Below are 276,350 nucleotides of genomic sequence, written 5' to 3'. Positions count from 1 at the left end.
CGACATTTATTGGGCAATCCCCAGGGAGCACATCAGCAGAATATTACACTCAAGGCTATTTTGTCTCAATGAGTCACGAGAAAGAGGAATCCAGAGATTCTTGCACAGCCCAAACACCTCTGTAAACAGGGACCTTTTCCTGAAAATTACACCCCCAGTTCTGCATCCATCACTTTGCTGGAAATATCACAGTTCAGCAGAGCACTTAATAGCAGATCCCATATTTGTGGGAGGCAGGCAGATTAAAGGCAGCAGGACTGCCTGTCCCTCACTCACATCACAAACACTTGGAAAATTGCATTTAGAACTTGGGATGGTCATTTTTAAAAAGGGTTACAGTAATGGGGTGAACTGGGATTAACAGGAGATACACAGTTACTAAACAAATGGTGGATTACAGTGGCTGAAACCATATATACACTTCCTTGAAAGTTAAACTTAGTGGAATCAGTGGAACTTACTTTCAATAAGCATGTTTAGGATCAGGTATTCAGCAGACATAATATGCTGCTTGAGCTGTATTCTAGCATTGCAGGGGGTTGGACTAGATGACCCTCAGGGTCCCTTCCAACCCTACAATTCATGATTCTATTAATAAAAACTACTGACATCTCCAGTCTGTCAATATTTTGCAGGAATTCACGCATGTATTGGGAAACTGATATTTGTGCAATTAAAGCACTTTGTTACCCTAGTGTAATAAATCCAGTTTTGTTTGTTTGGTTTTTTTAATTTACAGGTGGGAAAGTCACAGGGAAATGTATTGCAAAGAACTCCTGGGTATAGCCTTATAGTAGCCTATGCTAGCACGAACCTGCAATGTTCTTCCAGATCTAACTTTTCCCTTTGAACTTGGACCTGTGCAGTTTTCTTTCCTTTAGAAAAGAGTCTCTCTCTCTCTCTCTCTCTCTCTCTCTCTCTCTCTCTCTCTCTTTTTCTTTCTTAATACACACAAGAATACGTGCACAACCTGTTCCCTTCATGTGCCACCTGCTTCGTTACTTGAGAGCTGACAATTATTTTCTCTCACAGCTGAGCTGTACCAAATGTTTCCTAATACTCAAAAACTTGTAAGGATTGTAGGAGAGAGGGAAGGAGGGAGGCAGGCAGGCGGCTGAAGAAGACCTCAGGGTTTACTCCAGCTGAACCGCCACCCTCTTCACCCACAGAGCCACCTATCACCAATTGCTCTGTGGGAAGGGTCCTGATATTGGTATACACATGTCAATATCAATTACTGCAGTTTTCAAATGTTTCTGACATTATTTGTAAGCTGCCTCAGAAAGATTTGTAACCTGAAGAGTGGCGTATACATGTAAATGAGGCAGGGGCTACTTCAGCCCAGACATGGCCTTCCAGCAGTGGTGGCTGATGCCCAATGGGAGCAGAAGCCAAGGAACCCAACAGTAGGTGAAGCCAATGACAGGATACAGGAGCCCCGAGAGTGTAATGTCTTGGCAACCTAAGTAGACAGGAGGGAGTCAACCAGATTTCCTTTCTGTGCCAAATGGCCATGTGTCCCAGCTTCCCATGAGTCCCTTCCTCCTGTGGCTGCTCCCTCCCTGCCATGTCTCTTTCTCCTCAGCCGCCATGTCCTGTTGTGACATCACAGGAAGTCCAGAGCCAATGGCAACAGCTGGAGAAGCACCTGAACAGCCTCCCAGTATTCATCTTGTAGGGTGTTGGGGAAGGTGTAATGAACAGTGTATTTAGAAAGATATTTCTTTAGAAATAGAAGCTGGCTGGCTTAAGCCCTGTGGTTCTCTTCATTACTTCCACAGGTGGCCTCGAGAAAAGCCTTCCCATCTTCAGGCATCCTGGAAAGCAAACACAGGCATAGTGAGAGGGATGGATACTATCCAACAGACATCTTCACTGGCTTCTGACTAGCAACTTCATCCCTAGCCTCAGCCTGCCTGCTTCCACCGGCTTCCACCCATGAATGTCCACAGGCTCATCCATTTATCTTGTGCCTGCAGGGTGACCTCCACCACCCCCTGAACAAACCCAGACACACACCATTTGCTTTGACCACATTCAAAACCTCCCAGTCACGCACACAGACACATACCAGCTGACTTCCACGAAGAACACCAACAGACACATTCGCTCGTCAGCCACTCTCAGTTCAATATGCAAATATCCACACAGTTCATGTCAACCAGCTTCTGAAGTTAAATTCCAACCCGCTTACATGTGCATGCAACAACCTGCTTCAGTTTTGTGCCACCCACTAGCTTCCAAATGTGAACTCCACCAGCTTCCACCCACCAACATCTGCCAGCTTCCACTAAGTCCATCGCCAGGCTCCAGACAGCTTCCAACCATGGGTATCGGCCCCCTCCATGCTGCAATCCCACTCAGCAAGCAAACTTGCTTTCTATCACTCCATAGCAACTTGCTGCTGGATGATCTCCTCATTCTGTCTGTTAATTCCATGTGAAATCCAGGAGTCCTGAATGCCACAGCTGTTACCTCCTGTGCTCTGTTAGGGAAGGGAGAAAGCCTTTCCCCTTGGACCATGTTTATGTCCACTCAGTTGCCATGTGCTTTTGTGACATCACAGGCAGTCCACAGCCAATGGCAACAGCTGGGGAGGCATCATTGATGCCTCCTCAGACCACACAATTGTGGGTGCAGCTGGGAAGTAATCCGTTCTTTTGCTTGGTTATTTTTAAAATGTTGTTGTTGTTGTTGTTGCTGCTGCTGCTGCTGCTGCTGCTGCTGTTGTTGTTGTTGTTGTTGTTGTTGAAGCCACATTTGCATTCATTGTCCTGCCCACTTTTGCCTCTGACCCCACCCCACTGGCATGTGCCCCCTTCCCCAAGGAGATTTTCCAAAAGAGAACACAGTCCTCTGGCTGAAAGAGACTCCTCAGCCCTGCTTATGTCAATGGAAACAGGCAGGAAATAATGGTCTGCCATAGGTGACTAATCTCCCCAGATTAGGAAACGTCATTCTCAGATTGTCAAAACCTAACAAGGTACATGAAGTGCACTCTTCATGTTAATGAGGGGTATTTTGTCACATGCAGTTCAGTGCCATAAAGTTCCTTGTCTTGCTTCTGCTAATTCTACAGAGGAGGAGGAGGACGCTAAGGGGTGGAAAGGGAATGGGGCATTCCTGTTTGTGCGGACGTGTCATTGTGCACGGATGCTGGCAGAGAACCATAACCATGGCTCATGATTTCAGATGTGTGCTGCTCCAAATATGAGCCGCCCCTGCCCTCCCCCCCTGCCCCCCTGTGCTGTCTTAGCTCTGTTTCTTCAGAATTCTGTAACTCTTGGCTGTGCAACCAGAAGAAAATGATGCCTAAAGCCAAATGAAAGATTCTGATAGCACGGTTATAAAAATAGTGTTAATTGCACAGTGCCTGATTTACACCTCTCCACTTACTGTTTACTGGATCAGAAGCAAGCAAGCAAGCACCCATTAAAACGACCTGAGTGAGGATTTCCCAACCATCCTACAGGCACTTTGGTTTCTAAATCTGCTGACATCCCGTCTCGGACAAGTCCTCACCTATTCCAAGAGCTTTGTTTGCCCCACCCCCAAGGTCGCTCATGAGCACTGCAATCCATGCTAGAGAACAGTTTGCATTACTCTTATTATCATGATTATTAAACCTTTCTTAGACCAAGGGTGGCATTCTCATCTGGGCAATGATCTGGGGGCTGCATGCCAGTGCAAGCATCCCAGCAAACAAGAGGTGAGTTTGATAACATCCCAGCCGGGCAAAAACACTTAAGGCACCTGCAGAGTAGAGCATGTGAGCAGTGCCTTTTTCGTAAACCAATACTCCTATCTCAGATCCTCCAAGTGTCCTTATTTTCCAGCATCGTCCAGGATCGGTTTCTGATTTCATCCCAGAATGTCCTGCTTTTCCTTAGAATGTCCCTATTTTCACTGGAGAAATGTTGGAGAGTGTGGAGTTGTCCAACCCCCAAGCTGTCTGAAGGCAATCCTGTATAGGGATTTAAAAAAAAATGTTTAATGTTTTACTATGTTTTTTCATATGTTGGAAGTTGCCCAGCGTGGCTGGGGCAACCCAGTAAGATGTGTGGTATATAAACAGTAAAATTATCATTATGGAATGGGATGTCCCTATTTTCATTGGAGAAATGTTGGAGGGTATGCTATCTCGATAGACATGCAGCATGCGGGTAGAAGGTACAAAATGACTGTTGTGTTCAGCAAAAAAAGGATGCTGGTACTTCATACCAGGGAGTACTGGTACAAAAAAACCCTTCCTGTGAGGGATGCGGACTGGGGAGAATCCAGAGGGGCTTCGAGGGCCACATTCCCTGTTTTGATTACACTGTTGAAGTCTTAAGCAGTAGAAGAGATGCAGCCTAAACACACGTTTGGATCCTTCCATGCTGCCTCTCCTTAAACCACATAATAGCTCTGATCCATTTGCTTCTGCCCAGCTGCACAGATCTATAGCTAATAAAATGGCAAAACCTCCAAGCTTGCTAACTCCTGTCCGGTCAGTGACCAGGGACTGAATCCCAAGGGGCTGTGCTGATAAGGACCATTAATGTTCTTGTGTGAAGCACCCTGCTTATCTCAATGGGACTTGCACAGGAGGCAGTTACAGGAAAGTGATTAATAAAATGAATTAGAAAACCTGTGTGGGCCCCAGAACTGGAACAGCTTTTGCAGGATGCTGATGGACAGAAACATCAGCAAAGCTCTGCGTAGGAGTGCTTGGTTATAATAGCTGCAGGCGCTGTGGATCAAGCTGAGTCAGAGAGCTCACCCAGAATTACATTTAAAAATGAAAACTACAGAGCAAGACAAACAAGCCATCCACTTCAACTTGAAACAGCAGTAATGATATGCTAAGAAAACTGGCCATGAGGCTATCAACTCACGTCATGCCTAAGAACAAAGCAGTAGCAGCCAGGCATATATAATCAGGAGGAAAACCTATATATAGTTTCATCTAAATAAACTTATTCCTGGGAGATGATGAGAGGAATGGGGGAGAGAAGTTAGAATGGGTAAAAAAAGAGGTTGAAAATGGTTGGTTGGTTTTGAAAAAAGCCCTCTGTGGGTGATCAGTTGAGGCTGCCAGCAAGAGTACCCCGTCCCTCCCGGGGCAGCCCGCTAGTAAAGGACCCCTGACCATTAGGTCCAGTCGTGACCGACTCTGGGGTTGCAGCGCTCATCTCGTTTTATTGGCCGAGGGAGCTGGCGTACAGCTTCCGGGTCATGTGGCCAGCATGACTAAGCCACTTCTGGCGAACCAGAGCAGCACATGGAAACGCCGTTTTCCTTCCCGCTGGAGCCGTACCTATTTATCTACTTGCACTTTGACGTGCTTTCGAACTGCTAGGTTGGCAGAAGCAGGGACCGAGCAACGGGAGCTCATCCCGTCGCGGGGATTTGAACCGCCGACCTTCTGATCAGCAAGTCCTAGGCTCTGTGGTTTAACCCACAGCGCCACCCGCGTCCCTTTGGGGCAGCCCACTAGGCAGGGATAAATAGAGGAGAAGATATAATGGGGTGGTAGAGCAAGAGAGAAAGATAGAAAAGAAGGGGCAAATGGAAGAGGAAATGTGTGCACAGGACACAGGTGGACAGGAATGTCTGCTACCTGACATCATATGACATCAGGTGATTCAAATTTTGAGCCGTGGCTACAAAGGAATATTGTATTCTTGACTTGAATTCAAGCCAGGATGCAAAGGATCTTGGGTAGCAAAGGGAGCCAAATTCCAAAAGCGCCAACTTTGAGCAGCTTAAGTTCAAGCCATGGCTGCATAGGTCAACTCTTTCTTGAACTTCCCAATACCTGACATCATATGATGACAGTCTCAGCTAAGATGAGGTATGGTTTGCCCAAAACAGCCTGCGAAGCCAACCTCCTTCAAGGCCTGTCGTGCCTAATGAGGCCCGTGGGGTGGAGAGATCACTATTATTACCCTACAGGCCCGATGCAAACTGCTGCTGATGGAAAAATTGCTAAGCATGCTACCACTCTGAAAAGGGCTTTGAGTGAGTCAAATCAATTAGACGTTGCCACTGAGGCACAATGAGAGGGAAGAAGCAAGTAGCCTGTATCCCAAGCAAAGAAAGCAATTTCCTCTGCTGATTTGATTTGCTGAACGCAGTCGCTAGGAAATTGCGGTGCTCAGAAGCACGGGTCACCATACCACAGAAAGTCATGAGGGGAAGGCTTCAAAAGGGAACAGAAGGACCCCACGTCTTTATACAAGTAAACAAAGCAAGGGCTATGCAGATCAAACAATTTTTTTGTGTGTGTGTGCTTTGGGGGGCGGATTTATGTGGCCAAGCAGGATAAAAATACCCCAGGGGCAAGGGAAGAGTCCAATTAGCAATATCCAGTGGAAAGTGGCCCAGTCAGAACAGTTGTCCGGTTTCAACCAGCACTGAACGGAAACAGCTAACTACTCTCCTCCTAATGGCACGCAATGGTGTCTGAATCTGTGTGCTTACTCTGGTTTATGTCTGAAAGGATGTTCCCCCCACCGCTCATTATTTTAGTACAGCGAACCTGAATAAAGGAAAGAGTACTTTGAGAGAGAGAGTCTGTGTATTCCTCAGAAACAGGGAAAGCAGCATCACAATCCACCAGGTTGCTGAGCCATCAATCACGGTTCATTTAGCTGGCTGGGTTGCAAGTTTTATATTTTATAGCTATATACTATTTTTTTAATAAATAATGCTACTTCAGCCTTTTGGTTGAAATGATGGTCAGTACTGAAGTGGGGGGGGGACCTGGGGAAATGGAGAGGAAGCTTATATTCACATTCTTCATATTTATTGGGCCTTAGCAGGGTATGTTAAGCTGGTCATAGATGACAAGACTAGGGAATGCCTCTGATCTTAGCATTAAGGCGCCTGGGCTTATAGCTGTATAAGCCACCAATGATATAGCAGGTATAGCAGCACCTGTCTTGGCCCACCCTATCATTTATTGGGTTTCAGAATGCACAAGTGCTGGCTGAAGTTCAGTCCAAGCTATTTATATGGATTAACTAGCCCTGAGTGGAAAGGGTGAGCAGGCTGGGGCTACTAGTACTCAGTGCAAAGGCAGGGAATCCACAGTTCACCCAGCACAGCAGCCCGTGTGGTTCATTTAGGGTGCATGGGCATCTGCAGGGAGGATCAAGTCAGGGGGATTTGCCCACCAGGATAAGCAAATAAAACAAAAAACCCCAACAACAACAACAGATAAAACAACAACAACAACCAGGAAGTTGCTAGCATTTTTAGAATCTGAGATGTGCAGCAAAATATACATCCCCTCCTTTTTCTGTGAAAATCAAGCCTGTTCCCCCCACTTCAGTGATTCATTCCCCTCTCTTTGGAAAAATACCCACAGACAAACATGCCTAGATATCTCTAGAACTGTAAATCCTAGTTGTCTGAAGGTGGTGGTGAAATAGACCAAGAGCAGAAAGGAAAGGTTCTGAGACAGCTATGCCACCAACTAAGGCAGTGATGGCCAAACTTGGCCCTCCAACTACAATTCCCATCATCCCTGACCACTGGTCCTGTTAGCTAGGGATGATGGGAGTTGTAGTCCCAAAACAGCTGGAGGGCCAAGTTTGACCATCACTCACCTAAGGCATGTGAAGGACTGGAGCATTTCAAATATGCTATATATACTCAAATGATTGAGTAGTATGATTCCTGCCCCCTCTTCTTCCTAGACTGCATGGGCCCCTTCCATGGGCCAACCCAATCTTCTCTCTCCTTGGTTTATACCAGGTATGGGGGGAACTTTGATCCTCTAGATGTTGCTGAACTCCCATCATCCATGACCACTGGCCATGCTTGCTGGGGATGGTGGGAGTTGTAGTACAACAACATCCAGAGGCCCAAAGGTTCCTACACCTGGTTGGTAACAGTAGTCTTCCACACACCGTCCCAAGCCAGTATGTACCTTGTATCCATTTCTGGTGGGCTTCCACAGACATCAGGTTATCTTCCAGAACTCTGGGCTTATACAGTGGTACCTCTGGTTGTGAACGGGGCCCATTCGCAACATGAAAAGAGTGCAACCCACAGCGGCACGTCTGCGCACGCGTGGGTTGCAATTCACTGCTTCTGCGCATGCATGTGACGTCATTTTGCACTTCTGCACATGAGCAAGCGGCGAAACCCAGAAGTAACCCTTTCCGGTACTTCTGGGTCGCCGTGGGATGTAACCTGAAAGAACATAACATGAAGCAGATGTAACATGAGGTATGACTGTACTTATGATTGTCATCACTGACAATGGTCGATTGTCAGTGATCACACTGGGATGCAACGCTGAGCAGATCACAGCAGTACCAATACTAACATCTTCCCAGATCTACTTTGAAATCCGCCCCCTCCCACTAAAGCTGTTATATAACAGCCCTGTTCTCCACAATTGCATAGATGACAGCTTGAAGGACCCTATTTTTAGATTCTGCTCAGCTTTCTCAATTAAAACAAAAAGCAAAATCGCTCACGGGGGGGGGGGGAGAGAGATATTTCCATTCTGCCATGAAAACAACTTTGCTATAGTAATTAATTGTGCAGATATCAAATCCCCACAAAAGAGAGAACACTGTGGGAATTGGAGGGGGCAGCATCACTTTGTTCAGCAGATCATGCACAAAGCAACCCCCCTGATGCTTCTTTCAGAAGAGAAACAATGCAGCAAATATGAAAAACAAATTAAATCGCTAGGGGCACAAATGAATGGGATCAGGAGAATGACTCAGGTTTGGGTGTCAAGCGAAACCATAATTTAACAAGGAAAGAACAAGCATTGGATTCATGTGCTTCCTTACTCTGCCCCAGCACTTCCATGAGGGGCCTGGAAGCTTTTATTTGTGGTTGAGACTAACTAGCTTGCTGTGTAGTTCATACTAACCACAGTTTAGGGTGCACACATCATGCAAAACTGTGGTTAATTGAAAACCGGAGCAAAAAGTTTTGAATTCCTCCTCACAGCCATGCCAGAAGAGGAGAGGGGGCTTAACAGTTCACTGCAGTTTATTCTTATTCGGCTAAACCAGATGCCTGAAGATGGCCTTTGAATGTTTCGTGAAAACAAACCCACCCAGATGATTTCAAGTGGTCCTTAAAAATTAGGAAATGCAACCCCAAAGCTCTAGGTGAATCCAGGTGTATTGTAGCATCATCAACCTAGAAACTGTACATTTTTCAAATAAATATAATAGAGCAATACTTTTGCTTTGGTGTTAATAGATATTTTTTAGAGATGTAGTAGTGTACAGAGGCTGGGATATTTTCTAGATGCAAAACAGAGATAAGGGTACACACCACAATGCCTCTTTAATACAATCCCCAACCACTTTTCGTGCTAGCTTCAGCCCTCCAAAACAACTGTCAACTGTTTCTGGCCAGAGTGCAAAATATGCCAGCGTAGCTCTGGCGTTGTCCTCTACAAGGCTAGCAGCCCAATATGAGATGGGTTTCCTGTCAGTTGAAATCCCATTACTTATTAGGCATGTTTTCCTTTGCACATTCCTCTGACCGTGCACAATATTCAGCGGCTTCTAAGCAGCAATTGGCGTAACACCCCTGAATAGATGTGGAAGTGGGGAGAAGACCCTGAGTTGCATGGGCAGCACTGCTACTCTCTCTTTCCCTCAAATTAGAGGAATAGGCCCATCCCATGTGGGAGTCAATCCATGGGTAGCATATAGCCCCCAAAACAGGCTGAACCACAACTTGTGATCCACAGGCCCATCCCACCATGTGCCACATTTAGCCACATGGTTCAGAAAGTGACTGGAACATTGTGTGGGCTCCGTCCATTGTCTGCAAGGCTGTCTGTCACCTATCATCATCATCATCATCATCTTCATCACCGTCACCCTGTCTTCCCAGTTCACCGATTGGCTGCCGCCTGCCCACCTCTGTTGCTTTTGCTACTGTGGTATGTGCCATGGCAAAAGAGTGCCTATAGATATGATATTTTATAGGTATGGTTTTGAGTGTTCTTTTCCACTGTTGTGGGTCTATTTGCTAGGGTTGCCATATTTCAAAAAGTAAAATTCCTGATACCCGCAAAGTTGTTGAGCTTTTAGGAAGACCCTAAAGCTTTTTGTTGTTGTTGCTGAGCTTTTTTTGAGGAGGAAACCCAGGTTGATGAGCTTTGGGGGGGGACCTCCCCCCGAAAGTGTGATTTTGGAGCTGTTTCTGCTGCTTTTTTCCATCGTGTTGTCATACATCCAGGTTTTCCCTTGTGTTTTGTCAGCAAAAATTCCCCCAACACCATTTTTACACCCCAAAACCAGGACATGTCAGGAATTTTCCTGATTTATGACAAGCCTAGTATTTGCTAGCATTGATGACGATGTTGTCTCTTAAGTATCAGCGCTATATTAATTGCGCTTTGTATATAGCTCCTGATGAAGAGGATGTCTCAGAAACATAATGAGATGAATGAATGTTTGATTATCAGAAGCACCGGTGCTGATCTCCTTTTGTTTTTTCTTCCCTGGTTCTTTACCCTCTCGCTGCCTGCCTGCATGGCAAGAGAGTGGTCAGCAAGTTTGCCAGGAGGCCCCCTGGAGCACTTGCCCATCTTTTCTGAGTCCTTCCTCAGAGCAAGGGGTCGCTAGCGAGAGAGTTCCTGTGCTGCCGCCATCTTGCCACAACAGCAGCAAATACCGTTTCAAGTGACTTGAAATGTTAGGGTTACAAAGGTACTTTAAGATTTAAAGTAACCTTTAAGCAATTGTTGCCATTGTTGTGGAAAAGTGGCAATGGCACAGGGGCTCTCTGGAGCCACCTCACCCACAATGCCTCACTCTGAGGAAGGACCCAAAAGATATGAACCCAGAAACCCACTGCCACTGCTAACATAACAGCAAGACAATTCAAAAATGCAAACCAGGGAGGGAAGAGGAGGAGAAGGTTGGGTCCTCCAACCTAAGACAGCACAGTATCTTGCATCAACCCAGTGGTCCAGCATGGCAAATGTCAGGTGTTTCACAACCTTCCTGTTTTTTTGCAGTTTCTGGCAGGGAGCAAAGCAGGGAGACTGCCCTACATGGCCAGTGAGGAGTTGCCAACTGATTTGCAAGCCTCTTCCCTGTGCCTTAATTAGCATTTTGTTGTGCAGACCTTAGCAGGTGATAAGGCTCCTCTCCCAATGCCATAAAAAGCTTCGGAGGCACATACCAAATTCCTTAAGTGAAAAGAACAGGCCAGGTTGCTCCTCTAGCTGCATTCATCTTGGTGGGTTCCAAGTTGTGCAGGCCAGTCGTAATTTTTATTTTTACCAATCCTAAAAATGTAAACTAAAACGACCGATTACAAAATAATACCAGCGTTGCTATGGAGGCGACAGCCTGGTTTCTATCTGCATCTTTAAAAAAAGAAAAGAAATCTGGCTAGGTTAGACTTGTGCTAACCCTGTAACGGATTTTGTGGAGAAACAGTTGACCTTCATGGGTCCAGAGACTCCTCCTTCCATTAAAGCAAAACAATCCTAACATACAGAGCCTGCCTTTTCCTCTGCATCTGCAAGACGAGGTTGTGGGTGCCCATTCGGTCTCACCCTGTCACAGGGGAACTGACACCTTGTTTCCCACCTCCCCTTCTTTTCCTGGCCAGTGATAAGCATCCTTAACCACTCATCGCAGAGGCTCCCAGTGCTTACACCAAATACCTGTCACCACCTCCTAATGGGCAAAGAGCTCTTGACCCATCAAGCACCTCCTCTGGAGCACACTGAATAAAAGGGGGCTGGTTGTTTCTTCTTGAGCAATGGGGAAAGGCCTTCCAAATATGATTGATGTCACTCTGTAAGTCTGTCTCAAATGAGACTAAGTTGGTGCCCTCTTTTGTGGTAACGTATTTCTTCTTTTCTGGTGATATGGTAAGTTGCCTGGGCACAGGTTTACCAGCCCAATGAGAATGAGGCCTAAGAAGAACACAACGCCTGCCAAGAGTGTCCCCTGCTGCCTCATCAACCTACTTTCATTAAAGCAAATAATAGAGGAATGTTTGACTGCTACTTGTGGTGCTGCTATTTTTCTTCTAGAAACTTCCCCTCTCTCTGCTCCATCGCTACCACCACCACCAGAAGGAAGAACTATCCATCACTCGATATGCCTACAGGGCCAGTGGGAAGCCTTCACAAAAGATTGACTTCTAGCGATTTCCTGACCCAGCATGAGATTCTGAGCAACATGTTGTTTAAAGGAGAGGGCTGCCCGCCTGAGCCAACGCTGTAATTATCACTCACTGAACAGCATGTTGTCCAGCTCATCGGGCAAGGGGAGGGGCTCAGCAAAAAGAAACCCACCACACTAAGAACTGCAGCGCTTCAGATGTGGAAGGGAAATGTAAATTATAACTTCCTGGGAGTTCAGATTCATTAATCTCGATTATTTCCTCCATGGGAGATACTCAGGCGAGGCTCTGAGCAGATTCCCACAAATCACTCCTTGAATAAGATAATGAGAGCAAGGCTCAGGATGCGCACAGCTAGCTTTTATTATACTTCACTGATTCTCAGCTTCCCACTTGTTATGTCAGATCAGGGTAGTCATTCTCCTGCACTACCACCACCCACCCACCTCAGAATTTGATCACTGGATTCTTCCTTGTCTCAGCTTCCTAGAAGCCTTGAAATGTTGACAGGCCTTTGCAGTAGCATAGGAGTGGAGGAGACGCTGTATTTAGGCAGTTCTCTTCAAATGTTTGTCCTTCTAGCCAACGGTAATTCTGTTAAATTAGTCCATTTTCTACACTACATATCTCTAAGGGAGAGAGTTTCAGTGAGTTCTGGGAAAATCCATAAGGAAGCCTGTCAGGAGTTTGTGAATATCCTTAAAGATGATCAAGTTTCTTCATAAAATAGGATGCCCTTCAATATTGATTTGCCCTTGTGCTGCACTGCAGCAGAAGAGTTCTGGGTAATCTGTGGCATATTTTAGGGAGCAGCACAATGAGGCCCAAGGATGTCAGTGCCCTGGGTGAACCCTGTGTGGATTGTACAACGCTCCACAGAATCGTTTACAACACAACAGGAGTTCTCAGAAGAAAAGGGAAAGAACCTTAGTACTACATGCAACAGGACCACCAGCTGAAGCTGACAGAAGGGTACTGCATGCCATCAAGGCTACTTGAGCCTCAAGCGACAGTAGTGACTCCAGAATTACTCCTAGGCTATGCACCTGCTTCTTAAGACGAAGTGTAACTCCATCTAGATCCCATCCATCTGGTGTAGGGAATCGCACACTAAAAGTGATCAATCTTGTCTGGTTTAGTCTTCAATCTATTGACTCTCATCAAGTCCATGACTGGATCAGTCTAACCTCATCTGCTGCCACACCTGCAGAGCTGTGTGTCATTAGCATGTTGCAGACAATGCACTTCCAAACTCTGGATGACCCCACTCAGCTGTTTTCATGGAGATGTTTAACAGCATGGGGGATTAAATCGGATCCTGCAAAAACCCCACCCTGAAGGTTCCACAGGGCTGAACAAAACGACCCAAGCACCACCCTCTGGAAATAGTCATTCAAGTACCACTGGGCTCTAGCCCTTGATCAGCTTGGATCTACTTTTTGGCAAGGTCCTCTCCTGGTTTCTTCCTCAAGCTCCATCCAGGTACTAGACCTATATCTTTCAAGAATTGGCAATCCTATTGTGTGCCTACAATGCAGTGCCCTGGCACTGACATAAACATTGGCACAAAATCATATATGTTCTCCTGTAAAATTCAGAGACAGCACCGTTTGGGGGAAAATTTTGTGTATGCTACGAAGAGGCAGTTTAAAGAGAGCAATCAATCTGCAGCATAAACCATTGACCTTGATCTGACATTTAAGAGACAGGAAACCCAACCCCGCCTACAAGAGGATCTCATTGTTAATGGACTATAATACATTTAATGACATTAACCCTCTGGTGACCAACATTACAAAGCTCTCTGGCACACTAGTTTGCATTGAACCTAGGAGAGCCAATCTCTGGGTAAAGGGCCTGTCATTTCCCTGAAAGAATTTACTTATACACTTCCAAGGCACAATTTTTGGTATGGGGGCGTTGTCGGTGGTTCCTCCTGTAGTTTCACAACTCTTGCAGTTACTCTCAAGACCACCTATATCTGTATTTATCATGAGTAATAAAGACTGAGGGACGCGGGTGGCACTGTGGGTAAAACCTCAGCACCTAGGACTTGCCGATCGTCAGGTCGGCGGTTCGAATCCCCGCGGCGGGGTGCGCTCCCATTGCTCGGACCCAGCGCCTGCCAACCTAGTAGTTCGAAAGCACCCCCGGGTGCAAGTAGATAAATAGGGACCGCTTACTAGCGGAAAGGTAAACGGCGTTTCCGTGTGCTGTGCTGGCTTGCCAGATGCAGCTTGTCACGCTGGCCACGTGACCCGGAAGTGTCTGCGGACAGCGCTGGCCCCCGGCCTCTTAAGTGAGATGGGCACACAACCCTAGAGTCAGACACGACTGGCCCGTACGGGCAGGGGTACCTTTACCTTTACCTTCAATAAAGACTGAGTAACCACACTAAGTGTTCTTAAAATACAGACTATGCAATTTAATCTCAAATTAATACTTTTTATAGCACAGAAGCATTTCCACACTGATGCTTGATGGGCCAGACATTGCAAAGCGTGAAAAGGGTAACTGGGCTTTCATAGTATGGTTGCCAACGTTTCAGCCTGTCATTGTGCCTTTTTAACAGCAACTTGACATGCAGGTATGAATGGACGATAATGTCATTATAGTCATACCCTGTGGTAGTTCACTTGCTGATTTAGGATATTAAGCTGTTGCTAATAGCACAAGAGCAGCCCAGGCTTTTCTTCGGGGTGGGGGGAGGGGAGGGTCAGTTGCTATTGACAACCCTTTTAAAAAATAAATGGAGGGAGATGCAGCCAGTCTCGTTTCTGTACTGCATGTTCAGCACTGTTGAGAATTCCATTCCTCCCATGCTGCAGATGTGTGGGATTCTTACATGTCACATGTCTGTTTACATTCCAGCACTGATTACTGGAGCCTTGTGGGAGGAAACTGAGATACGCTGTTTCCGCTCTGTATAGCTTTTGCTTTTGCAGTTCTCTCTCCGAGGAAGAAAGACAGAGAGGGAAGCCATGTTTTTCTTTGTTCTGTTCTGTTTGTATTAATTTGCAATAAATTAGGCTTAGATGTTACTCCTCAAAGCTGAACTTCTGCTTTTGAACCTTGCTAATCGTGTGCTCATGTCCCTGGATATGGGTCACATCAGCGTGACAGAAGATCGGAGTGATGAATCCCGGCCGACGCTGCTTTGTGGGGAGGCACCAGGCCTCAGCATTATCACCCAACAAGCACATGTTCCTGTTTTAGTTTTAGTTTTACAAACACTCTCTCCACCCTGCATTCACCACAAGATACACAAAATATACATGTGGCAAATATGTTTGCTGTGTCAAGCATGAATCAGCACAGTGCATGGCAAAGCATGTGCTTTTAATAAGTGGCCTCACATAATTACAGTGCTTCTGTATTTATGCTATGTAAGGTATAGAAACCATGCATGTCCCATATACAGATAGGAATCCAGACTACATTCATACCATACATTTGAAACACTATGATACCGTTTTAAATAGTCATGGCTTCCACCAACAAATTTTGGGAGCTGTAGTTTGTCAAGGGTGCCAAGAGTTGTTAGGAGACCCCTATTCCCCACACAGAGCTACAATTCCCAGAGTCCCCTTGGAAGAGGGATTGGTTATTAAACCACTCTGGAATATCACCCATGTTGTCTTCTAATATCTAATAATTTCCCAACAGAATTTCATTCACACATGTTGTTACTTTATTTAAAGCCAAAGCCAACGCTCTGGGCATCCATAACTGGCATAAGATGCCTTCAGGTTTCTGTGATCCCTCTGTCATCTGAATGATGTGGTTAGCTCAGGCTAATTTGAACAAAAACATCCCAATAACTCAAGAGGGAAGCTCATATGAAATAGCATTAATACCCTCAGACACACTGGCCTCAAAGCATTTTATGATAATAGATGCATGAGTTGTTGGCTAGTTGGTCCACCTGCCTGCTAAACCAAGACCTCATCTCTTTAGTGTACATCCAAGTCCCGTGGATATGCAGAGAGTCATGCCAGTGGTCCATAAAGCTTTACTATCAACGACCAATAGAATCATAGAGTTAAGGAGAGGAGCTTCTAGGCCACCTGGTCCAATCTGTTGCTGAATGCAGTAAATCCAGGGTTAGAACATCCCCAACAGATGGTTGGCCAGCCTCTGCTTGTGGACCTCCAGTGCACGAGAGCCCACTACCTCTCTAATTGGTTACCTTGTCAAACTACACTTAATGTCACCGTCTTTCTCCTAATGTTCAACTGAATCCTGTCCACCTGTAACTTAATCCCATTATATTTAGTCCTGCCCTTTGAAGCAGCAGAGAGCAAGTCTTTGCCCTCTTCTGTGATGAGTATTCAGATATTTGAAGAGTGCTATCATCTTCTTCAGGCTAACACAGCTGCTTCCTGCAACCTTTTCCCCCTGTTAATAGGACTTTCTTTGCAGTCAATGTGCACTGGATGGTCCTGCATGCCAGCCAGCTGCAGTCACACTGGCTATTTGGGATCTTTGTAGAACAAACGGAGAAAAATAAATTGATGTGTCAAGAACATGAGTGCAGGATGCATGCCATGGGCGCATGATGAAGCAGCCATGGACTCATGCTGCAACACAGTTTACAAGTCCCACAAAGCTGCTGACAGTACACCGAGTGTCGGCACAGAGTGATAAGTGTGACTTGAGTTATGAGCTGGCCATGTGGTGATGCAACCACATTTCCACTCCACCAAACGAAGCACATTAAGCTGTATTCTCGAAGCTACCAGCATGAGTTTGACCAAACTGCAGGAGGCAGTGGAAGACAGGAGTGCCTGGCGTGCTCTGATCCATGGGGTCATGAAGGGTCGGACATGACTAAACAACTAAACAACAACAACAAAGTGTATTCCAAACCAGGTGTGGGTGAGGAGGAAAGGTGTTGGGGCCTAGAATATGTAGGATCTGGTATGGAACAAATGGTGGAAAGAGAACAAGGGTAATTTAAACATGTCGTCCACTGGGAGACCAACGGAGCAAAGCCTACACAACAGATTATTCTTGGCCATGTAAATACACATCAAACAACTGCAGAATGACTTCATCCCCTCCTGCATTGCCAAAGCCCAATCCTTCCAAATGACTCATTAAGAGCTGCTCACAAGTGGAGTCTTAACAGCTCCCTTCAATTACTTCTCCATAAACATTCCCTTTAGCAGAGGCACACAGCAAGATCGAAAAACATGAGGGGGGAGGAGATCACGCAGCAGTAATTATATACTAGCAGCGAGCAGAGAGCACAGAGAATTTCTCTGCAAACCAGTCAACATTCCCAACCTCACAGTGCATCTCTCTAACATTTGCTTGGATGCTTTAGGTTTCAATCAAATGTACTCTTAGGTAGGAGTAAGTCTTCCTTTTGGGTAGACATGCATACAGGACTGCAGTGAGGAGCAAACATTCTCATGGATGGCACAACACTGTATAGTTTTGAATTTATCCACTATCTTTTTTGTCTCTTGTGCATTCACACTGCTAATATAGGTTCTTTCTTCACTTACATATCCAGGAATATAATTGAAGGGCAGAAAATGAATATCAAAATATATTTTTACTAATTTATTCATTTTCTTACATTTTAGTGCACCTTTCTTCCATCATAGAACCCAAGGTAGCATACATGTGATTCCTAGGCTGTCACCTATCCAGCCAATGACCAGATCCAGACCTGCTTAGCTTCATCAAGGTGATAGCCTTGTGTGCCTTCAGACTATATCAATATGTGTTACTTCATCTGATTTGATCTGATTCTGAGAATACCAAAAGATCAGAACTCACTACAGTAAGCCATAGCTCTGATGATCCCACTATCATTTTACCTAACCACTTAGTAGTCATGATTTTTTTTCCAGCTGTCTGATTGTCCCTAGTTATATGTCCCAAGAGAAGAAAAGGACCTTGTTCCTTTTCTGTGTGTATGGGTAATGATGAGTGCAGCAAGAAAAACCTATTCTTGGAAGATACTGCTTGAGCAGCAATGCAACCATCCCTTTGCACAAAACAAAATTCTAACAATAACAATACATGTGTATGTTTATAAATGTGTATGTGTGTAACTGCACAAAAATACAGTATATACACACACATCTCTGATAGCATTTGATGTGATTTCGTGAACCAGAGATACATACTTCAGACAACATGGTCCAAACTCTGATGAATAGCCTAAAAAGAGATTATAAGAAGTGCTATCTGTGTGTTCCAAGAAACAAGTGGCAAAAAACTGCAAGTACAACCCAAATGTATCTTTTGAATGTCCCTTTAACACATCTCTTCCCCTAAATTCCACGGATGACTGACCTGCGCTCTCTTGCCTGCCTCCTTTCCAAACTTCATATACACTTCACTAGTCATGTGGCATGCTGAAGGTCATATCATAGATTCTATTAGATTATGAGTCCGAGGACAGGGACATTGGTCTCAGCTTTTAATATATGTAAAGTACTTAGAAATGTTAGGCACCTTAAAACTGTTTATCATTGTTACTGATGGTGATACCATCTTAATGAGCAAGCAGATTTGGAAGCCTCTTCTTGACTGTCCTGGCTTGCAACAGCTACTACAGGCAGCCAAGACTGGAGGGCTCCTATCCAACCTTTACTTTGGCTCACCCTCCACTCTCCTTCGCAGCAGCACTTAGCCTTTCCTTGCCAGGCAGAACAAGGAAAACACTCCCATCTTGTTTCCTCTAGTAGCCTCAGGTACCTAGCCTCCAGGGCTTCCAGTGCCTTCATTGCTTCTTTTAACTTTCTCAGGAACAGTCATGACTTCCATACTGATCCTAATGTCATGGATTCCCCCCCCCTTGTCATCCAGGTAACAGAAATGGCAATTATATTTGTCTCGTTTTTATTGATATTTAGTGTTCCAGCAAGCATGCGTGTTTGGAGAGAGGCTGTAGTTCAGTGTTGGAGTGTATGCATCGCATGCAAAAGATCACAGGTTCAGTCTCTGTGAGAATTTGTGGCACGATGGGTCAGTGCAACTCGCTATTAACCAGTTTCAAAACTGTGCAGTTTCAAAACTGATTCTGTCAAAGGTGGGCAATGGGATCTGTACTGATCATTCGCATCACACTCAGCACATGATATTTTCCGGTAATCACTTCTTGGGCTATGGACACTGTGATGTGGTTAATGTGTTCAATGTAAGTGGGTTAAATACATGCCCCAAGGACACTGGTTGGATCTGCTGCATTGAATTTAGACCTCCCCCCCTCTTGTAACGGCCAGTAGCACTCTGGGATGTTATCTCTTACGTTTTCTAATTCAGCTTTTTCTCCACTGGCAACATTATCAGCAAGGCACACCTGGCACCAGCTGGCAATCTCAGCAATGGACGACATGAATGATCTCTTACCTGTGAAAGAGTACAAGGACAAAATGGGAGAATATTATTGGGACAAATAATCCGCTGCAACCTTGGATGATGTGGTGTCTCATAAATAAATACCATTCTAGGAACAATATCCCCCTGATGTCAGCTATGGTGAGCTGCAGCCAGAGCCCTAATACATCAATAGTCTTATTGTCTTCAGTGGAAAAACAGCCCTTTTGAGACAATGGATGGATTAAAGGTATATTAATCCTAGAGCTGAGCTGACATTTCTCAGAAGATACTTTCCCTAGAAAACATCTGAGTTCCCCCACTCTTTCTCATCCCCCCACTCCCCAGAAAAAGAAAGCCCTGAGTTAGTTTTTTTTAATGGTAGCTGCAGTTTCCTCCAGTGGAATCACACTTAAGTCCAGGATGTTGGGGTAGATGCAAAGTGGTGGTCGCCATTTGCTGCTGCTGCCACTTGCTGGGTGGATCTGCCAATTTTGGCTTCTCTCCAATTCTCATTTTCCCATTTAAGTTGAATTATCCATCAATTTTTTTAAAAAAAAGTCTTTGGAAAGCTTCACCAGCATTTCTTGCAATTCATTTTAGGTGTGTATTTTTAGAGGTGTGTACAGGCCTCAGGCAAGTAAAGGTAATAGGGATGAAGGTGGTGCTGTGGTCTAAACCACTGAGCCTCTTGGGCTTGCTGATCGTAAGGTCAGCAGTTCGAATCCATGTGACGGGGCGAGCTCCCGTTGCCCTGTCCCAGCTCCTGCCAACCTAGCAGTTTGAAAGCACACCAGTGCAAATAGATAAATAGGTATCACTGCGGCAGGAAGGTAAACGGCATTTCTGTGTGCTCTGGCTTCTGTCACAGTGTTTCGTTGTGCCAGAAGCGGTTTAGTCATGTTGGCCACATGTCCCGGAAAGCTGTCTGTGGACAAACGGTGGCTCCCTCGTCCTTAAAGCTGAGATGAGTGCCATACCCCATAATCAAATTCGACTGGGCTTAACCATCCAGGGGTCCTTTACCTTTTACTTTAATTTAAAGTCTCCAAGATTCACCTTACTCTGTATCCGTGGTTCTTTTTTTAAAATTGCAATCTGTTTGCCTCTGTGCTCTCTCTGCTTCAGCCTGTGCTTTCATAGCAGGGTCTCTGGAGGGACTCACATGACTCATGCAGGCGTAAATAACATAAAACTCTCAAATGCCAAGCAATAGCCATTTACCTTCTTCACCATCTTAGTGCTAAAACCAAATAGTCAACCATGCAAGTGCCACATCCTGGATCAGTCCTGACAACAGCTGTGGAGCTGAGGACCAGCAATCAACTGTTATATGAAGTAAAACGATGGGCAAATGCTAGCAGCTAAGGTCCTCTTTCTCCATGGAGTTTTCTTGGCAGGGATACTGGTCCGTATAGTTAAAGCTATGGTTTTCCCAGTAGTGATGTATGGAAGTGAGAGCTGGACCATAAAGAAAGCTGATCGCTGAAGAATTGATGCTTTTGAATTATGGTGCTGGAGGAGACTCTTGAGAGTCCCATGGACTGCAAGAAGATCAAACGTATCCATTCTTAAGGAAATCAGCCCTGAGTGCTCACTGGAAGGACAGATCGTGAAGTTGAGGCTCCAATACTTTGGCTACCTCATGAGAAGAGAAGACTCCCTGGATAGGACCCTGATGTTGGGAAAGATGGAGGGCACAAGGAGAAGGGGACGACAGAGAACAAGATGGTTGGACAGTGTTCTCGAAGCTACAAACATGAGCCTGACCAAACTGCAGGAGGCGGTGGAAGACAGGAGTGCCTGGCGTGCTCTAGTCCATGGGGTCACGAAGAGTCGGACACGACTAAATGACTAAACAACAACAAAGGTCCTCTTAAGATTCCTGCCCTTGTTTTGGAAGCAGGGGACAGCTTGGTCCTGGATCAGGAATTAATAAGAGATTGCACAAATGAACTCTCAGAACCCCCCACCCACCCTATTTCTGAACAAAGAAATTGGAGATGGCAGCAATTTGACTGAATTGCTCCATGGGCAGGAGAAATATTCAACAGGTTTTTGGTGGAATGGAGATTCACAGTGCCAGTAGCACAGCTTATTTCTCCCCCCGCCTCCCCCCCCCCCCCGCCCTGGCATGCTGCTGGGAGTTGGGATGGGAGAGAGATTTGGCCCAATACTCACTTTAATGCAGACATACCTAATTCTCACCCTCCGAAGGCACACACAAACTGAAACAAAGCTATCCTTCCAACTGGACTGGGATGCAGTTCTCCATTCTATATAAAAAAATGTGCAAAGATATTAGGATGGTGCTACTGGGACAGAAAAACACATTCCAAAATGTGCTCCTTCAGTATCACCAAGAGGAAGGGTCTTGTGGTTTCACAGAGACAGTCTCGCTGCAGCACAAGCTTCCGCAGGCAGCTACTGTATCTATTTCATTACCTGCAAAGACACAGAGAACTCAGAAGCTGCCTTATACTGTCTACACCAGCCGAACACATTTTGGCACCTGAGGCAGACCCCAAAATCGTGCCTTCCCTCCCTGCCAAGGAAGAAGGGGTTAGAGATTATCTACATTAGGGAGGGGGGAGGGAGAAGAAAAATATATATATACATATATATATATATATATATATATATATATATATATATACACACACACACATATATATATATATACATATATATATATATATATATATATATATATATATATATATATACACATATATATATATGGGACGCTGCTGGCGCTGTGGTCTAAGCCACTGAGCCTAGGGCTTGCCGATTGGAAGGTCAGCGGTTCGAATCCCCATGCTGCACAGCCATGGTCGTGTACATAAATAGTTTCTTCTGGTCCTTCAGGATCTCTGATCCAGGAGTAGAAAGATAAACACTGGGATCTGCTGCCCTGGTGCACCTTGCCACCTGAGGCAGTCTCCTCCCCTTGCCTCATGTGTGAGTTGGCCCTGGTCTACATTAACCAGTAGTGCTAGGGGTTTAAGACAGGGGTCTTTCCAAGCCCAACCTGAAGATGCCAGGGGTTGCAACCGGTGCCTTCTGCATGCTTTGTATGTAAAGTCGTACTTTGGAAGTCAAACGGAACCAAGGCACGGCTTCTGATTGGCTGCAGGAAGCTCCTGCGGCCAATCGGAAGCCACGGAAGCCGCAACAGATGTTCAGGTTCCAAAGAACGTTTGCAAACCGGAACAATCACTTCCAGGTTTGCGATGTTTGGGAGCCAAAACGTTTGTCTTGCAAGGCGTTTGACTTCCGAGGTACAACTGAACTCTTAGTTCCTGCACAAGATGGACTGCTCAAATCAGAACACAAACTGTGGGCCTTGAAACTCTGACACTGTCAGTAGAACCTGCTTTAGAGCTCCTTCCTCCTCCAAGCCTCATTTCAGCTGAACTTCAAATCTGTCTTTAGTCTCCCAAACTGCTGCTCCCTCATGTGACAAATGTGTTCATAGTGTGTGCTGTTCCTGTTTTACAAGCCAAAGGAAAGGATGACTTAGGAAATGCCCTGTGCCGGAAAGGTTGCTGCCCTCAATGTTGGAAATGGGTGGGGAGCTTAGACGAGGGTGGGGAGCTACCCAGCACATCAGTTAGCCCTTTGAACTATTTATAGTTTCTCTGGATTTCTTTTCTATAGTTAAGCCCCCAGCTGTTTGCAAAGGAAAGAGTAAATGCGTGGCAGATAAACTGAGCTGAGGCTCTTCACTTGTATGGGCTCTTTCCTGTATGGCACAGGTCTACCTACACGTACACAAAGTTTGCTGCACCAGCAGCAGGATGCGTGGGATGGGACTGAGGTTATCGCACTTGGCTCGGATTGCTATTCTTATTTTTCCCAAGTAATATAACACCCCGGGATTTCGCCTGCTGCCAACATCAAGGCCACTAAGTGACGTCCTTTGCCAGGGGGAAAGAACTTCCTCGTGCAAATATTTATTCCAGGCCTCTGTGCTGCAAGTGTGTGTGTATTTATGAAAATTGTGAGTTTGCCTGATATAAGGTCACTCCGGAGTTCTGTGGCCACATGGCCTTGGTGTCTTGCCCCCTCCTGCCTTGTGACATGCGTGCTTTGACGGAAGACCTCAGGAATGGATCACTCCTGACCCCCCTCATGATCCCATAGTCAGGGCAAAATCACACGGGATCAGTTTGACGAGATGGCACAGGCAGGATGTCAGATGCAGGCAAGATTAGAAAACCAGGAATCAATAAAATCCTGCCTTATTAATAGATGGCAAAGATAAGATCTTCACAATGAGCTGAAGTAGCAAGTTACTGAGCTCTAGAAATGTCATAACTAGCATTTGCCCTCCAGACAGTTGTTGAAAGTAGGGCCAAAAGCCACTTAGGGAATGGGCACCACTAGGACAAATGTTGGTTGGGATTGGTAAAATTATAAAGTGTGGGATTGATGGATGGTAATTGCTTTCAGAGGGAAAGGAGAACATGGATTGAAGGCTTGACTTAATTCATGACAGGAAACCTGCTGGTGTGTGTTTTATTTATTTATTCTAACACATTTACATCTCACCTTCTATCATGAAATCCAAAGTGGTGTGTGCATGCAGTTCCTAGGTGATCACAACACTGGCCAGGGCTGAGGGCAGTTGGGAGTCCAACAACATCTGCAGATCCAAAAGTTCCCAATCCCTGACTCAATTGTATGGACCAGGTCTGGAAATCTAAACCCACTGCAGGTAGCCAAATTCAGAACAGCCACAGGCCACTGCTAACCTCTGCCTTGCCAGTAGGTTTTGCAGCTGGCAGACCCCCCCCATGCCCCCCAGCCCTTGAAACATACTGTCTCATTTTACTCCTTAACACTGCACAGGCTTAAACCTGGCCTTTCTCAACAATGTTATTCCAACTAGCCTTTGCACCAAAAATTACATAAACGTGCACAATTATCTGATCGTTCTGGTTCCGTCTTCTTAGTTTCCTAGCAAGAGACAAAGATCTTTTAGAAAGGCTCATTTCCATAATAAACACAAATGCTGTTTTCCCAAGTCCTAGCACTTGCCTGAGAACATACACGATGTTCTTTTAACGAAGCCCGGCTCCTCTTCATGATTAATAGAGAAGTGGAGAGAAGGTGTCTGATATGTCACATTTTAAGACAGCTGAAATGCTTCAGTGGAATAAGCAGGGGGCTTTGGATGGGCCAGCTGCAGCAGCATTTTTAAGATGCTTTCATCCTTTCCAGCTGTAGCATTTCACCCACTATGATTAGTTCAGGGGTAGACTAGCGAAAGAGGCAGACAAGTAACTGGATCACCTTCCTAAAATGGAATTTTTCCAATTCACAACAGAGAAGAAGGAAGTTCAAATGCCCTGCTTAAGCGAGTCCAGTGAGTCAGCGCTTCTGAATTCAAGCATAATCCCAATTTCCCCCCACCCTCTACATTCATTTTGTTGACACAGGTGGCCTTATATTTCTGCACCATGATTTGGTACTTGGCTGATGCAGGGATCCAGATGGGAACCCTGAAGGTTGTTTTTCTGTTTCCATGGTATTGCCTATTTGCTACAGGTGAAGAGCAATATTTCCCCGTCTCTGCACTGCACACCAAGGCAGTTCATACCAAGACGTATCAAGGCACTTCACAAGGCAGTAAGGCAATGGCTTTATTTATAGAACACAATTTATATATTGTTTGATCGTTTGATCTGCCCCTTTCCCAGCTCTAAAATAGCCTTGTTGAGCTGTGACAATCAGAACTGTTCCAAGTATGATCACACCATGGCTTTCTTTAAAGGCAGCACACTATTGGCAGATTTATTTATTATTCCTCTCCTAATGATCCCTAGCATAAAATTCATCTCTTTACAGGTGCAGCGAACGGGTCCCATATTTTTCCTCCCTGCCCCCAAACAGCCCAAGAAGATTCCAAACTCTAAACTACTCATCTGATCTACAGAAAGGAGCAGAAGACTTCTGCAAAGCCATTCTATGTTTTGTTCAACTATATATCTCCCCTGCTTTACTTTCGATCCATTCAAAGCAGCCTAGTAACAAATCAAATTCTACTGTGGAAAGCCTGCAGTCGACTTTTCATTCTCCAAGGAGAGCTCAAGATAATCAGGGCAGGAGAGAGCTTCTTTTTAGCAGAGTAATCTTTGCCTGCCTTTGGAAACCTACAAACACTTCAAAGGCCCTTGGGAACATTCCAGTCTAATCCCCTTGGATTAGTGGCTTTCAAAAAAATGTTCCGTTCTCTCCTCCCCTCTTTAAGAAAATCAGATTAATAGTGATAATTGTGCATAACAACATTAAGGATGAGCCACTCGATACCTTATCTGGGCAAAGGTCATTGTGTCATGATCAGACAACAAGGGACTGTCACATCTTCAGGGACAGTAGCAAAAGTGTCTGTCTCACTCAGATGACAAAACACAGTCTAGGCTAGGGCCTCTGGCAGCCCTTGGCTGGAAACACAGAGAGGGTGTCATATGGAACAGCACCAGAAATATAGGGCATTCTCCAGTGAAGTAGATCATCATCATCATCATTTTTAATTTGTATACCGTCTTTCTATCTTACAATACTCAAGGCGGTTTACAAGCTGAAGAAACAAAAAATGTACATCTTATAACAATCTAATGCAATACAAAAATTGTGATAATAAAACATAACTTTAAAATAGGCAACCTCCATCAAAAAAGTAACATTTAACAGTCATTAGCATAGTATAAAATAATAATATCAACATATAAAAGTTAAACAGAAATCCACTCAACAATTACAATAAATAATATCTAAACTATAATCAATAAAAAAAGGCAAGCCACAGCACATAAAATAATACAATACACATTGAGAAGTAGGGACTAGAGGGTAGAGCAAGGCAGGTGGAAAGAGGCCTTGCCTGATGGAGTCTCTCACCTCAAATTGTTAAAATCACAGGAAGGGATTATGATTATTCTTGCTCCCCCATAATTTCATAAAAGTCAGTATCTTCCTCTGCCTACTTTTCCAGCTAAGTAGTAAAGTAAAGGGACCCCTGACCATTAGGTCCAGTCGTGGCCGACTCTGGGGTTGCGGCACTCATCTTGCTTTATTGGCTGAGGGAGCCGGCGTACAGCTTCCGGGTCATGTGGCCGGCATGACTAAGCCGCTTCTGGCGAACCAGAGCAGCACACAGAAACGCCATTTACCTTCTCGCCAGAGCGGTACCTATTTATCTACTTGCACTTTGACGTGCTTTCGAACTGCTAGGTGGGCAGGAGCAGGGACCAAGCGATGGGCACTCACCCCGTCGCGGGATTCAAACCGCTGACCTTCTGATCGGCAAGTCCTAGGCTCTGTGGTTTAACCCACAGCGCCACCCGCATCCCTTTTTCTAGCTAAGTAAACTACCCCCAAAATGCAGGTGCCAGAGATTTGCCATATCAGCTCGATCCCTTCATCATCCTGCTAGCAGACAGCTGAACTAGCCTACATAGAGGCTCCTTCGCTGCAGGTGCTGGTCAGCTCCTGCCCACAAGCGGACAGCTGGATGAGTCACCACTCATATCCCCAAGTGGCAGCTGTGAATTTTGCTTGCCATGCCAAGTTTCGTGCCAAAAATGGAGAAGCACAAAGGCTGCAATGACCCAGCCCTGAATATATTTACTAGGAAGCAGATACTGTGGAACTCAAATGGTTCCAAATTAAGTGTGTGTGTGTGTTTGTTTGTTTGTTTGCTATATTTATACCTCACCTTTCCTTCAAGTGGCTCAAGATGGTGTACATGGTTATCCCCCCTCCTCATTTTATCCTCACTACAACCCTGTAAGGTGGGTTAGGCTGAGAGGCAGTGAGTGGCCCAAGGCCACCAAGTGAGCTTTGTAGCTGAGTGGAGATTTTAACCCTAGTCTCTAAGGTTCTGGTCTGAAACTCTAACCACTACACCACACTGGCTCTCAGTTTAGGCTTGGGATGCCAAGGTCTTTGGCTTACATCCAACTAAGTGATATCCAGAGTTGACCCACTGAAATCAATGGACTTAAGTCTATTGATTTCAGTCGGCCTACTCTGAACATGATGTACCGTATTGGACCAAATATAAGCCGCACACAAATATAAGCCGCACCTCTAAAATTGGAGGGGTGGGAGAGAAAAAAAGAAAAAATACCTGAATATAAGCCACTCCATTCCTCGCTGCCACTCCACTCCTGATGTACCTCGGGTTACAGACGCTTCAGGTTACAGACTCCGCTAACCCACAAATAGTACCTCGGGTTAAGAACTTTGCTTCAGGATGAGAACAGAAATCATGCTCCAGCAGCGCGGCAGCAGCGGGAGGCCCCATTAGCTAAAGTGGTGCTTCAGGTTAAGAACAGTTTCAGGTTAAGTATGGACCTCCGGAACAAATTAAGTACTTAACCCGAGGTACCACTGTATACCCTACGTGGAAATGTAATCTGAATTCTGCGTGGGTGGCTGTATCAAAATTGAGACTCTGGAACCATATCCAGGCATATACAAGAAACTATTTAGAGATATGAAGACATGCTGTTCCAAATGCTAACCAGCTTTGCCATACCTACTAGTTTTGTTATAGTGTGTGCTCTCTTGATCATAGTGAATGAACCTATCATTATGGTTTTACTCAAAGAGTGACCTGATGGCCAAATAACAGAATCTTCCTTGACGGCTTGAGCCTTTGGAATGTGACATCTGTCACAGTTGGGAAGAGAGGAGGCTGGTTTTGACAATACTTCTCCCCTGTTCCAGCATATGTATGGGGACAATTGCACACAGACCCCACCCCGATCTGGCATGTGGTCTCCACATGTGGATAGATTGTGTGATCGTCACCTGTGCATGTACATAACATATTTGTTTTCCGAATTAAGATCAATATATATATCGCCTGCCAGTTGCTATGACCTGACTGTGATCAGCTCACAGGAACAAGAAGGCCGGCTGCTTCGCTGGAGGTACCTGTGTTACGGAATGCAATCCCTGATGAGAACCAAGAGGCCCCATCTATATCAGCATTCTGACGGCTTTTGAAAACACATTCCTTGACCTCTGTCCCTGAGTCTCCTGTTCTAATTGCTGCGTTGTTTTCATGAGATGGTTTTACTGTGTATTTTAATTATGGGTGTCTATATTTTAACGTTTGTATAACTAGTTTTTACACTTTGTAAACCACACAGAAGCCTATTTTGACACTGGCATTAAGCGTTATATTAATGAATGAATGAATCACCAGGAAAACAACTGTACAATTTGTACATTCATAGGTAGCAGTCAGACAACCCATGCCCTCGTGTGCAGATGGGAATAGCATAGGGTTGAACACTCAGTTAGGTAATAGGGAAGACCTCTGCACATTCACTCCCCTCCATGCACTGGGCTAGACTGGAAAGGAGGGGTCAGCAAATATTCCACCAGGGGGCTGGTCCACTGTTCCCCTGACCTTGTGGGGGGCCAGACTATATTTTGAAAAAGAGAATGAACAAATTCCTATGCCCCACAAATAACCCAGAGATGCATTTTAAATAAAAGCACACATTCTACTCATGCAAAAAACACCAGGCAGGCCCCACAAATAACCCAGAGATGCATTTTAAATAAAAGGACACATTCTACTCGTGTAAAAACATGCTGATTCCCGGACCATCTGTGGGCCAGATTTAGAAGGAGATTGTACCGGATCCAGCCCCGAGCCTTAGTTTGCCTACCCATGGTATTGTCTGAAGCGACCCAGAGACAGCTAGGAAGAATTTGGAGTGAGGATAATAATTTTGAATCGAGAGAGGGGAAAGAGAAATAGTTCTAATTTGAGAGGTTCTACTGGGGGAGAAACATTTTGGTAATTGCAACAGCAAATTTCTGGGAATCAAACGCAGTACAGTTGTACCTTGATTTTTGAACAGCTTAGTTCTTGAATGTTTTGGCTCCCAAATGCCACAAACCCGGAAGTGAGTGTTCTGGTTTGCGAACTATTTTTAGAAGCCGAATGTCCAACAGGGCTTCCACAACTTCTGATTGGCTGCAGTTGACTTCCAAGGTATGACTGTATTAGTGATTATGTTGTCTGCTTACAGGTCTGCATTTGCTTCCACTGTGTTCTGCTTGCACATTAATAACCAAAACAAATAGTACAAAGACACCTAAGTCTCTGCCGATCTCATTCAAAGGAAATGAAACCTTGTGTAATATCACCACTAGACCTCTTTCCACTTGGGGAATTGGTAGTGGGGTGCATAACAGCATCTAACACAAATGCACCAAATGGCATAAAACAGCCTTTGGCTCTTTTTCTTAAATATACTCTTACAAACCAGTTTGGTTTGGTCAAATAAATCCTGAAAGAAGAAGGCTTGGAGACATGGGAATGCTTGAATGGTAGCTTTTTGAAGTGGTCTTTAATGGATCCTGCATGACAGCAGCTGGGGAGGGAGTCAGGCAGGGGGGCGGGAGATGCAGGATTTATTGGCTTGGGAACAGCAAGCTGCTGCTCTGGGATAGAATTATCTGGATCTAACAATCTTTAGAAGCACACCATTCGTGATAATTTGCCCGGTCTAGCTTGTACGGTTAATGTAATGGCCTTTGTACCAGAGATAAAATTCTGGAACCCGTCGTAATGGCTAGTGAAGAGTTTCAACATCTCTTCTGAGAATGAAAACACGGTGGTGCCAGATTCAACAGAGAAACTCCGGATGCTGAGAAAGTGAGTCTCCAGGACAACAGTTAAAGACGCAGGAGATTTTCCTATCTTCTGGGATGGCGGTCTTCAACTGGCAGGTTGTGACCTGCTACTGAGTCATGCAGTGCCATGTCCAGATTTCAGAGGACCCTGGGAAAGATGCCCTCTGGGGGGACCACCACCCCCCTGTCACTTTCCCTCTCCTCCAACCTGGAGAACATTTCACTTTCTTGATAAGTGAAAAGGGATCTGTTCACCCACACACACCCAACCTATTTGTTTGTTTGTTTGTTTGTTTTTAAAAGAAGTGGGGACTGAGCCCCTTTGTCATTTTGATTAGAACATGTTAAACTGCTTTTTGGAATGTAAAAAAAACCCACCTGTTTTTTAATGTGTGATCATTGCTGTGTCTGCTGCTGCCCTAGGCTCCTTCAGGTGGAAAAGTGGGAATCATCATCATCATCTAAAACTGGGATTAGAGAATTACAAAGTTTGCTAGCACACCCAGCAATCTCTAACTTTTTAAGGAAAATTAGGGGAAATGGTCCTTTCCCCCACTGCCTGCCTAGTTACTTATCAACTTCCCCTGTTGTTGTTGTTGCTTCTCCTCCTCCTTCCCAGACAGGCAGCTGCAGCCCCCACATCATCTTAAAATAAAGTAAAAAGTCCAGCAGGTGCACTGCTGCAAATGGAGCAAAGCTTGCCCTCTTCAGTTCTCAGAATACCTCTCTGGACCCACAAGAGACCCAGAGGCCCTCTAGGGATTATTGCAACAATAACAACATTGTTTGCTTGTCTGTGTTTTAAAGACACAATAGGTTGGAGACTACTGGCTATTGTGGGGCTGGCATTTGGGAGCCTAGGTTCAGTCCCTCTCATCTCCAGGTAGTGCTGGGAACATCCCCTGCATGATGCCATGGCAACCTAGGAAGCAGCCTTCCTTGGAGTCAGATTATTAGTCCATCTAGTTTAGTCTCGTCTACAATGACTGGCAGAAGCTCTCCAGGGTTTCAAACAGGGTCTCTCCCAGCCCTACCTGGAGATGCTGGGGACTGAACCTGGGACCTTCTGCTTGCAAGGTTTTGCCCTTACCTGATCATGTCAGCCACTGCAACTGCCACTGAGCTAGATGGAGCACTGAACTGACTCAGCTTAAGGCAAGTACATCAGTTCCTAGGTGTGAGCCTACTCAAAACTGAATAAAGATCTTACCTCTGATCTAAAGCCTGCAAATTCTTTATGTTAATGAAATGCATGGAATATTCCACAGCTAATCTAGTGGGAGTTAAATTCATTCTGCCTAGTTTCTGCCTGTTATCTTATTTTGTCTAGGCGGACACCCTAAGTGAGGGAACATTGGGAGGCTTGAAAATATAGCTTCCTCTCACTTGATTTGTATACTTTGACAAGGCCAGCGTGACCTCCTGTAGCCTTTGCAGGATGCAATCAGAAAACTTGAGATTGAAATATAAATGTTACTGGCATGCCCAGCTTCTCACCAATATCCAGGTAGTTTTTCCCCTTCATGAGGGCCGAGAAGACCAAGCTGAGACTTACTGGATTCCCTGAATCACCTTCCAGCAACTGAGCAATATGTTTGCTGCATGCTGTCCTCAGGAGTCTCCCGGTTGTGCTAGCTTAGTTATTGCATTCACTTTTCCTCGCATGTCTCCAGTCATTTCAAAGGCTCATAACCATCTCTGGTTTCATGTTATTTTAAGTGATGGATCACTTCCCACTGGCATGTAAGTTTTTGTTGACTCACTTTCAAATTACAAAGGCAAGAACACTTTATACGGAACACACTCGCAATGTTTATAAAACTTTGTATGTTTGGGAAGAAAGTGTGTCAGTGCAAGAGAGTTCAGATTAACTCAGCCTTTGCTAACCTGGTGCCCTCCAGATGTTTTAGACTACAATTCCCATCAGCCCTAGCCAGGGGCAAAGGCTGAGTTAAAATATAGCAGTTTCAACATTTTTAGTGCTTCCTTTGTAAAAGTACTGGCCATAATCCAGGAAGGAGTTATGTATAGATCTATTTCTTGACATTTCGAGGGCATACTGATGGCCAAGGCAGCCTACACTGTTCTCCTGATGTTCTGAGCTCCCCACAGCACTCTGTCAACTCTTTCCCCTTCTGATCTACAAGATGTCTGGCAGGTCTCAAAATTATTTATCATGCCCCTTGTTACATCTTAAGGTTGCTAGGTCCAGGCCCTCAGAGACAACCTAAGAATTTAGGGGGATCTAACCTCCCCTCCCCCCACAACTCTTAACAGTATTACGTATAATTCGTGGGGCTGTTTCTAAATACGGAGAGTCCATCTTGTTCTGTTTAATTGGTCAAGGGCATGAGAAGTTTTGGAGTGGGGTGTGTAAATGGATCTTCTTACTAGGGGCATTATATAAGCCCTCTTAATTCCTTGGATTCCTTCTCCCAGATCACAGAAACTAGGTTTCTAGGTTAAGTGCTTAGATCTTTGGAAATTGGACAGCAATTTGCTGTTTGATCACAGGTGAGTTGACTGTAAATAGCAGTCACACAATAATTGCCGTCTATCAATCAATTTAATATAAGCTCCTACTGTTTTTGTAGATGTAGATATGGATAGGGAATAAGGCCACTCCTTCCAATCCACTCATGGATCTGTGGGAAAGTTCGGGGCCAAGGCTGGCCTAGTTCTTCCAGGAGACCTATTTCTGGCATTTCCTGAGGTGTCAGACAGTTAACTGAAAGATACGGAAACTTGGCTCAGCCTCTTTCGCCTGGATTACTAAGGAACGGGATTGTGTGATTACTTGTGAGTGCCTATTCTTAGTTGGCCTCAGCAGAACCAGAGCCAAAGAAACTTCCCATTTCCTGATCCTATTAACGAGGGTCTATTTTGTAACACCGGCTAACCAAATGGAGTGATGCAAGAGAAACTTTCCCCGTACTCCTGTTTCACTACTGTAATTTCCCACCCCTTCCCCCACAGTTGTGGCTATCAGTAACACTGTTTTATTGCCAGATTTGTTGGCGAGCTTCCCTGCTACTGCTTTGAAGGGGACAGGACTAGAATATGGGCAGTTTTTATTATGATTTGTGTGGTTTTTTTAAAGAGGGGGCATGATTCTCAGAAAGCTTAGAAGTTAATGGGGAGGAGCTAGTGCTGTACAGTGGTACCTCTGGATACGAATTTAATTTCTGGGGGTCTGTTCTGCACAGGTGCGCGTGGCGGTAGCCTGCTTCTGCGCATGCGCAGCCGGCGGTAGTCTGCTTCTGCACAGGCGTGGCCGCCGGAAGCCTTCCCATTATTTCCAGGTTTGCCGCGTGTGTATCCTGAAGAATACGCAATGAGGGCGGTATGTAACCTGAGGTTCCACTGTACTGCATTCAGGTATGGCTAGAGATATGCAAGGAGAGGTTTCTGGGGAGCAACAAGAAGTGAATGATTTTGCAGACAGAGTTCTTACCAGAAGTAATGGGGTGCAGCTGAGATAACGTAAGTCTAGAAAAGAGAAGTTGGAATAGTTAAGATGAAAGATGCCCAGAGAGGGCAGAGAGGAAGGGGCATAATTTTTTGTAATGTAAGAGGAAGAAGTGGCATGATTTGGTGACAGGCTTAATACGGACAGGTCATGGTAGATGGCACTACCCACTACCCTCCTGGAAAACAGGGGTCAGACCAGAAATTAAGGGGTTTCCCCCATTTATGATTGCTAGAGAATTTATTCAAATTATTGCTTCACCTAGGCAGGGGTCAGCTCAATATATTTTCTTGCCTGAGGCAGAACAGCAAATGATGCCCTCTTCCAAGTATGCATCACACCCATGGCTGCCCAAGTTGTTTCAGCACCTGAGGTGGACAATCCCACAAACGTATTTCCCTAGGAGTAAACAGACAATCATCAATGAAATAGCTAACCGCTTGCTACCCATTCATGAAACCCAGAGTGATTCCAGATGGGACTTAATATTGCAAATCATTCTGATATCACAGACAGGAAATTGGCAACATGGATTTCCCCCTCCTTGACAATCTGGATTCAATGGAGGAAAAATGCAGGCTGGCATTTTGATGCCAACAACTCATGCAGATAATGTGAAAAATTTGCATGCCTGAGAAACACCCATACCACAATAACTATGGGGAAGGGGTCTAGCTTCCAGGCAGAAGTTCCTAGGCTCAGTCCTTGGCACCTTCAGTTAAACTTGGGAAAGAGTCTTGCCTGAAACTCTGGAGAACCGCTGTCAGTGTAGACCAATGGTCTGGTTCCATATAGAATCATAGAATTGTAGAGTTTGAAGGGCCCCAAAGGGTTACCTAGTCTAATCTCCTGCAATGCAGGAATCACGGGATTCTTATGTTCTCAACACTCATCTGGAAGCATCCCCCAAACCGGCTGCCTAGGGTAGCCGCCACAATCTGCCACACTAATACCTGCATAGAGGTGAGGCATCCATTCTTTACAAAGGTTTGCAGGCCAACCCCATTGGACAGAGGAAGCTTTGTATTTTGGTCCTTTTCTTCTCAGGATTGTTGGGTAACAAGCAGAATGTGGGACAACCGGGAACTCAAATGGGTAAAAGGTAAAAGAATTTCACGTGATTCATTATGTGAAGGTCTCAAAGGGCACCGACTGCAAGCTTATCTGCTGGGTTTTTTGTTTTGTTTGCCCAGAGCCGTCGACTTAGGTTATATTTAGCAAAATGCTTCTGCAACTGGACAAGACTTCCTGTCCTGACAATTCCCTCTGTGTTTGTGTGTTCTTAGGACATTTACCTCTTGACCTCACCATAGTTGCTTAAGTTTCCAGGCCTTGCACACGGTAGGTACGTGGTCCAGGCACCCGTTACAGTGTTCACTTTAACGCTGAATCAGAACAAACAGCAATCCACATTTTCCACAGATTGCTGTTTGCTCCATTTTAATGGTACAGAGTGGGTTTTCATGGGGAAAGTGTCAGGGCAAAAAAAGAGACGTGGAGCTTTAAAGCATGAACCTGTACCTAGAAACATGACATGAAAGGAAGTCTGGGGGAGCCCTGAGTGATGCAAAATCATCCTTGACAAAGTTCTCTTTTGCATACCTGCCAAGTGTCTCGCTTTAAGTGGGACATCCTAGATTTACAGCAGCCGCCCTGGCAGCATGGTGCGGGGAGCTGTCCCGGATTTTAGTAAGGGTATGCTTTTGTATGCTGAAGCTCTTGAGACAGTGTAGCTTACTAGGCACAATAAATAAGTAATGTTTTCATTATGATACTAGAAGTAAAGATCACTCTCATTTAACTGAGGTCTCCATTAAAAATGGTCTGGGGAGAGCAGTTTCCTTTCATCTTTAACAAGGGAACCTTCCTTCGATCTGCACAGATTCGCTGGTTCCATGCCACATTTTAGTTTTACGTGTGCAAAACAATATCTGGCATGCTGGGAACTATGACAAGTTCCTCTTGGCCAGCTGAGCCTTCCAGCCAGTTGAGATGGCCAAGAGTGGCTTGTATTGCTGACATCAAATGCTCAAAAACATGAGTCAACTGTCCTTAACAAAATCACAGAACAATAGATTTCAGCAATACATGCAATAGATCCAGTACCTCTTTTGATTTCAATTCCCTGCAATGAGTCTGAGCTTTTTGGTTATGCTGAGGTCATGTTTTCCGCATTTCTCTGCCATGACGAGGGCAAACAAAACCTGAGCTTTTTAAAAAAAGAGAGCAGTCATTTGAAGGCCACACAAATGATCCTTCTGTGCTCTGTAGACCACATCCTGCAATGGTGCTCCTAAATGACAGCAAGCAAATAAATAAAAACCGGCAGTGCTATTGCCAGCCACCATTTCCCATTATATGGACAGAGCAAACATTATGTAGCAGATGTTCCAGCTTCCCAGTTTTGCCATAACAGCAGGACTTAAAGGAAAGAGTGTGCCGAGAGAGGAACAAGATGGGAGAGGATTTCGATTAGGTTCACATTTATCACCTAATTTTCACTTTCCAAAACCACATGCAAGTGGAAAAGCAACCATATTCTCAGTCGGTAGAGCATGATTTTCTTAATCTCAGGGTTGTGGGTTCGAAACCCACGCTGGGCAAAAGATTCCCAACAGATTCCTGCAGGAGGTTGGACTAGATGTCCCTCACAGCCCCTTCCAACTCTACAGTTCTGTGATTTGAAATTTGCACTTCTCTGTATTCCGCAGTGCACTTCTCCAGCAAAGTATACAAAATTCACATGGTGGGGTAAAGTGTGCATATACATGCATTTATTGGTGAAAGTAATGAAGAGAGAGATGCATTATGTTAAGAGAAACTGCAAAAATAAGCTAGGGAAAATTGCATACCAAAATGTGTATATTAGGAGAAAGCTAAAATGCTGGTGTGTTTTCAGGAGCACTTTTTGGCCATAGGCTTTACACGGCTCCAGGACTGGGGAGAAACAGAACATTCATTTATGGATGGGTATGTGACAATCCACCACCTTCTGGCCTATTGGAATGCTGGAGCATGCATGGCCTGCGGAGGACAGAAACTGGTGAAATGGCTCCATTGACAAAGCTGCACAATTCTTTGAGGAGAGGAAGGCTGTGAATAAGGGTAGGCAGAACGGAGCGCAGCCTTGTTTTTGGCAAGTGCAGCAGAAATGCTTCCTGAGGCACGAATTCTCTTTCGTGAGGCAGAAGCTCCAGCCCCACAGCGCTCTCTAGTGCCACGCTGCAGCACTGAGTAAACAGCAGCAGGGAGAGGCAGACTGCCTTTGCAGCATCAAACATTATCTCCCATTTTGCCCAGATCGCCTTGCCCTCTGCTTATATCCATGCCATCATAATTAATTTATTACTCAGATGAGCTGACGTTGACCGAGAAGGGAAAGACAAGTAGGTTGCTTTGTTTTTAGCCCTGTCCTTCACTCACGGGAGGAAAAAAACCAGGCTAATGTGAGATGCATTGGAAGATGTCCGGGTACAGAGCTCGCCTCTGGTCTAAATGGTTCACCCAAAGTGAGCTGATGAGAATGAGTGTGACTGAGCCACATTCAGAAGTGGCCGGGACTGGTTTGGGTGCCTTGAAAAACATGACTGGGTGTTCCCTGCACAGCAAAGAGACGTCAGGGACAAGTAGAGGTTTTAAACAATTAAACAAAAGCATTTCCTGTATAAAGAGGCCGGCTAGCAGGCTGTTTAATCTCCCTTCTTTTAGCAATAAGGACATCAAGGTAAATAGGGACTTCTTGCCAAAGCCGGTGGAGTGACTGACAGGACTGCAGAATCAGTGAACATGACTCAGTGAATTTTGCTTTCCAAACACCCCTCTGATCTGAGACGGGCATTTCTTTCTTTTTCTTAACAGCTTCACTAGTAAAAGGCCATTATGACTGTTAAATTGTTGAAGGCTAACCAGTTTGGCAAAGTGATCTGAATCGGCAAAAACAATGAATGGCATGGCTGTTCCCAACTGCCTGCCATCATCGTTAGATCTACCAACCAGTCAGCATTTTCTCAGTTTGATCCCTAAAATGATGTTCTTGCAAATAGCTAGGAGTCTGAAAAGCCAGAATCTATTAGGCTCTGCTCAGCTCAGCTCTGCCCGTTTTCTGTCTGGCCCTGCCTATCAGATCCACCATAATCCATTAAAAATAAAAATAAAACCTGCCACGGTCCCAACCTGCCCTTAAATGACAAGAGGGTTTTTTGGAAATCAATAATTAGAATCCACTCTGATGAGCATTTTTTATTTTTTAAAAATGACCCAGGGATGCATGATTTGTTTCACAGATATGCTTGCAAAAACTCTGAATTAGAATCTCAAAATGGGCAGATTATCAGATGAAGGTTTGACTACTCTGGAGGTTAGCTACTAGTGATGTTGACAAAGTTTGCAATTCCTTCTCTTGGAATTTTGGCATCCATCTTTCTTGGGAGACAATGGAGGAGTGTGTCTTTGGGGGTGAAGTAAAAATATGAATATTAATTTTGACCACTTGCAATGCTCACCATTTATACAATACTATGCACAAGCTATATGCACTATGCACTATCCCCAGCTCTGATTTCAATCTAAGTCAGAGATGAACACCTCCATTCCAATCCACCTCTGCTACGACTGCTACTCCAGCAGCAATAACATTGCCCTCCTCCTTCATACAATGAATGCTGCCCCAGCAATAGCATCTCAAGCACAAAGAACCCTGGGAAATATTGCTTCTCCAGGGCACCTGACTAATGCTGCCATAGAAGCAGATCCAGCTGAAGATATTTTGCTGCCTGAGATGCAGCAGCAAATGGCATCCCTCTCCCAAGTCAAGGCACACAGTGCCCAAGGCCACCAAATTATTTTGGCATCTGGGGCAGGAAATCCCGCATGCTCCTCTCCTCCCTGGAAGTAAAAATACAATAGCAATAAACTAAATAACTAACAATATGTCATCCTTTAATGACACCCAAAATCAGCTGCCCAAGGTGGCTGCTTTCCTTGGTCTAATGGTAGGGCAGGCCCATTCAAGGAAGAGTGATGGATGGAGAGGAGAGAAAGGGAACTCATTTCCTGTTGCTTGTTGCCATCAGGTAATGGAAGATTGTCCAGAGGGGTAGTGAGCTGGTGGCTCAGAGGTGGCAAATATGAATGAATTTAAGAACTGTTGGTGAGGGATAAAACTTTTCTCCTCTTCCAGTCCTGGGCCAAAGCATAGCTATTCCACAGTAAATGTTCAGCGTGGAAGCACACTCAAAAGAATGAATGAATCTCCCCCTATATCACACTTAGGTAAAGGTAAAGGTAAAGGGACCCCTGACCATTAGGTCCAGTCGTGGCCAACTCTGGGGTTGCAGCGCTCATCTCGCTTTACTGGCCAAGGGAGCCGGTGTACAGCTTCTGGGTCATGTGGCCAGCATGACTAAGCCGCTTCTGGCGAACCAGAGCAGCACACGGAGATGCTGTTTACCTTCCTGCTGGAGCGGTACCTATTTACCTACTTGTACTTTGACGTGCTTTCGAACTGCTAGGTTGGCAGGAGCAGGGACTGAGCAACGGGAGCTCACCCCGTCGCGGGGATTCGAACCGCCGACCTTCTGATCAGCAAGTCCTAGGCTCTGTGGTTTAACCGACAGCGCCACCCGCATCCCTATATCAAATATTTTAGCATATTTACCTATAACTTAAGATTCAGGACCCCAAACTGCATTGTGACCTGTTAAGTTGTGGGTGAACATATCAGACGACACAGTGATTCTTCAAACAGCTCTTGTTTCAAACAGAACTGAACTGAAGGGTTCAGTCAGCCTGCTTATATAGAGCTCCAGTACCATGTAACTGTAACAATTTTCTAAAACTATCCAATCACTGAACGTCACTTTCAATCCCAAATTTGCATAACTATCTACAGTATCCCCCTGCTGGCCCAGGGTGAGAATTTCAGTACATAACATGACCAACCTAAGGTGGGTTCCACTAACAACTCAATCTCTGTAAAAAAATATGGGTTTTTTTTTCTTTTTCAGAGGGATTGATAAAGAAAAGGAGGAAGAGAGGGGCAAGTAGGAAGAAGAGGGTGATGGAGAAGAATAAACATGTGGGAACAGCAGGCCAGACATATATAGCTAAAGGAAAATGGAAAAGTGGCTTTCATGTACCAAATCGGTTGGGGTAAAACATGGGTAACAAGACCAAGGATGTTAAAATCTACTGGAACAAGCTATTTTCTACTCACAATTGCTTCAAGTTTTCCCTCATGAATGGCTGGGCACGGGGAAGGAAAAGAGATGGGATATGCCATTTGTGTCTCACAGCTTTGAAGCAAACATATGGCTTTGGATTCCTAGAATTTCCCAATTCCAATTTGTCTCCAGACAGACCCATGCTTGCGTGGACATTGCCTTTGCAGATCTCTCAGCACACAAGGCCTGTCTGTCATAATCAGAGTATCCTGGGATAACCTCTTCATACTGCTTCCTCTTTTCAGTCTTTGGTTTTCAAAAGGACCTACTTGGCTATATTTTCAGGCACCAGGATAGAGCAGAATGTGCCCCAAACTTTCCATACAAGGGCACAATCCAAAGTTAAGGGCCCCAATTCCACAGAGCACACATTTTGCACAAGTAGGGCTGGGTGCTATTTGCATAGGTGAATAAAAGAAACTGGTATCCCAGTCAGCTATATATATCAAAGAAGAGGGGCAGGAGGAATCCAGTACCTATTCATATCCTGCATTTTATCCTAAGTAGTTTTTTTTTTTTTACATACACAGATACAGAGAGAGCTCAGTTTTCACATCAGGCTTTAGAATTGCATCTATGCCTTTATCTATTATTATTAATATAAGTATTAGAGGAAGAAGAAACAACAATTTTATCACCCTCCTCCCTTTAAGTCGTATTTCAGAGTGGCTTACAAAAGTAATAAAACCAGTGCTTTTTTCTGGGGGGGGGGACACAGGGGTACCCAATACCCTTAAACATTTTGTGAATCTTTGTACTTTTGACCAGTTACTGTATTTCCCGATTTGAACTATAAAATGGTGATTTTCCTGAGTCAAAATGAGAGTACACCTAAACATTTTTTTTTAAGAAAAAAAGCACTGAATGAAACTATCTTGCTTTGAATACAGCTCCTACTTAGATTGGGTCAAAGAATCTTTATTTGTCTTGGTGATCCCAATGGAGAAAGTTAGCTGCAGATATAAAGAGAATTTGTGCTTCGTTATTTGAAGACAAGGAGGTATGATCAGTCTCTCAGAAACCCTCCCAAATATTCTGTGCTGCATTCTGCCCTCAAGAATCCCCCAACAATTCTGCGATACTCTCTTCCTCACGATATCCAGCAATTTGGAGGCAAATCATCCACAGTGGACCTAAATTCATGAGAGAGTACCGGTATATTGCACATAGAAATAGAATGATGGATTCTTTGAATCAGTTATAGATTCACACCCTCAGTGCTCAAAGATATATTTGACTGAGAAATCACAGGAAGGAAAGCTATCTAATGCCCCCAAAGACTCAGGGCGAGGAGTGAGGGAGAAGCTGTGAATATGCCCCTCTTGCACTGAGAACCAAAATGCTTCTGTTCTGGAGACCTTCTGCTCTGTGGCACATTTCCTCATTTGTCTGCAAAGGAGAATATTTGGTTCAAATAACAAAAGTGTAGGGGTGGGGGAGAGGCGGCAGCTAGGGTGATCTGCTCATGTTGTGCCATGTGAGGACGGCATTGTGCAAAGCGTCACTGTTAGCAGTGTGTGTTTGTGTGTGATGAGTATGTGTTTCTGAGTTTAAATCTCCCCCCCTCCAAAAAAATATACAAAGGGGGCAAAGGAAGAGGCGTGTGGCCATTGCTGGACTGTGACACAGCAGCTGAGAGCTGCCGGGCTTTGTTAACAATAGCAGTAGATATTAAAAGGTCAGAGAGAGGAAGGGAGGGAATAAGAGAGTGGTTTATTTTAAATACAGTTGATGGAAGTGAAAATAAGCACACACAAGAACCACTTGAGCCAGCATTGGTAGATTATTCCTGGTGGGCTGGAAAGAACAATTTCCAGGGGCAACAAGGGTGAGGTTACTTATTCAAAACCAGTGAATTTCTCTTTTCTTTTCTTCTCTTCCCTCCCTGGTATCATTCTGCTTTCTAAAAATAGTCAGCTGTAGATGTTCTATTTATTTCATATAATTTACACACTGTTTGGTTGTGGTTGTTTTAAAAAAAGCCTTCAAAGCCTTTTCTTTCCATTCTGTTGGTGCAATTAAGGAAGTGGAGACCAGGAGAGGTTGTCACAGAGGCACCTAAATGTCCCCTGGCTAGAAGAACATAGTTTTCCTTCCCAATCCATTTCTCTGAGGGGAGACTGATATCTCATGGGATCAGGAAGAAGACAACAGATCTAAAGCATAACATATTGTATGTCCAGAGAACCATCACCTGCTTGTCTAGGTAAGAGTCACACCTGTTGCTCTGCCCACATTTGTCTCTGGCCACACCCACTAAGAGCAGGTGCTCCCAGGAAGGTTGCCTATTGGGAAATGTGGCCCTTTGTGGGAATGTTCAGGGAGGCAGGAGAGGATATATTGTTTAATTATATCCTTTCCAACTTGTCTTAACAAATAGGATCCTCATAACAGAGGGTCCTGGTTGCACACGGGACCCAAGAGCTCACCTGATAGGGTTAAAATGGGGGGAGGAGCAAGAAGTCCTGGCCATTCCCCTGGAATCACACCAGGCGATTTTAACCAATAGCCAGTGGGTGGTGTGATCCCAGAGGCTTTAAAAACAGCAGTGTGGTGCAAGGAGGGGCACTTGCTTCGCACTGTTGAACATCCGCCCACCCTACTTAGTTTAGTTAGAGTCACTTGGCCTTGCTTTCATTTGGGTCGCCTGTTTTGGAACAGGGGCTGGGTAGTAATTTTTCCATTTGGCAGATTGGCTTTAGCCATTTGGTTTTCGCCTACCCCTTAGCAAATCGTGACAACTTGTAAGGTGGCGGTTAGGCATTGGCTCAGTTGGATTGTGGGAAGGGGAGGTGCGGCCATCACCTGCCCCTCCAGGAATTGGGTATTCCATTAAAGGAATCTGGGGGTCCTGGATCTCGTCCGAAGTCCGCTTGAGGGGCTAGGGCCATGCCAGGACCACAGGAACCCCGGGGTGAGCTTAGGTTGGTCCTCATCGACCTTGCTCCCTCGTTTGGTTTACCCCATTTGAGGATCACCCTGAGAGGTGGAGCCAGTTATAGTGGGGAGTCAATGCCTAAGCCAATACCGCTCACGTGATTGTATTTCAATAAAGTTGTGGCCAAAAAAATTGCCCAAAAACTTAAACTAATATAAGTGTATGTGTGTATTTATTTTGGGGGTGGGTCTTGGGGCCTCGAGATGCAAGTTCTACAATTTAGCAGAGTAAAATTCCCCTTTTTAAACTTGTACAGCGGGTAGCATTTGCCAGGCTTGTATGAACCTCTAATATAAGTTTCCTTGGTAATTCCCCTTTATTCCCTCATAAAAAGATTAGACGCAACACAGTCTTGTATAAAAGTATAAAAGAATTTACTCATACATCCTGTTCACAGAAAGATCCCAGAAGGCAGACTTAGGTTACAAAATATATACACCTGGAATCTATCCCATAAAGAGATAGTCCCTTTGTCCTCTCTTGGCTAGAAGCCAAGAGAGCATCTTAGGCTAAGCAGATGTTGCTTCTTTGACGAATGGAGTCACGAGAGAGAGAGATGGCTACCAGTCCTATGCTTTTGTTACCTGCACAGGTGAGGCCACACCCACCTCTGGTCACATGTAGAGGAAGTCTGTCACAGCCTAGGAGGAAACAGGAAGTTCTGACTGGCTGGTCCAGACATCCCCTTTTTATGTCCACTCTAGGGATGTTGTACTTGACTGCTCTGTGTTTCGCATCCCACAACCTTGGTCTGAGAAAAGTTTCCCATCCCTATTCTAGGGCACAAGAACATAAGAAGAGCCCTGCTGGATCAGGCCAATGGCCCATCAAAGCCCAGCATCCTGTTCTCACTGTGGCCAACCAGATGCCTGTGGAAAACTGTAAGTCGGACCCAAGCACAAGAGTACTCTCCTCTTCAGTCTTTTCCAATAACTGTGTATTCAAAAATATTGCTGCCTCTGACCATTAAAGCAGAGCATGGCCAGCATGGCTAGTGGCCTCTTTTAAGGCCATCCAAGATGGTGGCAATCATTGCCCCTTGTGGAAGCAAGTGCTATAGTTTAACTATATGCAGCATGAAGAATACTTTCATCTGTTCTGAATCTTCCAACATTCACCTTCCTTGGAGACCCCCAAGTTGTAGTGCCATGAGAAAGGGAGAATTTTTTCCCCTCTATCCACTGTCTCTATGCCATGGATAATTTTATAAACAACTATCGTGCCAACTCTTAACCGCCTTTTCTCTAAATTAAGAAGTTCTAAACATGCCTCATAGGCCTTGTAACCTTCTCAAGCTGTGTTGGAAACCCCAACTTTGCATTGTAAATTGTATTACTGGGAAATAGACAGAGGCTTCATCCTGACTCATTGCTACAGTCATTCATTTTCATACAAAAACACACCTGTGCACACCCACACAAGTGCCTCACTCACACAACTAAGCATTTTGATTGCTGCTCTGCTAGTAGAAACGGGAGCGGAAAGGTTTTGCTAGTAGGTGTGTGTCTTTTACTGACAACTAAATGTCAGGCTTACTAATTAGACATATATAGCACCCCTGCAGCCAATAATCACAGCTTTGAATAACACATAGTTCTCTGAGTTTTCTACTGGTCAGCACAGCTTCTTGGAAGTGACAAATACAGTGGACTTCCACTTATGCAAAGTTCACATGGGTGGAGCGGAAGTTGAGAATTTGAACCTGTAAATTGTTAGTGTACCTTCCATACACTGAAGCGCTGCATATTCTATATGGCTTCTGCATGTTACTCAACCTCATGGATTCCTGCACCTTGTCTAATTGCGACATTTGAAAATGAAGGTGCTTTGTGGTGGTATGTGATCTGAAAACCAACTTGACTGGGAATGTAAAGCAACTCAATGCATATCAAATATGTGCAAGGGGGGAGAAATATTAGCTCATTAAATATATGTGTAAATGTAGCCTCAATAATGTCTCTGAAAAATAGCAACCATTGCCTTATACAGAATTTGGGCAAAGCTAAACATCTACCCCCACATGCTGAGGCAATGGGAACAATAATCATTTCAAGCTAGGGAATTTTTTGGACAAATAGTTTGATCTTCCTCAAATTTATTTCAGAGAAATTAGCAAGATTGGTGTCCAAATCCAAACCACGTTGGATCAGGACTTTGATACCCAGGTGGTTTGCACAAGGCAAAGGCTGCAATCTCTAAATAGCACACTTACCAAGAAGATGCCCCATTCAATTGTGGGACTTCTGATTCAACAGGGCCACACTGTCAACTATGCAGCTAGATTTTCTATTTACTAGGCAGGTGAGGTTCTTCGGGTGTGGCCCATCCCGTTTCACCACCTGAGGCAAAACGGGAAGCTGCTCCCCCTCTGCCAAAGCCTCATTTACAGAGGTCATGCGTTGGCTTCTTGCTTCTCCAGTAGCATTGGCTGGAGTGGCAAGGCACCCACAGGGGTGCTGCCCAAGGCTTCAATCTGCCTCATTGGTGGGCCGGTCCTGAGGTTCACATATCCTTAAGGCTTCATATCACAGCAGAACTCCAGAATGACTTCTTCTACCTTTGCAATGTTACAGCATTCAAGAAGCCAATACATTGGTACCTCGGGTTAAGTACTTAATTCGTTCCGGAGGTCCGTTCTTAACCTGAAACTGTTCTTAACCTGAAGCACCACTTTAGCTAATGGGGCCTCCTGCTGCTGCCGCACCACTGGAGCATGATTTCTGTTCTCATCCTGAAGCAAAGTTCTTAACCTGAAGCACTATTTCTGGGTTAGCGGAGTCTGTAACCTGAAGCGTATGTAACTTGAGGTACCACTGTATAGGGGGATAAATCATAGCAGTGCAGGTTGTGGAGGGGAGCAAGGAGAAAGAAGCAAACTTGCCACTCAGCATCAGGCTTCCACCTTCCCTGGAGTAAATGGGCACCGCAGCTTAACTTTCAGCAGATTGCATGGACAGTCAAACAGCCATTTTCTGATTCACAAAGAGCAATGAAAGCACTCCTCTTCTATCAGTATCCAGCAAAGACTTTTCCTTGCTGGCAATCTTGCCTACAATTCTGAGAATGCCTCGTTCACCCGGCAGCCTTAAATGGGCACTGGCATGATTCTGTCAAGTCCATTCTGATGGAAAGAGCCTGGCAGCCAGAGCAGTGCCTTCTGCCCCCTGTGCTCTGCCTTCAGGTTCTGCTGACTTGAAAGGAACAGTTCTTGCAGGCTGTTCTGACAGGCAAAGAGATGGTTAGATGCTGCAGTGCAAAAATAAAACTCTGATTCACAACCCGTCGTGTTTCACACACTGTGGTGGAAAAGTCAGGCCTTGCCCAGAACAGGGCCACGCTGTCCTGTTATTCAAAACTATGCAGGGGTGTGTTCGCAGATGAAGAAAGCCTACTGGTGGGTAATCAAGGCAGCAAATCATCTCTGCCACCTAGGAACATGCTCTTGAATGGTCATCCCTCACACCTACTGCAGACTGGGAGGAGGTGTGAAACTGGTGTATCTTGTGTGAACCAAGAAACTTGAAAGTGGGGCTGAACCAGAGGAAGGAAAGGAGCTCTAAATGTTTTTTTGACCTGTCCCCTGACTGGTGGAAATTGAAAGGCTGCTATTGTTGAGTGTTGTTTTTTCAACTTTTAATTCTCAGGTGGGCGCCATTGCCGTTATAAGAGAACAAGGGGCAGGCGTTCATGGTGAGTTCTGGCACCTCTTTTTCTAGAAAATTAGCACTGGTCCCAACCCTCTTGGAGTTGTGTGTAGCATACACAGGGAATGTGGATGTGCATGTTGGGTTCAGAGGTGTGTAACGATACTAGGGTAATATGCATCAAAATGCATATATTAGTAAAAATAGTATATACAAAAATAGTATATACAAAAATGTATATATTAGGAAAATTGCATATTGTGCATATTAAGAGAACATATACTAAAATGCTGATGAATTTTCATTGGAAAACTAATATGAAATTAAAACTGGAAAAGTGAGAAACCAAAACTGATCTCTCTCTCTCTCTCTGGTGTGTGCAGTGCTTTTTTCTCACAAAATGTTTACGGGTACTCTCACTTTGACTCAAGAAAATCACCATTTTATAGTTCAAATGGAAAGAAATACAGTAAATGGACAAAAGTACAAAGATTCACAAAATGTTTAGGGGTATGTGTACCCCTGCGTCCCCCCAGAAAAAAGCAGTGTGTGTGTGTGTGTGTGTGTGTGTGTGTGTGGTACAGGTCTAGGCCAGTTGACTCAGAAGTGGAGCATCCCACTGAGTTCGATAGCAATGTTGTTGTTGTTGTTGTTTAGTCGTTTAGTCGTGTCCGACTCTTCGTGACCCCATGGACCAGAGCACGCCAGGCACCTCTGTCCTCCACTACCTCCCGCAGTTTGGTCAGACTCATGCTGGTAACCTCGAAAACACTATCCAACCATCTCGTCCTCTGTCGCCCCCTTCTCCTTGTGCCCTCCATCTTTCCCAGCATCAGTGTCTTCTCCAGGGAGTCTTCTCTTCTCATGAGGTGGCCAAAGTACTGGAGCCTCAGCTTCATGATCTGTCCTTCCAGTGAGCTCGATAGCAATGGATCTCTATTATTTATTTATTTATTTAATTTGTATACCACCCTTCATCCATAGATCTCAGGATGGTTCACATCTCTAGTAAGTGTGTGCCTTGGACTGCAGCCTTGCCTGCCTTCCAGTTGCTAGAGAGAGGGACAACTTTATCTTGGTAAATTGTTGATATATGTCTGCAGCACTCCTCTCATAAGTAGGTACTCTCTGTTTACAGATTACTGCTGAGCATTGTAAGAGCAACAATGGACAGTTTATCATCCCAGAGCGAGGGAAAGCTCTGAGTTTTTGTATTGCTAGGACAGCTAACAAAATGATAATATTGTTTGTTTTCAGTATTCCTTTGCCTCTGTTGGCCCTGAGCCGTTCAAGGAAGGGACTGTGACTTCTGGTAATGTTTGTGCTTGGCCTGTGATATGATGTGACAAAGAGGAGCCTGACATCGCTTGAGTGTTCTGTTCCTCTTGTGGGTTCAGTGCGATGTAAGGATTTCCTGTCAAACCCCTAATTCCTTGGAACAACAGCGCCTCTGAGATTACTCTTGTCTGTCTTCCTTTCGTGTGCCAACCATAGCAGATAGGGTTGCTGAACAGTGAGTCATAGCTTCCAGATGAACCAATCTAGCTCTTCAGAGCTTAAATATCAGTTAGAAAGGTACGAAACAGAGAAGAATCTGAGGCTCTTGACCTAGCTACTCCAGCCAGCTGTCAAGTTCATTGATTCATCATTTTCTTTGTCGCTTATCCATAGCCATCCATAATGTTGCTTATCCATAGCCAAAACCATGCTCAAGGCAACTTACAACATGACAAAAATTACATAATTGTAAACATAACAAAAGTAGTCATAAACAATAAATAAAACATCAAAAAGTACACAACTAAAGTGTACAATTTTCACATTAATCATAAGAACAAAAAATCAAATATACCAAAAAATCAATTATCAATAACAGCAACAACCCCTTCCCCAACTAAAACCCTAAACAATACCCTAGCACAAGAGTCTGTCCAGCAGCCTCAGCTTTTGTAGCTGGAGTCAGTCAGGGCAAGGGTTGTTCAGGTAATGCATCAGCTTGGACTTGTCTTTTCGTGCCAGTTTTGCTAGTGATGCTTGCTTGGAAAATGCTGAACATTCAAGTCCTTCTGTCTCTAGGCCACATGACCCACATATTGCATTCCTGTCAAATCAGTTCTGCACTTAGTTTCTGTGACTTTTGGTACCCACTGAACAGAACACAAGCCTGAAGTTGGGCATGTTTTTCATTCATCCTAACTCTCTAGCCACTGCCAACATCCTTCTGAAATGTTGTGAGTTACTTCCTGGGGACACCTCAATGATTCATGCTATTTTCATAATAAAATAGTTGCCTGCTAAAGCACTAGGAAGAGACATAGATCTCTTTTTTTGTTCTCCCTCCTCCCTCCAAAAAACAAAACTTCAAAATTATCTACCTCAGAAACCTTGTATGTACATTGGCAGGTTTGTTATCTCAGGGGAGATCAAGTGATTCCTTTTTTATCTACCTAAAACAGTAATGGCTGCCTTAGCAAGAAAACCACTGCAGCTTTTTTTCTAAAAATTTCTGAGGCTTCATCATCAGAAGTGGATGCCTACAAATTTCATCTGTTTCTGCCAAAAGCTTTGAAAAAAGTTACATACATTTCCTTTTTTGCCAGGGGTGCTAGTGGTAGGTGGGTGAGATTTAAAGGTGTCTTGCACAAAAAACCTTGAAATTGTTTGACTGTAATTTGGGAGGATTTATCCATTCTGGACAGCCTGCATATGCCTGCAAAATTTATCCCCTTCTGTCAAAAGCTGTTTTTTATTCCCCTTAAAAGTGAATGGGAGAAAAATAAGGGTTCTTCTCCCCCCCCCCTCTCCAAAGTATATTCAGATTCAGGCCCCAAGCCAAATCAGGCAGCCTTTGAAACACTTTGCTTTCTGAAGTGCTGGACTGAGATCTAAGCCAGTCTTGAGGCTTGTGTACACCTCTAGCTTTTACATAATGCAACAGATATTGCTCACATTAGAAAGTTGAAGTGACGGTGGTAAGGGAGGCACAGGGGGTTTCTTTTACACTGACTAAAAGAGGTTAAAGATTACAACATCTGCAAGATTACATTAACTCAAACGCCACAATACAACACAGTGCTGGATTAGGGTAGGTAAATGTTAGTACGGGCTAATAATGATTAATAATGCAATTATTACAGAGCCTGAGTGGACAGGTGCACAGGAGGGGGGAAACAAAATAGATTATAAAATATTTCCTCAGTAGAACATTTCCTTCTGCAGAAGTAGTTTGTGCCCACAAAAACAAAGAGAAATTCTCCAGGACTCAGCCTGTTATTCTTTCTGGCTCTTCCCACCAGCTTTTTCTCACCATTTTTAGATTGTTTTTCTAACCCCAGAGACACTTCAATGGATGAGATTCCTTTGGGTACTCTGCAATATAGATGCAAATCACATCTCCTTGACAGATACATGCCTCCGCAGTTGCTACTAAACCAGAGCACAGGGGCGGCAATCACCCTTCACCCAACAATATTGTGTGCGTGAAACATGCCACACTACTACAAGAGGAAAGGTTTTCCCTTTAGTGTGGAAGCTCAGAGCCTTTCAAACATCTGGCCTGGTGGAAACTCCTCTATTTTCACTTGTTCTGAAGGGAGAGAGCAAACAAGGTCAGCCTGGATCAGCACACACACAGGCCCTGGGACTGTACGGCCTTTAGACTGCACCATGTCAGAGCCAGTTTAAAGGGCAGCTGAGGACTTTCAGGGAAAGATGACAGCAGTGGAAGAAGAGGATGAGGAGACGACACAGTGATACCACTAGGGCAGGGGTAGGCAACCTAAGGCCCATGGTCCGGATGCGGCCCAATCGCCTTCTCAATCCGGCCCATGGACGGTCCAGGAATCAGCATGTTTTTACATGAGTGGAATGTGTCCTTTTATTTAAAATGCATCTCTGGGTTATTTGTGGGGCATAGGAATTCGTTCATTCTCCCCCCCCCCTCCAATATAGTCCAGCCCACCACATGGTCTGAGGGACGGTGGACCGGCCCACGGCTGAAAAAGGTTGCTGACCCCTGCACTAGGGGAACAAACAACTATGGTATGTTTAAAGTACAAGCTGGCATATCTGAAAAGATTGTTGATGCAGTTGTGGGAATATTGACCAGGTTGGATTGAGGGACAATGTTCTACTCTCTACCTTATAACCCCATTCTCTTCTGCTGCCAAGTCCACGCTGTGTCCACTCTTCAGATGTGCTGCTTTGTGCCTGGAACAAACCACAAACCAGGGCACTTCAATTCCACACCAGGGGCTCTGATACAGGGATGGCGCAGAGGGCTCAAACCCCTACCCTCCTCCAACATTTTCAGAGCGCAAACTGGGGCACATACACTCCACCAACCCCATCACTCGCCCACAGTTTACCATTCTATCCAAACCATAGTTAGTCTGAACTATGGATTATTGAAGTCCAAAACATCTGGAGGGAACCAGGCTGGAGGAGGCTGTGAAACATCTGAAAAAAATTGGACAAGAATAAACAGCAAAAAAAACTCTCCTTCGTGCTGCTGGTCTTTCACACCTTGTTTTTTATCATGCCCACACCCTCGTCCCTTGATACTTTATCCCAAAGATGCTTACGAGGCTAGTAAATAATTAGCTGTTTGTACCTTACAAAGAGCTGACAGAGCCTGTGACTTTTGCCTTTTAAGGAAAGGAAAATATGCAGGAGAGGATATTTCTCCCACCACCGCTGTATCTTCTTGTCTCCTCCGCCTCCTGTAAATGCCAACCTGCCTGGAAAAAGGACTGAGCAAGTGCAGCTTGGAATGTCCTCCTAATCCCCAGGTCAGGGATTGGCAACCAACTATTGAGAAATCGCCCTCGGATAGTTTTCTCTTGAAGCCACAGCAATGGACTACTAGGATTGTTCGGTCAGCAGCCTTGCTAGATTCTGTGCGTAACTTTAGGGTAAAGGAAACCTCAGACAATTTTTTTTCTTCCAGGGATGCCATGGAAGGAGGATGGGTTTGGATAGTGGGACATTTCCCCTCTTGCATGTCAGAACAGCTGGGGCTGTGCTTTGGGAGGAAAGGTATTTAGGATCAACTCACCTATTCTTCCTTCAGAGTGGCTATTAAAGTGGATAAGATAGATATTGTTATTATTATTTCAGTTATGAATCATTTCCTTTCAAATGTCTCGTAATGCATTGAACACATATGTAAAACAACTGCATGTATCAAAACAATTTAAAAACTGCATATAAAAGAACAATAATTTTATTATTTATACCCCACCCATCTTGTTGGGTTGACCCAGCCACTCTGGGCGGCTTCCAACACATGTAAAAACATAATTACAGCCATATGAATGCATGAAGAGAGAATCATGTGTATGAATAAAGAATCCAGTTTTCCTTTTGCTAGTAAGAAATGACTCTATTGTTAGATCAGAGCCAGCTCCTTACACGGTGCTGTGCTAAGCAGGTGCCCTGGAAACTAGCTGAAGGTCTTCAAACCAATGGACAACCAACTGCTGGGGATTTCTCTAGCAATGGATTTTCTGCCTTGCGCCAAAGATGGGGTTAAGTAGACTCATAGGCTGAGTGAGCCTTGAATGAATGGGACTGGTGAATGAGGGATGTCTTAAGACAGAGGTCTTGTGCCCCCCAAAAGCCAGTGAACTGGCAGAACAGCTGAAGATGTATAGAAACAACTATATGATGATCCCTATTAGCAGTGCTTTTTTCTGGGGGGATGCATACCCCTAAACATTTTGTGAATCTAGGTTTGGCCTCATTGAGGGGCAGTATTTCAATATGCGTAGGAAAATGAGAGTACCCCTAAACATTTTTTTTAAAGAAAAAAGCACTGCCTATTAGGAATGCCTCTAGGTCCTTCAAGCACAGTTGTCTTGTAGCAGGGCCAAAGGATGCATTTATGAAAAGCAAAGCGCTGCAAAATTTTCTGTCCCAAACACATTATCTTGAAGCAAATCCTTATCGATTAAAAGAAAGAAAAAACCACCTTGGAAGAACTGTGCCTAGGATTGTACCCTAAGAGCGTTTTCAGCCAGAGCGTCTCCTCCCTGCACTTTCCTTACCCCTCTCCAGAGACACTGGGCAAAGAAAGCATTTGCTCAGGAAATGTGCTGTACAGCGAGAACATTTTCCCTCCCTAATTCAACGGTTCTAGGAAATGAAGACCACACAATGAACTGCAATGCATATTCTTTTTTTAAATTTGGCTGAATTCCAGACAGGAACACAGCAGGCCGAGAGCCAAAGCTGATGGTAGCAACCATGTTTGTCGTTTGCCTGACTACCCTGTTCATGCCTGAAGCAGGGAGGCAGGGGGTCATATAGGTATAAGAAGAGTCTTTCCCTGGGATGGCTCATTGGCCAAGCAACTTTTCCTCCCAGCTTGGCTCCCATACCAAAGTGAGCTCATTCAGGAGGAAAGTGTTTGTGGCAACGGGCCATGGGGAAATAAAGTGGAGCTGCCCTAATCCATGCACCTTTAACATTATATCCTGCCCCCTTCTACATGAATAGGGAAGATACAACCTAGATCAGACTAAGGATTAAGGAGATAGTTCATGAGACTCTTATTCCCAGGATCGTGGGTTCGAGTCCAAAGTTTGGCAAAAGATTGCAGGGGGCTGGACTAGATGACCCTCGGGATCCCTTCCAACTCCCTTCCAAGATTCCATGACTTCACCAAACCTGGGTTGTGTACACATTACCATGGACTCTGGCACCAGCGCACTCCAACCCCTGATGTTTGAAGCCAAGTACACATAATGTTTTGGCCACCTCATGAGAAGGGAAGACTCCCTGGAAAAGACCCTGATGTTGGGAAAGATGGGGAGGGCACAAGGAGAAGGGGACGACAGAGGATGAGATGGTTGGACAGTGTTCTCGAAGCTACCAGCATGCGGGAGGCAGTGGAGGACAGAGGTGCCTGGCGTGCTCTGGTCCATGGGGTCACGAAGAGTCGGACACAACTAAATGACTAAACAACAAAACACATGATGTTAGCCACAATCAGTGCAGTTTTTCTAGAAAAAGAGGTGCCGGAACTCACCTTGAACACTTCCCTCGTACCCTTAGAATGGCAATGGCCCCCACCTGAGAGGTGCCGGAACTGAGTTCTGGTGAGTTCCTGCTGAAAAGCAAGCCCTGGTCACAATCCATTTTTACCCTGGAGTTTCTTGAGAAATACTCCCATTTGATGTGATTGCACATGCTCAGTTGACAGCAAATACACAGATGACAATTTCCTTGCATAGAATGGGATTGCAGGTGCAGGGAAGCAAATCGGGCCAGGGCCGTCTCTACCCGGGGGTGCAAAGGGTGCGGGGCACCTGGGCGCTGAAGCCGCCTTAGCTCTTAACCATGATCACAGTTGATCGCTGGGTCATTTCCGTTCTACTTCGCGGAAGAGCTGCAAAATCAATGTATCCTGCAGCACCCCAGTGGTGTCCTTCATTTCCACATCATCACAAAAACGGAAGATGGAGCTATCGCTGCCACTTTTTATTTTTTCATGTTAGCGGGTTTCGCTGTTCCCCTCCTTAAAAGCTGGACAACTTAGACTTGTGCCCTTAAAAGAATCTCAACAACTTTGACCTGCCCCCCTCAAAAAATGGGGACGCTGGGCAGATCTTTGCACCCCGGCGGTGCATATGCTAAAGACAGCCGTGAATCGGGTGATATGCATTGGGCAAAGACACCCTGCTTCGTTTCCGGTATGTTCAGCAAGTGCAAATGCAACTTGAAAGTCAGCATATTGGAAAAGCCTTGCTGCATTTTGAGCCACTAACGCAGAGCTTTCCAAACTGCATGTCGCAACACATTAGTGTGTCGGCTGCAGTGTGTCGGTGTGTTGTGTGAACGCTCCCCGTGCTCCTCCCGGGGCTGGAAAGGGGTTAGTTTAACCTCCGGTTTGCTAGTAAAACTGAATGACTGTGTCGCGAAATGATGCCTGTCTAAAAAGTGTGTCACCGACATGAAAAGTTTGGAAAGCTCTGCACTCATGTGTATGTAGCCCTGGTTCCCCTCAAATGTTTTGCACTGCAACTGCCTTCATCCTTCACTGATGGCCACACTGGTTGCAGCTGATGGGAGTTGGAGATCAACCTCATCTGGAAGACACCAGAGTGGGGAAGCCCCAACAAAATAGAGAAGTGATGCGTGACAGCTCATTGCCAGGTGGTTTCCATATGCCAAACTCCAAGGGGGGAAATAAGGATGTTGTAATGAAAATGAGAGACCAGGGTCAACAAAAACAATGAATGGGAATACAGCAGATTGAGAAGTTTCACCTCAGGGAACTTATATTAGATCACAATCACCACAATAGGTTCTGTGGTCTCCATTTACACTGCCTTCCCATTATTTGTGTCCATAAAAGGGTCTCCAGGCAGTACGACCATTTGAGAATAAAGAGCCCACAGTTTAGGATCATCTGCAGCTGGTGAGAAGGAAACCCAGTTTCTGTATATTATCCTCAGCTGAACTGTTATACAACCAGAGGGACACGTGAAGATGGCCGAGTGAGAAATGTAAACAACGTTTCTGCCAAAAACACAAGTTGAAAACTAGTAGGAGGGGAGGGAAGGCGGGAAGTTGAGAGAGAAGCCAGGGAGGGTTTGAGATCACAGGCACCCGGGGCAAAAACAACACAGAGGGCTAAAGCAATAGCATGGAAGTCAATGGCACGAACTGGAAGTGTGAGGAGGGTGAGTGCTAGTGCATCCCCAACAAAGTAGGTGCAAATTCAGAAGTAATTATTACAATTTAAATAGAAATACTATACATCCCAGCAGGCAAAGGCTGCAACCACCAGGTGATTTGAGCACCTGCCCATTCTAGGTGTGTTCCCTGTACGTCCAAGGTCCCTGGGAACGCAGGTGGCACCGTGGTCTAAATCCCTGAGCCTCTTGAGCTTGCCAATTGGAAGGTTGGCAGTTTGAATCCCTGCGATAGGGTGAGCTCCCATTGCTTTGTCGCAGCTCCTACCAGCCTATCAGTTTGAAAGCATACCAGTGCAAGTAGATAAATAGGTAGTGCTGCGGTGGGAAGGTAAATGGCATTTCTGTGCACTCTGGTTTCTGTCACGGTGTTCTGTTGCACCAGAAGCGGTTTAGTTATGCTGGCCACATGACCTGGAAAGCTTCTGTGGACAAACGCTGGCTCCCTTGGCCTGAAAAGCAAGATGAGCACCGCACCCCATAGTCACATTTGACTGGACTTAACTGTCCAGGGGTCCTTTGCCTTGCCTTACCCAAGGTCCTTGCCCTTCCTTCTTAGGGTTATTTATGTTTAAACTGGGCTTGAATCAGGTAGGCCACCCAAAGTTTAAGATCCAGGGGAAATGAAAGAAAGCTGGTGTTTGGGGTGATGGCAGTGCAGCTCACTGAGGAAGTTACCAGAAAGCCAGGCCAGAAGAAGATGGCTCCACTTTCTTTTTGTGAATGTTCACTTCCCCAGTGCTTTTAGAAGCCTATTAGGGGGCTTGGCTTATGTGTTTCATTAGCAGCCTTTCTTCCTACAATTTGAGCACTGGGACACTTAAGGGGCAATGCTTATCATTACAGTCATTGGGTGGCATTCAACTAAGTTTTATTCTGAGTAGACCTAGTGAAATTAATGAACATGACTAAGGTCCGGTGATTTCAATAGGTTTACTCTGAGTAAAACTTAGTTGCATGCTACCCCATCTGGGCCTAATAATCCCCACAGGCTAACGTTTCACCCTGGCTTTAAAAGGAATATCTAGCTTTATATATATTTCTTACACAAAACTTTCTCAGGGCTCAGTTCAAGATTTAAACATGTTTCAGCGTCGCTCTCATTCCTTGGTCTGTTCATGGCCCTTGCATGAAGTCTCTCGATGGCATCTTTGAGCAGCAAGAGGTCTTTTAAAAAAAGCTTCGGAGGAAGAGCAGGTGAGAAAGGGAACTTTGTGAAGTAGCATACTCAGAAAGCTGATAAGACGTTTTAGTGGGGCTAGCAGATGAAAACCTCCTAGGCAGCTTGAAACCAAGATATAGAACTGGCCTCATTATGTCCTTCTAAATGGTTATCCAAATTTCTCAGAGCAAGCCTTTTAGTGTGGCTGCCTCTCTTCTGGGGAAGAGTATTCCTGTCACAATAGGACAGGAGCCCACTATCTGCGTCTTCCAGGAACAACTGAAGATAGTTTTTGTTCTGACTGGCTTTCCCAGATGGATAAATGGTTGGGTTGGGTTGTTTTTGTTTTGCCATGAGTGTCCTCTTGTTGGGGTTTTAGTTTTGTTTTAAGTACAGTGGTACCTCGGGTTAAGTACTTAATCCATTCCGGAGGTCCGTACTTAACCTGAAGCTGTTCTTAACCTGAAGCACCACTTTAGCTAATGGGGCCTCCTCCTGCTGCTGCGCCGCCGGAGCACGATTTCTGTCTTCATCCTGAAGCACTATTTCTGGGTTAGCGGAGTCTGTAACCTGAAGCATATGTAACCTGAAGCTTATGTAACCCAAGGTACCACTGTATATTTGCCGTTTTTTCTGTCTTTAACAGTTTTTAATTAAACTGCCTTGAGACAGTTGTTTAGAAGGCAATTAATAAATTGATGATGATGAGAAGAAGAAGAAGGAGAAGAAGAAGAAGAAGAAGAGCCAGTGTAAAAATCCAAATTAATGCTTGAGATTAAATCACTTCTTCTGAAACCACAGGTTTCAAACCAGGTATGATTTTCTTACCGTATTTGACATCACTCTATTTGCCAGTGACTATATCCTGAGGCGCGCCATGCCCTCTTACACCAATAAATCTTTACTAATTCTCAGTGCCTGTGTGTAGGAGGAGTGTGTACGTGCTGGATATAAACTCCAGGGAAATATTTATGGGAGGGATTTTAATTCTTCTTGGCTACAGGATTTTGTTTGTTTCCTTGGGTGATGTGTTGGCAAGGGTAAGAGAAGCCTCATGAGAGAGTCTGTGGTTCTTCGGAAGGGAAATGAGTCTCTGCTCAGGATAACGGACAAGTTTTAACAAGCAGTGGCACCTCACACCTAAAGCCAAAACTCATGGCGTGATGCTGGAAATTTGTGATCCGATCTCCTGATTTGTTTTTTAAAAAACTAAAGCAACCACAAGCATCTCTGATTCTTATCAAAGCAGTAGCACTGGGAAAGTAGGTGTTTAACCCTTTCCTCTGTGCTATTTGCCCAAAGCAGTCACATTAGGTTGGAAAGGCATGATACAGATAAATAAGAAACTAATACCAGGACTTTTTTACCTGTAGGAACCAGGGGAAAGAATTTATATGGGATACTACTGGCTCACCCCTTTCCACATATTTATCAACCATCTCAACAAATTCAACAATGTTAGAGAGAACTTACCTTTGGAGAAGCCATGCTTATTCTTCTTCACAAGACTTGTTCTTCTGTATCAGGAATGGGGAACTTGTGACCTTCCTGATATTGCTGGGACTGCAACTCCCATCAGCTCCAGCTACTGCTAAAATGTTACTGTTGAAAGGTGGTGGACTCTCCTTCATTGGAGGTTTCAAGCAGAGGTTGGGTGGCCATCTGCCAGGGATGATTTAGTGGAGATTTCTGCATTAGATGACGCTTGAATCCTTTCCGACTCTACAATTCTATGATTCTATTATCTCTGTCTTACAACTTGAAAGGATTTATAATCATATAAGATGGCTCCTGCTAGATCAGACAAGGGAGCATCTAATCCATTTTGTTCTCATCCATCTGTGGAGAGCTCAGAAGCAGGACATGAGCACAGCAGCACTCTCTCCAACTGAAACCCAGAGATGTGCTATCTCTGATCCTGGAGATAATAGTGCACAATCAACATGGCTACCAGCCATTGACAACACATTATTATTATTATTATTATTATTATTATTATTATTATTATTAGAATTTATATACAACCCTATACCTGGAGGTCTCAGGGCAGTTCACAGAAAAGATCAACATAAAAACCACTATATATATATATATATATATATATATATATATATATATATATATATAAAGGTAAAGGACCCCTGACAATTAAGTCCAGTCGCAGATGACTCTGGGGTTGCAGCACTCATCTTGCTTTACAAGCCGAGGGAGCCGGTGTTTGTCCACAGACAGTTTTTCCAGGTCATGTGGCCAGCATGACTAAACCGCTTCTGGCGAAATGGAACACCAAAACCAGAGCAGTGAACGGAAATGCCGTTTACCTTCCTGCCAGAGCGGTACCTATTTATCTACATGCACTTTTTGAGCATGCTTTCGAACTGCTAGGTTGGCAGGAGCTGGGACTGAGCAACAGGAGCTCACCCCATTGCGGGGATTCGAACTGCCGACCTTGTTATCGGCAAGCCCAAGAGGCTCAGTGGTTTAGACCACAGTGCCACCGCGGCACTAGACAATATATATAATCAAAATAAAAACAACAACCCAATAACACCCCACCGTCAAAAGAGCCACATTTTAAAAGGGCATAGGATGTCTATTAGATCAAGCAAAGGCCTGGTTAAAAAGGAATGTTTTTGCCTGATGCCTAAAGATGTATAATGAAGGCGCCAGGTGAACTTCCCTGAGGAGAGCATTCCACAGATGGGGAGCCACTGAATTTTTTATTTTAAAAATCATAAATAAACCTTTTTTGATGGACTCCAATTTGGTGGCCATCACTAGATCTTGTAGGTCTTCCCCTTATGCAGACAAATGTTTCACCACACCTTGATTAAAATTTGGTAGAGTCACCTGGTAACATTTGTTCCCAAATCATAGCCCAGGGCCCATTTGCTTGTTGTGCCAGCTCCAGGGAAAGGAATTTTGCTTGTCTGAGAACCAAGCACTGTTCTAAAGTACCTGCTATTTTCTTCTGCTGGGATTTCCCCACGGTCCCTTGGTTTGTTTCGGGCCGGGGGGGGGGTCCAAGACCTTGAATGACTTGATCCGGAGGTGTAAATTCTTACAGGGTCCTTTTGTAGACCAGGTTAATGATTTAGCCTGTTCTGAGCTAACTTGCCATTAAACTTCCAAGTCCAGACATTTTATGGAATAAGCTTTAGCCTTGACAGCTATCAGCTCCAAAGGGTCTGAAACCCCAACCACAGACACAGCTTGCTCTGCACATAGTAAAGTCTCACTCACTGCAGTGCAATGGACATTCTCCTAATCTAGATTGTGCTGTGTAAGAAAACTGCCAGAGGACAGCACTGAACATGATTCCTTTATCAAATAATCACTGCAACCACACATGTCTCCTCAGATAAAAAGGGTAACAAACAACAGCTTGATGAATCTAGACAAGAGGTCGCCTGTGCCACTAGAATGGAAGGGTCCTTCTTCACCTTCCGGGGTATTTGCTAAAGTGGAGCACTGAATCTCCATCCAGATTGTCTGAATTGCTCCTGTTCTGTGCCCTAACTTTTTGGGGTAGATCAGGGTCGACTAACTAACAGATATTGTAGATGATTTGCAGTAGAGCGGAAACAAAAAGCCCCACCACCTCCAAATGATGCTGCTAAAATGCTTGCTGGGGGTGGGGGTTAAACAGGAGTGGATTTTTCTGTGACAGGATTGTGAGCTCAGTTCTGGTAATAAAAACAAAATCCTCAACTGAGCATGAACTCAGAGGCACCCCATTCCTTAATCCTAAGCATATGTCTGTTCCTCTGAGTTGCTATTTTACATCTGCCTTTGGCTGGTCAGTCTCAGGGTTCCAGTAAAAATGAAAGGTTGAATCCAAACTATTTGAAGCACACCCACCCACTCAAAAAAGAATTCCGGGAAGCGTAGTTTTCCTCCTCACAGTGCTACCATTCCCAGCACTCCTTAACAAATGACACTTCCCAGGATTATTGGGGGAGGTGCTTTAAAATGCACAGTGTATATACAGCCTAAGTAAGTTGAGCTTAAGTCCCATTGTCTCGCTGGTTTCAATGGGACCCAAATTCAATTAACTTAGCCTGGCTCCCACGTCTCCTGAAGTCTGCCTGCCCTTGCTTATAGTCACTTGAATGGTCCAGAACCATTTTACTACTGAACTTCTCAAACGAATTCAAAGAACCACCTGATTGGGTGGCAAGGAAGGGGCAGAATGAGACATTAATATATTTAAAATTAGGTAATCAGAATAGGCTTGCTCCACGTCTGGTTAGCCACACCTAGAAATACCTAGGTTTGTACCAAGCAGAATAGTCATCATCAACCCATCTAATGGAAGAGATTTACTTAAGCCACATCTTAGCCAGTCCTCAACTCACCAAGGGGGGAACAAGTAGGGAGAAGTGATCTCTTTCCTTCCCCTTTTGTGATGGCTTCTTCAGCTCCTGTTTGTAGACGGGGGCGGGCATAATTTGACAGGTGGCTTAAAGAATTCTTCTAACTCTGGGGCCCGCAGTTGAACACTGATCTTCCCAATGCAGTCTTCCAGTCACACTAGCACAAAAGCATTGGTCTTCTCTTTCACAGCAGGCATCTATCAGCAGCCGCTCCAGCCAGCTGCAGCTAATGGAATAAGGAGGTTGTAGCACCCACGCCATCAGCTTAACTGTGGGTCCACCTGTCTCCCACCCTGACCCCCACCATCCCTGAACAGTTGCATTCAAGCTGGTCATCCTAATAACTTTGCAACTTTAAGAGCCAAGAGACTGCGATGCGGCAGAGCAATGCTTTAATCCATTGCAAGGGACAGGGCAGCCATTCCTGACATTTATTACAACTAGTATAACAAGCTCAGTAAAAAGGGCGGTTTTAACTTGGCTGCCACAGATAATACTCAAATGGGAGACACGTTTTTATGAGCGATCCTTGTAATTCTTGCTCCAAAGACAGTATTTCCTTTGCCGTTGTTGTCACTTATTTTGTTAGCAACCTCGTTTTCTAAATTAAAGTATAATTCATCATTTACCTATATGCTCTACACTGGACAGTGCCTGCCCACAGGCTTACAATCTAAAAGACATGACACAAAAGGTAAAAAGGATAGGGAGGGAAGATGACAAGCGAGCTCAAGCACCTAGCCAATATCATTTTACCATCACTTAAGGCAATCTTGTGTCCTTTACAGATATTCACTGTACAGAAATCCTGGAGTAAACACCAGTGGCCACAATGGGATACACAATGTGCCAGGAGTTGAAGATCAGGACCCCGTGTTTAAAACCCAACGAGCAGACATTGTAGGAAGAAGGAAAAACAAATATATTGGCTTAAGGAAAAGTACAAAAACTCCAGCTGTCTTAGAGACTAGAAGAATCCTTTTAAGGGAGGCAATGCTGCCACCTGCTGCCACTGTTGGGAACTTGCACCATCCTCTGTACCAGAGCTTTTAAATGACAAAATCCAGAAATTTGTCAAATCTCCTTCCCTTACCCTTTTTCTCTTAGCCCAAAGAACAATGCTGGGACAAAATGGGTTTGCTTTTTGCAGTTACACCCCCTTTTCTTCATTTGCTCTCCAGTAAAAGGTCTCGTGTTGAAATTCCTCTGTGCCTTCACAGTTCCTTCAAGCCGCTCCAAATATGGCTGTTCTTTCTTCCAAATAAATGATGCTGCTTGCAGGGCTTTGCTAGCAGCAATCAAACTGCGCAAGCCTGGTTCTAGCAGAAAGCAAGAAAGCTGGATTAGCCTTCTGCCGGGAGATGGCTATGCTGTCAGATAACATTTTTTTAAAGGAAATGTTGTAGATGAAGTGGTGTGCTCAGGAGCAGCTGAAGGGTTTGTTTACGAGCGAATCACTTCCCAGTGAAAACATGCAAAGCGATGAACATTTCAGCATTACATCATGCCTTCAGGTGCAGCCACAAGATGCACAAAAGCCACTCTTCTGCATTGTTCACCCAAATGACGGGAGGCTGCATGGGAGTGACACAGCCGCTGTGTGAGAGCCAGCCCTTTAAGGACTTCCCAACAGTCTTCCAGCATCCCTTCAAGAAAACTGGCTCCTCTGTCTCTGGGGTTTGCAGCCCCTTTACTGTCACAAGAAGAATCAGCAAATTATTCTCTGTGCAGACATGCATGCATACCCTCCAAGTGTCCCTATATTCCAGGGACCGTCCCACAATTATGAAAGCCACCCCAGCTTCTGATTTGATCCCAGAATGCCCCCGTTTCCCCTGCCAGTGCTGCCTCTGCTGAGCTCAGGGAGGAGGAGGAGCCAGCACTTGTCCCAAGTGGCGATAACAATGGTGGTGGTCATGGCTGTGAGGGAGCATCCTGTTGCCTCTTGGTGGCTGCCGGCCTCCTCCCTCCGTAGCAGCTGCTGGAGAGCAGGCCAGGAGAAGGAGAGGCTGTTAACCCCATGGGACACACCAGCTCTGAGGGGTAGGCGGAGGGCAGGAAGAAAGAGGAAGCAGAGCAGAGCTCAAGGAGTCTTGGGTTTTGTTTATTAAAAAAGAGAGCTTTCTGCATCTTCGTCTAATCTTCTCCCTTTCTATAATTTATTTATTGGTGTGCATGTTTCTTTTTGTAAATCTGCTAAGGAATAAAATAAAATAAAATTGGGATTAAGGGATTTTCTCAGGATGGGGGAGGGAGCGTATGCTGTGTCCCATTGGTGCAGGGGTGCCTTTCTTCTGAAGGGAAATTGTCTGTGGGGGCAGGGAACAAGAAACAGGGAAGTCAGGGAAGGCCGGGGGGGTGAGAAAAGTCCCTGTTTTCATCTGAGGGTATGAACATGCGCACACACAGATACATGCTAGCCAAGAGAGACCAAGCACACTTTCTAAAATAACAGGGATCCTCCCATCTTCCCATCCCCATTCTTGAGCAAAATAATTTGGATGCTTTGTAAGTGTATTCTGCCACTCCATCATGAGACTGGTAGCCAGGCTCTTTAAATAATTAGATCTCCTCTAGTGCATATCCTTCCCCCAATATATTTTCCTCTTTCCAAGTCCCCGTTTAGTTGCTTGGATTTTTTTACTTCTTTGCTGGTCTTGAAAACATGCCTGAATATGTCCTTATACAACAAATCACACACCCCCTTCCTTCTTTTTGCTATCAGCCCTTTGAGTGTGGCATAGAACTGATTTTCTACTACTGTACTGTCATGTTCTTAAAAGTAAGTCCTCGTAAATGGCTTGCTCTTGAAACACACACACACACACACCTGCCTCTGCTGCCACCTTCACAACTCATGCTTAAGCTCATAGCCTTATGGTTTCCTGCCCTTTGTGGTCTCTAGATGGTGCTATCCCCTTTGAAAATCCCATAAAGCTAATGTTATTTTGCAATGAAGATTTTGTTGCGTGCAAAATGCAAATACATCATTACTAAGAAAGGGATTTCTCAGCTGAAACTTGGATTCCTGTTGGGAGTTCTCCGCAGGAAACCAATGCCATGCATTTATCCAGAGCCATTGTTCGCCAGGTGGAAATACTAGTGACAGTGCAGACCCACAGGGGAACCAGATGTCCCCAGAGCATCAATGCACCATTGAACAAAGCAGGCATTCCTTATTTCAGAACACCACAGCTGGCAACGCTACACAGAGCAGCTATATCAGAGCCCAAGAATCCTTTCAAAACAACAAGACAGGTTGCTTAAAAGAACACTGGGGCAGCCTTCGGAATGGTTTGTCCCACCTGATGTCTTGCTAAATTCTCTCTGCAGTGGGTTGATAAGGGAGTGGTTGAGAAACAAGGGATGGGGCTAGAGATCCTGTCAAGCAGAAGTACCATCCATATTGTCGCCTGAGCACTCTGTTCCTTAATGGTGTCTGAGAACCACAGGGCAGTATTGTTAGGATACTGACATGCCCTTGCAAGAAAAGGACTGCAGCTCAGTAGCGGAGCACATTCAAAAGGGCCTCGGGTTCCACCCTTAGCATCTCCAGGTAGATCTGGGAAACACTTCTCACTGCAAGGCTGGAAAATATCTGCCAGTCAGTATGGACCAGACTTCTTTCAACTGTGGATCCAACCAGGTACTCCCATCATCCCTGACCATTGGGTTAAGCTGGCTTGGGATGGCTGGGGTTGTGGTCTGACATCATTTAGGAACTGAAGATGGAAGGTGTTGGTGCAAAGTCTAGACAACACTGAGCCAGGTGGAGCAATGTTCTAGGGCAGCTTTGTGTGTTCCTGTGGCATTTCCCTCACAAAGAGCAACATGGAGAATTGTCACCTATTCAGTCACAAGAACTACAAATTTCTCTCTTTCCTCCGCCATATTGCTCAGAAATTACATGGAAGGTGAATGAAGGTGAGACCTTCTGTGTCTCAATGCAGCTTGTTGTTAATTTCCCCTTCCACCTCAGGAGCATTATAATATATCATATTCATAAGCATTTAAGGCGAACATGGGGAAAAGCAATGGATAAACAACAAAAGCCCTTTGCAGCAGGGGAGTAGGAACATCACTTCAGGCCTTCCCACGCAAAGAAAAACAATGTGGCTTCCTTCTATCCAAATTTACCACAGGAGAGCAGGAGGCTGCTCCTGGATGAAGGAAACAGCTTCTCTGTGAGCAAGTGCCATTTTTCAAACTCAAATTTGCCTCACTGAAATGAATGAGACTAGAAGAGCCTTTTTTCCCTATAAACAGCAATTGAGCTCCTTTTCTGCATGGTTGTCTTTTGCAGCACTTTTGAGCTTCCACTGAGCTCTGAGCCCAGGCCTCTTAGAAATGGACTGCCGCCGTGTTTTCACATCGCAGCCGTACACAGACAGGCCAATGTCCAGGCTCTCTTCCCATACACCAGAGTCTAAAGTTCAGTCCTCCACATCAGTTTCAGGATATACCGTATTTTTCGCTCTATAACACGCACCCAACCATAACACGCACGTAGTTTTTAGAGGAGGAAAATCCGTAGGCATGCCACCCGTAGGCATTCCCTCCATAACACGCACAGACATTTCTCCTTACTTTTTAGGAGGAAAAAAGTGAGTGTTATGGTGCAAAAAATACGGTATATTTTTTAAGTCCTCACAAAAATCCACCAGCTTTGTAGTGCAATTTTCTCCTAACAGACATGTTTGCATGCAATTGTGCCTCACATACACAATTTTGCAAAGCAACTATCCCCAAAATAATGCATCTGTGTATGTTATTTTGACTAAAATATGTATTTTTAATGGATACTTTACCCAAGTATATGCATTCTTGTAGAAATTTCTCGGCCGGAGTATGACACTGCAAAATTCAGAGTCTCGAAGGATGGTTGCGTTTCAATTCATGTACCATTTCAGTCCACCTTTCAATGCAGATGGAATTGAATTTCTCTCCCATCTCTAGAGGATCTTTTTTTCTGTCAAGAGGCATTATGCCTCATGTGTAATCTGCTGGAGACTGCAAACCAGCAGTGGGCAAGGCCAGAGCCAAAGGCACCACACCTTTCCCCTTCACTGTTACTTTCTGCCACTCCTTTGTTTTCTTGGCCACTGCCAACCCAAGCCAGAGAGGAGAGCATCATTCCCACCCACTGTCAGGAGCAAGCCAGCAGTAAATCACACCAGGCAAGTTGGAGTTAACTCTTTATTAGCAAGAACATGATCTGCACAGACTTGGCAGTGTTTCAGGCCTAATGAGCACAGCAGCTCATCCCCAGGAGGTCTTGCCCCATAGATGAGTTGCTGGGGCTGAAAGTCCCCACCTCTCCTCAGCCGTACAAGTCCCATCCTCTCCAGGGTTTTCCCCAAGCAATCAGAGACTGCGGCTGTGTGAAGCCAACCTCTCCTCCACCCTTTTCATGTCTCTTCTAGTTCTGGGACACCAGTGGGAAGGGAAGCTTGTCACAGCAGGAGGGGGAGACACCTGTGCCTCTTCACCAGGAGGACTTATCTCTGCCTCTGGCCTCCTTCCTCCCTTGCTTCAGCTTCTGCCTCTGATTCTGGACTTCTCCCTGCCACAGACACCCCCTGCTCACTCAGCCATATTGCCTCTTCAGCTTCTGACACTGTCTTCTCCCTCTGACCACTCATCATTGTCCCACCACCAATCCTTGGGCTCCAAGCCTTCTTCCTTTGAGGGTTCCCCAGCTAGTTCCTCCCATCACCAAACAGCCTTGGCCCAGCATACCTGAAGGAGCGTCTCCACCCCCATTGTTCAACCTGGACCCTGAGGTCCAGCTCTGAGGGCCTTCTGGCAGTTCCCTCATTGAGAGAAGTCAGGTTACGGGGAACCAGGCAGAGGGCCATCTCGGTAGTGACGCCTCCTCCATGGAACACCCTCCCATCAGATGTCAAGGAAATAAACAACTATCTGATTTTTAGAAGACATCTGAAGGCAGCCTTGTTTAGGGAAGTTTTTAATGTTTGATGTTTTCTTGTGTTTTTAATGTTCTGTTGGAAGCCGCCCAGAGTGTTTGGGAAGGCCTGGCCCAATAGGCAGGGTATAAGTAATAATTTATTTATTTATTTATTTATTTATTTATTTATTTATTTATTATTAAAATGTTGTGATGTCAAGCTTTGTTCAGCATACACAACTTTTTTGAAGCTGTGTGAGAGAGAGGGGTATGTGTGTCCATTATTCAGATCTTTCTTGGTCTCTTTTAATTGGAGGGAAGGAGAAAGAACATTGTATGCCCCACAAGAGAATGGATATTAGCAGCTGCTAAGCTGCTTATGGGGAGAAGGGGGGCAGGTTACGGGGGAAATGGAACTGTTTCCAAAATTACAGAACTGCACAGGTGTCGGGGTGATACCTACACCCCTGCAACAAAATGCAGGTAGACATTCTCTGCAGGCAGCGCAAAAGTATCCAAACGACATGAATGCAACAGCTCTTTAAAGCAGGGGCAGATTGTGGCAACTTCCTGCAAGAGATGAGCCTTACCTGCACTGTCAGACACAAGCAGGGTTTGTAGGAGCATGGGCAATTCTCCAGATGGCAGCTGTTTCAGCAGGAACTTGAAGCTTTGGCACGGCCACATCTGATGCGTAGGCAGTGACAGCACAGACAGAGCCTTGGGCGACTGCTCAGCGTAGACATTAAAAAGGTAGCAGCCAAAAAACAACTAGACTAGAATATCACACCTGGCTGGCTGTTAGCCTGCTCTGTTCCCATTAAAGGTAAAGGTAAAGGGACCCCTGACCGTTAGTCCAGTCGCAAACGACTCTGGGGTTGTGCCGCTCATCTTGCTTTATTGGCTGAGGGAGCCGGCGTACAGTTTCCAGGTCATGTGGCCAGCATGACTAAGCCACTTCTGGCGAACCAGAGCAGAGCACGGAAATGCCGTTTACCTTCCCGCCAGAGCGGTACCTATTTATCTACTTGCACTTTGATGTGCTTTTGAACTGCTAGGTTGGCAGCAGCAGGGACTGAGCAACGGGAGCTCACCCCATCGCGGGGATTCAAACCGCCGACCTTCTGATCGGCAAGTCCGAGGCTCTGTGGTTTAACCCACAGTGCCACCCGTGTTCCTCTGTTCCCATTATGGGAATCTAAAATTCAACTAAGAGCATGCAAATGGGGTCATGCATTCTAACCCAACAACCACACTTTAAAGGACTTGAGCTTAGCAGAACTCTACCTGAGCCCCTGGATATAAGAGTCACAGTTCACTAATGTCCATAATATTGGTTTAGATAGTTTGCTGCTAACTCCCAAGCCAGGAAGTTACTTGCAGCGTTCTGCTGGAGGTCCAGAGAGAACGTGCAGGAGCATGAATTGCACATCACTGAATGGCACAACGCCCAAATAAAAAAGAACCTTTATGATGACATTGATTTAAAAATAAAGAACCCGTTCTTTATTCATGCAGGGTGGTTCTCCCAGCTCTTGTATCTTAAAAGAAGAGCAGAAAACTCTGCTTCTGTTGTGGGACAGACATGATGAATTTATCATAAAGGCAAAGGCAGAAGAAGGCTGCTCTCCAAGGGTTTTTCCTAACTCGGGCTTTCAAAACAATGCACTGCTAAAACCTTTCTGTCCCTCTACAGACTGAAATGTCATATGAGGATAGTTAGCTCTAGAGAAGTGCAGCCACTTTGGAAAACAGGAGAAAGCAAATCTCTCTCTCTCTCTCTCTCTCTCTCTCTCTCTCTCTCTCTCACACACACACACACACACACACACACACACACACACACACACTGCAAGTTGCAAGAGGGCTGTAATAAAGCCCAGTCTTGGAACAGCAAGAAAGGTGAAACAGAGGTGAAGGTGATGTCATGCTTAAATAAATTGTATGAGGCAGGCCTTTAAACAGTTACATGCTCCAGCCTGAAAAAATCTAAGCCCCTTCATTGTCACTGGTGAACTGGACAGCTTCTCATTAAGCACTTAGCAGTGCATATATGAATAACAACAGTTAAGGATTAAATCTATTGTAGTCACTTTAATTACAAGAGAGGACTCTTATGGAGCAAAAAGCCGCTAACAGACACAGACAGAATTTCCATCCCTGCTCTAATAGGCTGAACATGTTATGCTATTTGATGCAAAATTTAGCTCAGCATCCCCATAAGGATCACTAATATAAGCGCCACAGCCACGGGGATTTAAACCAGACAATGGTGGGGAGAGAGATGTTGCCAGTTCCTCTGTTTACTGATCTCACTAAAGCAATATGCCCATTTCTCTCTCATACAAGACTCACAGCAAGTTCTGCAACATGGATACACCCAGAGTAAGAATTATTCTCGGTCACTTTCACCCCCGGCGTGCATTAAACCCAAATATCCTGTTTTGCCGCAGTACTGAAGTGCTACCATTTCACAAGAGAGATTGTTCAGTGAAGGTTATGCGTTATTCCTGAGCGTCAATAACTTTTTTGTGAGTATTTGGACCTTGCTTTTTAACTAAACGTAGTCCCGTGGCGCTTGCATTGAACATCCATCTGGATTTGCTTGCAGGGAAGCTAGACGACGTTTCTTATTTAATGAGCATTTGCTACTATTTGCTTGTGGGTTCGACGACGTTGCTTCAAAGGAAATGCTATCCCATGTGCTCCAATGCATTTCCCTGTTGTTATGTACTGAGCTGAATAGGATCCAAAAGGCAGCAGTCTGATTGGTCCTAGAACAATAGGATTCAGAATGCAGCAGTCTGATTGGCCCACAGGAGCCAATCCAGCTCCAGGTGGAAGTGAATCCGCAACCTGATTGGCCTACAGGTGAATCCCGGAATTAGCCAATCATGTGGGGCCCATTGTGTAAATAATGTATATAAAGGAGACATTCTGGGGGAACTTCCATTCCTCCTCACCACTATGAGCTGAATAAAGAGCATGAAATCCACTCTCGACTCTGAGTATATTTCACCTGTCACTTTCCTTATCGAAAAAGTCTGATCTTTGGAGGGAAATCAGTTTGTTGCACGTGAACTCCACATCACCTTTAATTTGCTTGAATATAATTGAATCCCATCCCCAAATAAGAGGCAGTCTGGAAGTGCCTCCACATTTCTTTATCTGAATGGCCCAAGAAGGGAATAGAATTAAACAGGTTTGGATGTAGATGATCCATTTGCCTACAAACAGGGTGCCATTTACTCAGAACTATTTCCAGATGCTGGCATCAATGGGCTTACATCCCTGTAGGGGGTGCAGTGCCAGTCTCTGGAGACGCCTTCCCCCGTTTCTCCCCGTCTTTGCACTTGCTGTCCATTCACACATGCACTCACATTCTCTTTTAAATCCAAGCATAAAAACAAGCATTATAGCATATAAAGACTATCTCTAGCGTGAGGATATTTAGTTTGGAGGGGGTGGATTGCAAACTAAATAAGGTCCCAGTATTATGAAAACATTTAAAAGAGAACTAGAGTTTTCTTTCAGTTTACATTTTAATTAAGTCCTTTTGCCGACATGACACTGACTTCTGAAAGCCATACCAAAATAAAATAAAATTCTAACTCCTCTGGTTTTTGTAGGCATTAAGATGCCAGTCTCTTTGAGTGGTAGTTGACCAAGTCCTACTCAGAGCAGACTGACTGAAATCCATGTACTTAAATTAGTCGTGTCCATTCATTCCAGCAAGTCTAAGTATGTCTTAGTTGGATACCACCCTTTGTTTTTATTTCCATCAGTTGCAGCAATGTTGATCAAGCAGTTACTGGATAAAAGCACACATTTTTCCGATTCCCTCGAATAAAAAGGTGGAAAGTTTCCTTTCCCCACCTGTGCAAGAGATAGACCAGCAATGGCTCAAACACAGGGATGCTATGTATCACATTTCAAAAGGTACTACGGCAGTCGTAAATGCAAGTTTAGAATACACAAATACTTACAAATTAGAAGAAACCATACCTTTAGCACTTACAACTGGGGAAGAAAGGGAGTAGCCATACAACTACATTATGGTCCCATGAACTCAGCAGCCCCACAGAAAAGCAGAAGGAATGCTGAGAACCAAAATGTGCCTACAAAATTATTCTGAAGTTGCAATATGTAATCAGCATACTTTGGAATGGATCCACTGACTTATTAGGGATACTCTGGAGTAAGCGTACAATAGGCTACAGGCAGGGATGGGGAAACTGTGGCCTTCCAGATGATGCAGAACTCCAATTCCCATCATCCCTGGCTGTTGGCCATGCCAATTGGGGCTGATGGGAACTGGAGTCCAACAACTGTTGGGGTGCCACAGTTTCCCAACCACGACGCTACTGCCTAAGTACCCATACCACTCACTGTAAATTATAGCTACTGTAGACTCGACAATGATGTTTGCTGTGTGTTTCTTGGTATGGGAGATTTTCAGAAACCTCATTAATGTGTGTGGGGTTTTTGTTTTTGTTTGGTTTGGTTTTTTTTAAAAAGGAGCATCACAAATAAGAAGATGAAACAAACCTGGTTCAGAAACTTCACTCAGCTAAAGAGCTGAAACTGCAAATGAGTACAAATACCTAGAAGAAGGAAGGCTGATCATATTTTCTAAGCTCTGGTCCAATAAACTTGAAAATGCATCTGATAAAGAATTCACTTTAGAGTACCCTAATTAGATTTTATTTTTACATGTAGACATTCCCCCCCTCCCCTCCCAGCCAAGACATTACCATTCACAGAATTCACAGAATTCATTAAGAAACTCAATTATTTACATCAAAATAACTCAGCAGAACAATTAAGAAAAGAGCTGAGAAAACAGCTCATCCCAACTTTAACCTGAATTGGATCACTTGTGCATCTATCTACATACAGCATTATTGCTTGGAGAAAGTCCCATCTAGATGGAAAAAAATGGCTCCAGAAATGGCTCCGCTTGGTTTATTAACTGCACAGAAAGATCACTTTTCACAGGGAATATGCTAACCGCTTGAATCAGGAACAGTCCTGTTGATTTCAGTAGACCTAAGCTCTGTGTGTGTGTTTGTTTAGTACATAGTCAGTGAATTTCCCCCTTGAGTCTGAATCCCGAAACCAGTTACCCCAAAATTGTTTGAATACTACAACCATAAAAAAACCTTTCCTGATTCAAATCAGATTATACCAATTATTTCAGCATTACTGACTATTAAGGCAGTACATACATAAGAAACGGAGCTCTTGAGGGATACAAAAACTCATCCATAATAAATCAGTGTAAACATTGCAGAGTTGCAGATTCTCCCAAACTTCCGTGCCCTTAAAATTTTATGCATTGCCTTCCTTCTCTGCTGAAATCATAAATTGATGAGCGACATAAACAGCACTTTAGCAACCACCTGGATCCTAAGACTCATTTGTAACAATTGTTTATCATGCAAGGCCATATATACTAAGAGGCAGGAACATCCCTTCGCTCTCAGTCTATGAAGTTTTGCTCCTTACTGATTTTTCCTATATGTTTCAAGATGAATGTCATTGGCATCTACATTCCAATTAGCCAGATATTATGCTAGATCACATAACACAGCTGCTGCATAAACCTAGGAGTGGCCAGTACATTCTGTGATAATAGAATTTTCTGAATTGAGGTCATAGTCTAGTTAATATATAAATAATTATATTACATGTATGCTAAAGGTAAAGGCCAATGGATATGCAGGGTACATACTTTCCGGATAATTCAGGAACTTCGCAAAGAAATTCACTAAAGTCAGAAAGAATCTGAAAGATCTGTCCTTCTTCCAGCTTCTTCTCATGTTACTAGATTTACAATTCAATGAAAAATTACCAAAGACAGTCTAAGAAATGGGTACCTTTCTGGCAAGGTAAGATAGGTCAGAGGCTCTCCCGACTCTGTCTAGCTAGCATGCATGTTATCTAGCCCAACTTGGAATAGAAAGGAGTGGGAAACATTATCAAAAAATAGACGGAAAGTGCCTGAACGAAAAAATTAGAGTCATAAATCTGATGGCTCTTTTACTACACCCAAAATATCTGGATAATGTAAACTTTATTGGACTTTATCGGACTCAGTATCCCATGAGCCACCTCACTGACGGTCCTACAAATTAAATATATCAATTAATCTGGTTTCTTCAGGGATTTTGGCACAGTCACCAAGTTCTGTATGAGACCCCTGAGAATTGATCAAATCAGCAGTATTTCATCATAACTGAAACATCTAGCTTAAGGGTTCAACTTGACAGTGGGCGGTTCAAGCCAGCTTCTTATTGTGATCCATATTCTGCACCGTAGCTAAAAACTCCAGGAGGAGCTTTGCCGTCTTCCTGGGCCGTTCCACGACTACCGAGTGTCCACAGTTTTCCAGAATGTGTACCTGACAGCCAGGAATCGATTTTGCTAGGATGTCCGCTCCTGAAACATCTAGGACCTAGACGAGGAGAAAAAGGATTCAACGAAAGAGGAACTGGTGTCACTCATGTGGACGACATGCTTGTCAAAGACCGTGGAAACATGCCAAAGGGGAAGCAGAGACTTTTGCTCAGTTCCTTGGCCTGGATCAGAAAAACTGTCAGAAGAAGCATTCAATAAAGGCTAGCATTGTGATATAATGTGCCCCTTTAGGATGGCGCGTTTTGTTTTGTTTTAATTAAGACTGACGTTTAAACAAAGTTGGCTCTAATGGAACGCCCAATACAAATAGCAAGGGCATGTGGGGTATTTTTTTGGGGGGGTGTATGTGATCTTTATTTGGATTGCAGAGGAGGTGTCAAAGCTGCACCCCAGGTTCTGATCAGGGCCCCCACACTCTTACCACTCACTCTTGCATTCACACAACTGCTAACTGATCCAGTTGTGCCACGGTTAGTTTGGCCCATATGTAAACAGCAACACTCGACCAAACTGAAGGAGGAAACCAACGATAATGGGGATGCAAAAACAAAGAAGACACACACTTACACTCTCGACAGCTGAGCACTAAACCTGAATTTAATATATAACCCAAACACTGTATTGGTGTATCCCCCAGATTTGCATCAACCCACATTCGTTTTTTCCTGATGACAGTTCATTTCTATGGTGCCAAACCACAGGAAGACTTCATGCCGTAAGAAATCTCACACAGATCTGTCTCCTGCTCCACCCCTATCTCCCAAGACCTCTGCCCTGCCCTCAGTTCCCCACAGATTTCCTCCTTGCCTGCAGATCTGTAGCTAAGGACTGCCCCATTCAACAATCACGCTGTTTCATTCTGTGTGTGTGGCATAAGCACATGAGCATACACAGAAACCACAGTGAGCTACCATTTCCCCACAAACAAACACACAGAGCGTCATGGACAAATGTTAAAACTGCCTATCGGTCTCATGAGAACGGCTGTCAGTGTTGGAACTTCTTGACATTTGAAGCATCTCATCATGGTCAACTCTTGTGGACCAAAAATATCTCAGCTTGCAGGGCTGATTTGTACCCGCTCCAGCATTGCTGCAGTTGCTCAGCAACTAGGGACAGGCATTCTTGGGGAGAAGAGAAAGAGATCAACTACCAGCAGGAAATAGGATACGATTGTTGGAGGCTTTCTGAACACTACATATTCTTAGCCCCCAAACCAATTTCTGTACCTGCTCATCCAAATCAGCCTTGCTTACATTCAGCTTTGCCCTCCGTCCCCATTCCCCCCCCCGCTCCTCCATACACAATCATTTCCTCCTCCTACTCACTGATAATTTCTTCACATTCCCCTCATTTCCTTCCCGTAGTTAACATTTTTCAGCTTTCTTCTTAACTGTGCCAGCAAATCATAGAACAGTTCCCCTTTTTAGTTGTCATGGCAACGTCTCTCTCGCTAACTTACAGATCTTGTGCTAATGGTACCTTTTCTCAAAACACATTTGGAACTCGGGGTGAATTGGTATTCGGCACAACCTTTTTTAAAAAAATAATAATCATACAACCCTCACTCATCCCTCATCCAACCGTTTTGTACAGGTGTGGGAGCACAACATTCCCATTCAATTCAATGGAGCCAGCAAATTTGTATACACAGGAATATGCGCACGGGTCTGCTACCTCTGCCGAAATGAATGGGGAAATCTTTGAGCACATGTAAGAGTTTGGCGTGTCCAATGGAGAAGGAATGGGCAGATCAGTCGATTTGCACCTTGAGTCTGTGTACGCTCCATATTTTTATAGCACACAAACATACAACCCAAAGAATCCTGGGAGCTATAGTCAGTTAATGGTGCTGGAAACTGTAGCTCCGTTAGAGGAACAATTGCAGTTTGAATGCACGCATTCATTAAAAAGTGAGTTCTGTCCCATGATGATTATTTTTAACTTCATAAAACTTGTATTTAAATATGTATTTTACTGTTTAAATACATATTTTACTTCAGCGTATGCATTTCTAAATGTATTTCACCCAAAAATGCATTTTTATTTTTACACATTTCATTAAGTTTTTTTAGAAGGGGGAAATCTGAAGAATAATGGTGTTCTGATCTGCACAAGGCACAAATTATGTCCGTCTCTTTAAAAATGTGGACCAACAAAATTCTCCTCTGCCTCTATGTGCAATTCTCTCATCCAATATCATCCCCTCATCTCCCACTACATTTAATCAAAACAAAAGTCCACTTGAGCAGGCAGGGATCTTTCGTTCTCACACATTACAGAGAAGGAAAATGAGCGGTAGAAGACAGGTGCAAATGCAGCTTTCCTAGTCTGATGAGGTGGGGTTTGGTCTTACACCATATAGCACGTTTGCTAATCTTTAAGTTGCTGTCATTATCTGCCTGCTCTCCCTATTGGTTACACTGCTGTTCTAATTTATCTTTACATGTTGCACTAAGGAGAGAAGAGGAGAAGGAAGCAGAAACAAATTGGCTGAGGCACCTGATCTTGCTTTCCCCAGATGATCTGCGTTGCAGCTTTGATCTTGCTCATGTTTTCATAAAGCGAGTTGACGGACTTCTCATCTGCAATCTCAAAAAACACTTTCCAGAAGAGGAAAAAGGAGGAGGAGAGAGAGAGAGAAAATCAGTCTAGCTCAGCTTCATTGCACACAACTCAAATTTTAACGAGCTGGGTTTTTTAACCTTTTACTCCTATCTCCCCACCCAAAGAAAACCATTGTGCAGTTTGGGTCAATGAAACAGCAGAAAGAAGAAAAAGATTTCCCACAGTATAAATAACAAAAGGAAAACCTTCCTGGCTAGAGAGGGATGTGCGCAAAAGCCTTTGGAGGAAGTTCCCTTTCTTCAAAGTCACTAGATGTGTGGCTGACATCAAAATCTGCATCCCCACGTTCTGTTCTTCACCACCCACCCCAACACTTCCCTATATAGTTTAGGCCATAGGTGGGAATCCGTGCCCTTGCAGAAGTTGCTGGACTACAACTCCCATCATCCCTGACCACTGACCATGCTGGCTGTGATTGATGGGGTTTGGAGTCTAATTTTATCTGGAGGACCACAGGTTCTCCACCCCTAAGCTATGTGCCTGCAATTCCAAACCTCTGCTGTGAGACACAACAGTCAAACAGAACCTCAAGATCCAGGAGGCTGTTGATCTGGTTATACTTGATACCAGGGGAAAGTGTCTGGCGTGGCAGGAATGGGGAACTTGTGGCCTCCCAGGTGTTGTTGCACCACAATCCCCGTCAGCCCCAGAAAAGAATTAATCAGTTTGCAAGCCCCTCAACCTAGAAAATTGCAGGAGTTCTGCATGACAATCTTCCCGCCTTTTCCACAGGTTAACACTCCAGTCGCTCACATGACAAGTCGTGAGGCGGCATGCACAATGCTCCCTGTCCATGCTTTGGGGTTTGTTTGTTTTTGGCCTAACATGAACGTGCCTTGTTATTTCAGCACAGAAAGTCATGCCCAAAAGGTATATCCTAGAAGAATGGCAGAACTTAGAGGGAGAAGGACAGCTTAGAGAAATGACATGTGTCAATGACGTTCACCGCAACATGGTGGTGGTGAAGCAGTGGAACAGGCGTACACACTGTGGAAAGAATGTTAGAAAGTGGGGCCGAAGCGCTAGCCTTACAAACAGTTGAACTAATGCAGTAAACCCCACGTGTGAACGCAGCTGTGGTCCCACTGATTCTGGAGGGCCAGAGGTTCTCTCCATCTCTGTGTATGACCATGAGGTTAGTTTCTGGCCTGTAAACTTCCCAAGGGTATATGGCTGGTTGCTGTTGGCAACAATAAAATAATAAAATAAAATAAATAAAATAAGACCGGGTGCACCTTTGGTCTGAGGCAGAGGAGTTCTCCTTTCGTTCCTATGGTGGCATACACAAAGCCTCAGCAATCCCCACTGTTTCATTTCCTCAAAGACATTTTTAACAGGTGTGCTGCTTCAATACTGGGCCAAGCTGCCGTCCCATGGGCCTTAAAACCAAATCACACCATAGGGAGTGGGGGGAGCAGGCAAGCATTTGACCCACGGTGTAGCCTGCACCTTCAGATAACAGAAGCGACCAGCACCAATTCCAATCCCAAGCTAGAGAAATGACATGATGCACTTACATTTGCGGTAGAAGTCATTGTGCGGGATGCGGACATCGACGAGGCCCTGCAGGATCTACAAACACATAATGGTGTCTTAGAAGAATGGCTTGTGGAGGGCAAGGCTCTCAGGGGCTTCTAGCCACTTTGGCTATACTCTGCCTCCACTGTCAGAGGCATCGTGCTTCTCCACACCAGGTGGGGAGAGTGTTGCTGTGCTCAGGTCCTGCTGGCAGGCTTCCCACATGCATCCGGTTGGGCACTGTGAGACAGCATGATGCTGGACCAGACAGGCCCCTGGCCTGAAAAAGCAGGGCTCTTATTACGTCCCTATGTTTTGTAACAGGGCAAGCACACCATGTCCATCTGCTCCCCTTCTCTTTCCCAGTAGGAGAGGTTTTCTGGACACACCACAGAATCCATGCTGGCAATCAGGACTCTTGAGCATTGCACAACGCAGCCAAGGCGTAAACCCGCTTGGAGACACACTGCAGCAAGTAGAGGCAGGGAACCTGGGCAAAGAAGCTTTGGGGCTGCTAGAAGGATGAGAGCCAACATGGAACGCACTCAAACTAAAGATTACAAATCTGTAGGGCACGGCGGGGGAACCTGAGGACTTCCAGAAGTTGCTGGACTACAACTCCTATTGTCCTTAACCACTAGGCACGCTGGCTAGGGAGTGGGGAAGGTGAAGGGCCTCAGGTTCCTCATCCAAACTGTAAGGGGAAAGGGGGGCAAATCTTCCACATAGAGAAAGTTAAAATCCTGCTTCTGAAAGATTGCCGAGGGGAGGATGAATCACAGCTCTGCACAATTTTTAAAGCAATTGTTTCACACTCTGCTTGCCCTGTGTAAACCCACGCAGATCAGACTTCAAGGAAAATCAGGTTTCCCTGTCAGGGAAAGCATGGCTCTTCAAACAGGCTGCACAAACTACACATACACACCACATCCATTTCACTTGTTCTTCCCAATTTTAAAAATCATATCTTACATCTAACACCTCGGTATCTATCTGCTCTCTGTACAAACACCCACATGGCTACTAAGGAAGATTCAGCACAGAGCTTGAGAAAGGTGGGGAAGAATTAATGCTGTGGAGAAGGAAAGCAATACCAACCAGATGAAAATTTAAAACACAATCTGAAGCAAGTGGTGCTGAGTTCAGCAGCACACTCCCAGAAGGCTGCGAATAGGGTTGCAGTTGTGTTAAGCCTATTATATTGGCCATCGTCCTAAAAGTAGGGCTGTCCCTTGCTATGTTGCGTGAGTGTGTGTTATATAACCTGGACTCTCCTTGGAGGCTGTTGTGATGAGGTCCTACACTTCCAAATTTATCAGTACACCGTGGGTTAGGTTCAAATCCATGGCTTTCTAAATCTGCTAGACCTCATGGATTTTGAGATAAGGAATTATATCTGAAGCTCAGAAACCAGAAAGCTAAACAGGAGGTGTACAAGAGTGTGTTAAATTCCAAGTGTTACAATTTGTACAGTTGATTTGTGACTGAGGTACTGATCCACGGTGGGTTTTGCTTTTTAAGTTGGAAAAAAAATAGGACTTCCTATTATCAAGCCTACCTAGGAACCAGAAAGCAGCTGTACAGGTGCTGAACTAAAATTTTAATGATTAAAGGGGCAGAATTCATTCATAAATAGTAATTGAAGCCCTTCCTCTTTCTTTCTTTTTAAATAATATTTATTACTTTTATAGATTACAAAAAGGGAAAAGAAAAAAGAAAAGAAGACAAAGGAGAAAAAGCAAAAGAGAAAAAAACAATACAGTACAGTATATAGACAATGCAAGACACAACCTAAACCCAAAACTAAACACATTAAACTAAACTAAACAAAACCCACTCCCTAACCTTAACCCTAAATAAAACAAAACAAAAACAATTTAAAAACATACATCATCCCTTTTCCGTACTCTATCTTTCATTCCCTTGTTTCCTCGACCTCCTCTCACCTCCCTTTTTGTATTCCACTTCTATTAATTGTTTCAGCAAATCCTTTCCATCTTTCTCCATTTTCTATCATATTGTAAATAACATATTTTTTAACCTTATTTTCCATTAAAAATAAAATACTTATATATGCTTAACTCCTTATAACATTTCTGCTAAGCCCATAAAAATCATTCCACCATTTTTCTATCTCTCATTAATTTTACCATATGTCTATATATAAACTTTAAATTTTCCAATCTTCTTCCACCATCTCCTCTCCCTGGTTTCGGATTCTGCCAGTCCTTTCCGTCAACTCCATAAAGTCCATCAACCTGGTGATCTTATGTCCGAGGCTCTTAACTCTTTTCCAAGTCCCTTCTGCAGGTCTTCTTCATTTTCTTTAATGCTAAAGAGCAAATCTCGGGGAAACTCCAACCTATCAATACTTTTCTTCCTTCTGAACAGGTCAGCCAAATTTCCATAGTTGAAGTCCATAAAGTATTTCAGGACATATTTCAAGATTCCTCCAAATCCAAAGGCCCCCAGAACTTCAATCTCCTCCAAGCCCAAGTCCATGTCCCAGAAGTCAGTTAATCCCTGCATAGAGGGATCTTTCCAACTTTCCTTCTTCAGTCCAAGCTGGGATCCAATCCTCAAAGTCTGACTTTTCCTAGATTCAATCATAAAAGGCCTCAACTTATAGTCCTCAACTTGCTTCTGTAAAGCCACGGATCCCGCTTGTATTACTTTATGTTCAACAACAGCAGCTTTCTCCTTCTCCTCCTTCTCCTCCACCATTTGTCCTGCCAAAGTGGATTCCTGCACCAAGTCCTGAATTATTTCTGTGTTGGTGTTCGCTTTTTGACTTAAATTAGTCACTTTCTGTTCCAAATTATCAACTTTAAAAGTCATGTCATCCATCTTCTTGTGAAGCTGTCCCAGCGAACAGCTTATCTTACATAAAACAGTCACAATGGCCTCTCCTGTCAACATTTTTAAATGATCCAAGGTCAATCTCTGGTTCTCAGAATCCTTATCTACAGCTGGAAATCCCCCAGTTACACTCCTGTAACAGTTTCAAAAGCTCCCTCTAGAGGGAAACAGTCTCCACTTGTATCAGTTCTTTCAGGCACAACTCAAGCATTAAAGATAGTTTCAATTTTCAGTTACTTTTCCTCCTTTTTAAACGCAGAAGAGGACAATGGAAACAGTATCTTACTCTTATTTAGGTAGCTGTCAGATCCATTCTGTCAATGAACTCTCTCCAAACGTCATCTGGCAGCCCGTTCCCAGGTTCAGAGCAGTGGTAATTTGATTTTTCTCTCTCTCCTGCAGGCTCACTAAGTCCAAAATTTCCCCCCTCTTCTCCTGCTTCCAAGGGGGGTTTTGTATTTTAAACCGATGGAAATTTAATCCTTTGCCAAAAGCTTTCAAAGATTTTAGCTTGTAACGTCTTTGCTTCAGTCTATTTACAACAGCGGAAGGCGGACTTCCTGTTTATGACCTTCCCGCTTCAGTGCCAAATTAAGGTATTTAAAAATCAAATTTTCCGTTCTACTCACGGGTAGTTGTTTAAAATCCAATTGTCCACAGGAAAAAGTCAGCGCTCTCCGGCAACAGCAATGCGGCTTCACTCCGTGAAAGAAGCAGTTGATTCAAAGCACCGCGCCGCTCACCCCACGTCGCTCCAGATCCCCAAAACAGGGTTTCCCCACGAGTAGGGGAGGCGCAAAAGGTGCCAGCCGAATCCCAGGTTCACAAGCTCCTCCCGCTTGTGATTTCAATGGGTCTCCACCTTCGCCGTGGCGGTCCCTGTTTTTCACGGAGCAAGTTCCTCCCGAACGGAGGAGCTCTGCCATTGCCGGAGGAGCCAACCCGGAAGGAAGCCCTTCCTCTTTCAACAAGACCTATCTTTACAGAGGAAATCGTTTCATTTTTACATAGGAAACACTTCTTGTTTTTATTGCTGTTGTATTCGTTGTCAAATTGCTTTAAAGCACTTTATAGGAAGCGATTCACAAATGGAATTCATTCATTAAAATGCATGTTACCTCAGAATTGATACAAGCCAACCAGTTAGGAGGCCGCATCGTGGGTGGCGGGGGGGGTGGATACTGTACTTTGCTTTAATCAAATGTTTACCAAGGCAGCAACCAGCCTCGACTTAAGAAGAACAGCCTTGGGGTGGGGGTGAGAGGGCTAGAGAAGATTCCCAATTAAGGGCGCCTCTGCCGTTCATACTTCTCACCTGCTGGGGCACTTTGAAGCGTACGTATGAGCAAAGCTTTAACATTTCTGCCATTTCCTCCGGGGTGGATGGAATCAGGGGGATCTGGCTGAGGGACTTGGACTCCTTCAGCTCCCACAGTAGCTTAACAAATTTGCTTTCCGTGACAGGCGGCAGCCCTGCAGGAAAAAAGAGAAGAACAGCCATATGCTGAGCTCCAGAAGCAACGCAATAGGTAGGCGGCCTTGACAAGCCTTTAATTCCTCCAACAATCCCTCCAGAGAAAACATGCCAATTATTTCTTAAAGTCACAAGCAAGGAGGAGGGGTGGGGGGTGTCAGGACCTGACTTAATCTTATCTCCCAAGTACAGAACCACCACGTTCGCCACGTAGGGTGAAATGACACTTTAAGTCGCACACATGGCTGTCACCAAGGCAGCTCCTGCACGTTTGGATTCCTCTTGGGATATCAAAGGCAAAGATAGCCAGGGTGGGGCCCTCCAGATGTATCTAGACTACAATTACCATCATCCGTGGCCACTGACTGGGACGGACAGGAGTTCAGTGATCCAAGCTCTGGGGCAGGCATAGGCAAACTCATGACTACAATTCCCATCATACCTGACCACTGGTCCTGTTAGCTAGGGATGATGGGAATTGTAGTTCCAAAACATCTGGAGGACCGGAGTTTGCCTATGCCTGCTCTGGGGGATACTGTGTCGGCCACCTTTCATCTAGGGTGACTCAGACTCATGGTGAGCTGCATTTCCCAACCATTGCTGAGTGCTGCTGCTGGTGGAGGGCCTGCAGGATGCTCAGCACTTTGATGTGTTGACATTATGATTAGGAAGAAGGTAGTTAGACACTGATTTGGTCTTTCCAATAACAGCCACGTGTCTGTTATAACAGAATGGGACTTTTCTGTAGCAGCTCCCCATTTGTGGAATGTTCTCCCCAAGAAGATTTGCCTGGCTCCTTCATCAGCATCAGCATCAGAATTTGTTATTTATACCTCACCCACCTGGTTGGGTTTCCTCAGCCACTCTCGGCAGCTCCCAACACAATATTAAAAACACAATAAAACATCAAACATTTAAAACTTCCCTGAACAGGGCTGCCTTCAGACGTCTTCTAAAAGTCAGATAGTTGTTTATTTCCTTGACATCTGATGGGAAGAGGGCGTTCTACAGGGCAGGCATCACTACCGAGAAGGCCCTCTGTCTGGTTCCCTGTAACCTCATTTTTGCAGTGAGGGAACTGCCAGAAGGCCTCAGCGCTGGACCTCAGTGTCCGGGCTGAACAATGCGGAAGGAGACACTCCTTCAGGTATTTTATTTATACACTTTTAGGCACTAGGCAAAAACGTTCCTCTTTAACCAGGCCTTTGGTTGACTGATATTCAATGCCCTTTTAAAATGGGGGGAGGGTGTATTGGGTATTGATGATGATGATGATGATGATGATGTAGGCCTGCCTTTAACTACAAGGGCACAGGGGTTGCCAAGGTAGCAAGCACACAAATGCTGTTTTTACTTAGTGTCTTAATGTGTAAACATTGAGCCTAATTCTAGCTTTTAATAGGAGGCGTGGAGCAAAGCTGGATGGATCCTGAGCCAAAGTGATGTGTCCTGGAGGGTTTGGCAGCTTGTTAGGGATTAAGCGGGATGTCTATGAGGTAGTACAAATCGAAGCTGGGTTCCCTGAAGCACTTTGTGGTGCCTCAGTGATCCGGACATAAACAAAGGTGCATATTAGCATCCGCTGAAAGGTAAAGTACAGGTTACCCTATGAAAAAATAACATCAGGGTGGAGAGATGTGGGAAGGGGTAGCAAACACCACAATGGAGAGAAGCAGGAAGAAGAGCCTCACTGTGGCTGACAAGCTAGTCTTGTAATCAGAGTGAATGACCTTACCTAAAAAGTCAATCCCTTTTCCTTCCCTCCACCATCAACTTTACAAGGTGCCTAGAACAAACACCCCTGGACTTCTCTTTTGTTTGCAACTTGACAGGTGTTAATCAATTGCACTCCCAAACTGTAAGGGCTACCCTTTCAGGGAAACCCCTGTGGCAATCTTTCTGAAATCTGGCAGGATTCACGCCTTCAGAAGGAGTGTCCTTATCTACAGATTTAATCCAATTCTGATCCAAAATAAAGTTTTAGATGTTTCCTTTTAAAGGGGGGGTAGGGGAGAATGAAGCTGCCCAGAACAACACCCCCTGGATATATTTGCTTATAATTTGACAGGCTTTAGCCACTCAGGAGCAGCTACAAGGTCTGCAAATTTCATTCACTTTTGCCAAAAGCAGAATTGTGAATAGGGAGGGCAGGTGGTGGTGACAAAAAGAAGGGGACTTAGACTGACCACAGCCCAAATCACAGAATCATAGGGCTGAAAGAGACCCTGAGGGTCATCTAATCCAACCCCCTGCAAGGCAGAAATCTCAACTAAAGCATCCGTGTCAGGTGGCCATTCCACCAGGCAGCCAAAGCACCTTTGACACGAGCAGACTGTTTTCCAAAGCACCAGGTCAGGAACCAATCAACTCCTGTGGTTGGTGCACATCCTGAGTATTTAAATTCACCAGACACATGGACCGTGGACACATCTCCTGCCTCAGGAGGTGAAGTTCATTTGTGGCACTCACCCGCAGGGCATACAAGACTTAAGCTGCAGATCTCCGCTGGGTACTGAGCAGCATAAACTCCTGCAACGTTTCCGCCCATGGAAGTTCCAAGTAGATGGAAGGGTTTCCTGTTCAGATTGATACATTCAACAAACTGAAAGGATAAAAAAACCAACACTTGGGTTACTATGGGGCAGGCAGCAACTGCAGTAGAGTTGGGAGAGATTAGAGGAACTGGATTGGAAATTAATACTCACACAAGTAAAAGCGCATGAGATTCAGCACCATAACAGATGTTAAGGGGCAGCCTAGAGGAAGTTAGGCTATGTGCAGTGCCCTACCTGGCTCTTCTTTCGGTAGTATTAAGAAAGTATTAGTGTTGCCTATGGTTGGGGGGATTGGCTTAACTGTGCTGGGAAGAAGAAGAAGAGTTTGGATTTGATATCCCGCTTCATCACTACCTGAAGGAGTCTCAAAGCGGCTAACATTCTCCTTTCCCTTCCTCCCCCACAACAAACACTCTGTGAGGTGAGTGGGGCTGAGAGACTTCAGAGAAGTGTGACTGGCCCAAGGTCACCCAGCAGCTGCATGTGGAGGAGCGGGGAAGTGAACCCGGTTCCCCAGATTACGAGTCTACCGCTCTTAACCACTACACCACACTGGCTCTCAGAGCAGGTACTGCAACTTTAACAGCAGCCAAATTCTATCCTAGGTCTGGGAAAGCTAAAAACAGGCATCGAAACCCTCTTCAGGTATTCAGAGTAAATGTGTGGAAAGGGTAGTGTTTATTTATCTCATTTATATCCCACCTTTCCTCCAAGCTGGTGTACATGCTTCTTCCCCTCCTCACTGAATCCCCACAACAACCCTGTGAGGTAGGTTAGGCTAAGAGACAGTGACTGGGCCAAGGTCACCCAGGGAGCTTCATGGACGAGTGGGGATTCAAACCTTGGTCTCCCAGGTCTTAGTCTGACACTCTAACCACTGCACCAGGCTGGCTTTCTGTGTGCACACAACCCCATCCTCTTTGTCCTCATCCCTACAGGAAAATTTTGCTCATCAGTCACAAAGGTCTGAAGGGGGCTTCTGGGCATGTTCGGTGCGTGTGGAGTTAAAAGAGGGGAGGGGTGTGCAAAGAAGCCCCCGCCCCCAACATCCCCATGAAAGTCAGCTTCACTTCAGACCAGACCTTCCCATGCTGAGAGGGAAAATCTGATGAGGATGTCTACATGTGTCTGAGGGAATGAACATAGAATCCTTGAGATCCAGAACCCTGTTAAGACAAGGCTCTGATCACAGGGAGTATTCTAAGTAAACTCTGATGATTCCTCCAATCTCCCTTCAGGGCATGCGTGGCCAACATGGAAAGGTTTGAATAAGCGCCCGACGTCCACAGTGACATTGTAGGTGGGACTTGTGGGTGCACCCCTCCTCACCCTTCATTTTAGCCCTCAGGTAAATGGGGCTTCTGTCCCCAGGGGTTCAGAACAGTGGCCTTCGACATTGCTAAGTGGACAGACAGGAAAACCAGCACATCCTATGAACAGGCCCAAAGCAACTGAAAACAAACATCTTACCAGTTTGATGGCTGTCCACTGATTCTCAGACCCTGGCTCAGCATTGTCTTTTTAATACATTTGATCTACTTATGTTTATGGAAATGCTGAGAGCATAAACAAGTCTGACAAAGCGGGCCACATATTAGCAGCTCAGCTGCTGACAGAAAGGAGAGGGCCATTTCTACAAGGTAAAGAAGCTACTTCTTTGATAACTTCTCATAACTCAGGATGTACGGGAGATGGGAAAGGAAGTGGAAGATATTAGGCGTGCTCTGCAATTCAGTTCCTTTGGAATACAGTGGTACTTCGGGTTACAAACACCTCGGGTTACAGACTCCGCTAACCCAGAAGTAGTACCTCAGGTTAAAAACTTTGCCTCAGGATGAGAACAGAAATTGCGAGCTGGCAGTGTGGCGGCAGCGGGAGACCCCATTAGCTAAAGTGGTATCTCAGGTTAAGAACGGTTTCAGGTTAAGAACAGACCTGGTCTCATGAGACAGAGCATTCCACCAGGCCAGAGCCAGTGTTGAGAAGGCCCTGGCTCTGGCTGAGGCTAATCTAACTTCCTTAGGGCCCGGGACCTCTAGGGTGTTGCTATTTATGGACCTTAAGGTCCTCCGTGGGGCATACCAGGAGAGGTGGTCCCGTAGGTACAAGGGTCCTAGGCCATGAAGGGCTTTAAAGGTCAAAACCAGCACCTTAAATCTGACCCTGTACTCCACCGGGAGCCAGTGCAGCTGGAAAAGAACTGGGTGAATATGCTCCCATGGCAGAGACCCCGTGAGGAGCCTCGCTGCAGCATTCTGCACCCGCTGAAGTTTCTGGGACAGCTTCAAAGGCAGCCCCGTGTAGAGCGAATTACAGCAGTCAAGCCTGGAGGCAATCGTCGCATGTGCTGATTGTATATGTATAAATGCAAGTTTAGAAATAGTTGAAATAATTTAAGTTTTAAAAACTATCCATCTTGCCATAGGATGGAAGGCCATGATGCCTGGGGGTTCAGACATGGCTGAGTTTGCTGTGCAGGTGCTCACTGGGTAATGCCAAGGCCCTTCCTGCTCTCATGATTTTTTTCTCTTTAAGCCAGTCTTTTAGCAGACAGCCCTTCAAATGGGAGCTCTTCCCTTTGTAAAGGAGGAAACAGACAGTCACCTCACAACCTGGAAACCAATTCTTTTGATCACTGATGGACTTAGATCTTCACAGAACAGGATGTGAAGAATTAAAGAGATTAAGGATTTGAGAGTCAGAACGCAGACAAGAGAATCTTTTGAGACTGTAAATAGCTGGCATGTCTGCTGGCCAGGAGGGAAGGAAGGAAGGAAGGAAGGAAGGAAGGAAGGAAGGAAGGAAGGAGAGAGCTTTCAGAAGGCAGAGTCGCTGTACTGAAATATTGGGATATATCTACAGGGTTTTGCTGTAACCCATCTCCCATCACTCTTTACAACGTTGCTTAATCTTCCCCAGACTCTCCAAATCAAAACACTAATCACCTCCGAACAGTGAGTTCTGAATCAGTCCATGGACTCAAGATGGTGGGACAGAGAGAACATCCCAACCGTTTCCAGGGTCATTTCTGGAGCATTTATTACCTGGTGTATTCGTTTCACTTGCCCATAGATTGAGTAGTCATCTAGGGATGAGCGAGTGGTACCCTCATGGCCAGGCATGTCAACACAAATCAAGTGCAGGTTCTTTGGAAGGAACTGCAGGAAACAAGTGTCATGTGGTTAGGATGGAGGAGAGATCACACCAGAAGCAAATCGGAACAAATTTCCAACCACTGCCATCATGGTGGAAGTGGAGCTGAGCAAGCACTGCATTGGCAGCGGATGAATTGTATTAACACTGGCCCCATGCAAGCTGTTCCTTAAAAGCTAAAATATATGAAGAGAATTCTTATAAAAGAGAGAGGGAGAGAAGCATGCGCACATGCCGTTACCACAAAGTCTTTTGTGTGAATCCTAATGTCCTCAGCATATGATTATTATTATTTTTTAAGACACTTTAGGCTAATCCCAAAGAAAGCAAGTAGGCAAATTCCCCTCCCAATCTCATCACAATAATTCATTTGCAGTTAGCAAGCAGCAGCCTCACAGGGATCAAAAATAGGAGTATTCTGAGCACAGGTGGCTCCGCAGTAGATGCAGAAGTGTGACAGCCCAAACTTTCCACAAAACTAACAGGGACGACTGTGGGATGCTCATTTTGAGCAGCTGGCTTTCCATACTGAACAGGTGGGTGGCCAGGAAAATGGTACCTATCTTTTCCCATGGTGAAAGCCAGGCATGATCCCAACCAAGTGGACCATTTGAACTTATCCTCAAGGCTGATTCACCTGTTACTTTTTCAGCATGGCTGATAGCACAAACCCACTGCTGGCACACTAATATATGGATTTTATATCACATGGGTGCTTCCCCTGTAGCAGCGCTGATGGAAGGAAGACATGGCCTGCAGTGGGAAGCCTGTGGCCTTCCGGGGGTTACTGCATTACAACTCCCAGCATCCCTGAACTTTGGGCGGATGGGAGCCTATCTACATACGGAGGGCGCAGATTCTCCACCTTTGGGATGTAATACATACACCGGATGCTGCACAAATCAGCCATAGAAAAGTGACAAGGGCACACTGGAATGGGCTGCAACTTAGCCCAAGAGCAGAACGTTGTCCCTCCCAGGTGAAACTGTTATTTCCTCATAGAGAAGGAGAAGTGTACCTTGACTACAGAAAGCCACATATCCTTGTGGGCCGAGAATCCATGCAGCATGAGCACAGAGGGCCGGTGGCCTGGCCTCCCTCGGTAGGAGTAGCAGAACTGGTAGTCGTCGTAGTTCACGTATCGAACTTGCATGCCCAGGGCGCGGCGCCAGTACCTGACAGCAGCAGGGGCAGGACAAAGGAGAAGGGTTGCAACGCAGCAGCCTCAGCACAAGAGCAAAGCATTTCTGCAACGAATGCAAATCAGCACTGCCTGCTCCCCCGCAGCACGACTGCCACACTTGAACTTGTTTTTTAGGAACACCCGGTGTCGGACAGGCAGTCTCCTCCAGCCCTACCTGGTAATTGAACCTGGAACTTTCCACAGGTGAAGCAGACTCTCCAGCCTGAGCTACAGCCCCTGGCATCCCATGCCTTCCTTCCCACAAGGTTGTGAAATCACAAAAATCACAACGTGACCCTCTCCCACTTCCCCTTGCGCCAATCTTTTTCACAGTTCTCCCTTTACTGAAACAACCAGAGCCGCCTCTCTAATCCCTTTGTAACAATTTCCCCTGCTTAGGCATTTAAAATAGCTTTACTGATTGATGAACCTTCCTGGCAAGCAATTTATCCCCACTCAGAAACGAACCAATGACATCTGCGCCCATGGGGAGCTAATCCTCCGAGTCAGCCAGAGTAACCGGGGTAATAAAGGCCTGCCTAGCAACAGGCGAAAAAGGCATGCTTTGGTAATAAGATAATGCAGAATTCTCCCAGCAGCATTTACATTAATGGAACAGCCACAGCAATAACCATCTGTACAGGAAGGGATCTAAAAATCCCAGTTAAGAAAGATTATGCATCTATACATACATATGTAGACTTAGTAGCCCCTCTATAAGCATAATAAGGAAGCTGTAAGGCAGGAAGGAACTTTTGGTCCTCCAGATGTTGTTGGACTCCAGTTCCCATCATCCCTGACCATGCTGACTGGGTTGATGGGAGTTGGAGTCCAACAACATCTGGAGGGCCAAAGATCCCCTACTCTAGTGTTAATGAGTTTGTGTGCGACTCCACTAACCTACAACATACATATACTACAACTGTTATGGTTGGCTCAGCAGTTGAACACCTTCTTTACATGCAGAAGGTCCCTAGCTCCATCCCTGGAACCTCCAGTTTAAAAAGGAGGAACGGCAGCAGGTGCTCAGAAAGACCTCTACCCAAGGCCCTGGAGAGCTGCTTCCAGGTAGAGTAGAAAATACATGTATTTTAAGAAGTATGTTGGCCTTGTTTTTTATGTTACGGCATTTTAGTGTACATTGCCATATTTACTAGGAGCTTATAAGCACTCTTATAAATAAAGTAAATCAATATACTGGGTTAGATGGACAAATTGTTTGACTTAGAGAAAGGCACCTTCCTGTGTTGCTATGAGGAGGCTGTATGCGCAGATGAAGCCTTCAGGAGGTGGTCGGGGGGAAAGACTATGAATTTTCTGTCTATATGCTTGATCACCCAACACCACAGGTATGGTGGGAGCGCATAAGTGTTTCATACTTCCATGCCATGCCTAGAGATGAGCCAGTTCAGCTGAATATGTGAAGCAGGCTTAGGAACAAGCACTATCTGATCAGCGCTGGTGATGAGAAAAGGCTTCGTTATCCTCTTGGCCAGCTTAAGGCAGTCCGAGTTTAGTGGACAAGTTGAAGGAGCTCCATGCTCCCAAATGGTTCTAAGTCAGTCTTTGTTAACCTGACACCCTCCAGATGTTTTGGACTTCAACTCCCATCAGCTCCTGCACGGCTAGAGAGCATCAGGTTGGCCAAAGCTGTTCCACATGCATACCAGGCTTTGTCCAATTACCTCTTCCAACTGTGAACTAACAGTGCTACATTGGACGCCACTGCCAAAGGGGACCTTTGACTTTTGGGGGAGTTGCTGTATGAAGCAGGAGTCTAAACAACAGAAGGATCAAGGAAAGGAAGCCTTTGCAACTACTGCTCATTCAGAAGTTAAGAACTATTGATCATTTGGTTTCTGGCAACACCCACGATTCAATGGTTGTTGTTCTCCGTAGCCCCTCCAGGGGCTGTGAAGGAGTTCAGGCAGGGGAAAGGAAGGGAATGAGGCATAAACCCTCCTGATGTTTCCCAGTGAGGTCTAGGAAGTTCACTGCATCCTGCAGTGTTGCACAATCCCATGCCTGCCAATTTGGAAGGCAGAACGGAAGTGATCTTGGAGTGTGCACCCACCATGGATGAGCCTCCGTTATGGCATGATTTGTGGAAGGTTCCTCCTCAATCTGGATAATTGGCGTTAATCAAGAGGTGCTCCTGAAGCATCATATGTAAATAGGCTGCAATCAATCAGCTGCTGAAAGAACTCGGACTGGTTTTTAAATAAATAAAATTTAAGCACCATTGATCATTCACTCTAATTGTGGCAAACGTTTTGGGAAGTACATAGGCTTTCTAGGAAGGCAACACCAATCAGAGCCAGGATTCTAAATAACTTACCAGTAGTATATTCTGATCAATGCTGAAGGCCACAGAAGGAAGGATGCCACAAATGCCAAAATTGGGATAGCCAGAGTGCCTCCCGCTATTACAAACATGTTCAGCACATCAAGGTCCATTTTGTTCTCTTGGTGGCTCTACCTCAACTGCAAAAATAGATTTAAAAAATGGTCAGTTATAAGCACTGGAAATCATGAACAAGAGGCAGAAGGCAAGTATATCCCAGGATGCAACGGATACTTTTCCAGACCACAAACAATGCTTTGAAACCCTGCCCTACCCTTGCAAATCCCCCCCTGGACTGTTTCCAGACCATTTCTCACCATTTGTGCTCTAAGACCAAATGCAATTGCATCAAAGAAAGGCGATGGGAGAGAGTCCGTGGCTGTAGAGAAAAAAAGGATGGGGGGTATTCTTCCTTTCATTCCCTCTCCCTGTGGCCTCTGATGGTACTGGAGGCAAGAGGGAAATACTTCTCTGGCTCAGATTTTGGTCCGAGCCAGAGAAGAACTCCAGAGTCTGGTACTTCAGGTGAGCCCAGTGAGCCCGACTCAAATCTCCACATCTAAAAAATGCAAATCTTGATGACATCACTAATTTCATTCCACCAGGCTGCAGCTGAGGGAAAGGTGAGGCAGCAAAGCCCAACCAGCACAGTTGGAATCGACTGCTATTTAGCACCTCCTGACTTCAAACTGTCTCCTGAAGTGAATACTCCCCCAGGTCGTTAAACACCTGCACCATGGAACAGTACAAAAGAAGGCTCGGATTTGAAGGGTTTGTAAGCAGGGATTGCAGGCTTACCAGTCAGTGGGTGATGTAGGAGGAGCACCACCACCTGTAGCCCTCTAAGTCCCACAGCACCTTAATTATTCTCTCTCTTTCCTAGCGCAGAGTGCTTGGAAAGAAAGGGAAAGCGTTAAAGGGCCTGAGGAACCCAGAGTCCTGAAGGTGGCAATGCTTCTCCTCCATTGCTGCCAGCCCACAGCAGTGAAAGCAGAGGTATCTCCAAGGCTCCACTACTCTGGATGGGTGGTGACAGCAGCAAGAGGACAGCAATGAAAGAGAAGGACCAACACCTGCACTAGTCTAGGCTCCCTGGTTTGAGTTCTGCCCTCAGCACTCATTCAGGAAAGCCTAAGCAAAGGGACTTCCCTTCCCAATGCTTCTGGGCCTCTCCTAGAGCCAGACTGGATCCAAGAGGGACTGGAGAGAAGGAAGATGATGTGGAAGCAGAGGCTGAAGCTATCTCACCCAGAGAGTCTATTTACCATGTAAAGTAAGTAAGACCCCTCACCCCCAAAATATTTATATATATATATATATATAGAGAGAGAGAGAGAGAGAGAGAGAGAAGAGGCCAATGTCAGCCATATTTAGCTCTAGCATTTGCCTGACCATGCCAATGCTGACACCACACATGGAATTGGCACATGGATTTTCTTCTGCTTCTGCTTCTGCTTCTTCCCCTTTCCTTTTGTATCCCATCCCCTACACAGTAAGCCATTTCTGTATTATAATATATAAACTGCCCATGACAATCTGACAGAACACCATTCTATAAAAATAGTAAATACACGAAATATTTGTGAAGCAGCAGAGCTTTGAAACAGTAGACTCACATTGCCCTGTTCCAAAGGTGTTAATTTAAGTTTCTATGACATCAGTCAACAAAACTTCTCTCAAGCTTTACCACGGCATAACCATTTTTAACATCTCTCTGCAAACGGCTTGTGTTCCATCATGTTTGAACGCAGCCACCATTGTCCCAGTCCCAAAGAAAACAGCAACTAACTGCCTAAAGGACTACAGACCTATTGCATTAACATCTGTAGTGATGAAATGCTTCGAGAGATTGGTCCTTCAACACCTTAGGACATGTTTTCCTTCAGATTTTGATAAACTTCAGTTCGCTTATAAGAGAAATAGGTCAACAGATGATGCCATAGCTACAGCTTTTCACCTTCCAACGAGTCATCTGGAGAGACCGGGGAATTATGTTAGAATGTTGTTTATTGATTATAGCTCGGCTTTTAATACCATCCTGCCGGACATTCTTACCAAAAAGCTGATGGAACTAGACCTTTCTTCTACCATCTGTGACTGGATTAAAGACTTTCTGAAGGATCGGACACAAACAGTGAGGATTGGGCCTGTTACATCTACCTCCCTAAAGCTCAGCACTGGCACCCCACAGGGATGTGTGCTGAGTCCCTACCTATACTCGTTGTATACATGTGACTGTATTTCATCTGATCCATCCACTGTAATTATTAAGTTTGTAGATGATACGACCATAATGGGTCTAATTACAGGTGGAGATGAATCAGCATACAGGGGGGAGGTTCAAAAAGTATCTACATGGTGCCTAGAGAATAACTTGCAACTAAATATTAGCAAGACAACAGAGATGGTGTTGGACTTTTGGAGGAAGAGAGGGGAACTAGCCCCATTGTATATCAGGCAGGGGTTGTGTGGAGACAGTCTCTTCCGTTAAATTCCTAGGAGTTTACCTTAGTGAAGACCTCACTTTTAAAAACAACAATATAACTCAGGCGGTTAGGAACGCCCAACAGAGACTCCATTTTCTCAGGGTCTTGCGAAAGAACAATGTTAAGCAACAACTGATGACCACCTTCTACTGATCCACAATAGGAAGTGTCCTCTCATATTGTATCACAGTGTGGTACGTTGGCTTGACAGCCACGGACAGAAAGTCTTTACAGAGGGTGGTGAACACAGCTCATGATATCATGGGCTGTCCTCTGAGCCCACTAGATGACATCGCAAGGGATCGTTGCCTTAGGAGAGCGAGAAAAATTCTCAGGGACGATTCACACCCCGGCCAGCACCTCTTTAATCTTCTACCCTCGGGCAGGAGGTATAGAAGTATAATCAGTCATACCAACAGGCTAAAAAACAATTTCTATGCTGAATGGAAAATAATATAGTGCAACAAACTTTTGGGATTGGTGTGTTGTGCGACAAGCACACAGAGTGCAATGAGATTGAGTGTTTGGGGGGGGAGGCTTGGTTAATTTCATTGTACACAGGTTTGTACATTGACAATAAAGGTATTCTATTCTATGCTATTCTATTCACATACATTTTCCCCCAGTTCACAAAGAATTTCTCTTCTGGTTTCCTAGAGCAGCCTTTCCCACCCAGATGTGCTTCAGATTTTGCTGAACAGATTTTGTATGACCATTGGCCATGTTCTCTGGCACTGATGGGAGATGGAGTCCAACCCCACTGGGTTCTCTACCCACAATTTAAATACTACATCACAAGCGGAAATTCAACAAGTGTAGCTTTCTCCACCACAGAGATTGCATAAAGCTGCATTCCTTGAATATCTTCCCCAGAGCATAAATAAAGCCCCAAACCTACAAGCACATTTTATATAAAAACGCAATTCACAATGTGAATATTCACAATGTAAATATTCTCAATCACAATTTCAATGAAACATCTGGAAATTAATCAGAACTGATTAAGGAAACACAGAAATGTCAGACATTTTCTTCAAACAATCTCCCTCTGGACACATTGAAGTTTCTTATTCTGAAATAAAATTCCCTCTAGATTTATGTTAAGGCTACTAGGGCAGCTTTTATGAGCTGGAAACACAAAAAAGGCTCAGAAAACAATTGGTGCAACCCTTACCACACAAGCCAACAGCTAACCATGCCAGCTCATCTTTTTATCAAAACCATATCTCTGTCTGATGCAAGCAGCATCCAGGAGTGTTGAATGTACTATACAGAGGGTGTGACAAGTTGAGACATCCTGATCACTATGAATGGCCAACTAGAGAGTTGCAATAGACAGGAACAAAACAATGCTAACTCTCTCTAGATTGCGGGAATTCCTCTTCAGGAAGTGAGCACTCCAGCTCTGGGGAAGCAACAGAGAAGCAGTTTGAAACTAGTTTGCAGTTTGATTGAGGAGTGGAAACTAGGAGACTGAGAATTAAGGATTGCCTGAAAGTGAAGCATCTTGAAGTGCAGAATCTTCTCTCTTTCTCTCTGGAAATCTGGTACAGGACGAGTAGATCTGCTTGGCTGCATATACTTTATAGGCAACTGCTTGCTTCTACTTTGCCATTGTGTGGATATTTCCAAATGGAGCAAAGGCTACAAGCATCTCACTGCTCAGAAATGGGGAATACATAGTAACAGACCAGAGATAGCTAAATGAGGTATAATACATTTCACACCTGAAAGTAGCCTCAACTCAGAATACATTCTGAAGGCACCATGTACGCACACAGGAGATGCATCTAACTTGTAATGGGCAGAACTCAGCTATTGCCTCCCTGATGATTCCTGTGAATGTTTCCTCTTCTCATTTCTTTTACCAAATTTTTCTTCAATCTACGAGCACCAAGGTACATCATTCTACAACTCTGACCAATAAGTGCAGAGTATTTTTCATTGCAGTCAGCAGATTCTTGTTCAGTGCACCTCCCCCCTTCTCTCTCTCTCAGGATGCATTACATAATCTACACAGCAAATTTCTTCAAGGGATGTTCAGCAAACTGAAGATCAATGGCAGCATCCAGAAATGCTGGGGCAGCAGGCCAGATTAAAATGCTTGCAGTTGCGATAACTGCAGGTACAGTAACTGCCTGTCTTGCTCAGAGAGAGTAAAGCAGGGATGTTACAGGAGATGAACAGGATCATGGAAGAAACTTCAGACCCAAAGAAAGTGTATTGAGGAGAAGGAGCCATAAAGTTACAGGAAGATCTAGATCTGTACTGGGCAGATCTTTCACACATGTTCATGCACATTTCCTTCCCAGCAGCCCAGCCAGCATGGCCAATGGTCTATGGATGATGATAGTAGACGTTCAACATCTGGAGGGTCACAGGTTTCACATCCCTGTTATAAACCAGCACTGGCTGCATATGAAGCACACTGGATATTAGCAAAGCTTTAAGTTAGGTATGCAAGTAGATTTTACCAGCATATAACTAACAAGCATTTTCTGGAACATAGTAGATCAACAGGAAAAACTTCAAGACAAATCCCACAATCTACAGTTCAGAGAAATGTCAACTTTTGAAAAAGTATTGGAATAAAGACTTGGAAAGCATAGCAAATTGCAGGTATCAATAAACCAAGGTTTTCCCCCTATTTACTAATAATTATTTTTATTGACAACATGTTTCCCGCCCAACTGCTATATTCTAATTATGAAGGCCCCAAACCATTCTTCTTACATGACAGGTTCAGTTGAACACCTTCCCCCCAAAAGTATGGCCTATAAGACCTGGAGTACAGAAGCTCAAGTGATGTAACTAAGCTGCACATGGCAATCCCTGGTCCGTGAAAAGGATCTAGGGGTCTTGGTGGACCACAAGCTTAACATGAGTCAACAGTGCGACGTAGCAGCAAAAAAAGCTAATGCTATTCTAGGCTGCATCAACAGAAGTCCAAGGGAACTTCAAGGGAAATAATATTACCACACTATTCTGCCTTAGTCAGAGCACATCTGCAATATTGTGTCCAATTCTGGGCACCACAACTTAAGAAGGCTGTTAACAAGCTGGAATGTGCGCAGAGGAGGGCAACCAAGATAATTAAGGGCCTGGAACCTAAGCCTTACAAGGAGCACTTGAAGGAGCCGGGTATGTTAAGCCTAGAAAATAAGAGACTGAGAGGAGATATGATAGCTGTCTTCAAATATCTTAAGGGAAGAGGGGACATGCTTGTTTTCTCCTGATCTTGGGGGTAGGACTTGAACCAATGGCTTCAAGTTATAAGAAAGGAGATTCTAACTAAACATTCGGAAAAACTTTCAGACAGTAAGAGCTGCTTGGTAGTGGAACAGATTCCCACGAGAGGTGCTGGACTCTCCTTCTTTGCAGTTTTTTAAGCAAAGGTTGGATGGCCATCTGTCATGGATGCTGTAATGGCTTTAGGGGTTGCTTGTGCGTAAGTTACCGCCGCTCTGGGCTAGGTTGCCTGGTTAAACCGTTTCTCTCTGAACAGCCATCCACTCCGTGGCTGTTCAGTCGCTGGCAGAATCCGTCAGTGGGCGTTTCTTGAACCTCTTCCAGCAAAGAAGTTCTTTGACGCCAAGTTGCCGCCTACTTTCCCTGCGCGGAAGTCTTCTGCGCAGGGTGGGTGTGGGCAGCGGAGGACCTGTGCTCTCCTCGCTGGTCTCCTGCGAAGAGTCCTGGAGCCTCCTCTCTGCTTCCCCCATCGGCCCCCCTCTATCCCTGGTGTTGCGCTGATTTTCTTCCCCAGCCGGAGACCTGCCTCTCTCCCTGCTTGGCCCCTCTCCAGCATCGCCTCCTCCTCTAGTTCCGATGGCAGTTCCCTGACAGATGCTTTAACCGAGATTCTTGCATTGCAAGGGGTTGGACAAGATGACCCTTGGGTCCCTTCCAACTCTAGGATTCTATGACAGGGATCAGCAACCTTTTTCAGCTGTGGGCCGGTCCACCACCCCTCAGACCATGTGGTGGGCCGGACTATATTTTGAAAAAAATAATGAACGAATTCCTGTGCCCCACAAATAACCCAGAGGTGCATTTTAAATAAAAGGACACATTCTACTCATGTAAAAACACGCTGATTCCTGGACCATCTGCAGGCCGGATTGAGAAGGCGATTGGGCTGCATCCAGCCCCCAAGCCTTAGGTTGCCTACCCCTGTTCTATGATATCCTCATAGAAGCTCCTTTCTGCACCTTTTTCAAGCTCTGCAGTATTCTTCTCGAATTACAGTGATGAGAACTGGTCACATATTCCAAGCACTGTTGCACCACAGATTTGTATAAGGGCATCGTGACATTGGCAGATTTATTTTCAACTATTTTCCTAATGATCTCCAATGTAAGAGCTCGCTTTTTTCACAGCAGCCACACATAGGGCCAATGTTTTCCTTGAGCCAGCTACCACAACCCAAAGAACTCTTTCCTGGTCAGTTGCTGCCAGCTCAGATCCCATCAGCATATATGCAAAGTTCGGATTTATTAATTTTTTTGCCCCAATGTGCATCACTTTACATTTGCTTACACTGACTGACATTTGCCATTTTAACATCCTTTCCTCTGGTTTGGAACAATCCTTTGGGAGCTCCTTAGAACTGTAAAGTTGGAAGGGACCAGAAGGGTCATCTAGTCCAATGCCCTGAAATTCAGGAATCTTTTGCCCAACATGGAGCTCAAACCTACAATCCCAGGATTAAGAGCCTCATGCTCTACCGACTGAACCATGAGCCATAATCCTTGCTGTCCCTTTTTCTTTTTTTACCACCTTAAATAATTCGGTGACTTTGCCATTTCATGGCTTACCCCTAACCCCATCCTCCGGCATCCACTATCAAATCTAACTGGTGTCCTTCATGCAACCTTACAACATACCAGTTTACTTATCTTCCTATTTAGCAAAGATCTGACCGTCCTCCCTAAAACCTTTCTATGAAAGAGATTTGTCCCTGTGCACAGTCCTAGTCCAATTTAGACTCCCTTGGAGATGCGTTCAAAACATTTCCACCAGTTGGCAGGTCTTGATGTGGGACCTGTAGCTGGGCTTTTAACAACCATTTGATCTGCAGCACATAGCAAGTGCTCACGCTTATCTTTCTGGTTCTCTGCAACTCAAGCCGCTTTTAACGCTTTTAAAGGCGCATGAGGAGGCCACGGCAGGTTTCCCCCTCTCCCCAAGTAGCTGACAATCCTACGCACAGAAGTAAGAGCCAGGGAATAATTGGAAATCCCAATCCTCTAGTAATTGCTTCATCTCCTGGGACCTTTCAAATAGCCACCTACACCCTGCTGAAATTTCTTTATCTACACAAGCCTTAAAAGTTCAGAAGCCCTGTCCTCTTTTCTCACCTGGGTCCCCTACTGCTTAATCTGAAATTTAAGCATGCAACCTTTTAATCTTTTTTTGCAAGAAGCTTCTCACAAGGCATTTGGGGCAGACATTGGCTCTGGAATTCAACTGTTCTCTTCTTATAGCTCAGCGGCAGAGCACCTGCTTTGCATTCAGAAGGTTCCTGGTTCAACCTCAGGCATCTCCAGGTAAGGCTGGCAGAGATCTCCAACCTGAATTCCTGGAGGGCCACTGCCAGGTAGCCATCATTAATGCCACTGGGTGAGATGAGCCAAGGGTCTGACTCACAACAAAGTAGCTTCCTATGTTCTTATTATGAGGCTTATTTTGCCGTATTTGTTTTTAGCACTGTAATTTTTACATATTCTAACAACTGATCGTAGAATTGTAGAGTTGGAAGGGACCACGAGGGTCATCTAGTCCAACCCCCTGCAATGCAGGAATCTTTTGCCCAACGTGGGGCTCGAACCCACGTTCCTGAGATTAAGAGTCTCATGCTCTACCGACCGAGCTTTCCAGCACTATTGTTTACATTGTGTACAGCACTGGGATCCTTTACGAGGAAGGGTGGTATATAAATGGAATAATTATTAATGATCAAAACTTAAAATACGAATCCTTCAGATGTTAACTCAGCGTTTTCAACTTAGGTTTGTATTTCTAGCTACTAACATGTAGATTTGGGAATGAATTTTGTACAAGAAATTTGTTTTGTTTTGTTTTGCCTTTCTCAGAGAAACTTGAGGCATATAGAAGACTGTGCAACTTCAGATATGGTAGCTCACTGAGTGACCTTGGGCCAATCACAGCCTCTCATAAGTCTCTACCTCATAAGACTGTTGAGAAGATAAAGTGAGGAAAGGAGAACCATGGACACCACTTTGAGCTCCTTGTGGGGGGGAGGTGATATAAAATATGTAATAATACTCCTGGAATTGGATGTTGTCTCCTCTGGCTTCCTGTTGGTGAAATGCTATTACAGTGGTACCTTGGGTTACGAACTTAATTCATTCTAGAGGTCCGTTCTTAACCTGAAACCGTTCTTAACCTGAGGCGAACTTTCACTAATGCGGCCTCCCGCTGCTGCCGTGCCGCCGGCCCACAATTTCCATTCTCATCCTGGGGCAAAGTTTGTAACCCGAGGTACTACTTCTAGGTTAGCGGAGTTTGTAACCTGAAGCGTTTGTAACCTGAAGCGTTTGTAACCCAAGGTACCACTGTATAAGGAAATCATGTGGATTAATCTCTGGCTCCTTGATTGTTAACAAGTTTCTGACTATAAAAAGCCACCTCATCCTTTGCCAGATAAGCCTGGATTCGTCTACTATGACTGCAAGGGGGTCTTTTCCAGTCCTGCAACATTTTTAGATAAATCAATCCACTTTTCTTTCTTTTCTATTCTTTTTTTTTTTTTTAGAGTATATTGTTTCAAAAATTAAGCGCATGCTTCTTGGCTCGACACCCATCTGATTAATCGTCTCTCTTCCCTTCTGCAAAAACGAAGCTGTACGTCACAGTCCTCTTCGCACAGTGCAGTGAGCAACGTATAACCAAACAAATCCTCCCTGACATATTAAGCTTTCTCGGCCACATCCAATATTTCCTCTAGTCTTCTCGGGACTAGCATGGTCCTCCATTAAAGTCTCAAAGCATCAAGCGGCAAAGCCTTCCTGCCCTCCAGTCATGGCTTCAGAATAGAACGTTCTTAAAGTATTAATAAAAAAAAGGGCATTGCGAGAAAGTACATTATTTTACTGCTTTCGTATTAGAACGCTGGGCTGAAATTGTGGCACTTTCACGGCTAAAAGGCTAGATCAGGGTAGCAAACGTGGCATCCTCCACTGTGCCCTAAGAATTCCAGACATATCTGCGTTAGGCCTGGCATATATCAAAGTTCACATCTGAGCCTAGGGAGATATAAAGGCCGGCTCTATCGTTAGGCACAGGTCACCTCAGGCAGTAGATTCTGGGATGCAGGGGGCAGCAGTGCCAGTCACTCCTTCTAAGCCATTCTCCTGTTAGAGGACAACAAAAAATAAATGTGTGCATCATGTAGTGTGTGCTGTCCCCACCCCACCCCAAGCTAGACAGATGCCCTCAAGTACATGGAGGGTGCTGTCCCATCATAAATGTTCAAGTAAGAATCAATGGCTAGCCTGTTCAGCTTCTATAGGGAGACACTGCATTGTCCTTTGCCCCATGCAGCAATTGCCTTGCGTTGGCACTGGAAGGTTCCTTCCCCCCTTCAGCTATCATATGTGGCATGGATTCCTGGCTGGCATCACCCAGAGCCATTTGCTCTGCAGGCTTCTTTTGGCAAGATAGCTGCTTTCTACTTGTGGTCTGCTGGTCACAATGGTGGGACATGAGCACAAGATTACAGCAATAAAAGGTAAAAGTTAAAGGACCCCTGGATGGTTAAGTCCAGTCAAAGGTGACTATGAGGTGCGGCACTAATCTCACTTTCAGGCCGAGGGAGCCAGCATTTGTCCACAGACAGGTTTCCAGGTCATGTGGCCAGCATGACTATATCGCTTCTGACGCAACAGAACACCGTGACAGAAACCAGAGCATACAGAAACGTCGTTTACCTTCCCACCACAGCGCTACCTGTTTATCTACTTGCACTGGTGTGCTTTCGAACTGCTAGGTTGGCAGAAACTGGGACAGAGCAACAGGAACTCACCCTACTGATTGGCAAGCCCAAGAGGCTCAGTGGTTTAGACCACATCGCCGCCCGTGTCCCAATTTACCTTTACCTATTACAGCAATACTTCCACACAGCAATAAGGGCAAATGGATATGGCTTTGCAGACACAAGCCAGTCCAACGTGTGTCTACAGGCCCACCATATTTAGCAATGCATACGTTGTTGCTCATACTTGATGTAAATACCATCCCCCCCACAGTGACTGCTTGCGCAGAATGGGAAGCAGCTTGAGTTTTAAAAAATGGGGAGGAGATGGAAGAACATACCCATTTTTACATCCACACTATGAAATTAGTTTCTTCAGCTTTAAAGCAAGTACAATGGTACCTCGGGTTAAGAACTTAATTCGTTCTGGAGGTCTGTACTTAACCTGAAACTGTTCTTAACCTGAAGCACCACTTTAGCTAATGGGGCCTCCTGCTGCTGCCGCACCGCTGGAGCGCGATTTCTGTTCTCATCCTGAAGCAAAGTTCTTAACCCCAGGTAATATTTCTGGGTTAGCGGAGTCTGTAACCTGAAGCATATGTAACCTGAAGTGTATGTAACCTGAAGCGTATGTAACCCGAGGTACCACTGTATAAGGAAACAGGATGGGGGGGTGGAATTCATGCAACCTAAAGAACACTGGCACCAGATGAGAATTTTTGTCTCAATGCAAATAGGTACACCAGTGAGGGAGAGGATTCTTACATGTGATTTATATAAAATAGTTCTCAACCACCCTTCATCACAAAATTTCACAGCAATGTCATGATAATGGCTAGGGGGGATTAAACCTTTCAGGCCTGCCACAGCTATTTGGGGGGGGGACCCACATTACTGGTTAAATGTAAAAACAAACTTTCATTTATCCCCATCAGATTTCTACATAGCAACCTGGAGGCTCTCCTACCTAAAACATAGCAAAATCAAATATTCAAGACTTTATATAGTCTCCATTTTCTCTATACCAGAAATGTACCACATACCAGGTGTTATTGCCCTTTGGTTCAGCTGTCCACAAAACACATGCCAAGTCCTTTGACAGAGCTAGGCACGCTTCAGATGCTTTTCGCATGCCAAATGGATGGCAATGCAGGATAAGAAGCTGAAGAAAGCCTTTTTTAAAAAAGAAGACGAAGAAACGAACCTACTTTCTGCACCTTTTACACTGACATTACAGACATGGGGAAAGAAGCGGGTCACCAGGGGTCCTTCATGAGATCAGATCACACACACCTATCTTCCAGTAATCCGGAATAACCGACGATTATCAGCACCTGATTCTGTCCTCCGAGCACTAAAGCAGATTACAGCTGCCACTCCGAGCATAAACAGACAGCAACGAACCGAGAAACAAAGGAGAGGCGAGCGTGCCTTCGACGGAGTAACGGAGAAGGTGCCCGATTTCCAGGGGAACTTACAGAGGGTTTGGAAGCCTTTCAGCCTGATACTAGAAGTCTTGCGAGTCCCACTGTGTCCAACGGGGGCTGGCTCCCTGAGGAGGATGCCAGCCGACGTGACAAGCGACCGTGTGAATGCGCCAGAAGCGACATCGCTTCCTGGGCTGACACAGCAAAAACGTCCGCTCGCAGAGGGGACGCAAACCGGCGGATCGCTCGACCCGTACATTACGCGTGGTCGGCCTGTCGGCGGAGGAGAGGGGGCTGTTTGGCCTAAAGAACGAGCGAGGAGGATAGGCGGGCCTGGGCATTAATTTTAGCCGGGAAAGCATCCTCTCCTGCCTTGGCTGCACTGGCCAGCATCCAAGCCAGGGATGCCTGTGCAAGCGCGCCCTTGAGCCACACCGGCCTGGCCCTCCGGAGTCCGACCCCCGCTGCCAACATCGTGACACAGCAGGGCCCTCTGCTCGTCGCACGGTCCCCGATGCGCCACCGGCCGGCGCCTGGGGGCGAATCACGCAGGAGGAGCACCGCACGCAAGCGATGCCGCAGCGCCTTCCTCCGGCTGCCCGCGCCTGCCTTGCATTCCACCGAGTCTGCTCACTCCATCGCAGCAGCAGCAGCGGCAGCAGCGGAGGCTGTCTTCTCTCCCCGCTCCCCCGCCGGCCTGTTAACCTCCCAGCCCCTCTCCCCACCGGCTTGCCCTCCTCCCTCTCCTCTTCCCCGGCCCCCAGCCGCTCTGCGATGCAAACCCCCCACCACCCCCACCTTGCGCCGCACCAGCTCGCTCGCCTCGCCGCACCTGCTTCTTCGGCTGCGCGGCGGGGGGGCGGGTTCCAACCCCGGGAATCGGCGCGCGCAGCGCCCCAGCACCACCACCACCACTTCGGCCGGCCGGCGCCTTTGGCCACCACCCCCTTTCTTTTCTGTCGATTGAACCTTAAAGGCAAGGGCCGCGCGTGATTCCCCACCCTCCGACAGAAAAGGGGTTGGCTCAACGGAAGGCCCTTCCCCGCCTCCTCGCAACGACAAGGCAGGCCGAGGCCACCCAGGCGGCTTTGCGCTCGCCCGCGCCAGGCGAGGGACGGAGATGGCGAATAAAGGAGGCAAAGGATCGGCCCGCCGCGTTCTGCACTTACTGGATTCTTGGGATGCGACCCCAAATGAGTGTAGAGTCGCGGAGAGATTCGCCTTTGGCTCAAATGAAGCGGCATTTTCACGCTGGCACCTTTGGGGATGCCTCCACGCCGCCCCATCCCGAGCAATGCTTTCCCCCCTCATCCCTGTGCAAACGATAAAACGGAGCTAAAAAATTGTTCATTTCGCACCAAAAGGTGCTTTTTCCTTCTTCAAAAAACCCAGCCCCCAAAACGCAGTTGTTATATGGGGTTTATTAGAAGCATTTATGTGCTGCTGTTTTCCTGCGCTGAAAAGTGAATGTAGGCTTGTGCTGTCCTATTTTTCTAGAAAAGGAGGTGCCAGGGCTCACCACGAACTTCTCCCTTGTTCTCTTAGAATGCCAATTCTAAGACCTGAGAAGTGCCAGAGTTGAGGTCCTGTGAGCTCTGGCTAAAAAAAAGAAAGCCCTGGGCTTGCGTATTATACGAACAGTAAAATATAATACAGACTTCTGTAAGGTGCCATTGGGGTTCACTTTGGCACTTTTAGACCCTTGGTGCCTTGCCACTTTAGATGGCAATGCACATTACTTCACATACATGGTCTCTTACAGACAACCGTAAGAACAGAAGAAGGGCTGTAGCCCATCTAGTCCAGCATCCTGTTTTCAAAGCAGCCAACCAGTTGCCTGTGGAAAACCCACAAGCAGGATTCAAGCTCACTCTCCCCTCCTGTGGCTTCCAGAAACTGGTACTGTATTCTGAAGCACTGTTACCTCCAACATAGAGTCTTAAGAACATAAGAAGAGTCCTGCTGGGTCAGGACAATGACCTCCCTAGTCCAGCGTCCTTTCTCACGGTGGCCAACCACATTGGATCCCCACCAACTGGTATTCTGAGGTATACCACCTCCAATACTAGAGGTAGTACGTAGCCATAATGACTAGTAGCCACTGATAGCCTTATCCACCATGAATTCATATTAACACCTTCAAAAAGTCATCCAGGTTGGTGGTCATCACTACATCTCGTGGAGAACAAATGCCACAATTCTAATTGTGAGCTGGCTGAAATAGTACCTCCTTTTGCCTGCACTGGATCTTCCAAATTCAGCTCATTGGGTAGCCCTGGGTTCTAATACTACGAGGAAGGGAGAAAAAAGAAAACCCACCTACTTTCTCCATATCATGCATAATTGTACACATCTAAATAATGTCTCCACTACTCCCCTTTACTCTAAACTCAATACTGCAAATATTGTAACCTTTCTTCACAAGAAAGTTGCCCCAGCTCCTTGGTTATTTTGATTGTCCTTTTATGTACCTTTTCCAGTTCTACAATATCCTTTTCTGAGTTACAGTGACAAGAATTGTATACAGAATTCCAAGTCCAGTTGCACTTTAGATATGCATAATAGCATTATTATATTGGCAGTTCTGTTTCCACTCCCTTTCCTGCCAGAATTACTTACGTTAACAAAATCTGCCTTGTTCACTGTGACGACCTTGTTGAATATGTAGGTGTGAGCTAATCTCTTAGCTTTGAAGCTATTAACCCATGATAGATGTTGAATTCTTTGGCATTTCATAGATAAGTAATCTTGCCATGCAGCAACCAGTTTTGCTGGTTTTACCTTGCACAAAACCTCCAACCAGGTTTTAAATTTGTTTAATGATGCAGAATTGCCTAGGGAGGAGATGGGTTTGTGATGTCACTGATGTTAGCCAATATATACCTTCCTTGCTCAGATTTTCAGGCTACTCCACTATAAAAACATCTACCATCAAGCCCATCAAGATCTCATTTAGAAAGCATGAAAACCACCACCATCAATTTGAAAATGTCTTATCAGTCTTCACTGTATTGGGGCTGTTTGAAGTACCTGAACTAACCTTTGGAATGATTTATTAAAGATAATGCTAACAGCCAATAAAGGAAATCCATGGGTCAAAGTTTAACTGGGTCTTTAGAGAACTTTCCATAGTCGTTGATAAAATAATGTTTAAAGAATATAAGGATGTATCAAAATGGGATCACTGCACACTAAGTGAAGGTTAGTTGCACTCTGAAAAGCCTGACACTAATAAATAGCTTTTTCTAGTGCAGTGAACACTTGTTTTCACAACAAAGGGAACTCCCTGTTCAGGTGCAGGGATGTAATCATGGGAAAATGGGAGCATGAGGGATATATTTGGCTTATTTGCTAAAGCAACTTCTTCAAAATAGCCTTAACAGATTACAGATTAGCAGTGGGTGAATACTGTCTAATTTTCTTGGTGTCTTGCATGTTGCGGCATTGTTTTTATCTGTTTAGGAATCACTTCTCCTAAAGTAATAATAATAATTTATTATTTATACCCCGCCCATCTGGCTGGGCTTCCCCAGCCACTCTGGGCAGCTTCCAAAAAATTACTTAAAAGTAATTTCACACTACAATAAAAGTAATTGAAAACATAGAAAAATAGTTTAAAAGAATTGTGCACGCATGCACACACACGATTTCAAATCCAGCAGAGATACGAACTGGAGTTAAAAAACAACAACACCAATGTCTATTTGGAAGGCTTGTGGAAAGCGGAAAGTCCTCAACAGATGCCAAAAGGACAATAGAAAAGGCACCTGTCTGATATGCAAGGGGCAAGGCAACAAGATGGCGATGCCCCCTCCTTGGCCTGCAGGCCAGATACTTCCTTGTCTATGTTTCATGTTGGCGGCATCCCCAACATGGCCCCAGCTTGGTGGGGTGTGGCCCTGTTTCCAAGGGCACTGTGGATGTCATAGAATCATAGATTTGTGGCATTGTAAGGGACACTGAGGGTCATCTGGTCCAACTCCCTGCAATGCAGGAATCTTAACTAAACCATCCAGGATAGATGGCCATCCAACCTCCAAGGAAGGAGAGGCCTTTGCCTTCTGAGGGAGTCTGACTGTTCCACTGTCGAACAGCTCAGTCAGAAAATTCTTCCTGATGCTTAGTCAGAATCTCCTTTCTTGGAACTTGAGTTCATTGGTTCCCTTAGCTCCCGGTTCCTCTCTGCCTTAATGGAGGCAGCCACCATGACAGCGGGAGATCGTTGGCAAAGGAAAAGCAAGGATATATCAGGAAGAACAAGGATATATTTTGAGTTCTTCACTTGTAGTTTTATAAATCATTTAAAGTGTCAACATGAATAGAAATTATTAATATTGCAGTTGTTGTATAGGGGATTATTATTATTACTGGAACATAATGGAAATTAATAAGATTTTGGAATGCAGAAATAAAGAAAATCAACAAATCATCAAATCTAGCACGCAGGGGGCCACTTTATTTAAATTATATAATTCGGTATTTGAATGATTGGTATTAATAATTGTATTATAAATTGGTATTGTTATAATGAGGCTATTTTTGGATTGTAATTGAAAACTAATTAAAATTATTCTGAATTCATTGATGTCCTCGAGAACCGGGGAAAACAAGCTTGCTCCATCTGGGAAACCCAGACAGATGGGCAGGGTAGAAATAAATTAGTAGTAGTAGTAGTAGTAGTAGTAGTAGTAGTAGTAGTAGTAGTGACAGCCCTTTAGATATTTGAAGACAACTATCATATGTCCTCTCAGTCACTTCTTGTCTAGGCTAAACGTATGCAATCCCCTTAACTGATCATTGGTTTCCAGACCCTTGATCATATTGGTCACCCTCCTCTGAACATGTTCCAGCTTGTCAATATCCTTCTTAAATTGTGGTGACCAAAACTGGACACAGTACTCCAGGTGTAGTCTAACCAAGGCAGAACAGAGTGGTATTATTACTTCCCTTAATCTGGACACTATACTTCTGTCCATGCACCCTAGAATAGCATTAGCAAGTAGCTCCAACACACCAACTGCATCTTCAAATCCAGGATCAATGGTCAATGGTGTTGTTGTCCCACTATCCTGCATCCTAGGTCTCTTATCTATGTCAGCATTTCCCAGCACTGCTTCAAAAAGAAAATGGCGGAAGGGGGGCAGAGGTGAAAGATGGTGGGAAGCAGGAATGATGGGGAAATCCTTCTGCTCCCAGCAATTGGTTGGCCTATTGTACAGGTTATTTATCTACTATCTCTTTTGGAATGTGGTTTGTTTGTTTGTTTGTTTGTTTGTTTGTTTGTTTGTTTGTTTGTTTACTGCCCTGCTTTCAACCTATGTGGACATTTTCTTCATCTGCCAAGGGTCACCATTCACTCAGGAGACAACTGTGGTTGTCAGAAAGCTAGTCCATTCCTGTGTATGCTTCAAGCCTTTGTATCCATAGCTGAACGACTTCTGAAGTGAAACAAGCCAACTAACCATGAGCAGAAGTAAGGTGGCCAGGTGAAAAGGGGGATGGGGCTCCTATGTATGGCTACTCCATACAAAAGCAGGCTACACCACCAGTTTCATAATCTCCCCAAGGCAGCACTATGTTACCTGGCAAATGTTTACTTCTAGTTTTAAGTAGGTATGCAACTTTGTGTGAGAGACAATAAGCCATTTGATGAAAGTGATACAGAAATGTTGAAAGGCTTAAGGCTCCTGATTATTTGGTTATGAGGTGTAATTAACTATGGCGTAAGCAACTGGCATCATCATTCTTATGATGAGAGATAATTGTCTCTTTGCCAAAAAGAATTTTGATCCGTTTTTCACAAGGAACCTATTATCCAGCTCAATGTTCTATATAATCGTAAAAGAGGAAGAACTTGTTTGACAGAGACTGCCTTGTGTGCTGCCATTCCTGACTCTGTCTTAAGGAATATGTTTGTTTGCCTACAAGCTTTAAATTATACAGGAGTAAATTTAAAGTAAAGCTAGTGAAGTGAAGTTCAGGCATCCCCCCCCCCCAACTTACCTGTGTATTACTCACATGGCTCCAGGAAATAAACAAACAAATAGAATCATACTAGGAAATGCTGGGGAGTCCTCATGGCTCGTGAGGAGCCTCCCCGGAGCCCAAAAAGACTGTCAGTGAGGGTGGAGGAAGCCCCAAATAGACTGGAGGTACACCGGGGCTTTGTTTAGGCTGCTCAGCTTCCCCGTCTAACAGCTGACACACAGCGTAGAGCAACAACAGCAGCAGTCACTTTCCCACACGTCCTTCAGCCTCCAACTGGCCCCAAAGTTTCAACTGTAGCTGAAGAGAGAGTTGTGTGGCGAGAGAGAGGGAGAGAGATCTGAAGAGCAGGGGAAACATTTTAGTGGGTGCTGCCCACTTTATTTCACTTGCGCACCCAAAGTCCTGGAATGTAACCACATAAGGTGATGGGGGCTGCCTGTATAGTAGCCGAGTACAGTAAATTAACTAACATGGTCCAAAAATTCAACCATTCAGTTGCATACAAGCAAAACGGTACATGTTTATTCAGAATAAGTTAAGTCCCACTATATTTAACAGGACTTTCGCTCTAGTAAGTGTGTTTAGAAGTGCTCCCATAAGAATTCAGTGCTACCTGATGTAAGAATGGGAACCGCATTCAAGTCTGTTTCATGCAATCGCTTTTCAACTACAAAGACTACCTTTTCTTGCTATATTCAAATAAGGCAAGAGTTTGTGTGAATGACCCTCCAGAACTCACAGAGCAAATGGTCAGCTATTTCCATATATGGCACCATGTGCATATTCCAATCCAGGAAGCCAGGAAAGGTCTGGACCTTTCTGCTAACAAATAAGTTTGCCAACCTACCATATCACTTCCAGGGGTATGGTATCAGGAACGTGGACTCCCAGAGCGCAGGGGAAGAGTTAGACTCAGAAATTGAATTAAGTGGACGAGGGACCGACTCTGCAGATGAGAGCTGGCTGACAGAGTCGAGAAAGGGCAGTTCGACCCCCCACTTCCCAGGGAAGACTCTGTTAGCTCTAAGAAGAGGAAGAGTTGGAAGGCAGCCAGAGCGTTGCTAGGCAATCAGCAGATAAGCAGCGGTCTGAGTCTGTGTTGAGTGGAAGTGGGGAGGGGGCAGACCAGCCTCTCAGTCCCCGTTTGAGGTGACTGGATAAGATCAGAGGGCAATGGAAGGGCAAGAGGGGAAAGGCGGGAGTTTGGCGTGCTTCCTGCTGCGGGATGGACGAAGATTCAGACTGGCCAACTATCGTAAATGCAAGCAGGCGAGAAGCTGTGCTCTGGATGTGTCTTTTTAAAAATAAACTTAAGTACATAAAACTGCCGGAGAGTCATTCCTTCTTATCAGGGCTTGCTTGCCTACCAGAGATCATTACATGTGGCTTGGGCTGGATTTGAAGGCCAAACTCCAGGGGCTCCCAAACCACTACCCAGACGGTGACAGATAATGAAGTTAAAGGCTAGCATTTGCCTTGTTTGCACCATCAGTCAGAGCAACCAGACCCTTGCCCTCTTGACTAATAAAAACCAACAGAGAGGGAACAGCTGGCTGGGCCAGGGAGGTGATCAATGCCTCCTTACGAGAGGGGGTGCTTCCTGCCTGTTTGAAGAAGGCAGTGGTAAAACCACTCTTTAAGAATACTTCCCTGGATTCAGAAAACCTAACTAACTACTGACCAGTTGCTAATCTCCCTTTCCTGGGCAAAGTTCTGGAGCAAGTGGTTGCAGACCAGATCCAAGTGCTTTTGGAAGAAACTGATTTTCTGGATCCATTTCAATCGGCCTGGTTTTGGCACAGAAACTGCTTTGGTCGCTTTGTATGGTGACCTCTGTCGAGAGAGAGACAAGGGAAACATCCCTGTTAATTCTTCTCAACCTCTCAGCGGCTTTCGATACCATCGACCGTCGTATCCTTCTGGAGCGACTCTCCGAACTAGGGATGGGTGGCACCGCTTTGCAGTGGTTCCAGTCCTACTTGGATGGTCGTTCCCAGAGGGTGTTACTTGGGGAATGCTCTTCAGCCCCATGGAAACTTCAATGTGGGGTTCTGCAGGGCTCAATCCTATCCCCCTTGTTGGTTAATTTATATATGAAACTGCTGGGTGGGGTTATCCGGAGATTCAGAGTATGTTGTCAGCAGTATGCTGATGACACTCAGCTCTATTTCTCCTTTACATTTGCAGGTGCGGCGGTAGAAGCGCTGGACCAGTGTCTTGCCTCAGTAATGGCCTGGATGAGAGCCAACAAACTGAAGCTCAATCCACATAAGACTGAGGCACTGTTAGTGGGGGGTTCTCTAGACCGGATGGGTGGGAGATTGCCTGCTGTAGATGGGGTTACACTTCCTGTGAAGGAGCAGGTTTGTAGCTTGGGGGTACTCCTGGATCTTTGGCTGTCGTTCGAGGCTCAGGTGGCCTCAGTGGCCTGGAGTGCCTTCCATCAGCTTCGGCTGGTGGCCCAGCTATGCCCCTATCTGGACAGAGATAGCCTAACTACTGTTGCCTATGCTCTGGTAACCTCAAGGTTAGACTACTGCAATGAGTTATACATAGGGCTGTCTCTGAAGACGGTTCAGAAACTTAAGCTTGTGCCGAATTCAGCAACCAGCCACTCTGGGCAGCTTCCAAAAAAATATTAAAATACAGTAATATATCAAACATTAAAAGCTTCCCTAAACAAATTTGCTATAATTTGAGGGCGTTTAAACTGCAAAAGTGCAGGCGCCTGCAGTGTTTCTTTCTGATCAGGGTTAGCAAACTGCTTTTTGTTCATTTGTTGCCCTAACGTATCAGGAATGTAAAACGATTGTAAAGCATGAAATGACTGCAGGGAGACCAGCAAGGAAGAGTTATGTGAAGTGAGTGTCTCACAACTGAAGTAATACACATTGCAATCTAAACAGAGTGCAGAGGATAAGACCATTAAGTCCATGCCCTAAAATTACTTCGTCACCCACACTGCTGCTTGTTTCCCCTCAAATCCAGCTGTGTTAACTAGCCTTGGTATTTTGTCCTATCCCCTTATTTGCAGCTGTTTTGGTGCAATCAGAGGCTCCAGATGTCACAGTTAATGATGAGACAAGCAAGGATGCAGCTAGACAGCTCTGCCTGGATTCAAGTAGCCTCTAATAAGATATACGGTATCTGTTTCCACAGCCTTTCTTCAAAGCAATTCTATGCTAGCTTTCTTCAAAGCAATTCTTGCTAGCCACATTGCATATTCCCATTTGCACCTCACACTGCCATACTGATCACTGCTGCTTGGCTGCAGGGGGACAAACCAGCTCCCTGTGCCAGAGTGAAATAGTATGGCTGTGATCCAAAGCCACTTTACCCAAAAGTAAGCCCAAGTGAATTCAGTAGGACTTACCTCTGAGTAGACATTCTTTTTTTAAAAAAAAAATATTTATTAAAATTTTCCATTGTAATACATTAAAAAATCAAAAAAGGAAAAAACAAAAAAGTTTAAAAACACATAGAATTCACAATCCTTATTTTCAATAACATATTTCCCTGACTTCCCCACACCTCCCCCTCTTGTATTCCAATTCAAATTGTTGGTTCAACAAGTTCTTATCCCTAATTTTTAACCTTTTTATATTTAGTTCATTTTAAAAAACCACTTTTGCCTTATAAACATCAATAGTAATACATCAGTGCTTATTCTTAAAACCTTTTTCTAAAGTCAGCCTAAATTCCCTTCCACGATTTCCTCAATTCTCAAACAGATAACAAAAATAAAAACAAAACAGATTATAATTATACACCCTTTGGATTCCCAAACTCCCCCCCCCCTTTCCCGGTTTCAATCCCCAACAAACGTCCATCAATCAATCTACTATCAGCCTGGAGATCTCACGTCCGAGGCTCTTAATTCTCTCTCAGTTCCTCTCTGCCAGTTTTTTTGATAGCCCTTGGTATTAAACACCAAATCTCGGAGAAGCACTAGTCCAATAGGGTCCATGTTTCTTCCAGCCAGACCTCCATACTTAAAAGTGGAGCCTGAATCTTGTTTCTTACTCCTTTCAAGTCCAAATGTCCCCAAAGCTCCAACTTCCACCTTAATCAAATTTGTAATCCTTGGGTCTTCCGATTTCCACATAAGGAGATCTCTCCATTCTTCAGTCTCCAATTCAGACCAAATTTTCACCATCAAGTTCTTATTTTCCCTTGTAACCATCATGTCAGGCCTCTGGCTCTCCTTTGTCATCTGCAACATTACATCTCCTCCTTCCTTTTCCTCAGAAACAACATATATCTCTTTTTTCACACTCTCAAAACTCTCAAGTTTCTCTTCTTGTCCAGCTGCATGGGCTTCCTGAGTCAATTCCTTATCAAATTCAATGGATTTGTTTACTGTTAAGTCCAGAGTTGCAACATTTGTAGCCAAAACATCAATTTGGCCTTGTAACTTTCCCAAGAGAAGAAACACTCTGTCCAATTCAGCCTGAATTTTCCCTCCTTCAGCCATTCTTGTAATGTCCCAAAATCCCCTCTAGAGGGATTTTGGTTACTTAGTATTCCTTCCAGTTCAAATCCAAAAGTCAAATTAGTTTGTATCAGTTCTTCCTTATTTTCAACAAAGTATAGTCAAATTGTAACAAATATAGCCAGCAGAAGCAGCAGAAACAAAGTTCTCTTTTTCCGTCTTGACAGCTTGACAGCTAATTTGACAGCTGTCAAACTCTTCAATGTCTTTTCAACAGGCTCTCTCGCGGATCACTCCCGGGTCCGGGGAGGGGGTGGCACTTCAGCTCCCAAAATTAGCTCTTATCCTCCAGTAAAATTTCTTCTAGTGCCAAATCGTGAAATTAATGTCTTTTACCCAATAATAAAAGAAAGAATTCTCTCGACCTTAGTTAGCAGGTCCTTGCTTTAGATTGTTTACAGGACGGGGAGACGGACTTCCTGTTTACGCTTTCCCCGATCGTGCCTAATTCACGAAAGAAAAATTTCCTTAGAAATCCAATTTCCGTAATACTCATGGGTTGTTATTTTAAAGTCCAAATCACAAGAAGAAGTCAGCACTCTCCGGCCATGGCAGCGCGGCTTCACTCCGCAGGAGAAGCAGTCGACTCTCAGCACCGCGCCGCTCACCCCGTCCCCCGTTCCAAAGCCTTTAAAAAGGCTCCTTCGCAGGTCGGGGGGCGCAAATGGTGCCCGCCGAGTCACCAGGTTCACAGGCTTCACCGCCTGTGATTTTTAAGGGTCCCTGCGTCGCCGCAGCGGTAAGACCCTAATCCTGTGGAGCCGATTCCCTCCGGAGCTCGGAGGGAATCCGCCATTAGCCGATGGCGCTAACCCGGAAGTCCCCCTGAGTAGACATTCTTAGGACTACTGTAACAAACTTTTTGCTGCCGAATCCAGCGTTCTCCTACGATCCTTCACTTGTGTTGAGGCCCAAAAAATATTCAGTTCCCCTCTGACTGGACTATGGAATCCATGCCATTGATCTAAACTGTGTTGCACAATTGGATCCTGAAGTTTAGAAAACAAACACAAAACCTTGCTTTTCACTCACCTGAGTGCAAAGTACCCTGCCTGTGCTGCCTGATAATCCTGGGGTTTTCTAAAAGACTCAGATGACTCGAGTAAGCAATTATAAACCCTGCCACCTGCTGGACACAATTCCTTAGCTCAAAGGCCATGTTGCCAGCTGCAGTTACAACCCTGTGTGCGTGTTTGCACTGTAAAACGACACCTAGCACTTTGACAACCTGGGATGTTCTGGCATACCTGCCAACACTTCACATTAACCCAGGAAAGTAAATATGAGTTGAGCTAGTTAATTTTAATTAGGTCACCATGGGATAATTAAGTAGTTACACATATTGCTGAAATTGTAATAAGGAGCATAAAAGGGCACACGTGACTGTGGCCAGGTTTTCATGTGTGCGTTTGCAAACACCCTGTCATTATTGGATGATGCACCTTCAGATGGTAAGAACATGGTATTTATCATGTCCTAGAAAACTTGACTTCTTATTAGTCCCAGATTTCAGAAGAGGGTTGCTAACTGATTGTCTGCCATGTGGTCCAAATCAGCAAACAAGGCAGGGATGTGGTTGGACTCCATCATCTCAGACGGATGTTTTATGGTGGATGTATCCTGCAATAAAGTCATGGCACAATTAGAGTGCATTCGAGGTGGATTTCCCCACGCTGCCACATATTGCTGCCGGAGGAGCTACAGCATGAAAAAAGGACAAAAAAGAAATCAGAACATTGATATTTCAGCAGGATATGCACTGATTGGAAACGAAGCAGTGTGATCACTCCAAAACTTTTGCAAAGTGGAATTTCATGTGACCACACCAATAGCATCATGAGCACAATCACAATGGACGCACAACAGAAAGGACGCATGGAAGGGTTCTGGCTTTGGCCATGCTGGCTGGGTGTCATAGGCCAGGAGTCAGCTTCACCTGCTGAGCAGCAGCCTGAAGGAGCAGAAGGCAAAGTGACACCTGCTGATGATCAGCCTTCTTCCTCCGGATGAGAACCAGCTGGCTCCAGCTTTCTTAAGCTGGGTTTCCAGCCTCAGTCAGTTGCTGGAAACATGTGTCGTTCCTGGCCAGACCTTGCTGCTTCTTGCTTCCCGTGCCCTTGGACCCTCGGCTTTCTTGACTCCAGGGTTGTCTGACTACGTGAACTGAGATACTCCAGACCTTAGGACTGGACTGAACCTGGAGACTCTACCTCCAGGCAAGTACCCAACCCCCACCCCGAGACTCAGCTGGTTGGCTGGCTTCTCCCTCCACTGAGCTCCACCATGGCTGGCAACACAGGACTATGACACTGGAGACTGGTGGTTCAATGACATTGTGGTGGAACTACGTGTTCTCCATTATTGATCTAAGGGTGCAATAATGTTATTGCTTCCAGACTTTTGGCAGCAAACATTATTAGCTTGAATCCAACCTTGATTGCCCCTTGTAAATTAGGACTGTAAGTATAGATTCAGCCAACCCCAAGCTGTTCCATAGGTTCCATAGACTCCCATTCCCTAGGCCAGCTCATCTTCAGAGTGGACTTTGATGATGGTGGTGGTTTTTTTCCCCTCCTGCAAAGTTGGTACCAGGATAGTTCTATGCTTAGGATGCATTCATCTGCCCCGGCTGCAACAAAACATTTCTCTCCCATATTGTTATCTACAGCCCCAGCAGCTGCTGTAACTGTCCACCGGTCTGACATTACCTCATCCTTTTTCTACCAAGACAGATGGATGCCAACAACAATATAATTTTTTGGGGGGTGTCCCTAACAATTTGTTTTATTTCTGTTAATAGTAATAATAAATGCATATGCCACTTAATACCAAAATAAGCTTTTAAGTAGTTTCCAAGCATAAAAACCAATTACAGTAACGTTAAACTATAAAAACCCATAATTAAAAGATGTAATAAAACAGTCCCATTAAAACACAAGTACTGTAATTAAAACAGGTCAGGAGATCAATTGTGACTACAAAAGCCTACACACACACACGCTAGGGACAAGGGAAGTTTGCTTGAATCCACTTATTGACAATGCAACCAGTCTCATAAAGTGCCAGGCACTGAGCAAAAGGAATAAGCCCAGTAAGCATTGCACCGGTTTATTGAGCCAAGAACAATGCTCTGTTATGCCTGCCAACTTCTGATGCATTGATATGTCATTATTATTATTATTTATGTTAGCAACTAAATAAAAAATAGTAGTAAAATGATCATTAGTATCCAAGGGCGAGATACAAATTAAAAATATCCATTGGAATGCAGCATATTTTGTATTCCAGTCTCCTCCCCGCACACACCAAATTTCCATTTAAAGTTCATGTCGCTCTGCCTTCATATTTCTCCCAGGCTGAAGTACCACTTGTTATGTTTTGTGCTTTCCTTTTGTCACGTATGCTCCCATCTCCCTCTATTTGTCTAGTTCTGGAACACTCACATCTGTGCTTTCATTGTTGCTTGTGCCTTGACCCCAGAGCTATTTTGGAAGACTAAGATTTGCCACCTAAATGGAACTGATGAAAACCTGCCAGAACCGCTGCTCATTTGCATTTGCAGTGTACGGCAAAATATAGAACTGGAGCTGGGGTGCCAGTTCAGAATTCACCAAATGATGGGCATTTTCTTGAACTGCCCCCATTCCCCCACCCCCTGAGCAGCCTATCTCCAGAAGATCCCTACCCCCTTCCTGTTTAGCTGTTGCTAGAGAAGCAATCTGCACCACATTTCTCTTATCTCTCCCCCCAGACTTCCTCTCTGCCTTGGAAAGGATCATCAGAATAATTGCCAGGTGGCTAGAGAACTAGCAGCTGTTGCCCTTGGAAATTCCCTGTTGACTTCCCACTTCTGCTCTGAGTTTCCCTCATGTGGCTTTGGGCTTCTCTACTTTTTCTTTCCTTCTCAGGATTTCTGTTTCGGGGACAAACACTCACAGAAGAAGGGCCCTGCTGGATTAGGCCCGAAGCCTATCTGTCTCATCAGTCCCAGGTAGCATATTCAGGAATTGGCACGAATGATGGGAGTTGTAGTTCATCATCTGGAGGTCTACAGGTTTGCCACCCCTTCTTTACCATTTCCCCTTTGGGGGTCTATAGATCTAGCCATGAGTGTGGAAGGGACACAGACACTTGCCCTAGCTCACAAACCTCTTGCATGTCATTCTGGAGGGTGTTTCATGCAGGGGTATAGCTAGGGACTGGCTAGGTTGGCTCCCACCCAGGGGTGCGTGCAAGAATTGTGACTCTCCACTCTTGCTAGGAGTCCGCCCACCCATCTACATGCTCTCCGGGCCACTCCTCCTTTGCTCTGGGCAGCGGGGCAAGGCACACAGGCTTCTCTGGCACCTTGGCAGATGAGGTTGCTGGCATGGACCATCACAGCAGTACTGTGGGGGCTCCTCCCCAGTTGGCCAGTGGCACTATTAGAAGAGTGAAATTTTGAGTTTCTGCTCCATGGTCTCTCCTGGCTTCAGAGCTGCCAGTACATCTCCTTGTCAAGGGTGCTAAGGAGCCTAGGCATGCCTCTGGTTTCATGCTAGGAATTTCCCATAGCCCTCTCTGGAGGTCCTCTGAAGAGTGGGAGTAGTGGTGTTACAAAGTCTGCATCACTGCCCTACCCCATTGCCCTGATTGTTCACTCCCTCTCCTCTGCTAATCCAGGCAAAAAGGGTTCCGGGAGGGAGATGGAGACAAAGGGAATCATTTATTGTTATTGTTATTGATATTGATATCAATTTATTATTATTAATTTATTTATTGAATTTGAATTTATTTGAATTTATTTCTTGAATTTATATACCGCCCTATACCTCTGGTCTCAGGGCAGTTCACAGAATAAAATCAAGATATTAAACCACAAAATACCTAATACTATAAAAAGAAAAACCCATTTCTCCCCTTCTTGCTGACTGGATAGTAGAGGAGAACTGGATCCCCTTTAAAGCATTAGATTAGGTACAGTTGTGTACCATCTCATAGGGGACACTTTTATAGAGACGTGGATTGCTCCAAAATCTTAGTTGGGGTGCACATTCCCACTCCCTTATCGGCAATCATCATCTGGGGGGGTCATGTGTTTAAGAGCGTTGTGGCAAACCAACAGTTTTGATAGCAGAGAATTGTTGTGGGCCTGAAAGCAGACACACACACACAAAATATGGGGTGGGTCAGCATTTCTTATGAGATGCAAGAGCACATCAACCAGTTCCTTATTAAGTCTTCTTATTAAACTTTTCTGTGAACGTTTCCGTAAATAAGGAACTCGGAACAAACTTCAATTTTGTATTCTCCCATGAGGTTCAAGAAGAAGCCTAGTCAATTGTGGAAGTTGGCTCTAAATTCAGGTAATCCCCTATGGCAAAAAGTTGAGTTCCTCAGCAACAGATGTTAGTCCCAAAAATAGAGAAGTTGATGACCTGTGGAAGAAGCCAGTGACATGCACCTTAATTTGCATAGGAATCATGAAATATAAAGAGCTAAATTCCACTGGCTTTTGCAGACCAAGTGCTGAGTGAGAGAAGGACACCTCACTGCGTTTTCTTTTGGCCCAGGTTTGAAAAGATGTTGTGTGTTTCTCTGTTTCTGCTTTTCTCTTTTCACGCAGCTCTGAGCCTTAAAATCTGCTCTTTCAACGTGAGGTCATTTGGAGAAGCCAAGCGAACAAGACCAGAAATCTTGGATGTCATTGTAGAGGTATGTTGTTCGCTCTACGGGATTAAATAAATACTCAGCTGAACGGAGGGACATTTTATCTAGCTCATTTTTCAGGGTATTTTATCTTCACACAGCCAAGTCCTGCTAATGAATGGCTGAGCATTAATAAATCTGCTGTGTTCCTAACAGCGGAAGAATCAATTTGCAGACCTGAAGCCATATGTTCAGCAAGATTTATTTACACATTAAATCTAGCAGAAATACAATGCTGAATGCTGTTGCAGATGAACATGAAGGATTATGGGAACATTTTGATGGGCAAGAAAAATTGTCCCATTCTAATCTATAGTCTCATCAGACGTTGCTTCGTTACTAGCATGCTTAATTTGTTTAATCACCGCTATGAAGTACTCTGGCCTCATTAAGGAGAAATTACAATCACAAAATAAGTTGGACCCTTGCAGACAAAAGTGATTGTATTATAAACACCTTCCGAGTGATTTAAGCACTTTGGTGCCATTCAAAAACCTGTGCATCGGATGCTTGTAAACAAGAACAATACATCACCTTTGCATTGCAACGAGCTCTGCTTGAAGCCATTTAGCACTTCTAAAGTGTACAAGAAGACGTACAAATGCAACCGCTGTTCTGAATCCTTCCTCTCCCAGCAAATTATGAACTTCAAATCTTTTGTTTGACAGTGACAAAATGAGGGCACACGCAGCGTTTTGTGACATGACTATTTCTGTATCTGCTTGCAGACTCATTTCTGTAATTTTATTTTATTTTTAAAAAGTGGCCCAAAATGCTAATTTGGCTGAGTGGCTTTAAACCAGTGATTCAGCACACAATACATGAATGCTAAATTCAAGTCAGCAATTCAGATGCCTCTATGGATCTTCTGCCACCATTAGAGCTATAGTTTGTCCTTTAAACTTAGGAACACAGAAAGCTGTCCTATACTGAGACAGGTAATTGGTCCAGCCAGTTTAGTATTGTCTGACTGACAGAGGATCTCCAAGATTTTAGAGATTTTATTCATTTTTAATTGCATCGTTTTGCCAGGGGTTTCTTTGGTTGTCACCCAGAGCTCATTTGGGAGGGATGTGAAATAGAAATTTAATAGTTGATGTAATATAATATAAATCATAATTGTATTCTTTTATTGGTTTGCTGCTAATGAATGCAGAGTACAGAGGCATGAACCTCTCTGTGTACCTTAAGGCACTTTAGAATTTTCACTTACGCAATCCTTTCAATCTCTTGGAACATCATCCCATTTCTTAAAGGATAGTCTCACAGTATTTATATAGTCCTCAACCCGTTATTTTCCATGGTTTCACAATAGATGTGAATACCAGCAAATCAAATACTGCCTCAGCCACTAGCTTTGAGATATCTGGAATTCTAGAATACACAATACATTAATTGGCTTTGCCTCTCTCTAAATCCCTTCATCTATCAAGAACAGTGGCCTGCAGATGGGCCATACACTTTCTAAACTTTTTTTTCCACGTACCACATAACTATTCCCACATTTATCCACCTTTTTAAAGAAGAGTGGGGGGGGGATTTGCACAAAAATACTCTGGAAAATATGGGACACTGGTGGCACTGTGGGTTAAACCACAGAGCCTAGGACTTGCAGATCAGAAGGTCAGCAGTTCGAATCCCCGCATCGGGGTGAGCTCCTGTTGCTCAGTCCCTGCTCCTGCCAACCTAGCAGTTCGAAAGCACGTCAAAGCGCAAGTAGATAAATAGGTACCGCTCCAGTGGGAAGGTAAACGGCGTTTCCGTGCGCTGCTCTGGCTCGCCAGAAGCGGCTTAGTCATGCTGGCCACATGACCCGGAAGTTGTACGCTGGCTCCCTCGGCCAATAAAGCAAGATAAGCGCCGCAACCCCAGAGTCGGTCATGACTGGAACTAATGGTCAGGGGTCCCTTTACCTTTACCTTTACTCTGGAAAATGGGGGAGCATGCGAAATCACTGAGGGATCAGCTAATCAGCGTCGTGCACAGTTTGTTTCAAACTTGTAGAAACAGTCTTTTTCATGCTATGGATTTGGAAAAGGATAGATGTGTTTGGACTGAACTTAGTGAAAGTGCTTTGTACTCTCAGAATTTTGTTTGCTGAAAGACCAGGAATTTTTTTTGAAGCCCATTTCTGACAGGTGAAATGTTCAGGAGGCATGCAAAGCCTGTTCATTCTGGGAATTCCAAGTGTGTCAAATAAAGCATTCTTAAGAATGTTCTTTCTTTCCTCCTGCAGGTTATTTCTCAGTGTGACATCATGCTACTGATGGAAATAAAGGACAACAGCAACCGGCTATGCCCCTTCCTCTTAGAGAAATTGAATGGGTGAGATGTGAATGTCAAATTTATTAAAACATGCAGGGTCAGATCAAGGTTTTTTTGGAGTTGGGGTCTTGGGCAAAAAGCTTTCAGTGGGCCCACTTCTCAGCTGGACCACCTCCTTGCTACTGCCATCGCTGTTCATTAGGGCCAGGGGGCCATGAGGCAGGATGAGGCAGCCTCCTTTGGTGGTAGAGTGTTACAAGGCAGCACCCCCAGAGGCTCCCCACCCCGCCACCCCCACTAATGGTGGAGAAGCAGTGGTAGTTTCTGGTGAGATGTCACGAGATCTCTTCAGAATCCACCGCAGCTTCATGGGCACTGCTGCATGACCCAAGTAAGGGAGACTGGCAGTGGTGGCATCAGTTTCCTGTTTCACCTCAGGTGACTAAACAGGATGTGCCGCTCAGTGGAGGACCTGTGGAGTTTGGAACTGACAGGGTCAGATCTCCGAGGTGTCCTGCGTCTGGGAAGAAAAGGAGGGGGAGAAAAAGGAGGAGTCTGCTGTCGCAGAGCAGTGACGCAGCGCGTCTCTCTGTTTCAAGACTCACTTCTCTTCTCGCTGAGCAGCAGCTTGGAACAGAAGCTGCGAGTGTGCTCTTGGAGCACGGATGAGAATGTCAGAAGTTTCGGACGGATTTATTGCCTTGTAAATAAACGCTTTTAGAGATAAGAACTGAACTGTCTCTGGACTTGATTTATCCCTCATCTCACACGGACGGGACCGCTGCAGCTCTGCTCTCCTGCCAGGTCAACTTCCAGCAGAGCGACGCAGGGAAGTGTGACTGGACGCAGGGGTTTGATTTATGCAAAGGTTATGGACGTATCGCGTTTCCTGACAAGTGTGAGAAGGGAGAAGGCTGCCAGCGACGTGTTGCTGTAATCTCCTGCCAGGAAAGGGCAGAAGGGAGGTGCCGGAGAGCGGAGCCAAGAGCCAGGAGGAACGGCTGCTTCGGAGGTCCGGCTTGCTGGCAAACTTGTGAGTACGCTGAAGCCCCGGGGGGGGGGAAGATGGCTGCCGCACAGCAGGGCCATGAGAGCTACCCCGGTGAGAGGCTGAATGGGGCCAACTGGGAGGCCTGGTCAAGAGGAGCAAGGGGGTGGTTTGTGGCCACAGGGCTCTGGAGTCCAGTCCAGAAGGAGCCGGCCCCACCCATGCAGGCTACTGCTCTGCAGAGTGAGAGAGCGCAGAGAGAGCTTTGCCTGCTGAAAGCAAGTGTGGACGCTTTGCTGTTGCCCCACCTGGAGGGCGTTGAATCGGCTGAGGCCGTTTGGCAAGTGCTGAGGAGCCTGTGCGAAGGCTCAGCAGAAGCCAAGGGCCGGGAGAAAGCCGAGGGCCAAGGGAGCAAGCTCCAGGCCGGAGTGGGAGCCAGATCAGAGGGGGCTAGAAGATGCCCAGAGGAAGCCAGACCAGAGGGGGCTGTTCTGGGAGGCTGTTTCTTTGCTTCGACACCTCTGTGTGCTGGAGAGCAGCTGGGAGCTGTGGAAGAGAGCGCAGGCTGCACCCCAAAAGGCAGTGGGGGGGCAGGCCAGGCAGGCCATTCCAAGAGCTCTGAGAAAGCGAAAGGCTTCGAAAGTTGTTTGTGCTTTGAGGCGACGTCCAACAGCGCTGGGAAGCATCCGCTAGAGGCCCAGGCTGCCAAGGACACTGGCCGGCGTGGAATGTCAACAAAGCAGGTTCCCAGGGCCGGTTCCCAGCATAGACGTGGGAAAGCAGCAGGCCAGGAGAAAAACAAAGACAAGGCGTCTTATCACCTCACAGCTGCGCTAGCGTCTCTGAGAAAAGACAAGAGCCCTAGCCGGGGAGAGGCTGTGGCCATGGCAACCGATGGGAATGCTAGCAACGCCACGGCATCTGTGGAAAATAACCAGAGACACTCTTTATCTCTCGTGATCGATTCCGGAGCCACGCATTGTCTTGTGACATCTGCTGGGCTTTTGAGGAACTGCAAGACAGTTAAAACTGGACGCTATGTTACTTTAGCAGATGGGTCTCAAAGACCACTGACTGAAACTGGTCTTCTTTATTGCTCTTTTATAGATCATTGGGTAGAAGCTTTTGTGGTACCAGAGCTTGCCCACTCTCTTTTAAGTGTGCCAGCCCTTATGGCTGCTGGGTTTGATGTTTTGTTTTCTAACAATGTGTGTTCCTTTTCAGGAATGGGAAGAAGATCCACAGTGTCCAGAGAAGAGGCACGCTCTTTCTGGTCGAGATGCCCATTGAAGATGGGGCTGGTGGGAAAATGGGGCTGGTGGAAAATGGGGCTAGTGGAGAGTCCATTGAAGATGCCCAAGGGCAGTGTGCCAATGTCCCACCACACCATGATTGCTTACACTTATGGCATCGCAGGTTTGGACACGCAGGGTGGTCATATGTGAAGAAGGCCACAGACAACACCATTGGGTGCAGGTTCAAAGCATGTGACAAATACCTAGATTGTCAAGCCTGTAAGCAATCCAAGGTCGTAACATGCTCATATCCCAGGTCTGAGAGGAAAACCAGTAAACCCTTTGAACTTGTCCATGCAGATTTGTCGGGACCCATGCCGACACCTTCGTTAGCTGGATCTAAGTGGGTTCTGGTTCTGGTTGATGATTTTACAAAACATGCATGGCTATTTGCGCTGCAACAGAAGTCAGAGGCAGCTGCACTGATCAGGGATTGGATCACAGCGGTAGAGCTACGGTTCTCTACCAAAGTAGTTTCCTTTCAGTCCGATCGTGGGGGGGAGTTTACAGGTTCTGCGCTGCAATCGTTCTTCAGGCAGAAGGGTATCAGTCATCGACTGACGGCCCCCCACTCTCCGCAACAGAATGGGGTTGCAGAGAGGAAGTTTCGCACGCTACAGGAGTCAGCGAATGCTATGTTGGCAGACTCGGGGCTGCCACAGCGCTTTTGGGCCGAGAGTTATAGAACAGCTTGCTTCCTGCAGAATAGAGTGTTCAATTCCAGTGTAGGAGACACACCGTTCTTTCTGCTTCATCGGAAAAAGCCCAAAGTACATTTTCTGCGCACTTTTGGGTCTACGGCTTGGGTTCTGATTCCAAAGGCCATGCGCAGGAAAGGGGAGCCAAGATCCAGGAAAATGATCTTTGTGGGCTATGAGCCGGGTTCGAAGGCGTGGCGCTTCGCATACCCTACTGGCAACCAGTCCAGGCTGCTTATTAGCGGCAGTGCTGAGTTTTGCGAGCAGAGTGGGTGGAAGCGGCTTCACGGAAACCCGGATATTCTGGTAGACTCAGATGAGGAAGAGGAGGGCGAGGCTGAACCTGTTGCTGATGAGCACAGTCCACAGCCACAGAGTCCAGAGCCGGGATCTCCAAGGGAGATGCTCCGTATCTCTCCAAAAGGGAGTCCCAGGACCCCTCCACAGGTCTCTGTCAAGTCTGAGCCAAGGAGTGAACCATCCTCGCCAGCAGGACCAGCTGTTCGCCCTAAACGGCGCAGCAGGTCAGAGGGGGATGATTCTGACATAGAGGATAGGAGGGTTGATCCAGGTGAATCAGGCGCAGTTCCAGAATTCACGCTGAGGAGGTCAGCAAGATCAACCAAAGGGAAGCCACCTGAAAGGTATGAGGCCACGAGTGTCTGGGTTGGTGTGGCTAGATGTGAACCTGAATCCTTTGAGGATGTTCAGAAGTTGCCTCGGGAAGAAGCCAGCAAATGGCATGAGGCGATGCAGAAGGAGATGAACTCAATGGAGTCTCTTGGAGTGTTCTCACTCACACAGCTGCCGGCTAACCAGCAAGCTGTTGGCTGCAGATGGGTTTACCGTCTTAAACCCACAGAAGCAGGAGAGCCACAGTACAAAGCGAGGTTAGTGGCGCGTGGATTTACGCAGAGACGCGGAGTCCACTTCACAGAGGTCTATTCGCCGACTTCAAGGGCGGAGACTTTGAGAATGCTGTTGGCAGTAGCAGCACAGAGAGGTTGGAAGGTGAACCATTTTGATGTGGATGTCGCCTACCTGAACTCAGATCTCCAGGAGGAGTTGTACATGCGTCCTCCTCCAGGGTTCGAAGTCAGTGAGCCAGGCGTTGTGTGGCGATTGCACAAATCCATCTATGGGTTACGCCAATCTGCCAGGAATTGGAATATGTGCCTACATGAAGCCTTAGAAAAGCTAGGTTTTAAGAGATCTCTTGCAGACAGTTGTCTTTACATTAGAGATTCAGGCTTGCAACAGCAAGTGGCACAGGTGTTTGTTGATGACATCTTGTTGATGGCAAGGACAAGTGAACAGGTGGAGAAGTTTGCTAAGGAGCTTGGTAAGCGGTTCAAGCTGAAGCAACTTGGAGATGTCAAGTCCTATCTAGGCGTAGAAATCGCAAGAGCAAGTGATGAAAGCTTTTTGCTTCGCCAGAAAGGTAAGATTGAGCAGTTGCTTGAGAAGTTCAGGATGTCTGATTGTGCAGGTGCCAGATCACCCATGGAGGCTGGGTACGTGAAGGAGTGTCAGCAAGTAGAACGCGTGGTGTTCGAAAACACTGAACTCTTTCAGTCAGCTCTGGGTAGTCTGTTGTATCTGTCACAGTGGAGCAGACCAGACATAGCGTTTGCTGTCAATCTGCTCAGTAGAGAGGCTTCAAGTCCTAGTGTGCAGGCCTGGAATGGTGTTAAGCGGGTGCTACGTTACCTGCAAGATACCAAAGACTTTTGCCTCAAGATGTCAGCTGAGGGTGATGTCAAGCTGACCGCCTGGGTGGATTCGGATTGGACTAACCTTGAGGACCGCAAGTCAGTGTCAGGCCTAGTGGTGAAGTTTGGGGACTCAGTGATTGGGTGGAGGTCCCGGAAGCAAAGTCTCATAGCGCTTTCATCTACTGAAGCTGAGTTCAGTGCGCTATCAGAGGTTTGCAGAGAACTGGAGTTCTATGTGTGTTTGGTCGAGGAAATCTGTGAAGAGGATTGTCTGCCCGTTGTGGTGCATGAAGACAACCAACCATGCCTTAAATTAGCTGAGACAGGGCAATTCAAGGCGAGGACCAAACATTTGGACATACGTTTCCAGAATGTATGTCAGAGCGTTCATGAGGGGCTAGTTGCTCTGAAATACTGTCCCTCAACAAAGAACCTCGCTGATGGTTTCACAAAACCATTAACCTTCCAGAAGCACGAGGAGTTCTGTGAGGGTCTGTGTATGGGGAAAGCATTGATGGCTACTGTCTCCAGACGCAGGACAAGAGGGGGTGTGGAGTTTGGAACTGACAGGGTCAGATCTCCGAGGTGTCCTGCGTCTGGGAAGAAAAGGAGGGGGAGAAAAAGGAGGAGTCTGCTGTCGCAGAGCAGTGACGCAGCGCGTCTCTCTGTTTCAAGACTCACTTCTCTTCTCGCTGAGCAGCAGCTTGGAACAGAAGCTGCGAGTGTGCTCTTGGAGCACGGATGAGAATGTCGGAAGTTTCGGACGGATTTATTGCCTTGTAAATAAACGCTTTTAGAGATAAGAACTGAACTGTCTCTGGACTTGATTTATCCCTCATCTCACACGGACGGGACCGCTGCAGCTCTGCTCTCCTGCCAGGTCAACTTCCAGCAGAGCGACGCAGGGAAGTGTGACTGGACGCAGGGGTTTGATTTATGCAAAGGACCTACAATTTTAGGGCCCTGAAGCTTGAACTGTCATGGAAGGCCCCTTTGCAACCAGCAACTAGGTCTGGATAACCATTGTTATCTTCTTCAATAGGATTGCTCCATGACAGATCACCACACCTGTGCTACTGACTCTCAAACTTTGTTGAAGTATATACAACAAAAAAAGTTAACCAATTTGAGCTGTGTGACTCAAATTGTGTCTACTATACCCAACATCTTTAAGCAATGTGGACTGAAGTAGCTCCTGGGGCCCCTCCAGGATCAGAGGCCCTGAAGCTTAAGCCTCATTAGTTTCATAGTAGATCCATCCCTGGTGCTGCCCCTGCTGTTCATTCATTTGCTCAGAAGGAGAGGTCAAGGAAAGTGAAGGTTGCTGCTCCCCCTCCTTGCCCTTGTCATAGTTTGTGCGCTTGGAGAGACTGAGCATGCAGGACCATAACACAGTGGTAGAGCACCTGCTTTTCATGCAGAAGGTCCCAGGTTCAATCCTTGACATCACCAGTTGTGTTTTATGATTTTCCTGATATTGTAAGTGAGCCGGAAATGGTCTGTGACCTTAATAAATACATACACCAGTTAGGGCTGGGGATCTTCTTCTTTAGCAATCACTCGTAGCCGAGTAAGATTGTCTTCCATGAACATGGTTTTAACAGTAAATCCTTAAGTGACTGTGGAGGCCAATTCTGGATCCACACGTCCTTCCACAGTGGGGATAGGTTTCTGGGTGGGAGTTGATCATGGTGGTTTGCCAAGCATGCCTTTCTCTTAGAGCTTTTCTCTCTTTCACCCTGAGTTCAAAGTCCATGACACCTTTGGCTGGGAATATTCCCTGCTATAAACCCCTGAGAACCACTGCCGGTCAATTAGGACAACACTGATCTCATTGAAAGGCAGCTTTCAATGTTTCTAAGCAGCAAAAGCTAGGAGTAGGAAGAGAAGGGCCAGTAGGCCCCTTCTGGGATGTAGGCCTCAGGAGGTGACCAACTATGGCAGAGGAGAGGAGAATGAATGCTGAAGGAGGCCTCCCCTTTTCAAGCATGCCATGGTGGGTGCCTGCAGTATGGTGGATTGCAGTATGGTGGATTAATTCCTTAACTCACATTTCAGGCCCCCTCACGACACATTGTTTGGGAAATCACTGCACTAGCCCTCTCAAGCGCATTTCTTTCTCTGCCAGAGATGAGGAACCTGTGGGTCTTCTTAGACAACTCCCATCATCCCTGACCATTGGCCTGACCATTGGCTGATGGAAGATGGAGTCCAACAACATCTGGAGGACCACTGGTCCCCCTTCCCTACGGTATGATATTCCCCCCAGAAACATTATCCACGCTGCAGACCATCCCACCTAGCAGAGCAGGAGAACCTTGGGATGGACTGTGTCAGGGCAGAAAGGGGATTTTGCTCAGATAGTTAAGCAGTGAGCTTCTCCACAAGCCAAAGCCAGAAACATTGACTATTGTTTGTGTTTCACAATGGTGTGTGTGTTTCCTGTGTATTCTTTCAAATATATCAAAAATCATTTTTCTCCAGTCACTCGCAAGAAAAGTACAGTTATATGGTCAGCAATCGGTTAGGAAGAAGGACCTATAAGGAACAATATGCTTTTTTCTACAGGTAAGTGCATTTCGAAACTTTCTGCATGTGGCATTCTTTGGAAACTGCAAGAAAATAAGCTGGTGTATTAGCCTTCAATTCCCAGTTTAGATTGTATATCTCTTGGGGAAAGGGACCTGTCTTTTGTATACATATTAAACTCTGTACTCTCTGATGATACTGGGTAATAAATAAGAATAAAAGACTCCTCTGGGGCATCTAGATTGTCTTGGCAGACTTGGGAGTGGTTATATGAGCTGTAATACCCTGCGGGGGACTCTCCAGACAGCCTTTTTATTGCATATTCATGATGATTTGTGCTCACAATGCTATCGGCGCATTCACACATGACTTGAAAGCATTGGATTTTGCAGGAGACTCCCACACTGAAACCAGCAAAACAACCCTTCCTTCCCCTTGGGAAAATGCCTATAGAGCACCCTGGAAGTGATGGCCTTATTGCCCATTGACCATGGTGGCCCATTGGTCAAACAAGGATTTCTTCCAGTGCTACTCACTGTACAGAAGCAGTATTCACATTTCTTTCAGATATATGGATGTTATTGGATCCAAAGACTAGTATCTCCCATTTGCCTTTTTTAATGAATAAGCAAAAAACTAACTTGCAAAACTACTTTAAGTATCCTCACCAAGGGTAGCCTCCAGACGTTGGACTTCAGCTCCCAGGCAGCATGGTCAGTGGTCAGCAACGATGGGAGTCGTCATACAACATCTTGAGGACACCACATTGGCTAACCCTGATCTGCACTAACATCCCCTTGTTTCATCACTTTTTGTTTTATATTGCCCTCTCACAGCATCTCACTGGCTTCATGGCATCCAAGCATTAAGCTCTGAACATTTCTCATATATACATGCTTCCGTCTTTTAGGACTGTGGTGGATTGATGCTTCTGTAAAAACAAAACAAAAAACAACCACCACCACATAACTCTGAACACATGATTTTCTGTTCCTGAAATGCATTTTCACCCCACTTATACAGCAGAACATGAAAGGATTTCATAGCTTCAGGTAGTTGCATTACTGAGCCAGAAAATTTGAGATTATGAAAACTAGCTTGCTTTTTTTGCGGCATTTTCATTGTTGATTGTAGTCTTATTAGCTACCTTGTGGATCTTGGGACAGAAAGTCAGCCTATACATTTTTTTTAAAAGGTCTAAACTATTTGATAGAGCTGATATTCTGCCTGTATGTTAATTCACACTTCAGATCAAAAATGGTGTCAGTGAAGCAAATCTATCAGTATCCCGATCTGCAGCCTGATGACGAAGATGCACTTTCCAGGGAGCCTTATGTTGTCTGGTTCTCTTCTCCAAAAACTGGTGAGACATTGCTGAGCATGCACTATCCTCCTTCTGCGTGTTTCATAACCCACAAGCAGAGATACAGGAAAAGGATGAGCATTAGGGAAGCCCCAGATCTTTATTTTAGACTCCACTGATGAGCTCCGAATGGCAAGCCTTAATGTAGGGCCTGCTGTCTAGGCAGCTTATGGAGCCAGGCCTGCTTAGCTTCAGGAGTGGAAATGCATTATGGGCCTTCATGGGATTCTGTGAGCCACAGAGTACTCTTCAATCCCAATTTGGCTGAGGTTACTCTGCAGCTTCTTTAACTTCATGATTAATCCACCCTTGATTGCAGCTTTTTGTAGAACCACAAGCATAATCCAGAACTCGCCGCACGTTGACTTATTTGTGCCAAATTTAATTAAGGTCCTAAACATTAAATAAGTCAAGACTGTAAAACTCCAAGCACTTTGCAATGAGATCTGTTGACTTCAACATTTTCCAGCACTGCATAGCAGCTAGGCTTCTAAGCGTGATTAATGTCCTAGAGCTAGATAGCTGCACATAGAAAACATCTGAAGATAGGGTAGTAAGTAGCAAGAGGAATGCAGTGTGGCACATGATTTAAATGGTTGAATTATAATTCTCATTAATATATTGAGGCTTAAAGGTCCATACAATAATGTGCAGGGCTGGGTCTACAAATTTTGCTGGAGGGGGCAAAAGTCTGCACTGCTACCACCCCTTCTCTTGCAAATTCATGTAGTCACCACCACCATCACTGAGAGGACGACAGAGGCACAGGCTTCCAACAGGGGACAGGACACAATGAGAGAAAATCTTTTCCCCCTTTATGTCCCATGCAGGCTTCCGTCTCTCAGTAGTGGTAGTGATGGCAGTGGGACAACAAAGGGGGAAAGCGTTTTTCCCTGTTGTCTCCCACTAAGAGAATAAAGCCTGCTGGTTCATGTCCTGTCCCACAGCCACTTCTCACCTTCCTCTTCCTGGGGCAGGCAAAGAGATGCTCTTTTCTAATCAGCAGCAGCCTGCCAGACCATAAGGAGTCATCAAACATGTACCGAGGCCATTGTGTATCCCTGTCCTCTTTCTCCTGTGCCGCAGGGCAGGATGCTGTTTTGCCACTACCCCAACCTGCTGCCCAGGGCATGTGCCCCCTTCCCCTCCCCTTGATCCAGGCCTGGGAATATGCATATTTTGCAATGCTAACATGTCAACATCAAGATGTCCTTTTTCATCCCAGTTTTCAAATTGGATATAAGGATAGGATTCCCAACATACACCCTTGAATGGAAAAAAACCCACGTTGGTGAGAGCAGTTCCACTGCAGATGCTAAGTGGTCCTTGGGTCTGAGCACGTAGCTGTATGGAAGGCCACCTGAAAGCATCTGTAACCCATTCAGATCTTTAAAGGAAGTGCAGAGTCCAAAACTGTGTAAATACTCTCTTTTACTCTGCACCCAGTGCACTCCCACCATGGGTTTGGGAAGTAGGGTACACATTGTGTTAGTCACAAACCATGCCTATCCTGTATCTGGCTGTTCATTTCTTATGCAATACAGTGGTACCTCAAGTTACAAGCACCTCAGGTTACAAATGCTTCAGGTTAACAAACTCCGCTAACCTGGAAGAGTTACCTCAGTTGAGAACTTTGCCCCAGGATGAGAACAGAAATCGTGTGCTGCCGGCACAGCGGCAGCAAGAGGCCCCATTAGCGAAAGCATGCCTCTAGTTAAGAACAGTTTCAGGTTAAGAACAGACCTCCGGAATGAATTAAGTTCGTAACTAGAGGCACCGCTGTGCTGTCTTTTGGTGTGTTTTCCCCAAAACCAGCTTTGATCTTAATTGAGAAAAAGAGCAACCTAGCTGCATTTTAAGCCAGTAATGGGTTTACAGACCAAGAGGAAGGAAGGAAGGAAGGAAGGAAGGAAGGAAGGAAGGAAGGAAGGAAGGAGCTATTCAAGAGGTGTAGATCTGTATGTACAAAAGTGTAGCATGAGAATTGTTGCTAAGCAGAATCAGAGACAAAATGGGCCTGCTAAGATCTGGAATCCATTCTGGGCCCTAACAATCAAACTTCTTATATAATTACAAAACTTTAATGTACTTGATACTGAAAGAAAGATGGACAATGGGTGTTGTTTTGTCTTTAGAAAGACAAAGACTATTATGTTTTGGTAGGCTCAGGTGCCACATGAGCTTAACTCAAGACCCTCCAATATCCATGACCTGTAAAAGGCAATATACCTAATAAACAGATTAGATCTGTCAGTTTTTCTAACCATGATGGGAGTGAATTTTGGAAATGCTGATCATCTTATTTTTCAATGTTTGCTTCTTAAGTGGTCAGGGAATTTGTGATAATCCCTCTGCATACAACACCTGAAATGGCTGTTCGGGAAATTGATGAACTCTATGACGTGTACTTAGATGTAAGACAACGCTTCAAGTCTGAGGTCAGTCGCTGTTCCTTGGTGCATTTGTGCTAAAGTTGTGCTGAATATCAGCCCACCCCACCCCAGTGAACACCGGAACTTAGAAAGCTGCCTTCTGCTGAGTCAGACCAATGGTTCATCTAGCTCAGCATTCTCTGTGTTGATGGGCAGGAGCTGTCCAGGATTTCAGATGGGGGTCTCTCTCAGCCATACCCAGAGACCAGGGATTGTGATCTTCCACATGCTAAGCAGAGGCCTTACCACTGAGCTACTGCACTTCTCCTAAAGCTCCTAGTCAAAGTGTGGCTTGGTTGTTCTGAGCAGCCCAGCCATGTTCCTGGAGACAGGATTACTACTGCCTCTCATCCGTACTAATGAATGAAGTCATTTCAGAATTTTATCTCTCCCTCTTCCTCATAATCACACACCATTAACTTCCTCTCCTTTTTCATTTCTCTGATACTCCCCATAAATCTCTTTGCACCTGAAGATCTATTGAGATAATTCTCAGATGTGGTTGGCACACCCAGGGAAATTCATCAGTGACTCTGTGAGCCAGTCTGATCTGGGTGCGCCTGCTGCCATGATAGGGTGCCTTTGCTAAGAAGCTCAAAATAGATCACTTTCCTTTCCCAATAATAAAAAGTGGTGGAGGAAGTTGTCATACCTTTCTGCCCTGCTTTCTGCAATCCTGTCTCTTCAAATTTGTCTTTTCACAATCTCCTGCCCCACCTTGTAGAATTTCATCTTCATGGGAGACTTCAACGCTGGCTGTGGCTATGTTGCGAAGAAACACTGGAAGAATATCAGACTGAGAAATCACACTGAATTTGTTTGGCTGATTGATGACAAAACTGACACGACGGTGAAAGCCAGCACCCGCTGCCCCTATGACAGGTAACAGCTGGTTTTAGAGCTGACTTGTGAACCCTCCCATCTAGAGCCTCTGCTAAGCTACCTATTATCTGCAGTGTTGGAAGAACTCTGCTGGTTACCTTAACAAAATGCATGTTGATTTACTACAGGTTGTTAATATTGTGAGGTGGGAAATGTGCACCTGGGCTATCTATGCATGGATAAATTATTGCATATTTGGTCTCTTACCTGTGTGACATCACATCCAGCTATTAATCTATGGATAACCAATCTGTGACAAGTGCAAGAAATGGGCCTAGGCAGCTGGAGACTGTGGCTTTCCTGGACTGGAGCAGATTGGCCAATCTAGTTTCCACTGCTCCATTATTTCTTAAGAACATACACTGGAACATAAGAGTCCTGCCAAAAACCTATCAGAGTCCAGCATCTTGTTCTCTAAGCAGCCAACCAGATGCCTAAGGGAAACTCACAAGCAGGGCCTCGCCACAACAGCGCTCTCCCCACTTACAATTCCTGGCAGCAGGTATTCAGAGACATACTGCCTCCAGCAGTGAAGGGTGGAACATAGTCATCATGGCCATTCATTTGTCTAATCCTTTTTTAAAAGCCACACATGGTGTCTATTTCGGAAGTGAAATCCATTGTTTATGTGACAGTGTGTGAAGACATTCTTTCTGTTCCTTGGCTCAGAAGAATAAAGCTATACCAATGCTATCTCAAACCCTCGGTGAGTTAGGGACTTCCCCTGCATGTGAAGACAGGCTCTGGCAGATCGAGCAGATGAGACCAATAGTGGGTCCAACAGTCAAGAAGATGATTTCTGCATATACTTCTTGAGGAGAGATGAGGGTCAGATGGGGCTTGTCAACCTGGGAAGGTAGCTCATCTAGGAGAAGGAAAATTCTGATCCTAAACCTCCGCTGCCTTGCGGGACATCTTTGGGGGAGGGGTAAACCCTACACAAATCCAGAGAAGAGGCCCCAAGGTGGTTGGATGGTGTCTTGTACGCCTTCTTTTAGTAGCTCCTGCAACCAAGCTGATGCCCAAAGTATTGCTCTACTTTCCTTTGGACCACATCAGCGAGGCTGAGGTGGGGGTCTTGTCACCTGGGCAGCCCAGACCTCAATACACACTTCCCAGGTTTATGCCTCAGGAGGTCACTTTGGTGCTGCTAACACCCTGAGACTGACTTCACCCCGAGAAGCACACTCCATTGTGTCTGAAGACAGACAGATGCCAACAATTACCAAGGCACAATGGGCTTCACAGAGAAAAGTTTTTCTTCCTCCTTCACAACACTAGAATTCATGGAGCTCCAATGGAGCTGAATATTGGAAGATTTGGGACAGATAAAAGAATGTACTGTTTCAACCAGCTCATAGGCTATGGCACTCGCTCCCATAATAGGCAATGATTGCCACCAACTTGGATGGCTTTAAGAGGATTGGAAAAATTCATGGGGAATAAGCCTATCCATGGCTGCTAGCCAGGATGACTATGCTCTGCCTCCATAGCTGGAGACAGCAGTGCTTCTATTGCCAGTTGCTGGAAACTGCAGGAGGGGAGAGCGCTCTTGGGCTTGCAGATTTCCCGCAGGTATCTAGGTGGCTACTGTGAGAACATGATGCTGGGCTAAAAGGACCATTGGCCTGATCCTGCGCGCTCGTCTTATGTTCTTATATGTACTACTGTGTGAACTTGAAGGCCACCTCCTCATACTTCATACCTGCCTTCTTGCACACGTTTTGTTTAATTCGTTGTATTCCATCATTCTTGCACATCCTACTGCGCTATGCAAGAAAAAAAGAATGAACAACTGAAACCATTCTAAAATATTTAAAAGTCTACAAAAGAGTCAAAATGTTGCATCAGTGATTCGGGGATGCAGGGAAGCAGGTTAGCCACCACTGTAATCCCCCATTGAGAGGCAGTAAGGGCAAGTTAATTGCAGCTTTTGCAACAGAACCATTCCTGGGTTGCACGTTGTCATCCTCCCTGTGCAAGTCCTTTGGTTGATTTCCAGACAGAAAACTTTTGACCTCCATGACGTCTGCCAGGATAATCACCTGAACATACTGATGCTCACGATGAGCTCATTCCCTGCTGTTGGCACAGCACTTTCCCTCCCTCTGCCCACGCTGCTACCCTTGGCAAGATCACCTCCCTCCCTTGTTCCCGAAACAGCTGGCAAGCAAGCGCTGTGTTAGATAGGAGTGTACTTCTGAGTCACAATCCAGCCTCCTTTCCCAGCAGTGTGCATCAGGTAGTGCCAGGATGATTAGTGATGTCTGAACATAGTCCTGTGAGGACGGGGAGTTTGGGAGAAAGAGAGAAATCGCTTGGGGAAGCTCTTCTCCGGTTGTTTTTTGCACAAAGCACTGCACAGACAAATGTGTCAGGTGGGTATCCCTGTGGCAGCCTACCTGCAGTGGAATGAACTTCACCGAGCTGAGAGCAAACGTTCAATCCCTGAAGATCTCCAGAGGACTTTGCATTGCAGAATTAGATGGAGAAAAAGGCTGGTATCATTGGGTTAGTAACTGCATTCCTAAGCAGTGGTGAATTGGCGAGAGTCCCAAGGCCAAGATAGAGAGGCTGGAGGGGGGCCTTTTTGCTCCCCCCTGGGCCTGAGGTTCCCCATCCATGATCTGAGATACGCAGCTGGCTAACCTTCATGCTTCTCAGAATTTTGACTTACCAAGTAAGGCCTGACACCAGAACAAGAATATCAGAAGCAGTCCTAATAACAAGCACTAAAGCTTACCTGTATCTGTGCAGTTCAGCCAGAAATACTTGAGAACCCACTACATTTGGGATAATTTTAATTGGTTATTCTTTTGTTTTTCCTACCTTTATGACTAATGGAAACTGATGCACTATTGAGGCACTTAAATTGCCATTTTCCATCGTCCTCTACCACCCACGGAAAGATGAAATAGCAACTAAGAGACAAGCTATTTGTGGATCAGCTTAATTGCTGAAATTTGCAGGCAACTCTCCTTTCCTTGCCTTGCCTCTGGGTCGCTTGCAAATTCATCTTTGTGCTATCAAAACCCACCATGCTCCCTGCTCACCTTTTCTTTCTGACAGCAGCATATGTATTCTCCTCCTGCACAGCAGGCTAACACCCAGTGGTCTTGTTTTCGCCTCTTACAGGATTGTGCTCCGTGGGGAGAAACTCATAAATGCTGTTGTACCAGACTCAGCCGGCATCTTTGATTTTCAGAGGGCCTTTTCGATGACTGAAGCACAGGTTTGTGTAAGACAGGAATAGTACACAAGCGGAGTGTTTTTGCGTTCTCGTCCTGCATCCGCCGGGGCTTGAGTCCACAGCTGCGCTGCGTCAAAACTGGAGAAGCAGACCAGTGAGAGAGGCAGGCAGCCAGTCGAGGGGAAACAAGCAGGTAGAGCAGATTAGCAGGAAGAACCATGAGCTGAGAAGTACAGGGAATCACATAACAGAATTCCAGGCCCATCTGCACAGATAGACAGGTGTGTGCCATGTGTACAGCCAACATACTTCCATCACTTTATCCCCCACTGTGTTTGTCTACGCAAATCAGAGACCTGTGTGGATCATGCTGCGCAAACAGCTGGAGTAACACAACTCCAACAACTGAGGAGCCAAGAACATGATTTATGTAGTACCTGCAGCTGCATCAGTGGCTGATAAGAAAATACGCCACTTTAGAGCTGTACTTTGGCAGTCTTTAGATGAATGGCCTGCCAGCCAGTGTTTGAAAAAGAAAAGGTTCTGACCTCCTTTTTTACTCCTTTACCTAATCCTCAGACCTTAGTTGGCACAAAAGAGTCTTTGAGAAAGAGTATTCTTGCAGAGTATTGCTGCTTTTATTCTTAAAAAGTCGTCTTCTCCAACCACAATCGAGATCGACAGCTTTTTACACACACCAAACGCAACCAGCTTTCTACCATCCAACCAACCCACACCCAACACTAACATTGACCACTCTGTATATACAGGTACAATTAGGTGAAAGGTTGCATGAGTCATTGTAGGCCGCTGACTCATGCTGACTTAGTCCTTTTAGCATTAAAGAAACAGCGGCCAATTTTTAGCCGTGACATAGCCCACGTGCTCTGTCAGCAAGTCCTGCCACTGATAGGGCACTCCAACTAGCCCCTGCCCCCTAGTGTCCCTGGGAGGAGATAGAGCTCAGTGGCATAGCATCTGCTATGCATGCAGAGGGGCCCAGTATCGTATAATTATAGAATCACAGAACTATAGAATTGGAAAAAGCCCTGAGGATCATCTAGTCCAACCCCCTGCAATGCAGCTGTCCTATACGGGGATCAAACTTGCAACCTTGGCATTATCGGCACCATGCTTTAACCAAATGAGCTGTCCAAGAAGGACTGGGGGGGACTCTTGTCCTGAACCTGGAGAGCCACTGCCAGTCAGTGGGGACAATGCTGAGTTACAAAGACCAGTGGTCTGATCCTATGTTCCTGTGCACACACAGCAGGAGTGTCTGCAGGGAGGGAGACTTTGTGCGGGCTGCTACAAACGCAATGGAGCCCATGTGCATCTAGAATCCTGATTGTGCAGGGCACAGTGGCATAGTGTGGGCGGAGCCACGGGGCACTTACCCTGGGTGCAAAATTCTTAGGGGCACAAAATTTCAAAAGGAAATAAAAATATTAATAAAAAATAAATAGTGGACCCTCCTGCTAACACAGAATATCTCCCAATGTTCATGTGGATGGGCTGCGGAGAGGATTTGAGCTATGGCTGGTTGCTAGGGCGCCTTCTGCATGGGCTTTAGAAACATGACCACTCTCCCTTGGCCATGGCTGCCACTTGGGTTGGCTGCCAAGCTATTGCCCCTTCACTCCAGCCTATTGGCAGGCAGTGCCAAGGATACTTGCCTTGCCCCAGACACTGGCAACCCATGCTATGCCACTGGAAGGATGTACAGATGGCAAGCATGGATCTAGGGTGTGATGTCATGGTCAGGACTACTCAGCACAGCCTTCTCACATATTGGCAGAATGCACAAGAAGTTTCCCCAAAGAAGGCTAATGTGACATGGGGAAACCCACACTAACACAGTGCATTGTGCTGCAGTATTCACGATCTATTCCCTGTGCTGTAATGTAGTAGAGCTCTCAGGTTGGTTGCATATTCCATATGTGTGCTTGTCGGACAGATGCATCCATAGCCTTCCTGAGCAATTTGGCTTTGGATGTTTGAAAGCATAGCAGCCAGATTTATTGGTGGCTTCCCTGGAATAAGGGCTATGCACCTCACTTAGGGGCTATCTTTGTGTGGCTTCATATAGCAACAAATGGCAATTACTCAACATAGTATGGCTTTTAAATATTTGTATGCAAGGGACAGGGTGTCCAATTAATCCACCTACTGTGTCCCTTACTCTGCAGGCTTTAGCAGTGAGCGATCACTTTCCAGTAGAGTTCCAGCTGAGAGCCAGCAGACATTCCCCAAGACGAGCAAGAGCAAGCAATCGTAGGCGCCTCTTGCAACAGGGCTAGACAAGAGACTGCTGTTCTCCGAAGAGAAAAGAAATTGGATGTATATTCACAAGAAAAGAGTGGGTTTAGTTTTTGACCTTTTCCTTGATGTATGTCGGCCTCCCATATGGCCTATTTCACCAAAAATATGCAAACCGAAACTATTTTTATTGTTAAAAGCATTCAAGGTTAAATAAAATAAATGAGCTAAAATTAACTTTGCCGTAACCTGAAAGACAAATGCAGTGAGGCAATCTGAATGCCTTAGCAATGTCTTCAGCAGGGGTTGTTTGGTGAAACAATTTGTTCAGAGTTGTTCGGCATCTCTGCCTGTTCCCAACTTTGGTCTTCTGGCCAAAGATATTTTACAATCAAGAACTCAGAAATAAGCTACAGAAACACACTTTTTGCCATTGACTGACTCCAATCTTGTAGGTGGGTGCATGCACACGGGCGCGCGCACACACACACGTCACATTACTTCTTTGAAGTTAGAGAAATGTGAAATTGTTGATTTAGGTGGAAATCCAAAGGTTACCAAAATAAAAACTTAGCACTGAGACACTGAGTACTCAACTCTCCCCTCAGATCAGATCAAAGAAGAATGTGCCTTAAGGTTTTTTCAGTTTTTCCAATTTTAAGTTCAGTTCAGAGGGAGCAGTTTAACCCTCAAGAAATTTCATCAGCGTTCTAATACATACGTTTTTATAAATAAGCTTGCCTAACATAAGCAATTTCATCTGATGTAGTGCATTTTTGAGTGATATTTTCACTAGCATACACATTTGTACACACACACACACACACACACACACACCAGAATATGCCTTTTCATGCACATTACTTGGTTGGAGAACTTTGCTGCAAAATTCAGAGAGCTTCAAATATTCAACAATGGCAGTGTTTCTGTTAGCCTATGGTTCCAAGGAGTGTGAATTACTGAATATTCACCTTACATACAAACTTAATCAAGTCTTCTCCCTCATCCTTAATCAAACCCAAATTCTCAGTCTGGATGAACTGAGACCATGCAAGTAGGTTGGAAAATGATGCTTTACATTTGCCTTTCTAGATTATTGCAATTTTAAAGATGGGCCAGTAGGGTGAATGTTGTAATGCTAGACTAAATTTTATTTCACAGCTTGATCTTGCTTGGGTGCTCAGGATCTAATTTCTTCCCGTATTAAGGTGACAGGGAAAATTATCCTCAAGTCAGACTGATTAATGACTTGGGTGGCTTTTTGTCCTTTTCTCTCTCTTATGGAACCATCTGCTTTATCTTCACTCAAATTGTTTGTCTCTGCACACCATGCACAAAGTGATGTCCTTTGTTGGATCAATTAATATGCAGCATGTTGGAAGTGAGATACAAGTAACACAGGGCTGTTCTCCAAGATCACAGTGAAATGTAGCATTACATGGCAGGCTGATATGAACCTAGAAAAAGGATTGTCCTTAAAAGCAAAGCAGCAAAATGGGTGAGAACTGAAGAGGAGGAACACACCTTTGTTTAGATCTGTAATCATGTACAGCCAGTTTTCCCACCACCCTCTTTGCATATTGCGGAACACCAGTGGGAGTGGAAGATAGCTGGTTGGTGCATTTACCCTTTTCATTCATTCATTGCATTTGTTTCTCACCTTTTTCTCCAAGGAGCTAAAGGTGGCACACATGGTTCTCTCTCACCTCATTTAACCCCCACAACAACCCTGTGAGGGGGGTTAAGTTGAAATTACTTGCCCAGGGTCACTCAGTGAGCTGCATGGCCAAATGGGACTCACAGGTCCCAGTCCAACACTCTTAACCAGTACACCACACTGGCTCTCCATTTTGTTTTTTGGGGGGTTTTATCATGATTTTTATTGAGTTTTCCATATTTCATTTCATTACATTACACATATCTACAGCTTACATTATTACTCAAAAAGAGCATCGACCTCCTTCCCTCCCTCTTTTCTGTCATCCCTATAACTATAACGTATCTATCGCATTTCAATAGTCACTTCTTTACCTTATATCAACTTTTAGAATCACCCTCTAGCTTGTAAATTAGCTCCTTAATTCCACATTACCAAACATTTCATGTTAAAGCTACAAACAATTTCAAATGTTTACAATTTTCTTTCAAATAATAAATAAATTTGCTCCAGTCCTTTTGAAACCTTTCATCGGGTCGATTCCTGATTTTCCCCGTCAACTTCGCCAGTTCCATGAATTCTACCATCTTTATCTTCCAGTCATCCAGGGTGGGGAGTTCTTGCTGCTTCCATCTTTGAGCCAGGAGGATTCTTGCAGCCGTTGTGGCGTACATAAACAAATTTACAGCTTTTTGTGAATTTCCTCGCCAATTAACCCCAATAAAAATGCCTCTGTTTTTTTGCTAAAATTATATTTTAATACCTTTTTTAATTCATTGTAGAATTAGGCCTTAACCTTAGTGCAGGACCACCAACTGGCTCTCCATTTTGATGTTCCAGCACTCGCTACCATGAACCACAGAGCCCATGGTGCTTCCATGTTCAACCACATGGGCCAGCAGTAGAAGGATCAGCATGGAGATATATTGAAAGCAATCCTAAAATGGGCAGGAATTGGAGTGAAAAGGGGATGCAGCATCTCCTATTTTTAAATTTGATGGACGGTAGGACTTATATTTTCTTGGAAGTGTAGCCCACCAGTGCTGGGCAGCTGCACTGTACTTAGTGCTGCCTGGTGGGTAGAAATGGCATGTGGAAACAAGACCACGATGAATGACGAAAACATCAAAGGGCTTACACAAGGAAGTACACAGATATGAGCTGTCACCAAGACTTTGCCACAATGATCTCCTATTCTTTGTTTTTATATCATTGCTGCTCTTTACAACTGTGGTGTTTGATATTTATTTATTTATTTATTTAGCAAGCTTTTTATACCGCTTTATCAAAAAGAAAACCTCTAAGTGATTTGCATAAAATAGTATGAAACGTTCATTTCAAAAAAATAACGATAAAAGCAGACATTTAAAACATTTCTCAGAAGTGCAAAGCACTGGTCACAGCATCAGTTCTGCACTTTTTATCACCACTAGAGACATAGGATGTCACCCAACTAACATCAGTACAAGGATTTATGCTTTTGCAGCGGAACCGTCCCTAGTTTTGTCCCTCTGTGTGCACCTCACAACTTCCCCAAATCTGCTCTGGAGGTTTGAGAGAACACCTAGATCGGATTAAGCAGGGAGGGGTGAAAAACTCAATTGGTGAGAGTTTTATTTGGATACGGCCCATAAGGTTGTATTCACCTTGGTGCACGATGAAGTGCAATGGAAGTTCCTCTTTCTCTTTCTTCCCTGTGCCCCCAAAATGTGTTAATGTTTCATCACCCACCCTCGAGCAGATTTTGCAGCTGAATAGGAGGCATAGCTGTCAACGTTTCCCTTTTTTTAAGGGAAATTCCCTTACTCAGAATAGGATTCCTCGCAAGAAAAGGGAAAAGTTGACAGCTATGATAGGAGGGCTGTAGCGGAGAGGGGAAAGACGTTCTGTTGCACAAGCGGAAATCTGTTACAGAACTGTAGCATTACTTAATTTTGCCCTAAAGGAGGAATATTTGAACTAGCCAATGACATATCAGAGAGAGAGGAGAAATGTATTTTTTGTGCAGGCAAACAGCCAGATAGTAACGCAACAATGCCCTACTTGTTCTCTTACTTTCATCAGCCAGCCATATTCCTCTACATACTATAGATCAGGGCTCTAATGTGATTTCTTATGAGAGAAATATGGAGATATCAAATAACTGCTTTGTTAACAAAGAGGTTTCACCCTCCCCAGACATCTCTCTACTGCAGATTTTTGAAATGCCATGGGAAATGTTTGTTAATGACTATGAGTATTCTGTTTTTCCACCCTTCCCTCTGCTTTCTTCCCTACAAAAAACAAAATTATTCAACTTCCGTTTATATACTTTGGCCTTTGGTCCGGCTGTTGGGACAAAAATATATGAAAGCTGACACAGTGACTCTAAACATGGCAGTCTCCCGAAATCAATGCTCTTTAACATTTAGTAGTTGGGGAATGCAAACAAGACACTGTTTTTAAAAGGAACACGAACTGGCACATGGAGACAATTATCCCATAGGGAGGATGCGCTCAAGCTAGGACAATGGAAGAAGTTGATGGGGAAACAAAACAGGAATAGACAATTCCATAACCTCCCCTTGTCTCAGTCCCCCAAGACTGAAGACAGAATAATGATAAATATAGAACATGCTGGCTGGCTCACACCAGACCAAATAGGTTTCAATTACATGTTCTTGCACAAGAACTACCATGATCTCCAGACCTGATGCAGCGATTCTCAAAATGTGGGGTTGGCCTCCCTTAGGAAAGGCACATTCCAGGAAAAATAGGATTCTGAGACAGGGAAAGGACTGGGTAGTTAGAGCACATGTTTTGCATGAATCATAAAATTATACAATTGCAAAGTTTGAGAAACTTGACAAGACGTGCAGGGTTTCTTAGAGGCTATCAGAAAGAAGCTATATGCATATCACTCAAGAAACCACAATCCAATGAAAACGGGTGTAGTGAGCTCCCAAGCCCCTGACTCAAATCTTACTGTAGGCACAAATTTACTAGGAGTTGTAGGTATGCCATCAGTTTCTCAGCCTCTGTCTTCTCTCCACTGCCATCAATTGGCAATATGGAGATAATTACAGGTCTGTTGTACAAATAACAGAGATATTATGTGTGATGTAACTTTAAATGCGCTGTACATGCAGGTCCTGCTTACTGAACACAATCCATTCCCACAATCATTTGGTAGACAAGTGTTTGGATAACGAGCCCACGGTGTCCATTGATTTCTATGGGAACATTCCTAATTCGGGATTGCTCCAATCTCCCCACCCCCACTTTCCCCTCCAATGGTTTCTTCCTGAAATGTCTACAGCCAACCAACAAAGAGAGACAAAGGGGGGAACTTATTTTTCCAATAGCTCCTGCTCTCTGTTTCACCCAATCTTCCCCTCCCTGAATGGCTTCTGCCCCAAAATGGCTGCCGCCGACCAGCAAAGCAGAAACAAGCATGAAATTAAGGAAGTGGGCCAACTGTCTGTTTGGATATCAGAATCAGAACCTGGAGTGTATAGTAGAGTTTGGGGATAATTATGTTTGGATAAGTGACCTTTCGCATAGCAAGCATACAAATAGCAGGACCTGCTTGCATATAAAATATTGTCATAATCACTGCCACCTCATTTCTGACACACCCTTCACCAGTACGTCCCATTACAACAATTTAAAGTTCAGTATTAAAAAAAAACAGTTAAATGACCGTCATAGGACTAGGGTGGGTCCTGAAAACACACATTTCAGGTGTCAAAGGTCAGGGTAAGAGGTATTTCATGATGAATCATGCTGTGATATACTAGAAGGGCTGATCACACCACTAGGTGGAGTGAGTTTGTTGCCCAGGCAGCTGATTTTGGATGCAATGGTAGCAAATTGTGATTTCATTTATTACTGCTGTAGTTTTATTACTGGGAAGAGACCCTGAGGCATTTTCTGCCAAAAATAATTGGACCAGCCTTGGGTACTATGCACCATGGATTTGAGGGTAAGGGCAGTACTTACTGTTCCCCTTCTGTGTGATCAGGGCGGCAAAGGTGGCAAAGGCTCTGTGTTTGCTTCAGATGGGACGTTGCCTGCTTCTGGTGGAAATGCAACCAAGCAAGAACTCAATCATTCCCTGTACTATTGGTCTAGGTCAAGAGACTTCTTTTGTTCTCATATTTCAGCTGGGGGTAGCTTTTAAATTTGCCGGTGGCTTCTCTACCCTAAAGAATTGTGCTGTAACCCACCGTGTGATCTTCAGTATATGAATTTAATAAACAATGTTGTTGTTTAGTCATTTAGTCATATCCGACTCTTCGTGACCCCATGGGTCAGAGCACGCCAGGCACTCCTGTCTTCCACTGACTCCCGCAGCTTGGTCAAACACATGTTGGTAGCTTCGAGAACACTGTCCAACCATCTCATCCTCTGTCGTCCCCTTCTTCTTGTGCCCTCAATCTTTCCCAACATCAGGGTCTTTTCCAGGGAGTCTTCTCTTCTCATGAGGTGGCCAAAGTATTGGAGCCTCAGCTTCAGGATCTGTCCTTCCAGTGAGCACTCAGGGCTGATTTCCTTCAGAATGGATAGATTTGATCTTCTTGTTTCTCTGAGTTATTCAAGCCCCTTTGCCACGACAAGGCAGTGATCCATGAAAGAGTAATACACAATGATAATAAATAGGCCAACCACCACTATATCCTTCGGTCAAAGCCCTTCCTGAGACTTTAGAAGGGCATTGTGGGGAGAAAACTTAAATGAATTTGAAAATCTTATCTTATTTCCTTGTAGCTCTCAAAAGCAGGAGCATTTCTACATTTTATATATATTTTTGTATCACATTTTCCCCACCAGGGGGAGCATGAAGTCCTTGCTGTTGAAAACAAGGCAATGATTCAGATATAAAGCATTTGATTTATTTTTCTGACTAAAATTCAGGAATATTTGTTTGGTCTGAGTTTTGTTTACTTCAGGTTCCCCTGAGATTTATTTCCAAGCTCTACAAGTGTGTGTGCGCGCACACACACACATACATATACATGGATAAAACCACGCTTTTACAAGCCCAGTTGTCCTCTGAAGCCTCGCTGGCCAAGCCCAAGATGACAGCCATGTTTTCATTAGAACAATCCTAGCTGAGCAAATACAGAGCTCAGATAGGAAAAACTGAGGGCTCAGTACTTCTGACTCAGGACAAACTCCCATTTTCTCTAGTGAAGTCATTTCCTTGTGACTCGTCTGGGAATATCCACAGATAATGGTTTACAGAATTTTGTGTGTGTAAACAATGAAATTATTCCTCTAAAATGGCTTCATTCCACTCCAAAGAAGCCAGAAATACACAACCGCACCTCTCTTTCCATCAAAAAGCTATCAACTCTTGGTCCCCACAGTGAAATACATGCACATTTTAAAATAAACAAGTGCGGTTGATGCGGCTCCCGTTTGTCTTCCATAGGGTTTCTCTGCTTGTTTGCCATGGTCTCATTTCTTTGTTTATTCACTCAAATCAATGTTTGGGATTGTTTATATATTTTCGTCTACGTTGCATTGTGTTGAAAAGCTCCTTGTTTGTTCTGTCTGCCCTTGACTTCACCGGCTAACTGGAAAATAAATAACTGTCCATTTGTAGCTGGGTTTGGTGGGCAGACTAATGTAACTACACAATGCGAAAAAGATTTTAGGCATTCAAAAATCATAGGAAGGAAGGAAGGAAGGAAGGAAGGAAGGAAGGAAGGAAGGAAGGAAGGAAGGAATCCTAACATAAGCTTTGCTATGTTTTCATCACACCACCAAGCTATGGGTCGTATTCACTCAGTGTAAACCAACTGAAATGAATGACCATGGCTAACTTAAGTCCATTCATTTCAGTGGGTCTACTTTGAGTAGACATTTGTTGACTACAATCCTATAATTCCCATGATTCTTCAGGGTAAGCCAAATTGGCCTATAAAAGAGATACGTTTATAGTTTTGACATGACCTCATTGTCCGTCTTTGCAGAGAAAAGCATTATATTCAGATGTCAATTATTTTAGCAATGAACAACCCACTGTGGAAGTGCAACGCACTGTGTTTGTATTTCTAAACAATCTTATCTTCTGGATCAAGCTCAGGGGAAACTAAGGTGGAATTGACACACATATGAAAACGCTGTGAAAATGCTTTAAAAAAATTTTTTTTTTGAAAAATACATTGAATTTTGCATAGCTCACTTTTGCCATCTAGTGTCACTCTACAAAACATTTAAGATGTTTTATTTGCAGCCGTGTAGCTGAGTTCCAATTCACTCTACAGAAGTCATTTGTGTAGAGTTGGTTAAGAAAGGAAGAGATTTCAATTCAGTTTCATTAAAGTACAATCGATTTCATACATTCAAAACAATGACAGCACCAAAACAAGTATAACCATCGAAATCTGCACTTATCTGAATTTTTCAAGGGAGTTCTCCAGCCAAACAATATTTACAAAAATGCATCTATTGCTGGAAATTATGTACTAAAGTGCATTGTATTAGGAGAAATCACTAGCAAAAATGCATACGTTATTCAAACTGTATACAAATATGTGTCTTAGGAGAAATTCACACTAAAATGCTGAATTATTTTCATGATTTATTTTTTTTCAAATTGCTAGTTGCTGCAGGACTGAATTTAAGAATGAAAAAATGAGAAACTGAAAGAAACAAAATTGACAAATCCTTCCATCTCTAGTGCTGATTGGGCTGTAGATGTGACATCATTAATCCACCTCCCATAAAACAATTTTTGCCATGTTTTAAATTTTATTCTCCTGTTTTGAAGTAACATATTAATGTATATTCAACCGAATAATGGAACAAGTTCTGATTTCTCACTCTGGGCTGCCTGACCACCAAAGTGGAAAATAACAACCAAGAGAGACTAGAATAGTCTGGAGGAAACTGAGGACCCCCTCCTCTTACGCCAGATATGAAAGCTCAAATCTCTGTTTCTGAAGCGGGAATTAAAAAAAAAAAACCACAACAATTAGAAATGAGAAGAATAAAACTAAGCAGTGTTAACTTGTCAATTTTAATCAAAACCATAACTTTTCAACTGCTTGGCCTTTAGCCACCCAGCCACAATGTGCTCCCTTGTCCTCCCGCCATTCATAGCTCAGCATAGCCCATGAGGACAAAAACAAGCAAAAAGTAAGTATATCTTGTAATGCCAAAGTAAACACAAGTGTTTATTATTTTTTGCTGGAGCAGAAATGTCAAGGATTCACCCGGCCTTTTGTGCCCGTAACCTACATGCCCCTTGTAGATACCTGAAATATGTCACCTCCGCAAATTGTATACATCCTAATGCATTAAGCGGGTGGGGGAAAGTGAAGAAGAAAAATCTTTGTGTGGCCATCGAGAAAGGTGGTGTTGATTTTATGGCTGGCTGCTGCTAATACCACCCAGGTTCTTATTTCAGGCTGTGGCTATATTTAGTGCACAGATTTCTAACCACATCTTTTTCACAGTCCTGTAACAACATATAATATTTTAAAAATGTATACAGATAAAAATGAATGAGCCTTTGGAATGAACACAGGTGTGAGGATCAGAATAATTCCCCAAACTTTCCACAATGTGGTACAAATATTAAGTCTGTCTGAGTAAAATGCAATATTCCTTTTTCTGGATTGAAACTATCCCATCTTCAGCATTATGTGTCACATCTGTATCCTTCAAATGGCTCAGTGCAGTGTACACTCGGTTCTCATTTTGCTTCACAACAACCCTGTGAGGTAGGTTAGCAAAGGCTGCAATCTTAAATGCACAAATTAATAAGTCCCATCAAACTAAAAGGGAAACATACAAAAGATTGCTCTGTAAGAGGATTATTCTTACTTGGGCCAGGTCAGTATTATCCCCACATTCCACATGGGGAAGCTGAGGCTGCAAGATTAAGACACCCCTAGTGCATTTATAGTTGTGACATTTCAACCACTTAGTTCTCAGCTCACATTCTTGGGAATGTTTATGCTATGTGAAGTTTAAAATGCCTCTAAACCTCTCCCATTCTCTTTGTGCAAATATTTGATCATTGTTAACACAGAAGAGAATAGTGGTTTGATTTTTTTCTAATTGTGTATGAGCGTTCTAGACTATAGGTTTTACTTTCAAATTACAAACTCACTGTAAACCTCATGGTGGGGATTACAGTGGTACCTCTACTTATGTGCACCTCTTCTTGCGTATCCTTCGGGATACGCATGCGGCAAACCCAGAAGTATATTTCCGGGTTTCGCCCCGCATGCATGTGCAGAAACGCTCTACGCGCCACACGCATGCGCAGAAGCACTTTTTCGCACCTTGCACATGCACAGAAGCGGCACCTCCGCTTGCAGAAACCTCGGGATCCAACCAGAGCTCCAGAACAGATCCCGTCAGCAACCGGAGGTACCACTGTATATTCTATTTTTGTAGGGTGGTCTTCAATAAATGTGTCTCTACAGTGGGCAGTGGGACTTTCCCCCTCTTCCCACCCCCCACCCCCAGATCTGCTCCAGGGTGTTGGCAGAACCCCTAGAACAAGTTTAAGGGGTACACAGGGTGAGTTCTGTTGTTCAAGCAGAAATCCTTGCACTAATAGGGACGTGACTTAGCCCTTCTTTGAATATAACCTTTAGTCACTAGGTGGCACTAGGCTTAGTTGTGTCTGGATGGAGTCAAGAGTTTCCTCTTGCTGTTTTTTTTCCCTCTGGCTTCCTGACTAGTCTGACTTCTAAGCCTCCCATGCAGCTTCATAGCTAAAGGGGGATTAAAAATCTGTCTTCCCACATCCAAAGACAACACTCCTGTCATTCTACTAGTGACTCCTCACAACGCCCTTCCTCCTGTACAAATTAGCACAGCTTCAAGCCCTCACCACTAAATGTTCATGCATGTGCTATTTTATAAAATGAGGCTAAAATACTAAAAAGCATATTTGCTATAGCTTCTATGTAAACTAATTAGACAAATTAATTGCAGGATTTGATATAAAGGCCTGCTTCTGCTTAAAAATTCCTGTGCAGGAAATACTACCAATTCTGGGAAGACAAAACAAATAAGCAAGCAAGTTTCAGTGAAGCTATTTTGATAACCTTTTAAAATAGGTGGCTCACCGTAGATTAGGATGCCAAAAAATAGTTTGGCCCCATCATGCTGCTTCCTCCTTGGTCTGTATTTCTGAAGGGATCTCCAAAGAAAGCTGTGCTTAACTTAGAGATCACCTCCTTGTTTATTTCCCATCATCAAAATAATATTGCACTCTCAAATACAAAATCTATGTGTAATGTAGATGTCATTTCCTAGCTGAAATGCTGCCTAAGGTAACATAACCACATAAGGCAAGCCCTGCAGTTTCAGATGTGGGCCTCATTCAGACAACCGGCTTATTGGACATTCACCCTGCTTTTGTTCCACTTCGTTTGCAGGGCAGTTATATGACAGTGTTAATCCTGATTTGCTTGTGTGGTGGTTGTGGGTCTTCCTGTGAATCATTCATTCATCCTTCATGTGTATGCGCATATAGAAATTGCTGGGGAAAATAAAATCCTACACTTGCCTTCCCAGAAATTGATGTGTTCTCTTAAGTTCACTGACTTTGCACAGAAAGAGGGGGCTCCCTGTGGCTTTCCTTAACTTTAGGGGTCTTTAGAGGAAGCGAGTCTTTAGGGGAAGAGATTTCCAATGGCCAAGCATGAGAAAGGGCCATAGCTCAGTGGTAGAACTTCTGCTTTGCATGCAGAAATTCCCATGTTCAATCTCTGACATCTCCAGGTACAGCTAGAAAAAAGTAGCGTCTGAAACCCTGGAAAGCTGCTGCCAGCCAGTGCAGAGAATACTCAGCTAGATGGACCAGTGATCTGAATTCAGGCAGCTTCCTACATCCATATATACACCATCCAGATGATGTTTTTATTAAATTGTCATTTGCTAGTCAGGGAGGGTGTAGAATAATTATCATACTGCTATCTGTCCTGAGCCCTGTCCAGAGAAATGCAAAGAGATGGTGAAGCCTAAAACCAAAATGAAATGGAGTAAGTATTGGTCTAGACCAGGCATCCCCAAACTCAGCCCTCCAGCTGTTTTGGGATTACAATTCCCATCATCCCTGACCACTGGTCCTGTTAGCTAGGGATGATCGGAGTTGTAGTCCCAAAACAGCTGGAGGGCCGAGTTTGGGGGTGCCTGGTCTAGACGCAGCCTGTTATTCAGTCCATGGATCGGCATAAGCTGAATCGCAGGACTAAGTTGTGGCTTTACTGAGAGCAGATAAAATATCAGCAATATATATCACACATGGACTGAAATTTTCATCTCTTATTCCCTGCTGGCCCATTGGACAACATTCCTGTAGTAAATCACAACACTGAAAGTATATTTCATGTTACTATCAAATTTCAGTCAAGTGAGACATAAGACACTATGAAATTATTCACATATACTTGAAAAAGAGCCACCTTTTAGATACATTAGCACACATAAATTTATGGTTCCATTCACTAAATTTATTTTGCAGCTCTTTTGTTTTATGCTATTTTGTTCTAGTCAAGTGGTCTCTGTGGAGCAGTGAGTCACTGGATCTCTTCAACTTCTCAAGCAAACAAAGCCAAGAAAGAAAGAAAAATTATCACCACCCTGGTTCCGGATCAAATGGGGAGAGTAGCTGAAGTTACAAAGTCCATTGTATGAGTGTATATAGAATGAGGGTAACACAAGCTGTGAGTTGCAGCAGCACAGTTTGTCTTGGCTCCAGGGAGCACCTTCAATTTTTCGGGTATCTCAATTTTCATATAAAATACTTGTATGTCATAGCTGTGGAGACAACCTTGAAAAGCATGCCTGCCTTATGCACCCCTAAGAGCATGAGCACCCACACAAACCCCCATTTTAATTTTAAATCTCATGTTTTTCAGCCAGGCTTGTTTGAGCTGCGAGTAACAACAGAGCTTTTGTTCACTCTCCTGGCTGTAACGCAGCAGTTGGGAGCAATGGAGGCCTGTCAGCAAAAAGCTTTCGAAACAAGGGGCATTCTGAGGCGGTCACGACTATTCTATGGAGTGGGGAATCACATATCTGAAAATAACCCTTAGAAAAACAAGGGAATTCTGGTAGCCCCAGGTTCACCTCACTTGGGGGCCTCTGTCCCCTGCAGGCAGCAACCTTGGCTCATGGATCAATTTCCTGCTCAATCTGAGCTTTGCTGTGGATATGACACACAGCAAAGCATGGCTTTCTCACATGATCTTTTGAAGAAACCAGGGTACTCTCACAAGTCATTCACATCCATGCCTGAAGAGCTCTAGGAAAAATAGCAAAAACCACAGAGCTACCCGTCTCCGAGGGCTGTGTCCTGTGAATTTTTGCTCACCATTAGTTCGTTGTCTCCAGGACTGATCAGCTGATCAGCATACCCATGTCTGACATACACATAATTGCGGCTATAAATTCCTCATGGTCTACCTTTATTATACAAGTGAATGATGGGTTCGCTCCCATGAGTGAAAATAGTAAAGTCATTGTGGTACTCCACCCCACGTCTAAGAACCAATGCAACGGCTCACACAACCTCCAGGGAAGAATACAATAATGTACCCAATCACTAATGGAGCAGACTTGGTCCATCTAGTCCTATACTGTTTACTCTGACTGCCAGTTGCCCTCCAAGGCCTCAGTCAAAGGTCTTTCATAGATCCACTACCTGGAGAACTGGGAATACTTTGTCACAAAAGTTTTTGTTACAAACCTGCACCCTTTTTGAATTTCAAAGCAGTTCTCTAACTTCATCTTGGTATAAACTGTGATAGGTGCTTTAAAAAAAAATCAGCCTATGGCAGGTCTTCTTTCAAGGTGTCACCACAAAAGGAAACCATCACAAGAAACATCACAACAGCCATATGAATTAATTGGCTCTAAATCAGACTCTGGTCCCAAATGTATGCAAGGTTGTATACACATCCTTGACACAGAACCCAGTAAGTTACTCTGCCGGAATGATAGGTGCTGTGCATCTGTTACACAAGAAGCAGTGCTACATGCTACAGGGAAAGGAAGGCTAGAAGCAAGTTCTAAATCTGAAAGAGTAATTATGGAGGGAAGTAATTATAGAGGGTTGTGTGATCCAATACCACAACAAATACCCATGCTAGGCAACATTGCACAAACATTTCCACATGTCAGTTAGCAATAATATTCATGACAGCTTGTCAGTTTTTGATGGATGATAGAAGATTCCGTTTTTGAAGTAGAAAGTATCCTTTACAATTCGGGATTTGCCATGGATTGGTGTCCTCATGTCCTTAACCACGTCTCCTGGAAAAATAAATGTGTAATTGAGCATTAAAAATTGCATGCCTAAGATAACCTAAAGCAGAATGCCAGCTGCCACATGATGTGATTTTCAGATTCCCTTACAGAACAGTCACAATTTGCAAACTGATAAGCAAGGAGCAGTGTAAACCTATCATCCATTTCCTGGATTTGGTGAAATCATCACCAGGCATTTAACTGACTGCCATACAAACCATCATGAGTTCACCACCTGTAGCTGTGATGACTACATTGCCTTCCTGGGGCTGCTCAGGTAGTTCCGCCTATGCTGTAGATAGATAGATAAACTTTATTCGCATTAGCCAACAGCCATAGCAACATAAAACAAGCAATATATACAATTAAAAAGACAAAAATGGTTAAAAAGGGCTATCAAATGACCAAGATTATCATTCAGTTGCCTGCGTTTACAATTGGCTAAAGCCAACATGTGCTCTTAACTGAAGAAGAAAGCACTAAAACCTGTATGGGTCTTTTGGAATGAGGCTGATAGACCTGAAGAGCTGCAATGCTTTATAGCTCCCACTGAACAAAACTCTGCTCCATAAAACAATAATGCACAAAACAGCAGCTTAGTTCCACTATTAATAAAAGATATAAATGCTTAGATCAGGCATAAGCAAACTCGGCCCTCCAGATGTTTTGGGACTACAACTCCCATCATCCCTGACCACTGGTCCTGTTAGCTAGGGATGATGGGAGTTGTGGTCCCAAAACATCTGGAGGGCAGAGTTTGCCTATGCCTGGCTTAGATGATGGAAAACTTTTCCCCTGTCTGTAATAGCAGCAGACTATGCAGAAGTTCAGCAGGTGCGCCCTTGCCCATCATTTTATCTTAAAAGCTTCACCTGCCTAATTTCTACCATTCTGGGGGCAGGCAGGCAGTCATTTCCTCCAAGGAGCTTGAATGTGGCTTCCCCCTCCTTCCATTTTATCCTCACAACCATCCTATGAGCCAGGTTAGGCTGAGAGATGGTGCCTGACCAAAGGTTCATGACTGCATGGGGATCTGGACTCTGAAGTGGGGCCTGTAAAGGTGGCGTCATCTCAGGCAAACACCACCAGCTTGTGCTTCACTTTACTTAGTTCTTACTGTTTTGTATTTCTTCTTAACACTTACACTCAGAGCAAAGTCACCATGTAAGCAAATGAAACATTATTCAGACTCTGGCATACAGAACTAGATTGGCTTCTGTCACCGTGACTCACGGAATAATGCTTAGCTAGCAATTCAGTGGTTTGCTGGGGGCTTATGCAGAATGAAATAGGAAGGCTGCTAAGTGGTAACAGATCGAAAGGCAGGCATAGGGCAACTAGAGCAAGCAGAAGGTACAATTTAGCTCCTGCGCTTCAAAAATGCGTTTTTGGACAAAGCTGAAAAGGGAGGGTGACCATGCAGCCTACTTGACAGAGGACAGTCCTCTACTGAAGAACAGTCTGCTCCAAAAGAGACAGACGTCAATGGAGTTGTCAATCAACAACTGATACCTGGTCACAGTCCTCCCATTTGACCTATACTAATTATTGTCAGATTTGCAAACATATAAATTACCTCATGCTAAATACTGCGCCGATTTCTGGCCTCTTTTGAGGACATACATTTCCTCGGGTTTTTTGCCAATGTGTAAGTGGGCCACCATATTTAAAACTGTTCAGGAGCTGGCATGTGTGCATAAGGAAAGACAGACAGCTGTCAGGGACACATCCTGTTAGTGCCCTGTGCCTTCCCAAATCTGCTAGAGATCAGGGGAAGTCCTACAACAAATTTAAGCATGTTATGGCAGGGGAGATTACATATGGACAACAGACAGTGCTACACTGCATTCCACCCCAATAATTTTCCCTCACAAAGACAATTAAAGCGGGGGAGGCAGAAGCAACTTGAAATATTTCTTGTCACTGGTGAAGCATTCTCTTAAGCCTACTGCATGCCTCTCATGCTCTGGGATCCATGCAATAGCCATGACTGGTTCATTACTCTTACCTAAGCGCCAGCCATATTCCCATGACGACAGCACTGGGTAGCAGAATTTCTCCTCAGGGCTCTTCATCTTCCTCTGCTTGAGGTAGTGGTGCCTCCCTTTGCCTTCATGGGAAAAGCCCTGGTATAGCAACTGAGTTGTCTGTGGCGTGGGAACCCTCATCTCAGGAAGAGGCTCCTGAAGGCTTCGGCCTTCCTCCTCCGGCTTCTCCTCCTTCCCTGACAGCTGCCGCCTGTCCTCTTTTTGCACAGTTACTTCTTGACACCGGAGGGAGCTTGCACTCTTCTCAGGAGGGCAGATGGCAGGCAAGAAACACTTCCTCTTGGCGACCCCATAGTCAGTTACCCGCCTGGGGTATTTGTGCCCATATTTTGCCTTCCAGCTGACCCTGCAGGAGGCCTCCTTGTTAATAAGCTCCCTCCAGCCATCTTGCTCCCGTGTGGTCAGCAGACCCCTCATGGCCCCAGAGAGATGGCAGAGTCTGTGTGGTGACCACCGTGTGCTCGGCAAATGTTACTTCCTGCCTCTGGTGTCCAAGGAAACATACACAAAAGGGCCAGTGAAGCTATTCTCAAATTACAGCCTCTGAACAGGGCCTGTGTGCGCTCGCTCGCGCTCTCTAACACACACACCTCCTGCAACTAGGTGACTACAAGGCATAAAGCTGCGTTGGAAGGGTTTGGTTTTGGTGAAATGTTGAAAACCTTAGGTGGGCTTCATTGCAGCTGCAATTGCCTGACAGGTGGAATTAGTTACCTTACAACCTAGCTGGGGCTTTGTAACTGCAGAGCTTGTAAATCAAACTGAAAATAAAGAATAACCTTGCCCTCCTCACCCTTCCCACTTGTGCTGACTAGAGAATATTTACACCTGAGACACACACGAATGTGCACGCACACAAATAGTGATTTAACAAAAACACTTGGTTGGAAGTTAGCAGTCCATCTTGAATGCAAGTTGTGCAACAAGCAAGCAGGGGATTTGCCAATCTTCATTTCCCCGATTTTAAGTTGCATTGGACTCAACCCAAAGAAAATCAAAGCCAAACTCAGCGGAAGCCACAAAAAGTTAGATTGGCTACCATTCCATGTGGTGCCTGTGATTTCTCTCTCTGAAACCACAAAACTGGCTGTGTGCCCTTGCTCAAAACCCACCCTGGGGTTTGGGTGCGTAATACAGCCCCAAAGCAGGCAAGTTTTGACTGGCTCTCTGTGTGTTACACAAAGAATTCAAACACCTTCTTAAAAGCCCCCTGCCTTACAATGCAGTAGTCATAGTGATAGCTGAAAGGTAGCACAGTAGGGGGATAAATCTTTTTCAGAGAAATGTATATAGCACACAGCTACAGAGAGGAAATTAAAATGCATGCAAAGGTACTCCCTCTATCTTTCTTGTCCCATGGTCTTAATCTGAGCAGTTGCCCTTTAAAAGCAAAGCATCTTAAAATAACAGAATCAAAAGCATTTGTAGCCGAGAGATGGGTAAGGCAGCTGTATAGAGATGAACTCCATGCCAGCCATTTGGTTTCCTCCTCTAATGCTTTCATCGCAATGCAAGAACTACCACACCCATAAAGAAATGGGAAAGTTTTAGACCTCTGGAGTTAAGCCATAAATTGTAAGATTCAAATGCCAGGCCTCCACCCAAGTTTCAAAGAGTACATAGTGAGTAAACTAATATAAAGAGGAGAGAGAATATTCTGAAGAAATTCATAACACTGAACTTTGAAACTGTGGTGTGTGCCTAGGAGTGGCATGGAAAACAGTGAAAGCTTTTGTATGTAGCTCTAGCTATTAACTGCCCACAGATGTGAGAATCTGACATCTATTAGAAAACATGGCACAGCCCTTTTAAGCTAGGGCCACAGTGGAAGAATATTAGCACCGAAAAAAGAACATTGCAAACAAAACAAAAACAGCAATCATTACTTCTGGTTCGATGGTAGCACTAGTTACAAAGACTGATAAATTCCACATACACTGTCGCCATCACCCATAGCTCAGAAGAAGGGTGCATTCTATGCAAGCAGAAATCTTGGGTTCCATTCCTGGCATTTCCAGAGCAGGTTGGAAAAACTCCTGAATAAAATGCTGATGAGCTGCTTCCATGTCAACACAGCTCAGACTTTTTCAACCTGGTGCCCTCCCAATGTTTTGGATTACCAGCTCCCACCATCCCGACCATTGGCCATGATAACTGGGGTGCATATGAGTTGGTAGTCCAAAAAACAGGAAGGCACTGGGTTAGGGGAAAGCTGGCTACGGTCAACTGACAGCAGCTCTGAAAAAAGAAGCATTTTACATAATTTGCTACCTGGTCTTTATTTGGAGAAGCCAGGATTTGAACCTGGGTTCCTCTGAATGCAAAGTGTATACTCTACCACTGAACTACACCCCCTCCCCAAAATTCATATCTCCAGAGTGCCTTTCAATGGCATGGCAAGAACCAAATGATTATAGGGATTAGGGGTAGACTTTGGCAGAGCCATGCAAACAAGTAGGAGGCTTAAGAGCTAAATACTTGACCAAGGGCTAGCTTGTTTTCACAGCACGACCTAGAATATTTAGTGTAAAAATCTGTGGAAAAGACAATGCATACCTAACTCAGCCACAGAGACAGTCTTGAGAGCTAGGGAGCCTGTATGCTTAAAACCATGCATGATGAACGAAAGACCACATCTGCTTTTACCACTGCCAATTATGGTCCATGTTCAAGATCTCCGTACTATTGTAAGGCACTTTGTTGCCTTATGCTATTTCAAAGTTTCAGTTTCCATTTCAAACAAAAACCACCAGCAGGAACGATATTTGATGCAGGTACAATACAAGTTGGTCCATTTAGACAGACATGAGTTATGGCAAAACCAAAAAAAATACTTAGAAGCCCACCTGAGTTTGTTTTTAACATGCACATTTTATTTCATGAAGCCAACATTCATGGTTTTTAATAAGTTATGGGATACAATATTACAATCTTGCAATTATTCCAGTTTATTCTGCTTTTCCTTATAGTTTACAATGTAGTGAGCATTTCACATTAAGGCACACAGCACAGTAAAAAAAGAAAAGAAAAAAGGATGTCTTGTTACTCAAGCTCCTCCTCCAAGAAGCTGTGCTCAGACTTAGTGCACTGACATACTACTACAAAAATAAAGTTAACCAAGTAGAAATCTTTCTCTAAACAGAGGGAACAAATTTCCATCAAGTCTCTTCTTCCATTAGGCACATTTAAAGCTCTTTGAGAAAGAGAAAAACTGCTAAAAGCCACAGGAGTTTTGTAGTAACCATTAGTTGCATACCTGGAATGTCTTTTGAAATCTGGAACGGCCATGTGCTCATTCCCTTATCCCAAAACAATGAAGGGGATAAACACTTTGTGCATGAACAGGCTCAATAAACTCGCACCATTAGCAGAAACATTCAGAGGTACACTTAATATTGTCTGACTGACTAGGCTAGTTTTCACATCATCATGATCAGGGACATGATGAGCAAGTCAGAAGCTACTTTTTGTTACTCAACTAAGAGCCTCGTGTGCTGGAGATAAACGTCTTTCTAGCACAGCCAAGGTGTGAGCTGCACAAGCATGAACTTTACACTGAGTGCAGAAACAAGCAGGCAACTCTTTGGAGAAACTGAGTTCCTGCATGTTGCACCTACCAAGCACCCAGCAAAACACACCTGTGGCAGAATATCAGCTAATTTGGCATCCTGTCAATCACAACAATCATGGTTAAAGTAAGCTAGCATCGTAACTGTACACAGCAAAAGAGGCAAAGACTTCCAGGAACAGTTTGATACCCCTTGCAGTTTTCATTTTCTGCTAATGTAAACAGCCAAGCTTTCTGCTATGGTGTTTTAGTGTTTAGCTGTAACGCTTGAGAGTTTTCAATGTTACGTGTGTGTTTTTTTAAAAAAAATCAAGTATACAAAAGGCACAGTAAGTACCAGTTTTACCTCATTTTCTTTACAGAAGAACTTTAGCTGGCAATAGCCAAAGTGATTTTCTACAGCTAAATTTAAAAAGTTTCCAGTCTAAAAAATGTCCATCAAAAGTCAGTAGTTTAAGCTACCCAATTATCAAACACAAATTCCAGTTTAACATGTAAATTCTAAAATCCACAAAAAGGATAGTGACCTTGTTACATGATTGCATATCGATCCGAAAGGTACATTGGTTTACATTTGTATAGGAGGGATGCTTAAGACAAATAGAACACTTTTTAAAAGTTGCAGAATTTAAGTTGGGGTGCATTAAAAAATGTGTTCTGTATACATGAAAGTATACTCTATTTCTCACAGGAATGCTCACAGTATTGAATTGTTCGGATTTCACTTGAACAGAGCTGAATGTTTTGAAACAATACGAACTTAGGGAACTGTAACGTGGAAGGGGCTTCCAGGAATGTGTTCTTCACCCCACTTCACGGCTAGAATATAGTCACCCTTCTCCTTGACGACGTACTTTACACCGTACTGTTGGTTCCCAAGGTGTTTCACAGATACTTCTTCACAAGGAGTTGTAGGTCCATGGACACCAACTAACAACATATTTGAACCTAAGGCAGAATGAAGAGCGTTACTACCACACCCCAAATTCAAACAGCTCCAATCAAGCTTTACTAAATATTTTGACCAATCAGACTCAAAGTTAAGAGCCTTGTTAGATCAGGCCAAAGGTTCATTTAACCCAGCGCTCTGTTTTTGCCAAACAGGTGCCTATGGGAAGTTGAGATGCAGAATCTGAATTCACAGCACTTTCCCCATTTGAGAGTCCCGTACTTGGGTCCAGAGACATACTGCCTCCCACAGTGGGACACAGCCATTACAGTCAGTAGTCTTTAATAGTATGCTACTCATGGAGGATAATGCTATTTGCAGGGCAAGGTATTTCTGCAGAGAAAAAGCACTGGGCAAAATTCATCAAGTAAACCTTGCTGACTCCTGTGCAAGACAAAGAATTCTAGTTCTTTTCTTAGCAGTTCATCTTTCGATCAGGCTTTCCCAAACTTGCGTCTCCAGCTGTTTTTGGACTACAAATCCCACCGTCCCTGACCTGCTAGCTAGGGAAGATGGGAGTTGTAGTCCAAAAACAGACGGGAGACCCAAGTTTGGGAAAGCCTGCTTTAGATGCTCTTAAATGCTTTGTAAAGCGGTGGGAGATCCAACATTCCACTGCCAATGGCAACTGAATACTTTTCTCTGGGGTGAAAGAGGCACTAAAGTTTTAGTGGACACTTACAAGGTGGAGAAGTTCAGGTCTTTGGTCACTGAACCAGTAATAGAAACCCACATTTATTAATTTTTTTAAAAAGGAAGTTACCAGCTTTGCTGCAGTCGACAGAAAATGTGTTTTTCTGGCCCACGAAAGCTCTAGAGAGCCCTGCTCCCGTGGAGATCACTCTGCTTGCATCAGATGAAGATCTGGGAATGGCACTATAGCAGGTATCCGTTGTTGACCTGGTCACAGATTCCACCATGATGGAGGATGTTTCATTGGACACACCTGGGCTAACCAGCCGCTGGCCTACAGAGCAAGATAACCAGAGCACAGTTTAAACAGTGAGGCAGTACCCCTGCTGCTAAGTGCAAGAGCTCAATGGCTACCGTCAACTAGATGCCAGTCAAGTCAAAGACACTGTGCCACCTTAGGAAAGTCCATCTCTCTGCACCCACCCTCCCGCTGAGAACACAACCAGGTAGGTAATACTGGCTCATGAGTCTTACCTGTCACTTTTGCTTTGAAAGGGCTGCCCGCTATGTGATTGGGCCCTCCATATTTAATTCCAATTAAGTAGTTCCCTGGGGCCATAGGTGTGTACATTACATGGTAGCCCTCCAGAGCTTCTTGACAATCCATTTTCACCTTTGACGGCCCCTCGATTGTAACAGCAAGGGTTCCAGGGCCTGCTTTGGTGGTGTCTATAGTAAATGCCGATTGTAACCCTGGAAAGCAAAGGAGAAACAGGAAGCATGGGTTCCAAGACGAACCGTTTGTGACTTCACACTTTCATGCAGCAATCTAGTTTGCCAAGTATATGTCATGGATACAGCCTCCCACCCCGCAACAATCTGCCATTGCAAATTCTAATTTTTTTAATAAATAAAAAAACCCAGACCACTTTCTCAAGAAATACCCAAAGTGAGTCACGACCACTAATCCATCAAAAAAGCAAATACTCCAAAAGATTTAGAAAAAACTTGTCCCACCTCCTAATAAAAGCAGCCCTTTCTTTGATGCCTTGCGATCACAAATTTCACACTTTCCCATGCTGCTGCACAGGCAAGTGCGGCCCTCCAGATGCTTTGGCCTACAACTCCCATGATCCCTAGCTAACAGGACCAGTGGTCAGGGATGATGGGAATTGTAGTCCAAAACATCCGGAGGGCCGAAGGTTGGGGATGCCTGGGCAAGTATGTGAAGACAAGCAAAAAGCAAGACAAAACCCAGAACGACTGATGAATGCTTCTTCTAAGGTGGAATCTACACACATATAAAAATGTTCTGAAAATGCTTTCCTTTAAAGCGTTTTTAAAAATACATTGAATTTTCCATAAGGCTCCCCATTGCCATCTAGTGTCACATTGTACAATGTTTTATTTGCAGCTGTATAGCTGAGTCCTAAGTGCAGCCAGACCATCAGTAAGTAATGTTTGGCTGTGTGGAATCCATTACAGCTTGATCAATAGCAAGGACCCAGCCCAAAAGGTTAAGCATCAGCGCTGGCGAATGGGTATGTTGCCGGTAATACTGACAACTCATCTGTCGAATTTCAGTTAATTTCTCCCTCTAAGGGCCTCGGGAGATATAAACAAGCACTACTCCCATGTGACCCACTGAAAACTACACAGGCCAGAGATGGAGAGCCTGTGCCCCCCCCCAAACTGATGTTGTGGAACTCCCAACAACCCCAGCCAACATGACTAATGGACAGGAATGATGCAACTGTGTGATAAACTGCTAAACTGAATTGTTCAAATCAGTTCAGCATCCATTTCTGCATTTTCTTGCATATTAGCTTTCCCCTGTTTTAACTGAAATGAACCGAGACCACCACCCATTTCAAAACATATTGGCTGAGCCTATTAAAGGTATAGCCCAATTGTACACACCAGACAGAAGAGTGTTAGCTAGTGAGACAAAGGCAATCTCTGGGTCAAGACCATCCTATTTTTCAGAATTCTAACGCAGAAAGAGGAAACCACTCACCTGTTACGCCACTCTCAAGGCCTGGCCCGTAGGCGGTGACAAGAGCTGGGCTATCTGCTTGACCTGGTTCCCCGACTCTAACTTTAAAAGGACTGCCTACCACATGGCTACCGTTGAACTTCACATCAATAGAATGAATGCCGTTTTCACGCGGGATGAACCGAACAGCGTATTTATCTGCAATACATATACAGGCAAATAATCATAAATTTAGGTTGAGAACTTGATGTTAAAAAGCAGAGCACACAGCATCTAAAACTATTTCTATGACTGCCATGTCTGGGCCGTGGGAAGGTGGCACATGGAACATGCCTGAGGAGAAGCAAAGCCTCTGAAATGCAATCCTCATGTGGAGAACATGCATAGGAGTTGGAGCTGTCACTTTAAAATCCATTCTTATTGCTTTAACCACCAGTGTGCTGCAAAATGGTTATCCACTTGCACTGGTAGAAAACTGCATTTCTTTATTATACAGCAAATATTATAATTATAGCACAATTGAGTATAGCTTGTTCCTTTTAATCAGTGACTAGTCTGAAAACTGTCTAGGAAACATAGAATACTAGAATGGTAAATCTGCATGGTTAAAAGTAGCTAGAAATGGCTATCAAAAATGTAAGGCCAATTTAAACAAATTGGCACCAGCATCAGATGAGACCCTGTTGGAATCTGCCTATAGGTATACCATGTATTTTCAAAAGTGAAGGATGAGGGGAGAAAGAGTTAACGAAAATGTATAGGGCAGGATGGAAAGACAGGAGCCATTTCAGGTAGCTAGAGTTGAAATATCTACAGCAGGCTTTCTCAACCTCGGCCCTCCAGATGTTTTTTGGCCTACAACTCCCATGATCCCTAGCTAACAGGACCAGTAGTCAGGGATGATGGGAATTGAAGTCTCAAAGCATCTGGAGGGCTGAGGTTGAGGAAGCCTGATCTACAGGTCAGGCCCTATGTAGGATTATAACTTTTCCTTGGTCCACAATTTAGCTAAAAGTTGTGAAGCAATCTCTCTACTGTGCAGAAAGATGCGTATGCAACCATTCAACTGAGCTATTAGCACATGCAAACTCATGCACACCTCTGTTCACAGGAGGACTTCCTCTCTGCACAAACAAACAACAACTGGGGTTGTGGTAAAGCGCACATGCCAATTAGCCTTAAAATGGGTTTGAGGAAGTATTTTGTTCAGTACCATCAAGGAAGTAGTACTAAACTCCTTTGTGGAACACAGTCCTTTCTACAATAAGCATCCAATCACTGTTTATATACTGGCATGAACTGAAATGGCCACCTCCTATTTAATTATTACAACCATTTTGACTGTTTACATATTTAAAGCAGTTTTGAGTACCAAGTTTACGACACATCCTTACCTTGCTCCAATTCAGAAACATGGCATTCTTCTACGGCTCCAATTGGGCTATGCACTTTAGCGTCAATCTTGCCCTTTGCCCCGTTAAGCCTTATAGCGAAGGATGCTGGCTGGTTAACCTTCAACCCAGACTCCTAACAACGCAATAGTAAGATCCTCACATACATATTGACATTTGGCTTGCAAGGAATATATAACAGTTCGGTCCTTTACTGTCTCTGAAATATAGCAGCAGCTTTGCATATTTTGTCTAACACAGAACCAATATTTGACACATGGTAGCCCTGTTATTGCATCATAGACGTTATGATTGTGGAAAAACATTATCAGTCTCATTATTTACAAAAATGTGTCTGACAAGGACACAAGCACCCCTAACCCTGCTATATGTTATGCTTTTCTCAACTGAGTATTCTCATGTCTTAAAACTAGGAATATTTTTTATTTTTAACTTCTTAGTTCTGAGGATTCCAGATGTGATCTTTTCTCCTGGTCTGCCCCGTGGAGGACCTTAAGGTCCACAGATAACAGCACTTTGGAGGTCCTAAGCCGCAAGGTGGTTAGATTGGTCTCAACTAGGGCCAGGGCCTTTTCAGTACTGGCCCCGACTTGGTGGAACGCTCTGTCACAAGAGACTAGGGCCCTGGGGGACTTGACATCTTTCCGCAGGGCCTGCAAGACAGAGCTGTTCCGCCTGGCCTTTGGTTTGGATTCAGTCTGACCCTTATGTTTCCCTCCCCTTATGGTTTTGATTTATGGGGTACTACTAAAATGAGGCTGCATTTTAAATAGTATTTTAACCCATATTTTACTTAACTGTTGTTTCCCTCCCCCCATTATGTTTTATTGTAATTTTATTGGTGTTAGCCGCCCTGAGCCCGGTTCTGGCCGGGGAGGGCGGGGTATAAATAAAATTATATGATGAACAGCAGTACAATATATTCCCAAAGTGTGGGCTTGGTTAAGTTTGTCTACCCACACACTTTTTTCTGGTCTGACTATAAGTATGCAAGGTCATCATTTTGCTACAAATGTAGGATGCCAGCCCCAAAATCATCAAATGCTTTAAAACAAAGCTTTAAAACAAAATGCTTGTGCTGCCCAAATCTTTATGGTTGTCTGGGCTGAATTTGCTTTGCTATACTCCCAAAATCACTTGAAATCTCTTTTCCTAATTGTGTGGCTAACTCATTAACATGCTGCCAAAAACAAATTTCCATATTGCATCTAGAATTAAGCCTGGAGCTTTCTGATTAAGCAAAGCATGTTTCACCCTATGCCAACCAATACAACGTTTTGGAGATTTCTGTTAACATGCCAGCAAAGGTGGAACCAAAAGCATATATCAATGCACACCTGCTCCCCAGTAGCGGTCACCACACATACAAAAAACCAGAGTCTCCTGGTGTTATGCATGTGTGATTCCCGCCCCCAGCCACTGGAAAATTGAAGTTCCATCGGGGGGAGGGTCGCTGGAATGCTGCGCTTTTGCTTTCAGTGCAGAGCTTACCTTAATTTCCACTTAACAGTTTTATCCTCAAGAGAGAAATAAACTGAAATAGGCAGCTAAAATACACCAAGGAAGTTTTTTATGGAGTGCCAAAAGACATCTTTTGTAAAAAGATTACTCCTCCCCCCCCCTAAAAAAATATCAGTTTTATTTCCCTCTTCAGGGTTTAAGTCAGCTGACACCACACATTCTGTCAAGAGTCTTTAAATGAAACACAAGAAAAACATCAGTACCAGCAGCTAATTATCGTCCTTGTAACTCCTTGTTTTAAGTTCAGCTCTGGCTAGAAAGTTACACCAAATGTCAGTCTATAAAATCATAGTTCTGAAAAGCAGTGCAATTTAACTAATACTGCTGGCCTCAAGCTGCAGCAAATCTACACATGATGGGCTGGATGACGCTCAATCTGAAACTTCCAGGCTTCTTATTTTAGATTAAAGACAGTCACTTAAAAATATTGCTAGATGCACACCACGGAAAAAGTCAGGACTGTGTACAAACTAAAGCAGCTAGAAGTCTGGAATCCACTCAGACTTTGGCTGCTGTTTAAGAATCATTTAAAGTACAAGCTTGTGGTTTTGCAACATCTGCACATGTGTGAATTACTGCTCTGTGCTCACCCCAGAGCCTCATTTGTTCAACCATGTGCATTCTGGGAGCATACGCCAAGCAGAAATGTTGCATGTTAGCCTAACTGCCTTGTCAGCATGCAATCATGCAAGCCAACTTACCCCGCTTAGTATTGCTTCATTGCTGAACGCTGTCATACATAGACAAACCTTGTGAGAAAATTAACAGCAAGGTTTATAGAACTGCTTAGTGCCACTGTGCGGGGAGAATGGAGGCCACAGTTGTTCCTTAGCTGAATAGCACTAGGAAAGAGTCGCCCCTTTTCAGATGCTGTTTCCTAACTTGGAAGGCCTACATGCGTGGCAAGGGATCTCCTCTGAAGAAGTGAAGCTAGTGAGCAAGTAATAATTTTAAGGAGCTTGAGCACAAGGATGGTATCAGCTTGTGGTAGGCTATGGGAGATGCTTCCTTATGTCTCACCTGAAGGCTCATAACAGTGAGCCTACGAGCATCATCGGAAGGAGCAATCACAGGAACCAGGTAAGGGCTTTCTGGAATATGCTCATCGTTGAACTTGATGGACACCTCGTAGTTACCTGGAAGAAATAAGAACTTTGCTAAGCAAGGAGGAATTGTTTTCATGGTGTTTTGCTTCATTTCAACTTGCTAATACTTAAGATATCCATACCAGGCTCTTGAGCAGTATATGATACACCACACGATCCATCTTTATGGTCTTCAAAAGCAATTTCTGCCTTACTTGGTCCTTCTACTGCAATGGAAAGACCTCCAGCTCCAGCTTCCCTTGTCCAGATGCTGAACTCAGCTGTTAAAAACAACAACCACACCCAGGAATTAGAAGCAGGCAAGTGGCCCTCCAATCCCTTTGTGATATGGGGCTCTGCAACACAAGGCAGGGTCACTAGGCTTCCAGAAATGTGTTCTAGTGTTACAAGGTGTAAGCACCCTGTTCCAAGATTACAGCTATCGTCCCCTCTCACTGCAAGGCCCTTAGACCCATGCCCATGTATTCAGATGAAATTTAGTGAAGGTCTTACCTGGGATGCCTGCCTCTGCTCTTTCAAGTCCTGGACCACCAGCTCTGACCTTATTGGCCCCTCCTTCACCAAGCGGCCCAACGGTAAACTGGAATGGACTGCCTGGCACATGCTGTCCTCTGTATTTCACATCAACATTATGGACCCCCATTTCTTGTGGTACAAAGCGGACACAGTACGTGTTTTTATCATGCTCTACTATTTCTGCATCTGTCATTCTCCCAGATGGGCTAGTGACCCGAGCTGACATGTCACCAATGTCGATTTCTTAAAAAAAAGGAACTGACCATTAATGGGGAGCAGGTAGATTCGGTTTCTAAACATCTTACTCTGACACACAATGCCCAGTGCATGAGGGCAGAGCTCCCCAGCACTTAAGTTGTTTTGAAACCTTCCCCATAGGAAACCCAGTCACCAAGTTTAGTTGACTATACAACTGAGGTTCTTGGGATCTATTGGAAGTTCCAAAGTCAGCTGCTTTCAGATGTTTGAAATGCCCTCAAACTTTACATGCAAAGTGGCCCTTGAGTGCACATTCGTCTATAGATCATACACCAAAACACTTTTACCTGGCAGACATTTGCTGGGAACCTGATGGAACTCAACTTCCCAGAACTGCAACCAGCAAAACATAACTGACGATTAAGTGAGTGCATACCAAGCATTCACCTGTGCATGCAGTGTCAGATATATATATTAGGGACAAGCACATACTTATCAGTTCACCTCAAAAACCAAGAATCTTCACAAATCCAATTATTTTGTCACCCTCCACCCTTGACAAGCAAGTCACGGTGTCTCCATTGACTGCAGAAAGCAGAGTTAAGAGAGCTTGCAGCAGGTAATGAGAAATCAATACATTGCTCTTTGATCCCCAACCATCCATTTTTGAAGCTATAGAATCTATCAAACGAAATTAAAAGAGAATACTTCAAAAGATTTAAGCATATTAAGCAGCTCCCTTTTCTTGCAAATATGGAATATGGAGCCTCAACTGCACTCACACTGAGTCACAGGCATTCAAGTGTGGGGGATGAGTTAAATTTGAGCCCACTCACCCCCTTTTTTTGAATGTTTACTTGATCAATGTATACAGCAGGTGCACAATTCAGAAAGCGGTCTGCCTCTTTCTGAAGCACTTGACAAATGAATCAAGAATTGAATCACCCAACTTAAGTCCACTTCATCCCCCACACCAATAACTACTGGAAAGTAAAAAAAACCCCAACCTTTTCCTGTTGACAGAAGAGGATGGAATTTGCAGGCATAATACACTCCCCCCACAACAGAGGAGATCAAATCTACCAAGTTACAGACAAATATGTCCAGGAGGGGTTGTGCTTAAGATTCTTTGAAGTTCTCTTAAGGAAAGGAAAGGAAAGGAAAGGAAAGGAAAGGAAAGGAAACAAGGAAGAAACTAATTTTATTTGGGAACAGAGTTGGATTTAGTGCGATGAACATCACCCATTCTGAGAACTGATAGGAATTGGAATTCAACAATATCTGGAGGGCCACAGGCTCCATTACTAACTGAGGGTTTGTTACAGGTCTTTGTAACAAATACTTTTGCTGCTTACTTGCCATGCATTGTGCCTTAAAGCAGATTTTATTGAAGTATGTAATGCAGTTATAGAACAACCTCAGTACTACAACGTACCCACTACCCCTAAGGAGCCAGGTATGTAATACATCTGTAGATCCCATAGAAGGACTGATTGAAAACACTGTTGTCTGGTGTTGGCTGGGTTTTTTGTGAAACTAGGACACCAAGATTCTCTCAATTGAGTCTGGCAGTTTTCCTTCTGCTCAACACACAGGAAAGTGGGAATGAACTGGTGTGAAACACGGGACAATCTCTCCAGACATATAGCCATTTGGAACCATGTAACTATGAGAAGGCAATAGGGGGAAAGAAAGGAAGAGAAGACAGGAAGACCAAGATTGATTAGAGCAGCAGAGAAAGAGACAGAAACAGACGTCAGAATATGTATTAAACTGAAGCGGCATGCTGAATATATTCTGTATATTAGTGCATTCTATGAGCAAGATAGCATTTATTCTTTAACCAGCCAATTATTTTATGTGTCTCCCCCAGTTAGATCCACATGATACAGATCTCTATAGCAGCAACTACGCTCCTACCCTTCTAAAAATATGGCTGAAGGTAACTCAAGCATTACAGTACTCAAGTACAACCTTCTGAGATCATCCTAACACCCGTACTTCACACATAGCATGAATGAATGAATTCCCAGAACAGAAATTTTGGGCATATTGTTCTTCATCCAGTACTGCTGTGCTACACTGAGTTAAGCCATGGTTTGGCTCAACATGTAGCCCAAACTCAAGTTCATGGTTTGTTTCCTCTAGACAAACCATAAACTGTGAAACCAGGAAAAAACCTTGGTTAATAAAACAAATCTGGGTTCAGCCATGTGCTAAGTCAAATTGTGGCTTAGACTCAGGTAGACTGGCAGCAGGTGGAAGGTCTAAGAGGCAAAAATAATTGTATCATTTTGAATAGCCTGTGCATTCACCTTAAGTCCAGGTTTGGCTTAGCATTACATGTGAACCAGGTCACTTGTTATGAGAACTGAGTCAGTGGGTGATGTGCTGGAAAGCAAAATTTAAATGCCACGGCTGCCTCATGGGGCCTAGGAAGAAATGGGCCTGAGTCCTACCATGCAAATAATGCCTTGCCTGATCTCTAGAATTCTTTGGATAACATTCCATTTTTAAATCTGATTGCAAAGAATGCCCAGAAGATTCAATGACTTATTGGTTTATGGTTTCCAAAACAGTAAATGTATTAGTAGAACTAACTTACCTGGAATTTTTAAGTTAAGATCACACAAGCTTCCAACCGTGGCCACAGAAGGAGCCCGCCGAGTACGTGTAATGCTTTCCTTCACCCTTCCTTCCCCACTTATTTTCACAGTGAATGGGCTCCCTGTAGTTAGTAGAGACAAAACAACATTGAGTTCGATCTATCAGTACAGAAGCATAAAGAATTTCACAGGAAATAAAGTAACATATCGTCTACTAATAGTTATTTCCACTACCATCTTAGAATTCTTTCCCACTGAGGAAGGCTGGACCACTGCATTGTTAACTAAGCACATTAAGCATAAGACTTATCAGCGATGACCATCAAGGAAGTCCCATCTTCCTACACAGGTTAACTTGCTATTTACACACATTCAGCTTTACATGCTTTGTGAATTTTAAATAAATTAAAGGCAGGGCAGGTGTCCAGGGGGGAAAAGGCTTTGGCAATCCCACCCACCTGTGACCCCAATGTATTTTGACTATACATGATTTTGGCTTTGCAAGCTACAACCTAGAACGCAACCCCCATATACGCTGAGAGTCACCTATACCAAACCAATATTCTAGTTTAGTGTTACACTGCAGCAGGAGACAACCCCTCAAACAAAAGCATCTTCAAGATGAGCAAGACGTTTATTATCCTGCCTTCCAAAATTTAGCAATCAAGCTTCTTCAGGCATTTTCAGAACATGAAGGCCCTGGTGGGAAGCCTAGATGGTGTCCTATAGACTCTGCACTTATTACAAGAAGTCAGCGCTGATGGGGAAGTGGACCAGCAATAGCTGGCTTACATAGGCTTCTTTTCTCTTACCTGGGATGTGCTCATCAGCAAACTTAGTAGATACTATGTAGACACCAGGTACAGTTGGAAAGTATGAAACTCTGCAAGTTCCATCCTCTAGATCTTCTGTCTGGATATCTACTTTGCTAGGTCCTTCAACTGCCAGTGATATCCCACCATAACCTAGAAAAGAAAGCAGCTGGGATGAGTGCAAGCAGTTGTGAAGAGCTCCAATGAGCACTGCCTAAATCTTGATGGACGGCTTTACGGATTACAGTCATTGTATATTAACCATTACAAGTGAGCCAGCCATTTCAGCTCATGGTCACATATGGGATTTTGCTTGATAAGCTGCTTGTAGTATAGACCTGTTAGTTTCAACCTATATAAATTAGCAGATTGACAGAGCATCCAAACCTGTTCTACATCATGGCAACCACAATTTACAAGTCAGAGGCAATTTTGTTCTGCTCAGTTGCTGTGATGCTCAGAGAACGGCAACAGCAGATCAACCACATTACAGGTGGGCAAGCCGCAGCCCACAGGCATCCCTTAGATACTCTCTGGCAGCCCAGGAATCCCAGTACTGACCTGCATCTCTTGTATCTACAATGAAGTCACACATTTCAAACGTGCGTCCTTCGACCAAGCCACGTCCAGAAACCCTTGCTCTGCTCGCATCACCAATCTCAGACTGGACCACCATAATGGACACCGGACTGTTGGGGACATGGCTCCCATTCTTCATAATACTGACCAGGTGCTCTCCCACCTCCCGTGGAATGAATGAGATACCTGCCAGACAGAGGTTAGCAGCAAGACAAATTTGTAACTTCACACTTTATCTTTTTGCCCCCCTTCCTCCACACACATTGTCAAATCACAATACAGAACTGGAAGATAGGTAAAGGTAAAAGCAAAGGTAAAGGGACCCCTGACCATTAGGTCTAGTCGTGGCCGACTCTGGGGTTGCGGCGCTCATCTCGCTTTATTGGCTGAGGGAGCCGGCGTACAGCTTCCAGGTCATGTGGCCAGCATGACTAAGCCGCTTCTGGCAAACCAGAGCAGCACACGGAAACGCCATTTACCTTCCCACCATGGCAGTACCTATTTATCTACTTGCACTTTAACGTGCTTTCGAACTGCTAGGTTGGCAGGAGCAGGGACCGAGCAACGGGAGCTCACCCCGTCGCGGGGATTCGAACCGCCGACCTTCTGATCGGCAAGTCCTAGGCTCTGTGGTTTAACCCACAGCGCCACCCACATCCCTGGAAGATAGCTGGCATTAAATATTATTTGTGGCATCAAAATCCTACTCTAGCCACAAATTAAAAGTATTATTTGATTCCAACTGTGGCCCAGGCTCACAAGCTTCCCCAAGACCACCCTGCCAGAACCACACAACCAATACAGCAGCCTCCCTAGAAGATGATTAAGACTTACCAATGTGGTTATTGGGTAGCCTTTTCAGAAGACAAGGTTCATCTCGGCCAGATGGGGCTTTAATACTGGCTGTCAAGAGGCTAAGATCAGTCTCATTAATGTCCAACAGGAAGTCAGCAGCAGAGCCCAGTTTAACTTGAGATTGCTTCCTATTGTCATCTTTAAGAAGGAAAATTTCCCATTAGGACTTTGGATTAAAACACCACTAGATATTAACATTACTGGATCTTAACATTCTGGGCAAACCATCCAAATGCCTTTCCACTTAAATTTACAAAGAAAGGATCGATGAGAATCAGACGACATGTATGCTGCTTACAAATGCAAATTTATGCTCCACGAAACCAGGACTCTAGTGGACAGTAACTGGACAACACTTGGCAGCTCAGAAGTTATTGCAGGGAACCTTTTGTTTCTGCAAGTCATACTAAATTACTGGGCAAAAGCCAGCTAAACACAACATGACTTCATCACATGGTTAAAAACAAGTTGTCAGTTCTTCGTTTGCAGTCTACACAGAGTATGAGTGTTAAAGGCAAGTCTTTTCTTTATGTAAATTTATACTAAATGCAACGGATTGCAAACACAAAGCTTTTAGGTCCATCGTAGCTGTTTCAAGTGCTCCTCATACCTGTGATTTTGGCAGTGAATGGGCTTCCTGGGATGTGTTTGTCATTGTATTTGACTAATATACTGTAGTTTCCTGGAAGAGTTGGCAAGTAAGTCACGGTGCAAGTGCCATCCTTGTTATCAATGCAACTGATCTCTGCCTTGGAGGGACCTTCAATTGCTAGGTCCAAGCCACCTGTCACGTTGGAGAAAAAAGTGCCACAAGAATTCTCAAACTTACATTTTTCAAGACATGGTCTGAAATAAAAATCAGTGAACTTCAATTAAGAACCAAGTTGCAGTTCCAGATGTGGGGAGCCCTGCTTGGATTGAGTACCACGGCTAGCCCTCTGAAGGTTTCATTTGTCATATTCAAGTGATCTTCAAAAATGTTTTATTGGGAGTGAAAGCAAGCAACTTTGAATTAAGGGAATTAAGTCTGACTGTAATCAGCTCTGAGTTTCCTGCTGCAAACAAGAGGTTGGACTACAAGGGGAGTAAGACCCTGTGTCCCAACTCTATGGCTCTATACAGAAACATCTAGGTTTCTCCTAAAGGAGGGTTCAGTGTCCAGAATCGTATTTGGACTTGCAGGTACACATCCAAGCTCAGCCATAAAGCTCACTTCGTGGCTTTGGGTAGCTCTCAGCCTAACCCATCATTAGGGTCACCATAATGTTAGATGGGACAGTTGTAACACATCATGTAATCTGCAAAATTCTTCAGATGTACAATCTGCTAGTGATGCTATGTTGAACCATGCACTGGTATATTTATGGATCCCTAAAGTTACTGGGGAAATGAAGAAAATGATGAATTATTTCTATTCACCCTCTATGAAGTCTGATTATAGCATCCGCCTCGGAATTTAAATTTTGGGGCATGCTTACATGGAAGTTAAATATTCCACCAAAAATCAGACAGGATTCATGTCAAGTAAATTCTTCAGACACTGCAGAATAGACCACTTACCCTCACCAGCGTCTTCTGTAACTATGGTAAAGGTTGCTGGCTTGTTTGCTACACCATAGACAAGGCCAGGTCCATAAGCAGTTACATTTCCACTGTTGGGATAGTTCACATAGAACTGTAGAGGGCTCTCTGCAAAGGTTGAAAAACTATGCATAAACACGAGGTAGGATATTTAAATTATTTTAACATCGTTTTGTACATCTCTCCAAAGAGAACGAATTTAAATTTGTGTGTTTACTCAGCAATTTAATACATCTTAAGCTTGCACACACAGAATTTATTTTCAATTCTTCCCTATATTCCCTTCCGTATGACAGAGAATGCTATGTATTAAGACCCCTGCTATATAAGACCAAGATCTATCTACTCCAGCATCCATTTGCCACAGTGGCTAACCAGATGCTTATCTAGGAAACCCACAAGCCGGAGGACATGGGGGCAATCGCTCTCTTGTGCTGCAGAGCCTTGCAAGAAATTGGAGAGCCTTGCAAGAAATTAAATGCAAGATCCACTGTCAATCATGAGCATTTAGGAAAGTTTTCAAGCATTCTGCTCAGTTCCAGTAGCTTTATCCTCTTCTGATTTCCGTGTTTCACTAGTTTCCATTTAGGCTGCACATTTATTCACTGCCCCAAAGTCTACTAGAGCACTCTAGAAAGCCTACTACTGCAAATAATTAACATATGCAGCACCCAACCATCAAAGTCTCCCACAGGACTTTGCCTTACACCTCCCAGTTTATACATCCACACAGCAGGAACTCCAACCATCCCATGCAGTTGCTTTCTACCAGCAAGAAAAGAGCAGGTCCTCAGTCATGCCCATGTAAAGGATCATATTCCTTACAAATTTATCAACTGGTTGCTGCCAGTGAAGTTTGAGTTTGCCAGAGATTCACTAAACCAGTCATCACGGAGCACATAAAAAAGCCAATGCTATTTTTTTTTATAATAAAAAAAGTCCAGATTTATGCAGAGACTGTTCTTGTGGCTGGGACTTAACTGGCGCTTCTATTTCTAGCTCTGCCACAGGCTTCAAAGCTGAAATAGCTGAACGTGTCCCTGTCCCCAAAAGCTATGAACCGGCTCCTGTTTGTCTGGATGTGCCCCAGTTCAAGGAACAAAAAGCCCCTTTTGACATGGGCAGAAACCTGCAATGCCGCTTCCAAGAGTAGATAGGGAGCTGTACACACAGGTAGCATGGAACAGGACATCCACCTCTTTCTGTTTTATCTATTTAGAAAGCTGCTTAGTCACAAAACTCTAAGTGATGTAATAAAAATTATTTGAGCAGTGACACTACAGGTGCGGAAAGGCACTGAGAGTGACCCCCGAAGCACCAGCATGCCAAAGAGGAAAAATATCCATGCAGAATTCTTGGTTGTATCAATACCAGTAAGGCAGGAGAATATGTATGCAAAAGCTGAACTACCAGGCATTCGTCCATTTTCCCAGATAAAATTAATTGAAAATTCTTGCCAAGTAGTAAACCTTAAGCTAGCTAATAGTGTTGGCTTAAGAGAGAAGGCGGGGGAGGGGGGGAAGGCCAGATGGATTGTATTCAGATTTCATTTTTACAACTTCTCAATGAAGACGATGCATGTGAGTCAGCCAGCAAAAGTGGCGCAGGCAGTCAAAACTGGCAGCGTAAGTACTTCACTAGGAAATTGGGCTGAGCTCTTTATAGCTTGATCCTTTCCACAGATTATAGTTTAAGCAAAGGAGGCCTAATATTTTACACATGCATTTCAAAACTTTTTCTCAATTCTAGTTGTAGTACCTCCTCACTAAAATAAGTTAATTATAAGTTCCAAGCTAACTGCAAAAGTAAGGCCACAAAACTCTGTCCACAAAGCCAAATCTGTTTTAAGTCTGGCACAGGCTGTAAACCCACTAAGAATTCCTCCTGCCTTCACTCAGCTGCCATCGCCATACGAGGCATGCAATACAGCCCTAGACCAAGGCAACTCATAGGACTGAAGTGTCCACAATTGAAGAAAAAGTGTGAATAAATGAAGCCCTCGACAACGGCAAATGCAGCAAATCAACAAGAGCTGAGTTCTTGTAACATAACGTAGTGCTGATTTGAGATCAGCTGGCACTCACCTGGAATATGACTGCCCATGTATTTGATATGCATTTCATGCAATCCAACCTCAACAGGGGCATAGCTGACGGTTACAGTGCCATCCTTGTTATCAACAATATCTGCTGGTGCAGTCTTCCCCGAAGGCATGTGAACTTCCCCTGAAAACACAAGGCTCAAACTAAATTCAAACTGCACAATACTTCAAAAAGCAAAGCCATGTGTTTTAGTGTTTTCACACTCAAATCCGCATGGTATTGGGGCCCTCCCTTTCACTCATATAAACAGGGGAGGGGGAGATTATACAAAGGTTTCCCTGCATTTCTTTGAAAGCACTTCCAAAAATTCTCCTGCATTAAGGATTGGAGATCCATTTATTCTTCTGATAATGACCAGAATATAACACGCTAATATTCTTTAACACAAGTCGTGTCCTTGAAGGTTGGCTTAGCCAGACAAAATCCATAAAGCCATCGAGGTCTGGTGGCATCTACAACTCTCTATAGAGTTTGCCATGGCCTGCCAAAGCTGACTGTTTTCAAGCTCAGGACTACAATACCTCAAGAACAGCCTTTCCCCATATGAACCTACCCGGACCTTGCAATCATGATCAAAGGCCCTCCTCTGTGTGTCTCCTCCATAAGAGATCTGGAGGGCAGCAACATGAGAAAGGCCTTTTCTGCAGTGGCTTTCCCCTTGTGGAATGCTCTCCCCAGGGAGGTTCGCCTTCAGACACCAGGGGAAAATGTTCCTCTTCAACCAGACCTTTGGCTAATTAAACAATCTATGGCCTTTTAAACAGTGTAGGGGTGGGATATTATTATCAGGCGCTTTGGTTTTAGCATTTTGTGCAAGGCTTTTTCTTGTTTTTGTTGTGAACAGCCCTGAGATCTATGGATGAAGGGTGGTATTCAGATTCAATAAATAACAATAATGAATTGTTATGGTATATATATATATATATTTTTATATTGTGAACCGCTCCATGATCCTCGGATGAAGGGCAATATAGAAATTCAATAAATAATAATCGAAGGCCCCAATGAAGAGCTGTTGCTCTGGATGATGCTTAAGAGCAGATTAAACAGACTTGCGCAGTGGGGCACAAGGACAGGACAATCATGGCTACTCTAGGAGAGCTTCATTTTTATCTCCTCCCAGCTCTGCTAAGGCCAGACAATAGCGCAATCTTTTTGGAATATTATATTGCAGGGTGAAATCTATGCTTCTATTACAATGTATTACAAAGCTAAACTACTGAGCCATGCAAGGGGCACTCATAAGACAGGTGGGGGCAAGGTATTTTCCTTGACATTAACTAAGCGATGGAGACTCTGTGGCTCTCCAGATGTTGCCTCTAACCCACATCAGCCCCAACCAGCTGTCAGGGACTGTGGGAGTTAAGAGCCCAACATCTGGAGGGCCACAGGGTCCTCACCACTGCTTTAAAGAGAGTCATCAACTGTGTGCTGAAAGCTTGTTTACCAGTTATTTCTCCTTTTCTCACTGCGAAAGGAATGACCATATCAAAGGGCTTAAACCCAAGACCATTCATGTCACCATCAGGAACATAAGCTTCTTCTGTGACCTATCGTAGAGAAAAGTTATTGTCATTTTAGGAGTTCTAGCACAAAACAGTTTGCTTAGCTATTTTTGATCAGTCCAGACAGTTGCATCCAGAATGAAGACACCACTCAACTGCAGACTGTTGACCACCACACAAAGCTTTGCTCCCATTCATTGTTTAACGTGAAAAACATTCAGAAGAGAGTTTTAAAAACATACAAAATGGAAGAGTAAAAGATGCAAGGATAGCTCCGTCCAAAGGAACACTGAAGCTGGCTATGGTCTGGAAGAAAGTTGTGGTTTTTTAAAGCAGAAGAGAAACCAAAACAAAGCCAGAGCAACATGGTCAGTGACAATACTCTAGGAAGAAGCCGTTCACCATCTGAAGTCAAGAAGAAAATAGCTCCCTAAGGACAAAGTACCACAGATGCACCGTTTAAAATGATTGTGATGTTAAGAGTTGTTAAAAATATATATATATATGAAGGAAGGTTCTGAATCAAACCCAAGTTGCCCCAAAGTAGCTTTTTGATCACCAGTAAGATATGACAAGAAAGCAAGCTTAAACAGACCCAAGAGGCAGGATGTCAACTCTTGCATGGAACACGGAAGACAGTGTAAAAAAACAAAACTAGGTACCCAGGGATGGAATCCAGGGGGACATGCTGCATTTAGTGGCTCCTGAGACAACACTGCAACTTCATCTGCATCTGTAGCCTAGTTAGTGGCAAAAGGCAAGGTATAGTTTTAAAAACCCTCTTCATTCATAGAGCTTATAAAAAACATCGCAACTTAAAGGTACATATGCATAGGGTTCTGTGGCACACACAGTGTGGGAGAGGTGAAAGCAGCTACACCAGAAGCAGAACACAAGGGTTGCGTGGCACTTCCAAGCTAGCCACCTTCCCTCTCTTCTGCATGAAACGAGAATGTGCCCCAAAGCCCTTTGTGACGGAACCCCTTCTTGCGCACGCACTCTGCGTTGGGCTGACTTCTTGCTCACAGTTCCCAACTAGCTGGGACCACAATGGCGAAGAGCCCTGAACAAGGGGGAAAGTGGTACAACAGCAGATCTGAGCGGAAGAATGGCATCCGACACTAGGGTTTTGTGAGGTAGTATTTCTCATAGCCGAAAGAACACTGCTTTGTCCACAAGAACCACATAGGCAAAACACTCAGCTCACTCCAAATGCTAATTTAGGCTGCAATCCTAGCGCCACTTACCTGTGAGTTTGTCCTACTGAACTCAACAGAACTTTCTTCTCATTACTCTTGATAAGGATTGGACTAACAGGCTGCAAACGACTGTGTCAAACTTCATGTGACTTATTAAAGCTAACGTGCTCACTACTTATCAGTCTACTCTTAAGTTCACGCAAAGGGTTTCAAACCCAAAAGCCAGGTATCTTACCATGACAGTGAAGGGGCTGTTTGGAATGTCCACGCCACCGAAGCGGACATGAATTACATAGGTTCCTGGTTTAGCAGCTGTATAATAGATGTCGTATGTTCCATCCTCGTTTTCAATGACCTCTGCTTCGACTTCTGTACCCTCTGGTGTCAGGACAGTGCACGTCACTTTGCCCTTGCCTGCAGATTTAGCATCAACCACAAAGCCTACTTCCTCTCCTGACTTCACTGTGTCTGCAATGCCAGGACCTAGGAGACAAATGGTATGGTGAGCATCAGGGCAGATTCTCATATCTTCTGCCAAGAAAGTCCTGTGCAGTTTCCTTTTGGACACCTGCATTATGAAACACACAACAAGTTAATCCAAGCTTCTGCAGACAAGCAAGCCTAAACCAGGCTTTTGTCATGAAACCTTTGCAAACCACCCCAGCTGTAGTGCAAGGTCCCCTGGGTGCATGTGGAGGTGGATTAGTGGGGAAGAGATTCATTTGCACCTCCAGATCCATTTCTCCTTTATCTGGGACTTGTAACACATCAAAAGCATTTTTCACACAAGACAGCAATGTTTTACAGATGAGAATTTTTATCAGGGTACTGCAGCATACTTTGATAAGGAGAGGTCTGTAAGTTTGTGAACACTAAAGTAGTTTGGCTTAACTTTAAAGGAGCCCTGCACGATTTGCCATCTGCATGAGCAACACAAAGCTTTATTCATGCAGAAAGCATGATCCTTGTGTCAGCTTTCAAACGACAGGTTGGTGGTTGTAAGGTGGGGAGTGTGAAAAGAAGTAGGTGGTCATTGCAGCAGAGACAGCTGCTCTTTCCCTTGAAGCCCACTGTGCCCCCTTAGTGCCGTTAAACAACCAAGGCAACCGTGCAGTCACTCCTTTGGTGCAAACATGGTCTTTCCCTGCAGTCAACCCTAGGCTCTAGCATTAGAGCTTTGCTTCAGGCTGTAATGGATGCTTTCCTAAGAGGCAGGCATGCTTACCAACACTTCCACATTCTTTGTGCTTGAAAGATGCCTATTGGGGGCACACAGTTGGCATCTGGCCACAGGCTCCACTTTGAACTAATTCTGCAGCAGACTTTTGGGCTCAACTTATTCTTGCATCAAGCTGCAATCACCAAGGGGAATCACTGTGCATGGTGAAGGAGTGCAGCTCAGTGGTAGAGCATCTGCCTTGCATGCAGAAGGGCTCAGGTTCAATCCCTGGCATCTCCAGGTAGGGCTGAGAAGGCCCTTTACATGAAACCACTGCCAGTCAGTTTAAGGCAAAACTAAGCTAGATGAAGGGGACGCGGGCGGCGCTGTGGGTTAAACCACAGAGCCTAGGACTTACTGATCGGAAGGTTGACAGTTCAAATCCCCGTGACGGGGTGAGCTCCTGTTGCTCGGTCCCTGCTCCTGCCAACCCAGCAGTTCAAAAGCACGTCAAAGTGCAAGTAGATGAATAGGTACCGCTCCGGCGGGAAGGTAAACGGCATTTCCGTGCGCTGCTCTGGTTCGCCAGAAGCAGCTTAGTTATGCTGGCCACATGAGCCGGAAGCTGTATGCCGGCTCCCTCAGCCAACAAAGCGAGATGAGCGCCGCAACCCCAGAGTCGGTCACGACTGGACCTAATGGTCAGGGGACCCTTTACCTTTAAGCTAGATGAACCAAAAGTCAGACCAAGTGCAAGGCATTTTGTTTGTTTAAAGGCTGTACATCAAAATGCTATCTTGGCACAAATGCAGATTTTAAAAGTTACTGTTTAAGTATGTGTGCTGACCATATAGGGCAGGTAGCCCATTTCACTTCAATATATGTGTACAAAGGCTTTTAGGAGAGCAGTTTGCATAGCTTGCCTGACTCCAGTACTCTTATAAAACACTTGCTTACAGTGAGAAAACAGAACGAACTTACCTGTTGCCTGACACTTGCTAGCATCTCCTGCTGGCGACACACGGATTCGGTATGGAGAAAGGGGGATATCATCCCCACCGTATTTAATGCCAACTGAGTAGCGACCAGTCTTGTCAGGGAGGTAAGTCACTGCATAAGTGCCATCTTGGTTGTCTTGGACATCAACCCTCTTTGGTTTGCCTTCTTGGTCCTGAATGCCAGAAGCGAAGCCACAATCAGCAAGAAAGCCTCAATCACAAAGAAGACGCAGAGCGTAAGCTCTGAAAACAGCAGACGTTCAGGTTTACATCTACCCTGAACTTGACAGTTTCTATAACATGCTGTTTTTTATTTTCAAGGGGACCTGGTATTTAAGCAATCAAAGGGCAGTTTGAGGGTGACATGGAAGTTCAAACAAATGTGATTTGTTGCTGCCTGTAAAAGCCAATCGTGTGACAAGAAAATATCCTTAGGACATGACTTGGCAGTAAATATCCACATTGCCTGGATCCTGCAAGAAATATCACAGGCTTTGGATGAGCAATGTGCAATTGGCTTGCTTCTGTGGGTAATGCAAACACTTTCCATGTTACACTGGAAGCAGTCATTTTTGTTAACCTGTTTCTTCTTGATTAAGAATGGTCTAGGTTTATACTATCAGGGATGTGGGTGGCGCTGTGGGTAAAACCTCAGCGCCAAGGACTTGCCGATCGTCAGGTCGGTGGTTCGAATCCCCGCGGCGGGGTGCGCTCCCATTGCTCGGTCCCAGCGCCTGCCAACCTAGCAGTTCGAAAGCACCCCCGGGTGCAAGTAGATAAATAGGAACCGCTTACTAGCAGGAAGGTAAACGGTGTTTCCGTGTGCTGCGCTGGCTCGCCAGATGCAGCTTCGTCACGCTGGCCACGTGACCCGGAAGTGTCTTCGGACAGCGCTGGCCCCCGGCCTCTTAAGATGGGCGCACAACCCTAGAGTCGGACACGACTGGCCCGTACGGGCAGGGGTACCTTTACCTTAGGTTTATACTGAAACAGGAGTCTAATGCAAGACTATTGCATATCATAATGCCACCAGACAGCTTTTAGGTGTTGTATCTGTGCAGTTTTTGACTAATAGCTGCAAGTCAAAGGTCCTCTGGGTAAAATGCAAGCTCTACTCTTCCATTATTTTTTTATAACAAGTTTTCATAGCACTGCTTATTAGACAGGGGAATGGGGCTCCATGCATTATTCTGGCTAATACACAATTGTTTGTTTTAACAGCTTTAATGCGCTGTGGGGGTTAACTAGTATCCCTCGAAACCAAGGTTTGTCTTTGCAAATGCTCATGACAAAGCTGCCTTGAAACAGAGCCCAGAACAGCTATGATTACCTCTGAAGTATGTACTGGCCCTTCCACAAAACCTTGTCTATGTTCATTCATGGTGAAAACTGCAGACTGGCCTAGTTTATGGGGATCTGAAAAGGCTAGGAATAGTTCACATCAAAAAGCACTGTACTATGTCCAGGGCACCCTCTCTCTATTAGGAGCCACAAGCTTTGCCTAGAAATAGTCGGCACACAGTAGCCTTGCTAAATTTGGGTGATATATAAAGCGAGCGAAGTTTGCCCACTGATACTTTTAAAGGAAAGCTTTAAGGGCACTGCTGAATGGAGGTCTGTCCTGTTGAACCCCCACTGATGCTCAGCAGTGCACCAGAAGGAAACATTCTAGTTCTCCTACTCAAAATACCAGAGGTCTTTGAGTTCAGCATGTGAAGATTCAGCTCCTGCGTTAAATGGTCAACAGTAGGAAGAAATTGTATCTTACGGTCACATGCACTGAGAGAAGTCCTTGGCCTGCATCTCTAGCATCAACAGCAAACTCAGTGGGCATGCTGGCAGGAACCCCATGGGAGCTTAGCCCTGGCCCACTCGCCGTCACTTTACTGGCATCGTATGTTGGAAGCACCTTAACTTTGAACGGGCTGTTGAAAGAACAGAGCGACATATTTCAGCACTGAAGATCATGAATGTTTATGTAAGTAGATGCCTCACCGGCATGAACGTTAAACAAAGGTACGAGATTACTGTTGAAGGCCAGACACTGGATTAGTCACTGAACCTTTTTGATGTAGGAGTTAGGGAACCACTCATTACTATATGTACAAACCTACTAGACATTTGGGGAACAGAGTGGGACAGACACCCTTGTTTACACAGGCATTCCCTAGAGATCTTTTGACCCCTTTTTTAATTGCTGTGTTATTTCGTTGTGCCTTTCAGCGACGGGCTCTTGCATTTTAATGCTTGTGTAACTCGTTTTGGTGCTTTGTAAATCTTCTCGGAAGCCTATTTTGGCATTCAAGCAACAATAGCAGCACATAAACAAGCTGGTCCTTGGCAAAAGCAAACACTGGGCTAGTTACAGAATGTTTGCTAGATTCTACAGTTCAAGGAAATGCACAGCACTTTGTAGCCTCTTCCCCCTCTCTGACAACCACCAGGAGGAACCAAGTCCTTGCTGTAGAAGCATTTCTTTAAAGCCTCTTTACCAAAAGTGCAAAGACTAAGCTCATGAACAACAATGCAACCCACCTCAAATTTGGAGGCCAGCCAACAGCACTGCAGTTTGCACAATAAGCTTTGTTTCCTGCACCCCACTCTTACCTGCGAGGAATCTCTTCATCTGCATATTTTACTGCAACTGTGTAGGGGCCTTCTTTCGTAGGTGTGTAGGCTACTGTATGGGTGCCATCGCCGTTGTCAACTATATTTACAGGTTCTGCCAAGCCTAAGGAGTAAAAAGACCACATTTCAATTCCTTTGGCCACCTTCTCATCAAAGGCCTCAATGACATACGAGCAATTTTTGCCGCTTTGAGCACCGACACACACACACACACACAATGCTGATTTAAAGCTTTGCAAGAAATCTGCAGAGACATCTGCTTTGTGGTCTGTTCAGATAAGCCAATTTATTCCTATCATTCCCAGTCTGTGACCTCATCAATTAGAGAGAGGTGAAATCACTAGCAGTTCCTTGGCTGGCTCAACTCCAATGGCTGTAAGCTAAGAAACCCCCATCAAATAGGGGTTGGAGTGATTTATTGTTCCAAAATTATACAGCTGGTTAGGTCAGTTATCGGGCACATTTAAATATAAGCTTCCAGAAAAAGGAAGACTTTTTTTTATTTAAACACTACTACTGATTAGGCTCAACATCCAATTCAGTACTGCGTGTTAGTCTGGAATAGTTAATAACTTTCGTTATAACCCAGGCATGGAGGAGAAATTTATTTGGTCTGCATCGATGAGCAAACCAAATCAATTTGCACCTCCCAGATTAATACAAAGATCAGAACAGCTCTCCAAATTTTGCAATACACTTCTCAAAAACAGCAAAATGTGTAAAAAAATTAAACTGCATATTTTAGCATTTAAAAGGTTGAGAAACTGATAAAATATGCATTTTAAAGTATTTATTATGACAATATGTATTTGAATACAAATGCTCATGCTTTTTTATATTAAAAAAAGCAGATTAATGTAGAAATGGGATCAAACTGACATATGAATAAACATATGAAAACTGGCGCAGAATGGGAAAAAAATACCCTGCCTTCTTTAGGCTCTACCCCCCAGTATGACATTGAGAAGTTGAGCGCAGTCAACAAAATTTGGTGCTGCCAAACAAGTGTTATGATCGGCTAGTTCAAGGTAAGAAGAGCTCCAAGGACCTATTCCCAGAAAATCAAGATATGTGGATTTGCACATGCAGCTTTTTCACAAGATTAGTTGCAAACGTGATTAGAACTGCCTGCAGTTACAATTTAGATCAAGGACCAAAGTAAGTGTGCATATAAATCAAACAAGGAATTGTTTAGTAAAAAGGATAACTCAGTGGAGAATTAATAGTACAGCAGCAGTTAAGCACAGAAGTTCAATTAAGCTCATTCACAGCAGCACTTTATACAGTTTAGAGGATTTGCTGGAGGCACAGGTAATTAGTTAGTAAAAGTTCAAACCTGTCTCATTAGATTCACCCTGTGGGTCACCTTTAAAGAACTCTGAAATTGCTTTCAGCGGACTGCGCCATGACTGGGTATCCGGCTCATCAGCTAGAATTAAAAAGCTATTAACTTAGTAATACAAAATCAGAGCTCTGTCAGTTGTCCCTTGAGACATGTTTGCCTTAAAACCAATTACACAAAAGGTGGTTATTCATGCAACGGCTACGTTAGACCAAGTGCATCCCGTTCAGCATAGGTTCACGGTGTGCAGTGTACATGCAATTTAATTCCAAATGCCATTGCCTCCCTTGGCCCTTGGGCTGAGTTGCTTTCACAACTTCAGCGAAGAAAGACTTCTTAAGATGAAGCTGAATTAGATCTGCCAACAGCTGAAACGTACTTGCTCCAAGAAGTATTTTACGTACTCAAGTATTCTTGCATAAGTCTGCAGTACTCAGAACACATTAAATAAAAGCCTGTTAGGTCTTCAGTAACTGGAAGAATGAGGTAAGAGAGGGGACCCAACTACAATTTGTGGAGGGGGGGAGGGTTTCATTCATCTGAGGTTCAATACATTCGCATTCTGTATCTGGCAATGTTAGATGGTTGACATGCAAGAGTGCTTAGCATCTAGTAACATCAGAATTGCTTTGGGCTTCTTCCACTAGCCCTCATCCCACCAGACTGTTCCTTCTTCCAGCCCTTGTTTCCTAGCCACCCCCTCACAGCGTTTTCCTCAGGCCTTCCCCTCTGTCTCCTTTCCTCACTCAATCTTTCTCCATGCTCTTATCAAGGATCAGAGCACTTCACAGAGAAGGCAGCCAGGCACTTATGTCTCACAGGAGTGGATAGGACCAAGGGCAGCTCAATGAACTTGTTGCCAAAGAGATAACCACCTTAACATTTTCTATTCACAAATACAGAGTAAGCGGTGGTGTATCTTTAACAGGTTGTAAGCGGCCCTTCAAGGTAGCCAAGAAGTGTTTCAAAACGCAGATCCCCCCCCCCATTCAGCTGTCTCACCACCCTACAAGTATACAGTACTATTTTTACCTGAGCTACCTTGATTTTTTTAAAAAAAACAACAACCCCAACATTAATATATTTGGATCAGCGTGTACCATTTGTTTTTATTATTTAAATTTATATTCTCATAGCAGCTCACAACAGAACAAAAATGCAAATCAATACATCATGAAAACAATCAAATATTAATACTCCTGTCTGCCGCTTTCTATGCAAGATTTGATTACAATGACTTGTTAGCGGGATTGTTGGTTGAACACCATATTGTCTTAGTGCAAGAAGTTCGTTCAATGACCAGATATGCTCCACTCCAAGTTTCAAGTACAGTAGTACCTTGGTTGTCGAACGCCCTGGAACTTGTACGTTTTGGCTCCTGAACACCACAAACCCAGAAGTGCTGGTTCCAGTTTGTGAACGTTCTTTTGGAACCTGAACATCCGGTGGGGCTTCTGCAGCTTCTGATTAGCTGCAGGAGCTTCCTGCAGTCGATCAGAAGCTGCAATTTGGTTTTCGAACGTTTTGGAAGTCAAACAGACTTCTGGAACGGATTCCGTTCACCTTCCAAGGTACGACTGTACTCAAACTGCTTTCCTCCCATGTCTGTTTAAACACTAGACTTGCCTTGAAGACTCCCAACTGAGTTATAAAGGAGCACCTTGATTACTGAAGCTCCCAACTTTCTGAAGCACTACAGAGTAATAGCTGTATCAGCAGTACCCAAAACTCTGCACTTCAGAACTGTACACGACGCTACTTTTTCTTAGTACCTCCAATTCAACAACTCCTACCAGTTACCACTCAAGTGCTTCCAAGTGATGACTTCTGCTAATCATACAACTCATTTAAAAGAAATATCAAGCGATTGCAGTGGAACACATTACCTCTGGGCGCTGTTACTGTAACCTCAAGTGGTGCTACCCCAGCTTTACTGGTATCTACAGTAAACGACTGGGGAATTCCGGCACGGACTGCTGTTCCCAGGCCTGGTCCAGAGACTTTCACCTTGTAGGGGTCAACGACATCTTTTACAGGAACCTTAAATGGACTGCCTGCCAATGAAGCAAGTGCTAGCTTAGTACAAAGGGGAATGTAGCAACTTGTGTAAAGGTGCGTCAACAGCCACCCCTAAGCAGCCCAGCTCCTCTCACACTGCTCCCTTGGCCCCCCACTGATGACTATCCTGATAAAAGTGGGCAACTTAAATCAGATTTATACTGGCTATTTAGATGGACAAGCATTAAATTTTAATTGAAATGGGACTGTATGCAATGTGAACTTGATGCTCTAATGAGGTGAGAAAAATATGTTTTGGGGCACTGAAAGTTGGTTCCAGCACTCACCACAAAATCTTTAGATACATTTGGGGTAGAGCAGTGGCTCAGTGCAAGAGTGCAAGGGCATCAGCTTCACATGCAGGAAATCCCAGATTCTCAATCTCCGGACAATCCAGGTAGGGCTGGGAGATACCCCCAAACTCAAAACTTGGGGAGCTGCTGCCGGTTAGTGTCGACAACACTGAGCTAGGTGGACTCTGTGTAAGACAAATTCTTATGTAGTGGTCAAATAGCAGAAAAATATACTATTATTGTGTTATAGGTCAGTATGGCTATTTGCTTTGTATTCCCAATAATCTAAAGGCTCTGCTATGAGACCCTGATTCCCACTGGGAATGTTCTTGCAAAAGCATGATGTGCTGACTTTTTCAAATGCAACGCACATTAATTATTATACATTACAACATCCTTAAAAAAAAAAGATGTGTTCGCCAATATGAAAGTGAGTTCACAGGCTTTTACTTTGAATCCAACCTCAGGATGCAAGCCATCTTACCAGGGATGTGTTCGCCCCCATAAGTTATGTTGACATCATAATCTCCTGGAACGTAAGGAATATATTCTGCACTGCAGCTGCCATCCTTGTTATCTTTACAACTTATTTTGGATTCTGAGGGTCCTTCAACAGTTATTCCAAGGCCGCCAATTCCAGCCCCTCTGCAAGCATTTAAGGGGAAAAAATAGTTAACATGTTTCTATTACAGCATTTTAAACTCAAGAGCCCACTTTGCTTTGCATGACTGCAACTAATTGTTCTCTGCTGCATTCTCTCAGAATGACAGTAGCCTACTAGACAGTTGAGAAGAATAAGAACCTGTAATGCAGGTAAGTCTACATGTTGATTGATTAATGGTTTCTTCAGTTTAAAGTCCAATTTAGCCTGGGGAATTCTGAAGTCATTGGTGAGGACATTACTTGGCAGGCGTGTGAATCACACAAAGACAGTCTGGGGAAAGTCATCAAGAATCAAAGCAGTGAGTTGAAGGTGTGTGGGCAGGTTTGTAAGGAAGATGACAATGTTTAAGCCTGTGGTAATGTCAAGATATCTAAGTTGCTTCTTGCTGTTTGTACCTAGCCCATGGCATGTCCCTGTCAATCAGCTACTTTGGGAGGAGAGGCAAGGACACCCGCAATTCTACTTCAGATCTACAGTCAGATCTTCCAACTTTATTTTACAAATACGCAGCTTACTCTGCCCGCATTAACGTATCAGAATACAGTCCATCATACTTACCGAGTGACAACAGTGAAGGGGTTTGGTTCATTTGTGAAGGCTTCTTGTAGCCCAGCTCCTTGGGCCACCACCCGAGAAGGATGGCATCCTTCCGTAACATCAACCCTGAAAGGGCTGTTTAGTACAGGAACATCATCGTAGGTTACTTCAACAGTGTGAGGACCTGCAAGCAGAAGATGAACATTTACCGGAGTAGTCTCTGAAGCATTGCAAAAATTACATCACAGGTGTTTGACCATTAGTCTCCACCTTATTTGAATTAACTATTTTCAGAATGCAAGAGAGTTTACTCTAGAACGGTATCCCCAAACTCGGCCCTCTAGATGTTTTGGGACTACAGTTCCCATCATCCCTGACCACTGGATGTGTTACCTAGGGATGATGGGAGTTGTAGTCCCAAAACAGCTGGAGGGCCGAGTTTGGGGGTGCCTGCTCTAGAACATGTAGTGCCTTCCCCATGTTGTTCAACTACAAATCCCATGAGCACCAGCCAGCAGGACTGTAGCTAGGGGTTGGTGAGGTGGGCCCCCGCCAGGGGCGCAGGCGACTGGGGTGTGTGTGAAAAATTGGCAAAAAATATGTCCATAAATATAAATATTGATGATTGCCTCATAAGAAATGGTTTCAAATTTATGGTGAATTGAATGGGTGGAAGGTGGGGGGGTTGGAGGAGAGGCGGAAAGAAAAGCTAATTTGTCCGTGGCTAGGGGGGCACAATCTGGGCGGTTCTGCCAGGGGCGCAAGATCAGCTAGCTATGGCTCTGCCAGCCAGCATTGCCTATGGTCAGGGAAGATGGGAGTTTTAGTCTAGCAGCATCTGGAGGCCATCAAGTTGGCTAGCCTCGTCCTTGGCCTGCCCTTCGACGTGTGTTAAAATATAGAATGGTGCTGCTTAGTACGATCTATTTCCTCCCTTATTCTCCCAAAGTCAGTAGCAACTAGCAGACTTTACCTCTTTCATAGGGCGTGAACTCTACTGCATATGTCCCATCGGCATTGTCTTTGATGAGGCAGTCTGTGGAAGCTCCAGAGGGATTTGCAATCTGAGCTTTGATATGGTCTCCGCCAGTCTTGGTCAAGGGTCTAGCATCTACGGTGAAATCGGTGGTCGCTTCACGGAAAACATCTATGAAATAAAGTTGGGAAACAGCTTTATTTTGGGCAGAACCATGTCCAAGAATTCCATGCTTCTGCGTGGAAATAGGTTCAGCCACTCTGAGACAACAATGGTACTCAAGAGACCCAAATGGGTATCATGCAAGAATGGTCCCAACCAAGCACTTTCCTGCAAACCTGCTCACCTAAGCCATATTTTGCCAGGGTGCTTTCCTACAGTCTCATGAGTCACTATCAACCCACAGAAATAAGGAAGTGAGCCATGTGATTTGGTAGCGGGAAGGGTGCTTTCCTGGAAAGCACTGTGAACTGCCAGGGGCACATCTAAGCATGTACTGGGATATGCAGGTTAAGAGTCATGCGAGTGACAACAAAAGTACAGTGGTACCTCTGGTTACGAACTTAATTCGTTCCGGAGGTCCGTTCTTAACCTGAGGTACCACTTTAGCTAATGGGGACTCCTGCTGTCACCGTGCCGCCAGCGCGCAATTTCTGTTCTCATCCTGGGGCAAAGTTATTAACCCGAGGTACTACTTCCAGGTTAGCAGAGTCTGTAACCTGATGTGTTTATAACCCGAGGTACCACTGTATAGTGTGTGCATGCACACAAAAGCTTATACCAAGAACAAACTTCGTTGGTCTCTAAGGTGCCACTGGACAATTTTTTTATACAGCTCAAGGGAAGTAGTAGTACCACTCTAGTCTGCCTTAGACAGATGACACTTGGAATTTTGTGTGCAATTCTGGGCACCACAATTTAAGAAGGATGTTGACAAGCTGGAACGTGTGCAGAGGAGGGTAACCAAGATGATCAAGGGTATGGAAACTAATACTTAAGAGGAACGCTTGAAGGAGCTGAGTATGTTTAGCCTGGAAAAGAGGAGACAGAGGAGATATGATTGCCATCTTCAAATATCTTAAGGGCCGTCACATGGAGGAGGGAGCATGCTTGTTTTCTCCTGCTCTGGAGGGTAGGACTCGAACCAATGGCTTCAAGTTGCAAGAAAGGAGATTCCGACTAAACATTCGGAAAAACTTTCTGACAGTAAGAGCTGTTTGACAGTGGAACAGTCTCCCATGAGAGGTGGTGGACTCTCTTTCCTTGGAGGTTTTTAAACAGAGGTTGGATGGTCATTTGTCATGGATGCTCTAGCTGAGAGTCCTGCATTGCAGGGGGTTGGACTAGATGACCCTTGGGTACCTTCCAACTAGATTCTACAAGTGCTACAAACCTAAAGAGAAACTAAGGAAGGCATACCTTTTCCTTCAATTCCTGGCCCAAACACTTTGACTTGACTTGTGTCCACAGCCGGATCAACTTTGACCCGTGCAGGGAAGCTTGGCACTGGTTCTCCGCCATATTTCATCTTGAGTGTGTACATCCCGGCAGAAAGGGGGACGTATGTAACTGCGTAGGTTCCATCCTTGTTATCCTGAACCTCGACATCTGCCTTGGAGCCAGAATCAGACACAGCTTCCATATCCAAAGTCCCAGGCCCAGCTTCTGAGCAGTCTACGTGTAGCAGGCCCGCTTCCCCCACTTTGCCACGTTCAAGCCCAGGGCCTGTGGCGACTACTTTAGAAGCGTCAAACGGCATTTCAACGTCTGCTCTGAAAGGTGAGCCAGGAATATGGACGTCTTCAAAGAGGATGTTCACAAGGTACTCGCCAGGTTTCGTAGGCAGGTAGGAGACTGAGCAAGTGCCGTCCCCATTATCGGAACATTCTATCTTGGCTTCACACGGGCCTTCGACTGTCAACCCCAGACCACCAGTTCCAGCTCCTTTGGTGTCTATTGTGAATTCAGCAGGCTTTCCAACAAGGCCTCCTTGAAGACCTGGACCATAGGCTCTCACCTGGGAAGGACAGGAAAGTGCTGAATTAAGTATTTAGCCAGGAAGAGATCGGAGCCAGTTCTAGAGTTCTCTTATGTTAGTGGTCTGAAGTCACTAAATAGATGTATAAGAACCAAACAGTATTTCTACTGTTCAAAGGTACTGTTATCACCACTATCACAAGTTATCGTTATGACAAGTCAGCAAGATTTCAAGCTCAACAATTTTTTCTTCAATTTTGAAAACGTAGCAACATTGCACAACAGTTGGCCTAATTAGCATATTGCCGCCAACTTGATTCTCATTAATCTAATCTGTTTTGAAAGCAAGAGAGTTGACCCAATCAGCACAAAGGAAAACAAGAGCTAAAACGGTCGCATGTGATTTATCATTAACTTCTTCAGAAATTGCCAACATTTCTTCAACAGGAACTACGAAAGAAATAGGCCTTTTAATCCTGCCAGCTATTACAAGGCTCAACATGCATTAAAATAACGTAGAAGCTTAGATCGTTACCAAAATGCCTGACATTAATGCGTAATCACAGATGATCCAAAATAATTCTGAGTAAATTGTAATGTCTTATATCAACTCATTGCACAACTAACAAATTTACCAATTTGTAATATATGAGAACGCCAAGAAACAATTAAGATCCATGGCTATTACCGTACATCTTTTGGAACATTTCTGAGTCCATAATGAATTTGAGGGAAATTGAATGGTGGGGGATAAATATCAATAGACTATTTGAAGGGGTAATGAATGGGGATAGCATAAGGGCAATTTGATTTGAAGGAGGATCTGCTGGGAAACTGGGTCAAATTAACTGAAGAGGAAGTGCTCTGGGGTGATCTGAGAGGGTGTAAATTAAGTAATTTGGGTGATTAATAAGTCTAAGTTTCTGTGAAATTTGAATTCAAATTCATGTAAGGTTAGCAAATGCACTTCTATGTCTGTGGGCCCATGCCCCAAATTTGCGTCTAAGGGCTTCTGCTAAAAGATAATATTTGTCACACTTTCCAACAGTGTAATGCACATACATCACAACTTGCCAAGCAATGGAAGCATCCAAATCTCACCCATCCATGTAGCAAGGGTTAGAAACAGCTTACCTTGGAAGGATCTGGTGGCAGAGTGGCTTCCACAGCGTAAGGGCTTCCTGGGACTGGATTCCCATCATAATTTACATCAACTAGATAAAGGCCCTCCTCCCGTGGGATATACTTTGCCGTGCTGCACTCTTTGCCTACTACAGGCTCCACAAGACATGGCACGGCTTGCTTGCTGGGGCTGAAGATGTTCACATCGAGTTTGCCCTGTCCACCAGCGCCTTTCGAATCAATTAGAAATTCCTGATCTTTCCCTACTTCAACTCCTTCAGAAAGGAAAGGAGACTCGGTTATGGCATGTTCTCTTTCTCTACACTGACCATAGGTCATATTCAGAACAAAATTCATACCGGCTATCAATACAACAACATAGGGAGACTGTATGTACAAAATATGTACAGTTACTATTTCATTTTCCAAGCCAACCCCAGAGTTAATGCCCAAACTCAGTAGAACGGAGACTTGCCCCTGCAGCTCACTGGAACACACTCATTTTGAAACATTCAGGATTTTGCTCTGTGCCAATACTGCCATGAAAGGTGTGATTTTTTAGGGGGGGGAAATCAACAGAGAGCAATAGGTCACATAACGCAACATGCAGGGTGAGAACTTTTTTTAAAGGTACTCTTTTTTTATATAGGCCATTTTCATATTGCCTCACCATAATATTATTGTGCCATGTGAAGTCTAGAATGGAGAAGGTAGTTTAACATTTGGTTAACTGAAGGTCCAGTGCTCACTGATGCAAAACTCTTTATTGTAGCTCAGTGTATTTCATAGTAGAACACTCCCTTCAGGAGCCTGGTCTTTCAAGTTCTTAAAATTCAAATGCACCTTCTTTAAAAGTCAATCAACTCAAGGAATGGCTTAGAAAAGTGGTAGAGCAGGCATAGGCAAACTTGGCCCTCCAGATGTTTTAGGACTACAACTCCCATCATCCTTAGCTAACAGGACCAGTGGTCAGGGAAGATGGGAGTTGTAGACCCAAAACATCTGGAGGGCTGAGTTTGCCTATGCCTGTAGCAGAGCAAAATTTATCATCTCCACATCTATGTTCCAGGAAGTCATCAAATGGGATCTGGAATGCTACATGATCGCCAACCTAAAATTCTGCATAACCCTCAGTGCATCCATTTTAAAAAATAAAGCATGCTTTGGATCCAACCCATGAGCAGACCTGTTCATGGAATGCTGTTTCCTGTTGTCCTGCCTCTCCACTTTACTCCTGGAACCCCAATTCCAAGGAAATACTGCAGGACGTAGCATAGGGGACTGCAGATGGGGAGTAGATGAAAATGGGAACTACCTTCCAAACTATTATCTCACTGTATCCAACCAACATTTTAGCAAGAGCAAACATCATACAGGAAGGTTTGGTGAAGGGTTTAGAACCAGAAGGATTCCTGCTTCCCCATGGTTAATGGGCGGAACTCAGGAAATCTTCAATGCCTTCCTTTTTTTTCTCCTTACCCCACATTTTGGGTATTGAACGGGACTTATCCAAGGAAAGTCCTAGGTCAATGCTGACCTTTAAGCTCACAACTTCTTTTATTACCAATACAGGCAGAATTCTCGCTTCGAGTACTTGCCTTAAATGGGCTGTTCTTTCCAAAGCAGAGAATGGCCAATTTCAATTTAACAGTGAGAACATATACATACACCCTTCTCCACCCAAAATTCTCAGGTTTGAACAAACTCAGAAGTTCTACACAACACACAGAACAGTGATATCTGTCAATTCAGGTGTCTACTGGCATCTTGACCTCCATTCCAGATACGTTTATTCTGTACACGAGTTTTTTTTTTAAAAAAGCTCACGTTACTTAAGTTACTTACTGTTTTCCAGGCCATTAACTTTAATTTTGCTTAGGTCAAGCGGAGCAGCAACACCTACAGTGAAAGGACTCCTAGGGATGGGATCACCACCATAGCTCACTTGAACATTCATGCTACCCTAGAGAGATTGGACAGATTGGAAAACGTAGTTTTTTATTTCAATATTTGCTACAAGCCAGAAACTACAGCAGCAGAGTCTGACATACAACTGCCCCCTAGTACTTCATCATGCATATCTTCAGACACCAGGAAGCAAAAGCTTATCCCAAACCTCCAGAGTTCTACTTAAAATTGTTCGGCAGTATATACAAGCAAAGTTGTAGAGGCAAGTAAATAACTGGTAGGAGAAATCCCAACTGATAGCGGAAGCAGGTTTTGTGCAGATGCAGCCTTGGCATGAAGCTTTTAGAAGTTCTGCATTTAATGGCTAAAATATTACTCTGTTTTTACTAGGATACCAAGATGCTCTGCCCTGTTATAGATGAAAGCCTGTGCCCAGTCATGCCCTATAAGGACCTGTATTTTGCTAGCTTCACTCTTAAGCATACTGTGTTTCAAACTAATCTATTTTCTACAAATTTCAGGAAAATACAAGTTTTTGAACCAAGGATACTGTAAATCAGTTAACTACAGTTAATCTGCAAGGGCTTAATACAAGCACTAGGCAAAACATCAGAAATAACACGACTACTCTGCAGGTTAAGGTTTGCTGTTTTACCCTTCTTATAAATGTGTAAAAATACTGTTGGGGTCCTCTACAGTTTTATTTTATTTCTATACTGCCCTATGAGGACGCAGGTGGCGCTGTGGTCTAAACCACTGAGCCTAGGGCTTGCCAATCAGAAGATCGGCGGTTTGAATCCCTGTGACGGGGTGAGCTCCCATTGCTTGGTCCCAGCTCCCGCCAACCTAGCAGTTCAAAAGCACGTCAAAGTGCAAGTGGATAAATAGGTACCGCTCCAGAGGGAAGGTAAACGGCATTTCCATGCGCTGCTCTGGTTCACCAGAAGCGGCTTAGTCATGCTGGCTACATGACCTGGAAGCTGTACGCCGGCTCTCTCGGCCAATAAAGCGAGATGAGCACCACAACCCCAGAGTCATTCACGACTGGACTTAACTGTCAGGGGTCCTTTGCCTTTTTATACTGCCCTATACCTGAAGGTCTCAGGGCGGTTCACATTAAAAATCACTTACATAAAATCAAAACAAAAACCAGATATCCCCCCACCCCCAGAAAAGAGCCAGCATTTTAAAAAGGGTATATGATGTCAGGTCAGGCAAAGGCCTGGTTGAAGAGGATGTATAGTGCCTAAAGATGTATAGTGAAGGTGCCTGGCGAACTTCCCTGGGGAGAGCATTCCACAGACAGGAAGCCACTACAGAGAAGGCCCATTCTTGTGTTGCCACCCTCCTGACCTCTACATGGATGTCTACACTGTGTATAATGTGGATATGTACACTCCCAAGTCCGTAACTATCAAATTTACAATCTACAAATAAGAGATACAGGACGGGCAAAAAAAAAACCTCCAGTAATGAAAATGTACGAAATCTTCAGTTGATAAAACCTTTGTGTATGACAAAGGGTGGTTTTATATATCAACTCCAATAGTTTAAACCTAACAGACCAAGCCCATTCAAAATCCAACATTCTGTATCTAAGGTATTTCCAACATCAAAACAGGCCACCCATACGTTGGCTGCAACCTGCTTTCCCCATTTCCCATTCGTCCATTACAGTCTGAGCTGCACCTATTAACACCACAAGACAGACGGTCTACTTCACTTTTGATTCTGTAAAACAGCTAAATTAGGTGCCAAGAAACGAAGCATTTGCTGCCTAGAAACTGCCATGCATTCGTCTGCAATGTTCCCATATGGGCACAAGATTAATGCATCCAGAATCTTCAGCCTCCCTTTGTTCATTTGCTGTAGAACAGTAATAAATTTGAAGGAACAGAGGCTGGCTATAGAGAAGAGACTTTGAAATTCAGATTTTTCAGTTAAGCTAGTTGGGCACGGGCCAGCAAAGCATAGCATGTTAACTCCCTGTGACTAAGGTGCATATAATGCGGCAGTTCTGGAAATTAATCCCTTGGATAAGGCATTTAGGAATGGAAGTTACATTTTCACAGGACCCGAGCAGTTTAATGTTTGATAAGTAGTATTTATCGCTGCTATGTTTACAGACTGACAGAGCAAAAGAGCAGACTGCAATGTTTGCTTACTCCACCCCTTATTCACTTTAACCAGCTCGCTCTCCCCTTCCCCCTCCAGAACCTCTATCAACGTTTGCTTCAAAAATGCAATGTACATATGGTGCAGTGTTCAAATATGGCAGTATTTCTCAACAGTGCCACCACCTACTATAATTTTCAACCCCTGACAGAATGCTGGCAGAATGCCAGCGTTCAGTTTCCTGAGTTTATCTCCGCTTCCTTTATCTAAGCTGGGAGCCCATGGGCCAAATATTCTACACTGTACCCAGAAAGCAGCATCACCTGTGAGTTAAGGTCCAGTGTAGTCTTCTCCTAAATGTGCTAGTTTATGACACACAACATGGATAACTTTAAAGGACGATGAGGCTATTCTTGGCCGCTAGCTGCAATGGCTATGTACTGCCTACACTGCCAACGAGATCATGCTTCTGCATACCAGTTGCTAGAAATCTCAATTGTGGAAAGTGCTGTTGTACTCAAGTCCCATTTGCAGCCACTGTGAGAACAGGATGTTGGACGAAACGGGCCTTTGGCCTGAACCAGCAGGGATGTTCTTGGGACATGCGGTGAACTTTTTATGCGAGGAGGCAATTACAAACAAGGCTCTATGCAAATGGGTAGAAACCACAATTCTACAATTCTGTAAGGAATCAAGCGTAAAATGGTTTAGCTGTCATCCGTGTGTATCTTGGATTTGGTAAGCATAGGAAAAAATTAGTACTTTCTGAGGTGTAAGCAAGCCAGGAACAGTTAACTGGCCTCCAAAGAACACATTCAACAAGCGTCAGCCACATTTTGAAGACAGTCCCTCAAATGCACCCCACCACTTGCAAGCTTGCTGCAAGTTGCTGGAGGATAGTACACAGCACCACTGTTTTCCGAAGTCATAAACTCCAGTTCTATTTACACCAGCCAGTGTCACGAGCGGCATGCCAAAGAGAAAGCTGGCATTGAAGTTTCTGCTACCGAGATCCAACTAAAACAAAAGCCTATAGAACCCAGCTACTCCAAATTATGGACACCTAAAAGTTGCACAAAATACCCAAAGGATCATCTCGGTATAAAAATGAACATGGCTTAGATGAAAGACCACCTGTATCAATGGACCAATACAGATGCCCTCAGTGCAGAAACCAGGAAGGGATCACAAGAAGAGCAGGATTACACAGCAGTCACTATACTTAAACTACTAGGGGCAAAAATGAAAGTTGCAGCTCGTAACATCATTTTGAACATAAAGTGATAGTTCAGCCAAACCATCCCTGGGAGAGGAGATCACGGTCTCCTCCTCTGGTCCTACTGCTATCATGATGCCTGGGGCTAAGCCATGAGACAGAAGAGATCACATTAATACCTCTTATAGGAAATCCTACCTGCTGTACTGGAGTGTATCTTACGGTGTGTGAATAATCATAGTTGTCAATTATGTCCAAATCTTTGACAGCATCTCCTGCCATCGGTCCACTGAACTGAACATCCAGAGGGGCTTTTCCAGCACCTTTTGTGAACACGGTGAAATGTGTTGGCTTCCCATTTTCCACACCTAAGTAGGAGAAAAAGTAGAACATCATCACCCCTTAAGGCATATTCAGAAAGAAGGTGTGCCATGCTTTCTTTTTCTTTTAACAGAATGAAGACGCCAGGCTAATACCAAACTGAACTCTTTGTGTTTAAGTTTTTTTGTATCAATGGACTGATCTCTCCTAAATACAGAATTGTATAGGAGAAATCCAACAGTGTCCTAGTGGATTTCCCCTTCCTTCTCCTTCCCACTGCAGTCCCCTAAGGCTAAAGAACACATTTTGGATTTGGATACATGCAGGGAGCTGCGAAGGAGGAGAGGGAAAGGAATTCCCTTCTACTTAAGTGGGAGTCCATTGCACAAGGAGTATGCGCAAACTGGGTATTGCTCTGTTTTAATATGAAAACAAAGGAAACAAGCAAACAGCTATCATGACAGCCCCCCAAACTTCCACACTCACCAAGTTAAGGTGAACTCTCACCTGTTTTACTTAGTCCAGGCCCTTCAGCCTTCACCTTGCTTGCATCATGTGATGGTTCCACTTTCACTCTGAAAGGGCTTGTAGGGATTTCCTTCAAGACAAAAAAACAACAACAACAAACCCAGCTTTGTTGCAATGTAAGTTTTCTTTTCAAGTAAGAAAATACAAAAGAACTAGCTCATGAGACACCCGGGGCATCTTTCCAAAATGTATATCTTCAAACATACACCAGACTATGAAGCTATTGATTTCCTTCTATTTACGAAGAATACCAAAATAAAATCAACTTTTTGTGGCAGAGACCACCTTAAGTAATCAACTCTGTGTGTACTCCAGAAACCCCAATATTAATCTAATCTTCTGCTCCAGAAGGTCAATGCTGATCCTGCTTAGACCACCCTTGGCCTAAATGCACATATCATGGAACATTTCAAGTGGTCATTCAAACAAATGCCACAGTGCCATACAGAGAAGAAGTGATGCTTTGCATGGTACCTTTTCTGCCATTGGTTTAACGAGCATTCCTATTTCTTGGTGTGTGCTTTTAGAAGTGCCCTAAATTTTTGTTTAACTGATGCTAAATGAGAAACTTGTAAGGACTCTTGTTTGGAATCAGTTCCGACTACAATCAGCCCTTGGCCACAGAGCAGGAGAACATAAAATTTATTATCCGTTTTTGTATTATCTGTTTCATTTCTAAAGAGCAAGCACTGAATTTCATTTTGCTCTTCAAATATTAGTGACAACTGCAAGGGAGTCAGAAACAACTGCAGAACATGAAATCAAGAGCCCATTAAGTGTTTTTTTATCTGCTACAACCATCTCTATATATTATCAGATACGTTTTTATAATTGCTGTTCTTCATCATAAACCACCCTGAGGAACTTCAGGTGTGAACCTTTGTGAGACGTGAAACAGAGCTTAAAAATAAATCAGTCATACAATAATGTCATACATACAGAAGCTTCAGCTAACCAGAGAGCAATATAAAATGGCATCTCAACTCCCCCCTCCACCATCATAACTACATACCTCTCCAGCAAACAGCACTTTGACAGTGTAACGCCCAGCTGCAGGGGGTGTGTATTTAACTGTGAATGTATCATTAGCATTATGTATGATGCCAAAGTCTATGTCCTGCTCTTCTTCACTCAATACGTGAGCATCACATTTAATGCCCACACTGACATCACCTAGGAAGAAAACAAAAGTATCAATTTTTAGTAAAATGACTTCACAATTGCTCCCTCATATCAGTAGTTGTGGCTTGACCCCTAGTATGGAGAACCCTACGCCCTCCAGATGTTGTTGAACTACCAACTACCCCTGGCCATTGGTCATGTTTGCTAAAGCTGATAGGAGTTGCATTTTAGCAACATCTTGAGAGTCCAAGGCTCCCCACTCCTGCTTAACACATTTACACAGGCATAACAGCTTTGTCAGCCACTTCCATTAGCACATTTCTTTCTAGAACAGTTCCACTGGAACAGCAGCAGATAGAGCTTAGGTTAACGGTGTTCGTGATTCTGGTTTTACCTTCTCCTGCCTCTGTGCAGTCTACTGTGAAGTGAGTAGGTTCATTGGCTTTCAGTCCAGTTCTCTCCACCCCGGGTCCAATAACTTTCACCTTCTGGGGATGACTGCCTTGCCCAATCTGGACCTAGGGGGGAACATTTCATCAAATTAAAGAAAGCGCCACTTTGATTACAACATTTGTATGTCACTCCATAAAAGGGAAGGCTTACAGTAAGTATTCGACAATGTGGAGACAAAATAAAATCATGAACAGGGACCTAAATACAAGATTACAAAACCTGTGGCAACCCCAAAGTTAAAAATGTATTTAAGAACTGAGAGGACCAGAAAACATGAGTATTTCTGAATCTGCTTTATTTTATGGCCATAACTTTTCCTAATCTCATTTACATCTTTAATGGTGCATTATTAATTTTATTATTATTGTCATTATTATTATTATTATTTCAATTTATATACCACACTTTATCAAAAGATCCTAGGACAGTGCACAACGTTAAGAACACATTTTACAGAGCATAATTATAAAAACTTAATAAAAAGCATAATGACAAACAGCATAATAATAAAATAGTCATAACAACAGTTTTCCCACCCAAGCTTTAACAGACCATAGATTGTTTAATGGCCAAAGGCCTCGGTAAAGAGGAATATTTTTGCCTGGCACATAAACTATGTGCAACGATGGCACATAGCGACTGAACTTTTGGTTACAACAGCAGTGGAGAACATCCAAATCAGACCCACCAGGCTTCTCCATTTGGCCTACAAGACCATTTTGGCCTAAACAAAAGAGACCTGCCCTACAGCCTCGTATGATGTCGAGGGTGCTCGGGGAATAGGGCTGAAACAGAATTTTCAGGCACTACTCAGCAGCAGCAGCAAAACTCTGTTGCAAGTCTTGCAAGCACATTTTTCTTTTAAAGAAACTGGTCACCTGGTATCAGGTGACTGACAGGCGGGTGGCACCACCCACTTGTCAAACTTGGCCTGCAAGCAGGTAAGGGACATAAAGATCCAGCCTGCCAGATGGATCCAGTTTTCCACCTCTGGGCTTAGTGTAATACTCCCAACTAAATGCCAGTTAACATAAGCAAGGGTTTGTGCATAAGACACTGTAAGACATGCTACAACTGGAGGATAAAGAGCTGCAGCTATTGAGCTGTTTTTAAAACTTACCCTGTAAGCCACAGGTATGAAATTTACGGCATGTAATGCCTTAAGAGAGAATATTATGAAAATGATATACAGGTGGTACATGACCCCAGTCAAGCTTGCAAAAATTTATCATTTGCCCGACAATAAATGTTGGAAATGCAAAGAAAATGAAGGTACATTCTTTCACCTTTGGTGGACGTGCCCTAAGATTAAGGCTTTCTGGGAAATGATTTATAATGAATTGAAAAAGGTATTTAAATATACCTTCCTGAAGAAACCAGAGGCCTTTCTTCTGGGCATAGTCGGCCAATTGGCGTCAAAGAAGGATAGAACTTTCTTTATGTATGCTACAACAGCAGCAAGAATACTTATCGCAAAGTACTGGAAGACACAGGATTTACCCACTCTGGAAGAATGGCAGATGAAGATGATTGACTACATGGGATTGGCAGAAATGACTGGCAGAATCCGTGACCAGGGAGAAGAGTCAGCAGAAGAAGATTGGAAGAAATTTAAGGACTATTTACAGAAATATTGTAAATTAATGAATGTTAGAATGATGTCAGATAGAAATTAAGTGGTTTCCAGCTGTAATGTTTTGAGTGATATGGGGGGGAAAAGGTGCAGAAATAGATTAAAAATTACTGATAAGGATTTGCTGAACTAACAATTTGAACTGGAATACAAAAAAGGGAGGTATGAGGAGGTCGGGGAAATATGTTAATGAAAAATAAGTATTGTGAACTTTATGTGTTTTTAAACTTTTTTGTATTTTTCTATTTTTTGTTATTTTTTCTTTTTTTCTTTTTGATTCTTTTTGATTGTATTAACTTTGAAAACTCTAATAAATATCCTTATACAAAAAAAATAATAAAACTTACCCTGTAAGGACTATTGGGCACATTAGCTCCTCCCCAAGTAAGAGCAAGTGTATGTTTGATTGGTTTTGTTGGATTGTAAGAGCAGGCATAGATACCATCCGGCTTGCTTTTCATTTGGATGTCAATAGGATTCCCTTCTGCATCCTGTTAAAAAAAAAGAAAAGGAAGAATGTAGATCCTCTTAAGAGGGGCGACATACAGACCGACAAGGTTTCGGAATCCTATCATTGCTGGTTTACCACAAATGATGGCGAGTCAAGAGTCTTTAGTGCAAGCTTACTGGTCAGCATTTAAGACTTCCATGCAGAACATCTTCCAATACCTTGTGGCACCGTATGTTCTAACAGTACATAGAATGTATAAACCTTTTGTAGGCAAGAACACAACACAGGTATAGAGGATGAAGAAGTGTTTTGTTTACCTTCTCATCTACAATACTGGTAAGTGATGGAAGCCCTTCCTGCTTTCTCTTCTCTGCCACCATGTAAAGAGCCATAAAACTTGCTCCACTTTAATCCTATAGGCTATAGCTAGATTTCACAGGGCAGGCAGATTGTAATATCAGCCACTCCCACTTAGGAACAAATTCACACTACGTACCAGCAACCACCTGGGTAACATGGACAAGCTGACAAGACCAATAGTGCAATTCTTTCCTATCAAGGAATAAACCTGACCCTGCATCTTATAAGGACTTGGGCTCAGGGCATACTCACAGTCGCCAATATGGCAAGTGCCAGGACTAGGCTAATGGCCCATCAAGTCCAGCATTCTGTGATGCCTGTGGCCATATGGCATCTTAAGTATTTCTGCCCGTCAGACTTCTCCCAACTTCCCTCCCAACTTCTGAACACAATTCCAAGGCTACAGTTCCAGATGACTTAGTGAGAAGCAAATGCAGCCTGGAACTCTGGACCTTACCTGTGCATAGATCCTCAGAGGGGCACTCCCAGCTTCCTTTGTGTCAACTGTAAACTCTGCAGGGTTGTTCACAATGCAGCCAGTCCGCTCCAGCCCTGGACCGTAAGCTTTTACCTAAGAAAGATCAGCAGAAACATAAGAGAATATGTCAACATACCTTTACAGGTTGTTAATAGCTCAGACTACAATGCCCAAAGTTTGTTCGAGTGAGATACCTGGATACACCTTGCATGTCACTGCTAAAATAAGTAGTTTTCCACTCGATGTTCTTGGGAACATCTCACAATGCAAAGCATACATGCACCAGTGCCTAAATTTGCACCGGTCCTCAATGGAAGGAGTTTCTCCTGTAATGAACTTCTAACCTTCGACAGACTCATATCTGGTGTTGTCGTGAGTTTCCTTTAAATTGGGGCTAAATCCTGACCGTGAATACCATCTAGCACAGTTTATACAGAAGGCTGACAGATTAACAGCTTTTTTGAGAGAGAGAGGCAGCTCCTCAGATACTTGCCTTGTCAGAGTTGAAGCCTGGAGAAGCAGGCTGGATGAACGCCATGTAGGGGCTGTCTTTGATATCTTCGTCATCGCACATGATGTGAACGGCATATTCGCCAGGCTCTTTGGGCCAGTATTTCACATCGCACGAGCCATCGTTCTGATCATCACATTCAATTTTGGCTTGAGAGGGGCCTTCAATGGCAAAACCTAAAAGAAGCAAACATGTTAGCAGTGCTGTTAAGAGGTGCCATGCTTTAGCTAGTAGGACTCAAAGACCTTGGGTTGCCTGTTCAAAACCATTTTTTAAATCCACAGCATTAGAGCCTGTTAAGCAGGTTTTGTTTGAGGTAACCCTTATTTGAACTGAAACCATCTATTGCAAAGCAAACCAGAAAACTCACTGCAGTTACTGTGCTTCAGGGGCCATGTGCTGAATTTCTCATCACTTTTGTCAGAAGCCAGTTTAGTGTTGCGGTTAGAGTGCTGGACTGGGTGGCCTTGGGGCTACTCACAGTCTCTCAGCCTCACAGGGTTGTTGTGAAGTTAGAGTGGGGTGAAAGTGGGACAAAGAATAATGTGTGCCAACTTGAGCTTCTAGGAGGAAAAAATGGCTTATACTAATTAATTTTAAAAGTCCATCCCCTTGGGTGTTATAGCACTGGGGCCTGGTGAAAGGCAGGGTCAATAATGAAGTTACCAGAGACATCATAACCTTCACAAAACCATGAGAAGCAAAGGCATCAGCCAACATTTACTGCCTGTCATGCTAAAACTGGGTGGAGGACAGTGTCATCATTGTTCTTGTCAGAAGTGCTATACAAACCAATTTCTTTTAAATCCAATTGGATGTGGTTCCACACCCACTGCAATGTGATGTTGAGAGACTTCCTCCATGTGACGTTAGCTAGGCATCACGTAAATGCAATAACCATTTAGCAAAGCAGGGCAAGCCAGGCAAGTCCTTACCTAAGGATCCAACTTCTGGGCCAATGGATTCTACCACAAAGTCGGCAGATTTACCAACAACGCCTTCATGAAGGCCGGGCCCCCAGGCTCTTACTTTCTGAGGACCAGGTTCAGGGCCTACTTGAACTTCAAATGGGCTATGACAGAAACATCAGAAAGCAGGATTAGGAGCAATTAATATCAGATACTAAGGATGGGCTCAAGTAGAGCTACAGGGATGTAGCTAACTAGAAACATTGTCATCCTGCATTTTTGTAAGCGCCTCCTGGATTGGATCCAGACTTAAAAAAACAAACTCTTCCTTTCTTTTCCATTTCTGCCACTGGAATCAGATTAGATAGACTGGGTAAGGAGAGGAAGGATATGATGCACCTGGGACTCTAGGAAAAGCTTGGGACTGAAAGCAGCAATGGTCACCACTATCCTTCACTACACTGTCAACGATTCCAGTTACAGCCTGAATCCAGAACAAGGCAGAGCTTATTGTGCAATCACCTCTGTCCAGCTAAAAGACCGGGAGCTACAGATAGATGAAGTGGGAGCTTAACCTCTATGTGGTGCATCACTTGGAAAACAGACGGGGGCCAATGAAAGTTAAAATACGGCAGATATTCCAAAGGTTGCCTACATTAAAATTCCACTCTTTAGATAAAATCTGAATAATCTTGGTGCTACCGAATAGTAATCCGATACCTAGAAATACAGATGAAAGCTTGTGCCACAAGAGTTTGTTGGCCTTTAAGGTGCCACAGGATTTGGTTTTAATGCAGCAGACATAAGTCCACCTCTTCAGAAATTGAAATATACAATTTGTCCAAACAGGGTAGTACCCTTGTACTAGACACTAAAAGGTAAACGTACCCCTGACCATTAGGTCCAGTCGCGGATGACTCTGGGGTTGCGTGCTCACCTCGCTCTATAGGCCAAGGGAGCCGGTGTTTGTCCACAGACAGCTTCCGGGTCATGTGGCCAGCATGACTAAGCTGTTTCTGGTGAACCAGAAGTGGTACCTATTTATCTACTTGCACTTGACATGCTTTTGAACTGCTAGGTGGGCAGGAGCTGGGACCGAACAATGGTACTGCCATCCGTTAATTTGCTCTGGGCAGATGTGGAAACTTAAGCAGTTCCAATTTGTTTGGTAGGGAATACACATCCATTGCTAAAAACAAACAAACCTGAAATGGATGTTCTAACTCACCTTTTAGGGATGTTGTGGCCTCCCCATGAGATTGTCACAATGTATTTTCCTGGGGTTACTGGATAGTATTCAAAAGCATACACGCCATCCACATACTCCTTTTGTTTCACAAGTTCCTCCAGACCTTCTGCAGAAATATCATCAATCTAGCATTAGCCTTCCATAGTTACAGCCTCAATCCTCTGGTTACAGGCAATTTTGCCCCTTTCCAGTAGTTTAAGAACAATTGCTAAGAATGAAGTCATTCCCCCCCCCCCAACCAGAAATAGTTTGCAAGGAGGAGAAATGGCCTCCAAGTTGTCATGCAAGAAAAATGGCATAAATATTTCCAGAAGAGATCGATGAGTGAAAGTGTTACGTTACCTCGCTTAACTCATTCCCTTATGTTATTCCTTAGTCTAAAGAATTATGCGTGTCATGTTAAAACAAGGGAAGCTTAGGCTTCATCAGACCTCATGACCACAAGTATTTGGGGAATGCTTACTTGATTTAATTTTCCTGCAACAGTCTAAATATGCCGAAGTTTGTTGATACAAGACTATTGTCTTTAACAGTGCACAGTTGGCAACCCTGCCGTAGCCAACGCTTTAAGCACATTACAGCTCGCAAGAGACCCGCCAGAATCCCCACCAATTTGTAAAAGGCTGAAAAGGATTGCCATTCATTTTGATCTGGGGCCAGAAGGTAACAAAGCCCTGCATCTATTTCAAGCTGTACTGTGATCCAAGAGTAGAAAAAGGTGTCTGCCATATGACCAGCAAGCCAGCGGGGGACTTTCTGTCCATTATGACTCCTGAATGGAGCATTAACTTGCTAAAGTGAAGCAGAGGGGAAATGATCCTGGGGTTCAGTTCTGAGTACCCATCTTTAAGGTAGGAACTCCCAAAAATGTGTAAAATGTAGTATCCTAACTGCTAAGTTTCACTTATTTTTTTACCAAGTCTGAGACAAGGAAAAGAATGACGGTCTGAAATCCTGAAACAGTCAAGTTGCATAAAAACTGACGGATCATGTCCAAGTTACCTCCAGCAGCTGAGGAGTATTTCAAACAATTAATACAAGTTCCATTAGTTTCCAGTATTTACACTTCCCTAGGTAAACCACTTCTGAAACAGAGGGGAACTCCTCAGCCACACATCTCATTTGGTTATCAGTTTGACACACACACAGCCTCTTATTTATATTCCATTCAGGCAGATAAGCGAAGAAATGCAGGCACCTGATACCATCTTGTCTAGTTTGGCCTAACCTTTCTTCCCCTTTTGCATGTTTGCTTCACATTTCTTGAGCAATGTTGTCATGAAACATTATTACTGAACGTTTTTTGCTACACACACACACACCCTTTTGTCCAAGAGCTTTGCACCATAGATACTGAAGTAGAAGTTCAAGCCTTTCCAAACCCACTAAAGCAGTTGCACAGCTCAGATTACTTCTGTATAAACAGGTAAACAAGGCGGTTATCACACCCAAAGAACCAGTCATTTCAAATTTCCAGCCATGTTTACCTAGTCTCCTCTTGTGCAATTAGATATGAGAGAGAAAAGAGCGGCTCCATTTCACTTCTGGAGTTTCCCCAGGGGATAAAGTCAACATACAGATACCAGAATCACAAGCCGATGGATTACACTTTTAAGCCCTTTGCAAACTTCCCTGGCCCCACCCCAAAGCCCCAGCAATGCTAAGAAGCCGAGCACTTACTTGGTCCTTTTATTGCCACATGGATATCTCCACTCCCTGCGGCTTTAGTATCAACCTTGAAGTCTGCGGTTTCTCTGATCCGAACTCCTTTAGGTTGGAGGCCTCTACCACTGGCACGGCAGGCATTTGGATTGCACGCTGCAAGCGAATTGCAGACAGACATCAATACAGCCTTTGATTCCTATAGATATTTAACTTAGCCAAGCTAGTCTGGAACGGTTTCTCTCAGCTTGCTTTAAGATGGATGAGATTTTAAGTTTATGAAATGTAAAACCTGAACACCATTTTGCAGTCTTAAGGAGGCAAGACTGAGGCTGTCAATGCACATTATATTAACATAAAACTGGGGGTTGCATGTTTTTTGCTTCACTATGTACAAACACAAGTCTCGTTTAAATGAACTAAACTAAGAAATTTACATCAGCATGAGAGACCAGGGAAACTGGAGAAACTTGTTGTTTTTTAAAAAAAGGAAAGTGTTTTTGGCCTTACAATAGTAAAAGGAGCAAAGTATCCTCCTTTTCAAAATTTCACACTTAGGAGGGCATATTGCCTTAGGGCATGCATGCAGATGAAACCTTCCAGTTTGAATCAGACTTTTTTCCCCCCAGTGAAGTCTCAGGTTCCGAGGGGTGAAGAAGAGGGCAAGAAGTGAAACATAGCATGAGACAGGGAGCATCTCATAGAGAGGTTGCACCTTGCATGGTGGAGACAGTGTTGCTAGGCTGATCCTGCTATTGCCCCTAAATTAGCAAATTTAATCCCCAGAGGAAGCCCCATGCAGATGTGCCTGAAATGAACAATACCATGGAGGTGGGGAAATATAATTCACACAAGAGTTTAAACATGCTTTCCTGAACACCGTCACCATTAGGGAAAGCAGGTCTGTATGCAGAAACCACTGGATACAGTGTGAAAAAGACCACATACAGAATGATGATTTATGGGAGGTAAGCAGGCTCACAGTTGTCAGTATTTGGCCTAGCCATGAAATTGGACTGTGAGGCATGCGGGCTTGGGCTCCCAACAGCTCAACTCCATGCATTTCCTTCTGGAGTTGGCAACCATTTCCTTGGAGGGAAAACCAATTCATCCCACAAAAAGCTGTCCTGCTGCAAGCATGCAGGGAATTCTCATCCCCAGCCAATCTGCATTGACTACTTCTACATCCATCTGTAGATGCAACAAACCGGGGATGTAGCAGCAAGCCGAAGTTCAGTTTCAAGCTCCTTGCAACAAAGTTTGGCAGTTTGTGGTTAAGCCGTTTGACTTCTTGCGAGACTGCCTGAAGCCTGACCTGCTGCTTGCAACATTTTCATACAACCCAGCCACTTCTGCTTAGGGCTGCAAACCTGCTGACTAGGTGTTCAGAAAAAACTCAGCAACACAAGGTCACCCTGCACACCCTCTTACCGACAGAGCTTGCCCAACTATGAAGCCAATAGCAGTGAAGTCCAACATCTCACAAATTGAAAGTAGCTCAGGAGAGGTGAGCAGAGGTCTGAAAGCACAGGAGCAGGCAAGGATGGAATAGAAAGCCAAGTGTCAGTTCAAGAAGGGAAGAGAGTTGTGATACAAAATAAAGTGAATATAGTTGGTTTTAAAGAGACACAGCAAGAAAGCTCAATTCTAAAAGTGTAAGAAGGAGCAATGCGGTCATTTAGGATGACAAGACTGATAAAACCCAGTTAGTTAAATGTGATAAGATACTAACACTTAAAAGTCTTTTTTTGGGGAAATGACTTTCATGCAAGAATTGAACTGCTTTATCCAAGCCAAAAGACTAAATTCCCATGTTTAGAGAGTCTCATAGATACTGCACTTAATGTGCACATGTATCCAGTAATATGGTTAAATAGTTAGACGTCTGCCCTAAACACATACCTTCACCAACATGAATACCCCAAGGGCTTTTGGGAATTTGCTCTCCAGCAAACGCCACTTTAATGGTATGGGGACCAGCTTGAAGAGGTTTGTACACGCAACGATAGACTTGATTCCCTTTGTCTTCTATTGCAACTTCCACGGGGTTCTTCCCTTGAGGATCTTCAACTTCTACACCTATATCACCAACACCAGCCCCTACAAGATACAAAATAGGAGCTCAAAAATTATTTCCACAATTAGGGAAGTCTCCCAGTTTTTTATATTGGCCAGTATACATCCCAGTGGAAAGAGGGCCAAGGAAATACACACTCTATATAGCCAAATTGGGGTGTTAGGAAATGGGACATGGAGACCATCTCCCCTCAAGAACACATTGTTTTGTCACGAAATTCCAGTTTAGCTTTTCCAAAAAGAACCCACAAGCTATTGAGTATGATAATGATCCATAACAAAAAGCAGGAGGACCTCAAGGTTTGCAGCCTGAGGAAATGAGTTGCGAAATGCCTGATAATACATCCTTGACATTTGCAGCCAGAATTCTCCTTATCTTTATACCAAGGTCCTGCCTGCTTGTTTTGCAGAAAACGCTGCTAGATTTATTTAGACTTATGTCTACCAGTTTTTCCTATTTGGAAGGATTTAAAAGCAGCTTTAGTTTTGCAATATAGCCCAACAAGACTCGCACCCCCCGTTGGGAAAATCCTCATTATACTCAATTCGCAGTAACCTTTTTGTTTAAGTTACTACTGCAAAATTCAAGCGCTATAAACTCCTAAGTCTAGTACTCAGTAAGTTCGTCTTAAGTGACTTCTGAAGAAACAATAGCGAAGCTACTATGCCACAGACATGCTATGCATTCCCAAGAACAATGAAGAATGCTTAGTTCAAATGCATGAACATCATGCACCTTGCACAAAAAGCTTATACTCCGCACTTCCTGAACGCAGACACATTGGCAACCTTCCTTGCCAAAGCAACCCAAGGCCATTGGCATCCCTGATTGGTAAATCAGGAAAAAATGATGTGAATTCATATCAATGCCTGCTAAAAAACAAAAACCTGTTGGAAGACTAGTAAGTGTTGGTATGTGGCAGGCTTCTGTACTGGACACCAAAGAGATGTAAAGCAGATATACACCCTTTCATGTCCAAACTAGGTGTTGTTAATTAAGTACTGTGGCCAAGAATTGCAAATTGAACCCTGAAGCTTCAAATGCATCTTCAGCATCCTTAACCCATTTATTTGCATTTATTCTATCTAGCAAGATTCATATACCACTTCATAAAAAAAATATGTCAGTGTTTATATAAAGTGGCATGCTATTAATTAAAAACAGAAATAAAGACAACCCTTTAAAAACACCACAAATAATAAAATTTTAATAACAGTAAATGCCCAACCCATGGAGCACTGTGCATTCCTTCCACCCTCACATATGCTCTGTGTCAGGGGAGGAGTCTGGCTATGAATCCAATTCCCATCACTCCTGACGTCTGGAAAGGTATGATTCAGTGCCCAAAAACATCTGCAGAGCCCCAGGGTCCCTATCCTGTGTGGACACTATAGGGAGAAGTAACATCATGGCCCATACGAAGAGAAGGCAAGCCTGCTCACAGTTCCATGTCACAAAGGAAGGAATCTATTCAGCCCATCTTACCTGCTGTGTAAATTTCAAAGTAAGTAGGTTTATTGGCTATATTTCCTGTTACTTCCAAGCCTGGTCCTTTTGCGGTCACTTTGCTGGCATCTCCCTGGGCTTTATCAACATTTACTTCAAACGGGCTCTTTGCAATGTGCTGGCCAGCAAACAGAACTGTAACCTAGAAGTGTAGTAACAGTATTCAAGTTAGATATGCACCACTGCAAGCAGGTAGCCAGTTTGCATTCACTCAATAGCAGATCCAGAGGAGTTCTGAATTCACAAGCTGACATTTAAAAGCCAATTAAAAAAAAAAAAAAACTTCTGGATAAGTGTCTGCAGGCCCAACATTGAATGTGGTATTGCCAGCTACCATACCCAGATAAATTATGCACATTTTTACAGGCAAAACATATTTTAATAGGGCATTGAACATCAATCAACCATATAGTTCACTTTCTCAACAAAAGAGAAGGCAGGATAAAAAAGGCAGCTTAGCTACTCTAAAATAAAACTGACTACCAGTGTTGCCTCCACCTCCTCTTTTACCTGAACAATTGTTAGACCAGCCAATCAGTACTTTAAGCCGGGGGGGGGGAGCGTTGTTGCTCTCAACTACAGCTACAAAACTAGACCAACTTGTTTTGAGATAGTATTACAACAACATTGTCCTGAGCAAAATGTACTTGGCAGCTAAAACTCATGTCTCCCTCCAGAATCTTCAGATATTCTTACCTTGTGAGGTCCTGTAACCTTTGGGAGGTACTGAACAGCGTAAGTCTTGTTCTTATCGTTGTCAGGAGTCACCATGGCCTAAGAAAGAGGAAGGTATTAGGCAACTCAGTCATGCTTAAGTTTCTTGATCTTTTTCACTGGGTATCGTATTGGCTGCTGTGGTCGTTTTATGATTTTAATTCTACACATTGTGCCTATTTTTATAGTGACATTTTTATAGCCTGCGCTGGAGAGCATTTTGTAAAAGAGTACAAATAAATAAAATGCCAGGAATTAAAATTAGGACCTTCTATATGGCCTGTACCCCTTAACTATGGTCCATCCTCATGATTCATGAAACTCACTCAAATGCCAACACACTTGAAGAGGATTCCTTTTCCATAGTGTAAGATAGTAGTAAGTGATCAACCCATTTCCCTTCCCTGGCCCAATATGCATACCTCTTCTCTGTTTCCTTCTGGATCTTCTACAAAAACCAATACCTCGCCTTGGCCAGCACTGATGGTGTCAACACTGAATTTGGCAGGCTGTTTCACCATATTTCCATGTGGTTCAATTCCTGCAGGAATAAAAGGCTGTGCTTAGCTGGCTGTAGAGATGACATGCAGAAAGCTTTTACTTGCTAAACTGTGATGCAAGTACATTATTTCCTAGAATTATCAGCACCAATTTGTAGCTATCCTTGCTCTTAATGTAGCAATGTAGCAATGTAGCAGAAGCACTGCCACAAAATATGAGAGGTTCAATTTGTGGCTAACATGGTTAATTGCTATTGACAGACAAATCCACGGTGATGGGGCTGGTCTTAGCTACTGTCACATTAAACTGCATTTTTAAAATAAATGTAAATACATACTTCTCAATGTACACATTTCCAAATGAATTTTATCCTAACACACAGGTTTGAGTAGTGAATTGTATTTCAAAATTTGGAGGTGTGCAGAATCCGAAAAAACTGTGTATTCATCTGTGATGTGTGAATTAGGAGTTTGCTTTAAAATTCTTAGTGTTGCTTAAAAAAGAAAAAATCTAGCGTTGACAACATCAATACCCTAGATTTTGGTAGCTTTCTGAATATACACGTGCATTAGTTTTTCATGGTCTTCACAGGATCCCTGCTTGTTTTCCTTTGGTAGAACTTCCGTTCCTCTCCAGGTTCTCATCCCATCCCCTCTCATTCCAACCCCACTCACCAGCCTGCCTCCATCCACCTCCAGTTCCCTTGTCACTCAACCACCCAAGCCATGCCCCTCTTACAGCTTGGCCAAATGGCAGCCCAAGTCAGCTATGGAGGAATAGGTTAGGGAAGCTCCTCAGCAGACACGCCTCATACTGAGGTCACCTAAGCTGCTGAGGTTCACAACGAGAACAGCAGGATGCTTGCTGGGGAACCCTGCGTGTTCCTCTATAACTTGCCCAGACCACCCACCACTGACAACACTCACCTGGGCCAACCATTCACCCACCTGCCTAGGATGCCTTCCTGCTAACCCTCTGCCTGGGCAGTCTGCCTATCAGCAGTCATGAAAACTGCAGTGTAACAACATTCTTACCATCTTAATATACACCAAGAAATATTGTATTTTGCTGTATTATTTGAATACAAACTGATGCAATTTGTGCAAAATAAAAGCAGCATTCAAAATACAATTAAAAACCATACAGCACAGTGCATTACAATTGCTACAACAGGCAGAAATACCATTAAGTGGACTGGACCCTCTGCAACTTTCTAGGTGGTCCATGATGGAAAAATGTTTGGGAACCACTGCCTTACACGAAGCAACTGGTCCCCTCCCACTGACAGTGATGAAGTTTAGGTTTACATCTTAGAACAAGACAATAGCCTTGCTAAACTGGTTCTCAAAGTGGGAATTTTCATGTGAAAGTAGGAGTGGCTTTTGGACTATTTCCACATTTTTCTGAATCTCAGCACTGCACTAAACGAATACAATGCAACTTGGAAGTTTGTCTACAAACATGATTTAAATAGAGCAAGAACCAACTGGTCTTTTAAAGCACAATAGTTTTGAATGTATGTAACAAGATAAAAGAAACAATACACGTAAGTTATAAGAAAAGCATTTTAGACCTCACCTCTGCCATACGCCCTTGCCTTCTTTGGATTAAGCTTAGGCTTCAAAGGAGCACCAGGTTTCAGCTTTGCTTTGGGAAACTGTGACAAGTAGGTCATTACAGAGTGTTCATCCACATCAGGGTGTATGATTTCTTCGGGAGCGATGACCTGGTAAATAAGGACATATTTTCATTAGGATTACAACATGTGAATCCGAGTTCCCCTCATACATTCCTACACATCCAAATCACTGCCCGTCCAATAAATCCCTAAGTTTGGAAATATAGCTAACCAGTAGCATTCCTAAGAGCAAGAAGCCTTTTGAAAGATTACACCGTGTAATTGCAACACATAGAATAAGTGCACTTTATTTGCACACATAGCTTTGTAGCTGGGTCATTTGCAGTTGAGTTACTACTGCCAGTCAAAAAGTTATGATGCCACCTTCCTCCCAACAGCCAATCACTTGAAGTTGCACTGAATGTTTTACTGGTCGCCCTAAACACTGCCTAGGTTCTATGTACAAACTTTTTTAGACCTGTCAAATAAATACTTCAGTAGCACCAATTCAAAAGTACATACAGCAGTCAAGGCTCTTAATCTTAGAGAAACGCCGAGGCAGATTTATTGAACTGGCACTGGCACAGTAAGTCGTAAGTGCTTTCTTTTACTGGAGCAAATAATGGGCATAATATGAGTTACTTCAATAAAGGCAGAGGACTATAAAGTGTTTCTAGCAGGGATAGGATCCAGCCCAACCTTTAGAGGAAGGGGGGCTTCTATCCTTGTAAAAATGAGAGGGGAAACTCAAGTTTTTCAATATTGTACGTTTGCGATTTATGCACATTTAATTTGCGTGCATTCAGCTTTATGGGCTTGGCAAATAAAAATAAAAGGGGTGCGTGGGGATCCAGGTAGCAACTGACAATTCCACCTACCATTGAACCCAACAGAACTTTGGATTTAGGCACGATTCCCAGAATGTAACCCATGCATAAGTTACGGGCTTACTGTACACTAAAGGGGCAGCTTTCAAGGAAGCAGTCTCATCAAACCTATTCTGTGTGGAGGACCCACTGTTTTTAATCACTTGAGACGATGACATTTCATACCACAGCAGGTATTTTTAAGCACAGCTGAATTTGTGGGACCAGGACCATCAGATGCTACAAGTAAAATTATTTCTGTTCATATCCTGCCACCTGGATTTGCTGAAGCTCAAATATCATTTCTCTTCTCCATACCTGAGGGACACCTAGCCAGTCATCTGCTTGCTGCATGGCTTCACGGGCATTATCAACAGGCTTCTTAGGGTCCCAGGTTTCCCAGTCTGGGCAGAGACCTAGCGAAGCAAGAATTATAAAGTTTAAAATACTATGAACATCAGGAAGCATTTACACTTAGCATAAATCCATTTTAATTTTAGCTAGCAACTGTCAAGGTCTACCCACAGAAGTGCACTTGCATTACACAAGAGTAGGAAGTGGAGATTATAGCCTGGTAGCCAAGGTTTTCAGAATGCAAAGTCAGGATATGTGAGATAAATCCTGTTCGTATTGTTTGGCCTCCACTCCCATTTGTGAGGAAAGAGATTCAATGCCAATCTGAGATCTAACAGACTGGAACTGCCTACTATCCACTGAGCTACACTGACTGCTGAACCACTGATTGGCTTTTCCAGTACTCCATGCTGCCAGTCTAGTCAAATTCTATGATTCTAACAAACTGCTCTCTAATTTACAATATGCAATAAGTAAAGATTACCCTAAAATTCTAGATGCAACATTTATCAAGTTGTTCTGCAGTGCTGAATTTTCAGAAAATTGTTTCGCCAGAAGTAGGAACAAATAAGATGCTAAAGAATCCTATTGACAACAGAAGGAGTAGCCAAAATGGTCTTCTGCCACACTCTCACCAACCCCGGCCAGGGGTGACAGCAGGTTAGTCCACCAACATCCTTCTTTTCTTAGCTCAGAAACAGGTGCCAACATCTATAAGGCTACTGGCTACTCCTGGATCACAAGAAGGCTAACTTAGCCAATAGTCTTCTCATTCACTTGAGAGTTGGGTGCAGCAAAGGTAACAGCTCGTAAACACGATAAAACAGCTCTACTGCTGCATTTACATCCAGGATATTTTGTTAAAAAAACAACTGTAGAAAAGCTTTTAGGAATCCGTGCAATACTTCATGAAGCTAAAAACGTGCTGCTCAACAACTATGATTGGACATTTTGGAATCCATAAAATATGTACCAAGTTTTTTTTTATGATGCATTGCAAACTTAAAGCAATGCCTAAAAGTTGTGAAACCTTCATTAAGGGTTCCTGACTTTTATACAGACATTTAGAGCTTGTTTTCATAGGTGTGACTTCTAGTCAAGTACAGGACTTCTCAAAGCAAGGGAATCTTATTTACATTAAGGTAAAGATAAATCAACTGCTACTGACATAGGGCGAGAAAATGGAAAGGTCACAGAAGGCTTACCTGGAGCACAGCTATCAACGAGGGCACCTAATGCTTTGCCATCTTGCCAGTTTTGGTTGAAGTTCGTTATTGGCAAATAAGGGATTTTGTTCTGAATCCATCCCAAGAGTCTCTGTTTGGGAGTCTGTTTCTTGGCATCGTCATCTCCTTCATCTTCCCACACTGGCATAGAGATTGAGTAATGGAGGATAAGGGTCCATACTAACCCTAGGATTAGCTTCAGGTTCCCATCAACAATAGCTTTACTATCTGAAAAGAAGAAAAACAGAATTACTACTAAAACCACCATTAGGCATCAAGTCACGCTGAAAGGTAACAAATCCACTTAAAGGCGTTTGCTTTGAGCCACCAATCTAACCACACAGGAGTCAGGTGGATAATATGACTGGCAGACACAATGGTTCTTTCTATCTACCCAGGTATCTATTGAGATCTTTTTACACATACTTTACTATATGCTTGATTCATGGTTGGAGTAGCTTCCTCCAAGTTTCTTCTCAAGCCATCAGTTCAGCTGTCTACTGTCAACAGACAGATCATAATAATGTGGACTTAGGAACTAGGACAACCAGCCTATTGTCCTCAATCCAAGACCTTGCCCTACAGGAGAGCATAAAACAGTTTATATACTGTCATTATGTACCTCCATAGTAAGTGGCAGTAAGCCAATCATACTAACTGGTAGATATCCCAAAAGGGTAGAAATTCTTTGCTCTGGTTTCTCTTCAAGAGTGAATCAACCATGATTTAAGATTAATGTTTTACTCAGCTTCTTACAGAATCTGCATAATTGCAAAATTAAGCAGATTGGCAGCAACAGACCTTGGGTTTAAAAATGGGGGTGGAAACCATGAGCTATTTCTACAACACAAACCTTTCTTGTAGAAAGGTACATTACATGGTGAATAAGATATACAAAGACAAGAGGGAACAGTCATTTAGAATTTAGAGAACAAAAGGAGCATTTACACAGCTAGATTTCCATGCTATTGCATATTTGGCTATAGCTTATTCACATCAATATGAAAATGTTATTTTTAGTCCAAGTATTTCCCCTCCTTATCACTCAACTATTAGTAGCAGACTTTCTACCAAGCTAGAAATTCCTTAGTACCCTAGTCAACATTTGCCCGGGACACATCAGTATGTTGATGAAACTAGAAAGCCAAACAGATGAATGTGCTTCTAAAATGGCATCAAGCCGACAAAACTGGACTTGGAAAGCAAGCTCCCCTACTACCTAGCTCAGATGTATAATAAGCAAAAGTTCATTTCTATACTGACTCTTACAACAGCTATTTGTGACTGGGTACCAAAGAGATCTAGAAATAAACTTAAAATGAGTCCTTGCATAAGTGATACTGCGGCTAGAAAACTTATGAAGCGGTTTGCAGTGTGCCACCACTCTGGCCAGTAGTAAAACCAAAATCACACCAGGGAAATTTAAAGATTCATAGTTATGAAAACAAGTCCTTCCTGGGAACTCTTATCCAAATATTTTCAGGACTCACATCAAGCCCTGTTTGCCAGGTCTGTTTGAACTAGACCTGGACTCACAGACTATGGCAAGGCACTGTCTCATGATGAGGAACTGCTCACCTACACAACTCTCTCCATTGCAAAGCTCTATTGTAATGTTTCTGGCCCCAAGCACAAATATATTTCATGAGCAATTAACAGTGGAATTTCTATCTAGCCACTGTCATTTGTTAATTGCATCTTAAAACTGCTTAAGCAATACAGCTTCAGTCTGGAGGTTATTAAGGTACATGGCCTGAGGAACAGTGTTTAGCAAAATTGCAACATTTAAGCTGTAGACTCACACAAGCCAGGTTTGCAGGGCAGATCAACTGCTGAAGATAAGTTAGCTTTGTGGCTGCATACTGGTCTTTTAACATGTGAAGTCTGAGATTTGTCGGATTCCAGAGGGTCATTGCTCAATTCACTATACAGCTACAATATGCACACAAGATTTAAAGGGGTGTGCAATCGCCTCTTCTCACAGCTGCAAGGGCTTGCAAGAAAACAGTAGCCTAAAGTAATTCCACCAGTGAACCAAAAGTTGCACAAAGTGTAGGAACTCATTTTGCATCAGTTGGACATTTCCTCCTTATGTGGAAAACATTTCTACTCAAAAACTAGTAATGTGTTCTCTATTGGTAGGTTCTCTATTGGTAGGAGAAAATAACAGAGACCAGCCAGAGAATATTGAGAAGCAAAGCAGCTAGTAAGCCTGATCTTTATTGACTGTTGCAACAGGGTGCTCCCCCACACGCAGGAGAGGAGGAGGAGGACCTCGAACAATGGCGCGCAAGGCCTTATATATCCATTTTGAAATTTCCTGCCCTGGAGCTCCAGACCACCCCTCCATACATACATCACAGAAGGGGTGTAGCCCAAGACCACCCCCCACAAATATCATACCTACATCACAGAAAAGGCGGTCTACAACAGAAATTTGATGGTGGTTGTTTTTCCTATCTGCCAGGTTATCTGATAATGCCTTATCTGATTGCCTTTTCTGGTAGTCTGGTAGCCATTCCTTTTGAGATAGTAATTAGTTAATTCCTGGGACAATGGGAAGGTGGGGTTTTTTTTCATTTTCTCCCTCCTTGCAGAGAAACATTTGGTCAGTTTGGGAGTTAAAATGGTTTCAGGACTGTCTTCCTGTGCTGCTTCAGACATGTGGTTTATATATTTATGTACGTGTTTGCTTGGTACATTTATGAACATTATATATCTAAGAACTTAAAATTCTTATAACAGCCATTTACAGCACATTAAAACAGCAAATAAAACAATCAAAAATAAAATAGCGACAAGACATCTCTACCGATCAGCCGAAAGTCTATGCCAGAGAAGATAAATTTAGCATACAGTGGTACCTCAGGTTAAGAACTTAATTCATTCCGGAGGTCCGTTCTTAATCTGAAACTGTTCTTAACCTGAGGTACCATTTTAGCTAATGGGATCTCCCGCTGCCGCACGATTTCTGTTCTCATCCTGAAGCAAAGTTCTTAACCCGAGGTACTATTTCTGGGTTAGCAGAGTTTGTAACCTGAAGCGTCTGTAACCTGAGATACCACTGCAATTCTTTTCTGTTTTTCCAACAGTGAATTGTTTAAGTATTTAGCTGGTGGCCTTCTCACTTTCAGATGCTAGTTCTTCAGAAATTGCTGTAATTTGTTCCAAATACATCTTTGGTTGTTACCCATGCATTTTAAAACCTGGGACACGTTCAAAACAGTAGTAACATTCTGCCCCTTCTCCTACTTACAGCCCATTGTGAACCTCACATGACTGATCAATACTGAAACTGAGCAATCTCGCAAGTATGTACTTGCAGCCCTGGGAATTAGTCAGATCCTGTAGACCAGCGTTAAATATTTACTAAAAAGAAGAATAGTTATTCAGGTTTATTACTGGCATTTACTAGCTGGGTTAGTTCTGCACTGCAATCCAAAGAATTCTTTTCAGCACAGTCCAGAGTGTCACCCAATAGGACCTTTTGCCTTGCTTAGAAACAGTTCTCATTTTGCCAGCAACCCACTATTCTGCAGGACCACCGTTCAAAACAAAGTTTGCGGCTCAGTTTATTCACGAGTGCCTGGACTGGGAAACACCAACTAAAACCTCGTTGCATAAGAGCCAAGTGAATTTGTTAATTTTTAAAAACTTTGTCCTGCTGCAGTACTACAAGGAATTTGCTCTTAAGACAATTAGCGGAAACACGATAAGCTACTGTGGTCAGTTTCCTTGGTAACTGGAATACACAGAAGAACTATGCTTTTTACTGGCACGAGCAAGAGATTAGAACATGGGCAAAGGAAGGACAGTATTGTTGTAAGCTAGATTTGGCAGCTTGAGAAAACCAGGTTAACTGTCACTTGAAACAGGATAGCTCAGTCAATAGAGCATGAGACTCTTAGTCTCAAAGATCATGGGTTCAAGTCCCGTCCCCCCCATTGGGAAAAGATTCCTGCATTGCAGGGGGTTGGACTAGATGACCCTCGTCCCTTCCAACTCTACAGTTTTATGATATTGTGACTCTGGAAGTGACCAAACTGGGACATACCTACGGTGAACAAGCTCCTATGTAGTACTACTGACCTAGAATGAAAGACGGCCAGTTCTTAACATATTCACTGGCATAGCAACCATTTGGACTTGTGGAAGTAAGAAGTTCAGCAAACAGCACAAACTCCAAACTTTGACACCACTTTGCAACAGGGTATCTCGACTGTGCCACCTGTGCACCTAGTTTGGAACAGCAAGAGCATGGAGAAAAAGGCTGCTCCATTGCAATGGCAGCCCATTCCCCTAGATTTTCCTAACCCAATCCCAAAATAGGTTTTATTTGGGCTTGCTTTCAAATGCCGGGAGCAAAGTAAGTTGAGGGCAGGAAAGTAAGACTTCTAGAAAAGATTTTATGTTGGATTTTTTTAAATGGTTACCAGCAGGCTCTGGGCAGCACACACTCTTATCTGTCCACTGTAGGTCATCATGTTTGCCATTAGCTTGGTTATGGTGTGCAAATTCAAATTTATTCCCTCCAGTTCATTTGTATTTGTTAGCCACACTATTTCCTGAAAGGGTATCTGCTTCCAAGGAATACATCTTGCAGATTTAGGCATATGGGGCTGCTGCGACTTTGCTCAGAGCTATTTCTGGCCCTAAACATCATTTATGCTTTTAATGGTCATGTGTTTTAGACTCTCCTCTTGTCAGTTGTTGGTGGTTAACATGCTGGTGAACAACGTGCCTCTCCCAAGTGAAAGTGTGTGTGGGTGTGAGCATATACATTGCACACCGCATTGCAGCTTGGCAGCAGAACCTTTGCTGCTGCCCCTTTAAGGCATATAGTAATCTTTGCTCAGTTCTAGTGGTTCTCCCCCCGCCCCCCCGCCTTTTAAGACTATAAGCTAACAGTACCAAAAATAACATGCTTTATAATAATCTCAGTGGTCACATTCGTCATTTTAAATTGCAGATGTGTCACTAAGCTCTGCCCTCTGTTCCAGCGGAAGGCCCCCCAAAAAGAGAAGTTACCAAATTATGTACTGTAGCAGAGAGTTTGGCTTCCTATGCTTACCTTAAGACAGGACTTTTAGGCAACATCAGACACAGCTTGTTGAGTTTGGAGGAAATGGCATGTTGCAACCCATCAAACAATGGAAGCACATGTACACATGTCTCACTACAAATTGTTCCCATTATGGTAGGACATGAATTGTCGTAATGTCTGAAACAGGTCATTCCTCCTGACCTTAAGACTCAAGCCTGTGGGTCCAAACCATAGCAAGAGGACATGATCTCTGAACTCTAGTACAGAGAATAAACATGTTGCAGGAAGGAGCAGTGCAAGTTCTTGACCACAGTTGTGAATAGAAATGATGTCATTTGCAGATTTCCCTGAAGGTAGAACTCCATTTAATTTTTTTCAATGAAGAGTCATGTGGTCAGAGTCCATGAAAGCTTGGATCATAATAACTGTGTTGGACTTGATAGTGCCACATGAATTTGATGTTCCTGCTACAAGACGTCTAACACAGCTAACATTCTGGACACTAATCATTTCAGACACCAGGAAAGAGCCGGAGTATGATACTACAAGGAAAATACAGAACATACTAGAAAAGGCGTGGGGGAGGGGGGATATGTGGCTATCCGTATGCTGCTGACTACATCTCCCATCATCCCTGGTTGCAGCTGATGTGAGTTGGTCCAGCAAGTGGAGGGCCACAAGATCCCAATCCCGCCATCATCAGTTGCCTTACAATAGCTGCAAATGCATCCTTAGGTGTCTTGTAAACTAGAGAAGATGAAGCTGTTGCATGTAATGTTTCAAATCAAGAGTCTGTTGTAGACAATTAATCACCTGTGGTTCTTTGGGTAAAGGGCCACAATGACCCATTGTCAACCCTCCGGGGGCCACATATCAAAATGGGTGCGGCTTAAGTGTTAGTATGCGTGTGGTGTGAACTGCAGTTCTCAAAGCTGCCTTGCAATAGCCCCATCCACCATTGTGTATCATTTCAAACCATTTATCATTAAATTCAGTAAAATTTAAATTTTAAATATAATTTTGAATGGGCAACACATAGAACCACCTTTTGGGGGTGCCAAATACTGCCTGTGGGTTAGGGGCCCCCGTCATGTTTAAAGGAAGCATTTTTATACCCCCAATCACCACAAGGACCAACACTGTCTATTCCCTGTACCTCCCACTTTTCAGAAGGTATTTAGTTTTTGAATAAGTGTTAGAAGTTTCAAGTTTCTTAGTACAGAGCCACAAGCCATTTGTCTTCGGCAGCTGTAGTATTTAACATGGAAATACTGTCTCCATGTTAAGCAAGTGTCAAATCTTATGGTTGCAAGGATGATTTAGTCCTGCAAGTACTGTGTGCAACATACCCTGCCCTGTTTACTCTTGCAGTACTGCCCATTAAAACAGAACTGCTAACTTTCCCATCACCTGCCTCCGAATAAAGCACACAACTATCAGAAGTGGGAGGTTTTCATGTTTGTGATTTACCCTGAAAGCAGTGTGAACTGAACGTCATGCAACCAGAGCCACATTAACAAAGTTCTTCTCCCAAGAGGACTGTGCTTTTAAAGAATGCGGTAGGCATTTTAAATAAAAAGGTATGGGGTGTTAGGGGAGGGATGGTAACTCTGGTGGGGTAGTTTGTCCACCTTTAGTCCCCACCCTGCACTCAGCTCTCACCTGTGGCTCCTAGAAGCTGTCAGCATGTGACAGTAGCCACACCCCGGGAATGGCTTCCATTGGCCAGCTAAATCAGGTGAGGATAACCAATGGGTCTCAAACCCTTGGTAAGTTAGCGACTTCCCCCTGCATGTAAACACAGAATCTGGTGGATTAAGCAAACAAGACCAACAGTGACTTCAACAGTCTGAAAGGCAGCTCATCAACCTGGGAAGGTAACTCATCTAGAAGGAAAACTCTGGTCTTAAAACTCCACTGCCTTACGAGAACTTCAGGAGAAGAAATGGCTCAGGAGTAAACCCTACACATATCCAGAGCATAGTCCTTAAGACGGCTGGATGGTGCCTTGCACTCCTCCTTCTGACAACTCCTGCAGCCAGTCTGGTGCCAAAAGCATTGCTCTGCTTTCCTTTGAACCACAGCAGTGAGGCTGGGAGGGGGGGGGAGTCTTGTACCCTGGGCAGCCCAGGACCTCCACACACACTGCCCAGGCTTGTGCCTCAGGGAGGTCACTTTGGTGTTGCTAATTTGACCTCTTGAGACAGATGCCAAGAAGTGGGATGCCAAGAAGTATGGCAATGAATACTGGGGCGCTTTATTATGCTGCTTAGAAAACATCTGTGGCACATTTGCTAAGTGATCACTACTTAAGTCCAAGCTCAGGTTTGTTTTTCACCAGTTCTTGTTATCACTTAACATTTACCACCGCAGTTCTGAGTTAAGAGTCTTTTGGCTATTAAGATCTGGCTCTAGTGGTATAACAGGAGTCAGCACCTGGTAATGCTTCCTTTTCCAATAAAATTTTTCTACAGCCAACCTGGAGAACTTTGGTTCCATTTATTACTAAAACAGAAACTTCGGCTTTCGAAAAGCCCTTCCTGTGTCCTTAAAGCCTGCTGCAGCACGCTTTGAATAAATGACATCATTGGCAAACTTGTTATGCTGACAATAACCCCCAGGAGAACAGGCCCCCCTCTTACACTAAGCAAAGCACATTCCACATTAGTGAGGTCACCCCTTGTTCCCCATGTATGTGAAAAGCCCCCAGAAGCTGCAGATGAGATCAGTTTGCTTCATTACTGGCTTGACTGGAACACTGCCTTGCGAAACATCCGAATATTGATGCACATATTCCCAGGAGAATTTCTTGGCAGCCATTCTAACCTGCACATGCACAGAACCATTCCCCAACCCCCCAATGCTGCCATTCATTTCAACGCAAGCTGCCTCAAGCGTTTATAGAGATCTCTCGTTCTCGCTTCTACGGCAATTGCTTTGGCAGCCCAAACCTATCTCAGAGGTTCTAGATTCATTCATCCAACAACCGACGGGTGAATGGATGCTGTGGAAGCAAGCATCCTGAAGAACAGAGCTGCACCACTGGACCCCCAGGGCGCTGACGGTCAAGGAGTGGCAGCTCCAATGGAAGCACATGACGACTGTGCTAATCGCTGCTAGGCCAAGTGGCAAATCAGGAACAGAATGGGTGGGACAGTCCAAGACAGGTTGTGCAAAACAATGTCAGGAAAGTGCTTTCAGAGGTAGCACTATAGTCAACAGCTAATGGTGTGGAAAACTATTGTCTGGAAAGCCCTACGGTTACGTCTGCACCCACATTCACCCACCATTCCCAGTAATCTGCCGCCATCCGTATGAGTACAATAGTGTTCTGAAGTAGCCCTGCCTGCTGATTAAGGCTCCAATCCTGCATTTCGTTTCAGATATGCCAGAAAGGAGGTATTAACTTTCCCACAACATTGTTCATGGTAGCCGTCTAGACATACAACAATGCCCCCCTTCAAGTTTGCTGCTTGAGGCTGCTGTCTGGAATATTTGTTCATGGGTCTATTTTCAGGCAGGCATCCCACCAGCCTGTTCTCCAAAATACTAGAGTGCCCACTCATGAATAAAATGCACTAGTCAGTGGCTACACATCACAAGCACATGAAAACCAGTAATGATGAGAAAACACCAATTCCAGTGATAGGCCATTTAGGAAGGAGACAGGACACCCATCACCAGCCCTCAAAAGGAACTGAACACTCTGGTAAGTATTTATGTTTCTCCAGCTGTGTATCTAGATCAACTAGCCACTGGCTCTGGAATAAGGCAGCCATATAAAATAACTGTTTGAAAGGCACATTACTCTTATGGCTCCTGCCTAGCATGCTTCCATGTCTTCAAACCTCACTTCAAAAACAACAGCATATGACTGCAGAGTAAGATGCTCCATCTTCCAATGCTATTAAATTTTGGTAAATATAAGTAGAAACTCCCATTATTCTGCTGTCAAAGAAATTGGGGGGTGGGTGGGGGGCAGAAAGTATGAAGCATTACAGAGACCTTGCATGGCCCCATGAAAGTATAGAAACCTATAATGAAAGTGTATCTAAAATACACTAGACTTCCCCCAAACTAGTGAGTTCGAGCTGTTGCTGGACTAACTTCTACAATCCCTGTTACACCAGCTGAAGTGAGTTCGGGTGATCATTACCCTGGAGGACACCAAGTTGGGGGAAGATTAAAATTACAACAGAACTGGAAAATACTAGGAGGATTCAGTGCATGATAAATTGCACAGTCATTTTTGTTATTTTTCCCACAAAAGGCCTCTCACAAACCAGAACTTCATTCTCCAAAAGGCAGGCCAGTCTTGCAATTTGACATTTGCAAGACAGAAATAAAACAATCCTTCCAGAAAGACTAGGCAGAAGAATGCAGGTTCTGTGGGCTTGGCAACCCACACAACCATCATCAACATATGCCATAGTTCAATGCATATTATTCTACTACAAGTAAACATCAACAGTATGCAAAAGCTTTCCAATTGGACAAGAAAAGTGCCACCTCAGATCGAGGCTGGAAGGACTATGAACATCACACTCCTATTTCAGTGGCTAATTGCAGACAACAGACCCTCATTTAAGCCTGCAGTTATCTTTAAGGTATGTTTGGCTTTGAGTCTGTGGCATTAAGAGTGCAAATTATGTCAGCTTCAAGCCACTGTTGCCTTCTCATTTCCTGATCGCAATACCCTCTCATTTGATAATACAGAGTCTTGTCAAAACGTATGGTTTATGCAGACAATTATTGCTATTTACAGTTTACATGCACATATCATAACTGCATCTGAGGTTCCTGTTGCCAGGAAGGCAGAAATCAAGGAGCAATGAGCTTTTTTCAACACTATTAACTAGATATATGCAAGGACATCCTTGTTTTAGCAATCAGTCAGTTAGTAGAGGCTACATGGTTAGTGACAAAGTCTGGGGAGCTTCCAAGACCAACATCCACAGCATTAGCAAAGGCTGTTTCATAGAGGGGTGGCCAATGTGAGGACTCTAGAAACTGCTGACAGACAACTCCCACCATCCCTGATCACTAGCCATGCTGGCAGGGGCTGATGGGAGCTGTAGTCCAACGACTTCTTCTGGCCTTATCTATCCCCAGTAGTAGAAGCATGCAGACTCAAAATACTGGATACCTCCCAGAAACAGGAAAGGGTACATCTGACCCAGGCAGGCTTGGGGTGAAGCTGGAAGTGGCCATCTTTCCCACAACTAGCTTACCCCAACATTTGTTCCTTATCCATATAACTATGCTCAAAAAAAGTCTCATAAGATTCCAGTTACTCATCTGCAGCAGCTTGTTTTAGCAATCAGTCAGTAGTAGAGGCTACATGGTTAGTGACAAAGTCTGGGGAGCTTCCAAGACCAACATCCACAGCATTAGCAAGCATGTTTACTCACACTGGGTGTGGGTCAAGATGCTTCCAGGCAGCCATCACACCAGCAGAGGACTGCACAGATAAGTGAAGCTATTTAGATATGGTAGAGCCAAATATCTTCTGTGCAGCACACGCCAAACACTAAAGCCACAGTGTATACGGGTTTTTTAGAGCCAAAACCAACACGTTGGAAGTAATCAGAAGTGATTACTGTTTGGGGAAATCCTTGACTACAATGTACACTTTGATTCAGTTTTTCCATCTGAAACCATCCAGAGTCACCACACATAACAGGATTGGTGAGAGGAAATCCCATTCATGCAAGTATGCACAGTTCAGCCAGGCTCCATCACAGGCAGAGAGCAGCATTCAGAAAAAGGAAGTGTTCTAGTTAAAGGAAAAACATTTTAATGTTCATAGCCTGGTACACCTCTTAAAACTTTGATACACGCAATATTTTGGCTACTTCCTCAAACTAATCTGTTTTAAAGCATTTTGATCGAGGCAAGCAACACAAGACTCATGGCATAAGCCTAAAAGATGTCCCCATTTTTGTTAACACCACAACCAATGTTTCACCCAAGTGGCCACCACATTAAGCCCTGGGCCAAAAATTACAGAATAGAGCCGTTGAATTGTAGAGTTGGAAAGGACCACGAGGGTCATCTAGTCCCTAGTCATCTAGACTAAGCAGAAATAGGGGAGAGGCCAGAGGCCATCTTGGCTATAAGTCCTGGAAGAATTTGACCACAACCGTGATTTAATTGCAAGGAATAAGTGATCAACTGGGACCAGTACTTGTGGGAAGTGATGTTTTCTCTCTCGTCAACATTACCCGAGGAAATGGTTTGCCTGTGCAGCTTTGAGAGACCAGTCTGCCTTCATTAGTTCAAAATCACCTCTAAGAGAGGAAGATGGGCAGCACTGCTTCCTCTGCCCAGCACAGACATTCTTCAGTGCCCACACCAAGCAGGCCAGTGACACATGTCTGACTAGGGGGCGGGGGGAATGTACTAAATACCAGACTCTAAGAATTGCACACAACCTATTAGACATTTACCACCCTCTTCTATAGAGCACAATGAATGGTTAGGTATGTAAAGGGGTGAGACGATCTTTTAGGTATCCTGGTGGCCTTTGAACACCAATACCAGCACTTTGAACTTAGCCTGATAGCCGATTCATAACCAGTGCAACTCTTTCAGTAGCAGGGAAGCCATCTGTGCAGCTTCTCTCCTGAAGAGGAACCGGTATGCCGCCACCGCATCCCGCCGGAGCTAGCTGGAGTCTCCCCCATCAGACAGGCACCCTCCTATCAGCAGCAATTCAGACTGGCTACAGCCCCACTTCACTTGCGGATGCTCCTTGCAAAGAAGTGGCAAGAACACCATTTTTGAAAGGGGTTCTTTTTTTCTCTTGGCTCACTGCTTGACAGGTCTTTCTCCTGATAAACACAAAGGCTGCAGGCGAGAGCGGAAAGCCTAAGTAAAATGTGTGTTAAGATGCAATCCCAGTGTATAGGGACTTTCCAAGTCTTTTAGTCACTGACGCATAAACCTGCTCCTCAGCAGTTTATAAAGTCAGAACCTTGCAAGTGTCTGAGCTGACCATCTCCATTTCCTACGTTTAGTTGCAGCAGGATACTGTTGCTGCAGGACCACTAATTTCCTCAGCTGCCTACCGAGTTTCAGTTCCCCAAGCTCTTTACAGTGGTACCTCTATTTACAAACTAAATCCGTTCCTGAAGTCCATTCTTAAACCAAATGTGCTCTTAAACTGAGGCACGCTTTCCCTAATGAGGCCTCCCGCCGCCGGTGCCCTTCCACCGTTTGGCTTCCATTCGTAGAGCAAGGTAAAGTTCACAAACCGGAACACTACTTCCAATTTTGTGGAGTTCATAAACCAAACAGTTCGTTAACAGAGCTGTTCGTAAACCAAGGTACCACTGTACGCAGAAATCCCACCTTTCACTCCACCCCTGAAGAGCCCCATCAGCCGCCACAGTGCCCAGAGGGAAGGTTTCCCTTGCAGTTTGTAGAGCTCTAAGCACATTTTCATGTCAGCTGTGCTGCAGATCAAACAGTTATCTCCACCTCCACACAGAAGTCTTTTTAAGATTTCTGCCTCCCACCCCCACTAACTTAATTGAAGTTTGGGCCTGGTCCCACTCAGAGCAATGTTATGTCAAAGCGGCCTTCACTTCCTAAGAGGCAGCAAGTGGAGCTGTGCTGCTAAAAGCATTAAGCCATTTCGCTATTCATTCATAAAGTGAAGGAGCACAACTTAAGCGTTATTTTCACATGTTTAATCCAATTAGGGATCCCACAGCAGCCGATGAAATCAGAAAGTATAGTACTTGGTCAGGTTTACACCACACCAAGTTTCTAACGTCAGAGTTAAGGGCGTTGGCACAAGTCCCAGTTCAGTTGTCAGATCATGGTGGTTATTGTTCACCCATTTCTTGAGCTACTTCCAAGACGCAGAGCACCGCAATGCAAAGTGCACATGAAACACTCAGACTGCCTGGGTGGCCTCTATCATTGTAGCCCATATGGATGCAATACCCTAGCTTTTAGCACACTTAAAAAAATGCACTGCTATAAAGAATATGACTTTGCACCACCACAAAACTATCTTATGTCTTTGACTTCTACTGAACAGAACTGGGGGGGACGGGACCACAGATAGTCAAGCCTGAGTTTTCTAACCCTCGTGCCAGAAATATAAAGCAGGCAAGTGGAGAGCGTCTCCCATCCATAAATAAAGGGGCCAGGAAGCCACTGGCCATACTTTTATCTCAGCTTCATGCTAATATTTGGGGGGAAAGTTGAAAGCAAGAGAGTTGCTTCATGTATTTAATGGGAAGAGTTGGGAGGAGAAAAGAGTGGCAAACATACTTGCTGCAGCCAGCTTCCTCAAAGCACAGAATGTTTTTTTAATTAATCCTACCCACTCCTCCCAAGTTCCCAGGTTGTGATAGATATGAGCTGTTTGCAGTGGAGCAAGCATTTCCTACTTTCCTTTATCAACAGCAACAACAAAAAAAGCACCTCTAAAAAAATTAAGAGTAATAAAACACATAGTTGCAAAGGGGGGTGAGGAGAGAAACACAAGGAATTAGCAGTTCTGGAACTGAAAACAGATTCCTGGGCTGAGCATGTCCCTCAGAAGCTCCCTAGGATACATTCAGCCCCACCCTACCTGCAGACACTATTTTGCAGACCATGAGATGCCAGCAGAAAATACCCTGAAGGAGATTCCCCCCAAGTCTGAAGTCTGCCCACACCTGTGGTACAGGAATTGTGGGAGACAAAAACAGTACACACAGCATGAAGTGAGAAACCCCTCCGAGTTAAAGTTACCTACAGTGTGTGAATTGAATCTAAAGTTGCAAGTACAGTGGTACCTCGGGTTACATACGCTTCAGGTTACATACACTTCAGGTTACAGACTCCGGTAACCCAGAAATAGTGCTTCAGGTTAAGAACTTTGCTTCAGGATGAGAACAGAAATCATGCTCCAGCGGCACAGCGGCAGCAGGAGGCCCCATTAGCTAAAGTGGTGCTTCAGGTTAAGAACAGTTTCAGGTTAAGAACGGACCTCTGGAACGAATTAAGTACTTAACCTGAGGTACCACTGTAGTGACTTATGTAAGTTTGTGGAACCCCTGCCCTGAACTCAAGATGACCCGCCATAGGTTACCTTTTCCACGTAACAATTCCTTTTACAGAGAAAAGAAGTATAGAGCGAATCCATTAAACGCTCAATTAAAACAGGAGCAGCAAGGCAGCAAGCCCAGCACCCACAAACAAACGCTGGATAGAAGGAATAGTCTTTCCTGGCTCACAGTGGGAGCCTTGGTCTTTTACCTCCACTATGACAGCTCAATAGCACCAAAGAGTTATGCCCGGCCTACAGTTCTCTAGAACTGTACAGAAGCATATTTCACGTGATGAATTGAGTACATCTTTGCCAACAGTCATTCTTCAGATTAACAACGCAATTCTGCACAGATGGTTCATTTTTACATGACATGATTGCGCTGCCAGCAGAAGCAGCGCCAGTTTCTCTCCTTTCTTTTTGGTCGTGTTGAAGGGTCTCAGAGGATTTTCATGTCTATTAAACCCAAATGTCCCTGCTTCTCTCTTACAGGAGAAAACCTTCAGAGTGGAGGCAAACAGTGTAATTCTGTTTGCAACCCTCGATTTTGCATACTCAGAAGTAAGCCCCATTGAACAATGGGACTTATTCCTTAAGCATGCATAAGATTACAGCCAAAGTCAATAAGCCCGTCTCATTTGGAAGCTGTTCTATTTTGTCCAAGGAAATCAGGGTAGTGCACATGGTTCTCCCCCTCCTCATTTAACCCCCACAACCACCCTGTGAAGTAAAAAGGAAAAGGTACCCCTGCCCGTATGGGCCAGTCTTGCCAGACTCTAGGGTTCTGCGCTCATCTCACTCTATAGGCCGGGAGCCAGAGCTGTCCGCAGACACTTCTGGGTCACGTGGCCAGCGTGACAAGCTGCATCTGGCGAGCCAGCGCAGCATACGGAACGCCGTTTACCTTCCCGCTGGTAAGCGGTCCCTATTTATCTACTTGCACCTGGGGGTGCTTTCGAACTGCTAGGTTGGCAGGTGCTGGGACCGAACGACGGGAGTGCACCCCGCCACGGGGATTCGAACCGCCAACCATGCGATCGGCAAGTCCTAGGCGCTGAGGATTTACCCACAGCACCACCTGCATCCCACCCTGTGAAGTAGGTTCAGCTGAAAGGCAGTGACTGGCTCAAGGTCACCATGTGAGTTTCATGGCTCAGCTCAAGTTATAGCCCAGGCTTCCTCAACCTCGGCCTTTCAGGTGTTTTGAAACTACAATTCCCAACATTCCTGACCACTGGTCCTGCTAGCTAGGGATCATGGGAGATGTAGGCCAAAAACTTCTGGAGGGCTGAGGTTGAGGAAGCCTGCATAGCTGCTAAACTTTACTTTAAAAAAATGGGAGCAGTTGGCACTTGTTTATGCTAGAATTCCAGGTTTAACCAAATACTGTACCTGCAAGGATCATAACACTGGCAAGCACCTAGCAGGCTAATTCGTTTTTGCAATCTCCATCTTTAGACTTGAAGGCCCAGCCCATTTAATTTTTATTCCCCATCCCCATCCCTTGCTTTGAAACTCATCTCACCTGATTAAGAGTTCTGGAGAACTTGAAAGCTTGCACATTTCATGATTCTTGGCTTGTCCTAATAAAGGTATTATATAGCTATGGGTGTTGGGAGATATTTTTCATCCCAACACAGCTGTCTTTGTTGGTTTGTTTTTATGCCTCATTTAGGTAGTTGCCTTTCATTGTAACTGCATCTGCCCTCATATTCATATTCTCTCTCTCTCTGTGTGTGTGTGTGTGTGTGTGAATATATACATTAGATTTATCCAAACCTCTAAGAGGATTACATAAAATATAAAATGCGCATTAAAATTTCTGATAAAAACTTATTTTAAAAACAAGTTCTTTTAAACAGACAACACTACATATACTACGGGCAGGAATTATTCTAACTTCCCAGCTAGCCAGGGCTGGGAATATGTTCTAAGTTACCAGGACATTTAGATGCCCAGGCAACCAGGCACACTCACACAAACATGTCATTGCAAGGGGTAGGGCAGAGTGAGTCAGTGTTTCATGTCCCTGTGTCACACAACTATAAGCTGGGCAAAAAAAAAAAAAAAAGCCTCCTACACAGCAATTTTATCTACAATGATTTTACATTTCACCCATTATTAAAACCTAGCACGTCATAGGAATAACAATTCTTGTGTTCACTAGCAATAAAGCAGTAATGCCTGCTGAAACTCAGTGGTAAAGCCCCGAGATAAGTAACTCGGCTTTTCAAGCAGACGAGTTTCAACTAAGGATGATTAAGGAGTCAGTCAACAGGCAGAAAGCAATCCTTGAACCTTGGGTTCCTCCTCAGGAAGTTTGTCTGCTAAATCATTGTTCTAGGAGCAAAGGTGGCGAGTTGCGCTTTGCAGCACCATTTCCACTGTGATAATCTCTAGGCATTTATAGTTCCTATGCAAGGATCTGCAAAATGGGAGGAGAGGGAGGAGGAAGCTGCCAACATTCCTTTCAACAGTAAGTTGTAGGATCCAGCATTTGCTCTGATCAGGCAGACACAGAAGAACATGCTTTTTTGAAACAGAACAAGCAAAGTCTGTTTATAAATTCAGGTTACACATGTATTTCAGCTACCAATGCCACCCTTTATTATGAGTACATTAAGAAGCTTCCATTTCAAGATTAAAGACTACAATCTAAGCACCAGTAGTTCCAATACTATCACACACACTCCAAAACAAGATTTGCCAATGAGGTTTCTATGTCATTTTCACCCAGCAGAGTCATTTTTAATTGCAACCAAAGCCTCTTTGCACACACCAACCTGAACAAAGCTATCAACTCACAAGTAGAGAGAGAAAAATTCTTTTTTTCTATACTAAAGGGCAAGCATGTTTTCTGTACAACTCCCAGCACTTCATGCTTTGTGTGACTAAGTCCCAAATTCTAATCATCAGCATCTCTAGGCAAGAAATTTCAGGTTGCAGGACTGGGGAAGCCCTCTCTGTCCAAGACCTTATAAAACTATTGCCACTCAGAAAGGACAATACTGAATTTGTGTTGAAGGTCTGGATTTTTCAAGTTCAATGGGTGGCAATGGCACCATTTTTTGGAATGTTGCTCAAAGTATTACGCCATCTTCCCCTGACCAGAGAAGGGTGCATTAACCACTGTCAAGAGGATTCGAAGGCATACACTTTCATCACTCCGCTCCTTGCCTGAGGAAATTAGAATATTACCACAGTATGAACATCATACTAGGCTGGGGGTGAGTCTGCAATTACACAAGGTATGTTCCTGCATTGTACAGACTAGAAACATGCTGGTTTCTAGTCCCCACATCCTAAAACAGCCAATTATTGCTGCATAACAGTAGCTAGCTTAGCTGTTACCTAGGTTTTTGAGTATATATAAACATGGGGTGTGGACATTAGCTGGCAGCAGTGAAACCACCCTCTCTATTTAAAAAGCTACTACTTCTGTTCACGGAGACAGCTGCATATAAAGAAACCCATAAATCAAACATTTCATTTGAACTACTCCACCCAAAAAAACCCAAGTCGAGTACAGGTTCGTTCCTTGAACTGCAACATGAAGACAGGAAGTTGCTTCAATAGCATTACTAATTGCAACTCAATTCACACACCCAAACACACACCCTAATGAGCCACTGATAAATAGTACAACTGTTGCATGATTGAATGTCTAGCACGAATTGTTCAGTATTTCTCCATATAGTGACATCTGAGTATTGCTTATCAGTGTTCCTGTTAAACTGAGTCAGCATGGGTGTAGTGCTTTTCTACTTCAAAAGTTATCTGCCCTATGTTGCAGAGAGCTATTGCCTCTACCACACGATGGGGGTAAAAGATTATGGTTTGGATCAATACTTTCAGTTCTGCAAATGCAATGGCACCTTCTGCTTGTGGTACATGCTGTCCAATCCAATGGAGGTTTTCACTGGAGGAGGCGAGATAAGACCTTTGCACCAATTCTGCTTGCAGCCGACAGCATTCTGAAGGATCCCCAATCCTTCTGAGCAATTGGCAGGGGCATAGAGGCTTCAGGGGCAGGGGCATTGGGGAGGGGAAATAGCTCCCCCCTGCCATTGGCAGAAGTATCATCAGAATGGAACTCTGATCAAAGAAGTCTGGATCCAATCCCTGATCAGTCGGGGAAGAGACCATCACACTCCACTTATGCACACATTACAATCGGTACTCAAAAAGGAATATATTAAGAGACTTCTGAATTCCAAGCTGACCCAGGACAATAAAAATGATTTTGTCTACTAGTGCTCATGGACATTTGGTTCCATGTTTCCTTTGAGCCTTTGCCATGAAACCAAACTGCATCTCCTACCACCAGCAGACCACTGCATTCAGTGCTGCAGTTTGTATTTATTATTCAAGACTGAAGGCAACCCAACTGCTCACTTGGGTGAATCATTAAGGAGTGTAGTGTAGGCGATATACTAGGATTTTATTGCTCATGAAAAAACCTGCCAGGTTTACTGAAGGAAAAGAATTCCCACAAAGATCTGGCAACATATACCGAATGAGGCGCACACTCATAACCTGTACTTCAGGAGTGGCGCTCTCAATCACACAGCAATCACGATTTTAAAAGTTTGGATCAATTCCCACTTCTTACACTTTCATTTGCAACCCAATTGTGAGCCTAAGAAGAAAGCTACATTGGAACCTGCTTGGGGCAAATGAACCAAAATGGTTCACTAAAATATCCGTTATTAAATTTGATAGCTAGTCATTAGCTGCATGTTAACTGCCAAAATACAGGTGCTTAACTATGCATCTTCCCAAAAAGGATTCATATGTCTCTTGTTGACTGAAGCAGCTTTCAATATTGAGGTATATGCTACTAAGTAAGAGTCTAAATTCCAGCTACCACTACCGGTTTAGCAGAGAACAATTCATTACGTAAATCTGCATCTAGACATGAGCTACAAGACACTAGAGAGATGATCATTCAGGGAAGGGTTTTGGGCAGTAATATTTAAGGTTTCAGTATTGCAATGTAATATAGAAAGAGGGTGACAAAATAAGGTATTCTTTAGATTATTGTGATGCACTTATATTTGAAATGTGATATTTTAGACCTAAGCACCGCTGAACAGGGCTATCCATAGCAATGCCAGATTTTATCTGATTCAGGAACATAAACACCTAGAGCAAAATTAGTAGGGCTGTTTGTACTTAAGATTTCAGTAAGAACTTCCTAACAAGTTGCAAGTTTATAGATCACACTGAGGCTCAATCCTATTTCAAGCAAGGTGATTCTTTTATAAGATAACCTATTCCAGCAACTGAATCGGAGGTATAGCTGCATGCTGGTGGAACCTTCATGAGATTCTGAAGTTCCCCTACTTTGCTTTAGGCTGCAATCCTATACCTGGGCAAAGTCCAGTGAACTCAGTGAGATTTAACTTGGGAGGCAACATGCATGGAATTTCGTGTTCAAGTTCTAGCTATGGCACAGAATGCCTTCCAAGACCACACAGGAACTTTTGACCCTTCCAGTCCCATGATGAGTGACAAAATACCTACAAGAAGGAGGATAGTCCATCAGCCTGCTTGTGCCTCACAGGAGGTGAAGCTAAAGCAGCTGTAAAGCAAAGCTTGATCCTTTGATCTCTAATCCTTTGGAATGTATCAAAATGATGACGCCACCAAATTATACCTCTGCTATTCCCTGGCCCGAAGATAAGTTTATGCCTCTCTTTAGGTGACATGACATGTTAGCATTTAAAGCAGCTTGGAGAATTCGGGATATTTGGGAAGAGCACTTGCTCCAGCATCCTATTTTCACAATGGCCAGCCAGATGCTTATGGGAAATCTGAAAGCAGGTCCTGAGCGCAACAACACTCTCCCCCACCTATGACTCCCACCAACTGATATTCAAAGGCGTACTTCCTTCAACAATGGAGGAAGAACACAGCTATCATTAAGCTCACCCAGGGCACACATTTCAGAAACTTTCCTTAAAACATGTTACAATAAATCTGATAGAATCAAATATATGGCTGCTACATAGAATGTACTGTAATCCACACATGCAGGAGCCTAACACTTCCTGCTTTGCCCAGACATTGGAGTACCAACTTGTAAGAGGCAGCTTGCCATCTCCCAGGGGCAGTACAGGACGGGCGGGGCCTTGTCTAGTGAAAGGCAAAATTTCCCCCACCCACCACAACAGTTTTTAATGGGGTTTCTGAAACTAGCAGCACTAGTTGCAGGAGTACACATTATTCTGCTTGTTACTTCTGTTGGCGCTTTGCACCAACAATATTCTGCTGTTAATATTTAAACTGAAAAGAAATCAGAGTGAAGTAATCCCTGGAAAAGCAAGTTTGCAACAGCTGTCAAAGGTATTTTCCCACAAGGAGTCTGATTCAGAGCTCAGCAAGGTTTCCGTGCTTCAAAACATATGGGTTACATACAGAGAACCAACATTCTTTTCTCCTATACTTTCCCTTGAAGCCTCAACTCTATTTACACAGACAGGACGTCTCTGAAGTTCTGTTTCAGGTCTCTAACTCAAGGTCACGTTTTGCTCATAACATAGTTCTATACTCCAGAGACACCACTGCAGAGAGAACCGAAGTTACTTCCCCAGTTAAAACTCAGACAGACTTCCAAACAGGGCAACAATTGTTAGAAAGTTAGATTTCAGCTCCCACAGGCAGGTATTAGTTTTATTTTCTTTTGCTTGTTAACACACCAGTTCTGTGCTACTACTTGGCTGCTAATAGAGAACACAGCAAGATCTGGCTATGAGAGCCACTTGCTATTAACCCATCTTTTTAAAAGTTTGAAAGCTGCCTTCATTTGCAAATGATGTACTTTATACTCATGCCCCCACTATTTCTGTTGGAGGTTCAGAGTAGCATTCAGTGCTCCCAAAATATATCCATTACTGCCTTGAAAAAAGCTGCATCTGCAACTGAGAGCATTAAACTATCATTGAGAATGGTTACCAAGTTGCTAGGTGGCAGAGATTTTTTGTTTTGGGTTTTGGCCAATGGATGAAGTCTCTGCCCAGAAAAACCCTGCCAATTAAGTTTATCTTTGTGAAAATGTTTTAGGAGTATTTGCCACTTTACTGATACCACATTTGCAACTCCTGCTCTTAAAATGGGAATTATGGGCAGTTGCTAGTAGATGCATAATTTCCTCCCTAAATATCACATAACCTTCATCCATAGACATTCACGGACAAGTTGGATAATGCACTTTTTCTGCCTCAGGGGTATGGGCCTGCCTTGGTAAAAACCTAATTCTGCAAGACCCCTTCCTGCTTTCATGCTCTATGGACCCAACAGGCTGTGCACATTCACTCCCAATTATCCCCCTTTGATTTACTTCCCAGAAAAAATGCAAAGGTTCATGTAGCTGTTAAAAGCAGAAGTGTTCAATTTTGTGTCACTTTAGAATTGTGATTGGCAGCAGAAAAGTGGGTGCGCTGATGGTGTCGCTTCAGCTGCTGAAAAAGCCATTTAAGATTTTTTTATAGTTAACATTTCTAAGCCACAGTAAAATATTTTGTTTGTGCTACCTACATGTTTTCACAAACACAACTGTTGTGAAGTATATCCTGCATTCTTGGTATACACTACAGGTGTCCACAAGGCATCAGGTTTAGCCTCTCGATAATTTCAGCTGGCATTCTAGCCATGCAATATTATCCAGAAACACCTCCTAGTGCTATTTTGCATTATTTATTCCCTCCTTTAATACAAGTTCGGCATTTTGCAAGAAAAGATTCCCAACACAAAAGACACTATAAACACAGTCAAAGCAACAGTACTTAGCTGCAGAGCTTTCTATGCAATTAATGGCTATTGTAATCAGACTACATTTATCCATTCTAGAGTTCAACTGTATCTTGGAAGTTTGTTGTGCTTAGGACACTGGCAGCCTTTTAATCACAGCTTCTGAAATGCCATCTAGTCCTTTACAAATGGTTTTTGACTAGACTGAAGCTGACTAGTATCTTCCCTCTCTACCACTACCACCTCCCAACTTGTAAGCTTGGAAAAATGCAGCTTCAAAAGAGAAAATATGGAGTGTCATTATCCATGGACAATTTTTAAGGGAGTCCCAATACCAGGTTTTACAGTCTCTTGTATTCGCAGAGGAATGGACTAGATGACCGTGAGATCCTTTCACACTTCGATTCTACAACACACACTGCATATGTACCTGCAACTCAGGATAACACCATGCATCTAATCTAGTGGGCTAGTCCACAAAAGCTTATGCCATCAGGATGTCAGTCTTTAAGGGCTCAACAAGATTGTATTTTCCTGCAGCTATCCCTTTGATAGGTGACAAGTTAGTTAATAGTGCACAACACCTTATAGGTGTGATGTGTCAATTATGTATACCCAGACTACCATACATAGCCTATCATTTTGCAGTTTGTCCCACTGAACCAAGAACCTAGTCACAGCTGACTCAACAGCAGTGCCAACTGAAAAAATAGGTGTGAGTAGTCTACCAAATTAGTCTTAATGTCAAATCCTAATGGTCAAAATAGTTGTACTATCACAGTCACACTTTTAGAAATCCAGACACGTTAGAATGCTTGCTAAGGTATTAAAACAATTTAACAAGAAATTATTAGCATTCCTTATATACTGCATCCTTCATGCACAGAACCAACAGCACAGCGCATTTTGGCCACACCACATTCTCCAGAGAATAAAATGAGAAGGCCGGCTGGGTTTTCTTCCTGACATGCTACTTGAGGAGCAGAGCACTGCTTTGCAAACTATCTCCACAAGCCCCGCAGCTGCTCTTTTTCCATCTTTAATTTTAAACGGGAACCAAGTTCAGCCCAATGCCTGCTTCTCCCAGGAAAGCAGAGAAGAAGCTGGTTCAGATCAGAGACTGGGCTTTTATACAGCGCAAATCTTTCAGAAACCTCCAGCATGGAAACCGAAGTCTTTGCCGCCAAAAGGAAGTGGCTCTACCTGCTGGGAGGGAGGCACCTCAGGAAATCCTGTCTGAGCAGCGCCAGCCATTTCTCCGCTTTCCCAGGATTAGGCTCAGGCCCCGTTTACGGTTCAATGCGAGCCCGGGGACGGGGGAGTTTGTAGATGGTGGAGACACCATTAATTGGGGCGGGGGAAGAGAGCATGCAAACACCCGGCGCCTGGGCGTCCCTCCTCCTCCTCCCAACCGGCGTGCTTTACAACAGTACTTAAGAGAACGAGAAGTGGGGGGGGGGCTCTAGACAGCTTAGGGGTCCTCCTTGGGCGGGCGGTAGGCTAAGAGCCGAGCTGGTTTCAAAGCTCGCAGGGTGCAACAACCCGGCAGGTACCCGCCCCGGGAGGGTCGGGTTGGGCGGTTCCTCCCCACAGCCGCCCTCCACGCTAGGCTCCCGGGGGCTCGTCGGCGCCTCAGGAAGACGCTCAGCCGCAGAGCCGCGCCCACCTCGCCCGCTCGCTACTCTAGCGGAGCGGCAACTCGACGGGGCACCCACTGCCAGGCGCTTTGGCCCCACTTCTGCCTTCCTCACGCCGGGAGGAATTCAGACACCTCCCCGCAGCTGCGAACAGACGAGCTGGTTTGAGTTTGCCCCCAAAACCTTGAGCCGTAAACCCCAGGCACAAGAGGTGCCCGGACGGCTGGGTTGAAACGAAGTACCAAACCCGACTAAAAAGGTCCGGGGATGCAGAAACTGAGCTGTTTCCCTCAGGCAGCCTGCAGCCCATAAGCGCTGCTCTCGCCACACGCGGAAGCCCGCCCAGCCCCGACCGGCGCGCCACAAGCTCACCGATGGAGACCAGCTTGATGTTCTCCTTCTCCAGGAACTCGAGCGCCACGGACACGTTCTCCAGCTGCATCTGCCGGAAGGTGGGTCGCTGGTGGTACTTGCGGTACATGCGCTTCTGGCTCAGCACCTCCAGCAGCGCGATGAGGCGCAGCCCGTCGCTCAGGTCGAACTGCAGGTTACCGATACGCTTGTTCACGCAGCGGAGGTGCTCGTTGCACCAGCGGGTGAAGGTGTTCTGCTGGATCCGCTTCCAGGGCGCGTCCTCGGCCAGGTCCTTCTCGGTCACCGGCATGGCTGCGGCGGGGTCGCCTTCGAGGTCGCTGCGGCCCAAGGGAGGAGGAGGAGAAGGAAGGTGGTGGAGGAGATGTTGCTGGTGCTCTTGCTGCTGCTCCTGCCACTGAGGCTGCAAGCTGCTGCTGCCGCCGCCGCCGCTCCAGTCACTGCGAGCAGCCTGGCCCCGCGCCTGCGTGCTCATGTCGAGGCCGCCGCCCCGCCTCCTCCTGGCGGTAATGAGCGGGCAGGCCGACCAACCCGCCCGCCGAGGCTGGTTTGCTGGCTCCCTCCCTCGCGCTGCTGCTTCTGGGTCGCAGCCAAGTGTACAAGCGGCGAAACCTACAGGGGAAGAGAAGGAACAGCGCCGTTAGCTTGGCAACCCCAGCCGCCCGGCTCCACCAGCCCAGCGTCGCCTCCGGAGCGCACACGTGCTCGCCTCCAAACAATCCTGCAAAGAGGAACTATTGCGCGCCGTCTGCGCCTGGAGATGTTATATATACCCCGCGGCGGCCAAGGGATTGGACCCCAGCCAGGGAGGGGGCGGAGCACGCGGAGCGGCACAACTGCGCGGGGGGGGGGGAGAAGAAGAAAACGCTGCCCCCACCCCCGTCGGAGGCGCTGCGCACAACGCATGACAGCCCCCTTCCATTGCACTCCTGGTTTTGTCAGGCCCGTGAAACCTCCTACTGCCGCCCAGTTTTAACTTTTTTCCTTTGGGATGCCCAGATTCAAATCTCTTCCACCAATAACACTTGCGTGAAAGAAATGTCAAATAATATTGGGGCACAGGCACCTTAAAGGTTAATAATGCTCTAATCTGTGGAAGTTTGCCATAAGGTATTTAGTAGGCTTTTAAGTTTCAGGTTTATGGCACCACCTATATGGGGTGTGTTCCTGCAACAGTGTGGTGTAGTGGTGAATGCCAGGACTAGGGCCTGGTGGGAGGTCAGGGTTCAAATCCCCACTCAGCCACATAGCACACTGAATAACCGTGGGCCAGCCACTATCTCTTAGCCTATCCTACCTCACAGGGTTGTTGTGAGGATAAAATGTGGGGAGAAACCAGCCTTGAGGTCCTTTCAGGAAAGGGGGGACATATTGTACATGTAATTCTGAATAAGAAATGACTTGTTTCTGTCTGTGGAAGTTGTATCTGCTGGAATCACCTCACAACTATGCAACTGTGAGACCACAGGAGCACATGTTCTCCTTTGAATTTTTTGGTTCTCCGTCTTCTTCTGCCGTTGCTTTTAAAGCTAAACAACAACAAAAAAAGAGTAGCGGTGCCAGCCCCCCAAGGTCACGACAGGATGCCGTTACAGCCACCTGTTCGGATGGCTTTAAAAGAGGACCGTCCAAATTCATGGCCATCAGTGGCTCTGTTCTACCTCCCGTGCCAGAGGCAGGGAACATAAGAAAAGCAGGGCTTTTCTTATAGTCTCATGCATGTAGGATCAACATCAGAGAACAGCACTGTTAGGCTCACATCCAAGTAAGGGCCCACAGCTGAACCCCATGCCTTCCTTTGTCAATTTTGGCAAGGAGGGGAGGCCTGCTTGAGGAGGTAGGCCCATTGGGGGGATCTTGCCCAGGAGGTCTTCCCCAAGAATATGGAAGCAGTGGTGAATCACAGCACAATCCACTTTCATCCACAAGCCATCACTTTAAGGTCAGTGTCGAGAGGGTAAATTTCCTTTAAGACTGAGGTCTCCAAACATGGCACCTGTAGGCACCCTGGCACCCTCAGGCAAGGCCCACTGCTCCTCTCAATTTGTGTGTATGTGTTTTAGGAGGCTTTTCAGTGCTGTTGAAAGTGCAGGTGGAAAAATCAAAGTTAGAAACAGAACTGTTAGAACCCTATGCTAAGATATTATCAAGAATGTACAATCTGCTGTTGAAATGGAACACTGAGGAAGAAACAGTAAAATCTGCAATGATAAAATGGGCACAAGATATAGGATATAATATTATGTTTGCCAACTGGGATAAGTTGTGGACCACCGGGATTAAATTCATGGCATGTAATGCCCTAAGAGAGAATATTATGAAAATGACGTACAGGTGGTACATGATTCCAGTCAAGCTTGCAAAAATATATCACTTGCCCGATAATAAATGTTGGAAATGTAAAGAAACTGAAGGTACATTATTTCACCTTTGGTGGACGTGCCCAAGGATCAAGGCTTTCTGGGAGATGATCTATAATGAAATGAAAAAAGTATTTAAATACACTTTCCTGAAGAAACCAGAGGCCTTTCTCCTGGGCATAGTTGGCCAAACGGTGCTAAAGAAGGATAGAACTTTCTTTATGTACGCTACAGCAGCAGCAAGAATTCTCATCGCAAAGCATTGGAAGACACAAGACCTACCCACTCTGGAAGAATGGCAGATGCAATTAATAGAATATATGGAAATGGCGGAAATGACTGGCAGAATCCGAGACCAGGGAGAAGAGTTGGTGGAAGAAGATTGGAGGAAATTTAAAACTTATTTACAGAAACACTGTAAAATTTTTGAATGTTGATGACATTGAAATGAATTGAAGGGGTTCTAGCAATAAGGTAAAATGTAAGATTGGATTGATAATAGATAAACTAATAGGATATGAATTTGCTGAATCAATTTTCAAAAGGGATACAAAAAAGGGAGGCGTGAGGAAGTCAGGAAAATAAGTTAACTAAAGATGAGAAACAAAAAATGGGATTTTTGTTTTCTTTTTTATGTGTTTTTCTTTCTTTTTTCCTTTTCCTTTTTATGTTTAATGTTTGTATTTTTGTATTTTGTGATTTGGTATTTTTGTGTTTTTGTATTTTTCTGAATTTCTTTATTGTTAAAACTTAATAAAATATTAAAAAAAAAAAACAAGATGGCCCATTGGCCCATCTAGCTCATGATTGGTCACACTGATTGGCAGCAGCTCTCCAGGGTTTCAGGCCTGGGTTTCCCACTCCTCCTTGGAGATGCAAGGGATTGAATCTGGGAACTTCTTCATACTCAACCACTGAGCTACAAACCCTTCCCCTGTTAATAGGAAATGTGTATAGGATCAGCCTGCCTTTTCAGCCAAGGGCTGTGTTTGGATGTTCTAATGCAGGGATCACCACCCATGGGTGCCATGCTTTCCCTGGTGCCACTGGAATGAAGCGCAACCCCCAAATTCCCAGATTTCATGGCTTTTTGCTAAAGTAAGTTTGTCATTTTTGCAACCTAAGATTTGAGGCAAAGCATGCAAACACCATTCTTCTCATTTTGTTTGTGAGAAATTCGCCTGCTCCACCCTTTCAATGTTTTATTTTGCCCCACCCCAGGAAAAATACCCACCCCAGGAAAATATCTGAGGATGTGAGAGAGAGGGAAGGCTGCACTAGAAAGAAAGAGGGATGGGGCGGGGAAAGTTAAAAGAAGTGGAAATAAACGATCTCTTTGTAGACTTTTGCTGTGCTTCTCAGTTAGCAGGCTTCTTATTTTTTTACCCAAATGCTCGCTTAGACACTTAAATATATTAGTCTACCTGTATTTATGTTCTGACTGTTCTTCAATTTCCTATGCTCCAGGACTCTCACCACAAGAATTCTGGCTGTGGGCTTGGTCCTTTTTGAGCTTGTTCTGCGTTCGGATTTATTGGTAAGGGCAACTGGCTTTTTGAATCATGAGCTCAGATTCCTCTTCTTTCAGAAACTTCCTCTGTATGGTTGGGTTAGTCACAAAAGCACTGTGTATCTGACTGTGGCTATTTGCTCAGCCACAACACAGGAAAGAAGAGCTATGTGCCATAAATGTAACTGGCACATCCCCAAGATAACGGATGTACACATCATAGCATATGGCTAAGTGGCCTGTGCCACAAACAGCACATGTCACGTTAGGGGAGGCATGGCGGAAAGGACTCCAGCAGCCCCCATCTGCAATGTATTTTGGTGTGCTTCCAGAAGCGCTTCCCTGAGATTTAAAGGGACTATGTCATACTTGGATAATTCCTTTCCTGTCATCATGATAGTTAGGAACAGTAATTGCATTTCCTAGCCAGCCATTGAAATGCCACAAAGAGCAATGCCTGTGAGGTGCACTCTGAGCTGATGCCAAGTCCAATGTATTTATGGAGACAGAGGGGTTGGGAGACCAAGCAATGTGTTTTGGGTCATGGAGGAAACCAACTTTAGTGCAATGTTGTGGATATTTCATAGATTCCCATTGGCACTGTGAGAATGACACATGCTCCTGCCTTTCCAGTTTGATTCAAGGTGGAGTGTTTGAACTTACAGTGCCTTGCCGCTCATCCTGATTTGGCCACAGCACAATGGCTTGCTGCAGAGATGGGAAGGAAGGGAGAAGCAGATTCCAAACTAATGCAAATGTCAGAGTCGCTTGGAAGACTTGTCAGCCATGGAAAGAGCTATGATCGGAGCAAGCCTGGCAGGAAGGTTCATGTTCCCAGCAGTCGCTGGAAAACAGGATTCACCAGTGGATGAACTGTAGCATTGTCTCTTATTGTGGCCAGGATGCTGCCCAACCATGCCTACTCAGGAGTAAACCCTACTGAATTCAGTGAGTCTTACTCCCGGGTAAGTGGAATTAGGATTGGGGCCTTAGCCATCACCAGCAGTGAAGGACTTGCAGGTGCCGGAGAACTTTAATTGCCTGCCAGACTAGCTGTGACATCCAGTGGTGGAAGAGCCACTGTTGCCTCTCAGATACAAGCCCCAGTGATAGTTGGGGTCATATTATGGTTCCCTGCTCCAGATTCCAATAACTCCAGAGCAGTTATGGGTAGTGCCTGAATTTAAACTTTACTTTTGCTATTGTCCTAAAAGTAAAAGTATTATAAGGTGGGATTTTTGTTTTGTTTTAAGTATGAATAACCTACTAAGGGACTGGCCCACCCGTTCGATAAACTGAGCAACTGTACACAGTAAATGGCTTATAGGCAACTATGCAGCTAGCTGCCAGCTGCAACTCATGACTACGCATGGCCTTTTGATACTTCGGCTGGTTGTTCTGGTTCTTCCTATAAAGGGGGAAATAGCTGCTTTTGTAGTTATACTGTTGTTAGGAGGGATGTTTGGTGTGGGCTGCTGGTAACCAGCGTTATGAAACATTAACACAAAACACCCAAGACTTTAGATAGAATCAGCAAGTAAAAGTAAATAAAGTTTCTTTTAACCACCTACTTAGTAAAAAGTTTTTGATCTGATAACAGTAGAAGGTATGTATGTCATAGGAGCTGTAGAATCTACCTGCCACGGATTTCAAATATCTGGATTTTATGCTTAGCTTTTGTATATGTTCTCACAACTTTTTTCTGAATCTGTGTATGTTTGATATTTTTATTTAACTGGATTAACCTGTATGTTCGTTGGAGGAGCATCCATCCATAGACTGCCATTGTGGAAGAGCCCCTCCAACTTATCATTATATTGATACACTTAAGCTGTACACAAACTTCTGTTTACTCTGCATTCACTAGTTTGGGAAGTGGTATACGCACAGTGATAGCCACAATTCATATCTATGCTAGAGGTTTTTTTTGAAATACTATGTTTTGATGTGTTTTCCGCCAAAGCAGCTTTAATCCAAATTGAGAAAAAGAACGACATAGCTGTGTTTCAAGCCAATAACATGTACATAGCGACAGAGCAGTGGTAACCAACATGGTGCCAACCAGATGTTATTGGTATACCACCTCCATCATCCCTGGCCAATGGTCATGCTAGCTGTGGCTGATGGAAGTTTTACTCCAGGAACATCTGGAGGGCATTACATGGGCTACCATTGCACTAGAGCAGGCTTCCTCAAACTCAGCCCTCCAGAGGTTTTGAGACTACAATTCCCATCATCCCGGACCACTGGTCCTGCTAGCTAGGGATCATGGGAGTTATAGACCAAAAACATCTGGAGGGCCGAGTTTAAGGAAGCCTGCAGTAGAGGTACGTTAAGCTAAAGATTTTGATGGCCATCAGAGTGTTGTACTATGACCTGGTAGACCAGGGTTCAAATTTCCACACAGCCATGAAGCTCACTGGGGAACTTGGGCCAGTCACTGCCTCTCAGCCTAACTTACCTCACAGGGTTGTTGTGAGGATAAACTGGGGAGTTGGAGAACAATGTGCACCACTTTGAGCTCCTTGGAGGAAAAAGTGGTATATTTTTTTCCAAATAAATAACTAACCTAATGTGCCTTCGCTTTATGGGCAGAGACTCGCTGTTGTCCAATGGAGACAGCACTCCCACAGGATCTGGAATGCCATGATTGTAACTCAGCTATGATCTCACTGGTCAGCTGTGGGAAAATTGCTTTCTTTCAGAATCAGTTCCCCATTTGTAAACTAGGAATAATAATGACCTACCAAATAGGCAACTTATCCATGGAGTGTAAAAGTACACTCAAAAGATTGCCAGATACGTGGAAGAGCCCTTGGTGCTTTCATCATGCTGGCAGAGGAATCTAATGCCCAGAAAGGGAATATGTACTTTCTGATGTACCCACTGAAAATTCCTGTCCAGGTTCCCCTGAATCTGAGCAACAGCCCTGTGAATGTTCAGTGGCTGGTGAATGGAAGGAAAAAAGGAATGCCTTATAAAGTCATGGTGCTATATACAACCTGAATGCTTGCCCTTTGGTTTGCAATCTCTTTTGCAAGGTGGACTCACTGGCTACTTTTGTCAGTTCCTCCTTGGTATTCTGGTTATAAGGTAGCTACTTAAAGGTCTTAACTTTGGACAAAAATCAATTAGAAAATAATCATACCTTGTAACATTGATAAGACAGATGCTATGTTCTAAAACAAACCATCTCGAATTCTTTCTTCCTTTAATTCATTAAATTAAATTTATTTAATTCATTCTTAATAGGCCTTACAGGAACAGAAGAAGGTTCTCATATTGAGTCAAGCCATTGGTCCATCTAAGCTTAGAATTGTCAACTCTGATTGGCTGTGCCTCTCCGGGGTTTCAGAAAGGAATAGGGGGGTTTGAACCTGGGACCTTCTGCATTCAAAGCATGTGCTTTACTGCTGAACTATGGTCCTTCTACTCCACCAAGAAAATAAAAGAAAAACACGTCCCAAAGTATGCCTGGGAAATGAAAAGCAAACTGGGAATCAGTGGAGTTTTTTATTTTTGTATTTTTGTAAAATGCTGGTGAGATACATTCCAAGCAGACAGTACTGCATTCTGGTCCTGGCTGCCACGTTTTGAATCTATTGTTGATTCTAAGCAATCTTCAAGGGCATGCATAATGTCTTGCAGTAGTCAAGTCTAGTTGTAAATATGACCTCCACTTCTTAACAGCACAAGGCTATTCACATTTACTTGGAAACCCTATCTTCAGTGGGGCTATGTTCCAGGGAGAAGTGTGCATAAGACTGCAGCCTAATAGTTTCTCCCTTTTAGCAATGCTATTCAAATATACAAAGGGAAGGCTGTTTTCTCATATCTGCTATGATCCCCATGCCCCCAAAATATATACAGTGGTACCTCGGGTTACATACGCTTCAGGTTACATACGCTTCAGGTTATAGACTCCGCTAACCCAGAAATAGTACCTCGGGTTAAGAACTTTGCTTCAGGATGAGAACAGAAATCGTGCTCCGGCGGCGCGGCAGCAGCAGGAGGCCCCATTAGCTAAGGTGGTGCTTCAGGTTAAGAACAGTTTCAGGTTAAGAACGGACCTCCGGAACGAATTAAGTACTTAACCAGAGGTATCACTGTAATTGACTGAGATTATTCCATAGTGCAAGTACGCTAAAGTTGCTTCAGAATAGTAACTAAGTGATGGTTAGATACCACTCCAAATGTCTGGTTCACAACTGCCTTCCAAGTGCTATTTTGACTCATGTTTTCTGCATGGTTGGTGAATATGTTTTATATACAATCAGCTTCAGATCTAGGTACATATTTAAGTCAATCAAGGGTCATTTTCCTCTGTGTGGATATCTGCTTTTTTGCAGATCAAAGTGAGGGCTGAAGCAATGTAGGTGGCAGCTCTCTGGCCCCTCTGCTTCACAGAGATGTGTGGGACCTCCCGTGAGTAGATATACATAGGATACTGCAGTCGTAATCACAGAATGATTTTGTAGCTGCTTTGAGATTCGGGAAGGAAGGGGGAGGGCGAATACCTACCCTTGCTATAAGGCAGAGACAGGCCAAGTGCTTTATCCATGATCTTTAGCTGAGACTATCTAGGGGGCCAGGATTCAGCCCCCAAAGCTGGCCGCGAGTATCATTAACGTTTGCTTGTAAAGTGAATTTGAATGCTTATTAACATCGAGCACATGTTCCAAGTTATGTTTTCATCAGGAGACACTGAAAGAAAACATACGTTGGAAACATGCGTCCAAATTTGCTGGAAGATCTTCTTCGTACTGTATATTATTACAAGTGAACTAGAGCACAGGGAAAGATCTTGGCTGTGTATTTAATGAGCAAATGTTTGTATATGTGTGTACATTACACACACATGTACTTCCACACTATCGTCAACATCAGATCCTGTTCCTTTTTGTTTGACTTCTACAGCAAACACAGGGAAGGGAAGTTTCCTTGCCCATCCTTACGTATTGCACGATTTTAGATGGATATCCAGAGGGCATTTTCCAATATGGTCTTCCCGCTTCTTCCTTGAAACAATGATAGGGAGATATGCTTTTTTAAATTACTAAACACCACCCTCCTGCCAAAAGATAGCAACTGGGGCAGGTTTGCTTGTTAATAGCATCGTTCTTCTATAGCCCTGTTGATTGGCTGTCAAAAAGCTGTTCAGAGCCTTGTGGATCAAGGCTGTTGAATGTCCTGCTGGCATTTATTTATAGATTCATAAGGCTGGAGGGGACCTCCAGTGCTGTTAAATTGTATTCATTTCTCTGAGGCAGGATCCACTAAACATAAATCATCCCAGTGAGAAACGCTTACCTGGCTTCTTGTTTTTTAAAAAACCCTGCAAGAGGATAAATAAACATTTTGAACAGTCGAAATGTTCAGCCGTCCTTTCACTATCATTCCTTAAAAGAAGGTCATCCATATGGTTAGAGAATGGCATCATGAGAGCAACCCAGGGCTTTGCATGCCTAGCTTCTAGCACCCTCTCAATAATAACAGACCTTCCAATGCTCCTCAGATGAAAATAGGGACATTTCTCACTCTCCCCCCCCCCCCCCGCGCAACTGACCCTCCTCAGCTCCCCATTTTTTGTCTCCCGCCCCCATTTCCTATCGCAAAAAGGGTGAGAGCCACTACAGCAATGGAACACATGTCCTCTACCATCTTGAGAAAACCCCTTAATCCTGATTTGATTTGATTCTTTGGTAGATTTGCAAAAAAAGAAAAATACACTGCAATAAATAAATTTTAAAAGGGGTGGGATTTGACATGGATGCACAAAGCGTGTTGTTGTTGTTGTTTTAAAAAAAGACAAGCAAGACTCCTTGCTCTCTGCTCTTGCAGCCATGCCCTCTGCCTGCCCCTCAGAGCCGGCGTGTCACTCGATGCTGGGCCTCAGCAGCAGCAACCTCTGCTCCTCCTTGCCCTCTCTCCAGCAGCTGCTACAAGCTGCTCAAAGGAGGAGGCCAGCAGTGGCAGCCATGGAGAGGCAACAGAATGCTCCATTGCAGCCACCACTGCCGTCACCACTGCTCAGGCAAGCATCAGCTCATTCTCCCTGAGCTTGGGAGCAGCGCCACTGATGGGGAAAATAGGGACATTCTGGGATCAAATCAGAAGCCAGGGTGGTTTTCATTATTCCAGGGCTGTCCCTGGAAAACAGGGACACTTGGAGGGTGTATAAGAAGAGCTCTGGCCTTCAGCCTTTGTGCAGCCTAGCCCACATTGCAGGCCTTCCCATAAGCCTCAAACCCCACCCCATCTCTGTCCTGGTTCCAGCTCATGAGAGATAATATTTACTCCAGGCCTTATTCCATGGCCTTCCCTGGTCCTGCCTGACAAAGGTATGCAAAACCACATGCAAGCCAATCCTTTAAAGTAAACAACACTATATAGGCAACCATCGATCTACGTTTGTTTTCTTAAAATCGTTGGCTTTATAGATCTTAATCTTTTCCCATTAACCAAAGTTGTGGAGGTGCCAGAAGAAAGCCTTGAACTAGATCCGGAAAACCTAGTGCACCAAAATGCTCACCAGTTTCCACACTTACCTATGATACTTATGTCCTATTTTTTGGTTTTTTTAAAATAATCTTACAAGAGAAGTAACTTTTTCCATACAAGGAACATGAATTGGGTACTACATGACTGGTTTTTGCAAACATCTACTTATGTGGTCACTTCCAGGGCATGATCTAGTTAAGCCTGGTTACTAGTCCCTCCTACTTGTGGGGAACAAGTAGTTGTTTGCAAGCCCCTAGCATGTAGCACCCACGTAATGTTCATTTGATGCAAAATGCCATTTCCCCCAATTCACAATATTTTGGTAGCACAAGTCTGATACCATATAATCAATATGATTGTATATTGGGGAGCTCCTGGTGTGGGGCGCAAAAAAAGTACAAAAAATACTTTTCTCCAAAATTGAAAAGCTTCCACCTTTGATGTCTGGTGCTCATTCGAACTATAGGGCGGAAGCCAGGGAGGCCAACCAGCAGGTGGCACCAGAGCCAATGATAGATGGTCCCAACTACCGTATTTTTCGCTCTATAACACGCACCCGACCATAACACGCATGTAGTTTTTAGAGGAGGAAAATCCGTAGGCATGCCACCCGTAGGCATTCCCTCTATAACACGCACAGACATTTCCCCTTACTTTTTAGGAGGAAAAAAGTGAGTGTTATGGTGCAAAAAATACGGTAATTCTGGTTTCATTCCCCTCCTCCTCCCTGCTAAGTTCTATAAAGGAAACAATGAGACTAAGGAAGAGGCTGACAACTAGTGCCCCATTCCCCTCATATTGCTGGTTGTAAGGAGGCAGGTTTGTGGGGGCTGCCTGCCGGCAGACTTGGTGGGACAGTGCCCCACAAAGCATCCACGGGCTTCTATACTAATGCCATAGTTAGATCTCGGCAAGAAAAGCTTCTCTGCTGGAGACCTTTTTGGTTTTTTTCCTGAGGATAATAACAATTTCATTGTCATTATTTCATCAAGGAGTGGTTTTGCAGCTTTGCTTCCAACGGAAGAAGGGTGTGGGAGAGACAACTATTGCTGGCGTTCACTGATACTAGTAAAACGAGAGTGTATGGTTGCGGCTGACTAATGCAGCCTTGAGGTTTGCTTCATGCTAACCAGCTTTTATCATAATCTTATGTGCTTGTATATTTCTGAAGACCTCCATATCGCAGAGTGCTTGCAGAACAGCCCTGGGGCAAGAAAGATCCAGTGCATACTTGGATCAATCCCCAAACATCCTGCATTTTGCAGCAAGAGCTCACCATGATCTTGGGAGATAAAGCAATTGAGATTAATATTAAAATGCTAATGTAACATCTGCAAAAGTTTTAGGAGACTGAGAACTGGTTGCAGCTAAAGATATTGGTCTTTGTTCTACTGGCCAGGCAAACAAACAAAAATCCAGTTTCCCTCATGCATTTTACATAGCTGTGCTTGGCGAATATAGTTTCGACATGTATAGCAGCAAAAGATGCACATTAAAAAATATTGCACAGCATCTACACAGCAGGAGTAAACAATTAGTTTATGAAGAGGCATTCTGCTTTGAAGAGGCATCTAATGTCAGTAGCAATGATTTGTACAGAAGAAGAGATGGCATTTGTCTCCTTTATTCTTTTTCTTTTTTTTTAAGACCTCCCTGGATGATCCAACGTGCAGGGAAAGGTTTGTGCCTCATTTTTTTCCGCGGCTTGTGGGCAGGCAGCCTGGGTATGGCCTTTGAAACAACTAGGGCAAAAAAGAATAATGTTGCAACCAGATGTTTTTGGAAAATTAGCACTTGATTTAAAATATTTATAAGTTTGCAGCCACGTAAGAATCTTATGTACACATGAGGCCTCTTTGTATGTTTCAACAAAAGCACATGAATCACAACAAGCTACAGAGTTCAAGTAATTGACACATTTGGTACTTTAGCATACACTTCTAAGTCATTTTGTACCTGGGAGGTACATATTGCTAAATATCCATTTTCGGCATTCAGGAACTATAGTATTGGGGAAACATAACAATTTGCTATTAGGTAGGTAGGTAGATAGATGATAGATAAATAGATGATAGATTAGATAGATAGATAGATGACAATTAGCTGTCAAGTGGCTGAGATCAATAGATCGAAACTTATTGTTTCGATCAATAGATCAAAACAGGGAATCTTACAACCCAGCCTTAAACATACATTAAATCAGAAGTCAACCCACTTCCATTGGAGCTATTCCAAGTAAATGTTAAGACTCTTCATATCAATGCAACTCTAATTACAGTCTTTCTATTACACCCCAACTCCCAAACAAAACAAAAATCACCCTAGGTTTTGGACTTCCTTGAGACTGCAGCTTAAAGCTGCGATGGGAAACCTGTGGCCTGTCAAATGGCATTGGACTTGAACTCCCATCAGCCCCAGCCAGCATGACAAATGGTTAGAAAGAATGGGAGCTGAATTTCAGCATCATCCAGAGGGCCTTAGGTCCCTCCTTCCTGGCTTAAGGCACGCTATGAAGAGAAACACGGCTGAGAAATTTGGCCAGTCTCGGATTTACATCCTCTTTGTCCTGTACGTTGGTCCCCTTAGCCAAAGCAGAGAACAGAACCAATCACACAAAAGGTGGACATCAAGAGATCTACATTGCAACTGCAGCCTCTGAATAACAAATAATTTTGCCCAAGCTGTGAATGTTTAAACGAAATACCTACACTTCTCTATTTGTTTTGCTTTGTCATTTTTCAGACTCTGAGACAGAAACAAGTATAGAATATTGGCCCTGGTCTTCCTTTAGACATCTGGAGGGCCTTTTACAGGGCAAGGACTTTCAATCAAAGCTATCCTGGGTGGCCGCTGCTCAATAACCGACAAACCAAAACACATATGCACACATTATTTTCCACAGGCTTTCTTAAAGCCAATGCATGCAGGTACATCGACTCCTTATTGAATCTGCATGCTCCTTCCTAGTGTTATCAAACTCTACATGAATACTTTTTGCAGCAGTCAGCTCCAATTCCTTTGATTAGGCTGGCTTTTTGTTGTAGTTTAAGCTGCCAAAATCACAGAAATGGTTGCCATGTGCTCTACTTGTGTCCAGCCTGGTTTACACTAGGAATATAAGAAGCTGCCTTGAAGTAAGTCAGGTCAATCTCACTAAGTATTGTCTACACTGACTGGCAGTGACTTTCTCAGGTTTCAGATGGGTCTCTCCTAACCCCACTTGGAGTTGCCAGGGATTGAACCTGGAGACCTCCTGAGACCTCGACTGCTTAGCTGCAAACCTTTCCCTACAATGAACTTTGGATGCTCTGTCCTATACATGAGAAGAATTGCATGGAGAGCTTGCTTGTGCAAACTAGTCATTGCTTCTTTCCAGAAATGCTCTCATACATACAATGCGCCCATCTTGTTCATCCAGAGACTGATGAAAGGCGCCAAGACTTCTGGGTGGGTCACAAATTGTACAAACCTGGCATCATGGAACATATAGTATTTTAGATTCCAACTTCCAATGGGAATGTCAAAGTGATTCATAAGGTGTTACTGCTTTTTAATGACAGAGAAAATCCATACTTTTTCTAAGTCAGAACAACTCAGAGATTTTCATTCAAATTTATTTCCAGCACCACTGTCTGTCCTTGTATGCTTAAAGCAAACACAGAAATGCTTTTCTCCTTATACCTGGCACCTTGCAGGATTGAGCCCTACTGGGTAATTGCTATGAGCTAAGGGAGGCAGAGTTAGATCTCCAATAAGATCACAAGAAAGGGCCAGTGGAGGGAGAGGGTAGTCAACATCATTCCAATGGATTAGAGACCAGATTTTAAAAATGGAAGACTTCTGTTCAACAGTTGCCTCTACCATTGTTATACCATGTGGCAGAGGAGGAACAAGATTGCCTTTCATCTCTGTTTAGCAATCTTTACAGTGGAGATAATAAATCACAGTCTCTTAGTGAATTGCTCTAAATTCAGTGGATAAAAAGCATTGGCCATAAACTAGACAAAAGGTCAGGGTGGTGAAGAAGCCAGTATGTTTATCAGCACTGTAAGGCTCACTGTGCTTATTTTGTAGCTTGGTGTCCCTCCTCTTGCGCTGGTAAGACAACAAGTGACTGATAATGGAAATTAGGGGCCCATCCTATTATGCATGTCCAGATGACAGCAACAAAACAAAAAACTCCAATTACAATACAGATGCATTTTAATTCAAACTGAGTTCTGCTTAAGCAGTACTGAATTAATTGCTATGGAGTCATGCAGGAGGCATCTCGCACAAGCCTCCTAGTGAAATAAATCATACAGTATTTTATGTACATAGGCTTCTTTCCCCCTCCTGGTAACACAAATGTTAACAAGCAAATATTGTCACTGAGGCTGCACTCCTCAAATCAATTATCTGAGAATAATCATATTTAAATTGGTTGGCTACTCTACAAATGAGCAGTTTGAAGTCTGCAGCTTAAATTGCATGCTTGACACAGTTACTCATGGCTAGGCCTATTCACAGCAAGACGTCTGATCTTGGGTGAATTATTTAACCGGCTGGTTGCATGTTCATGCTGCACTCCTAAAAGAATAATGCCTTGTTCAAGCCACCAGTGCAAACAGACCAAATGCGTGGGTGCAGAGAGGAATATGATTATGGCTTCAGGCTCCACCCGCAACCTCCACATACGAAAATGAGTCAATGAATATGGAGGTTACAGGTGGAGTCTACTGAGTTTGAGATAACTACATTGTCTGCATGCAAAGCACAGTATTCTTACTGAAATCAGTTGAGTGGCTTTTCAAACAAACATGCATATAGAACCAGGTTGCATTGCATCAGTTGTTTATTATATTTATTATTTAAATTTATTATTTATTTATTATTTATATACCATTTATATGCCCAAACAGCCTCGAGGCACTTTACAACTATGCATTCAATTGTAAAATCCATACATAATTAAAATACACAATGATTCCACCGGAGCAGTAAAACACCCTTAATTAAAATAGACAATAAAACAAGGCAGCTGAAAAGCATGACAAAGTGGTTAAAATCCCTGCATCTCAATGCTGGGGGAAGAGCTGCTCTCGCTAAAATTTCTGACTGGGTGGCCAGATGAAAAAGAAGACAGGGCTTCTTTAACAATTAGGCAGAAGGGGTTTTCAGCAGGTGTTGCTTGTCATGCAGCACGGCCAACTCAACCCCACAAAGCTGCACCTGCTGATATTCCCTTTCCTGCATAAATATTAAAGGTGCAGGAGACCTGTCCTTCCTCGACACAACCGGGGGGGGGGGGGAGGTGGCAGCTGTGTTGTAGCTTCTCCTGTCATGTAGGAAAAGCTTCATTGGCTCAGTATCTGCATAAGGTGTGAAAGATACAGAAATGGGGCCAGTGAGAAGATGGCAGCTTTTCTAGGGAAGCCCTCATTCAGTGGTAAAGCATATAGAAGCTCTCACGGGATCAATCCCAGGCATCTGCACCAGTTTTAGAAGACATCTGAAGGCAGCCCTATATCGGGAAGTTTTAATGTTTGATGTTTTATTGTGTGTTTATATGTGCTGTAAACTGCCCAGAGTGACTTGGGAAGCCCAGCCAGATAGCTGAGGTATAGGTAAAGGTACCCCTGCCCGTACGGGCCAGTCTTGACAGACTCTAGGGTTGTGCGCCCATCTCACTCAAGAGGCCGGGGGCCAGCGCTGTCCGCAGACACTTCCGGGTCACGTGGCCAGCGTGACATCGCTGCTCTGGCGAGCCAGAGCCGCACACGGAAACGCCGTTTACCTTCCCGCTAGTAAGCGGTCCCTATTTATCTACTTGCATCCGGAGGTGCTTTCGAACTGCTAGGTTGGCAGGTGCTGGGACCGAACAACGGGAGCGCACCCCGCTGCGGGGATTCGAACCGCCGACCTTTCGATCGGCAAGCCCTAGGCGCTGAGGCTTTTACTCACAGCGCCACCCGCGTGAGGTATACATGATAAAATTATTGTTATTGTTATTATCTGCAGGTAGGGCTGGATCTGAATCCCTAGAGAGCCGCTGCTTGTTTATATAGATAACACTAAGCTAAGAGGATCAATGGATTGACTCAGTCTTAAGTCACCCTCCTGTGTCCCATAAGCTGCTTGGGGGCACTGAAAACTCTGTGGCTAATGGGTGTGGCAAACAACATGGGTTCAGAATAGCCAAGAGTATTAGAGAACATAGACCAAAAAAGGGGCGCCTTTGTCCTGTTCATCCTGTCTTACAGTACCTGCTGCCTCTTTGCCTCGTCGTCAACCAACAGAAGAAAGTAAGAAAGAAATGTCTCCTTCAAGAAGGGGCGAATATGAGCCCTAACTTGCAGTACTTGCCAGGCAGGTCAGACCTGAGGGAAAAGGCCCTGAGGCTGTAGTTAATGATAATAAAGCAATAGAGCAATAAAGGAGGAGGAAGCATCTTCGCAAGCCTGGCAGGCACCTGCTTTCACCACAGAGACATAGATCCACCCCCCAGGGTGCCGTGCAGAAATCTTGGTCCGCAGCTGGGGCCAAGGGGTTTTCTCAGTAAGGATAATATTAGCACACAGGGGGATTTGGGGAGATGCAGCAGTGATAAAAAACTGCATGTCCTGAAATGGAGGTGAGAGTAGCTCTGTGGCTGGACCTTAGACCCTGCTTGTAGTACGGGGTGGGGATTCAGTTCTACCCAATTTTTACTTGCCGACACAATGCGTGAACGGAGGAGGAACGGCCATCTTTCAAAATCTGCACCTTTCCAGATTCTCTAGTTCTCTAGCCAAGTAGTGTCCAGTTCTCTAGCCAAGTAGTGTCTACAAAAATCACTAGGGATGATTGTGTATTTATTAGTGGAAATAAAATGGCAAAACACACCAGGCAAGGTAAAATTGCTTTGCAAAAAATGTGTACATTGAGTGAAATTCAAAAATGTGTATATGAGGAGAATTTCGCACTAAAATGATGAGAAAGGGGGGGAATCACAAACTTGTGTGGAAATGTGAACTAAAGATTGGAAAAATTATAAAGTGAGAGAATTGAAAATTGACAGGTTTGTCCATCCCTGGTTTGTAGGCAGGTGGCCTGAGGTTCAATCCTTGGCATTTCCAGTCTAAAGGAGTTAGAGGGCTGGCACTTGTCTATGCGCAAAGGGTACAACTTAGAGTATAAGGAAGTTCAATAAGCCAGCGTGGTGTAGTGGCTAGAGTGTCAGACTAGGACCTGAAAGACCAGGGTTCAAATCCTTGCTTGGCCATGAAGCTCATGGGGTGACCTTGGTTCAGTTGCCACTACTCAGCCTAACCTACCTCACAGGGTTGCTGTTTGGACTAAAATGGGGGAAGACTGTGTGCTACCATGAGGTCCTTGAAGAAAAAGGTGGACTTGAAATAATAAGTACCGTATTTTTTGCACCATAACACTCACTTTTTTCCTCCTAGAAAGTAAGGGGAAATGTCTGTGCGTGTTATGGAGGGAATGCCTACGGGTGGCATGCCTACGGATTTTCCTCCTCTAAAAACTACGTGCGTGTTATGGTCAGGTGTGTGTTATAGAGCGAAAAATACGGTAAATAAATTCCCTGTTCTTTTCCCATGTTATCCCCCTGACCTACTTTCCCTCTGTTCATTCTACATGGGATTAATTCCATCCTAGATCTTACTGAGAAGTAAGTTCCCATTGAGTTTGCACCCAAGAAAGTATTAACAGAACCTAGTACCCACATGTGTGATGTAGCAGGCTAATTCAGGGAAAGGGGGGCTTTGTGTTGCTATGAAAGAGAAATTCTTCTTGCTCAACTGCAAATCATCCAGCAATCTGCCAGTAGTTCCAATTTACTTTCTGCCCACTGCCTGGCTTAACTAATTTCCAGCAGCAGACTGAGAGTAATTTGGTTTAGTGTACTGTTCTTACAACTTCAGCAAACTACTGTATATTATTGTGTCACCAGGGCTTTACAAGGGTGGGGAGAGAGATTAAACCATAACAGGTAGAGCTGTGTTTGATGTTGTTCCAGCTCCTTCATGGGCAAATTCCTTGCCACCCCACCCATCTAGCTGTGGGCAGAATCAATATAACCCATTAGCCTGGGAGAATGAACAGGATCCCAAAACTGTTTGTTTGTTTGTACCCTGCCTTGTTCCCTGATGGGACTCAGTTGCTTTTCCTTGCATCTTTACTGTGTGTCCATTATTGCCTGTCCCCAGTTCATCTGGTGACTATATGAATATCTAAGAGACCTGCAGGAGAAAATGAAAAGATGAATGTTTGCATTGGTGGTTCTGCACTCTTTACCTACCCATTGATTACTTTTATGAAATGGGCTGAAAGCTTGTTGCGTTGTCATAACCAACCAACTAATTCCAACAGATAGCGGAAAGTAGATCATCAGTCAAGGAGGCGAGCAGAACAGGAATGGGAAGGTGCAGTTTGCTGGTAAAAGTCTCTTTTGGCCTGAGCACAGTAAGAATGATTGTGAGAGATCTCGGTTGCGATAATGAGACAGGGCTTGTAAAGCAACTTCTACACCAACCGACTACCACAGATTTGAGGAGTAGTCATAAGATTACAAAATTTGACCTGCTGAGCAAGGAAAGGAAGGAAATCATTTCATTCTGTTTGGATGACTAAATATATGTCATCATTAAGAATTGCCATAGTTCCCACTAAAATAAATGATATATTTCAGTGCCGAATGAGGAGTTCGTGGTGTGTGTTTTGGACTAAAGTTGAATGAAAGAACTAATATTCATTACTATAAACAACAATATTCCCTTAATGGAGGATGTAAAAAAGCCAGGATGCAGAGGCTTTAGAGAAACAACACTGGTGCCACCTACCGCCTGCAGATAAAACTAGCAAGGGGTTTGTTAGTTAAAACCAAGCATTCAAATACTAGTGGCAATCTTTAAAGCCCAGAAAATCCTGGGCTGTGTGTTCTTTCAGGAGCAGCTCTTCATTACCTTGCTGGGAGGGCTGTCCTCTAAATCCTTTCTTTTCAGTAAAATCTGTGGGTGGCACCATTATTATGGAAAAGGTTGTCCAGTGTAGCATGTGATGCAACACCCCCAATGTATTTTTTATTGCCAGTTTTTAAAAAAATGTAATATTACATTTCCATCCCATTTCTAATACAGTGGTACCTCAGGTTAAGAACTTAATTTGTTCTGGAGGTCCGTTCTTAACCTGAAACTGTTCTTAACCTGAGGTACCACTTTAGCTAATGGGGCCTCCCGCTGCCGCTGCACCGCCGCTGCACTATTTCTGTTCTCATCCTGAAGCAAAGTTCTTAACCTGAGGTACTATTTCTGGGTTAGCGGAGTCTGTAACCTGAAGCGTCTGTAACCTGAGGTAGCACTGTACTCAGAAGCACTGCTGCAATAGTTTTGCGTATTTGCCCTGTGTGTTATGCTAATCCCATCCAAACTCGGAGGGCGGGGGGAAAAGACACAGGATTAAACCAGCTCAACATATTCAGGGCTGTTCTTTTGAATGCTGTGCAAAGGTGCTTTCTGACATATGCGCCTGTGAACTTGTATCTTGGAGGCTCCAGGTTTTAGGGGCTCTTGGGCAAGGTATCTTCAGCGGGGTCTCCTCTCCGTTGGGCCCCATCTGCTCTCCACGGAACTGTCCTTGGCTTGCCCTCCCACTCTCTGCTCAATGCACACAACTTCCCAGAGGGAGAGCACAAGGAAAGTCTTTGCTCTTGCCTAGGGATGAGGGAGAAATTTCATTCGGTTTGCAATTCAGTGCAAAACTATCTGATTTGCACTTCCCAAAACAATACGCGATCCAGCATGCCAAATTCGCACTTCTCTTAGTTTTGCAGTGCAGTTCTCCAACCAAATGATGTGCGGGGAAATCTGGATATTAGGGAAAAGTGCACCTGTATTTGTGGAAATGCATTATATTACAGCAAGCTGCATGGGAAAATGTGTCTGTTAGGAGAAATGTGCACTTGGATGCTGACGAATTCTTGTTAGGTCTTTATTTTATTTTTTTTTAAAAAGTGGTAAACTGAATTTAAGACTAGACAAAATGAGAAACAGAGAAACAAATGTCCATCCCTGCCCTTGTCATTGCCTTCCTTCTCACTCTGGCCATTCCATGCATGCATGCTTGCAATGGGGAAACTGGCAGCATCCACAAAATAGCAGCAGATGAACAGGCAGAATCCCAAAGGTTGAAGAGGAGGCAGGGTTAGGAGGCTCTAGAGCAGCCTTTCTCAACCTTTTGGTCCCCAGACATTGTTGAACTACAACTCCCATCACCCCTAACTAGCAAGGCCAGAGCTCAGAGATCATGGGAGTTGTAGTCCAACAACATCTGGGGACCCACAGGTTGAGAACTGCTGCTCTACAGCATGGTCCTCACATGGTGCAAACCTTGGCAAGCACCTAACAATCTTCACCCGTGACACCAGCCCTGCACTGTCATGGCATTTTCATAAGCAACAGTAAACGTCCTTTTAGGAGAAACTGGTTACGGTACTTGCAAATGGGGCAGCTGCAGGACAAAATTTGGAAAAGAGGCATTAAAAAAAACCATTATATATTCTGGGTCCTAAGAAGTTAAGCAGGGAATGTTAGAAGTTTCCACATGGATTTGATTTTAAGGTACTTCCAGGTGTCGTCTTTCCCAGTAATGGTAGCAACAACACAGTCGGTTCAACAGGAAGCACCCCTATGTTTGCTTTGCATTCAAATTGCAGATAGAGGAAGCACAGGAACAGATGGACGTTTCCCTTGTGAAAGCAGGTCTATCATAAGATTGGGTCAATAAACTTCTGGGGAGCCTGCGCTGTGTATCAGTCGATCAGCACTAATCGAAGGTAGAGAATTAGGCAAGAGCATTCGTGAACATTCTCCTCTAATGCTCCAGGCATGCGATTATGTCATTGAAAAACCTACTCACCTTACAATAGCCTCATCGCCCTTCTGCTGTGAGGAAACACTAGAATGTCCTCACAGACGGCAGAGGGGGAAGTGTGTTGTTGAAAGTGAGGCACAGAAAACTGCTGAGAAGCCTTTTTCAACAGGAAGATAGGCACGTCTCTGCCACAATGGGCTATTGAAACGAGGTTACAATGACATTCCACATGACCCAGAAAGCAGGGGTAGAGGAACCTGAAAAGCTGCGAGTCAAAGTTTACTGTCTTGTGGGAGAAGCCCAGGGAGCAAGCGATTCTCTAAGAATGAGATTTAGCATTACATGGAGCATGAAGACACGGTGTGTTTCTTTTCATTTGTTGTGTTTTTGTATCCTGTCAGCCAAGTTGCTCAGAGTGACCTTTTATTTTTGTTCTATTTTTATTTTCACAAAATGTGGTCCAGACCACTTATAAAGCATGCATGATATATCCACATATTAAACAGATGAAATAGAAATAAGAACATATATAGAATCCTCCAAAGATCCTTTACTTAGAATTTTGGCATGCTCGGGTTTGGACTTTGGTACTGGTGGAAAAGTTGACTTCTCAACTTTGAGCAGCCAAATGGGAATCAAATCTGTTGTCTTTTTATGCAACGTGGCAGCAGTTTAGCACCTTTATACATCCATGAGGTCCAGACCTTTAAGACGTCCATACCCCCTCGCCCACATGGGGGACTGTGGAGAGACTTGTTAGACTAACACAATAGTGCCATGCTCACCTTCTTCCCTTTTGGTACAGAACAATGGACTTCATCCAACCCTGCACATGTGAAGTTCCACTTCCACAACAGGGCTTTCCCTTCTTTTCCTCTCCCCATACGTTCTCAAAATCTGCCCTGGTGAGTCCTCCAACTTTCTGGAGTAGATCTTGAGGGTGCACAGGGGACTGTAGAAAAAACTCAAGTGCACAAATAGCAGTCCAGCAACATTGGATGTAACATCAACACCAATCTCCACCACAGACCTCCTCTCATACAACTCAGACCATATGTTTTTGATCTGGCCCTTCACAGTGTATGCAACTTTTGCCAACCTATCTGACTCTTCCGCCATTGCTAAAGATCTCTTTCTCCTCCTGCCCCCATCCTTTGCACCATGGTTCCAATGCCAGTTAAAGTTCCACTGAAATGAATGGTTTTACTTCCAGATTAAATGGACTTCCATTCTCCCATCCTGATGCCTATGAATCTGCTCCAGATCTACTGTAGGGCCAAACCAGATGCACACAATAGGCAGCAGGCAGCTACATATCTTGTTTTTCTTAAATAACTACAGATTCAGGGGAAGGCAGTATGGAGAGAGGAAAGGCTTGTTTCTTCACTACGCTTGAAATGGACTTCAGGCTCCCAGCATCGCTAAGAGCCTTAGAGGGGGAAATCCCATGTCAATCAACTATAGTAGTTGTCCAGCATAGGACAAAGCATTATCCTGTCAAAACTCAGCAGAATGGTTTGATCTGTTCCACTTGTATATACTCATCCTGCCCCTCTTTTTGGCTTGTTAAAGGCTCTCCAAAATTAAAGGATACCTTCGTTAGCACTGACATATTTAATTAGAAGGATTTTAATTTGCTATGGAAACATCCAAATTATACATTAGAGAGAATACAGTTTTTGTATGAGTACAGGGTAAAGGGACATTCCTACAGTTGCAATCCAAGAAAAACTCAAGGCCTCCGCAGCTATACATAATTTTGTTTATCAGGAATGTTTGGCTGCTTGGTAATAGCATGGTCTTATAAACAGAAAAGCATGTAGGATGTGGTATGTCTGTAACCAAATGATTCAGAAGGGGGAAAGCCAAGATGGCCATATACTTTCTTCTGTGGTGGAAATTTAAATTAATCTTAATAAGTGCAAGAAAGCAATTCATCACAATCACTAGCAAGGAACGGGACTGATCTTTTGTTGGCTTTGGCTGTACGTTACAAGAGACTGACCCTACTCTTTTCCAGAATCTTTCTTGTCTAAAAGGTTCCTACCAAGGTGAGGAAAATATGCTCCTTTACCACGCCAAAAGCAAGCTGAGATCTACAATTTAACCCATTTCCATCCCATTAATGCATACAGGACACAGCCCTGTCTGGCCTAAAGGCTACATCTCGAGAGATGCCTTGTACTCAGATATGGCTTGATCCCATTTGGAAACAAATGGGTCCTTAACACCAAGAACTTCCCAAGGTTATGTTTGCGATTTTGATCTGGCTGAAGTTATGATTCAAAGCTTTGGCACACACTCAAGAGTTGCTAGCAGGTCTGAACAGGCACTTCATTTGTCCTGAGTACCAGATTTATGGCACGGGCAAAAGTTCTGTTATCGATGTCGCAGTTTTAGCTTTCCAAAGACTTTCAGCTGCAGAAAGCAAATTGCTTTCGTGTAGGTGCTTCCAAGGTCCCCCTTGATTTGATTACTGTTGTGTTTCCCTTTTCTCAAGCCTTTTGCCATCCAATTTTTAACGATGTGTGGCATGCTGTTTTTCTTATACTGTTTCCCCAAGAGACTCAGACGGACATTTTTCCAATTGTTTCCCGACACATTTGTTTTTCCTGCTGCTTCGGAGAGGAAAAACTCTGCACAAAAATAGGAAGCACCAGTCATCTGCACATTAGTACCACGCACACACTTGCTTCACTTAGGCATGGCTGAAGCTACCACAAAATGTCAGACAACTGTTACAAGTAGAGTATATGCTAACAAGGGCAGAATTGGTGTTGAAATAACCCCCTAATACCTGGTGAGGTTTGGTCTTGCAGTGGCAGTTTCTCTCTGCACATGGGAAACAGTAAGATGAAACTGAATCCAGACAAGATGCCGGGGTTGGGGGGAGCAGAGGCTGTGTTTAAGTGACTCCCTATTCTGGATGGGGTTGCCTTTCTCCTTAAGGAACAGGTATGTAGCGTGAGAGTGATTGCATACCTTCCAACCTTTCGCCGATGATGATAAGGACGCCCTAAGGAAAAGCGGGACCTTCTGGGATCAAATCAGAAACCGGGATGGCTTCTGTGAATCCGGGACTGTCCCTGAAAAATAGGGACCCTTGGAGGGTCTGTGCTTGTTTAGTCATCATGGTCAACAGAGGACAAAGTGGCCAGAGCAGTTATGAGTGATATTTTCCAGCTTTGGCTGGTGTGATGGCTCTGGCCATTCCTGGACAGGAATCTCTTGGGCGCCATGATCCATGTGTTGGTATCCCTACAACTGGATGACTGTAATGCACTGTATGTGGGACTATCCTTAAGGTTGATTTGGAAGCTGCAGCTTACTCGAAACACAGCAGTTTGGCTGCTAACCGGAACAGCCTCCTGGGATCATGCAACACCTCCAATGAATGAGCAGCCCTGGCTGCCAGTTTGCTACCAGGCCAAGTTTTGACATCAGCTGCTGATTTATGAAGCGCTAAACAGCTTGGGGGCTGGTTATCTGAAGGAACACCTTTGCCCATGTAGACCAGCCCAGTTGTTATGATCGCAGGCTGAAGCCCTTTGGGTGTGCTGCAGTCTGCAGAAATACATCTGGCAACCTCCAAGGGCGTGCTTTTTCTCTGGTGGCATCTAGTTTAGGAACTATGTCCCTCCTGAAATAAGGCAACAGTTGTTGCTTTTCCAGCACCTCCTTAAAACACATTTATTCACCCAGGCTTTTGTGGGTATGTAATACCAAACCACAGAGAATTATCTTGCTATTGCAGTTTCTGCACTTTGTTTTACTTAATTGTAACATGTTTTATTCCATTTGTTTTTAATGTATTGTTTTATTGGAGTTGAGTTGTAAGCAACATTGGAATTTGTACAATGGATAGTAAATAAATACTGGTATAACTGAATTTAGCTTTATGAGGACCTGCTCTCTACAGCTTGAGCAGAAGCGTCCTAGTGGAACAGCACAAAAGGAACTCTCTTGTCAGGGATGAGCAACCTGTGGTTCTCCAGATGTTGCTGGACTGCAACTCCCATTGTTCCTGGCCACGGATCATGCTGACAGAGGCTGATGGGAATTGTAGTTCAGTAGCATCCAGAAGGCCACAGGTTCCCCATCTTCATCTTTTGTCAACACCAGAAATTGACTCAGACTTCAGCCTTGGCACTGATGATGTTGCATTGCTAGCTACTCCCTGCTTAGGTGCAGCAGTGTAGTCACAGCTTGTTTTGTTTATACATCCAGTTCACCAATGGGTGCTAAAGTCAGGTGACAAACTTGGTTATGCGAACTAGCCCTTAGGTTGCAACCATATACCTATTCACCTGGGAGTAAATCCAGCTGAACTCAATGGAACTTAACTTTTGGAACAGGCGTGCGTAAGATTGTGCTGTCAGTTACACTGACAGGAGTTGGTGTATGTTATGTCTTTATTAAAAAATTCTATCTCACCCTTCGCCCTAAGGTCACATAGCAGATTACAATATCAAATGGCATAAACAGAAATGACAACCATTAGCCACAAATAAATAAAATCTCTAAAACCAGTGAATGCAGTAGACTTCCTCACAATATTTATCTCATTTAAAAAAAACAGTGTAACTGCTAATACTCAAAGGCCCAGCAAAAGCAGAATAAAAAGGTAAAGGTAAAGGACCCCTGGCAGTTAAGTCCAGTCGCGAACGACTCTGGGGTTGCGGTGCTCATCTCGCTTTACTGGCCGAGGGAGCTGATGTTTGCCTGCAGACAGTTTTTCCGGGTCATGTGGCCAGCATGACTGAGCCACTTCTGGCGAAACCAGAGCAGCACACGGAAACGCCGTTTACCTTCCTGCCGGAGTGGTACCTATTTATCTACTTGCACTGGCGTGCTTTCGAACTGCTAGGTCGGCAGGAGCTGGGACCGAGCAATGGGAGCTCACCCCGTCGCGGGGATTCAAACCGCCGACCTTCCAATCGGCAAACCCTAGGCTCAGTGGTTTACACCACAGTGCCACCCGCATCCCCAAAAGCAGAATACCAGAACCCATTCAGCATAGGAGCCTGCCTGAGCTCAAGGGGGAGCTCATTTCTGAGCCGAGGTTGTGGCGCATGTCTTCATGTGATGACCCTGAGGGGAATGCAGCATTTTTCTTGCCCCACCCCAGACCTTGTGTCCCAGACATCACTAACACAGTGTTCTGAAGCTGCTGGTCTACATCATGTGTTACCATAAGTCCAAAATATATACCAACAAAGTCAGAAGATTCTTCCCTATCTCCACCCCACAACAGTTGACTGAGAATTTGTTTCCATCAGCTGACATATTAGTAAATGTGATGCCTTTCCTCCCCACAAAGTAATGGGCCTATTTCAGCTCCCACTCAACTGTCTGGAGCTAATGTTTAGCAGTTTTCAGTTTGGCTGCCTTTTCTCTTCTTAAATCATGGCTTGTGTATTGTACTCATAAAATAACTCCAGCCAAGAAATTGCAGAAATCTGAAGAGGCAGAGGTAGTCATTGGGCCACTCCCTTTTAAACAGACAATGGAGGAAAAACAAGGAATCCCTTGTTGGTTGCAGGATATTCAGATTGCGTTCTCTCTCATAAATGACACGTGACTCCTACTAATTAATGGATAGTGCTTGCTGATTGCAAATAATTGGACAGCGCTCTGTCCTGTTCACTGTGAAATTAAATTAAATGCATTGCGTGTGTATTTTAAAGTAACGTTCATTAGCTTGACTAAATGAGATTATTTTAATATAATTTTCCAGCTATCCACAATCATCTGAGAAAAAGCCTGGCAACTTGCAAACTAATGTAGAAGTTCTGTCTTTGCTTTCTTATTGGACAAACCAGCAAGACAAGGAGATAGAGGCAGATTGTATAAAACTGGATCACACTGCACATCTGACACAGCCTAACACAGGAGCAGTGTGTCCCAAAGGGTGGTTTATGCAATCTTGAAAGGGATGGTCTTCCGCTGTTTAGCCCATGGGGACAAACATTCCTCTCCATTAACTGTTTTGGTTTTAAACAATGCCTGATCCCTCTAAGCAAAGATGAAAGGGAAACATTATTTATGCCTTCCTTAAAGGAAAGACGAAGGAAAAAAACACAGCATTGTTCATTGCAACACAGAGAATTCTCACTTTAAACAGGGAAACGATGGAAGATGTGACAGAAGTTCTTAAACTGATTTTTTAAAAAACAGCTTTGTTGGTGAAACTTCTGATTCATTGGGTGGTATTCAACTACGTTTTACTCAGAGTAGCCCTACTGAAATTAATGAGCATGGCTAAGTTACACCCATTAATTTTAACAGGTCTACTCTGGGTAAAACGTAGCTGAATGCCATTCACGGGCTTTATCGAGAAACGAGTGGAAGCTATTTACTTCTTGTAAAAAAGAGCAAACCTAGTCAATAGCTCCCTCTATACCTTTCAAAATGATGAAGCACAGAGAATTTTAATAGCATTTGACACCCTCAACATCCTAAGCGTCAGATATTGGTCAATTTTAAAATACGAGACACGGGGAAGGTCTTTGAGCATATTACATTCAGTGACGGCTCACAGACCAAGCGTTAACATTTCTCCTTCAACCTACCAGCAAAAAGGAAGCAGCCAGGAGCCTCTGCTGAGTCCCAAGGCGATCTTTCAGGCTTTTATTTTCCTACCACTTCAGTTGCTTCACGTTAGGCATTTCCCATCTTTGTGTTGCGCCGTCTTCTCTTTTCCTGGAAATAGATCCCACAAAACGTATGTCCTGATCTTTAGCTGCTGAATTACTCTGGCTTTAACAGCTGGAGGTTCCCAGGCTGACCCTTTTTGTGTGTGTGTGTTAATCATAAATTCATTTTTCAGCTTAAAAAGAAAAAAGTTTAACCCCTTGGTGTCTAGCTCTACAAAGCAAAGTTTGCCTAAAATGCCTCAGTTCAATGCATACAGGACAGCAGCAGCAGCTTATTTGTAAGGAGGAAACTATATAGCTCAGTTGGTTAGAGCGTGGTGCTGATAACACCAAGGTTGTAGGTTCGATCACCCTATGTGACAGCTGCAAATATCTGTGCTGCAGGGGGTTGGACTAGTCACTAGAGCATGGGTAGGCAAACTAAGGCCCGGGGGCCAGATCTGGCCCAATCGCCTTCTCAATCTGGCCTGTGGATGGTCCGGGAATCAGTGTGTTTTTACATGAGTAGAATGTGTCCTTTAATTTAAAATGCATCTCTGGGTTATTTGTGAGGCATAGGAATTTGTTCACCCCCCCCCAAAAAAATATATAGTCCAGCCCTCCACAAGGTCTGAGGGACAGTGGACTGGCCTCCTGCTGAAAAAGTTTGCTGACCCCTGGACTAGAGGATCCTCAGGGTCCAACTCTATGATTCTATTCAATGTACTGGAGAAGGCCTATTCTCTGGAATATAAGAGGACTATTACACACGTTGAAGTGAGGTAAAACTATGCAGAAGTCACCAGTGTTAGATTTATTCCATTTGCCCAGCCAACTGAGAGAGAATTTGGCATTGCCTGCCTGCCTTCCAAATTTTGCTAATAATTCTGCTTTGTTGTTATCAGGCTCGTGGAGCACAGTCCTGTGCATTTCTACTCAGGAGGCTAATGCAATCCTAGGCCGCATCAACAAAAGCATAGTGTCCATGAAGTGAGAGATAAAAGGCAAAAACGTCCCCAATAATCAGACCTTTGGCTTTTAACCATCTATGGCCTTTTAGAAGTCGGTGGGATATTTTTAATTTATTTCTTCCTCCCCCTGCCCTTACTTTTAATGTGTCTGTGTGGGGTTGCTTGTTTGGTTGGTTGGAAGGTGCTTTGAGTTGCCTTGGGCAAGATAAAGCAACGAATAAATTTAATAAATAATAATATTAATAAGGCAAGGATCAGCTCAAGGATTTCACCTTGCACAATGGAGTATTCTCCCACTTTCCTCTCCCTGTGTGCCCCCTAAATCTGTTCTAGGGGTTCTCCTGACCCTTTGGGGCAGATTTCAAGATGGCACAGGGCACACGTTGGGGGAAGAGAAGAGGGAAGCCCTATCATGCTAGTGGAAATAGTTCTGCCTGAACAATTGTTTCATTGAATACTGCCCTTGATATGTCTTTCTTTGAAAACTCAACAAATGAATCACCAAGAAGTTGAACATGCTGGAGCTTGGTCAACATTTCAAGTAATCTGCTTCCAGTGGCCGCAGTCCGGAAATCACTTATTAGCACCTTGTCCTCCTATTGGAGATCTGGACTACTTGGAAAAAATAGTGTTCAGATTCCTGCCAAAGGTTATTACATTGCGTATTCCTCAGGTTGTTTCTTATTGGCATTAATCCAAAATGGTTATTATTCTTCCTCCTTCCTTTGAAGACTCTCCAGTTTAGGATTGATTGAAATGGTTGCATGTGTGGGGTGGGGTGAGGAGGTGTTAATGTATTGTTTTGGTGGGGCACCTGTGGCTTTAAGAACTGCATGAGAGGCAGATCTTCAACAAGCTGATCAATAAAATTAACAACATTGAGAAATTAAAATATCAGAGAAAGGAAAATAAATAAGGGGCTGGCAAGGTAGTGTAGGTAGCTTTTTCACATTTCAAACAATTCAAACCAAGCTGATAAAGAAGTTTCATTCTCCATGCTTCAGAATTCACACTTCTCCGAACTTTGCAATGCTGTTCTCAAACCAAGTAATGTGTACAAAAATGCACATACTACCGTCAGTTGAGCATAAAAATGCAGATATTGTTGAAAATAGTATCCAAAAATGCATTGTATTAGGGAAATTGCTTTGCAATTGGTGTATATTAGGCAAAATTACATATTTTGTATGTGTATATTAGGAGAAATCTGATTAAAATACTGGTGATGTTTTATGAGGACTTACCAATGAGCACTGACCTTTCATTACAAAAATGTGACGTGGTAAAGCTATGTAGCACAAGGGAAAGTGGTGAATGATAGCTCAATTTGGACTCCACCTTAACACACCACTGAGAGAAGGGTGAGCATGCCAAGTCTGAGCAACATGATATTCCATATGGTCAGTGTTTCTGGTCTTGTTCTTGGGCTTCCAATTCCTTGCTTCTTCTGCCTTCTGGTTCATCCTTGGATCTTGTCTGGTCTTGGCTCCTGGTTTGTTCTCCGATCCTGATTGTCATTGTGTCCTGGCTGTTTCCAGGATGCTGCCCAAGCCCTAGACCTGACCCCTAATCCTGGTAGTCCCAAGGAAATTAAGGACTATTCATTCCAGTGTTGAATCCAGAAACCACCACCCACTGGACTCCTAGAGCTGTAAAAGGTAAAGGTAAAGGTACCCCTGCCCGTACGGGCCAGTCTTGACAGACTCTAGGGTTGTGCGCCCATCTCACTTAAGAGGCCGGGGGCCAGCACTGTCCGGAGACACTTCCGGGTCACGTGGCCAGGGTGACAAAGCTGCATCTGGCGAGCCAGCACAGCACACGGAAACGCCGTTTACCTTCCCGCCAGTAAGCAGTCCCTATTTATCTACTTGCACCTGGGGGTGCTTTCGAACTGCTAGATTGGCAGGCGCTGGGACCGAGCAACGGGAGCGCACCCCACCGCGGGGATTCGAACCGCCGACCTTTCGATCGGCAAGCCCTAGGCGCTGAGGCTTTTACCCACAGCGCCACCCGCGTCCTGATCCTAGAGCTGTAGCAAAGTAAAAATAATTGCATGAGCAGAATGACTTCCACCTGTACCGTGGAACTTCCCCTCCTCTCTCCCCCACCCCACGTGCCCCTAATTTCCCACAATTCTCTGGACCAGATCTAGAAGGAGCAGGGGGAAGGTACACAGGGGGAGATGAAGGAAGGAAGTTCCATTGCATGAGTGGAAGTTGTTGGACACAGACCTTGCTTAGGTCTTCATATCCTGCTCTACAATGTGGGCTACAACTCCTGAACAGCTCTCTCAGCTCCTAAAATGAGCAAGTGGGCCCCAGCCCTGGGCAAGACCAGCAGTTCCTCCTCACAGAAGGCAAAGTGTTAGGTCTCTCTGCGCTCCATAAAAACTAGAGCCATCTCCTAGTTGTCTGTTGCTGCAGAACTGCATTTTGTCAATTACAGTTCTTCTTGGCTCTAAAGGATTTACATTGGCAACAGAGTGGTGACCACCACACCTGCCCCCCTTTTCCTGTGAATATTCCCTCAGGGTTTTTGTTTAGCTACCCCCTGCCCCATTAACCAGACCAAAACACTCATGCTGACTCTGCATCCAGTCAGCACTCCAAACCATAACACAAAGTAATGAAACGCTAATTTACATGATACATTCCCATTGGTGCTTTTACAGAACAAAGAACCTGAAAGCCAAAATAACGCTGGTTAGTTCCCATCAGCTTTTCCTGGCTTCTTTCCCCCTCCCTGTGTTTCTGCAATCATTGTTTAGCATGTTCCACTAGATGGCAGGCTTCTAAGGCCTAATCGGTTCCATATGCAGCTGAATGAAGTGGTGAGGTAGACCATGCCAAGGAAAGATTGCAGTGTTTGGGATTTTTAAGTTTAGAGAAACAGAGAGTTGGAGGTGGCAGCATGATAGACATTTATAACATTACGCATGGCATGGAGAAAGTAGTAGATAGAGGGGAAATCTCTTTTACAACACTAGAAGTTGTGGAAAGATAATGAAACTGAATGTTGGAAGGTTCAGGACAGATAAAAGAAAGAACTTCTTCACACAGCGCATAGTTAAACGATGGCACTCGCTCCCCCAGGAGGCACTGATGGCCGCCAACTTGGATAGCCTTCAAAGAGGACAAATTCATGGAGGACAAGACTTGATGGGAGTTCTAGTTCATCCTCCAAGGAGTCTGTATCCAACTCCAGCCCAGCGTTGTTACAATTGGCTTAATGATGGGGCCTTTGGAAGGGATCTGAGTTGGTGCTGTTTGGTTTTTGGATGAGCAGACATAACTCTCCAGACTAGCACTGCCTGACCAGATCTCTTCTACACTCCAAAGTCTCGATAACTGCAAATAAATGTAACAACCACAACAACCACTTTCCCGAAGATCCAGATTGCAGTGCAGTAGAAGTCAAAGTGATGGATTGAAGGGAGGTCAGGTAGTTGTGCACAGCAAAAAAATAAAAAAAGCCCCACTTCTTGACCTCGCTTTGTTCCATCATATCTCTAACTAGCAGATCTCCAAACACCCTTTAAAATAAGCAGGGAACGCTGGGATACTCGGGATTTGCTCAGTTGTCAAATTCCATATAAAACTAAACACAAACTGACATGCAGAAAATAGCAGTTTCTAATCTAACTGCCCCCCAATGTCCTAAAGAAGATAAAGGAAAGGTAGATAACAACCACTTCCTTGAGAGAGAGAGAGAGAGAGAGAGAGCGCGCAATTACAACTGGACCATGTCCTTTCCCTTCAAATTCTGAGTTCTTCTGCATAGCACCTAACAGGAACCACTCGAACCAATCAGCTAACTGAGCCGATACTCTCTTTTGTAAAGTACCCCTTCTGATAAGACAGGTGAAATGTACAAGGCTGCCCAGGGGCTAAATGCAAGAGTCCCGTGTCTTTGAGCTGTTTTGGAAGTCATTGCAGGGACTTGAGATCTGGGGACTGTCTGTTAGTAAATTCTCCGCTGTTTCCAGTAAGTACCACAATGGCTCACATACATTTGCAAAATTAACACCGATAGAAGTATTGGTCTCCGAATTGTTTAGTAATTTTCAATGGGGAGATCAGCTCATCTATTAAACCCCATAGGGAATAAATCCCTGCCTCCCTGAGAGGTTTGATGACTGTGTCCTCTTGCTTTGCTCATTTCCCTTTCACCATCTGAACTCCCCCCGCCGCCCTCATTAATCAAAGTAATTACTCCGAGAATCAGTCAGGAATGTTTTAAACATTAGAAGCGAAAAGTTGTCAGTACAAATTTGCCAGAAAGGCTAAAATATAGATCCATTCTGTCAAATTCTATGGGAAAGTTTGCTTTGGAGCTCTGGGAGCAAAATACAAATTTGCTCCCAATCTATCTTCTTTATTTTCAGCACATATGTACATGCACGGTGCTTCAGTTAAATGCTATTTTTTCTCCCCGCCCCCATGTGCGTATCATTCAAAGTTTAAATCTATGCTGCTGGCTCGTAGCCAACAAGGCAATCCATCAATTGAGCCACTGTGGGACATGTTGAGCTGTTTTGCAATTTGTAAGTGTGACTTCTTTCTTCTCACTTCTAATCACACAGAAAGACAGGTCAACCCTTTTCATTCCTCTCACTTCTGATCACATTCAGAGGCATGTGCCTAATTCCCCACAATACAGTGATAGATTTATTTATTTTTACTAAGTGACATAATAAAAATGTTGCACAAAGGGATATATTTTATACTTGATATGAACGGCATTAGTAGCCTCAAGGGAATCTTATGCCTTATGCCAGCAATAGGGGAAGTTCCAGGTGCTGTTGGCCTCCAACTCCCATCAGCCTCAGCCAATGACCTGGGATGATGGGACTTGTAGTCCAGTGACACCTGGGGGCCCCAGGTTCACCATCCCTGCCTTGTGCAGAGTCAGTCAGAGCATGAGTCCACCTGGCCCAGTTTCATCTGCACTGATTGACAGTGACTCTCTGTGTTCTCTGGCAGGGGAGGGGGCTGTTTCTCAGCATTGCTACCTGAGATCTTTTTAACTGGAGATGCCAGGGGTAGAGCTTGGAATCTCCCCATCTGCAAAGCAGGTGCACCCCCCCCCTGAGCTTCGTCTGCTCCTTTACAGCAGGTGTGCCCATGAGAATGCTGGGACCTTGGTCCTTGCTTGCAAATGGGCTTATCCGGTACATGTGTTCCAATAGCAAAGTTTGGTCCTTTTTGCCAACACAACTTCTCAAATGAAAAGTCACAATCTCTCTTTTTGTTATCCTTCTATTTTATACCAGTGATGCTTCACCTCAAACATTTTAGAGCCTCAATTTTGAACAAACAAAATCTTATAAGATGGGTGACAAGAGAGAACCTGGCATGTTGTTAAAAAGAAAAGTCCCATGATGAGGGCAAATAATGACCATTTCCACCTTCTCAGCCTAATGATAGAAAAGACCTCTGCTAAATAAAGGTGGAGCCCCCAGGTCTCAGCAGATCCCCCATATGACTGAGTCATATTTGGTAGCCAGTGGTCCACCAATGTCTCTCAGAGGTCTTATTGGATTAACATGTTCTAGCTACAGGTTGTTAACTGGCAACAGAACATATCCTAAGAGCAAACTGCAACTTTCATGACATGAGGATGCCGAGCAACAAATATGAACCATTAGACCAGCAGCATATTTCACCTGTTACATCTATAAACAGGCACATTGAAAAATCTTTTAGTGGAGGCTTGTCCATTAGGGTGAATGAATCACAGCTCTACCAACCTCAGTCTACCCGACCTCCCTCCCTCCTTTACTTACAACCAATCAGGGGGAAGTCTCCACCTGCCCTCGGCTCTTGTTCCACCTATTGTTGGTCTCTCTGCTTTCTGCCCTGCCAGTCTCAGTGGGCACCAGCCACCACTGTATTGTATTTTATGGTATGTAGAAAGTTCTTTGGGTAATCCAGCTAATCACGTCTTCCCCTACTCAGGGAGATAGTGGCATGTTTGAGACACTAAGGAGGACTGCAACAACAGGAGCCAGCTCCAGAGATTTGTGGGGTCCCAGGGAAAAGAGCTATTTGCTGCGATCCATCAGTGACTGCTGGTGGGCTTATGTGGTGGTAGCAGCAAGAGTGCTTCAAAAGACTGCGAATAATTGGCTCTAGCTGCCATTTTAGTTCCTGACATAGTGTTCTTCCAGGCCATTGTGGGGAATTTAAGTGGTGGCTAGATCGAGACACCTGAGGGAGACATTTTAAAGGGGGGGGAGCTAAGAATGGTCTCAGCGGTGGACCTACCAAACAGCTGAAGAACTTGGAAGCTGCCCAAGGATTCTAGGTGCCGATGCCAGTTCTGGCAGCCACGCCATTTCCTATCCTTTTCCTGAACTGGCTCTCTCAGCCTCTTTCCTTCCCTGCTGGCTGTGGAATAAAATTAGAGACCTCTTGGCCCTAAGAGATGAGAGAGTAAAGGTGGATGTGAGGGCTGGTGGAGGAATGAAGGGGGGCACTTTTATAAGGTGCACACACTGGCCGAAGGTTTCCCTGAATTAAGCCATATTTTAAACCTGCTGATTCAGATACTGTACAGACTTTTAACTTTATACTCCTATGGTTGTGGCTTCACAGCAGCTTCCACTAGAAACCACTGAAGTCTGTAGGTCAACAGCTTTTGCAGTCTCAATTCATTTGCAGCTTAAGGACCTTAGCTGGGCTAGGTCGATTTTTTGGGTGATTTCCAAGAAACACGTAAGTGTTGAAGGAAATGTGCTATTGAGTCACCCGACAGGGAGCATCATGTTACTTCTGACTCAGATGAAGTATTGCTTCGGTTTCCTAGTCCCTGCATTGCTTTATTTATACCATTCTAGTGGAATAAGGGGGGGAGGGGGGATGTGTGTATATGCACAATGGAACAGGATTCTAAGGTAGTTTGCCATCAAGGGCCAAAAATCCAGTGCACTTCTCCTTTTTGTTTTTCTCAGACTCATATTGTGCAGTGAAATGGTTTGTTTGGTTCAAGATCAGGGCATAATTTGGAAACGGCATGTAAGCAAACGGAGAAGTGAGTCAATTCAGTGTGGTGGTAATGATGCCCATCAAGCCTTAAGAAGAGGGAGGGAGGAGGAAAAGAGAAAGAAATGGATCTGTTGCTGCTGAGGGTTGCTTCTCGCAAGTAATATTAAATTAACAACAACAATAATAAATGTGCTTTGCATCCACTGAGAAGGACAGAAAGCAAGGGCTTTCTTGTCAAAACACAGAGAAATAAGGGCATGATCCAGGCAAGTGTTAGCATGTTGCCATTCTTCAGTGACCTGAGGGGGGCAGCCATACTTTGGACTTGGACATAACTATTTTCAAATGTCAGGCACTCTGAAGAAATAGTCTTGCTTTACCTTGAACCAGCCCTTTCTCTTGGATGCCAGTATCTTTGCCTAAGAAGAAAACATAAAAGAAGCGAACGATGTTGGTATACCAAATGTATTGCAGTTTAGGAATCAATATGCTGTGTTAAGGATCAACACTTCATGTAGCACCCTCACACTTGCTTGCTTTGCTGGGGCAGACTAATGAGTGTATATGCCCCCAAAATACATATATGAGATCATCACATACTGTGACCTACATATAGAGAGGATTGCTTTCCTACACTCAACTGCTTTTCAGTGGTTTGCGTACAATGGCTTTTTTCCTTAATTGGGTACAAACACATGAGGACAAATCACAGGTCAGTCATTTTATTTATTCTTTCCTCTCTTTTATTTTTTACTGCTGGTGCCGGGTGGGTTGCGGGGGGTGGGGTGGGGTGGGGAGGACAATCAGGGTTTTTCACTTTAGGCACCAAAATGTCTTTGGGCAACGTGACGATAGAATGCCTGTCCCTCACATTGGTTGAGAATAAGGATGCTGCTGTAAGCATCCAGGCAAGAATCCAGCTGGGCCAGGAGCATCCAAAAATAGCTAGAGGCCTCCAAGCATAATGAGCAGGCTGTGTTTGGGCTGGCCCTGGGCCAGGCCAAAGGCTCAAAGTATGCGAGATGGCTTCAGAGCAGAGTCCAAGGATATCCTTGGCTGCACTGGGACATCACCTCCCATGGCCCCGAGCATGACAAGGGGGCAATTACAGCACTGCCCCCCTGCCACTTTTGAGGTGCAAGGCGGGGATCGAGCACAAGCCCGACTAGCTTCTGTTTTGTTTTGGCAGAACAGCTGCATTCTGCTTTCTTCCATCCACAGATGAGCTAGTGGAATAAGATTTCAGTACCAGCTGAAGCAGACCTAAGGGTAGACTCCATGCGTGGTGGGGCAGCTGCTTAGAATCTGGCTGTGCAGAGAACGCTGTTAAGACTTTGGCCATGTTGCAAGTTGAACATTTCACTGGATTTAAGAGATGCTGTGGATGAGCAAATCTGTGCGCTGCAGAGTTTTTAGACACAATAGTTTATGATCACCTCTTACAAATCATAGCCTAGTGGTGTGCCTCCATTATTTAAATAATGCCTAACTTACAGGCTTGCACCAAAGTGTACTCAATGTAGTTCAAGGCTCAGGAAATGCTGAAACAGCAAAGTGTCGTACTGCATAGACTCTGAATGAACACACTTTTAATTACATTGTTGATGGCCACCCACAGTTGCCCTGCTTGATAATACTGCATTAACAAGACCACAAAGGGTGATGCCTCCCCAA

At 44.3% G+C, this 276,350-nt stretch overlaps 4 protein-coding genes, 1 long non-coding RNA gene and 1 other non-coding gene across 13 annotated transcripts; 2 read left to right on the top strand and 4 right to left on the bottom strand.

Annotated features, from left to right (window-relative positions):
* Positions 1 to 1,687: 1,687 nt before the first annotated feature.
* LOC128408340 (uncharacterized) lies at positions 1,688 to 2,695 on the bottom strand. The gene is made up of 2 exons (XR_008329042.1): positions 2,272 to 2,695; positions 1,688 to 1,817 (listed from the first exon to the last, which is right to left on the bottom strand). It is a non-coding gene; the product is annotated as an uncharacterized LOC128408340 (long non-coding RNA).
* A 68,536-nt stretch (positions 2,696 to 71,231) lies between these two features.
* LOC128408339 (monoacylglycerol lipase ABHD6-like) lies at positions 71,232 to 103,501 on the bottom strand. 4 transcript variants are annotated; one of them, XM_053377925.1, is made up of 9 exons: positions 103,416 to 103,501; positions 90,672 to 90,817; positions 88,169 to 88,325; positions 87,042 to 87,155; positions 83,912 to 84,044; positions 81,284 to 81,441; positions 77,109 to 77,163; positions 75,466 to 75,566; positions 71,232 to 73,000 (listed from the first exon to the last, which is right to left on the bottom strand). In XM_053377925.1, the coding sequence occupies exons 2-9, from the start codon at positions 90,788 to 90,790 to the stop codon at positions 72,824 to 72,826; spliced, it is 1,014 nt and encodes a 337-aa protein (XP_053233900.1). In that variant the 5' UTR covers positions 90,791 to 90,817; positions 103,416 to 103,501; the 3' UTR covers positions 71,232 to 72,823. The 4 variants fall into 4 exon arrangements, with proteins under 4 accessions (XP_053233900.1, XP_053233902.1, XP_053233903.1 ...); XM_053377927.1 differs by having other exon boundaries at positions 103,382 to 103,473; XM_053377928.1 differs by having other exon boundaries at positions 103,394 to 103,473.
* A 14,975-nt stretch (positions 103,502 to 118,476) lies between these two features.
* Positions 118,477 to 138,596, top strand: DNASE1L3 (deoxyribonuclease 1 like 3). Its single transcript, XM_053377924.1, has 8 exons — positions 118,477 to 118,757; positions 120,988 to 121,076; positions 128,197 to 128,280; positions 129,492 to 129,604; positions 131,930 to 132,042; positions 132,761 to 132,918; positions 136,054 to 136,150; positions 138,298 to 138,596. Exons 1-8 carry the CDS (start codon positions 118,626 to 118,628, stop codon positions 138,406 to 138,408), a joined length of 897 nt encoding a protein of 298 aa, XP_053233899.1. The 5' UTR covers positions 118,477 to 118,625; the 3' UTR covers positions 138,409 to 138,596.
* Positions 138,597 to 148,693: 10,097 nt separating this feature from the next.
* Positions 148,694 to 154,824, bottom strand: LOC128408337 (protein ATP6V1FNB). Its single transcript, XM_053377923.1, has 2 exons — positions 154,297 to 154,824; positions 148,694 to 152,294 (listed from the first exon to the last, which is right to left on the bottom strand). Exons 1-2 carry the CDS (start codon positions 154,751 to 154,753, stop codon positions 152,176 to 152,178), a joined length of 576 nt encoding a protein of 191 aa, XP_053233898.1. The 5' UTR covers positions 154,754 to 154,824; the 3' UTR covers positions 148,694 to 152,175.
* A 2,363-nt stretch (positions 154,825 to 157,187) lies between these two features.
* On the bottom strand, positions 157,188 to 239,608 carry FLNB (filamin B). 5 transcript variants are annotated; one of them, XM_053377918.1, is made up of 47 exons: positions 238,860 to 239,605; positions 214,985 to 215,233; positions 213,744 to 213,841; positions 212,520 to 212,667; positions 210,863 to 210,981; positions 210,423 to 210,500; positions 209,706 to 209,868; positions 208,046 to 208,243; positions 206,162 to 206,299; positions 204,461 to 204,587; positions 203,260 to 203,396; positions 202,307 to 202,500; positions 201,793 to 201,906; positions 200,872 to 201,015; positions 198,833 to 198,956; positions 198,329 to 198,489; positions 197,296 to 197,386; positions 196,666 to 196,835; positions 193,074 to 193,191; positions 191,241 to 191,503; positions 189,549 to 190,146; positions 188,127 to 188,300; positions 187,175 to 187,337; positions 186,437 to 186,597; positions 185,488 to 185,655; positions 183,596 to 183,688; positions 182,239 to 182,362; positions 181,400 to 181,556; positions 179,615 to 179,804; positions 177,710 to 177,957; positions 176,938 to 177,015; positions 176,218 to 176,320; positions 174,753 to 174,893; positions 172,648 to 172,776; positions 171,698 to 171,871; positions 171,067 to 171,225; positions 170,215 to 170,418; positions 169,654 to 169,806; positions 168,841 to 168,963; positions 166,014 to 166,280; positions 165,644 to 165,781; positions 165,436 to 165,551; positions 162,877 to 163,009; positions 161,504 to 161,680; positions 160,021 to 160,239; positions 159,617 to 159,820; positions 157,188 to 158,852 (listed from the first exon to the last, which is right to left on the bottom strand). In XM_053377918.1, the coding sequence occupies exons 1-47, from the start codon at positions 239,332 to 239,334 to the stop codon at positions 158,665 to 158,667; spliced, it is 8,091 nt and encodes a 2,696-aa protein (XP_053233893.1). In that variant the 5' UTR covers positions 239,335 to 239,605; the 3' UTR covers positions 157,188 to 158,664. The 5 variants fall into 5 exon arrangements, with proteins under 5 accessions (XP_053233893.1, XP_053233894.1, XP_053233895.1 ...); XM_053377919.1 differs by lacking the exon at positions 176,938 to 177,015; XM_053377920.1 differs by lacking the exon at positions 183,596 to 183,688.
* On the top strand, positions 178,863 to 178,933 carry TRNAA-UGC (transfer RNA alanine (anticodon UGC)). The gene has a single exon. It is a non-coding gene; the product is annotated as a tRNA-Ala (tRNA).
* Positions 239,609 to 276,350: the final 36,742 nt, after the last annotated feature.

This window comes from Podarcis raffonei, chromosome 2 (genome assembly GCF_027172205.1).
Source record: "Podarcis raffonei isolate rPodRaf1 chromosome 2, rPodRaf1.pri, whole genome shotgun sequence".
NCBI classification, from domain to species: Eukaryota; Metazoa; Chordata; class Lepidosauria; order Squamata; family Lacertidae; genus Podarcis; species Podarcis raffonei.
This window is presented reverse-complemented; position numbering and strand designations above follow the sequence as displayed.

What these genes read in the sequence shown, in the direction of transcription:
- LOC128408339 (XM_053377925.1), bottom strand. Translation starts at nt 90,790, where the DNA reads ATGGACCTTGATGTGCTGAACATGTTTGTAATAGCGGGAGGCACTCTG. An exon ending in TTGATCAGAATATACTACTG is followed by an intron (nt 88,326 to 90,671) that starts GTAAGTTATTTA and finishes TGCTGCTGTCAG; the next exon opens with GTACTGGCGCCGCGCCCTGG. An exon ending in AAGTGAAACGAATACACCAG is followed by an intron (nt 84,045 to 87,041) that starts GTAATAAATGCT and finishes TTATCCTTTCAG; the next exon opens with TTTGTTGAATGTATCAATCT.
- DNASE1L3 (XM_053377924.1), top strand. Translation starts at nt 118,626, where the DNA reads ATGTTGTGTGTTTCTCTGTTTCTGCTTTTCTCTTTTCACGCAGCTCTG. An exon ending in GACAACGCTTCAAGTCTGAG is followed by an intron (nt 132,043 to 132,760) that starts GTCAGTCGCTGT and finishes CCCACCTTGTAG; the next exon opens with AATTTCATCTTCATGGGAGA. An exon ending in TTTCGATGACTGAAGCACAG is followed by an intron (nt 136,151 to 138,297) that starts GTTTGTGTAAGA and finishes CTTACTCTGCAG; the next exon opens with GCTTTAGCAGTGAGCGATCA.
- LOC128408337 (XM_053377923.1), bottom strand. Translation starts at nt 154,753, where the DNA reads ATGAGGGGTCTGCTGACCACACGGGAGCAAGATGGCTGGAGGGAGCTT. An exon ending in GGAATATGGCTGGCGCTTAG is followed by an intron (nt 152,295 to 154,296) that starts GTAAGAGTAATG and finishes TTATTTTTCCAG; the next exon opens with GAGACGTGGTTAAGGACATG.
- FLNB (XM_053377918.1), bottom strand. Translation starts at nt 239,334, where the DNA reads ATGAGCACGCAGGCGCGGGGCCAGGCTGCTCGCAGTGACTGGAGCGGC. An exon ending in GGCAAGGGCGTATGGCAGAG is followed by an intron (nt 210,982 to 212,519) that starts GTGAGGTCTAAA and finishes TTATTCCTGCAG; the next exon opens with GAATTGAACCACATGGAAAT. An exon ending in TACAGTAACAGCGCCCAGAG is followed by an intron (nt 183,689 to 185,487) that starts GTAATGTGTTCC and finishes TTTTAATTCTAG; the next exon opens with CTGATGAGCCGGATACCCAG.